The 256222-nt window shown below is 42.4% G+C and overlaps 22 protein-coding genes across 48 annotated transcripts; 11 read left to right on the forward strand and 11 right to left on the reverse strand.

The window, feature by feature from the left end:
* The first annotated feature begins 1049 nt into the window (after positions 1 to 1049).
* gja2 (gap junction protein, alpha 2) lies at positions 1050 to 2225 on the forward strand. Its single transcript, XM_086130548.1, has one exon. The coding sequence runs from the start codon at positions 1050 to 1052 to the stop codon at positions 2112 to 2114; it is 1065 nt and encodes a 354-aa protein (XP_085986674.1). The 3' UTR covers positions 2115 to 2225.
* A 229-nt stretch (positions 2226 to 2454) lies between these two features.
* On the reverse strand, positions 2455 to 15491 carry tbc1d8b (TBC1 domain family member 8B). 4 transcript variants are annotated; one of them, XM_086130544.1, is made up of 21 exons: positions 15252 to 15491; positions 13350 to 13460; positions 13114 to 13232; positions 12786 to 13011; positions 11786 to 12026; positions 11135 to 11342; positions 10859 to 11026; positions 10621 to 10782; positions 9779 to 9929; positions 9464 to 9678; positions 9027 to 9144; positions 8471 to 8756; positions 8254 to 8383; positions 8090 to 8188; positions 7439 to 7507; positions 7114 to 7354; positions 6957 to 7022; positions 5967 to 6059; positions 5777 to 5824; positions 5582 to 5679; positions 2455 to 4673 (listed from the first exon to the last, which is right to left on the reverse strand). In XM_086130544.1, exons 1-21 carry the CDS (start codon positions 15376 to 15378, stop codon positions 4212 to 4214), a joined length of 3438 nt encoding a protein of 1145 aa, XP_085986670.1. In that variant the 5' UTR covers positions 15379 to 15491; the 3' UTR covers positions 2455 to 4211. The 4 variants fall into 4 exon arrangements, with proteins under 4 accessions (XP_085986670.1, XP_085986672.1, XP_085986671.1 ...); XM_086130546.1 differs by having other exon boundaries at positions 15435 to 15480; XM_086130545.1 differs by lacking the exon at positions 5967 to 6059.
* Positions 15492 to 16790: 1299 nt separating this feature from the next.
* radx (RPA1 related single stranded DNA binding protein) lies at positions 16791 to 24599 on the forward strand. Its single transcript, XM_086131542.1, has 15 exons — positions 16791 to 17810; positions 18729 to 18871; positions 19343 to 19535; positions 19803 to 19911; positions 20060 to 20160; positions 20384 to 20503; positions 20594 to 20689; positions 20778 to 20945; positions 21778 to 21935; positions 22008 to 22123; positions 22559 to 22600; positions 22679 to 22770; positions 22850 to 23086; positions 23524 to 23709; positions 23783 to 24599. Exons 1-15 carry the CDS (start codon positions 17222 to 17224, stop codon positions 23917 to 23919), a joined length of 2487 nt encoding a protein of 828 aa, XP_085987668.1. The 5' UTR covers positions 16791 to 17221; the 3' UTR covers positions 23920 to 24599.
* On the reverse strand, positions 24338 to 63439 carry npas2 (neuronal PAS domain protein 2). Of its 8 annotated transcripts, none has more exons than XM_086131538.1 (23): positions 63136 to 63439; positions 39162 to 39330; positions 38524 to 38580; positions 37644 to 37798; positions 37449 to 37540; positions 37157 to 37246; positions 35342 to 35462; positions 34417 to 34530; positions 34223 to 34341; positions 33747 to 33829; positions 33560 to 33666; positions 32526 to 32673; positions 32303 to 32387; positions 32104 to 32230; positions 30388 to 30485; positions 30141 to 30227; positions 29613 to 29789; positions 28838 to 29059; positions 28677 to 28715; positions 28531 to 28604; positions 28187 to 28282; positions 27900 to 28110; positions 24338 to 27308 (listed from the first exon to the last, which is right to left on the reverse strand). In XM_086131538.1, the coding sequence occupies exons 2-23, from the start codon at positions 39233 to 39235 to the stop codon at positions 27108 to 27110; spliced, it is 2577 nt and encodes an 858-aa protein (XP_085987664.1). In that variant the 5' UTR covers positions 39236 to 39330; positions 63136 to 63439; the 3' UTR covers positions 24338 to 27107. The 8 variants fall into 8 exon arrangements, with proteins under 8 accessions (XP_085987664.1, XP_085987660.1, XP_085987661.1 ...); XM_086131534.1 differs by adding an exon at positions 42436 to 42515 and having other exon boundaries at positions 28531 to 28715; XM_086131535.1 differs by lacking the exon at positions 63136 to 63439 and adding exons at positions 42436 to 42515; positions 44807 to 45383 and having other exon boundaries at positions 28531 to 28715.
* Positions 63440 to 66323: 2884 nt separating this feature from the next.
* Positions 66324 to 80963, forward strand: brwd3 (bromodomain and WD repeat domain containing 3). The gene is made up of 40 exons (XM_086131532.1): positions 66324 to 66495; positions 66668 to 66726; positions 66838 to 66867; positions 67054 to 67113; positions 67935 to 68085; positions 68194 to 68292; positions 69060 to 69220; positions 69305 to 69526; positions 69615 to 69715; positions 69819 to 69889; positions 69998 to 70098; positions 70176 to 70216; positions 70377 to 70481; positions 70565 to 70715; positions 70818 to 70952; positions 71048 to 71176; positions 71361 to 71586; positions 71679 to 71819; positions 71917 to 72094; positions 72196 to 72289; positions 72397 to 72558; positions 72853 to 72926; positions 72996 to 73206; positions 73337 to 73447; positions 73868 to 73975; positions 74271 to 74395; positions 74477 to 74559; positions 74646 to 74757; positions 74890 to 74951; positions 75382 to 75537; positions 75611 to 75731; positions 75799 to 75924; positions 76094 to 76166; positions 76257 to 76310; positions 76424 to 76561; positions 76683 to 76835; positions 76915 to 77072; positions 77339 to 77427; positions 78197 to 78340; positions 78972 to 80963. Exons 1-40 carry the CDS (start codon positions 66462 to 66464, stop codon positions 79745 to 79747), a joined length of 5325 nt encoding a protein of 1774 aa, XP_085987658.1. The 5' UTR covers positions 66324 to 66461; the 3' UTR covers positions 79748 to 80963.
* Positions 80964 to 81780: 817 nt separating this feature from the next.
* Positions 81781 to 89844, reverse strand: LOC147193684 (terminal nucleotidyltransferase 5C-like). Its single transcript, XM_086131546.1, has 2 exons — positions 89456 to 89844; positions 81781 to 87340 (listed from the first exon to the last, which is right to left on the reverse strand). Exon 2 carries the CDS (start codon positions 87332 to 87334, stop codon positions 85223 to 85225), a length of 2112 nt encoding a protein of 703 aa, XP_085987672.1. The 5' UTR covers positions 87335 to 87340; positions 89456 to 89844; the 3' UTR covers positions 81781 to 85222.
* A 738-nt stretch (positions 89845 to 90582) lies between these two features.
* On the forward strand, positions 90583 to 93972 carry chmp1b (charged multivesicular body protein 1B). Its single transcript, XM_086131553.1, has 8 exons — positions 90583 to 90751; positions 91400 to 91497; positions 91569 to 91715; positions 92443 to 92511; positions 92814 to 92921; positions 93009 to 93052; positions 93162 to 93234; positions 93432 to 93972. Exons 1-8 carry the CDS (start codon positions 90736 to 90738, stop codon positions 93474 to 93476), a joined length of 600 nt encoding a protein of 199 aa, XP_085987679.1. The 5' UTR covers positions 90583 to 90735; the 3' UTR covers positions 93477 to 93972.
* A 428-nt stretch (positions 93973 to 94400) lies between these two features.
* rraga (Ras-related GTP binding A) lies at positions 94401 to 99005 on the forward strand. Of its 5 annotated transcripts, none has more exons than XM_086131552.1 (11): positions 94401 to 94858; positions 94974 to 95079; positions 95175 to 95334; positions 95847 to 95946; positions 96039 to 96105; positions 96184 to 96406; positions 96824 to 96919; positions 97006 to 97128; positions 97217 to 97308; positions 97676 to 97791; positions 98480 to 99005. In XM_086131552.1, exons 3-11 carry the CDS (start codon positions 95308 to 95310, stop codon positions 98581 to 98583), a joined length of 948 nt encoding a protein of 315 aa, XP_085987678.1. In that variant the 5' UTR covers positions 94401 to 94858; positions 94974 to 95079; positions 95175 to 95307; the 3' UTR covers positions 98584 to 99005. The 5 variants fall into 5 exon arrangements, with proteins under 5 accessions (XP_085987678.1, XP_085987677.1, XP_085987674.1 ...); XM_086131551.1 differs by having other exon boundaries at positions 95222 to 95334; XM_086131548.1 differs by lacking the exon at positions 94974 to 95079 and having other exon boundaries at positions 94401 to 94934; positions 95222 to 95334.
* Positions 99006 to 101965: 2960 nt separating this feature from the next.
* Positions 101966 to 105919, reverse strand: cnga2b (cyclic nucleotide gated channel subunit alpha 2b). Its single transcript, XM_086131554.1, is given in 7 exon segments — positions 101966 to 102442; positions 102444 to 103809; positions 103994 to 104100; positions 104190 to 104297; positions 104530 to 104706; positions 105188 to 105298; positions 105813 to 105919. Coding segments are annotated over 7 exon segments (2052 nt in total). The 3' UTR covers positions 101966 to 102366.
* A 2945-nt stretch (positions 105920 to 108864) lies between these two features.
* On the reverse strand, positions 108865 to 120134 carry pls3 (plastin 3 (T isoform)). Of its 3 annotated transcripts, none has more exons than XM_086131544.1 (16): positions 119909 to 120134; positions 115949 to 116054; positions 115693 to 115844; positions 113549 to 113678; positions 113264 to 113396; positions 112876 to 112957; positions 112411 to 112576; positions 112189 to 112331; positions 111607 to 111702; positions 111337 to 111532; positions 111123 to 111201; positions 110902 to 111019; positions 110690 to 110820; positions 110199 to 110322; positions 109998 to 110122; positions 108865 to 109840 (listed from the first exon to the last, which is right to left on the reverse strand). In XM_086131544.1, exons 1-16 carry the CDS (start codon positions 120110 to 120112, stop codon positions 109708 to 109710), a joined length of 2118 nt encoding a protein of 705 aa, XP_085987670.1. In that variant the 5' UTR covers positions 120113 to 120134; the 3' UTR covers positions 108865 to 109707. The 3 variants fall into 3 exon arrangements, with proteins under 3 accessions (XP_085987670.1, XP_085987669.1, XP_085987671.1); XM_086131543.1 differs by lacking the exon at positions 119909 to 120134 and adding an exon at positions 118724 to 118827; XM_086131545.1 differs by lacking the exon at positions 119909 to 120134 and adding an exon at positions 117075 to 117093.
* Positions 112466 to 140141, forward strand: LOC147193689 (chromatin remodeler ATRX-like). 3 transcript variants are annotated; one of them, XM_086131531.1, is made up of 36 exons: positions 112466 to 112585; positions 116396 to 116641; positions 122556 to 122653; positions 122735 to 122790; positions 123079 to 123107; positions 123203 to 123324; positions 123529 to 123645; positions 123769 to 123878; positions 124162 to 124229; positions 124321 to 126035; positions 126439 to 126499; positions 131758 to 131912; positions 132004 to 132177; positions 132259 to 132361; positions 132743 to 132830; positions 132910 to 133095; positions 133160 to 133289; positions 134012 to 134121; positions 134209 to 134352; positions 134437 to 134614; positions 134689 to 134826; positions 135306 to 135481; positions 135553 to 135670; positions 135885 to 136021; positions 136102 to 136148; positions 136207 to 136280; positions 136372 to 136489; positions 136576 to 136667; positions 136908 to 137013; positions 137129 to 137306; positions 137388 to 137579; positions 137660 to 137803; positions 137886 to 137957; positions 138033 to 138128; positions 139447 to 139575; positions 139642 to 140141. In XM_086131531.1, the coding sequence occupies exons 4-36, from the start codon at positions 122782 to 122784 to the stop codon at positions 139738 to 139740; spliced, it is 5415 nt and encodes a 1804-aa protein (XP_085987657.1). In that variant the 5' UTR covers positions 112466 to 112585; positions 116396 to 116641; positions 122556 to 122653; positions 122735 to 122781; the 3' UTR covers positions 139741 to 140141. The 3 variants fall into 3 exon arrangements, with proteins under 3 accessions (XP_085987657.1, XP_085987656.1, XP_085987655.1); XM_086131530.1 differs by lacking the exons at positions 112466 to 112585; positions 116396 to 116641 and adding an exon at positions 121897 to 122045; XM_086131529.1 differs by lacking the exons at positions 112466 to 112585; positions 116396 to 116641 and adding an exon at positions 121917 to 122089.
* Positions 140142 to 142632: 2491 nt separating this feature from the next.
* On the reverse strand, positions 142633 to 148864 carry ccdc61 (coiled-coil domain containing 61). 3 transcript variants are annotated; one of them, XM_086131937.1, is made up of 13 exons: positions 148662 to 148864; positions 147171 to 147326; positions 147006 to 147088; positions 146312 to 146472; positions 146078 to 146230; positions 145253 to 145463; positions 145087 to 145169; positions 144794 to 144969; positions 143810 to 143888; positions 143525 to 143725; positions 143414 to 143447; positions 143262 to 143328; positions 142633 to 143008 (listed from the first exon to the last, which is right to left on the reverse strand). In XM_086131937.1, the coding sequence occupies exons 2-13, from the start codon at positions 147316 to 147318 to the stop codon at positions 142914 to 142916; spliced, it is 1491 nt and encodes a 496-aa protein (XP_085988063.1). In that variant the 5' UTR covers positions 147319 to 147326; positions 148662 to 148864; the 3' UTR covers positions 142633 to 142913. The 3 variants fall into 3 exon arrangements, with proteins under 3 accessions (XP_085988063.1, XP_085988062.1, XP_085988061.1); XM_086131936.1 differs by having other exon boundaries at positions 144794 to 144972; XM_086131935.1 differs by having other exon boundaries at positions 144794 to 144972; positions 146078 to 146472.
* Positions 148865 to 151625: 2761 nt separating this feature from the next.
* Positions 151626 to 153563, forward strand: kcnk12l (potassium channel, subfamily K, member 12 like). 4 transcript variants are annotated; one of them, XM_086131137.1, is made up of 3 exons: positions 151626 to 151965; positions 152563 to 153223; positions 153305 to 153563. In XM_086131137.1, exons 1-3 carry the CDS (start codon positions 151626 to 151628, stop codon positions 153561 to 153563), a joined length of 1260 nt encoding a protein of 419 aa, XP_085987263.1. The 4 variants fall into 4 exon arrangements, with proteins under 4 accessions (XP_085987263.1, XP_085987264.1, XP_085987262.1 ...); XM_086131138.1 differs by having other exon boundaries at positions 152563 to 153190; positions 153317 to 153563; XM_086131136.1 differs by having other exon boundaries at positions 152563 to 153157; positions 153188 to 153563.
* Positions 153564 to 154754: 1191 nt separating this feature from the next.
* Positions 154755 to 160954, reverse strand: ppm1nb (protein phosphatase, Mg2+/Mn2+ dependent, 1Nb (putative)). Its single transcript, XM_086131883.1, has 6 exons — positions 160325 to 160954; positions 159219 to 159790; positions 157165 to 157282; positions 156233 to 156347; positions 155933 to 155996; positions 154755 to 155808 (listed from the first exon to the last, which is right to left on the reverse strand). Exons 1-6 carry the CDS (start codon positions 160728 to 160730, stop codon positions 155782 to 155784), a joined length of 1302 nt encoding a protein of 433 aa, XP_085988009.1. The 5' UTR covers positions 160731 to 160954; the 3' UTR covers positions 154755 to 155781.
* Positions 160955 to 163543: 2589 nt separating this feature from the next.
* On the forward strand, positions 163544 to 166611 carry rtn2b (reticulon 2b). Its single transcript, XM_086131462.1, has 7 exons — positions 163544 to 163556; positions 164420 to 164627; positions 165268 to 165406; positions 165500 to 165569; positions 165868 to 165914; positions 166350 to 166408; positions 166509 to 166611. Exons 1-7 carry the CDS (start codon positions 163544 to 163546, stop codon positions 166609 to 166611), a joined length of 639 nt encoding a protein of 212 aa, XP_085987588.1.
* A 2777-nt stretch (positions 166612 to 169388) lies between these two features.
* Positions 169389 to 189555, reverse strand: nectin3b (nectin cell adhesion molecule 3b). 2 transcript variants are annotated; one of them, XM_086131784.1, is made up of 8 exons: positions 189412 to 189555; positions 182938 to 183285; positions 182524 to 182823; positions 182294 to 182411; positions 181556 to 181707; positions 173044 to 173188; positions 171282 to 171384; positions 169389 to 171189 (listed from the first exon to the last, which is right to left on the reverse strand). In XM_086131784.1, the coding sequence occupies exons 1-8, from the start codon at positions 189488 to 189490 to the stop codon at positions 171010 to 171012; spliced, it is 1425 nt and encodes a 474-aa protein (XP_085987910.1). In that variant the 5' UTR covers positions 189491 to 189555; the 3' UTR covers positions 169389 to 171009. The 2 variants fall into 2 exon arrangements, with proteins under 2 accessions (XP_085987910.1, XP_085987909.1); XM_086131783.1 differs by lacking the exons at positions 169389 to 171189; positions 171282 to 171384; positions 173044 to 173188 and adding an exon at positions 175700 to 178777.
* A 2428-nt stretch (positions 189556 to 191983) lies between these two features.
* Positions 191984 to 197478, reverse strand: ppme1 (protein phosphatase methylesterase 1). Its single transcript, XM_086131829.1, has 13 exons — positions 197209 to 197478; positions 196527 to 196622; positions 196230 to 196320; positions 196076 to 196133; positions 195475 to 195526; positions 194400 to 194554; positions 194210 to 194300; positions 194029 to 194094; positions 193824 to 193944; positions 193560 to 193689; positions 193434 to 193478; positions 193189 to 193321; positions 191984 to 193016 (listed from the first exon to the last, which is right to left on the reverse strand). Exons 1-13 carry the CDS (start codon positions 197292 to 197294, stop codon positions 193013 to 193015), a joined length of 1128 nt encoding a protein of 375 aa, XP_085987955.1. The 5' UTR covers positions 197295 to 197478; the 3' UTR covers positions 191984 to 193012.
* A 2563-nt stretch (positions 197479 to 200041) lies between these two features.
* On the forward strand, positions 200042 to 203396 carry LOC147193696 (dicarboxylate carrier UCP2-like). Its single transcript, XM_086130532.1, has 7 exons — positions 200042 to 200127; positions 200915 to 201048; positions 201662 to 201869; positions 201944 to 202141; positions 202215 to 202316; positions 202804 to 202984; positions 203078 to 203396. Exons 2-7 carry the CDS (start codon positions 200932 to 200934, stop codon positions 203181 to 203183), a joined length of 912 nt encoding a protein of 303 aa, XP_085986658.1. The 5' UTR covers positions 200042 to 200127; positions 200915 to 200931; the 3' UTR covers positions 203184 to 203396.
* Positions 203397 to 203520: 124 nt separating this feature from the next.
* Positions 203521 to 207769, reverse strand: dnajb13 (DnaJ heat shock protein family (Hsp40) member B13). The gene is made up of 8 exons (XM_086130531.1): positions 206890 to 207769; positions 206708 to 206811; positions 206293 to 206454; positions 206061 to 206209; positions 205720 to 205833; positions 205491 to 205604; positions 205332 to 205408; positions 203521 to 204654 (listed from the first exon to the last, which is right to left on the reverse strand). The coding sequence occupies exons 1-8, from the start codon at positions 206955 to 206957 to the stop codon at positions 204495 to 204497; spliced, it is 948 nt and encodes a 315-aa protein (XP_085986657.1). The 5' UTR covers positions 206958 to 207769; the 3' UTR covers positions 203521 to 204494.
* Positions 207770 to 207844: 75 nt separating this feature from the next.
* Positions 207845 to 216947, reverse strand: rab6a (RAB6A, member RAS oncogene family). 2 transcript variants are annotated; one of them, XM_086130534.1, is made up of 8 exons: positions 216607 to 216947; positions 215043 to 215101; positions 214910 to 214963; positions 214354 to 214459; positions 214118 to 214229; positions 211957 to 212050; positions 210550 to 210616; positions 207845 to 209261 (listed from the first exon to the last, which is right to left on the reverse strand). In XM_086130534.1, the coding sequence occupies exons 1-8, from the start codon at positions 216674 to 216676 to the stop codon at positions 209197 to 209199; spliced, it is 627 nt and encodes a 208-aa protein (XP_085986660.1). In that variant the 5' UTR covers positions 216677 to 216947; the 3' UTR covers positions 207845 to 209196. The 2 variants fall into 2 exon arrangements, with proteins under 2 accessions (XP_085986660.1, XP_085986659.1); XM_086130533.1 differs by lacking the exon at positions 211957 to 212050 and adding an exon at positions 212438 to 212531.
* Positions 216948 to 221702: 4755 nt separating this feature from the next.
* Positions 221703 to 237998, forward strand: LOC147193699 (gap junction delta-2 protein-like). Of its 2 annotated transcripts, XM_086130280.1 has the most exons (3): positions 221703 to 222060; positions 223090 to 223146; positions 235741 to 237998. In XM_086130280.1, exons 1-3 carry the CDS (start codon positions 221990 to 221992, stop codon positions 236603 to 236605), a joined length of 993 nt encoding a protein of 330 aa, XP_085986406.1. In that variant the 5' UTR covers positions 221703 to 221989; the 3' UTR covers positions 236606 to 237998. The 2 variants fall into 2 exon arrangements, with proteins under 2 accessions (XP_085986406.1, XP_085986407.1); XM_086130281.1 differs by lacking the exon at positions 223090 to 223146 and having other exon boundaries at positions 221704 to 222060.
* Positions 237999 to 245873: 7875 nt separating this feature from the next.
* LOC147193700 (transgelin-like) lies at positions 245874 to 252780 on the forward strand. Its single transcript, XM_086130284.1, has 5 exons — positions 245874 to 246054; positions 251285 to 251475; positions 251547 to 251718; positions 251808 to 251910; positions 252024 to 252780. The coding sequence occupies exons 2-5, from the start codon at positions 251296 to 251298 to the stop codon at positions 252169 to 252171; spliced, it is 603 nt and encodes a 200-aa protein (XP_085986410.1). The 5' UTR covers positions 245874 to 246054; positions 251285 to 251295; the 3' UTR covers positions 252172 to 252780.
* Positions 252781 to 256222: the final 3442 nt, after the last annotated feature.

Genomic DNA, 256222 nt, shown 5'->3' on the forward strand with positions numbered 1-256222 from the left:
ATGTGTGCACATTTTCAGCATGACGTCTCTGATCCACTGGTGAAAGGACATTTTGATCCTCTCCTCTTTCATCTATAACTGCTTCAGACAACAAAGTGTATGCAGAAAAGTGGTGAAGATTGCACGACTGTCTGTGTCCTATGTGTTGTGTTGTGTTATTTTTGTTATTTTGACTTCAAAATGGCGCCGCGAGAGTGGCTGCCTTTCCAGCAGCTCCTATATTTTGTTGTTCTACTTCTTCCTTTCATAACTTTGCTGCTGTGAATTGGGAATTTCTCCATTGCGAGACTAATAAAGGTTTTCTTATCTTATAAAGAGACCAAAATCTCTTTACCGCCACTATCATGTCGCAACTATGGAAACCATGAAACCCATACAAAAATGCTGCAGAACAGCAGTTATTGTGCCACAGTCATCAATAAGCAATATTATACAACAAAATGACAAAAAAATAAGCATACAAATGTAAATAAAATGTATTAATAAACATTCACTGCCATTGAGCCAAATACGCATTGTCACTGTGAAGAAAAATCCCTCTTTGGCCCAATTGCGTATCTTTAATTTGATATTTATGAAACCACTACGTCCAAGGAAAAACAACCAATCAAGGTGTGACTTAACAAGCTGTCTATAATTTGCAGAAGACAGATTTGGAAAAAAAAAGAAGTAAAGGAACATTCCCATCGCTAATAGTTTAAGTCATGTGATCCAGAAGTAATTCTAAAGGCTTTTGGCATCTTAAATTGACAGGACATGGAGATTGAAAACTGACTGGAAAAATAATCTAATATCCATATACACCGAGTGGAAGAAGTGCACCCAAGATACACGCTCTGAAATTAAAAGAGTAGCGTCTGAGGAATAAATGAATACAAATTCATGGAACAAATTTTAGAATTTAGGTTTTAGGTCCATGTTTTTGATAGCCTAGCAAACCAGCATTGAGAGATAGAGAGACTCTTGCAGAGATTTTATACATTAACACTTGACATGTGGTTGTCTCTACCCAGGTGGTCTTGTCAGTAAGTCTCGAATTGTGAGCCGCCATGGGAGACTGGAACCTGTTGGGGAAACTGCTGGAGAGCGCCCAGGAGCACTCGACTGTTGTGGGCAAAGTGTGGCTGACGGTTCTCTTCATCTTCCGCATCCTGGTGCTGGGATCCGCCGCGGAGAAGGTGTGGGGGGACGAGCAGTCGGGTTTCACTTGCGACACCAAGCAGCCCGGTTGTCAGAACGTGTGCTATGACAAGACCTTCCCCATTTCCCACATCCGCTTCTGGGTGATGCAGATCATCTTTGTGTCCACGCCCACTCTCATTTACTTGGGACACATCCTCCATCTGGTGCGCATGGAGGAGAAATTGAAAGACAAGGAGAAGGAACTGGCTCTCCAGAGTGAAAAGCAGCAGCAAATACTTGGCAACAAGGCCAAGAAGACATTAAAGCCCATCAAAGACAACCAAGGGCATGTGCACTTGAGAGGAGCACTACTTCGGACTTACGTCTTCAGCATTATCTTCAAGACCCTTTTTGAAGTGGCTTTCATCATAGCACAGTACTTCCTGTATGGTTTTGAGCTCAAGCCAATGTACCGCTGTGACCGTTGGCCTTGCCCAAATGTGGTCAACTGCTACATCTCCAGGCCCACCGAGAAGACCGTTTTCATCCTCTTCATGCTGGCTGTGGCCTGCATCTCATTGCTGCTCAACTTAGTGGAAATGTACCATCTCGGCTTCACCAAATGCCATCAGGGCATTCGCTACAGGCGGACGCAGGCAGTGAGGGAATCCGCGGAAACCGTCATCCCTTTTGTCTCCAACTACAACTACTTCCCAAGTGGCCCAGCGGGGTCTGAACCCTTCCCAGTGGAGGCAAAATACGGCATCGCTGAGCCAAATCCACCCTACAGCCCCTACAGCAGCAAGGTGATGTATAAACAGAACAGAGACAACATGGCCACAGAGAAGAAAGGTAAAACAGACGGAGATGATGGAAGGGAGAGGAAAACCTCCACCTCGTTTCAAGAGATGCCCATGGAAAGCCAGCGCAGAAACAGTCAGTCCAGCAAACACAGCAATAACAAAAGCAGGATGGATGACCTAAAAATATAGACGTTTTTTTCCTGAGTAAGCAAAAAAACATTTTGGGTTCTATGACTGATATGAACAGTTGGAGAGCTCTTAAGGAGGCCAGGTTGCTACACAAAATAATGTTTATGTTGAAATGCCATTTTTTGTGATATATACAAAAAAGACACATCTAAAATGATCAAATCATTAAAAAACGTTCCCACACCAGTATTAATTGGTTAAATAAAGGTCAAAGTAACTAGAAAATATGTTTAGATTCCAATAGGGCTTGTTGCAGGATGCTGTCGCCCACGTGTTGGATCTCATATTAAGCAAGTGTTATGGCCAGTGAATCGAGGACCTAAGAAGGATTCAAACCATATATTTTAAAGATTGACCACTCTTTACTCTTTATTACTTTGGAACAACATTAATAACTGAAAAAAAAGAGCAAGAAAAGTCACAAGTCAAATGCAGCAGACAATAACTGCACATATAACTGAATGCATCAAATAGAATAGAACTCACCAGGATTTTCAAATTTACCCTTATGTTAAAAAAAAAAAAAAAAAACTCCCGACAAAGCAGTCATGTGAATCAATGCCTGGCTACCTTTCCCCTTCATTGGCCAAAATTAAAGCAGTTCTTTTGAAATGTGCGACAGACGAAATAAACCAAAGTGAAAATGTCAAATCGTCTCACAGGAAGTTAGTCTGAAAATATCCACAATGTATTTCAGTTCTCACATTTGGGCAAAACAAGATGAGCATATTTGTAAAAAATACATTCTTGTTACAGACAGTCGTATAACAAAAATACATTTAATATCTATTTTTTGAAATCACTTCAATATATTCAGAGTTTATCATTTAGGTTTAAGTCTTATCTGTTGTATAACTTAACTATTTAAATGCATCGAGAATATCATACTGAAATAATGAATATGGCTTTCGGCTTTATTTACCGATGTCATCAAAGTAGCCTATAGTATGCAATGTTTTCTTTGACATGAGTAAACAGTGAACATCAGTTTTCAAAGGTGATGCTGGTTTGTACTCACAATCGCACTATACACTACACTTGGCAAATGCTATCAGAAATGACAAAAAAAAAAATCACTGACACTCAAATCTCTTCTAGAAGTCTTTTCCTGTGCAACAAGAACAACTTTAAAAAAAATGTGTGTGTATGGCCCCAAGAGAAGAACATCTAGAACACAAGCATCCAGAACCTTTTGACCTGAACGCCTCCGACGTGTAGGCATAATCTCCAACAATGAGCAACAAGTCATTGGGACGAAAGCAGCAAAAGCACAGATTAAGAGAAAACAACACACACTTTTGCATGTTGTTGAAGGCGTGCATCAAAATGTTGCAAAAGTGCTACACATGCTTCACAATTATAGTATTTAACTCAGTCAAACTTCCAATTATTTCTCTCAGGATAATATACATTTTAATGAATACAAATTGCACCCTGAGATTTGAAGTAAAATATCTTTCAAAATCCATTCGAAGCAGCTCTCTACTGAGCTACTAGTCAGAACGAGTTGAGTCTCCTTTGAGCCACCGCACTGGCGATACAGGTGCAGGGGTACTAGCTACACTGTACTGACAGTGAGTGTTGCAAATTAAGAAACAAATGACAGGATGCTTCTTCTCCAAACAGGATTACAGGACAACACACTTCAGCCAAGCGTATATACAGTACATCGCATCGGTCATAAGCGTTACCAGCACAATGGGGCTGATTTGCACTAGGTTGATATGAAGGTCAGTAAGACATTGGAAAGTTATAGAACAATGTCTTCTACCATTTTTAAACACCACTTTATGTCTTGTATACATTAGCTATATTGCATGGGCCCCATGACATTCTGGTTGGGTGCAATCTGGAAATGGGAGACTGTCTGTGAAATCTGCAGAATGAGCAATAAGAAACTCAACATTATGAGTGTTAAACACTGTTGATTGACATACACGTACAAGAAAATAGTGGCACAGGAATATCCCCTGGTGAACAATACAGGAGTTGATGCCTCCTGTCTGCATGCACCTTGAAAACCATTTAAGGATTATGCATGTCAGCCCTTTTTGCCCATCATCTGCTAATCCTTGTTTGTTTTATTAATCTATCCAATCACTTGCTATTTCCTGTTAGCTTCAGCTGAGCCACTTGAGCTGTCTTTACTCTACTCTGAATGTCAACGTGTCTGTCAAAGAAGCTCACTATTTCGGGCTCGTTGAGCAGTGACGCAAGGACCTGCTCAAACGAAAAAGACCAGTCCGCCCCAGAGAGTTCAGGCCCCGCTTCCTGGGGACTGGGAGTGTCAGAGTTTTTGGGTGTGAGAGGAGCTTCCTCCTGCCCGTCTGCAGCGGTGGGCTTCAAGGACGCAGGCGGGCTGCTGGGCTTCAAGGACGCAGGCGGGCTGCTGGGCTTCAAGGACGCAGGCGGGCTGCTGGGCTCCTGCAGCCTCCGGCCCACCTCCTCCATCCTCAAAAGGAGGCTGGTTACATGGGCCACAGCGCGGTACAGGGACTCCTCCTTTGGATCGCCATGAAAAATGTTGTACAATGTCTTGGAGAACTGTATGAACTGAGCCTGAGATTTGAAAAGAAATAATAAAGCATACTTAGATAAATATGCACTCGATGGTGACTCCACAGTGTACTGAAACCTAATCTGTGATCTGGGGACCACATAATGGAATTGCCAAGACATTTTTTGAACATACTGTGAAAAAGGTGAAGATAATTTTTTGCCTGTACGGAGGAGTTTTGCGAATCAATCTTGAGGGGTAACTTTCTCACTTTGTGGAACAATTTTTTCCCCCAGGTTAATCCTAAGGAAATAGAGCAAGGATTGTATGAGACAATACACTCTGTGTCTGGGCGAGGGCTGTGGCCAACAGCAGCTTCTGCATGAGTGTGCTCATTGTGATTCCTGTTACTGTATTATTAACTCATTCAGTACCAGCCAATTCTAGACCAAGTCTGAAAAGACATGTAAAAACGTCTTTGGGAGTGAATGAGTTAACGGTTGAAAAGTACATCAGTGACTGTGACTTACTTTTCCGATAAAGGGCATTTTAGTGAGTAAGTACACTGTAAAACCCCAGAATTCATGTGAAAGACAGTGATATAGCAGTGGTGCGACTGCGAACGATGAACTGCAAAATAGTGGGACAAGGCTGTCTCAAGGAAAAAAGAAAATGAAGAGAATTATATTGTTGTTGGTCCCCCTTCGCAGCTGTAGCAGCTTCCACTCTTCTGCAGATTTTTGCCACTGCCCGTGGAAGTTCTTGTCGGTGCATTGGTAATATGAAGAATCAAAATAGAGTTTTTTGGGGTGAAAATATACTGTTACTCTTGACACAAATATTTGGATCTCTGAAGTGCGTGCCTATGCATGAAGTGTGAAATTAGCTGACCGCTTTTTTTTTTCCTGTGCTGCCTATTTTTGAAAATGAATTGATAAGCCATTGTAAACAAACAAGTGAAGCGAATTACCTGATTAATTCTAGGAAGGTCCTTGATAGTTTCCTCTTTTCGAAGTATTTCATTCTGCCATTGTTTTAGGTAGGCTTGGAGGTCTACTTTCCCTCGACCTTTAAATCACACAAACCCACAATTAGTGTCTCACACACACAGGGAAGATGTTGGTATTTGCACGAAGCCTTTGACTGTATATGACTGTTAAAGTACCTCTTTCAGGACTTTTTTTAATCACGCCATCTTCTGGAAGATCAAAATCTGTAATACAAGGGCTAAATGTGAGCAAAAACAAATTAAGAAAATTGCCCAGAGAAAAATCAATCAGAAGGAAGGGTGAAAATTCAGGGAAAGGGAAACGTCAGACTTGAAGGAGGGGAAAAAAAGCAGTCGAGACGCTAACCAGGAAGTCTACTCAAGTGAGGAGAGCCCTCTGTCGTCGCAAAAAACTTTGGGAGTCTTTGTTCCTGTACGTGCAAAGGACTACCTGTGAAAGCTAGAAGAGACTGACTGTAAGTGTACTGAGAGAAAAGATGAAAAAAACAGTTGAGCATTTGCAAGGCAGAAGTGCAGTCAATGACCAAGAAAACAGTCATACAATGCATGCTTACTTGTCTGCATCAAATACACCACACGTGGTGATTTCGAATTTCTCTTGCGGGACTAATAAAAGCAGCTGGGATAGGTTGCAGTACGCCTGTGAGGCTCATGAGGGTAAGCAGTTTGGATAATGGATGGAAGAATGGTTGTTTGTCAATATGTGCCTTTACTGGTAACCGGTCCAGGGTGTACCCCGCCACCTGGCTCTAATGTCAGGTGCGGCTCAGCTTTTTCTCCATATTGTGTCGTACATTATTTCACTTCCTTATTCAGGTGAGTATCTGGATCCATCTCCAACAGTCGCTTTGTAGCCACTTGCAAAAATCAATGCGGATCATCAGCAGCAGCGCCGCTGAGAATGCATCCTGATATTGCTCCAAGGTCTGAAACTGGTCATGAGAGGACTTAACTGTGCTTGGCGACTGTCTGTCTTTTTCTCACACACATACATCATGTGAGTATTTCTGCCCAGTTGTAAATCATAAATTCAAATAGTCTTCCTCATGACACGGAGAACAAAAATGCCCTCACAGTTCCAGACAGCGGTTGTTCCCATCGCAAAGACATTTGACCCCAAAAAATATTTCTGATGTTGCTTTCAATCACTCAGCGCCACGTCATGCAGATCATCCTTCTCTGTTGACTGAATGATTTGCTAAACTACACTTGCGATTCGGAGGTGTAAAATAGCAATTCAGAAGTAAGCTTGCTTACCTATCGAATGAATTAAAGGAGCGTGCCCTCAAGACATTTGTTCATATAAATACCCGTGGAATTTAGACATATCACTTACCTGGTGGTAGATGCAGCTTGAAGAGGAACTTTAGCTTATTTGTGAAAGATCCACAGTACAAATTATCTGCAGGAGATGAAGCATCGTGTTACTGAAGTGAGGGAATACAGTCTTAGGAGCTGTCTGCATTTGTGACAAAGGAGGTGTGAACACTCACCAAGAGCACAACAGAACTCTTTAAAGTTGACTAGGCCATCTTGGTTCTCATCGATTAAGCGGAAAACCCATAGAGAAAGAGTGCTCTTGTTGGTGCAAAAAGCCCAAGGCTCCAGCAGGGAGAAGAGCACACTGAACTGTTGGAAGCCCAGCTGGTACTGCTCCAAGTAGGCCAGACTCGGATCGTGGTGAAGCAGTGCCGGACTTTTCATTGTCCAGTAGCAGCTAAGAAAATGCTGCCTCTGAAACAACATAATTGGAATGCTGACTCCACTTAAGAGACAGGGTGTATTTGCTTTTCGAGGAAAGCAATGTGTGTCACTCACTTTGAACAAATTGTAAAGATCGTCAAGTTGGGCGGGAGTAAATTTGACTTCTTGGGACACTACACGAATCTGCGAAGAACCCCATCGTTACTGTTATATTCAAGAGGCTATCAGGCTATAAACACAGTAAAATACACTTTTTAAAGACTGCAGACACATTTTGAAAGTAAGCATAAAATGCATAACAATACTTTGTATACAGTATTATAGTGTTGGTCTGTGCCTAAGAGGGGCCTAGTGGTATCGTGTGTGTGTGTGTGTGTGTGTGTGTGTGAGCTGCGGTCGACCACAGCTCTTGAGCTAGTGTGCTATGGTGATTTAATGTTCATTCTGTGTTCAATTAATTGCTAAAAATAGCATTGGCTCTCCTTTACCAAAGGCAAGGCCATTAAAATGAGTATGTATGGTGTAAAAACAGATCAAAACAAACAGTCCCTATCAACATTTAATTTTTACGATATAGTAGTAGGTCTGTGATTGGCTGGCAACTGATTCAGGGTGTCCCCCGCCTACTGCCCGGAGATGGCTGGGATAGGCTCCAGCACCCCCCGCGACCCTAGTGAGGATCAAGCGGTTCGGAAAATGGATGGATGGATAGTAGTAGGTGAACGGCGAAATAGTGAGGGAACACACTAAATAGTGTCCACTTACGACATTCTGCTTGGTTGTGTCCTCCAGTGTCTGGATCACAAAAAGCTTGTTTCTCTTTCGTGAACTCTCAACCTCCTCTGCGCGAATGCTGCCATATTTCTAAAGAGAAAATGAATTCAAAAACTGAATAAAATTGATCTGTAAGAAAAAAAATGCTGCAGTACCTCATAGGCTTCTCGGATCAGTTCGCTGATGTCCACGTTTAAGTGCTTTGATTTGTCGTTGTTGGCTACAGGGGCCTGCTGCACTGTTGGTGGCAACGGGCTGTCTTTGTTTGTCACACTATCAAAAAATCTCAAGAGCAAATTGAAAATAAAAACATTTAAATGTGAACTCTGAGTAGCACTAGCGATAGAGTGGAACAGCCTGGCTGACGCTTACTTGTTGAGGATGGTAACCGCTTCAGCATCATCATGGCAGCTGATCAGAGCTTCCACGTTGTAATCAAGCACGGCCAGGCCGAGCTGCAGAATGGCTTTGATGCCATCATAGAAAAAGCAGTCCACCACATTCACAGCACTTTCGATGGGCAGCACACTGATGAAAAGGGTGAGAAACCAGGACAACGAAACGGACGAGAAGAAACTCAGGTCCGTCATATTCTCCACCAGCTGGGGGAGGTTCTCTCGAATCAGATCCTCAAAAACAGCCTGGTCGACCAAAGCCCCTGAAGAAACAAAGTCAACTGTGTTGAATGAAGATTGATTTCTTTCTTTTTACTTTTTTTTATCTACCTTATTTCCTGTCAAATTATTACTGTATATATGTTTTATGTTCAATAAACAAACAAACAAACCGTGCTGTCACCCGAGTTAATTAATCATTCGATTAATTGTTACGTTGATCTTCCAACTTCATCAATATAAAAAGCAAGTAGTAGAGTGTGTGTGTGTGCGTGCGTGTGTGTGTGTGTGTGTGTGTGCAGCCCCTCTCTCACCTATAATTCTTCGGTTGAAATAATCTGGTAACATCCTCTCACAGACAGCAACTAATAGCCAAAAGGCCTCCTCCTCTTTGGCATAGAGCAGCAACACGGAGGTCAGAATGTTCATAGCCTGAGTAAGAGAAATGAGTCACATTTTGACTGAACTGCTCTCAGAAAATTACTGGTATTAAACACCCTTGTGTCCCTTGAAAGGATACGATTGATGTGTGCTGTGTGTGCATTTTTCGGAGCACCTCAGCCTTTTAATCAATGTTCGAAATTTGTAATGGGAAAGTATAATTTAATACACCTTAGTTTTGTTTACAAATATAAACAATACATCCACTTACCGGCAAATGTGCACTCTAATGAATCCAAAACAAAAGCTGAATCAAGAAAGAATCTAATGATCCTCAATCAGCTATATATATAATGTGGAGAGACTTTACCTGGCAGTAGCCAATTTTCGGGTTTCGATAGGCGTATGCGGTGAGGACTCTACGTAGGGCGGAGATTCCTGTATCACTCTGAAAGGCAGGATGCTCTGGCAGAGAGCGATGAAGATCTCTCTCTATCTCATCTGTAGCCAGCGTGCTCGTACCCAGAGACTGTTCCACTAGCTCCGTGTAATAGCCAGGGTGAGTTGCCATGTCGTTTACGGCTCCTTATTCATCACATCAAAAACGATTAATCGTAAGAAAGATTATTATGACACAAGTGTGAGAAATACATTTGGTGTTAAACAAACAAAAAAAAAAACGAACCTGAAAAAAGCATCCACAGCTCTCCTCTCAAGGCTTCAGGAACTCCACGGACAATCAAGTCACGTGTCTTCCTGGTGAAGAACATACTTGTGCCACGGCCATATTCCGAAAAGTGGATGTTCCAAGACTGCTCCTTCATCTTCTCTTTAAGCTGTTGATCATGAGCATAAGCATTCTGGCATGAAAGTGTTTTACCCAACATTTTTGTTGAGCTCCTGATGGATGAATTCATCAAAATGTGTCTCAATACTTCAGTCGATAAATGGGGTGGTTGAAATTGCCCTATTCTAAAACACTTGGATGGATTCATTTCTATTTTATTCATCCCTTTTTTTGAGTTTACCTTTCAATGTATTCATTTTTTACCCTTTAATATTAGAGGAAAGGTGGGATAGAAATAAGGTTTCAATTAACAACAACAACAAACAAAAAAAACGTCAGAACTTCTGACTCACCACTTACACCACCACTGCCATTCATGAACAATAGCAAAATGTGGAAGTGCTCCATCATGAATGAAAATGACATTTTTCAACATTCTCCCAAGCACGGACAGCTGGCTAGAGTTCATCTCGCATTTTGGTATTCAAGGTATCACAAACAATGTACAGACCCACAAAATCCAAAATAATCCTACACCACACGGTTACTTAAATTGTCATACATTAAAAAACAGACGCACATTAAAAGAAAAAAAAAACATTAAATACTCAGACACAAACTTTAAAATAAGGAGTTACTTTTCAATCACCCCGTAGTTATATACATTACTTTTTTCCACATCCATCAGTCTTAAATCATTAGTAACTTTGTTCTAAATGTCCTGTGTGTTTGTTCCATACCATTTTGGGGTCAAGGTTTTCAACATCCTGGGGGTGGAAAACCGTCATAAGCGCCTCCGTGCTTACTGCCTTGCTGCTGTCTTTCTGGCCCACCATGAGTGTCACGTCCTCTGGGTTGTCGTCAAAGTGGTTGATGAGCGACTGACATTCGCCTCGGATGACCTTAGTGACAAGGACGGAATCATTTTTGACGTTAAAAAACAACGGCTGTACATTTATAACAATCAAGACTTGTTACCTCTGCTGAGGCTGAGTGCTGTGGGCTAGGACTAATCCCACATCTGCTGCGGATTGTCGTCGCCAGACGCTGGTAGTCCCGCACTTCGGTGAATCGGAGTGCCCGTTTCCCGCGCACGTACACCGTTAAAGCACGGCTGCTGGAATCTGGCTTCTCAACATTTACGACCTGGATGACGGTGGCGTTGGCCAGCCGGAAAGTAATTTCATCAAATTACATGCGGCGGAAGGAAGTGTCAGCATGGAAATAAATCAAGTGAAGCCGTGTATGTTCTACCTCGCGCATCGGAATGATGATGTGACACTGGCTCCCGTCCTGGCTGGCAAAACATAAGTAGTTCTCAGAAAGGCAGATCTTGCCAAGTGTATTAAAATGGCTGAAAGGCACCCACAGGAAACTCTCATGCACTTCTAACAGATTTTCCTCTTTGGGTAGCCTGAAAAATGTCCGGAACTGCTCACTTTTTGCGTGAGCCTCTAGGCCTCTGTGGGAGGGGGGAAAAAACGTCATAAAGAATATCATGAACACTTATGTTTAACAAAACAACAATTCAAATTAGTGTGACTATTCCCGATATGTCTTCTTAGAGACATTTTGAAAGCAGCCTGAAATATTTAGCTTAGTATAAGGCAGGCAATTCGTAAGGCTGTTTCAAATACATGTATGTGTAGTGTTGCCTATTGGGACTAAGTGGGCAGAACAAAGTGTTTTGCTGCCAGCGAGTGGGCGGTGTTTCTCGCACTGTGATTGAGGTTAGTTGTGACATGGTGGACTGCTCTTCTTTGGTTGTATGGTGAACAATTTTGAATCAGACAACAAATTGCCATGAAGGCCAAACGGCAAAAAGTGTAGAGTCATTTCTGTTACTATATAGGACTTTTTAAAAACGTTATCTGACTCAAGACATAATGGGCAGAAAGACAGCACCTCTTGGTAATTTGCAGCGGGTCTGAGAGTGCTCGCTCTCTTTCAAAGGCGTCTTTATCGAAAAGGCGCCTAATGGAGTAGTCGGCGAGCTGCTCCATGATGACGAACGTTTCATTAAGGCGCAGCAACATGGAGAAATAGTGATCTTCCCCGTGAGCCACCACATGGATGCTCTCAGTCAGGAGGACATTTGATGTTTTCTCCAACCTCCAGATCTCGTCCCAGGAGATGACCAGTTTCACTAACGATGCAATCAAAATAGAAATTAAATTATTAAACGATCATCATAATGGCAGATATTAAATACGAGCATGCCACCTTTAAATGTTTACATTATATAAAAAAGTAAAATGGCTTTCATTCTAGACTCATGGCTTGTTTTTCATATTTTCTACTAGATCATAATAGTTGAGAAGTGGAATGTCTAATGTTATGACTCACCAAGCATCATGACGGCCACGCAAGTGGATTTTTCCGGAAAAGGAAAATATGTCTGACCCGATGTCGTATTTTGTATAAGAGTGGCCGACGTGGCAAGAAATGTTTTCCAAAGCACGTTTTTTTTAGCAACATGGCCATTTTTACAATGCTTAACCCTATGAAGGACTTTTTTTTTTCCTTTTTTGTTTTTGTGAAGTCATGACAGAGGGTTTCATCTCACACCAAGGAGCGGCATATTTGAGCAAGGATACCAGCAAATTGGAGGAGAGATAATGCATTATTACAAAGACATATATGATTTTGTGGGGTCATACATCAAATGAGTGCATGATATTCTTGAGAAATTACAATAATGGATATTTATACGAAAGACAAAAAATTGACATTAGTTCAAAATGTTTTGTAGTAAGAGAAATGTAAAAAACCTTCAAAATACAGTATGTTTGTGGACAAAAATGCCCATGAAGCAAGCTGAAAGGGTAGTAAAACTGAACAAGGTCTTGGGGTTAAATGAAGGATGCCACTGCTTATGTAAGCAAACAACACAGCCTTTTCTCACCCTCAGCTCCCAGCAGGTAGGAATAAAAGCAGAGGAAGTTGGTGCTGAGGTAGAGCCAACCCTGGCAGGGCACTTTGCCTTTCCAGTAACTACAGGCATAGTAGGTGACCAGCTTCTCCTCCTGTGGCAGCGCAAACCAGTTCTCGAACCTCAAGTATGCCTCTCTGAACTTCTCAGGATCATCTTCCAGCACGTGGGACGTCTTCCCTTCTTCAGCAATCAGACCCTGAGAAATACAACATTTGTACAGTACCATGATAGATATCTTATAATGAGTCTGAACATGTCTGAAGAGCCAAGTGGGCATTTTGTCCTCAAGATTTCATACTCTGATCTTGCCCTGCACAAAGCTGGTGATGTCCTCGCTGGAGTCGAAAACAGAAAGGGTCTTCATGATATTCTGCTGCAGCCAATCCCAGTGCTGGAATATCTCGTCCTTTGTGACGCCTGACGCAACAGAAGGAAATATAGCTGACAAACAACACCAAAGATGGTTTACTCTTTTCTTTACTGAATTTAAAAGTTCAAATTCAGCAATAATGGAATGATATTGCAAGCTTATACCGCATGCTATCGACCAATACACTTGCGAATCCGGCGTGTGATGCAGTATGCGGAAAGGAGCAACTTTGGATGTGGAGTCCAGTACTGTGTCCAACGTTCCCACAAGGAGACCTGCATCATAAAGCACAATGATAGTTTTAAGTAACACTGCATGACCCCCATGCATGTCTCCACACTACATGCAATTTTGAGCTGCATGAGACAATTACTACTTAAATCACAGCTGTAATCTCATTATTGTGATATCGTCTTTTTCAACTATCGTTTGGGACTAATTACATCTCAAATGTTGACTATGTTTCTGTCAAGCATTGGTCTGTATAGCGCGTAGGACATCTTCCCTTCTTTGGCAGTCAGATTGTGGCTCTGACAAGGTGGAATGTGATTCTGGACTCTACGTCAGAGATACGCAACTACCACATCTGGCACTTTAAGGCTTTTCTCTCACTCGCCCTCCATTAATGATTAACAAGTAGATGGAGAGACTCCAGATTTTAACTGGCCTTGCTTAAATGACCCCTCGGCATGTTCCAGTTGCCGTTGAAGAATTTCAAGTGTTACAAAAACACAATACATCATCATGCTCTCATTGGGAGGCAACAGAGGTCATCTCACGGTACAGAATAGACATACCCGCCGGAAAGATCCTTGAAATATGAAAGGCTCTCAAGTTGCAGAGGGTGTCAGCTGCTGCATTCAACTGTCACTGTTATACTAGTTAGTGACTAACCTGTGTTCTCATGAAAGCAAGCAGCTGGGATGTATTATCCTTCATGGAAAACACTTTACATTCATTCATTTGTCACACAAGGGTTACAAAAAGTGAAATACTGGCAGTATTAAAGTCTAAAAATTGATTACCGGTACATTGGAAACATATTTCATATGGCTGGATGGAGTCCTACTGCTCTGAATAAGATTCTGCTTGTCCTTGTTTAAGATGCAGAATGTCATAGCAAGACAACATCAAAGCATGTAGACATTTGCTGACAGATTTATTGTCCAGGCTGCAAGTCTGTGATTACAGGGATTTTAAAACAGAATGTAATGATGGATGTTTTGGCAGAACTCAAATTGTTTTGCGTAAGAAAAGAGATATCAACTGAAAAAAAGGAAACTGGTGTAATCATTGCTTATAAATTTGGGTGAATTCACCTGTCAAAGTTTAATTCAATCGAATTGGTTTATGAAAATACAAGTATATGAAAATAAAATCAATCATCTTTGTCTGGTGAGCATATTGTGCTGTTCCATGCGTGCAAACATGTAACTGAAAACCATTTAATGTGGCTGAATTTGACTTCCTTTGTTATTGGGAGGACTACTTTTTATTTGAGTAATACAGTATTCATGTAAGTACACTTGCTTACCAACCACTGATTTGAAAACTTTTCACCCCCTAAGTGATGTCAACACAAAGTAGCCTGGGGCTCTAAACAACAAGCTTTTACACGTCATTTTTTGCTAAACCAATGCAAGATAAATTATTCATTCTCAGAGATGGTGTGCAATCATGCTCTTAGTCTATAATTATTCAAGCTAACCTGAAGCATTGCTGCAGGCCAGCCAGCTAGAAGTGAAATCCAGTGTAAACACCCCCTTCACTTTGTTCCATGCAAAACAGGCAACTATATGCTATAACAAACTACACTTTTTGACAGGCAGGGAACAACGTTTAGGGCACGCCACCGTTTCACTATTTAGCTTTAAACCTGTTGCAGTACATTTCTAGCATGCTACTGTATACAGTAGCACACTGTCGTTTCTTTCTCGGGCAGGCAAATACGACAAACATGAAAAGCTTTGGCCATTCATGACTCGTGAGCCTAATACCAATTTAGTATCTTAAAACACAACAGCTGCCAAACATGCGATCGATGAAAACATACCCGTGAACATTACCTGTCAAGCCTCCGCCACCCTCACCATACCCTCGTCTCCTTTGAATCACGAAATATTCATTATCCTTCTCGGTAACCCACAGTTTAAAGGCGTTTTTCAGCAGTATTTCTTCGGGTTTGAGCCACATGTTTAAAAAGCGTCAGCGGGATCGCTTCCAAAATGCTCCTGTCATGCCACGGTTACCTCCAGCGCAGGACACACATCAAGCCCGTTGAATATTTGTTTATGTCCGAGGTCAGGATGCTTCCCTTCCCACGTAGACAAGAAATGTTGCCAGGCGCAAAGTATTGTGGGATTGTAGTTTTTCAGAGGTGGGAGGCGCCAGTACAGTACGTCCTGTCTATTGTATGCATACATGCAGAGTACTTATTGTTGTTCTGCATGGTTACAAATGTCGAATAACTGTAATTTCAGCTTCTTTTTCTGTCTATCTCTACCATAATAATAGTGCCCTTAAGAGTATCGACATGTCTGAGTTGATATATTTCAGAATGTTTCCTTTTCATTCTTTATTATTATTATTTTTTGCTTACTGATTTCAGTTGGGAAGAAAAAAGTGTATTGTTTAGTTGTTTCGGTTTTCACACTATTGTCGAAACTCGCTTCCTGTTCTTCAGGAAGCAAATGTTGGCCAACAACATGCTGATTTGTGTATTGGGAAATTGTGTCACTCACGCTTACAAATTGTAAGTCTCCTCTGTAAGTGATGCAGGTGAAACATTTATTTTAAAAGAGCAGGATACATGGATACATTATAAAATAAATGCATACATTTAATGTTTTTGTTAAAGGTGTCATGTTGACAGCAACAAGAATGTAAATGCAAACCAAGATAATTTATTCACATTGAAAACTGTCACTCTTAGTTGTGTAATGTAAATTCACATCTTTGTAATTTATAAGAATTGGCGTAATAAAGCATTGCATCATATTTGAAAAAACGGTTCCCTTTTCTATATGGCTCATCCTCTTCAGGTTTTTGGTGTGCTGGGGCCTATCCAAGATGACTAAGGGTGAAAGGTGGACAGTGTCTGGGCAAATTTAGAGTCAGATGAACATTCACACTGTAACTGAATGGGAACTGTAGCAAGGGGCCTTCACCCAAGTCAGGTGAGTGTACCACGAAACTGTCAGTGCGATATTATACAGTTGCACTAAAACATAATATGTATGGTGCTCTGCAAAAATAGCTATTTTCAGTGTGTATTATGCAACAAAGAGCTGGGTGAATGGTCTACTATAATCCACTAGGTTACATGGCACTTTGAGAGATGGCGTTTTCATCTGAAAATGGAAGCTAATAAACAATACTGTAAATACCTTTTTAAAATGGCTAAACAATAAAACATAATAACATGGTTAAAAAAAGCAATTCAATCCAAAAAGAGACGTTTAGGCAGTGTGGTTACAGAGTTTAATAATGTTATTCGGCCATTTAAAAAAAGAACTACAAATACAATCATTGATATTCTGAAACTACAGAAGTTCATTTGTCGCGTGAATGACGTCAACTTCCTCCGACTCTCCCTGATATTCCAACTGCCAAGCAAGCGGGGAATTTGAATGAAGGCATTTTTGTTCGCGTCTCCCCCTCAGCAAGTACCACCAGACCAAAAGATCGATTAGTGGTAGGAATAACTTGAGGACGTAAATTATTCGTTGAACTTGTTGACTGTTCGATTTTAAGAATTACGTAATCATATAGCACCGGCATTGTTTGTAACGTTAGCCACTTTGCTAGGCTACCCGGGAAGGTGTAACTTGGTTCGCAAATTGACTGAATGAATTAAAATGTAGAATATGCGTTTATTTGGTTATAGTAAGATAAATTATAGAGTGGTTTATCATGAATATGCGCTTTCTCACGGCAACAGTATCTCACAGACTGAAAGACAACGATCAGGTTAGCTAACTTGAGCTAGTTTCCGAACCACACTGCACCGAACAATTTGCTGGATTGTTTTTTCGCAATGGATGATACCTCATCGACCTCGACTAGTATTCCTCGCCTGTCTTTCCTTCGGAGGACAATGGACCAGTTATCGACCAGCCAAACTCATAAACTGAATGTGGAGGAAGAGGAGGCGGCGAGTGTCGCTGTCATCGCACTTCAGCGCTACTTGTGTGACCCAAGTGAAGGACAGTCGTGTGAGCGTTACAGCTACGACGTGACTGTCACCGACGGAGTGTGGCGTGCCAAATGCTACCTTCATCCAAGTTTAAATCACTTGGTTCACACCAATAGCCTTAGAACAGGTTCAGACATCATCATCACGCAGTGCTCGTTCGTTTATAACGAGCGGAGACTGGGTCACGGCTACATTAGCATCGAAAAGTTAAAGTGCAGCTCGGGTGAATCCTCGCTGCTGTCTCACATTCGGGATGTGAGGACACTGCCCGTTCTGGTCAAAAGCGGCATGGAGAGGAGCACCTTGCTCCAAAGCGACGTACCCCTCCAGCTGAACCGCAAACACTACTTGTCTCTGTGGAACAATGAGTATCCAGAGGGGGACTTGTGGACCTCGGCGCCTCCCTGGCCGCGCGACCCAGTGCTGGACGGTGAGATGCTGCGTTCTCTGTCATCCTGCTTTCACACCCGCATGCAGGGGTGCAGCCATCATTTCAGAAGTGGGGCAGATGCAAATTGTTCAGGAGTATGACTTAATGGGTAAAAGGTCACCGTCCTGCACTGAAACGCTCCTTTCTGTTGTGGCCGAAAAGGAACGTAAATTGTAAAACCCTAAATAAGTCCAATGGCAACACTGAACATAACGATTCTGTAAACAACATAATTCTTGCATGCAGCCTTATTGGACAAAAATGGAAAGTAAAAAGGTTTTGTACAATTAAAAATATATATTTTAAAAAGTCCTCTGATTTCGGACTCTCAAATGTGAATACTTTCTGATTTGAAAGCAAACATATTTATTCATTTTCTTACGCTTGTCCTATATAGACCATTTAGGGCTTCACTACTGAATACATTTACAGGTATAATCAATTATTCTATATATTATTCCATCAAATAATCTGATGCAATTTTATTTTGCATCAAAGTGTAAAGAACATTTTCCCAATTTCTTTTTAATTAATCAATTGTTGATTGGGAATTGAAAACCCCCCATAAACTATTAAGCAATATCACAAGAGGGACTGATGTTGCACTCTCCAACCTTTCAAAACTCCTCTTCCATTGTAGTTTTTTTTAATCTCTTGCAGGATGCTTTGCTCATTTTTTCAGCATACTTCTGTTTCTCTCATCTGTTTTTTGTGTTATTGACATTCAACGGTGGCTCAGAAAAATGTTTAAAGGGAACTGAATTGCTTTCATGGGTGTAAAAGGGATTGGGTGTGTGGAGGGGCAGAAGGGGGAGATCCAGAAAATTATACTGGTATGTTCCTCTTGACCTCCCCACCTAAACAACACCGCTGCCTGCAGATTGTGTTAATGATCTCCAATGTCCTATTGCCCAAAAGTGAACAGGATCTCTCTTATAAATAACCTGGAGTCAGCATTTAGGAGCACATGCAAACCCCTCCCTCTTCTGGTGAAGATATTACAGAAATCCAGATTGAGATATTATGGCAGGATCGGATCCAATATCGATTTCCCCTACCAGGTGAGTTTAAACCCACAGCAGTGGTTCACAAACTGGGGTCCCCTGATCCCCAGCGGTCAATAAAAAAAACTTTATTGTGCTATCAAAACTAAAATCGCTGAGTTGACAACACTGACTGTGCTTTGGTAAACCAGCTCCTCCTGATAAGATGCCATGTTGTTAGTGGAAGCTGTCCAAGTGAAGTAGCAACAGTGGTTAAATATTGAATTGAATTCTATTTCCTTTTGTTAAGTTTATTTATATTGACCAGGTCATGAATATGTAGGCTGAAATGTTTAAAAAGGGAGAAATCATATGGTATTTAGTGTTGCACATGGTAGCTACTTAGGTTTAACTGGTGTTGGATGATGAAGGGGCCCTTGGATATATTTCTTTCCCGTAGGGGGTTCTGGGCCCAAAATGTTTGAGAACACATCACCTCTGCTGTACTCCACTTGAATACCACCTGACCTTTACTTAATTTTCTCCTAGGCATATTTTGAAGTTGCAGACCAGAGCGGCATCATGTCTCTTGTGCTTTGGAATGAGCTCTGTCCACAGTTTTACAACTCGCTCAAAGTTGGAACGGTGTTGTACATCCAGAATTATGCTCTTAAGCAGAGTTATTCAAGTCGTTCGCGCCCACAAATGGACCATTATGGAATCAAGATGTTCACCTCAATTGGTATGTACTCCATCATACTTAAACTTGGTAACAGTTGTGACTTTAATTTGACTTTTGGGCCAGTGGTGGTGTGCTAATAATCAATCATTAAGAATGTTGTTGATTAATTGAATGTTGATACACTCGAGGAAAAACGGAGTGCACTGCTTGCGTGCACCCAGCAGAAGTAATTCAATGAGCGCTATTGGTGGACCAGGCAATAATAATAGACAAGCCATTGTGCAGATGCTGGAATGTGTGATTTCACTTCGAACTTTTATCTCTCAGAAATCTGCCTGAACGCTCGCAACCCAACTTCTATTATCACAGTGGTGCCACCGAAGAATGTTCAGCCTCAGTGGTCATTGCCTGATGTGTCCTACCGCTTTGCCACAAGGTGATTTCACCTCAAATCAGTCGGCCGTCTTTACTTAAGACCTACACATGCTTTTTGGGGGTTTGTGCAAATGCAAAAATGCTTTTTTTTTCTCCACTCAGCATTTGTGTTGTTAGCCATGATTAATTTACGATTTCCATTGTTCCAGATCAGATGTCGAAACGTTTCCCAACAACTCTGTTTGTGACATCATCGGTTTGGTGACATTTGTTGGTCGTGTTGAAAGAGTAAAGCGTAAAGGCAACACAGGTGAGAGCTGTCAAACCTTCCAGAAACACTTGATCAACACTTGAATTCATACCTAAGTTGGAATCTCTTACTAACTGTGCTAGCACAGTAATAAAATCATAGTCACTGAGAAACCGTTGATCTCCTCAAAACCTTGTGTGTCAGGACCATTGCAAACCAAGGATCCCCTGGAGTTTGATAGCTGTGGTGTGTGATTGACCTTTTTATTTTGCTTTTATTGCAGGCCCTGAGAAGTACTGGTCTTTCCGCTGGGTCCACGCAGTGGATGGCACATCAGAGCATCCTTTTGTCCTAGAATTGTTTTCCTCCTCCCAGCCAGAAATCTTTGGCAATATATGGCCAAGTATGACTCCTCATATGTACCTCTGTTGACTTCTAGAGCAAATCTTCATCTCAGTTTGTGAAAAAAAAAATCATCTTCTCTCTCCCTAAGTGACTTACTTAGTTTGCACTCAGATGCGAGTGTGCCAAGTGGAAGGATCCTTGCCTTACCTCACCAGTAGCTGCGAGACAGAGATGTTCATTACAGGTTGGCACTATTCAAATCTTAAATGTCATCTGTCTGTAGTTGAAGGGACGACGAGTTGTTCAATGCGGTTTGCAATTTGCCGTAACAGGTTACCACAAGGGTCAACCATACAAGAATGACCCCACAGTGCAGAACCTCATCCAGCGGAACAAGACTCTGAAAGACAATGTGGTCCTTCAGAAGGCATATATTGGTGGCCATTATTGCTACCCTCATGCCCCGTGCACATTCACCCAGCCAGTGGGAGAGACCTCAGGTGAAGTTACCGTTTTATTTTTATCACTTTTTTTCCCAAAATAAATCATTTTCATTGTGTGAATGAAGAGCAGCGATGATGTAACATCATTAAAAAATATATTTCATTCCTTAATCTCCCAACATTCACTGGATTAACATTCTAATAACTACAGTCAAAAGTGAAAATACCAGAGGCTTCATTTTTGAGTCAATGTAATTACCCTAACTGTCGGGTGCGCTGGAGGAAAGAAGCAGTAGGATTGGTACACCCTGAATTGGCTGCCAGCCAATCGCAGGGCACACATAGATGGACAACCATTCGTGCTCACACTCACAACTAGGGAACATTTAGAGTGTTCCATTTACCTGCCATGAATATTTCTGTCATGTGGGAGGAAACTGAAATTCCCAGAGAAAACCCACGCAGGAACGGGGAGAAGTTGCAAACCTTATGAAGGCCGGCGCTGAAATCAAATCCTGCACCCTTGCACTGTGAGGTGGATGTGCTAACCAGTTGCTCACCGTGCCGCCCTCATTTTACAACACTAAAGTCATATTATTAATTAAAAACATCATTCCCAATTATAAGAGAAAAACGTTGCAAAAATGACAAGACTAGTCATAACTTTGTGAGCATAAACATTAGCTGCAATAATGAAGGAGAGCTAAATTGTGTAGTTTAATTGTGAAATGATTAACTGGTTCTTGTTCAGATAACATTGAGAACAGATAACATTTGCAATAAACCCAAGCTTGCAGCGTTTGCAAAATGATGAATATGCTTCACCAGTGTCTTCATACATTATTAATTTGCTGGTTGCTCATTGTGACTTTCAATGTTCACGCAACAGATCAAGTTCCGCTTGTTGCTGCTTCTGACTTGAAAAAGGAGTTGGAGACCGTGCAATATAGAGAACATAAAAAGCTTGCCATTCAAGGTCAGATCACGGCGGTCAGATATGTGGAAAAGTCCAGCGTGTCTGAGCCACAAGGCCTTGGGGCAAAGGAGGTATGATACATTACTTAATATCGCCCTATAGCATTGTGATTTTTATGGACTAGAGAAATATGTTTCGTGCAGGTGCCAGGTGTGTCCACAGTGGACCAGGATGTGTGCAATACATCTTTGTCAGTCAACTCTGTGTCAGCCTCATCTGAACAAACATCTGTGAGAAGGAAAAGGACGATAAAGACAAGGTTTGATATTTGTACGTAGAGTGGAACTTAATTTGTTGAGAGACGTGAAGCAATTCCCCCTATCAAAGTGAATGGAAATTATCAGCCCGCCTGCACCGCAGCCTTTTGACTATTTTCCCAGTCGCAGAACTTGCACCACCAGAGCTTACAGTACGCCAACCGGAAGCATGACACTTTCCAGGGCTTCCTAACAATGGAATCACAATACAATCACTCTTTTTATTAGGAATTTTGGGGGTTCACATTTTTTGTTTTGTGTTTTTTATCAATGTATTTCAATGGGCATAATTAAAAAACAAACAAACATAAAATTGAATTTGAATTGAACTACTTTATGAAAAAAAAATCCACAATTTTCTAGTTTGATCTGCACCTGTGGATGTGAACAATTTTGGACAAAGTATTCATTTAGTTGAGGTAACATTCTTTTTCCAGAAATACAGAGCAGAGTTCAGTGAGCAGCGTGCCGGCAAAACGGTAAGAGTGATGTTAATATTGTTGATAACGCAAGCTACGCACTTCAACCATGCTCAGTTTAGTTGTCTGCTTCTACAGAGGAGCCAGAAATACAGAAGTTGAAAGGGAGCCGCAGGAGAATGAGGGAGATCCGGGAACCCTTGAACAGAGTCCGCAACCCCAAAATGAAGGTTGAATTGGGAAATGTGTATCTACTTTATCATGATACACAGACTTTGAGCTGTTCCAACATGGGCTTGTTCCCACCAGGCCTCAATCTGCTCTCCTGGGAGAGCTGCGGGTGGTCAAGGCAACGTCAAGAACTGTCTGTGCATTTGCATCACGGGACTCTTCATCAGGACAGCATTTCTCGAAGGTTCACCTTAGAAGAGAAGAATGCCCTCCTTCGGTGGAGCAACCTTCATCCCATGCGCTGGACACCAGAGCAGTCAGCAGACACACTCCCAACCACTGTTTGCGCGGGATACTATCAGGTTACCATACTTGGTAAGACGATTAAGTTTCGAATTTTCAGATGTAGGATGCATTCTGATGTGATGTTAAATGTTCATAAACACGACACCATTTAAAATGCAGGCACTAATGATTATTATTCAATGCCTGAATGAAACAAGGCAGCAGGGTGGTGTGTTGGTTTGTATGTCTGCCTCAATGTCGGTAGTTAGAAAATGAATGAACAATTCTGAAGGAAACCTTTGTGAAATTCTCTCAAGGCGGAAATACTCAATAGCTGCCTCAATTGGGCAGGTGCAATTTCTTCCAAATTGTTTCAAACCAGAAGAACTGACCTTTAGTCGGGCACGGTCGGGTCATCAGTGAGTCACCAGGTAATGCTGGACTTAATGAAAAGCAACTTCCATTTTAATGTATGCTTCGCTTGAATTATATGCTTGACCTTTATTTTTAAAAATGTGTTTTGACAGGCATAAACAAGCAAATAGCTGTCGACGCAGTATTTTTACCCATTGAGCGCTCCGGTGAGCACAGAGCCGTCGGGCTTCCTCCGGGTCGTCATGATGACACCATGCTGTCTTGTCTCTCTTCTGGTTTCGTCTGCCCTCTGAGCGGTGTCCCCTCGAGCCACAGTGAAGTGGCACACTACAGACCAGGTAAAATTCACCCCGTTGCCTCCACTGCAGAGTTATTTAGCATCACAATGACACCTCATATTTGGTCTCCCAGAGGACATCATGGCCACTGCCAGCGAGCTGGAGGACACGCATTTGGTGTGTGTCTTGGACATTTGTCACCTTGGTGGAGAGGAGGTGGAGGTACTGATTAGCAAAGTGTACAAAGTGACTGAAGTATCTGTTCAGTAGCAATTTAAAAAGAGAGTCTATTCTGAAGGTACCTACCAATATTTTCCTTACACATTAATGACGTCTCACGTGCACACACACAAACACACAAAATAATGCAAATCCTCAACGTGATCTTAACTGAATCATAAGATAATGAAATCAATTAAAAGCATGTCCAATTTGTTTTTGTTCACAATCACAATGCATACTGTATGTTTGAAAATATTTATTTCACAATAACCAGGTTGATTTATAAATAATTCAATATAACATAATTAATATCAAGATATTTTAGTCTGTAAACTCAATTTGTTATATTTTCAACAATATTTTTAAAGCTTATTTCAATGGTAAATACATGGGCAGAAAAAGTACATAAAAGCGACTGTGCAACATCAACACAACAAAGCCTCATCTCCACTAATAAGACACTTCATTATCTGTTACAAAATTACTTTAATTTTAAAATCATGTAACATACATATGCATTCCATTAGACATAAACTATATCATCTAGTGTTTTTTTTGTACATTCTAATATACAATATATTCACTGTCTTTTCTGCATGGAAATGGCAGCAATGGCTGTGTAGCAGGTTTGTGTTCCTCAGCCGCTGGCCTTCATTTTCTCACATACAAATGGAAAGTGTCACTTGAAAAATCAAAACCTTCAAAAACATTGACACTTAATGGAAAAAGCCCATGAAGCTGAAAGTGAGGGGATGTTTTTTGAAACCGCGCCCATTTAGAGCCAAATATTCTCGCAAACTGCACCGATTGAGGGCTTTAACGTTTGCATCTAGATTTCAGGGGGACATGGGGGCGTTTTCATTTGATAAAACAAATTCTTGTGGAGGTTTAACTTCACTGCGTCGACTCTTTTATGAGTCAGTCACAAGAAGTTTTATTTAATATCGATGCAAGGCAAAGATGTGGACTGAAAGGTCCACACGTGAAAACCTCAACTCCCTATCTTCATGATAGATGAGCAACAGCTTGAGGGTAAATGTCATTATGTCTAAGGACATGTATTATCGTAAAAAATGTATCACTTGATGGCATGGCACTGCTTAACTTTAAAAACCAGAATGTCACGGGTCAAGCACAAGATGTTGTAACCTGCCCGGCCATCAAAATCAAAGGCTGTACCACATTCCCAAGTCTCAAAGCTGTAATCAATGTGAAGGGAATAATTGTGTTCTCTGCCTGGAGGAATGTCAGGGTAAGTTAGAAAAATATAATTTACACAGTACCATTAGTGGCGTAATGTACACATCTTTACACACCTGTAGTGAAACATTGTAAATATACAGCATAAATTAACATTCTCAAAGGGACATTGCACATAAGTCAAAGAGTAGCTACTGGGCTTGTTTTCTTCCTCCGTGGTTCTCAACCGCTGCAGAAAAACATGTACTCAAATGGAAACAATGAGAACTCGGGGTAAAAGCTGACAGGCAAGTGAGCGTGCTGCAAAGAGGCTTCCATCATAAATAATAATGACAGAAATACTCATGAGGAATAAAATAAACGGTTTGATTTTGGGGTAATGAGCAGCAGTTCATCTGTCCAGCTTTGCTGTGATATGCTATCATTATGCATGTACACTCACTAGCCTGTCGTATACTTTTGTAAACAGTTTTTCACTCGTGACTCACAAGTTACACTTGCACAATCCAATGAGATCCAATAAGTGGAGCTGTAGCAAACGGGGAGCCTTTACAAAGATAGTAACTCGTAAAGCACGATATCAACATACCGATAGGCTAAATGAGTACAGTACATTTGATGTCCATCCGTTCGCTTTCTTTAGCACTTGTCCTCATTAGAGTCGGGGGTGAGATGGAACCTCCAACAGAACTGGTGATAACTTAGTCTTCAATGAACTATTCATAAGTAGAATAGGGCATGATTATCTTTGTAAAGGCACACCTATTTGTATCATTTGTTATCCTAATTGATTGGAGTGAAAAATGCATTTTACACACATACACTTGTATATTTCCGATAATTATTGAATTTTAGCGTTTGGCTTCAGTCAACTCTCAGTGTATTGCAGCGTATAGTTCATAACGACTTGACTGTTTTTAGACAGCACACCAGTCTGTTCTCATCTTTGTGAGCGGATTTTCTCAATGAAATGCAATGAGGTGGGTGTAAGACTTTAAAACAAGTGGTGACCCATCAATTCCTGCATGAACATCAACATGAATCAGAATCTCAACATACAAAACTGCTTTCTTAATCCCATGTCTGTTTTACAACAAATGTATTCTGCAAATAAGTTATTTAATAAAATAATTAGAATATCATTGCTGCTAGTGCTTCAATTGTTTGGTGGGGGCAAGTTAAGGTTGAAAAAGGCATCCAATATACATAGATCTATCTATTTAATCTCCTATACAAATCTAACCATATATTCTTTTCAATCTAATGTGGGCAAAAAATATATATAAATTACCATCAATGAAAATAAACTTTGTATTCCAAATGGACCTGAGCAGGATTTTTAAAGCCGTAGTGAGACACAACATTGGAACTGCACCATGGTACTAGTAAGCATGGTTAAAAGGCACATTAGACAACCCACCCTCCTCCATTTAATTGTGAAACAAGTGGAGGGGTGCTGCTACAGGGCTCATCAGAGGAGTCGTGTCAAGAAACGGCTGTTAAAGAAGCCCTTCTTCATTCAAACAAAATCTGGGTGCGTGTTTGTAGTATTTAGACGGGGCGTGACATCCAACTCATCAAAATGGAAAATTAAAAGCAATGCTCTAGTTTTCACTGAAGTGGGTTGTCAGGAAAGTAAGATCACTGTGAAGCCACTGCTTAGAGGGAACATTTATAACATTAAACGTATAGGCAAAAATAAATACTGTATCCTCTTCTTGGGTGGGGCTTGGTACCAAAAGTGCAAACACACTTGCGAAATGAAAGTGGCGTCCTTGTGACAGCGGTGATAAATTCACTTGTTTCAATGACAGCTGAGTGTGTTGCAGGCTGGTGATGAAAGGCCCCGCCTCTCATCATCACATTCCTCAGGTCCTTTCCCCGTTGCCGTTTTACTGCGGCACTTCTTCGTGGATGCGAGCAGCTTCACATCAAATGTTCAGGCGCTCTCATCAGTTTGCCGCCTCGACGCCAATTTTGACTTCCAACGTCAGCAACAGGCCGCAGAGCTCGGAGCTCTTGCAAGTTCCACAGTGCTACCGCGTTAGCATATTCCTCAAGTCTGAAACATTAGCATTCTGGTTTTGGGAATGTTGGTATTGTCTTTGTTGTGGCTGTTGCTGTTGTGTTTGCGGCTGCTGCTGCTGCTGGATGTATCCCACAGTGCCCTGTTGTGGGATGTTGGCAGTGTGTAAGAATGCTGGAGTCGATCCGCTGTGCACAAGTCCTTGAGTCATCTGCAAAACAAAAAACAAGTCAGCAGGTGATATCACATCAGGCCTTTCGAATAATCAAGACTGGTACTCTAGAAACTTGGGGTGGGGGGGTATTTTATGCATTTTATATATATTTTAAATTAATCATCTGATTAATCTGCAATCTGTATTTTTTTTCTGTCAAAATTCTGCATCGGCCTAAAAACAAAACAAAAAAATCAATCAGGCCCTAATGACAGTTCATTATATTGCACTCATAGCAGCCGCTTCATTAGCTGCCAGTTTCATGAGAAGCAGTATTAAAAAAAATGCCTTTAGAAGCATAATAATGCTCATTTTTTTACTGACACCATCAAAAATGTATCATCTCACTCTTATTCTGGTTGTATTTATCATATTTCAGAGAGTTGTAAATAATACCATTATTTACAATTTAAGTGTCAGTTGACGCTTTGGTTCAAGTTGAATCTTGAAGAAAATGCAAATCTTCTGCTGAACAGCCTGCTGACGCGCTGTTGCTATGGTGACATGAGAGCTGCTTTAAGCAAATGCAAAGCCACAACAAGATTACGCAACAGATCGATAACAGCCTAAGATGGCTGAGCGTCACACCTGAAAGAACTGCTGGGGCTGCTGCAGATGCAGGGAGTGCTGGGAGGCCTGAGGCTGAGCCTGATAGCTTTGTTGCGACTGGTGGGAGATGAAGCTGTTGTGTGGGATCATTATAGGTGACGTGAACACCTGAGAGGGCACAAGCACGGCGTTGCAGTTGACCTGTTGCATGGGGAATGAGGGCGTGATGATCTGCTGCTCTAAGGTATATCTGTAGGGAGGCAACAGTTCACAGGTCAGACATGGGAGGTGGGGGGTGGAGGTGGTGAGTTGGGGAAAATGCTCACATGGTCTGGGGAATGCCCATGTTGCACTGCTGGGAGGACTGCGTGGACCCACTGCTCGTGGGGACCAGTGTCTGCATTGGCTGGTTCAGGAGCATCCTATAGGATATAATCAGAGTTTTCGATCGTCTATCTATGACGTAGGTAGATCGGTTGATACATGGATAGACCCCAAATATCCAATTTATAAACAAAATTTGGAGAAAGCAGTCCTTCAAAAACTACATTTCCTGCAGAAAACATATTGCACTTAACCAGATTTCTTACTCATGACTACAAAATGTAATCTGAAGCAATTGTTCATTGAAGTAATGCTCTCTCCGAATATATCCCAATGTGTGACTTACCGGAGTTGTCCATCTTGGCTGAAGTCATTGTTCGCGTGTCTTTGGTTTGCGTCATGTAGAGGCCTCGTGTTGGTCTGAGAAAACATCATGGGGTTGCTGTAGAAGGGCATGGTCAGACTCGTGTTGGTCTGCACGGGCAAACTCACTGACTGCACCTGACCGCTTCGAGATATCCTCTGTGGGACCTTTTGAATATTGTTGGAGTGATGGGGGGGAAAAAAAGATCAGCAGTTGGCAACCTTGAATACAGTATATTCAAACAGAAATTCTACCGCTTGTGTGTTAGACATTTTATTGTGGGGCGTACCTGTGTCGAGGGCGAGCTGTTTTCTCTCAGAAGCGAGTGAGGGGACGAACTGTGAGCACCGCAGGACGGTGGCTTCGGGTGGCCTGCGAGCTGCCTGATGACCCCTGATTGGCTCTGTGAGGCTGGCCTGCCCGGGCCCTGCTGCTGCTGCGGCGGTTGTTGCGGCTGCTGCTGCGACGGCTGTTGGCCAATTTCATTGTGGATAGGCTGTTGTAGCAACATCTACAAGGCACAGAGAGAAAATGTCAGTCGACGCTCATAGAAAACAACAGAAAAGTGGCTTCTGAACATGAGTGCCTTCTGAGTCATCAGGAAACTGAATCATTGTTCCTCTCATGTTACTGTATGCGGGTCATTAGGTTTGTATGCTGCCTCTTGGTGGGGCCATTTCCCCTATTAATGTGGGAGGTGAGCCAACAGAGGGCTTACCTACCCAATACGACTAATTAACCCAGATGACATGTGCACTCATCAGTCTCAGCATTAGGGGCACCTGCACAGTCGGATGAGATCCAAAACAAGAGATCCACCAGAACCTTTGCAAAGATTTTGCTTTGTTTTGTTTCAGTAATATTCAACGGTGTGAGGAATTTTTGGAACCCTCACCATTGGAATTGATGGAAATCAATTTGATAATTTGCGGTAATTGATGCAAACCGCATGATATATAAATGCCAACATAGCTTTGTTCTGTCACAAGCAGCGATGCATGTGATATACATGTTGCCGGCCGACGTGCTCTCAGGTGTCGAGCTTAACATGAGTTGTTGGTTACCTGAAGATTAGCGAGGTGAAGCTTCTCCTTGATGTCATGCAGCTCCTGCTGCTGTGTCTTTATGTCAGCCTGCAGGATGCGTGTCCTTTCCTCTAGTTGCTCCTTCAGCTGGTTCATGACACCCAGCTGAGGCTGCTGCAGCTGAAACATGGACGACTGCTGGTGCGTTTGCTGTTGCTGAAAACACAGGATTCATGTGTCTAAATTCTTGTGTTCTGGCTTTTCCCTAAAAAGCAGTAAATGAGAAATATGATGCAATAACGTAGTCATGTACGTAGACTTTACATGTCTAATGGTTTGAAACAAACTGCTGAAAGTTCCAAAGCGACATTTAAAGCAGATGCTAATCTGAAAAATGTCTGAGCTGTCGTCTGATTTGTGCACTTAATCCTATAACCTGGAGGCAATGTACACAGTTGGGAGGAAGCTCTCTCACGCACACACAGCAGCAGCAGGAGACCTAACCGCACCGCATACAAAACAAAAGACAGGAAGACAAATGGCAGGAAGGGAAGTCTAAACACTAACCATCGCTGTGTTCTTGCTGCATGGAGGAGAAATAGGAAGGCTCATTTGGGGCACCAGATCAAACGAATTTTGTCTTTGGATCGAATTCTACAAGGTGAAGATGATACAAGATTTGTGAATTTGACCATTCCAAATATTGCGTTGATTTTTTTATAATTGTTCCAACCAACCTTTTCCCTCCATTATCTCCAATCACGCACGCACGCACACACACACACACACACACACACCGTTCGTCTAAACTGACCTTTGAACGACTAACTTGGAGTCTGGCAGGCGTCCTCTCAGTCCCAATAGAAGTCGACTGCCATGATGGTGTGCAGGTGTCTGCGTACGAGTTTGCTGCTGCACAGAATAAAGATCGCACGCTTGCATCAACAAGTGGCACTGAGCAACATAACATTTCCTCAACACGTGGGCCTTGTTGGTTCTCTCACAATATGATGATCATTGTGGTATTTCTGTATCGTAATGTAATTATTCAAGGAAAAAGATGGGGAAAATGTCATAGTGTGATTGTGATATAACTGACTTTGATATTTATTTTTTTTGCAGTATATTACTTGCTAATATTGCTAACAAAATATATTGAGCACATTCTGTTCATGAGTGTTTGATACAGTTATTGAGGGTCAATCTCATGTATTGTTAAATCCATTTTAGAACAGTGCAGCTATTTTGTTGGCATACTCGCAGGGTTTTTAATATGAAGCCTAAATAGGAGCCTCTTTGTATTTTTTTTCATAACAATACAGTACTGCTGAGTCACCAGGTCTTGGCTGACATCTCATTTCACCTCGGATGCAAAACTCAACAATCCGTGACGCAAGTTAGACATTTTTCAATGGCGCAACACCCAACTGGGTGAATTATTTACCGTATAATTAACATAAGTTGCTTTTTATGAGCGGCAAGTGCTCCTGTGACTTGTTCACAAATGCATAGAAGGGGGAACTGTTTAGTGTTTGTGGCTCCGGTGGGTGGAGAAGCAGCTGGAGTCTGAGCAAACGGAGGCTAAAATAAACACGGTTGGTTAAAGTAAGAATAAGAGACTACTTAATCATAAAAGCAGCCTATACGTGGGGAATTTAATCAACTTTAATTAACTGCAAGTTCCACGAAAGCTTTGCTTTGCAGATTACACTCGGATGGCACTTTTTGTATGGGTGAAAAGCCGTATATTTGGGCTTGGTCTGTGACATGCTCGGCCATTTCCTGCCTCATGGAGGATGGCATATGATGGGTTGGCACCATCTTTCATTCTGGAGCAGGGAGAATGTTTCTGTTGCTATGGCAAAGAAAAAAAAATGGAACGGCATATACTTGTTTTTCTATCCACCCCATTGTGCGTTAGCAGAATGATGAAGCCAAGGCTCCCTTTTATTTATTTATTTTTTAATTACGAGTCACGGGGAATGCATTGAGCCTCAATTACCGTTATTATATAGAGCGCTACGTTTTGATCTGTCCCTTAGTACATACAGCATGTTACCAGGGCAAGACATAACAATTTTGGATTCTGGGGAGTGAGAAATAGTTCTATTGAAACAGAGATGCCAAAAATAGTAAATTATTTCACGTAAGAAAATGCAATTCCTTTTTGGAGTATTATATAAGACCGGGCCAGACCATACAAAACAGAAATTAAAACACTTCAATACCTCGTGGTGGAAGGAAATATATAGGCCTATTACATGTGTCCTATATGTGTCTGTATATGCCCTGTGATTGGTTGGCACCGGGTGTAGTCTGCTGGAATAAACTCCATCTCACCCTTAACCTCAAAGAGAGATGCATTATAGAACATGGATGGATGGATGAGTGGCTGGATTATCGTGCAGTATTCCAGTTTTCTAAATTGCTGATACTGGACATCAAATCCCGCAGCCACACAGGAGAATCATCTTGTATTATGTCAACCTCTTAAGTGAGTTAGCACTTTAGGGAGCAGAGGATGACTCACACGCGGAGTCTGACAGTGCTGTGTGGGAGGACGTCCGAGAGCTGTGGGAGGAGACCGAACGTGCACCGCTGTTTCTGTCCGGTGGCGCATCCAGTGTGGAGCACATGTCCAAGTATAACTCTTGGGCCTAAAACATACCAAACAAGGGGCTCAGATCGCATAATTTGTAGATGTCAGAAAGAAATTTCTGGACATTTACCTTCACAGAGGAGGGAGCTATCTCAGGAGGAGACAGCTCCTCAAGGCCAAAAGCTCGCCTCCTTTCAGCTCGTACTTCAGCATAACTGAAAAATAAATAAATTGGATATTAGTCACAGTGTTTCTCCAGGAAGATGTGTGCCTCATAGGCATTTTTAATCCCAGGACACCAAAAGAGGGTACACATCCTTCTTGCGGGCAAGCAACAACAAACAAATTCTCACCTGACAACAGTGTGAGTACACACGATGAACTCAGGTTTGGAGTTCCATTGATGATAAGTAATGTAGTAGTGCGTCCGCAACCAAATCCACTGCTGACCCTTCGTCAGAAAGCGATAATAGCAGGATTTACCCTTTCCAAACTGCATTACTGGGGAGAAAAAAAAAAACAGTCGACATTTGGTCTCTCAAATGATGATAGTTGAATAAATACTGTGACATCATCATCAAATTCGAGGAAGCGGAACAAGGAATTAAAAAAAAAAGACAACAACAGAGAACATGCAGCGTTTGCTCTTCATTTCCTTTTGGCGAGTGGCTATTTATTATAAATGAAGTTCGGGGTTCCTCCCATTCAATGTTATCGGATTCCAGTGACAATTCTCAGTTGACCCGTCCGTCGATGGACTGCAGTGGTCCTAGCACCATCCATTATATAGCCTACCACTGTGCTATTTCTGTACTGTTTGCAGCAGTTGACAATGAAAATAGAAAAAGTGACTCATCTGTATGCCGTGGTACAAATGAGGCTGTACAGAGCAAATGTAGATTTGTCGGGCTCTAGGTTCTTATTGGGGCGGCCCGGTAGTCCAGTGGTTAGCACGTCGACTTCACAGTGCAGAGGTACCGGGTTCGATTCCAGCTCCGGCCTCCCTGTGTGGAGTTTGCATGTTCTCCCCGGGCCTGCGTGGGTTTTCTCCGGGTTCTCCGGTTTCCTCCCACATTCCAAAAACATGCATGGCAGGCTGATTGAACGCTCTAAATTGCCCCTAGGTGTGAATGTGAGCGTGGATGGTTGTTCGTCTCTGTGTGCCCTGCGATTGGCTGGCAACCGATTCGGGGTGTCCCCCGCCTACTGCCCGAAGACAGCTGGGATAGGCTCCAGCACCCCCGCGACCCTAGTGAGGATCAAGCGGTTCGGAAAATGGATGGATGGATAGGTTCTTATTGTGTATACGTGAAATGAATGCCCTCAGTCAGTAAGACGTCCATTCCAGGTTACGAAGAAAAAAGCGGCAGTAGACTGGGTTACTCACGTTGCTTGTGACATTGAGCTATAAGCTCCAAGTCGTCCACATGATAGTAATCATAGCCTGATGTTCCAAGAACTTCAAAGGGTAAATATCCGATGATTGGAGAAGCTCTGTAACAAATAACAAGTGTATTAAAAACAACAACAACACAGAGCTGGTTGCTGAAGTTATTGGAATCGCTGACATTTACCTGTGATCTAAAAACAGAAACTTCCATTCGAGGCTGTGTCTGGACGTGAATTCATCGCAAGGATCATCCACATTGCACAAATCCTATCAATAATTAAAAAACAAAACAAAAGGAACACGAGGGGGGAAGTCACCTCAATGACTTCACAACAAGCAATGTTTACTCAAGCATCGCAGCAAGCCAAAGACTTTGTATGAAAGGTTATGAGCTTTTCTTAATTGATGAAGGAAACAAAAAAAAACTAAAACTTCGTGGATGTCAAAGTAATCTGTTACGGTAATATTTTTCGAACTCTCAATGAGCAACAATACAAAGCATCAATGTAAATTGCAAGGTGCAAGGTACTGCTGAGTCTCAAGGTTTTGTTCAGAAAAGCCTCAGCAAAGTTAACTGCCACAATTTGTGATGCTTCGGCCTCGCTCTCTAAATCATGCTAACACAGATAAACGCGCAACACACCAAGCAGGAAGTCTCACCTTGAGAAACTGCGGCGTGACTAATCGCACAGTGGCAATGAGGCAGACCTGCTCCTCCAGCGACGTCTGCAGGCTTCTTGGTAACGTCAATTCAACCTCATTACAAGAGGACGTAGGCACTACGAGAAATAACAGTCCGATTTCTGTCATGGAAAGTTCCTTGATTCGTTGTGTTAATAAAATGCGGCGCTCACCATTGTTATGAAACTTGAAATCTCCGACAAACTTGACATACTCGTACACAGGCGGCTCTTTTGGATCGATGTTACCTCGGGCAAGGTGACAGCAAAATTCCACATGTGCCTCACCTAAATACAGCATCTTAAATTTAATTCCGTGTTGACAGAATGGCTAGTCCAAAACAAATCAGCGTTAGGCGTGTTTGTATGTGCGACTGCCTAGAGAGGAAAGGGAGAAAGCTGGGCTACAAACATTGTACGATATTAAGTAATATTATTACTTAAAATATGAGTGTTTACGTTTCTTAAATCCTGTGAGAGAAGGCATTTTCTTATGATTATCTTTGGTCAGAGTCCAGTTTTGACTCATGTTGTGCAACAGGACTTTGACCACATTTCCATAAACATTTACTGCACAACAGTAAGGGCAGATAATTTTATGGTTAATAAAATAAATAAAATAACCCCAGTAAAATGCATCATCATCAAAGGTTTCCCGGCAATTTGGATCACCTTTTGATGTGCCTTGGGTCCATGACGCATGGTTCTGTAACTGTTTTTAGGCTTAGCTAGTCACATCTCTATTTCTGTGAAAAACCCAATAGTAATGCAGGATTAAGGTCAGAGCCTTGTCCTTGGGTAGTTCATTGCTGAGGGATTACTGTGTTAACATAACAGTGATTAAAAGTCTAAACTATGATACTAAGCATGTGACTATTATTAGCGAAAGGGCTAATTTTAGACACCAATCAGCAATCCAATAAACTACCGACCCCAATTCCACAACCTGCTTCTTCTCTCGTTTAAATAGATCCTCCAGACCGGACTGATTTGACTGTACTCATCTGCCATATATTTTTAACTTGTGCTGACCTGGTGAAGCACACACAAATTGCCCTGAACTGTGAGGGGGAAGACAAAGTGCAAAGAGAGGACTCACTGGTCAGGAAGTCAGCAGCAATGGGGTCAGTCATCAGCATGTGGGATGATAGCAGCTTATACACCTCTCCGTGTTCTAGCTCCGGGAGGAAATTTAAGATATTTTGGTCCACCATATCTGACTGATGCAATAGGATAGATAAAGAATGGTCAGGCTTCCACAAAAGAAGGACTCAAGGTAAACATGAGGAAACAGTATGGACAATAGTATCACACCTAGAGGAAGTCAAACAAGAAACGTTAACACTCTGCCATGCCTTCGCTGTGGCCACATTCACTCGCTGCTTGTGGTTCTTGCTGCCTTTTGCCTTCAGTGAGTGAAGACTAAGCTGTATTAGCTTCATGTCAGAATTGGCCATTGAGCAAGAGCCCTTTTTCCCTGCAAAAAGGTTGCTTTCAAAGTATGGCCAAGGCCATTAACCTGCACCGTGAAGCACCCTCCACTCAGTTTTGTAGCATTTGGCTGCATGCCAGCAGAGAATATAATCTTGACTCGAGCCTATTCCATTAGCGGTGATGTCCATCCATACAATAACTTGAACTCCACCATTTTTAACACAAGATGTTGTGTATGTTTTGGATTTGAGCTGTGAAATATTTCCATCATTCTGATAGACGTTGCTCTTGGTTTCATCTGTCCAAAGAATCTGATTCTGTAAACAGAGGACTTTTCTTGTGAATTTTAATCTGACATTCCTGTTCTTGAATGGTATTGTAAAGTGTCTGTATTTACAGTTTGACAATGGCATACCTATCTTCTTCAAAATACTATTGTCCTCTTACACGTCAAAGTTGTCAAACAATAAGCCATGTTTCGCTTACTGGGTATAACCGTGAAGGTAGTAAGACCCACAAAGCAGCTGCAGCTGAAGGTGGTAGCGAGTGAAGGCCTGGCAAACCATCTCTACGAGGTTGGCTAGGTATGTGGGCTCCAAAATATAAACAGTCATAGACTGCAAAGAGTACATTGTCATTAATGGTACAAATCAAATGCTTTTGTGAAGCCTTTTAGGCTGAAAGCCTCCACTTGAATCCCACCTTGTTTTATTTCAAATCCATTATGGTCACAAAATGTCCCCAAACAGTAAATAGATGCAATTCAGTGTTAAGAATTTAATGGGTTTGTTACAAAGGCTATGTTCACACTGCAGGGCACAATGCCCAATTCAGATTTTTTGCTTTTAATGTACTCGTTCACAACACAAAAACAAATGCGACTTGGGATGTGAATGCAACATGTCCATGATGTGACAGGCAAACAAAACAGTTTTTACAGAAGTAAATATGGGTCCGCTCATCATCTCATATCACCAGAGGCGTAAGACGGGAGGTAGAAATATTTTGGGGAAATGAGACGAGGCTTTTCGATCTTCTCATTTAAGTGAGACATCGATGTAAAGTTGACATCATGTCACTGCCGCGCATAATAAATGAACCATCTGCGTGGCTGAATGACGACTATCGCCACATATGTCAATTTAATGCTCCGTGTTTCAAGTGGGATTCAATTAAAGTCAAATATCAAGAAAACACTGTTACTCAAAGCAACTTTGCAGATTTTGGTGACATACACATCGGATACATTTATATTTCGGATAGATTTATATAAATACACGAAATAGCCCCAGGTCATATTTGAAAAAAAAAAATCTGAATTGTACTTTTCACACTGCATGAAAAAATTCGATGTGTGTTGCGCACGGGCAAAACAAATGAATTGAGATGCAGTGTGAACCTAGCTGAAGTGATACAGTAGTACGGCTTTACAGTCAAAGCAGCAAGAAGACGTGCATCTCCTCTATGCTTTTACACTCACCGGCAAGTGTCCAATAAGTGAAGACACACTATCTGACACGTATATGATGTTTCCATCTGTAGTTAACGCTATCAAGAAACCATCCAGTGCCTGTAAAAGAAAACAATAGAACAGTTAAACAGCAAATTTGGTGACTGATTTATTGTCAGCAGACGCAATGACAGGGTCTGGACCGTATTCATGCTACAGCAGATGAAGTGCTGGCTAGCCGATCCTTGCCCAGTTTTCCGTATTGAAAACATCTGGATGAGAGGATGTCAGTGTAGCGCATCTTCTTGCTTTTTTTTTATACCTCGAGCATTAGCTGGGTGAACTCCTCGTTGCTGAGGAATGAAGGCTTCCAGTCTTGTCTCACGTCACACGTTTCATTCTGAGCACTGATGTCTGCACAGCAAGCACAGTTTAAGACCTTAGTGAATGACGAGGTACGGTCGCTATCGACGGTAACTAAGGGAAAACAAACAAGAATTGCGTGGGTCGGCCCTACCTTTTTGTTTCTGTAAGAAGTCGATGGTTCTTTGTAATATGGTGGACTTGTCCATCTTGCGAGGATGGCCTTGGCCCTGCAGCATGGTGCAAAGCTCCTTGATGAGCACATTGAACTGGTCTCTTCTTTTCTTTTCTGATTTGTTTCGGGATGCCCTGAAGCGGTCAAGACAAGGTCAGTCAGTTTCCAAAAGAAGGCAAGAACAACGTTTTGAGACCACTAGCACAGCGAAAGGTTTTGGAGAAGGAAGAATCCGTTACATTTTGATACAATCCCAGATAAAACAAATTGAAACAAAATTAAAAAGAGCACTATTTTCGCTGTCTCGCAATGGAGATGTCCCCACCACTTCAGCATGTTTGTTCATAATGTCTTGTGCTGTTTTTTTCATAAGCTACAAAGCAGTCTGCAAAAATATGACACTTCACCTCATTTTTATTTTCAATTCTGCTTTGAACGAAATTATCCACTTTCTCAGTCTTGTCAGAGCGCCTGATATTGTCACAGTGGAGTATTTGTTTAATTACCGTATGTAGATGTTGGTTGCAGGCAATGTTTACGAGACAAAAGACTGCAAATCTTTTTTGAGCCAAAGTAGAGTCTTATCGATGTGACTAGTGAGTTTCCCCATTGAGTTGAGCTGTTTATTTGACATGCCGCTATGCTGTTTTTCAAGTGAGGTCAACACCCTGCAAAGATCCATTCTTATTAAAAGCACATTTTCAAAACACAATTTTTCTGCCAACACAGTTAGGGAGGCATTTTAGAGAAATTGCACCGAAAATTATTTCTCAAATTTCTATGACGGGTCAAGTCATCAACATTTCAAAAGTCCTAGAATCAGAAATGTGATTGCAAAGCGTAAATATGTCCGAAGTACCTTTTTGCCCTGTCTTTCTCATCTTCATCCATCAAATCATCCATGCAGCTGCTGGAACTAGAAAGAAACGTGTCCAAACACAAATGCACTTTTTTTAATGATCCTCCAACAATTCACAAAGCTTCACAGTCTTGTCAAAAAAAAAAAAAAAACATTATCTGTTACCTAGCAACAGCACAGTTTATTTCTATTATGATAAGCCAGCCCGTCACATCATTGAACTGCATGTTCATGTTTAAAATACAACATGGCAGTTAGTTAGGTCATAAAAATCCTGGGAGCTAAATATATTCATGTGCTGTCAAAACTTTTTAGTTCTTCTATAATATATATACAGTATGTTTACTGTAATTGTGCTGCGACCATGTGACTGTGGTAATAAAGCTTCATTTGGATTTTAATTACATACAGTCTCGGTACAAGCTCACGTACTCACTCCATATAGCTTTCATTCCATCAGAGACCCGAAAGTAGTACCAGTGCCCAGTTAAAATAGATGATGTAAGATGTTCCGCTAGCCTAATTATAAATCTTTAGATCAATGTTGCAGAGCTATTAGAACAATGTTAGATGTTTTGATTCAAACTAAGAGTGGACCAAAGATCACAGATTGAAAGGAAGCGTGTTTTCATACTTACTCCCAGTCTCTGCGGCTGGAAGGACAGGGGCCTCCAAAGTCCAAAAGGTTGTCCATACTCACGCTCTTTCCCATCCAGGCCCTTTCTCTAGTCTTATCCGTGCAAACCTCATCTGAGCGCACCTTCACACAAAACAAATGTGCTCCGGCAGCCGAACAAAGGCCGAATTCTGTGAACACAGATGGTAAAAGATCCCATCATTCTGGAAATGACATATGGTGTTAATTCTACCTTTCAATTTAGCCATTGGAAAAAAAACAGTCTTGGGGATCATCATCAGTACTATAACAGGAACCACACTATTTTCAGTTCAACAGTAAAATTGTTTGTGCACATAGAGGAGCTGCCCTGACCTAGAAAAAAGTGTAAAGCAGACACTTCATATGACAACCTTGCAAAGAAAAACCACCGAACAATCACTTTCCTCATATGCTCCGACAATGAATTTCGACAGTATGACGTAGACGCCTGTTATGTGGCCTTTCGCTTACCGATCGATAAACTGACTTCAGGTGATCGCCACTTATTTGCATTTACGGTCAGTGACGTCTAAGTGTGAGTTCGAGCAAAAATGCTTATTACAAGCTCATTATCGCAATGAGACCTGCAAAGAGGAACACAATAGCGGAATGTAAGACAAAGTCACAATTTTCAGTGTTTAAAAAGTCATGTAAAGGCAGAGAGATGGAGGAAATAGAAGAGCACGGACACAATTAAAGCACAGAGCAGATGTAATAATCAACTGTGCCAATCTTATCTCAAAAAGGATTTCGACTTGATTAATGAGCTCACACATTGAGACAAGTTCCAGAGCCTGTTCCCAAATATTCCGGGGAAAAAAAACACTCAAGGGGTACTCTGCATCAAGTTTCTTGAGACACTCATAAATGATAGAATTTGCGTCCATTTCCAGGCTTCCCAAGTCCCTCTGCTAACAAACACTTTTTTTCTCGCAACAGAACTTCAAAATCAACCGCAACTGACTTTGTGATGCTGGTTTGCTTCCAAATCCTTCTAGTTTCAAAACCAATTTTCTTAAATCAATGCATATAGAATGAATTTTTTTTTTCAGTTTCAAAATAGCTGCCATCATAAAACCTTTAATCAATTTAAGTGACAAGTAAATACTGGCAAAAGTGAATCGCGCTATGTTCTCTTAATTTTTATAAGATCGAAAGAGGGCTTGTAAACCTGACACTCTCTAGCTCACAGTGGATTAGTGGTTAGTATATCTGCCTCACAGTTCACAGGTCCTGGGTTTGAATATTGGCCCAGACCCTCCTGAGCTGCCGTGATGCAACTACACAATCAAGTGATCCAAATCCGAGTCCCCCTCTTTTGGCATATTTCTCATCAGCTTCCACATTTGTACAACCTTTAAGACACCCAGTAGATTACTAATTGACAGCATGTCTCTATGAATGGCTAGAGCACCTCAAGACCACAACAGACTGCCGCACGCAGCGTCAACTCCTCATGGTGTAAAGCGAAGCCACCCGTATCGGCCTACATTCTTTAACTGTATTGAGGTTAAAACCACACCTTGCTTGGTTAAGAGCTCAAGACATCGGTGTCTGGTTACATGTGTGCCCCGGAGTATTTAAAGCTTTCAACTAGCAACCTGAACTCGTGCTAGAAATCCGGCGTCGCAAAGTTCCAAGTTCAAGAGCAAACGTGACAGCTTTGAACTTCAGTTTAACAACTGCTACTTTGATTAAGAACAGTGTACCGTGGGATTTCGTTTTGACCTTTCAATGGAAGCAACAACACTTTCTGCTCAAGGGACGCCTCATACTTAATAGTGCGGCCCATTTTGCCTCAACCACAAGACACAAATCCAAAATCTCTCTCTCTCTCTCTCCATATATATATATATATATATATATATATATATAATATATATATATACAGTATATAATTTTTTTTAAACCATCATAGCTATAAATTATAACACACACCAAAACCCGTACTGCACAGGCTTCAAATATGTTTTTATAGGTTAATGCTTGACAACTTACAAGGACACGGTCATGTTATCTGCCACAGTGGTGGAAGATAACTCATGTAACTCTTCAGGTGACAGACGGGGACAGTAGAGAGTTCCCCATTTAACATCCCCAGCATTGCAGTAATGTTCCAGTGAGTGTAAATCAAAATTACATTTCACGACAGACCGCGCAGAATGGACATGAGCATACTGAGTTTTATATTGGGATCAGACAAACTTGATGACATGAAGATGTCCGCCTTCCAGTCAGTCAATAGGTTCACTCTATGCGGTAGATAAGAATAAACCCAGTGTGTTTACCTTATAAGGATTAGAATAGTTTAAACATGCTGTTTACAGATAAAATCATTCAACAACCTGTTTGAGGTGTAGTACTGCTCAACCTTTGGAGCGGAGCGTCTGAATAAACCAACATAGTAAATTAAAACCAAACAACAGAGAACACTTTTAAAAGGGGTTACAGGTGATAGAAGTTGAAAACAGGGCAGAGGTGGTATATATGAATGTATTTTCACAGTCCTGTCTGCTCAGCAAAAAAAAAAAAAAGAACAACAATTCATATGTACTGAAACCTATTTTCAAGCATTTCAAGCAAAGTCACAACAGTCAATGAAATCATCAAATGTGCCTCACTAGAGTGCCGACCTCCATCAGGGCTGAAAACCCCCCAAGTAGAACCAGCAAAATATCGCCAAAACTTGACATGACCAAACTATTCAGTAAAAATGAAGGAAATCAAACGGAAATTTAAAAACTGGATCTTGTCATTTTGTTCTTTAACCTCGCCAAAATTTAAGAGATTCTTCTGTGTGCCATGTCCCAGCACTCAGAAACATTTCATGGTGAGTCGGTACTGTTATGTGATTTTATGAATACATAACCTCCTTGGCAGAGATCCTAATTGGCGTACAAGTTAACGAAATGCCTCCTGTGTCATTCAAAACAGGAATATTATTGAGGTCAAGGCAGCGATTTTGACACAACTCTTGTATGGGTGCCCAGAAAGCCTTTGAATAAAGCGCATATACAGTTTTCGCTCGCTATTTCGCTACAGTCAATAATAATGTTTTCAATATCTATATATTTTTTTAAGGATTTTTATTTTTATTTTTTTACAAACAAGACCATGAACATTAGCGTCTTGTTCGGAAGTTCACTTTAACCCCAGCGCAGTACTCCGCAGCCAACAGCAAGAGACAGCAAGACAATAAAACGTTAGCTCATAACTGTTATAAGTTTTTGTTAGTTTGTCTTAAAAGATCTTACCTTAACTAGAATCTTGCATCTCATTGTTGCCAAAGGTATAATCCTGGTGCATTAATGCGCCCTTTGAATCCTTGCTGTTGCTGTGCAAAACAAAAGTTAAATTTATGATGTGTAAGACGTTTTTTGAAGGGTGCGAACCTAATGAAGTGTCTGGTGACTGACCACTAAATGCTGCCGCTCCCTTGATCCTTGCATATAGTTTGTGGCTATCACAGACTAAACTTGAGTCAGTCTATAATAAAACATGAGGTTGATTTTAGTTTAGATTATATATCCCAGCTGGGCTTTTTGTCATAGACAATTTCCCGAATACATCCACTAAATGGAACATAGAAATAGGTCGTGATTTCTAATGCCTCCCGAAGGGAACAGGAATCACTTGTATTAGGTTACGGGGGGGGGGGGGGGGGGGGGGCAAAGGTTGTACCCAGTGACCCCCGCGACTGCACAGCAGGCACAGTCAATAGGTCGGCCAATTGAAAGGTGGGATCCTCTCTTGTAGAGTCACCTGTGTTAAGTCCTGGCGAATGAAGAACACAACTCAAGCCATTGGAGAGAAAACACAATTACCAGGTTGGATAACATCAGCCCAACCCGAGCAGTCTGACAAAGCGTGTGGTTTTTTCCTTACTGTCATTCATCATCCTGTTTTTTTTTTTTTTTGTGGCATCATAGTAACTCATATCACCTCAGCGCTCTGCCGTGCATATCAGTTGGGGGGTCGGGGGTGTGGGCAACTAAACACTTAAAGCCTGTTTAATATGCACAAACCGGACCACAATATTAGGTACATCCTAGCCAAGGTACATACAGTATTTAACTTCAGAAAAATCTCATGGCACACCATCAAACAAACCAAAAAATGAACGCAAAAAGTAAATGCGCTGAAGTAATGAGCTTGTCTCAGTCTCACTAGGTGTGACATCTGGGCCTGTTTAATTGAACACCAAGCTATTATTCTGTTGTATGAATGGCAGAATGTGGATACAGTTACTTACATCCCTTCTGTACTCCAGCTGAAAAGCATCTAATTTTTCTGCCTGACGTTATACATCGCAGGCATAAAAAGATGAACAAAGATGCATTCTTAGTCATATAATTGATCATTTTTGGACAAATTAAATGAAATTGGATAAGATGCATTCTTAGTTGTATAATTGATCATTTCTGGACAAATTAAATGAAATTGGATAATTTCCCATGGCGCACATGATGATCTCACATTGTATAGAGGTTGGGGCTTTGGCAGGTATTTAATGATGCTAATTATTGCAGTTGTAGTTTATTGGGTACAACTGCACTTTGAAGAAACCATCCATCCATTTTCTATGGTTCTTGTGCTCATCAGGGTACAATCGTCGGTGAGCTGCAGCCTATACAGTACCAGCTTACTTTGGGCGAGAGGTGGTGGTGTACAGGCTCGACCAGTTCCCAGTTCATCACATTCAACCTATGGATAATTTAGAGTAGATAGTAGATTTAGAGTAATTTAGACTAACACGCATGTTTTTTAAGAATGCGGGAGACAGTCAGTGTGCCTAGAAAAAAACCCACACCCAAGCGCAGAGATAAACATACAAACCCCGCACATCAAGGTTGGGAAGTCTTGGTTTGAATCTTTAACTTCAGAACTGTGAATTTCACTTCACTGCTGAGAAAATTATTCATTCATAATACAGTACTACAAATACAAATCTTCCGTGATTCTCTCTATGCCAGTAATTTATAGTGACAGGCAGAACAATTTAATGCACTTCTACTATCACCATGATCATTATTCCAGCATTTATACTTTAGGATTTGGTGCTATGCATTAAGCTTTATCTGATGTAAACAGAAAAGAGAAAAAAAATTGGGGGGGGGGGGGTTTTGAAAATATTTCATTTTCAGAAAATACATACCCTGAGGGGCAATAACTGTATTTGTAATTTGTTGAATTAGTAGAATCAACAACAAAAAATGTTCATGTTACTCAAACATAGCCGATAGGTTTAAGTAGCTGGCAAACTGGTTACTTTGCGGTGAGCGACTTTTTTTTTCTTCAAATCGCGTACAACGGCTTAGTAAAGGTTGGGGAAGCACTGCTGATCTATATGAGAGGTGCAGAATATTAGAAACACATTGCTGTGCGCTGAAGTACATTCGTATTCACAATGATATGGCAATGTCAATCAAAACTGCCCGGCGTGTGTATAAAATCCAGCACACGCCGGGTGTCTCCTGCAATAAATGATTAAGTCCAAGTCTTGATAATAAACCACTTTTTCTTTTTTCTTTTTTTTTTTTTTTTGCGCATGACCGACTCCACTTCAATTTGACAGGTCGCCCTGAACCTTACCACTGAACCCCGAATGGAAAAGCCACAACATACCTTGCACAAAAAGGACGTCCGGTCGAAAACGCACACCCACGCCTATAAAACAGGACCACGGTGCTCATGGTGTTTTTATCCGCCGCAAACTAAAAGGTGGCAAGGATTGCGCAGCTCTCTGTGCGCGAGAACATGGCACCGAACGCGTTAAATTGCATAACGAGTTAATAAGGTGCATTTATTGCAAAAGGCCGGCCGTTGAGCGAGGTTTGACAGGTTCCGGCTCGGCTAGTTTCTCCTCCGCCACGCCGAGAAAGAAAGGGAATTTAAAAATGATAATAATCGCCCACTTTCGTGTGCGTTCGCTTTCGCGGGCTGCGAGGTCCACTATCCTCTCGGCGGGGCTTGTAAACAGCAGCGAGCGGCTGCGAGGGAGAAAGTAGGTCAGCTGGTAGCTCCAATAGTCGACAACAGCAAGAAGCTGGAGGCACCAGGAGGAGGGGACAGTTGTAATCTTTAACACGTGCTGTGATGCACAATGTCCTTTGTTTACAGTGAGCATTTTTGGCGTTGAAATATGGAGAACAAAAAAAGAAAAAGAAAAGGTGAGCACAGTAAGTCAGAGCAGTTGTCAGAGCTTATCCGAAAGAGACACGCTGACATTAGATTGCAAGACAGCCGATTAGCCCGTCTGACCCTGACTATAAACCTTTTATTTTCATCTAAGAAAGAGGGAGGGAAGGGAGATTTAACTGTGCGACCACGCAAGAAGACACTTCAATCCCCCGAGCATAACAAGAAGCTCAACTTGTGTTGGTTTCCAGGCTGACTTTTTACAACTTCCTGGTTGCCTTTCCACCAAATGTGGGTCAATAGTATGCATGACAAATTGCAGGAGCTGATGGTTGACCACCATCTGAATGTTTTTGTTGCCTCGGCTTAATAAGAATTTGCAAAACGTCAGATGTTAAATACCAGAGTTGGAAATAAATCACATACAATATGTGTCAGAAATGTTCCAGGACTGGTGTCACGGACGCTATAAATTTCAGATGGACAATTGTCCGTCAATCTGCAAAGTTGTTTTGAGTAACAGTATTGACTTTATATTTGATTAAATTGTACCTGAAGCATTAACTTTCCCAGCCTTTTTTGCTTTTTCATCATGCACTCCTGGAAGGATTCTTAAGAGATCTTACACAGCTTTGTAGTCATGTCCATCTTGAGTTACATGTCTCTGTGGGTTTTACAGTGACAGGTAAAGTTTGATCTCGTAGTTGTTCTGTCTCTGAGTTGCAAACATTGCATGTTGCTGCCCCCCGCCTTCCCTCCAATTTTATCAAAACAATAACTCTTGAATCTAAATTGAATACTCTACGGAACTCCCTCCATGATACTTCATTCACTTCACTGCCATATTGGTGTGTGGGCACGTTTGCACACGCAATAAATAAAAATCTTTCAAAACAAATGGCATACTATTTTGAAATGGAGATTTTTTCCATTGTGAAATATGCGCCTTGGCTTAATAAAAGTTGGGAAACTCTGCCCCGCAGACCATGTGTCAAACTCATTCCTCGTCATTTTTATGTGGCCAGCAAAAGCTTGCCACAATTTTTCCTTTCTTATTTTAGAAGCGAGCCTGATGAATGATGATAACCAAATGCAAGGGTAACTGTGTAATATGAAGGGCCGATTATTAGGATTCCCACACACAACATATGAGGTAAGCAGCAAAAAATAGAATACCTCGCACTCCTGCCACACATAGCGTGTAAACAAACAAACACTGCGCACCTCAGCTTCTGGCTAGCAGCACTTGCAGCGGCATTGACACACTCAGGGACCTCTTCAAATGCAGTCAAAGCATAAATCAAACACTATTATTAGGGTTTTATCCATCCATCCATTTTCCGAACCGCTTGATCCTCACTAGGGTCGCGGGGGGTGCTGGAGCCTATCCCAGCTGTCTTCGGGCAGTAGGCGGGGGACACCCTGAATCGGTTGCCAGCCAATCGCAGGGCACACAGAGACAAACAACCATCCACGCTCACAATCACACCTAGGGACAATTTTAGAGAGTTCAATCCGCCTGCCACGCATGTTTTTGGAATGTGGGAGGAAACCGGAGTACCCGGAGAAAACCCACGCAGGCCCGGGAAGAACATGCAAACTCCACACAGGGAGGCCGGAGCTGGAATTGAACCCGGTACCTCTGCACTGTGAAGTCGACATGCTAACCACTGGACTACCGGGCCACCCCCCATTAGGGTTTTATGATATATTAATTCAGACTCTTGAAACAGTTACTGCTGCACTTGTCTGCATCCTTTATTCCTTGCAAATAAGGCAAACTATTGATGTATTGATATCGACTAACAAGCATGAACATTTTGGATCCAAAGCAAATTCATATTGAAACAAACATGGAAGTCTGAGAGCCAGGATTCAAGGTAGACGTGCAAACCACTGGGCCACACAAGGTAACCACTGCTATTGTAAAACCTCATTTTAATTTCATGACGATGAAATACACATGTGACAAAACAAATCAATGAACCGCTGCAGAGTGGAACAAAATGCTGGACTTTAGAGTACTTATCAAAGCTTGTGTTCAAATCAGTTACCGGATTTATTCCACCTGTAAATGCCACCTCAGGTGCAATTATTGTTGAGAACTACCAATAAGTCCACCTTGATAAAGAATTTTCAAGTTCTGTCAGGAATCAAGTCAATTCCTCCTTCCTGTATCAGCGATTGCAGTCATAAAAGAGAAATAAATGTAGTCAGACTGACATGTTTTGCCTGTTGAATTTGGCTGCAATAGATTCACTCTGACCAACCAATCAGAAGCCGGTAAAATGCAGTTGTTATTGTGAATTTTCTAATGTGGTTTAAATCACGCCCATTTGTCAGCATGATTGATAATGAAGTCCGCAGGCAGATTAGATTGGCCTGGCAGTACATTGAGATTTAGATTTGATTGTTTTGTTTTTTTAATCCAACCTAATAATCCAATAATCACAGAAACACTTGTAAATGAAGACGATATAGTGTGTGGAATTGCTTTGAATTTATTTTACAAGCATTTGAGTGCCCCCACATAAGGGGAATCCCAGATCATGATTACTTTTCAGTCCATGTTAAAAAAAAAAAAAAACGGTCCAATATTTTACAACCAATACACCTTTTTACTGAGAACAACAGCAAACCCACTTGATGCACATTTGTTTTCGTTGAATAGAATAGTGAGAAATTACCATAGAAATTGAATTGGTTTTCCTTCTGAGTACCATCTCTGAAAAAGCTAAGCCGAGCCAGCCTTCACGCAATAATAAAGAGGAGGCAAAAAAACAATCACATCTCAAGCAGCTGAGGTGGCTAAATAAGCATTCCATTATCAGCGCATTAATCACATCGCGGTAAGTGTCACGCTCCAGTCTCCTTGGAGTTACTTCTCAGACCATGAGAACCGTAAAATCCTAAATCTCACAAGTGCAGCTGTGTTTTAATTATTTTCCAGCAGCTAGGTGTTAACTTGGTCATGAAAGGACAGCGTTATTAAAGGAAGCTGGGCGGTAAAGATAACATCAGCATGGCATTTTTTTCTTTTTCATTTAAAAAAAAAAAAAGGAAAATGCACAAGAAGCCAAACCCCAGAAAGTGTTATAATAATCCAACCACCTGTTGCTAGGATATCACAGTCTAACATCTAAGGGCAGGCTAACATCGCTGGATCAGCAGGGGGCATTCAAAAATAGTCTTGAGTCTTTATCCAAAAAAGAATGTTACCACCATGTCTAAGCGTGAGCACGTCTACGAGAGCTCTACGTAAGAGAGCTCCCTCCCCGCATCTGACATGCAGAACACACCCAGCCAATGACCATCATGCTACTGACAAAGATACATAAATGCAAAGAGTAGTTATGAATATAATAGCCGTCGCTTTTGTAGGTAATAAGTCCCTCGTGTCGGATTCCACAGTTGAAGTGAAAGATGCAAGCGCCGGATGGTCTTTTGAAGCTACAAAATACACTTTGGAGAACAAGTAGTTCCCAAAGTGCAGCAGACATGGTGCTGATTCGCAAGCCGCACACGCGCGCCCAATCCTGCATATATGGCCTCTTACCTTGTGCGCACGTTGAACAGAAGGGCCACTTTGGTCCGCCGTGTCCGCGTTTCCTTTGAAGAACGGAACGGTTCACTCTCTGCTGTTTTGGAGTTTGTTGCCATTATTTAGCACTCATAGCTCATATTTTTGAAACGGCCAAACGACAGTATCTTACATCTTAGAACAACTTGCAAGTCCGTTAAATGATGACTCGCGGAAACACTGTGTAAAATAGAGTTCATTGCGGGAAATGTCAAACCTTGTCTCTGGGCATGTCAAAGGTTATGATTGGGATATTTATTGTGATCGTTATCAGAACATGACTTCCACTTAGTGACTCACAACCCACATGACAAGTTTGTTTCTTTGGGAGAGGGTGTATCTTTGACTCCCGTTCATCACTTTCTCTTCAAATCAGGTTTACCTATAGCTGGTTCCAGTAAGGTAACCAACAAAATAGCTCCACATTGTCTGGCAGGAATCCCTTGTGCGTGTTCTGAGCCGAGCCCGGGCTCCCCTGCCAACTGGATTTATTACCTGGTTGCAAATGATCTCAGCTGATTTCTCAATACGGAGCAGCAGTGTGACCCTGAGCACTTTCCTGGTGTATGAATAACTAAGTGGCATAAATAACTACAATGGCACTCGCCCGAGGGAATTTTTTTTCAACCAGTGAATGTAGGGCAGCGACTAGCGATTATTTTGATCATCGATGAATCTGACGGGGGGGTTTTCGTTGATGAATCGGATTTAAAAATGCATCTTTTTATTTCTAACCATTCAAAAACATGACAGGATTTCAAATTGACAATGCAGGAAATGAACAAACGTAGGCCGCAGTTTGCTTGCATACAGCAGCTATCCATCACTAAACATTCATTATTAAAAAGATTGCAAAACAACAAGATGACAAATTATTCTCCCCATGAACTGAAAACTTAAATTCCAAATAATATCAATTATTTGGACAGCTTTTGGACTTAGTAAAAACAACTCTGCAACGATCAATCCAGCACTGCTTACGATTTGAATAATGTTTTCAGTTCCTCAGAGGTCTGCAAGAGCACCTCCGAAGCAGACATGGGTAATTTTTATTTTTTCAGCGTTTTAAAGGTCATAATTGAACAAGCTCTAAAACAGCAAGTAAGAGCCTATGAGTAATTCGGTTTACAGGAAACTAGCAATTGTAATACACAGTCTTCATCCGGAGTATTTGACACAAATGTTGCATTATCATATCATCTATAATTCAATGGAATGTACATTTTCTAAGCATATCCTGATATACCATTGCTGTGCTGCGCAAGCAAGAAAAACAAGAAAGATGAAAAGCCATCTGTCTTGCTTTATACTTTATGTACAGTATGTGCCGGCATATTGTCAATCGTGCATCTTTCTTTGTGAGATGTGCTCCATGCTTATATACTAATGCATCCCAGTGGATGAGAATAGTGGAGAAAACTTGGAAAGGTGAATGGTATACGGCATATTATACGGGGTCATTGAACACCTGCTTGTTGGAAGATACTTTTTAGAGGCCAATTTCTTCCTAATTTCAATAATGATGATCATTTTGATTGCTATGTCATACTGCATTCTAATTTCCTGAGATGGTGAGTTGACTTTAGGCGAGAAGTGGGACAAACACTGGCGTGGACACAAGCCAGTTGGACACTGACACCAACCTACAACAATTTAGTCTTCATTGCAGATATGCTAACAACCTGTCCACTGTGCTGCCTCAAGATATCCAAAGCTGTTTAATTCACATTGCCCTCCATTACCATTGTTATAACTTTCCTCTATCGTGAGAGAGCTTCATTATAAAATCTGGCACATGGACATCCATCATATTGCATCGCCTTCCTCTTTTAAATGTCAGCTGCTCACTCCAAAAACAATTTGTGTCATAATGATATATTTGCAATTACGGCTTGTTAGTCACCTACTTCCCATGCGTTTTACTACACCCAGGTAAACACTAGTCATGTGGAACTCATCGGCACGAGAAATGACCAACTCAAGATATAAGTATCGTATCAAACTGTCAAATCTGCTGTGAAGATAAAGTGAAGGCACCATAAAGAAAAAGATAGTAAGGAAATACATTTTTGTCGACAACCTAATTCTGGGATGTCCAAATTTTGGGCCGGGAGCCATTTTTCAGCAGCCAATAATATCAAATATGGGCCACAAAACACCGCTACTACTTTGACCACCGCTCCGACCAATCATTGGTTATATACAATATATATATATTCAATCTGTTTGTCTAGTGGCCTCTAATTACATCTGTCAATCATTTATTGATGTAATTATTGTGTCATGTGCAACCACAATGAGCAGGAATTTCCTCCACGGAGGTGGGCGGAAAAATCAAACCACGTATTGTGATATGCAGTAGACAGTGTTGTCTTTGAACAAATAATCAGCTGCTTCAACTAAAGAGAGAATGTTCAATGACATTCATTGAAAGTCACAATTTCAAACCATGAGAGCTTGTATGTCAAATTCAAGATCTGGCCTTCACCTTCATTTTGTGTGGCTGCTAAAGCTTGCACGTTTTCAATAGCATGTTTTCGGTGTGCTATTGTCCCAAGTTTTAAACACAGTGTTACGCAGGATGGGCACTTTACATCCATTTCATACACACTCAAGGCAACTTCAATCAGACAAAACCTGGTTTTTATGCGGTTGCTGGCTTCCCCCAAATTATACGTGTGCTAGATTTAATGTCTGTGCTTGTTTGTCTTCCACTAACACGTCAAAGTCAAAATCTTCATTTAAATACAGCAGTCGCCATCATTTTGACACCCGTTTTGTCAATACCACACGCAATTTGTGAGAGTGAGTGACTGCACAATTTAGCCTTCAGTTCATTTTATCTTCTTGGTTAGACTATCATTCAAAATCTTTGAACTCCTCAAGGCGGCTCTTTTATTTGTTTTTGCTTTGTTGTTGTTTTTAGATTTCCATATTAATATTTGCCTCGTCCCTATGGGGCTGGCCCACAAATAACAAAAATCTGCTATTATTGTAATTATTATAACATACTATAATATTAATGATTGACACCCCAAAAACATCTCTTATTCTTCACATTTTGGCTGGGGAAAAAAACTCTGACTGCCAAATACGGTTTTAATGACGGTTTTTAAAACGCACCTACAAAGTAAATAAAGCCAGAGTCATCCAGCTGTATAGATGCTCTTGAGGCAAAACAATATTGCGCCAACAGCCAACAAGTGTGAGACATCTCAGATTCATTCAGATCTCTCACATTTTCCTGCATTATTCACCATCCGCCTACACGGGGATTAGTTCTGCTCTTTTATGTAGGTCATGCTATTGCTGTGAGATAATAAGATGACATTTCCTGCTCTGAGGAAGAACTGACTACACAATATAAGCCGTTATGTTCTTTACATCCTGTGTCTTCCTTTCCGAGGGCCGGGGCTTTGTGTGAAGAGAGAGGAAAAAGTGAATGGTTTCGATCCTCGCCGAGACACGGGGCCACGCAGATACTCAGAGTCGCCGGTATCGATGATGTCATCGTGACCCTCTGCTGGAGCTCTGACTGTCGTTAATTAGAGTCAGGAACTGCTGTTCCCTCTGTGTTGCCCTGGCAACCGTGCGTGGTGTCGACTTCCTCCAACCGAAGCAACCACATCCAACAAGACAGTGGGCTCCACATGCGCCACCCAAATACATTTATACATTCCTTTCATTAATCTCTCAATTCTTGATCATCGTTTTCGAGGGACAAAGAAGATGTCAGCAACTGCTTTATTTTGAGTCAACACACAAATAAGTCTGCTGTCATGGAGGATGACAGAAATAGGAGAATGTGTACTGAAGAGAGGCTGAAATTCCAAGGATTTGGATTTTAGATTTAACATGAGGTTCAAACTATTAATCGAATTTCTAAATTATGGATTAATTTAATTTCTGTTTTTGTGGAAATTGTGAATTAACATATCGCCACTGGGTGGCCTGGTGGTCGACTGTTTAGCACGTCGGCTTCACAGAGCAGAGGTGCAGGGTTCGATTCTGGCTCGGGCCTTCCTGTGTGGAGTTTGCATGTTCTCGCCATGCCTGTGTGGGTTTTCTCTGGGTACTCCGATTTCCTCCCACATTCCAAAAAAAAAACATGCATGGCAGGTTAACAGAACACTCTAAACTAGGTGCGAGTGCCCTGCGATTGTTTGGCAACCGGTTCAAGGTGTACCCCACCTACTGCCCGAAGACACCTGGGATAGGCTCCAGCACACCCTTGTGAGGATAAGCGGATTAGGAAATGGATGGATGGATGGATATATTGCCACTAATGTCTAAAAATTAGTAGCAAGCGATGGCTCGTATCTCATAAATAGAAGCTCTCATAAATCAAGGTACCACTTTATAGAAAGACCAAGCATGAGATAAATACAACACCAATTTAATTTTCCCCAGTAAACAAATCTCATCAGCATCTTGCTGACTTCATTGCTCAAACTAAAGGCAATCATCATAAAACTTCGCACACAACACCAACAATCAATCAGCATCTTCCTTAGTCTGCAATCCCCCTAAAAGGACACATTGCAGTACCATTAGGACTCTCGCTTCATCACCAACAATATAATACAAAAATATCATGAGTTTCACTGGAAAAGGGCACCGGTCAGTGTGGGGCGTATTTATCATAACTTCCCCTATCTATCTGTGGTATCTGTCGCAACAAAAACAGCAGCTTCACACTCATCCTCCCGTAGGTAGCAGCTGAACCCTTGCGCTTTCAAGCTGATGTCTACTGGCTGGGACGGTCAGTGTGTTGCTTAAAACATCTTCACCTGCTGTGCTCCACACAGGCCCTACACCCTTGATTTTCATAACCTCTCCATGTGACCTGGCTGAAGATGCAAGGTAATTAATTAGCATAATGGATTTTGTGTGTATTGGGGGTCATCACTCGGATTGACTACTTTAAAGTGAAGCATCTGGCATGCATTTTGTGTTCAAGAAGGTATGCGGATTGTGCATGCTGCAAGATATCTAGCATCGTTTTTACACCATTTTCAGAGGGGGGGGGGGGGGGGAACTCTAGGATCACTCACTTTTGCGGATAACATTATGGAAGCACCCTGTACATTTCCATTCCTAAAACTAATACATGCATCAGATTAGATCTACTCATTAGTTTGCAGCTAAACAGGAGTGATGACACCTTGAAGAGCTGTTGCACCAAGTGGACTAACATGAATCATGAGTTTCACACGAGAGATGTCAATTAAAACAAAGGAGAGGATTATCAAACTTGTTCAAGAACCTAGGTCATTACGCAATCTTGCACAAGATATTGCTTGTTCACACTCCGCTATGTCAAAAATCTGGACCTAGCACAAACAAAATGGGAAGGTTGTTAATTAACCGCATGTCTCCCGTGTGGTTAATTTGCGGTGGTGACTATATCAGGGTTGCTCCCACATACAGTTGGGCTAATTACAGTGACCACTTTTTCCCTGTCTGTCTATGAGGTGGCCAACTGCTCTTTTCTACATGCGGAGGCCAAGTCATGGTTGTGGTTTAAAGACAAAAAAAAGCATTTTAACGCTTGGAGGCAGCCGCAGTTCATACACTATATACCACGGGTGTCAAAGTCAAGGCCCGGGGGCCTGATCCGGCCCCTCATGCCATTTTATGTGGCCCGCAGGAGCAAATCATGTATGTCAATTATCATGATTCTTGCTGAAATCCGTACCGAAATGTCAAATTGTCTTGGCTAATAAATAACGTTGAGATTTTGCACCGGCCCTCCGATGGAAGCCATAACGCCAAAGTGGCCCGCGACAAAAAATGAGTTTGACACCCCTGCTATGGACTATACTGTGTGAATGTGGTGAATGGAATGGAATGGAACCTTTGTTCTCATAAATAGAAGGGATTTATGTCAGTGACATATAGTGACTAGGCAGAGCAATTAGATGGTCTTCCACTAGATGGCAGACTGTACAATTAATCTGCGTGACCACCTGTTGCCATTCATAAAACAGAATAAAGAGCATTATTATTTCAGTACATTTGCATTTTGTATTTATGATTTTCTTGTATTTCTTTCTTTTGATGGTGTGCCATGAGATTCTTCCCCCCACCCCATTTCTTAGCTGACTAACAGTTGGGGAAACCCTGATGTAGAGTATTTTCCCAGTTGTCCAAGGGCACCACACCCTGGCCTGATCACCAGTCAACCACAGGGCTGATGAGTACACAGACAAGTATTCACAAGTCACACCTAAATTTGAACCCCAACGATATTTAGGGAGAAGAAATTAGCCTTAGTTTTGGACACTAAGCTGTCATAACGTATTATGTCGATAATAGATTTCAGTAGTTTAGCCGTTTTGGGGACAATGATTACTACAGTGGACAGCTTATCAGGTTAGAGGGTGCATGAAAGGGTTGATTTTTAAATATGAATTCCGCTTTCCGTTCATTTCGCTTCACTCGTGACTCAATGTTACACGTAATGGAGAACACAAAATAAATTCTAGGATATTTTATCCAAACCTAACACTTCCCAGACACAGCATGAATTCATAAGTAGCCGCCTCGTTCCGATGAGGAAACCAGACGTCTCAAGCAAATATTCTTTCATCAGATATATCTATCTGGAAATTTCCTCTAAAGTATATGCTTTCAACAATTCTCAATGAATCATCACATAATTCCAGGCCTGTTATTGTGTGCTGCTGGTCAGGAAAAGACACGCAGTGTGCGAGCAAATATGTGGGTCATGATTCTAGGGCACGGGTGGAAAGGGCAACGCTACTTCATTATTTGCGGCAACATCTCAAGCTCTGATTTTGGTTTCACTTACTGGCGACACAAAGATGATGACATGTTTCAAACAAGACATACAACCGCCGCGCTAATAATCATGACATGGCTTTTTTTTTTAAACACAAATTTACTGGCTAGTAATTGTGAAACCACAACGAGCCTCTCTCTCACTTCATACACCGACTGTCGAGTGAACTCAAACAGCCTTTTGTAAGCAGGCCATGGAAAAAATGACTTTATGTCTCTTGCTCTTGCATTTTCCTTGTTATGAAACACTGTCTTCCCTATTTCTAAGGAGCCCAAGTTCTTTTTATTCAACACATCTCTCTCCCATGACAGGGAAGGAAAGGAAAAAAGTATTCTCCTTAAGGTACCTGGCGGACAAAATAGGGCTCTGTCTGTAGTGAACAGCATTTGCACATGAATTCTGTTTCGTTTGCAAAATACAAAAGCTTGACAACTGCAACTCCCCCCACACCCCCTCAAAAAAATGTCTTGCATGTTTATGTAATTAACGTTCTCCAGCCGCAGACGTCATTTATTCTCAAGTGAGGGGCCTGCTCTCGAAGACAAATGAATGTGCATATAATCAGAATATGCCTGACCAAGGAAGTAGGTTAATAACATCTACATTTTTAATGGTGACAAAAAAAAAAAATGTGCAGATCGTTAGCACTCTGTGAAGAAGGGAAATAATCATCCTGGCTATTTTCCACAGTCTTAGTGTGGACAGATGCATTCAAGTATGGGGACGGTACAATTACTGTATGTATTATTTTGATTCTTGAAGGCCACAACGTGTGGCCAGAGTGGAGTGCACACAACAACCTTGCTTTGCCGTAGTCATAATTCAAGAGTGTACAATGTCCTTGAGCAAGCCTCTTAAATCACTTGTAGATTTGATACACAACTGGTCCTTTCATCCTGTCGGGTCACAGAGAGGAAAACCGGTTTCCCAAACACTTTCAGCGATGGCTATGGATTTAGAGAGCAATTTATAGAAATTCTGATTGAAACTCTGCGACCAGAGACTAGAGCAGTGATTCCCGAGTGAACTGTGAGATATCATCAGGAGCGCTGCGGGAAAATTGACCAATTTCTGTTCGTTTGTCTGAAAGTCATCTTTGATTAAATAAATATATTTCCTTCTTTCTGTATCTATGCCAGCGTCGTATGATAACAGGCAAATGAAATGCTCCTCCATTAGATGGCAGAAGGTACAATAAACCTTTGTATCCACAAGAGGTGTCACAAAAGACTTGAATCGGAAAATCAGTTTTTAATTCAAAATTGCGAGTGCGACGAATCTAACCACTTTAAAATGTATCGTCCTGGAATTGTATTGCACCCCGTGTATCGAGGTAGGTATCGAATCGTCTTTTCTTGAAGACATGCACACCCCTAGTATCCACCTGTTGCCATTCAGACATATTCCTGTGAGTATATCTGCTTTTCAACTACGGTAACGAGGCTCAGATTTCACGCAGAGAAAATCACTTCATGAGTAAACTGAGATAGATCATCATTATTTCAGGATTAGTGCTTGGTGTGAACCATAGGCAGCATATTCAGCAAAAGCAATGTCTACGGCTATCGAGGATGTCTATTGATCAATCCTGGAACGAAAAAGATTTGCATTACAGAGTCTGGTTTTATATTAAAAAAGAAAAAAAAACAGTCGGTTACGTACTAGGAAGAGTACAGCACACACTCTGATTGACAACTGCCTGACGTGAATCAGAAGAAATGGTACAAAAATCCTTGCATAGGCAGGTTATGAATCATACAGACGGCAAAGATCATTTGTGATTCACCAAATAACAACTCTTGTTGTCATAACTAATCCATAGGCCTGCCGCACCCACAAGGCTGTTCAATGTTTGACAACAATTTTTTTTTTAATCAAAGATGAAATGAAAATGTTTTTTGAAGTTAAGTTAAATACAAATGATCTGTAGTTAGGGCAATGATTCTTTCGCATACCTCTAGATGGAGCCCACATCCCACTTGCGGTACTCGAGCCACACTTGAGAATTTCTAGATCAGGCCACCTATTATTAACATGCTTCCATAGGTGCTGCTGTTTGGATTAACAACAGTAAAATTCGTTTTGTAACTGAATCACTCCTCTGTAAAAAAACATGTATATATTGGTAAGAATAAAAAGATGGAACAAAGTGACAGTCATTTCAGTATGAGACTTAAGTCTGCTTATTTGTGGTCTCCTGCAGTGTTTTTCGTTTAAGTCCACGACGTGCTGTCATGGCACATGCAGCCAACACCTTAAGCTAAAGATATGAGTCATAAATAGGTCACACACAGGCAAGTGGCTAATGCAGATTGTAAAACATTTGCAATACAAAGTTTAGTGCTCCACCCATTTCTCTATTGTGACCTGTAGTTGTGAATGAAAGGTAAGATTGGTGTGAATCACTGACAAATGGGAGAGACAAATGATAGGATTAATCACCGCTGCTCCTTAAAGAACACATAAGTAACAGACTTGTTGCCCTGATTCCACATCCAGATTATTATCTCAAAGTAAATCAACTGGGTTCATGCCACAAAAAAAAAAAGAAGAGTAATCGCCTTTTTCATGCATCAGTGAATGAGGGCCTGGAGCTACTGGGGACAATGACTGTGTGCTTTGGAGCAAGACATCGGCGACAGAAGCAAGGGCGATGACGTCTGTAGTGGATGTTATATAACCAGAGATGAACATTTGGTCTGTCATAGTTACAAGGTCAAAGAGGATGACACAAATACCAGTCATAGTCCGGAAAGTCATGTGCAGCATAGTTCCACTGCGTGAATAAAGCTGACTTGAACTATAAGAGACAACGGTCTGCTAAGATCTGGAGCAAAACGTACATACGTCTATGGATGATGGCAAAAGTGACTGTGACTCATTCGCTGGCATTTGTCTGATATCCACACATAGAACCCAGAATTATCAGCTGCTCACCAACCAGCCCGCACAGCGAGCGTTACCAAACAACCAATCGTGCACACAAGATAGTGTATACTTTGACAGTATCTTGTTTAAAAAGACACTAGTGTGCTGTTCAATCAGTTTCCAAGTTTGGACTCCTGAAAAAGAACTTCATTCATGAATTACAAATTATCCCCAAACCAGCACCAGGCAGGTTATATTTCACCACAAACTGATGAAAGCAGTGCAAACCAATCAGTCAGCATATATGAGACTGAATAGATTGGTTGCATTTTTCAGTTTTAGTTTTAATGTTGTTCCAAATCTCGCTGACACACTTATTATAAGTGTGATATTTTTGATCCATTTAAAAGCCATTTGCAATTGTAGCGTGTCAGAACGTTATTATGAAAGTAAAGGAATATGAGATACGATGCAATCTATTAAACTGAAGTTGGCTGGCAACGAGTCAATGGTGGACTCAACGTGGGATGGCCAGCTCATTCACAACTCTAATGACAAGTGTTACAGAAAATGGCTGGCTGGATATAATATGATAAAATATTAAGACATGTTTGTAACCTGCAATTTTCACATCCTCTCTTACTAAGCCAGTGATGGAGAATGTATCACATGTTACTTTAGGGGCTTTCAGCCAATGACATTTGCACTGTGTAAAAGAGAAGAAATATATTATCAAGAGAGTTGGCGTACTGCATTACAGTGACATCCATTGCGTCTATAGAATCTTTTTATCAGGGACAATATATGACTAAGTTGCAAATACATTGTTTGTAAAGATGGCTCTGTATTGAATTAAAGGGTAGCATCATCTGATAAAAGTCAATGATGTGGTTTTATTTGCCTCCGCGTGAATGGTTGTTTGTAGAAATGTGCCATGTAATTGACTCGCAACCAGTCCATGGTGTAGTCTGCCTTTAGCCCAAAGTCAGCCAGGATAGGCTCTCGCTCGCATTGACCCTGAACAAGATAAGCGGCGGCCTAACAATGGCTGGATGGATCATTTGATAAGCGATTCCCATTACTTGGTTCAACCTTTGATCTTCAATAGACATCACCGAGTCTTCTCATTCGCTGAGATACATTACTGAATCAGTTCCCCCGAGTTTGCATTGTAGGGCCCCCAAATACATTCATCAACTTGCCTACTGACAATTTCATCGTGATTCCAGCTCATCTCAAAGCACGGTCGTGCCCACATTAGTTTCCGTGTTGGGGATGGCGATGTCTTTCACGTCATGCCAGTTACTGTAGGCCTTTGTTACTGGGTTTTCGTTACGTGAAGGGTTCATATACTTTACTTCAATTCAAGCACTCCATTTTTTTTTCTGCCGCTTTCAACATTGGTCAGTATGTAGTCATCTTCTGTTCAATGCCCAGAATACGATGAATGTGAACTATGTTGATGAAATGATTTTATGTAAGCAAAGGTCACTAGTGAAAACATGTGGTATGTGTTTGCTGGTTTCCTCAGTAAAGCATTTTTTAAACTTCTATCAGCATGTTGAACAAAAACAAATACCAACAGATAAATCGGATAGATAAAAAAGTCACAGGATTTTATATAAACTGTACAAAGGTTACCGAAATTCCATCTGTCAATTTTCTATGTATATTAGAGGCTAATCCAGCTGACTTTGGGTGGGGTACACTCTGCATTGGTCACCACCAGCCTCTTGCAGGGAACATGGAGACAAAAAAAGCATTCACGTTGACACTTCTGGACAATTTTGACTCTTCAAATTTTAAGTCTTCAGGCAGCACACAACGAGGTGCTAGACACTTGTCCTCCCAGCTGCCCATGTTCTAAAATCTTAATAAATATGAATTCGTGCCTGGCACTCATGACAGATTCAAGGTCGTTTATTAGCCGGTGATATATTTTAAGACTTCATTATAGCACTAAAGAAATAAATATATGAAATGATACGCTTTTATATGGAATATTTTGTATCTATCCCCTCTTTACCTGAAACGATTTATGTCTGTTACCCTATTTCCGAAAATGTGTGTGTGGGGGGGGATACAAAATGCACACAGCCTGTACATTAACACAGTGCATGGGAATCAATAACATGCGCACATCCTAACGAGATCTCACCCTGAGAGTTCAGATACACTTCTACTGATGTATACATAACATTATGTACACTCGCACAAATCTAAACTCATATCAAAACGGTGTCATTTTTGTGCATGTGGTCATAATGTCGGTGGCCGGTCAATATACAGTAGGAGGAAGTCATTAGTGATGTTTAAGGTGAGCACATCCCCGGCGGGGGTTGCCTCCTGTGCCATTATGAGTCAGGCAGATTGGTGTCTGTTCCATGTGTGTTCGCGATGAATCAACATGGCTTCAACATTCAACATTCATCCTTCTGTGGAGCGCCCAGGCTCTGTTTCCTTAAAGAGACAGCGGGCCCGAATCAGACCTTTTGCTCCTACGCAGGCCTCAGCCATTTGTGCATGCCCAGTCACACTAAGCAGCTCGAGCAATATTCAGACTAGCCTTCAGTTTAAGCTTGCAGGACATGGCCCAGTAACCTACTTTCCACCCACAACATGCTCTGTAACATCAGATAGGAGGCTCTGTGCCATCAGTTTACTAACCCTCACCGCAGCACTCTTTTTTTTTTCTTTTCTACCAAGAGATTCTGAAATTCGGACATGGGGTGAATTTAATGAAGTCAACACAATTAACTAACATTTCTTGCTTTCCTGACGCGCACAAAAGTGGGACTATTAAAAAAAAATGTTATGCGGTTCTGGTTGGGGGAAAAAAACTGTCAAGTTCAACTTTCGGTACTTAGCTTTATTATGATATGTTAATGTGTATTTTACTAGGTTGGCTGCTTTCTCCATCCCATTAGTCACTTCACAATATAAATCTCATTTAAGACCGAGTAGTAGTGCATAATCATGCGAACTAGCAGTCCTGATTTATGCAATGGGAACCCATTGCATAAATCGGGACAAGCAAACAGGACAACCTATAGGGCAGTGTTTCCCAGCGTTTATTCACCCCAATCATATATTGGAAAAATCTCACTGCGCACCGCCAAACAAAAATGTTACACAAAGTGTATTCTGCATAAGGAAATACATACATTATTTATTCTTGTGATGCAAATAACTAATGGGATTGAACAATATTTTAAAAATACTGTAATCCAATTGTGATGTTTTTCCTCAATATTGCGATTTAATCTGTGATTTTTTCCCCCCCAAGGTCCTCTTCCAGGACCTGATTTGCAGTAAATAAATGATCACTTTCAGACAAATTTGGTGAAATTACATAATTTCCCGCAGCAGAGTGGTTAGTATTAACTACGCTTCATTGGCTGGTTAAGTCACTATTCAACATTTGCGTGAGGTAGAAGAACATGTCTTTTCTGAGCAAGTTTAGTTTTAATGCCGGCAAACATACTGCGGTTATCTAGTACAACTTCAATGTGGTGACAAGTGCAAATAAGCAGCAGAAGGAGATCGCAGCATCTGAGAATCATGAAGCTGGCCCCAACTGTTTAGCAGCATGATGTAAAAGGAGCATATGGCCCACTTGAGTCAGCCGTGGAGCGACCCAGTTCGGCCTGCTCAGCTGTCTGCACACATCCTCTTCATTGCTCTTCGCGGTTGCCAACTGACATATCGAGCTGGCAAAACCGCTCAAAAAGATGATCTATGTCAGCGATGTATCATGACGGGAAGAACAATTAAATGCTCTTCCACTAGGTGGCAGAAGTTAGAATTTACCTGTGTATCCACCCGTTGATAACAGAGTAATAGCTTTATATCCACCTTAACAGCCTCAGGTGTTTACACTCATTTAATTTTTACAAGCCAATCATTCCTTCAGTACACACACACTCACACACACAATTTATTTATTTATTACATTTTTGCTGACTGTCAGCAAAGAGACTCTGTTATGTATGTTGTGTCGCTCAAGACGTATCTACTTTTATTATAAGGGTGTTCAAGTGTCGACATTAGGGGCATATTAAAATGTATGAAAAAATACGGTGCAATAACCAACATGAAAATGATTTTTAATTTTTTTTGCAGTATTTGGGGGTTAATGTTATTCATCTTTATATCAGTTCTTTCCCATGAGAGTTTAATTTGTCCGTGTGGTTTAAATCACACACCCTTCCCTCTACATTCAAATTTCTACAAATTGGGATTTAGTCATTCCATTGTATTTTACTTATTTGTATTATTATTCCCTTTTAATTTGTCATTCTTTAGAACAAGACATTTTTTTACTTCCTGGTCAATCTATGAGTCCACAGCAGCTGATTCCGAGAAAATATGTCAAGTGCGTTACACTTTTAAACACTATCACAATACCATTAGAATGAGATGCAGCCATTCGGTGCGGAAACATTTTGCACAAAAAAAAATACGCAAAATCCGAGTTATGTAGGTAAAAATTAGACAAGCATGAACTAAATAAGTAGTATAACTAAGAAAAGTGAAGTGAACAGTCTCAAGCCTAAGTCTTACCTGACAGCGGGAAATGCAGGTCAGACGGAAACACACGCAGAAGCTGTTTAGGCGACGACACAAAACAGATGCTCTACATTCCAAAAAGAAAAAAAAAGAGGGTGGAAAAAGAAGAAGTTGTCCAGAGCCGGAGCTGCCACTGACGTCTCGTGAGCGCTCTTCTCCTGATTTCGATCTCTTAGGATCCGACCCGTTAAAACCGGTCCACGCAGCTGCCGGCATGGAACGTCTACATATGACTCAAAAGGCGTGCTCGCGAAGGCAACGCTCGTATGAAGAAGACAGGGATGAACATTTGCTTTACTGCAGCCAGTATGCGGACACAGACGGGGCCCGCCCACTGGACTAAATAAAGTTGATGTGCGCGCGCGTGCGTGAAAAAGAAAGAGAGAGAGAGAGAGCGCGATTCCATTTTCGATGATATAATGAATCAGACGTATCACTAGTATGTTTTCTAAACCGTCATGGTTGCACAAAACATTCCAAGTCACTTAAAAAAAAGAAAGATCAAGCGACACCATTATGCAATCAATAAATGAATTAAAATGTTTTTGAATAAAACTCGGGTTGCAGAAGGACTCTTACCAATCACCTTTAATTGTTCCTTTTTCCAAAAAAAAAGTTAATTTAGGTTTGGTTGCCATAGCTACCGAGGGAGTTATAACTCAGAGAGGAAATCAAACTGAAACATTGATGGGATAATGGCAATCCTTAAATAAATGATTGAACAACCACTTTTTATTTTCTTTTTTTTTTAAACTGAAAGTAAAAAATCCCAAAACAAATTGTAAATGTTTTCTTCACTTATAGTAAAAATGAATCAATTCAACAAATGATACACATGATGACCATGGGGGACTAATTTGTAATCCAAAAAGTAACTGACTTCCCCCTTTTAATTAGAAGTAAGACATTGAACACAAGTAACTTTATTATTTGTTTTATTATTTGATCCCCATACACTTGCATAGCAATGGCTAAAACACAAAGTCTGGGCTTGATTAAGTTTCTACTTCAATAATATTTCAAATAACAAAGTAGAATAATAATGGTGCTATTGTATCCAGTATCTTCCAGAACATGCTGTCATGCATACCCTTCAGTGTTTATTTATTTTTTTTAAATCAACAACAACAACACACACACACACACACACACAAATAAACCAATGAAATAGAAATACTCTTGGTGCTAGAGTGCACCAACAGAAGCACTCAGTCTTTTTAAGGGGAATGGCAAGTCCATCTGTTCATATAAGAGCTACCGGTACATTGGCACGAACAAGTTAATGGAAAAAAAATTATCGCGCATTGCATTCAAGTTCTGTTATCAGCACAATGGTTACGCACCAATAGTGTCTATGACTGAACATTTAATAGTGATGGCGGGATTAATTTAGCTATGTTTCACTGATAACCATTGGCATATGTGTTGTTTACCTTAGTGGTGTCACTTTTTCCACTACTATGCACTCAGGGACACATGAGGGGAATCAGTATGATGTACTATGAAACAGTGGGCCACTGAGTTGACACACACATCTTGCAGCACTTGTGTATGAACAAGTGGCACATTGTAAAAAATGACTCCGGAATGCTTTGAGGATCATAACAAGGTGTGGACTTTGCCTCTCACTGAAATCCAATCTGGAATCAGAGGAACATTCTCGGGAAAATATGTCTGATCCACAGAACCGCGTGCTCTCAACTGCAATGTCTTCCCTAGCGTCTCAGTTCCAGATACCAACAAACACTTCGAGAGGTCTTCGGGCCGACAGCGTCGTTCTGGCTGCGAACTAAAAGTGTGAAGTGGCGAGTGAGCGCTTAGGTCCGACCTTAGACTCCTGCAGCACAATAACCAGGGAGCCCACTGTACAATTTCCTTTTTATGTCCACTGAAGAGAGAGGGGAATATGTACACACGATCACAACCCTAAACAGTCAATTCACCTTACAGCTATAACAACATGCCATGATGGATGTGACATGAAAGCATTCGGCTGCTGAGGCAATTCATTTATATTCTGACAGTCACTCAGAAAGTCAGTGCTATCATTAGGGCTGAACAGTTTCAGGAAAAGATTACACTGTAATTTCGATGCATAGCACCCACCCCCCTCTGTAAAAATCAACTTCAGGGCAATAAGTACAACTAGCACATTAATGAGCTGGTTGCTCTCCACTTTAATGTGGTTCCAGCAAAACTTCTGTAAAAAGTGTACTGTACACCCGTGTTTGGCAACATGAGATTAGTTTAGCGATTAGCATTGGTTTATCGTGCTCTGTCGGTCGGTGTTGCTGCTCCTCATTTGCCTTTAGTGATAACAAAGCTTATTAGAAATGTATCTTATTTTACGCCATGGAAGCGAGGATTACAGTACTTCCTTACAGGAGAGGATTTGCACTGTAGGAAGATATTTAGCCACACCAGCTAGCAAGTGCAGTTCGTATCTTGTGCCTCGGTGTGACGCATGTTAGTGCCAAGTTTTCCAGTTCACAAGCAGAAGCTCGGAGCTGACTGGTGTGCATGACCTGTCACGAGAAGCATGCCGCTTTTGATTGGTGAGCTTGGTAGGAGACTGCGTTTATGTGTGAGATAGTTGATACAACGATTCTGGGTCAGTCAGGAGCAATGCCAAAAAACAAAACAAAAAAAAAACCTGAAGCTTTGAAGATCATGTGATCACATTGTCTGGAATGACAATTTCAACAAAAAAGATACATTGTTCAGCCCTAGCTATATCTTCCAGCCATCCATTTTCTACAACTTATTCGATATTATATTTGAAAACTCTTATCCTTATTATTGTAAGAGTTAAGGGAACAAGGTATTTTGCTAATTACATATTTATTCGTTAACACGTTCTTTTATTTGATTAAAAAAAAAATAATCGGCTAATTAATCGGTCATCAGATTTTTTTTTAATATCGGCATTGGCCTCAAAAAACCAATACTGTCGTACCCTAGTAAAAAGCCAGTTAAACCCCAAACATGCACGTGCAAGCCACACACTAGATCACGGTGCTGCCAGCGCCATAATATATTTTCTGACATAAAACAAAGGCTAAATTATATCATAATTTCATATCTTTGATTTATGCCCCGACTCGTCATGTTTGTCAAAGGAGCAACAGGCAATGTCGCTTAGCCGTCACTAGAGGGCGCCAGCACAAAGGGCCGGGTGCACTCCCAGGCAGCAACTTTAGAGAGGCCACTCACTAACGTTAGCCTCTTTAGCTACACACCCCAAGCTACTAGCTAGCCCGGCGGCTAACGGGCGAGCCAAAACATCAGGTTGTTTTAATGCCGCCCGTCCCCTTCGAGCCATGGCAGGAACACGGTCTTCACAGGTCGAATGCGGTGAGTGCCACTCACTTGCCCTATCCATTCGGAAACATTTGCCATTTCCCACCGTTTTGCATTTGCGTGTGAGTTAGCGAGCTAAGGAACAGAGCGCGAGCCAAATCTGCCTTAGCATTAGCGCGACCCAACGGTAACAACATATGCTAACACTTCGCTCTCTCCCTTCCAGAACTGTATTACCTCATTGCCAGGTTCCTGCAATCTGGACCTTGTCAAAAATCGGCAAAGGTAACTCGACAAGAAACACATTTACCGATAACGGCAGTGTAGTTTGCCCGAATCAAATTGGCTAGCCAGGCGCTAGCAGCTAACGTTGATTCCGTGTGTGTCCGTTGTTAGATTTTGGTCGAAGAGCTGGAGGAATATGAGGTAGGTTCAACACCAACAATTTGCCTTTCAATTTGTTCTGGATCGCCGATTCTTGCCTGCTATTTGGTCGCTTTGTAAGTCATAGTTAATCTTTTTTTCACCCCCGGAGTTCCACAAAGAAACGAGTAGTCGCGAACGGAGGCCATTGTCCTCACACTGTCTCCTAACAACTTGTTTTAACTTTAGTTGATCCCACAACGATGGACTTGGGACGGAAATAAATATAAACGGAACTTCCAAGATTGGGTGAGTGAATACATTTTATTTACGGTATTTTTAATCGTGTTGAAAGAATATTTTTAATCACCAAACTGTCTTGTTGTGAATATTTTTTTCAACGATGCAAACTTGTTGCAGCGGTGCAGTTTGGAACGTTATTTTAATTTTTACATTTATTTTAGTATCGGGCTGCTGATTAATAGCTTCGGCTTGCTCTTGTGTAGGGGGAAGTGGGAGGTGAACTCTCTTTTCAGAGCCCGGATTGGTTGAATGTAGCTGTCATTAATGACTCTTAGCCAATCAAGTTCAGGCTTTGAAATCTAGAGCCAACCAGAGGAGGAGGGCTGACAATTACTGCCAGCTATCGAAACACTGTTGTTTCTACGTTAAATTGAGCCTGGGAGAGGACTACACGTTCTATAAAAAACCCAACAACAAATACACACCAATAATACATTATGTCACATTTTTGTGATGATGAAATGTATTTGGAAAAAGTAAAGTAAGATTGAAAGTGCAGACAGTACGATGTTATAGTGGTTAGCACGTTTGCCTTTGATTTAAGAGATCCGGTCCTGTTTGTATTACGTCTCTCCCCCCAAGTCACATTGAAAGGCTTCTGTTAACACAATTAATTTTTTTTTTTTTTTTTTTTTTTTTTAACTGCAGAGATGAATGTCAGCACGATCAATTTAAGGCCACACTCATCTGTTTGGATCTGTGTATAACAGCATGTTAATTATACATGTCGAAATGTAAGCGTTTGTGTGTGTGTGTGTGCGCAAGTGTATGAGTGAGCACGCATATATTCAATAAAATTGCTGTTTGCTGTCTGTGTCTAATTTCAGGTGGTTTTGAATGAGCACATTCCTGCAGACTATCTACTGCGCCTTTGTAAGAGGATAGGCCCGCTCATAGAGAAGGAGATCCCGCCTAGTGTTCCTGGCGTCCAAACGCTTCTGGGCTTGGGAAGACAGTCCTTGCTTCGTACCACCAAAAGTAATCATTCAAATTTTTTTATATTACACGGGGATATGAGCTTCTTGCTTTTGCATAACATACTCATTAATATAGCATTTTTCTGTAACCCAAATATGTTTAATTTAGGTTGTAGTCACAAAGTATGCAGTGGCTCAGCTGTTGCTGCACTCCACAGAGGACGCCCACCAGAACCGCCAGTCAACAATGGATATTCTACCAATGTTGGTGTGTATGACCACCCAAACATTGGCGTGAGCTTCTCTCCATGCTTCCATATCATCACAAAACACTTGAGTATTCAGCATTATGTTTTGTTTTGCATTATGTCCCTTTTGGGATTTGAGTTGATTATCTCTTTCAAGAAGGCAAACCTTCTTGTTATTAAATAGCCAGAGTTTCTGACATGACATGGAATTATCTGAACGCGCAAATGTGTCTCAGTCTAGTTGAGCAAATGTCTCACATCCTTAAGTTGGAACATCAGGATTGTTTTTCACAAAAATCAGCAAGCAAATCTGGAAGAATTGGAGTGTGGAGGAGCATGTTGCATAATAAGAATGTGCTTTTGATGTTTTGGGGATCCATAATATGAGTACTTTTGAAACTGGTTGGAAATATTCACAAGTGAAAAAGAATTCCACACCTTAAAAACAACTACAAGAGCTTCTTTCACACTGAAAAATGGCACATGGGAGTCTGAAGAGTACAGTTGTCATCCTTTTGGCCTTGTCTTTTGAGACCCCAACAATTGTCACAATTTATGATCATTCTGACCTTAAAAAAAACACTTAAAACGTGAACATACAGCAAAATAGCACCCTTTTCCTTGTATGCATACTTGCTATTTTCAACAAAACGGTTACTTATTACTAAAATTATTTGCAATGTATTTATTGCTATAGATAGTTGCTAGTCTTCATGAAAATAAATATTCCCTTTTTTACTGTTTTTAAGTGTTGCTACAACTCACTTTCAAATGTCTTTGTTTTAAGTGTCCATCATTGGCGCTCGGCAGACTACTGGCACAGTTCGTTTTGGCCAGGCACTGCCGTCTTCTTCTTACCAACACATGAGGATACACAAACGTATCCTGGGCCACCTATCAGCAGTCTACTGTGTAGCCTTTGACCGCACCGGTCGACGAATATTTACAGTGAGTCATGATTTATGGGCCATTGAGGTCAGTTGTTTCTGGAAATTAGCTGTCTAATCTGATTTCTTATCTTTTGTGTTTTAGGGTTCAGATGACTGCCTTGTGAAAATCTGGGCTACGGATGATGGCCGGCTACTTGCAACACTCCGTGGCCATGCGGCTGAGATCTGTGATATGGCCATCAACTACGAGAACTCTCTCCTCGCCTCGGCAAGCTGTGACAAAATTATCAGAGTTTGGTGCCTGCGGACCTGTGCACCCATCACCATTCTGCAAGCGCACGCTGCCTCAATCACATCCATTCAGGTGAGTATAATGTACATGCTTGTTAAAACTCAAGAAAAAAAATTGTATCCTAACCAACTAAATAAAAACGTCTTCCCTTTTCTTTTAGTTCTGCCCTTCAGCCAAGGGTGTGACGCGCTACCTGGCCTCTACAGGTGCAGATGGCATGGTGTGTTTCTGGAAATGGCACTCTGTCAGCATGAAATTCAAGTAAGCATTACAGACAGCTGTATTGTGGATCGCATGTAGAATCGCAGTATTCTACATTTTAAGTTGTTCTTTTTGGAAATGCGTGTGCACTCACAATCCGCAGTGATCAGCCAGTCAAATTTGTTGAGCGGTCACGTCCTGGGGTGCAGGTCTCAAGTTCCTCCTTCAGTGGTGGTCAGTGTACTCGCCTAAGAAAATTTGACCATCCACACTTCTTCAACGCTGATGTTAGAATTGTGGGAAATGGGTGTGACTTTTTCATATTGAGACTTTTGTGAACAGGTGGAATGTTCATGGCTACGGGTGGAAGCGACCACATGGTCAGGGTTTACTACCTCGGTACTGAAACCCCTATGAAGCTCTCAGAGTTGGACGCTCATACGGTAAGAAACGCCAACGCTACATGATTGTATTGCTAGATCATTGGATGTGTTAACATGTCACCATTCTGGTTTTGTAGGATAAAGTTGTGGTCGTCCAGTTTTGCAATAATAGTGACAGGTAAGATTCTTGTCTGTTATTCACATCCACCGCAAGAAAGTTTTGGACACACTTTAGTGTTGAAGGAGAAACTCTTGAAACCTTTGATTTTGTGCTGAATTAATTTATTCATAAAGCTCCAGTGTTTGTTGTTGAGTTTTTAATATGTATATGTGTGCAGCCTCAAGTTTGTGAGTGGCAGTCGTGATGGCACTGCTAGGATTTGGCATTACCAGCAACAAGAGTGGAAGAGCATCACTTTAGACATGGCCGCCAGACTTCCAGGGTAAAAAGATGTCTGCACCCGTGGTGGCATGATGCAACAATTCCACTCAGTGTTCCATGATGCAAGCAAACGTTTTCCTGCAGAAGTTCAGTTGTCAATGGCGATGATAAAACCAAGCTGGTGGTGACTATGGTGGTTTGGGACCGCACCGATCACACCGTCATCACAGCCGTATCAAACTACCATCTTAAAGTGTGGAATACAACGACTGGAGAGCTGCTGCATGTTTTATCTGTAAGTAGTTTTAAGTAGGCCTCTCCACTCTGCCGCCCCATGAGACACAAGTGATGTGAGAAAATAAGAATCATGTGATCAAGATCTTACTCTCTGCTTCAGGGTCATGACGATGAGGTGTTTGTGCTGGAGGCACACCCATTTGACTCACGCATCATGTTGTCAGCTGGCCATGATGGCAATGTTTACATCTGGGACCTGAGCAAGGGAGTGAAGATTCGCAATTTTTTCAACATGGTAATACAGTAACAATGGTTTGATTATTTATGGGCGATCTCTTTATTGATTATGTTTTCCAGCTCATATTTACCCATATTTATCATTTTTCCCAGATTGAAGGTCAAGGCCATGGGGCTATTTATGACTGCAAGTTCTCAGCTGATGGTCAGCATTTTGCCTGCACTGACTCACATGGCCATTTGCTCATCTTTGGCTTTGGTTGCAGCACACCATATGAGAAGGTATCTGAATGCATTGTTGCGGCCTTATATATGCAATAAGTTGCGCCATTCATCCCATCAGATAGTTAACCAGTTGTTGCACACAAGGTTCTTAAGTCACCAGAGTTGAATTAGGTTTTAGGTTTCATCAAAGATTCCGCTGCTGTTCGGTAAACAACGCAAACACTGTTTCCATCCCCTCCAGATTCCTGACCAGATGTTTTTTCACACGGACTACCGGCCTCTTATCCGAGACTCAAACAACTATGTCCTGGATGAGCAGACACAGCAGGCCCCACACCTCATGCCTCCACCTTTCCTAGTGGATGTTGACGGAAATCCGCACCCTACTCACTATCAGCGCTTGGTACCGGGAAGAGAGAATTGCAAGGACGATCAGCTAATACCTCAACTTGGATACATGGCTAACAGTAATCCATGCCCTCTTTTAACAATTCATTAGCCATCCACCATTTAACCTCTGAAAATAAAACTGATAGGATTTGGATTTTGTTCTTCCAAGATGAAGGCGAGTTGGTTGAGCAGGTTCTTGGCCAGCAAACTGCAGAAAATGGAGAAAGTATTCTGGACAATCTCATCAGACAGTTGCAGAACCAGCAGGATGAGCATCAGAATGCAGAACTCCAGGCTGATGAAGCAGAGGGTATGTCTTGTTGCTCTCGTTACCAGTATGTGGTTTCTGTTCTAAAATTTAACACCACATGAAATTTGTAAAATACTATCTCAATTTCATTTGGCAGGTGATGCAGTGGAGGTGGTAGCTTCTTCTCCAGATGTGGGTCCTCGTAGGAGTGGGCAGGTGGACGGCATGTGGCAAATGCAACATAATGCTCTGCGCAGTCAAGTGGCCACAGAGAGAGACTTGTTGGCCTGGAGCCGCAGAGTGATGGTCAATGAATTGTCGCAAGGAGTATTCAAGTAAGACAGCAGAAAGGAATTTCATCCGATTTTTTTTATTTTTATTCAAAAGCGTGAGAACTGGAACTATGATGAATGAATGTTTTTTTTCTTTTCTTCAGCGTTATGGAGGAAAGCAGACAAGCCAAAAGTGATAGAGAATGTTTTCTGTACAACGCAGAGAGGAGAAAGAAACCTGTTATTTGTGCACCCAAGGTTTGTGTACCTACTTCTCCACTATTGTATTTTTACTATAAACACAAAATATCGGTCTCTGTAATATATATATTTTTTGTATCATCCTTTCTTTCTATCATTTGTAGGCTGAGCCGTTGGCCACACGCCTGCGCTCCTTGCGGCCCACAAAGAAAAAGCAGCAGCGGCATACCTATGACACCCGCTCGGCTCAAGTCCGCCGTCCACGGAACCGGAGCAGTCACGAACGTACTTCGAACAGCCATGCAGACTCTGAGAGTGAAAGAGAAGTTAGTCCTCTTTCTTGCACCCCCCCCCCCCCCCCCAAAAAAGGATGTCAATTTATAATATTTATAAAGTAATATACCTCAAAACAATGCCAAGAGTAAATTTCATTGTGCATTGGTTTCACCTAACAAAGGGAAAGGAAATCTGCGAAATCAAAATAACTTGTTCCAATCTTTCGCCATGATTAGATGAAAATTATTTTCTGGAGGACCATTCCTAACTCCCAAAGTCAATCTTTAGTCTGTCATTTGCTGATGCTTAACCGTGTTTTTTATGTTTGTGTTTTTTTTTACCAGGGAGCTGAGCAGGGGGAGGCCAGCAGTGTGTCCTCTGACAGTGAAGCTCAGTGGCAGAGTGAGAGCAGCTCCAGGTGAGCACCTTTTGATGGTAGCAGCTTCATTTCACGACCACAGACTTAACACCCATCCTTCACTTGCAGTGATTCCTCCAGTGAGTACTCTGATTGGACCGCCGATGCTGGGATAAACCTCCAACCCCCAAAGCGATCCACCAGGAGGCCTGTCCAGCCCTCTGGTTACAGCAGCTCTGAGGAGGAGGGCGAGGAGGAGGAAGAAGGTCATGAGAATGCAAAGGAGGAAAAGACAAAGGAAAGTAAAGAGAAGAAGAAAAAGCCCAAAGAGACCAAACAAGTGAGTTGTGCCTGCCTGCAGCATTTGTTGCCACATTGCAAACTTATTTGTGAAGAACTTTGCTTGATCTCTGTCCAGTATCAATGTTCTTTTCCTAGCATGTATCTCTCTTCACTCTGTTTGTTCTCAGAAACCCACAACCTCACTGGGAGGACTTGATGCATTGGCGTGGCTGCCACCCTCATGGATAATGGAGACCATTCCACATCGCTCCCCTTTCGTCCCACAAATGGGAGATGAGGTAGACGCTTGCTCTTTTCACTAATTGACATTGTACACCAATGGCTCAAGCTCAAAACTCATGCATAATGAAATATTTGATTGACACTGTTTTACTCAGACCACGGCCCTCGTGAGGATAAGCAGATTAGAAAATGGATGGATGGATGTTTTACTAAGTCTAAAAAAAAAAGTTAAACATTGACAGTCATATACCAGCAATGCAATGTATATCTGGTGTTTATATGTAATGTTTTTGTACGATTGTTTGTTAACCCACCCCCTGGACAAATTTCTCCTTAGGGAGACAAAAAGAAACCTATAATGGAGCTTCTCGTACAAAACCATGCTAAACACACATGAGATCTGCATTCTGCAGTTTGTATATGTTTTCATTTGGTTGACTATATCACTAATGGATCAGGCTTTTGTCTGTCTTCAGCTCATCTACTTCAAACAGGGCCACCAGGCTTATGTCCGGGCGGTCCGTAGGTCCAAAGCCTACAGCATCAACCCTCAGAAACAACCATGGAACAAAATCCAACTCAGGGTAAGGCTCCCCATTGAACTAATATTGTCTTATGAAATAGGGCCTACATTTTTTTTCACTGACAAAAACATTGGAATAATTGTCACATCACTTTGAATTGAAATAGCTCGGCAGGTGGGTTCCAGTCATGCATCTGTAGGACCAATCTTGAATATGTATTTATTGTGTTCAACGTGTCCGCAACAATTAATTGACTTGGTCTCGGTTGTGCTCTAGAGAGACACTGGTTTTTATAATCAGTACTCGCAATTTATTGATCTTGTGTCCTGGTCTTTCTGCTTGTGACCCAATACAGGACCAGGAGTCTGTGAAGGTCGTCGGAATTAAATACGAAGTGGGACCGCCCACTCTCTGCTGCCTAAAACTGTCTTTTTTAGACCCGATCTCAGGAAAGATGACCAATGACTCATTCTCCCTGAAGTGTGTCTTCGTGTAAAGTCAATTATGAATTTGATTTCCTCGAATCTCTCATTTAATCTCACACTTCGTTTTCCTTCAAAGGTACCATGACATGCCCGATGTCATAGATTTCCTTGTACTGCAGCAGTTCTACAATGAGGCTAAAGACCACAACTGGCAGCCAGGTTAAGGCAGTGTGCAGCTCTCCCTCTTTAGGCCAGTTAATAGACGTGGAGTTGTTGCTGACTTTTTTTCTCATTGCTTACTTCAGGTATGAGATTCCGCAGCATCATCGATGACGCTTGGTGGTTTGGCCTGGTGGAGGACCAGGAGCCATTGCAGTTGGATTATCCAGACAGCCTGTTTCAATGTTTTGCAGTCAAGTAAGTGCCTTTACATGTTGTTTTTTTTCCCATCAAAATGTAGTTAATATAGCCCAATTATATTTTCTTTACATTTCAGTCAGATAAATTGTGTTGTCACTATGGCCTGGATCAATTCCTTTGTCTCATCAGGTGGGACAATGGTGAGCAGGAGAAATTGAGTCCTTGGGACATGGAACCTATTCCAGAGGAAGGTTAGTAGTCTTCAAGCAATTGGATTTGTCTAATTTGGCCTGTTTTCCAACCTTATTGAGCCGAGGCACATATTTTGTGTCCGATGAATTTCTCAGCACATCACAAAACAAAAATGTCACTAAGAAATAATGATCTCAGCTCAACAAATTTATGTCAGTGTGAAATATGGCCGGAAAATGTTTTGTCTGGAAAAGGGTGTTGAAGTTTGTTTGGAACAATAGCACTGTTTCAGCCCTTTCACATTGCATTTGGCACAGGCGCAGCCCGCCACCGACAAACCCAAGGGAGCCCAAATCCGGTCCTTAAGGGCCACTATCCTGCATGTTTTAGATGTTTCCCTCCTCTAACACACCTGAATCAAATGATAAGTTCACCAGCAAGCTCTTCAGAAGCCCCATAACGATCCTGAGCCTTTTTTCCTGCTCTTAGCTTTATTACCCGACCAGGTGGGTGCCGGCGTGGAGGTGGCAGAGGAGGAGCTCGAAGCTCTGCTCTACAAGCCTCAGGAAGGAGAGTGGGGGGCACACACACGGGATGAGGAGTGCGAGAGAATCATCCATGGCATCGATCAGCTGCTTACACTCGGTAACTAGCAGACGGTGGTGCATTAATTGTCATGCATGTCAACTATGTTCATATTTGATCTGTCTTTCCACAGATGTTGCCAAGCCGTTTGCTTCGCCTGTAAATCTTGAAGCGTATCCTCTGTATTGCACGGTGGTGGCCTACCCCACGGACATCAGCACAATCCACAAACGCCTGGAGAGCCACTTCTACAGGTCGGGCGTAGCACACACAACCACACTGATTCAAACGTGGTTGTAATGTTGCATTTTTCTATTCCAGGCGGATCTCCGCTCTGATGTGGGAAGTGCGTTACATTGAACACAATGCCCGCACGTTCAACGAACCCCAGAGCCCAATTGTTTCTGCGGCCAAAGTGGTGACAGACGTTCTCCTCCACTACATCGGGTAACACATTAACATTAGTTTGCCCCTGCTTGTTTCTCTTTTTTTAAATCTTTTTTTCAGAACATTTAAGTGAATTTGGAACGTTCCCTATACCGCAGCACACTTGATAGTTTACCGTGGCACATTACTTTGACAATGGGCTAACTATGCACCTCTTCCTTGGATCCAGAGACCAAAGCTGCACAGACATCTTGAATCTTTATTATAGACTGAAATCTGAGCTCAGCAGTGGAGAAGACGAGGTAAGATGGAGTATTTTACTTATTTTAATGTCTGTTTTTTTGCTGTTGTTGTTTTTGTTTTAAATTTGGGTTTTATGTGCTCCCCTGTAGGCAAGAGAGGTGGATGTGGACTCTGACACTCCGGGGACATCTTCAGGACATCGGGTGAGGGACACCTGGTCACGGCAATTCATCTTAATCCTTACAGAGCCAGGAGGTTTCAAAACGCCATCTATATTCCTAGAATTTGCCACAGTGCGCTCTTTTCTGTCTTCCAGGAAAGTAACTCAAAGAAGCGCGGGGTAGTTTTGGATGTGAGAGCGTGGCGAGGCCAATGTCGAGAACTGCTGCGTAAAATGATCTCCTCCCATGATTCTCAGCCATTCAGACAGCCGGTTGATCTCTTTGAGTATCCGGTAAAACAATCAGCAAGAAGATCTGGTGTATACAGACAAGCACTACCTCACATAATGCTCAGAAAGATAACGTCTTATAATATAACACAGTTGGAAAATTGAAGTGCCCTCCTTTGTTCAGGACTACCGAGACATTATTGACACTCCCATGGATCTGGGCACTGTGTCAGAGACGCTGATTGCTGGCAATTACGAGAGCCCAATGGAGTTTGCCAAAGATGTCCGCCTCATTTTCAGCAACTCCAAAGCGTATACACCGAACAAGAAATCCCAGGTATAGCCCTAAAGTTGCTTCCACCATACATGCTACGTGAAGTCTGAAGTTCTGAAGATTCTTGGTTTTCTGTTTTAAGATCTACACAATGACACTCAGCTTGTCGGCCTTTTTTGAAAAAAGCATCATCTCCATCATCTCTGACCACAAGTCGGCCATTCAGAACGAACGGCGGGCTCGTCAAAGAGAAAGTTACAGGAATCGGTTGCACAATGGAGGCAGCTCGCCAACTGTGAGGTACAATGAGTCTCGCCACCACCACGCACATACTCTCAGTTCAGTATTGGCAGATTTGTGCTGTGCATTGTACTAAATGTTAACTGCTCTGAGCCGCTGTGGGGGGAAAAAAACAATGTTGTTTTTTTACTTGCATATTGCAGTTTGGGTCATCTAAAACATTGCAACCTTTCTGATAAACATAAAGATTTTCCAGAATGTACCTGTCACAGTTGGGCTCCGATTGAGTTCTCTAAATCCCTTGTTTTTTGTTTGCACATGTTCAGTGCTAAAAAGAAGCACAGGACAGATACGGTGTCACAGTCCAAAAAATCCAAGACCTCAGTGAAGAATCACTCTCAGAGACCACATAAAGGTATGAAATTATTCATTCATCTTCCGAACCGCTTCATCTTCACTAGGGTCGCGGGGGTGCTGGAGCCTATCCCAGCTGTCATCGGGCAGTAGGCGGGGGACACCCCGAATTGGTAGCCAGCCAATCGCAGGGCACACAGAGACGAACAACCTTGCACGCCCCTACTCACACCGAGGGACAATTTAGAGTAATCAATCAGCCTGCCATGCATGTTTTTGGAATGTGGGAGGAAACCGGAGTACCCGGAGAAAACCCACGCAAGGCCCGGGGAGAACATGCAAACGCCACACAGGGAGGGCCGGAGCTGGAATTGAACCCGGTACCTCTGCACTGTGAAGTCGACGCGCTAACCACTGGATCACCGGGCCGCCCCGGTATGAAATTAGTTTGATTCTATTTATAAACATGGCAGCATGGTGGGTGAGTGCCGATTATGCCCGCCTCAGGTTCTGGGTTTGAATATCAGCTCCTGCCTTAAGTGTGGAATGCATGTGCTTGCGTGTTTCCTCTCGGTCCCCAGGCTTCTTCCTATGTTCCTAAAACATGCATATTAGGTTCAAAAAAAGACCCTGGATTACAGTACATGTGAGCATGAATCGTGATTGGGTCATAGGGTGTACTTCGTCTTTCCCCGAAAGGTAGTTCACCTGCAACCGTAATGAGGACAGGTATTATTGAAAATGGTTGAATAGGTTTACAAACACAATTGGATGACTTGAGGTCAAATGCAATGCATTTCATTGTGCTCATTCACATTGTGTTTCTTTAGCTCAGCAAAGCAGAAGTGTAGCACAGGCGGAGGAGGCCTACGACCTCCAGCCTTCTTCTCCAAGTTCAGGGACAAGCAGTGACAACAGAAACCGTCAGCGGCACCGAGCGAAGCGCACCGCAGCAACTCCGACCAAGAAATCAGGTATCAGACACTTCATTCTTTTGTCCGGGAAACTTAATGAGTGGGTGTTGGACCCAGTATCACTCTGAGGCAGAAGAACCAACTCATTTCGTCCCTGGCAGTTTTCTTTTGGCATTCCGTGTCATTTATACAGTAAACTTGAACTGAGCATGTCAGGTCAAGTCAAGTACAACTTTATAGTCAAATTTCATCTGTGCAGTACGTGCAACATACTGCACAGATGAAATTTCATGCCTCTCAAACAGACAATAAGAAAACAAGAGGAGCCGCTGCGGGTGCCCGCGCCGCCATAAAAATAAAAAAACAGTTAAAGTGAAATGACAAAATAGTTTGAAGCAGTTAGATTAACGAACAACTTGAAGTGTCTGCATAACAGTGTAAGCAAGAGAGTGGGAGTAGGCACTCTGAGTAATAATTGCGGAGGGAAGATTTAAAAGTGTGTTTTAATTAGTCTAAATATATTTAAAGTTTTTTTTTTTTTTTTTTTAATGGTGCCCATATTTTTCGGGCAGGTTTGCATTATATCACTCGTGTTTAACGGGGGTTCGTCATATGGCGGCTGAACACTAGTTGTCTACTGTCGAAGTAGCGTTGTCGTCAACTGTTGACAACGTAGCACTGTGTGTATCAGGACTCCAGCTGCAGCAGAAGAGCGTCCCCGAGCAGCGGCGCGGTGCGGCTGCACCTCAGTCGGACGATGACGAGTCCGGGTCTAACAGCTCCTCGTCAGAGTCGTCCTCCGCGTCGTCGTCGCCGTCGTCATCTTCCTCCTCCTCCTCCTCGTCATCCAACAGTGACAGCAGCTCGGACTCCGAGGCGGAGAAATACGTGGAGGGTGGAGATCACGATTACAGCAAAGCACCCAGCCTGTCGCTGCGGATCTCTTTGAAGGACAAGACAGTCACCTCAGGGAAGCGGAAACACAAAGGCGGGGAGGACACGATGAAGGGTGCTAAGAAAGCACGGGTGCAGCAACCCATAAAGGTTAAGGAGGATGAGGAGGAGGAGGAGGAAGAGGAGGAGGAGGAGGAGGAGGAACAGCAAATACAACCAGGAAATATAAGACCTGAGTTACAGGAGGAGGACGAAGAAGAAGAAGAGGAGGAGGAGTTGGAAGAAGAGGAGGAACCAGATGAAGAGGAGGGAGAGGAGGATAGCATGTCAACAGCGGCGTCAGTCGTAGCTGCCGCCAAAGGCTCAGGAAGCAGCAGCATGTGCAACAAGCCTCATCAGGTGAACACTCGCCAGCAAGGCCGCAGGACAGTCACGTACCAGGACGAGTCTGAGGACGACGCTCACAGCTCCAAGGACGACGACCCGGTCAACCTGGGCAGGTCCCGTTCGGGACGGGTTCGGCGCATGACTGAGAAAGCTCGTGTCAGCCACCTCATGGGCTGGGGCCACTGAACCTCAAGAAAACTAGCAACTACACTGCAGGGATTTTTTTTTTTTGTACAGGTGTGTAAATAATAAATATATATGTATAGATTACGGTGGGCGCGAGGTGTTTTCTGAAACGCAATGGTGCTAACAAATGTTTTGCCAAGGGGATTTTGTCACTCTGGCCAAAAGCTGCTGGTCATCTTGGCCTTTCTCCCTCCCCGGGACTCATCACCTCGGCCTTACTGCTCCTCTTCCTCTTCATCATGCGCTTCACATTCGACACTAGTCAACTCTGTGCTGCTTGTCTCGTCACTGGCCACCAAAGAAAGGAAGCAAGGAAGCAGGGATGTGAAAACATGGTGCTTGTTTCTTCCCATTCTCTCCCACTATCTGGAGGACCTTTTAACTAGCGGGGGGGGTTTTTTGTTGTTTTTTTACAATCGACCTTTCATGAAATCAGAGGGGATGATTCAGTAATCCAGCTGCCTCACAATTAATTTCCAGAAACTGTAAATACAATGTCTTCCCTTGCTTCCCTTTAATGACATTGATTGTTGTTGTTTTTTGTTTTCGAGTTTATTTTTTAGTTCCAATTTGTTTTTGTCCGCATCCTATTCGTATTTGTACTTTTCCTAGATGGAGGCCATCATGAAGGCTCCCCATCAAAGGGACTGTGTATCCCACCGGTCTTTCACAGTGGTAGATTTGTATTCTATTTTACTTGGATTATTGCTGTGTCCTATATTGACCGTAAGGAGGAACGTGACATATTTTGCACATTTTATCTTCTCCATGTGGCAGCTTAGCAGTGATGAAAATAGAGAAAGATATGGTAGGTTGAAATTTGTAATACGAATGCTTCAGCACCCCATTTTTCATCTCTTGGGATGTAGCTAATAATTAGTTGTCATCGAACTGGATTCACAGTGCGTCCACTGTTTTACATTGTGCCATCATGAGTTGGGAAGTCAAATCAGCCAACTCGGAACAAGTTGGGGTCGCCCCCCCCCCCTTTTTTTAGAGACAACACAGATATGAAGTGCTGTAAGCAGAAGCATGAACTGGTGTCAACAAAAAAAAATGTTTCTTTTAATTTATCAAGTAGAATTTTTTTTTGTCTCGAGCATCGAAGTTGTTGATGTACATGAAACATTCCACCATGGGTGGAAGAACTAAACTTTTTTTTTTTATACAGTGTGTTTGAATAATTTTTTTAAATAAAAGATTTTTAAAAATACAACGGCTTTTGTATTTTATCGTTGCCGTTAAGTTAGTTCTCTGTGTGCAACCCCTGTTTTAATATAGCATTATGGGTGCTTTTATGAAAGTGGACGAGATGGACATTTATTGGACTGTATCAATTGGGAAAATGAATTATTTCTTTAATATTACTTGAGGTTGATAGATGTTTGTGTTTTCCAAAAAAAAAAATTTTAGGAGTAATCTAGCATAGCTGAACATGTTTCTTTTTTTAGGCCACAAACTAGGTAGCAAAATATTGCAGTCTGTAAATACTGTAATATGTCAGGGCAGTCGGTTTTCATATTATTTGATTCTTATTTTCCAGCATCCCTTCAGCAACTATAGGCAGTGTCCATAATTAAGCGAGCGTCAAAGGCAAGGCCTTCAAATGTTTCAGCTGAACAAGGACAGTTACATCTGTCTGACTGTTCCGCTTCGGCAGACCGCATTAATGCGTTGAAAGGCGGGCTGAGTCAGAGCAGGAGCAAACAAGGCTGAGCTGTGACGCACGGCGCCGTGCCACACCTGCAAACTGCAGACTCGATCAATGCATTGAAGGAAATTGTGACTTCAAAAAAAAGGTCAAGTGAAAGGTGACCTTGTCATCCCTCATTGAAGTCTTTTTGCACACAACTGCATCCTTCTCGTGTCGTGTTTTAGGAAGGCCAATTATACGATTGCATTTGTCACTGGTTCAAAGGAATCTTGGGTGTACTGGCAGAGCAAGCATCAGGAATTTGCCGTTTTTATTTGATGATGACGTATGATCATTTCACATTTTATCTGAACAGGGGAAAACAGGAGAGAACTCCAGAGCGGTTTGATGTTACTTTTATTCATTACCATTCATCGCACAACAATCTCAACACTGATGTATCATGACTAGATTACGTCCATAGTTTTTGGGGAGTGCTACACATGTGGCAAAAAGCCCAATTACCACAACAGATAAAGTCAGTTGGAACACCACATATTTGCCCACATTATGAATTCAACATTGCATCTGAGAATCACAAGCAGGAAAACACAACAGCTATCTACAGTGGATATTACAAACATACACATCCCTGTTCAAATGTCAGATTTGTGTGATACAAATCAATGAAACCAAGATGAATCATTTTTTGATGTAGGCTTGGCACAAACGATCGCACCACGGAAAACCGCACCTAAAGTGAAGCAAGGTGGTGGCAGCATCATGCTGGGGCTGATTTTCTTCTGCTTGAACCGGGGTCTTAGTAAAGGTGGAGGGAATTATGAATGGTTCCAAATACCAGTTAGTGTTAGCACTAAACCTTAAGTCTTCTGCTTTAAAAAAAAATGACAGGAAAAGACGAACTTTATTTGGGGTAAATCTGTTGCACTTTAAATGAAACCAGAATGTAGTTCACATCACCAACTGGAGGATGGACACACTTGCGCAACCACATTATCTCGGTTATTTATTTTTACATGTACATAGTGTCAGTTGAGTTGTACAGGTTATAAAATGGTGAGGGGAAAAAAAAGTTTTGAAATGATATATCGTGGGTTCATAAATACCACAAAAGCCTGGCATTTTGACAGGGGTGTGTAGACTTTTCATATCTACTGTATGTGCACTTAAATTGTGCTTCAGTCTCGGATAAAGAGGGATAATGTATTTTTTTTATGTTTACTGTATATTCATAAACACACCAGCCATAACATTCGGTACTATGATACACAGGTCAATTATATACTGCAAATAATATAAAAAATATATATTTGAACACCTTTGTTACGCTTGATTAGTTGACATCCAACTCGCTATGAATTGACTCAATAATTTGTGGGAGTGGACTGGAATCTATCCAGCAGCAACCTGTCCCAATTTTTATATTCTGTCACTGTAATGCATTTTGCTGAATGAATACCTCTCTTACGGTGTCAATCAAAATGAAACATTATCGTCAACGTAAAGGCGGGACGTCTTCAATTGAATCTTATTGTCTTCTGCGGGTGTACCCAATGTTGTGGCCAGTGCGTGTACACATAACTGCACGTCTAAAAACACGACATCATAGCCCACTTGAACAATGCAGAAAACATGTTTGCACAATCCCAACAAGTGATTTTCCGCTAAATCCACAACAAACACTGCTCAGCTTGTCACACTCCTTGGAACCTAATCGCGTTATTTAAACGTGACCCGATACAAATAAAACCGTTGTCATATAGCATTCGTGTCATGCTATGAATACAGAAGAGTTCAACATGGCATACAATTTTCCGACTCTTTTGTCATCGGGTCAGATCTAAAATTCTCTTCAGATATTTAATTGTAATCAATCCAAGGTAGAGAACAGATTTCACGTTTATTGTAAATGTCACTGAAATATAAATAGGGTCACAAATAGTGGGTAACAAGTCGTCTGTACATTTTTGTACCGAAGGTTTAGCTGGCAAACTTTCTTTTGACGTTTAATGAACGGTTAGTGACGTTTGTATACAGGTGTATTTATGTGTCTATGTATATATATATACTGTATATATATGTGAAGTTATTACACCAAAGAACAAAATGTAAATACGATATGAGAAACAACGTGTTACCTAGGATGCGTTTAACTGACTAGCCATGTTTGCCAAGGGTCAATGACTGAATGAAATATAACATTTAATATGGACATTTCATTATTATAAATAATAAGTCCAAATGAAGCCTTGTTATGTACTATTATGGGATTCAAATGTTGCATTTCCAAGTATTTCAATCAAGATGATTCAGAAGGATAAAACCAGTTCTCCTTCGACATTCAAAAGACGCAGTTTTGCAAACGTTCAATGTTTCCATGAGTTCCCACTGAAACTGAAAATTCACACGAAAACCATTTACGCACCATAATTGTTACAATTCTACACATTGATTCACGTCACATGCTTGGAGTAAAACCACATGACAGCATTTCACTGAACGGTTACAGGCTGTGTTCGAAATCGCTCACTATCCAATATGGCCAACGCAGTGAAATCGTTATTTTTGTTGTGCTGTTGTATAGCACATTGAAGTACACTTGGGGTGTGTTATTATTAGGTACCGTACTTTTGCATTGAATCATTTAGAAATGTTTGTTTTCACACACTACATTACTGGATTTTAACATTAGTGATTATGGTAATAGAGCCAATTTTTATTTGAGGTGGTAATGATCTTAGCAATACTTTTCAACCTATATTCAATCGAATGCGCTACAAAGACAAGATAATAATTTTTTCAAAGTGCAAACTGATGAATGTTATGCTTTGGAGTTATTTTTGGGGACACATGTTCTCTTTTGAATTTAATGCCTGCAACACATTCCAAAAAAGCTGGTGGAGGAGCAATGCTCAAAAACACCTGTCTGGGATATTCCACAAGTTATTTGGAAACATTTGATTGGGTAAAACGAATTTAGGAATATGGTCAATAATATCAAAAGAGTCTGAGAATCTGGAAAAATCTCTGCATTTAAATGGCCAACCATCAGTGAATGTCTGCGACTTTCGATCCGTCGGGCGACACTGCATTAAAAACGGGCATCACTGTTTAGTCCTAGACTTGCCTGCCAGCAGTCCAGACCTGTCTCCCATTGAAATTGTGCTGCACATTATGAAGCACAAAATGCAACAGACTCTCAAGTAACTGATGTTGTTTGATCAAGCAAGAATGGTAGAGAATTCCACCTGCAAAGTTTCAAAAATTGGTGTATGCAATTCCCAAACACTGATTGGGTGTAGTTACAAGAAAATAACACAGTGGTCAACGCGTTGGGTGTCCGAGCTTTTTTGGAACATGTTGGGGGCATTCAATTCAAAATGAGTCAATATTTCATAAAGTTTATCAGTTTGAACATTAAATATCTTGCTTTGGTCGTGTATTCACTTGAATAGAGTTTGAAAAGGATTTGCAAATCATGTATTCTGCGGTTTCGGTTTTACTCAATGTCCCAACTTCATCTGAATTGGCGTTTGGGAATCATCATAATCATTTTCCATACTCGGCTCTCCTCTGTGCTCTCTGTGTTCATAATCCACTTTGCAAATTCTCTCCTTTCCAAAATTCTACCAAGCGAAAGGCTCACATGCTTTGCCTTTGGACTCCACTGAGTCCTGACCAAGGTGGGACGTCAAAGCATTAAAGGACACTGTGCCCGGGGTGGGTGCGGGGGGCCTCATGTTTTCAAAACTTGCATCAGTGCCTGTGCTGGCACTTGCTGAAATCTGCCTTCCCGCCTCCCAGTCGGCACAACGCCGTGGCTACACCAGGCCGCTTTGCATGTGCACGTGGACCGGGTAGGGGTGGTAGACGAGCGAGGGCGGGGCCTGCGCGATGAAGTAGCTGCCGTAAATGGGCTCGCTCATGTAAGGGGCCGGTTGGTAGAAGCATGTGACGTTGGCGGCGTTGGGGATGGCGTTCTGCTCCCCCAGCACCCTCAGAGCCAGGACGGTGATCATGTTGAGCGTCTGCCTCCTCTCGTGGCCCATCAAGCACACGGTGCTCTCGTCGATGACGCGTCGCAGAGTCATCAGGTAGTCGTACTTGCTGCTCTCCTCGCTTCCCGTAAAGTGGCAATACAGGTGGGCTTCGATCTTGCGCTGCTGCTCCTTCACATCGGGAAAGTCGATGAAGAAACGGGAGCACATGTACCTCTCCAGAGACTTGATCTCCGTCTCGCTGGCCGGATGGAAGTTCCTCACCAAGAGGTCGCTGTATTTCAGCAGGCCCCCTCCTCGGATCTCCTCGGGGTGGTGGGTGGCAATGAGGCGCTGCCGAAGGTGCTCCACGGCCTGGGTGAAGTCACCATACATGCACTCCGCCTCCACGACCACAGAGGACTCCCATGAGCTCGATTCACAGCTGAGTGGGGGAGTTTCTGCACGGACATCCTGAGTCAATCCAACATTCGCTTCTTGCGCGTGGCCGCCATTGTCACAATCCGGAGGCTTCTTGGAATGTTTGGGCTTCACTGTTGGTTCAGCAACCTGATTGGTTTCAGGTCCAGCCTGGTGTGTGCTAGCTGTACCGAGAACACTTGTTGAACTTCTCTGTGAGGAAGTTGTTCCATGAGCCCCGTCTTGCAAAGGAGGCGTCAACGGAGTGGGTATCTCAATGGGTGCAAACAACTGAGTGGTCATATCCGACACGTCTGTGAGCAAGGACCATTTTTCGGGACTACAGATCATCTTGCGGGACATTTTTCTTTGTAGTTTTGGCGAGGGGCAGTAGTCTGGTACAACATCTGGAGACATACTGCAGGTTTTCTTCGCCGGGGGAGGAGAGGAGAACTCATGATGGGGCTCTTGCGGGCCGGGGACGGCAGAGTCCACTTGGACACAATCCTGCACGGAGGATTTCCCGACCAGTGCCGTAATCGAGATACGCGAACGAGAGGCCTCATCTTGAACCTGCAGCTTTAAACATGCACACGCTGGAGGAGATGAAGCCACAGCAGATCCCTTTGAAAGCGCTCCCTTGTCATCCCTTAGCTCAAAACCGATGTCCTCTTCTGACTGTGCGCCTATTTTTGGCTCTTCCTGTTGAGGGTGAAGCTTGAAATCGACATCCTCGGGCGCTAACTCCTCCTGTCCCTCATACCTTTCTGTCTCTGAATGAAGAAGCTGTGTCTCCTCAACAGCTTCACGACCATGCGCTGTCTCGCCACCAGAAGCCATCTTTGAGTCGACCTGAGGGACGCTCGACTGCGCTGGCTTTTCGTTTCCCCCCTCGCTGTCTTTTGAGGCCAACGTCTGAGCATCTGAGGACAACTTCCTCCCTTGTCTCCTGTCGTTCTCCCAGTAGGACTCCAGCATGCGGTCCAGGATGATCTGGAAGGAGTCAACGCTAAATTCAAACTGCCTGCGAAGGGCACTGACGAATCTCAGTCCCACCGTCTTGGCTCTGTTGTTGGACAGCGAGATGAGGCTCCACCTGTCATGCTCGTTGAACACTTTGACCATCTTTTGCACGTAAGCTTCTTTCATGGTGAGGCAGGTGAGCTTGCGTCTGTTCACGCCACATGGGAGGAGGTCCCTCAAGCTGCTCAACACCACCTCCTTGATCACCTGGAAGTCCTCCTGCCTGGGCAAATCTACTCCGAAAATAATGTCTAAGTCCCTGACGTCCAGACCATTGTCCCTCACCAGGACGTGGCTGGCTGTGGCTCCGTTGAGGCGTATGTCCTTCACCTGGATGTTTCTTTCTACAAGTCGATCCTTCACCACACGAATGATGTCTTTGGCACTCACCTGCAGTGTCGGAAAATTCCCTCGCCCGTGGATGGGAATGACCTCGGTCAGGACTTTATCCAAAGCCTGGAGTTGCTCCAAGGTCAAGTGATGGAATCGTTTCTCGGTCGGACGCTCCGTCATGCTTGCCTGTAAACAGAGGTGGCCTATTACAAGTTTTGAATGCCAGAACCTAGTGTTTTTTTTTTTTTTTTTTGCTGGCACAAGACAAAACACATTGACCAGGAATGCAGCTGACGACACTCACCAAGGTCAACGGCTGAGCTGGGGCCTCTCCCATCTGACTGTGAGCGTGAGATGGGTCACCGTGGACTGGTCGCCAGTCAATCACAGGGCACAAATATGCATTCTAAATTGAAGCTAACGCATCTTTCTAGGATGTTGTCGAAAGCTGTAATCCTCTACTAGGTGTGATTGTGAGCGCAAATGCTCATTCGTCTTTGGCTGGCAACCAATTCAGGGTGTACCCCGCCTTCTGCCCGAAGACAGTTGGGATGAGCTCCAGCACGTCCAAGACCCTTGTGAGGATAAACGGATTCGAAAATGGGTGGATGGATGTTGTAGGTGGCGGAAAACTTTTGAAAATGACTTATCTTTGTTCCATTTTTATATATCACAAAAACCTAGCATTTAAACAGGGGTGTGTAGACTTTTTATCTCATATCTGTCAATCTACCTATCAAATTTAAAGGGACAGGACATTCATTCAGTGAAAAATCTTCCAATAATGTAGTATGCACTTACTAAATACTATTTACCGCCTTGCTCAAGGGCAGTTCGATACTAGCCAGGAGGCAGTGTATAGCTAACCACTTGTTACCGTTTTGCCCCCCCCCCAAATTGTTACCCTGCTGTTCCAAAGTTGCTTTACCTGCCATTACAAGGTATACTTTACAGTATATACAGGTACATATGTAAACAAGACAATTTCATCCGTCATACATTCGCTCCTTGAAATGATTAAGACGTTTTCCCGGCAAGATGTAGCGTTGAGGTAAAATGGTGAATGTCGTCTGCGCTGGCCCTCTACAAGCTCTTCTCCTGTGAAGTGGCGGTGATGAATCTAACCATGTGATGCGTTTTATACACTCGAGGGCATCTGCGCATAATGAGGTGCTTTTATTCGGGCTGTTTTGAGGCGACAGCATTGCACTGTATTGAGGTTTCATTATTTGTGGGATGACTCATTCACTCGTTCACGCTTCAAGGCCAATGTCAATTTCAGCAATCAACGTCAAAACCATATCAAAAGCTACTAAGACACATTTGTGAGAGTACATATGAGGTGATTGAGGAGGGGAATGCTGTGAAATTTGGTGAATAATGTGAAATCCTACATTATTGTGTTGCGGTTGTATTATGATGATCTATTTTACTTGAATACTAAAGAGAAATTTCAATTTTTACTGTCCCTTTATACACTTGCGTTGCCACGTTTGAGTTAAGTGGCACAAATGGAATGGGTGGTGGGGGATGGGTTGTGTTTACATTACACTAACTGATGCATTTTAATGACAAGGTCAAAGATGATCCCTGTCAGTACTATTGTAAACTAAAAATAGAATCTTGATGAAGTAGCAGAAAACATTGCATCATTTAGCATGTCATTATTGGCCAATGTATACGTAAAAAAAAACTCCATTCAATTATTTTTTCTGCTGATGTAAACACAATTGCCTTCTATTTTATGAGCACTGTTAGCTGCATGTTATTTACTTATTTACTTCACACATCTAAATAAAATTAAAACTAATAAAGTGAAATTATGACTAGATTCTAGAAGATTGTTATGTATTGATGTGTTTTGCACTGGCCCAAGTCATGTGACGCACTTGGATAGTCTCGATGATTTTGTGGCCAAACAGCACATTTAAATGGTCAGCATCAGTGTCTTATATGAATATTCTTTAAGGGGTGTCGTTTTAAGGGTTTAAATCATCTGTCCTCCACTTCCACTTGGCTTTTTTTTTTTTTAAGTACATGAACACTATGAGTCATACAGCTGTTCAATGAAAACGCTGCATTCACTGGTACAATTACACAAAATAGTCCATCATAGATTAAAGGAAAGTGCAACTATACAGTATGAATACAGAAAATGATGCGCAACTTTATTTTGAAGTATGACTTTTTTATATTTATTTCACTAATGTCAAATTAGAAATGACTCGAAAGTCCTCTATTTTTGAGTAAATAGGTTGACAAGATATTATGGAGAAACATGAGTGAGTAAAAGAAACTTACCTTTTTTCTTGTTTGTTTGTTTTTGTTTGTTTTGTGTTGTTGTTGTTTTCTCCTGACGAATTAAAATTGAACGCACAGGCACAAAAACGCAAAACAACAACAAAAGTCTCGAGGATATATCCAAAAAGGTTGATCAGACCTCTTTCAAAAGAGGTTAAAACGCTGGCACCATGCACAGTTATCCCCTCCTCAGTACAGCAGCACCGTTTCCATGGCAATCTGGCGTCACGAACGTTTACGGCAAATCACGACGCTCGTTCTTGCAACTTGGAGCCCACTCAAAGTGTCCGAGCAGAAGTGTTGTATGTTAGGGGGTCAGTTGAGAGTATGTTAAAGATGTTGGGGGGCGAGTTGGACTGCTTGGAGCACAGCGACCATTAGTGACGCTACTCCGCCGGCGTGCCACTGCACTGCTGCCCGAGCTGTTGCGGGGTGAAACATCGCATCGGAGGGGACTGAGTGAGTCATCCACTCTCCCCCACCGCCATCCACGCAACGTAAATCTTTTATCATCATTCAAGGGCTAGCCCCGCCCACCTCACAGTCCGGTCCAATTACAACGATAGTTTTGCGTAACCAACGTCATGAGCGGAACATCTCGACTCACGGGAAACTGTTGCGTTGTTATTTTTGCGGTTATCTTTTTTTGTGTGTGTGTAAATATTTCATTCACAGTTTTGATTGGGAGGGTTGGCCTCCGGAGTTGGTCCGTTGCTACGATACGTGAGCGCGCCCAAGTTGAATGTGTCATGTCTGACCCAAAACCACTGGTGTCAAACTCAAGGCTCTAGGGTAACGAAAAATATAATAATAAATACTGTACACTATGTCCACTTCATGTTCATTCGTGAATAGAATTGTTCTTCTTTAGGCAGAAAATCTTTCCTGAAATTCACATCTTACATTATTATCAGCATTTTACCTCGTGTAAAACAGTTGTTACATCTCCAAGAAGCAAAAACTAATAATACAAATAAAAAGTAGAACGAGGCACCTCCAACTAGTGTTCCACTTTTCCACATCCAATATGGCAGCGACTTTGACGCACAAAGCTCAGCAAGGCGGAGTCCAGCCTCTTTGTTACGCCAAACTAGGCAACACCACATGACGGTGACGTCAGTCATATTTTGATAAAACACCAGGAAGTGCGGAAGGTGACGACGAAAGGAGACCGAAACCAGAAAAGACCGACGGATTTACTGACAAATCGGCTTTATTTTGCTTTTTTTTGAAGGCGCTTCTTTGGGAAACAACTTTGTGACCGTCAAAGCAACCGCAGAATGCCAAGCATGGATAGTATCCTTCTAAAAGACAGTTTGAGTAAGAGAACTGTTGGAATGCCATTGCGAAGGTCCAGGCGCCGAACATAAGATATTTTTGGACGATACGGGTTTTGTTTACATGTTAGAAATATTGCTAAACCGTCATACACTTGCTGGATTAAAAAGTAAAGCTTCAATTATGCAGTCTACCGTAAACGCCGGTTTGAACTGTTCTTCGGCTTTAGAAAAGATATGTTGCTATTGGTCGGATTATTATTGAAACCCCCACCAAATAGAATCGTGTTTTTATTATTATGATTATATTTATATATTTTACAGTAATCGAAATGTGGTCGAATGATCGTGTAGATATGACAGCCTCATTCAACAACTCTATTGAACCAACTTAATATATAGTAGACATAAAAGATAAAATATTACAGTATCTGAATTACCTATATCTGTCACTAGCCACTGAGGCCTGAAATAGTTCGTGAGTTGTTGTATTGTTTAGTTTGAATGGTTTCTGAAAGATCAGTTTCCAGTTTTGCTCTGTCTGTTACGTAAGGACTTGAATGTTTCTACTGTACTGTTTTGTTGACAGCTCTGAGTCACGCTCGGCAGTTGTCATTCAAAAGTATCTGCCGCGGTTTCTTGTATTTCCATTAACCTCATATCCTAGAGCATCTTTTCAATTTAAAGTTTGCCGCCAAAGAACTTCAAAGAAACTCCAAGAAATGCGACAAAGAAGAGAAATTGGAGAAGGCAAAAGTCAAGAAAGTATGTGACCTAAATACTGGTTACGAGACTCTGCTGTAGACAGTTGATACCGTTTATGCGTGCGTCTTAAGGCCATCCAGAAGGGAAACATGGATGTGGCGAGGATCCATGCAGAGAACGCCATCAGACAGAAGAACCAGTCTGTGACCTACTTGAGGATGAGTGCTCGGGTGGATGCAGTGGCTGCAAGGGTCCAAACCGCTGTCACAATGAACCAGGTACTTTGAATGTACACTATACAGTGAGCCCTGCCAAATAGTGAAAACCTGAGAATAATTTCCTCTCCCTAAAAGGAGTTTGTAATTATGAATAGGTGCCACAAGATGGCGACAATGCACTTAAGACGGAAAGGATCATAAAGCATCAACACCATACACCTAGGATGAATTTGAGTTTATTAAAGCAAATGGTATAATCCGTATTGTGGAAGCTTTTATAGGTCAAATTTAGGAAAAGTATGTTTCAGGGGACACAAACCACCTTCATGTGAGGCTCATCATTTGGTAGCACAACCTGATGTGGGCATACAGGTGTGCACTAGCACTTCACACCAACTGTATTTATTAAGTTTTATGCCGTTAATTGAGTTAGTCATTAAACTCAGAGTTTGGGATCAAATTAATTATATTGTAATACTAGCAGATAGTTTTGGGCACTCGTCATAATCTTCATTTCAGCTCCCCTTATTACAGTAAAGTGTTATTTCATTTCATTTACAAATGACATTTTCAAACCTGTTCTTATGATAACAACGCATAAAAATTGCACATTAGGTGTCAAAACTGAACCCATTTGTTGTGTGGAGTCAGCATTAGCTTGTAGATGCAATGAGTGATTTTTGCTTTGTGTGTGTGTGATTGAGATGTACTCTCTGTATTGTACTTTTATGAATAGAAAATGTGGTCTGTATGTGTTGCAATTTAGTAACCATGTACTTCTTCTCAGGTCACAAAATCTATGGCTGGAGTGGTGAAAGGCATGGATGTTACTCTGAAGTCGATGAATCTGGAGAAGGTAGCCTTTTGCATAAATATGCAGAAGAATAAAATGGCCGTATAAACAAGATTTTGGGTGCCGTTTGATTTTCGATTATTGTGGTTTTAGTTTGCAGTGGAGGTGAACTAAACTGTGGCATCCTAAAGGCTGTTTCTAGTATCATAGTTATATCACTTCATGAGACGGACATATATAGCTTTGTGAGAAAAATGTAGCTTTTGTGGGTGCACATTACTTAATCTAAAATTGATTATGAAAGGCTCTTGGGCTGTGCTCGATTATGTTGTGGACAGATCATTCCATCGCTTTTTGCCTTGCAGATCTCAGGTCTCATGGATAAATTTGAGCGCCAGTTTGAGACGCTGGATGTTCAGACGGCGCAGATGGAAGATACAATGAGTAGCTCCACAACACTGACCACTCCACAGGTACTCGACACAATTACAGATTTCATTCTACAGGGTGCACTTTATTTGCGGCGTATGCACTCACGCAGTCCATGATGTGTGTTTCAGTCCCAAGTGGATTCATTGTTACACGAGATGGCAGATGAAGCAGGGTAATGCATTTTAGGAAAGAATTGAACTTGCGTAAAATTAGTGCGCAAGTTAGTTTTCATTTGAGGAGGATTGAAGGCTGCTTATTTGAGTTTGATGCACTTTGATTAGGTTGGACTTGAACCTGGAGCTCCCTCAGGGACAGACGGGATCGGTGGGCGCCAGCGTGGCCTCAGCAGAACAGGTGAAGTGGCTTTTTGAATAATTTCCCATCAAGCACTTGCACTTAAGCACTCAGTAGCAGGAAGAAATATTCGGGAAATTCTGAAAATGACTAATACTACAAGAAATATGTCCTTGGGAAGAGGCGAGGGGGTGTTATCCTATTGTTGTGCTAACCTGTCCAAATCAATTATTGTCTTTGCTTGTTGTCATTTAAAGGATGAGCTGTCCCAAAGGCTGGCCAGACTCCGAGATCAAATGTAAAGGCTAAGTGCAGCGGAGCGAACACAGAGACCTGTCCATATACATTACCGGTATATGAATATTACTTTCACATCATATCCGTTTCTCCTCTTTACATTAGTGAATTTCTCTGTGGAGCATAACCCTTGTGGATTTTGTGTTTATAACAATTGACAGGCACTTGAAATGTTGGATTCCAACAGGAATGCTGGTTGTCGGAGATGTTCATATGTAATGTTGTTGTAAAACACAAACACGGAAGAATTTGCAAACAAGTAAATGGCGTGATATTTCTTTTTACCATATATAAAAGCCAATACCATAGAATTGCAGTTAAGAAGCATTGGTCCGGGAAAGTCTTTTATTCTTCAAACTGTATGACCGGTTATTCTTGTCCTACTGTGTGAGAGACATTACGTATCCTTTCCTGATGACAAGGCCTTGTGTGGTAATCTACTGATCGTTTGGTTCCAGGTTACAGTTTGAAGATTACACAAAATAAACTTTTATAATAATACTTGTATCTAGTTGGTCTTCACAATAACTTATTCAACTCCATGCCGATGTGAAACTATTTCCTATACCGTTTTTTTAATAGCACTTATTCTCATTAGGGTTGAAGGTTAGCTGAAGCATTTCCAAGCTAATTTTTGGTGAGAATTGATAGACAACTGTGGCACTTGGTCACCGTGCATCACAGGTTTTTGTTGTGTCAGTTCTCAGTCCCATAGCCTCGTGGTTCTGAAATATGTTAAAAACCAATTCAATATGCTCAAATTATGCTAATCAGTTAAACATTTCAGGAAAAAAATCTGTATTAACATTTTTTAATTAAAAAACGTGACACGTTAAAGATACACGATTTTTTTCAAATGTAATTTAAAAAAAGTAACATTCATCATACGTTAGGTTTTTTCCCCCCCAATAAAATAGTGGTCTGTTTTCAACTTTTGTACGATCACATTTTTATGCGGGTTGCTTAATGTTTTTGTTTTGACTTTTTTTTATTTATTGTGGCTGACAAAAAACATTAATTTGGCCGCATACTTTGCAAACAACTGCTTTAAAGGTTCGAGTTTACCAGTGATCCGAATGACGACAGGCAGTGTGAAGAATTGATGTATGACCCCTTTTTAAAAAAAATTGTATTCTTATTACTACTATTATGTGCGTTATAGAATAAACAACCCAAAAATAGTACAGATACAGGATAAAGTTCATAGTTAATTATCTACAAAATTCCCCTTTAAGGAAACTCAAACAATTGTGACGCACCCGGAAACTACGTATGTTTTTTTTTTTTAATTATTCGTCAGCTACAACTGGGAGATACGTCACGTCATGTGACTGCGGCGTAAACAGGAAGCAGCTGATCTCAACTTGTCTGTACCTGATATCATCAAGTAATGTACATTCTTTTACGCCAATAACTTATGTCTACTCTCGGTTGAACACGAGTAAACTTTCTGTGCAGTTTGGGTAAGATACTCTAATAGTGGTTGATTTTTTTTTTATTAGCTAGCGCTGAAGCTGCATGGCATGAATCTACCGTACGTCTCGCTAGCTGAGTTAGCTTTAGCTTAGATATTGCTACTCGTCGGAAAGTGGACTTGCATGAAGTTAGGTAATTATCTAGAACTTCTAATTTCGCCTTGTTAGTGTGTGTAGTCTTGCTGTATTTTTTTAAAATTTTCTCACCACGTGACACGTTTGCTTAAGTGGCTCCAGTGGAAGTGAACACCTAAGTGCAAATTTGTGTGCCTCAGCTGAGTGGGAGGAAGAGGAGAGCTGCGCACAAGAAGTCACCTGATCTGCAGCTCGTTGCAAACTTCCACCGTGTCTTCTGAAGGGGATGTCCAGTTCAGCCATGAAGAAAAAGGTCGGTGACGTCCAAACACAACCGCATTTGAGTTTTGAGTGACACTGTCAAATGCGGGTTAGTTCGACGGTTGGTTCATATAATTGATGTGATTGGAGCGGACAGATGGGTCAAGTGAATTGTCTTGATATTCAGAACAGAAGGTACTTTGCGTTTGCTGTCTTCACCTCTGTAATAGGTGAAAAACAGAGGGCACATTTCTTTTGAAAATGCTTGCGTCATGACAATGAAGGTGTCGGTCATATATTGATCAGGTCAAGAACCACACACATGGATTCCATATATCTATGTGAGAAAACCAACCGAACTATGCGCAAGGAAGCACTTGGTGGAGGCAAGAAAAAAATGGTACTGAAAGCTGTGTCAAAAAATGTTGGTTCCTTAATTAGTGTCATGAAAGTCACTAGTGGACACAATGCTGTCTGGACAGTTATCTGCTCACGTTATCTGCTCACGTTACATTATAATTCGCTGGTTGCATGTCAGTGATCTGTCAAACCCGTCTTTTTTAGGTGTTATTGATGGGGAAAAGCGGGTCAGGAAAGACCAGTATGAGATCAATCATCTTTGCCAACTACATAGCTCGAGACACGCGTCGCCTTGGAGCAACAAGTAAGAACGTCCAAGAGAGTCCATGCGTCTTCTGTTTTTGTTTTTCCTATTTCTTTAATCAAATCCTTTTTGACTTCTTTTGTGAACTACAGTTGATGTGGAACACTCGCACGTGCGATTTCTTGGCAACCTCGTTCTAAACCTTTGGGATTGTGGAGGGTAAAGTAGATTTGTTGTTGATTTGCCAGCTTTTGATTGATGGGCTGCGCAACACACGCACCTCCTTTCTTCCCCCAGACAAGACACTTTCATGGAGAACTACTTCACCAGCCAGAGGGACAACATCTTTCGGAATGTGGAAGTGCTTATTTATGTTTTCGACGTAGAGAGCCGTGAGTTGGAGAAAGACATGCATTACTACCAGTCGTGTCTGGAAGCCATCCTACAGAACTCTCCTGACGCTAAAGTCTTCTGCCTCGTGCACAAAATGGATCTGGTGCAGGAGGACCAGAGAGACTTGGTAAGGTGGATCAATCGTGGCAGATTTGTGGAAGCACTCAGATAAATGTGATCATTGACAAGAGGAGCAGTCAGAAATGCATAACAATCTGTATGTTTCCGGGTTATAATAGCTTGGGATTTTTCACTAAATTTCGTTTTTTAAATTTCCTTTTGATGTTTACTTCTCAAATTGAAGTAGTGGCAATGCATTTGTAGAGTGGTTTTTGTTTGTTTTGATTCGATTTAAATTTTTTCAAAAATGATTAATTTTAATCTAGTTTGTATTTGTTTTAATTTTTGTCTATATGTTCAGTAGATTGAGAAAGACTAAGATTTTCACGCAAATTGAAGATAGCGTATTAAGCCTTCAACTTTTAATAGTAGATATTTTGTTTTTTCATGAACAAAAATAACTTTGTTTGTGTGGCCTTGACAGATCTTTAAGGAGCGCGAGGAGGACTTGAAGAGACTTTCCCGACCTTTAGCTTGCACATGCTTCAGGACGTCCATCTGGGATGAAACTCTGTACAAGGTTTGCCCGTGTGACCAGTCACGACATTTTTTTTCTGGTATTCTGCCCAATGCGAGACAAAATGGTTTAAATATGTATTCCTGCAGGCGTGGTCCAGCATTGTGTACCAGCTTATCCCAAACGTCCAGCAACTTGAGACCAATTTAAGGAACTTTGCACAGATTATAGAGGCAGATGAAGTCCTTCTCTTTGAGAGAGCCACTTTTCTGGTCAGAGCATCTCATGTAACACAAAGTCTCATCGGTGCACAATGTTTGCATCCATAACCAAACATATCTTCTAACGTTTTTAATGCAGGTGATCTCCCACTACCAGTGCAAAGAGCAGCGGGATGCTCACCGTTTTGAGAAGATCAGTAATATCATCAAACAGTTCAAACTCAGCTGTAGGTAAGTTCACAGAATAGCGTCCTTCTCAAATTGTGTGCCCAAGTGACCCTCTGGAACCTGTGCCCCCCCCATGCCCTACTAGAAAAAACGTGTAATTGCACATCCCCTGTGGTAGGTGGAAGTGGTGCGCTCATTTATTCATATTATATTTATTCATATGAAGAAGAAACAAAAGAGGATCAAAATGCATTTCGATGAACCAGTTTGAGAAAAACTAATCGAAATCATGCTTCCAATAATGCGGGATCATCTGATGTCATGTCATGTCATGTCATGTCCCCCCCCCCCAACCCCAGCCCCCAATCAGAAAAAGCCAAAGAAACATAAAGGTTTAGGTCACCACTGACATTCTTTTGTTCGATTTCAGTAAACTGGCAGCCTCTTTCCAGAGCATGGAAGTGAGGAACTCCAACTTTGCGGCCTTCATTGACGTCTTCACTTCCAACACATACGTCATGGTCATCATGTCAGACCCATCAATTCGTGAGTACTGATTGAATCATACAGCGGAGCCTCCACAGTACTGTGTCGATTACCTTTCCAAAGGGCAATATAAGTCGGGCTGGGTGATTATAGAATTGAGACTCATTATATCACCAGCCGTGAGCGTATTTTCTCCATTAAAAGCAGTGCAAATGTGTGCAGCTGCAGCTTTTCCTGCTCACTTTACTTTGCACGTTGATGTAAACAGAATCCGCCAATAAATGAAAGAAGAAACGGTAAACAGAAAGCAATAGTAACAGTGATCGAATGTGTAGCCATAATTTGGCGTCATCTTCCGAAGATGAAGCTTTGTGGACAAAAGAAGTTCCTTCCCATCGCTTTTCGTGGCGATATCTCCCGTGCAACATGCGGGAGGAAGGAATGTCGTCCAAAACCAATCGCAAGCTAAGATGAAGTGTGGAGCGATGGCATCAAACACGACACGTGTCCGACGACGCCTCCGTTCCGACGCCGTTGCTACAACAACCTATCACAGTTAGCAAATTGCAAAAACACCGCTTGTTGAGTAAGTCAAAAGTTTCAACCAACAAAAACAAGGGGCTTGTTTTTGTTGGTTGAATTTTTTATGAGAACACGTATCGTGTTTGATCTTGGAGGTTCCACTGCATCTCCCTTCTTGTGTTAGGTCAAATCCATTGACTTTTATATTGCATCTGTTTCCGAACAGCCTCTGCAGCCACCCTCATCAATATCCGCAATGCTAGGAAACACTTTGAGAAGTTGGAACGAGTGGACGGACCCAAGCACAGCCTGCACATGCGAATGCGCTAGTTGCCATGTGTGTTTGTCCCGCCGGACCCTCTCACTCAGCCAATCAGCTCCCAGATATCTGCGCCGCTCCTTTTTCAAAATGCAAGGAGACCCGCATCCTTGCCTCACTAGATCCTCGCGTTCAATCATACTTAATAGGAGGATTTTGTCTCCCAGGTCATCTTAAGTATATCGAGCAGCGCCGTTGTTTTTTTTTTTTGCTCTTGTCAATTATTTGTCCTCCTGCGTCCGATTAAAGAATGAAACAATGTGTTTACTCTGAAGGGGGATATTATGAACCTCACTGTTGTATACTGAAGACCCCCAGTTCTCACTCAGGGGGATCTTCTCACCCCATTTCCCAGAATGAAATGCAACAGCTACTGCTCCAGTGTATGTGTGCTGTTCTTTGAAAATACAAGCAATATAGTTTTATTCAGAAATACCAAGTGTGTGTGTTTGATTGTAGCTGGAGACTACTTGAGCGCAAAACGTCATCCGCCACTGAAAATCCAGATGTGTGACGTCACATGTAGTTAAATGGGGGGAAAAAAAAGTGCACTGTTTAAATACGAACTTGACTGCCAAGAAATGTCAGTAGGGCCACAACACACTCCACAAGTACAGCAAACAAGCTGAACACACACACACACACACATTTTTGGTTGCCACAAAACCCCCCAATTCATCCTAATGAAGTTGGGTGGAACCTTCACAAGTAACCCCAGAATACATTTCCAGTTCCTTCTCATACACAAAATGGTCAAATCAGATGAGACATTAATGTGTTTGGCATCCTGGATGCATGAAACATGCTAAATATAAAAGACACGACACATGAGGCCTGCATCAGTTGTCCTGTATGTGCCATATGCCGACTAACGGTTGAACGTGTGTGTCAGAAGAGGGGCATGATACTAGTGTAGAAGAGCAGCTGTTAAAAAGTGTTCACAGATGCCCCCGCAGCATGTACGGTAACAAGCACCTTTTTAGCGAATGGGACGCAACAACAGCTGCATGGTGTCCCTTCCCCGATTCTACGTCGTAGCAACTTTAAAATCGTGACAGACGGAAGGGTGCAGTACATTTTTGCAGATTAAAATGGGCGCAATCTACCACCTGACAAATTTTCAACTCCCGTTTTGGCAACAGAAGCGACCTCATTAGATGAATTACAGTAATCAGTTATGACGTAATGTGGGATACTCCCAAGCCAAGCTTGTTAGCTTGCTCTTGAACTCACCAACCCTTAGTAAAACGCTTAGCTACTTTTATTGGAAAGATTTCATCTGATTTTGACAACACACGACTTAATTTTTTTCATGTCCCACCCTCTAACCCCATCATTTCATCTTCACACCACTGGCATCTGAAATAAGGTTTAGTACTTGAAACGGTACTTTCCACTCACTTAATAGATTCCACCTCGACAGGTCCGATACAAAAAAAAAACAATCAAAAAATGCTTTCACAAAGATAATAATGTTCAGGGTTTTTTTAATGCTGTCAGACAGGTCTTAGTTTAATAATACATCTGTTATTGTGGTTGTAGTTTGTAATAATGTATAACTACTGGATGTCAAACTCCGAGGTGTTTCTAATATTCTGGCCTCCTATTTAACAATACAAGGGGGTCAAATATTCCAAACATCTCCCTGAATGATGTTACCACATTGAGTACTTGTTACGCCAAGCAATAAGGAAACGATGACAATCAAAAATGAGCAATGGGTATTTATTTTTGTAAAGTGCCCGCTTTCTGTGCAGCTCAATGCAAGTCAATCACAGTTATTATATTTTCTATTTATTATTAAGCTTAAGATATCCTTTATTTGTCCCGCAATGGGGAAATTACAATCAGAATTCAGACAGGAAAATTAAAAGGAATTATTCTAGTTTTGCAAAAAAAAAAAAAAAAACCCTCCAAACGTTTACTAGCAGTGTATATTTAATTCCACTGAGGCCCAAGAATCAAAATGAATTGTGTTTCGCTGACTGTATCTCCACCTGTCATCTATTGCCAAAGTGTTTATGCTCTTTGACGGGTCACTTGAGTTCCAGGAGATATGAAAAGTCTACACACCCCTGTTCAAAAAACAGGTTTTGGGGATATAAAGTAATGAGACCAGGAAAAATCATCCAAAACTTTATCCATGTGACCTTTGACCCGTACGATTCTATTGAAATAAGGTATAATGAATTATGAACAGTTCCAAATTGGCAAATAGCAGTCAGTTGTCTTTTGACAGGGGGAGGGGGAGGCCTTCTAGAACATCTGAAATGTAATTAGAAGCACTTTAATTGATGGCAGATGCGTGCTCACTCCCATTTCAAATGAGTCGGAATGTGACTGGTTGATTCTGAACACAGTTACATCCCACTTAAAAGAATAACTTTAGGTTTTACTTCCTCATCTTTGCATGTCACAAAAACCTTGCATTTGAACAGCGATGTGGAGACATTTTGTATCCACCTGATCTGCGGTCCCACCAAACCCCTCCAGAGTGCGGCGACCATGCACGCTTTTACTTCTTGACTGCTGCCGACTTTTGCATTGTTCCTGCCGTGCTTATCGCCACCACTTGTGAGGCTGACTGGCATCCTGGAATGCCAAGGCTGAGCCCAATGGAAATTCCCCAAGCCGTTTTGTTCAGGGAGGGAAATTCGAATAGACTACAACAACAAAACTCCACGCGCAACGCAAACATCATGCCCTTTGTTTTATTAACCCTCCTTTTTCTAGCAGACGCCTGAAGGTTTTATGCAAACATTGACTGGTATTTTCAACTGTTCATAATTGCCTGCACCTTTTTCTTTAAGGCCACAGGTCCAACTGCTGAACCCCCCCCCCAGAACAATAGTATGACGCTGCCACCATCAAGGTAGTTGTATGCTGTTGTTTAAGTGATGAACAGTGTTCTGTTTATACCAAAGCATACCTTCCACTGTTTCTTTTTTGGGGTTATTTATTAAATAGGTCAATTTGACCCGTAACATGCCACGGTGGGTTAATTAACCTTTCCCATCATCACGAGTTGTAAAGTAAGAAATGTCAGAGAAAAATGATCACTCGATTGAGCCAGAGCTTTATGGCGTTTGTGTTGTAGGTCTGACCTGGAAAGATAATTATGTTTGTGAACTCAACAAGTGGCCTTCCAGCATCTCTCCTTGGACTTTGTTCCCTGGAGGGCCGGCAAGAGGTGAGGCGTTCGGGGCGGGAGTACCGCTTGTCTTGATCAAAATCCCTCAGCTGACAACAAGAGGTGTTTACACACAAAGATTGTACACAACTTATTGTGCACATGACGAAGGATATTAATTTGGGGTTTTGACTGACGATCCATTACACCATCTCAATAAAACACCACAATTGCGTTTTTAATCAAGAAGACTAGCACTGCTGTGGATAAAAACACAGTCAAACAACAATTTATTTAAAAACAAAAAGCTATCTTGGTAAAGTATAATTTCTGTACATATTATAGTGATGTATTCGTATGTGCCTTGAGGGGCGTGGCCTAATGACAAACATCAGAAGATTGAGTCGGTCTGCTTGTGAGTTGCAATTAGAGCAGCTCCTTGCGAGTGCTCTCAATTTGTAGTTGTGCACATTGAAAAATGCTGGTTTGTTTCCGCAAACTCACTCGAGTGCGTGTTTGGCTGTCCTGTCAAAAAAATAGTTGAAAGTGCAACGAACGTTGTCTCCCCTTGCCCACTTGCGAGGGCATTACAGTACCTCGATTGCCTCGTTGACCAAGTAACGGGTCATAACTCTGAAAACCCGTCGTTTAGGGCACTCGTAAGTCAAGGCGCCACCGTATTCCGAAGAGAAGCGTCATCTGCGTGGAGGGAGGGCCGAGGTTTTGCATCACTGACTGTCATGGCTCGCCTCTGCACCGCAGTCCGTCTGATTCATCCGGCGCTCCAGCAGCGTGATGCGTTGCTTCAGCCTCTGCTGAGTGTGCACGTACTCGTTGAGCAGTCGCGAAAAGCGAGTCTGGAGGCTGTCCAGGGAAGACTCCAGCCTCTCCACCTTCTCTTCCGTATCTTCCCTCTGCAGGCCGCCGCTCTCAGCGTCGTGCTCCAGCATACCCTCTTTGATCAAGATCTCGCGGCCCCTCTCCTCCAGAACCGTCCTAGCGTCCGGATACTCCGTCACGGCTTCCATCAAGTCGTCCTTTGAGAGGCAGAACAGATCCGAGTATCCCAGGCTGCGAATGTTGGCGGTCCGACGGTTGCCCATTTTGCTCCCTTTTATATTCAAAATGCTGATTTCTCCAAAGCAGCTGCCGGCAATGAGGAGAGCGTATTGCGTCACCCCGTCGTCTCCCACCACAGCCAGCTTGCCCTCTTTGATGATGTACATCTCCTTCCCGATGTCACCTTTCCTGCAGATGTAGTCTCCCGGGCTGAAGACCTGGGGGCGTAATTTGAGCACGAGCTCCACCAGCAGTCCCGCCTCGCAGTCTTGAAAGATACGTACTTTCTTCAAGGTCTCCAGATGGACGTTGATAGCGATCTCGGCTCGCAGTTTGTTGGGGAGATTCTTGAGCACCTCTTGCTCGTCCACAGCTTTCTTGTTGGTCCAGAGGTAGTCGAACCACTTGATGACGCGAGTCTCCAGTTCCCTGCTGACTTTGCGGAAGTGCATGTAATGCTTGATGGCGTCAATCCGAGCCTGGAACTCGGCACGGGTGGCGTTCATGTTGGCTATCATCGAACCGACGTTTCCTACAATCGTGGCGAAGATCAGGACTCCGACGAGGAAATCAAACACCACAAAAAGGTACTCTTCATCTCGCACCGGTGCCGGCATCTCTCCGATCGTGGTGAGGGTGAGCGTGGACCAGTACAGACAGTAAACGTAACTCTGAGTTAGAGAGGAATACTCAGTTTTGGAGATGTTTGGGAACACCCAAGTGTCTGAGCCCAACCCTAAAGACTTGGATATGGCATAATAGATGCAGGCATTCCAGTGAATGATGACCAGAATGTAGAGCACCAAGTTGCAAATGCGGAAGATGTTGGGGTAGTCGGTGCGTGTCTCGGTGCGGTCGAAGAACTCGAACATCCGCGGAAAGCGCAGCAGGCGGTTGAACCTCAGCTGAGGCGTGTGGATGCCGGTGGAGAAGTAGGCCAGGTCGGTGGGCAGGATGGACACCACGTCCAGCTTGAATTGTAACGTGCGCACGTAGCCGTCCCTGAGCTTGGCGTGGTCCTTCACCAATAGGCCTTGCTCCAGGAAGCCTGCCAAGCAAACAGCAAAAATGTGTACCGATGTATTGCGCAATGTTGTCCCGGTTGACTTTGGGCGAGAGGTGGGTTACGTCTCGGATCCGGGCACATTTGGACAAACAAACAAGCGCTCACGTTTGGAGCTGAGGCAGTACTTGAGCTTCAGCACTGATATGACATTTAAAAAACGTGTCACCTGTGCGAAGCCGTACACAGGTGTCCATGATGTACACCATGTCGGAGAGGTAGTCCAGCACCAGCCAGCAGATGTAATTGGCCACCTGCAATCTATCAAAACATGCCCTGTGGATTCAAATATAAAAAATAAAAAAAATCATTGCAATATAACCATTCTGTATTTTCATCCCTCAATCTGTTTTGTCTGTTATTACCTGGCCACGACAAGGAACCAGTTGTAGAGCACTGCTGCAGCGATGACGAATAACCAGCGGTAGTAGGCGTCGTCGGATGGAGACACCACAAAAACGTCCCATTTTTTCCTTCAGGCAAATTCCATGTGATTGGAAACAGTCGAAAGCAACGCAGACAAAAGAATCATAGTCAATTCCTGCTTCTTATGTCTTTGGTTTCACATTCAAATTATCCACGTATCCTTCCAACCGAACTTGCGCAAGAGGCCGGGTACACCCTTGCCAGGAAATCAAAGGGCACATGTAAACAAAAGCAACCGCGGTGTTCCCACCAAGTGCATTGCTACGTTTTGTGACATACCTCAGGACCCCTTTGGCATGATTGCCATTGGCATCCGTTTGCATGTTGCTTGTGCGGCTGGGGGCGTTTCGCAGCTCCGGCCCTCTGAAGCGTTCCAGGAAGGAGTCCGGTCTCTCCTGCTCCTGGATCAAGCTCCTGTGAGCCCATTCTCGCAGTCTCACCACCAGGCTGACCAATCTGACATGCGGCAGGAGTGGACATTCGTAGCATTTGTCGCGGGACTCGGAGCATTACACAAGTAAGGCAGTTCTTTTGGTGAAGTTCTTTTCTAATCAGCAGGTCTTGGATATTGATATTCAAAAATGTATCATTTTAGGGGTGCCTGTGGTAACGATGTGATCCCGGTGCCCTCATATTGGTTTTGGAAACCTCAACCTTGCTCCTCTCGCTCATCTAGGAACAGCTTCACACAACATGCGCAACCGGAGGGAATGAAACTTGGCACCTCCTGAACGCTAGAGGCCAGGGTAAAGGTAGGTCTTGATTTCGTTATTTATGATTGTATTATTATTATTTTACTTGTTGTCTTTCATATTTTGTGTATATTGGTTATAGTCGTGGTTGCTGTCAAAGTGCCGAGTTGAGTTCAATTTAGTCCACCTTCAAGAACGGAAATGCCGGATTTGGCTGACCTATGTTGTCTGTTGTGTGTTTTTACCTCGAGACTGCTCCGTGCCTTTGAAAAGAGTTTCTGGAGTTGCCGCCGTGAGGGTCGAGAGCAGCGACCCTTTGGAGCTCCGAGGACGTGTCGTCGCAGATGGATGGAACCCTGGAACGTAGGTCAGAAAACTTACAAATACGAAACATTACACTCTGCCAAACAAATCATGCGCTCCTCCCTGTGGCGACACTTGACAAGGTAAAGCCAAAAGTCACACTACAGTTCAAGATGCTGAAGAGAAGAAATCCCAGTCCCGTTGATTAGTTTATTGACACAAAGAGTTTCACAACAACTGGGAGTGATTCATTACACTGCAGTAGGCTAATAGTTTTTTTTTCAGAGGATAAAGAAAATAGGCCTGTTTGTCTACATATGTTGCTGCAACATTTGTATACAAATGTCCGTTGCTTAAAGTGTTAACGCCGCCACATAGAGCTACTTGTTGTTGATGACGTTCAGCAACATGTGTTCACCTTAAGTTCGTGCACTTATTGGCACTGTTCAGAGTGTACTCCCTGTGGCACTGATGAGGATAAGCAGTATTATTTCTAAGAAAACATTTCTTCTTCAATTGTATGGTGGCTCATGATAAGACCTTAATACACTTTTTAAATCTTCTCACCTGCTTAGAATACTCTCGGCCCTCTCAATCTCCTCCTCCAAACTGGGCTTGACTGACAGGGTGTGGGGCGACCGATCTCTCTCAGGCGTGTGGCCCGTCATCTTCATCCCTGCTTGAGGTAGGTACAAATACGCACTTTGGCATCACACTGAGATCTATAGTAGAGGGACGCTGGATTCTTTGCAGAAGCCGATGCCACACAGCGAAATGACAGCCACCTTGAACCTTTGTTACCTCAAAACTCAGTAGCAACTTTGACAGTAAGCCCTTGTGTACCTCTCATGATGTTACAACACACACACACTCAATAGAAGACTGCTCACGTGATGACATGCATGGACCCGTATTGCTAGTTTATGGTGCTCCAGTCAGGGGACAGTGTGTTCCCCGCCGCGGTCGCGCACAGGGTGACTGAGGCAACTGGAAGGGGTCCCGACTTAAAATGGAAAGCAGCCGCTCACAGACCTTGTGAGGATGAGCGACCGGACAAGACGGTGGCCCTGTGCAGGCTCAGAAGCTCCGAGAGCTATTTAGTTGACTGTTACCACCGTGTGACTAATTGGAGGATCATTAATGAAAACACACGGAGGCGTCTTGAAGCTCTGAGAGCAAATCAGCTGCTCTCCCATGGGGCCCGTGTCACTTTGGTAACCAGCGGACTGTGCGTGTCTGTCACCTACGCCGCATCACAGCTCTGTTTAATGACTTGTACAGATGAAATAACAGCATGACCTTCTAAATGTAGGAAAAACTACATTTTGCTCCAAGCTAAGAGGGGAAAAAAGTCTTTCACTCATCAATTAGACCAGGTGATTAACTAGCAAACAAAAAATTCCCAAATGGACAATTAAATGCGGCATGATGAAAGCTTCCCCAACTACGGTGCATTCATTCAGGATGAATTACATTTTGGTTTCTAATCGATGGATGCCAAAGAATAGTTGAATACAAGTCACAGTTCAGTGCAAATCAACAGAAAAATATATATATTTTTCTGCATTTCATCTCTATTCGATCCACATCAAAAAAAATATTTCCTTCAAAATCTGCACAATAAAATGCCAAAATATCATTATAAAACGTATACATGCAAATTTCAAAGAAAAATGAGAAAATAGAGAATCGTACCGGGTTCTACCTACCTTTGATGACTTTATATTAGTCCACTAACATCCCCACGGTGTCCTCACACAGACACAATGAGTCACTCCATGTCTGATTGTAGTAAGGGATGCAGCAGCGAAATTAAATCCGATGAATGCAATCACGTAACATAACCTGACCTCCTCCTCCTGTTTAGGAGTGCGTCCACTTGACACAGAGGCAGGAAGGTTGGCGGAAGAGGTGCGGCAGCCGATGAAGGGCGGGGAAAAATTGCACAAGGTGGAGAGAGACAGAGCAGGTTGAAACTCAGAACGTTTCACAGAACGTCGAGTTTGTGGACAGGAACGTGCATTTCACGTTGATCAAATAGCAACGATTCACTCCAAAGACAACATCTTTGAGAAATAAATATACTGGAAGGGAGAAACAGTGAGGCTGACCATCTTTCTTGATGTGCTGGAGAAAGTGAGAAATGCCTGCAGACATTTCAAGGCCAACTGAAAAAAGCACAAACTTATCAGAAAGGAGACTGATTAAAAAAATGCAAGGCAATGCATAAAGGGAAGGCAGTTTTTCTTTTCAATGAAGCTTGAAACACAAAAGATGGAAACCACAGGAGACGACGTCTAGTTTTCTTATCATTCAGCTGAAACAAAATTGAATGCGTGAAATGATTTCCCCCCCCCCAAGAAAAAAAATTGTACAGGCCTGCAGGGAGTAAAGCACAGAGGACTTCATGTCTGCCGTATACACGTCAATCTGTCACCACTCTTCCTTTGTGTATTGAAAACAAAAAACTTTTTGACTAATAAAGCATAGTGTCACCTACAATTAAACATTACACTAAAAACACCTTTAAATCATTTATTTTGTCCTGTGGCAATGGAAATAGTGTGGTAAAAAAAATGCGGAAAAATATGTATCAACCCACAAAGGGCTACAACAATAAACAGGACGATCAAAAAGGAAGTAGGCAGCAATAAAAAGAAACGGAAGCTGTAATGAGGCAATGATCATAAATGTCACTGCCACTCCGGGGAACGGTGCAATAAACAGGAACAAAAAGGAACTTGTTGCTTCTGCTAACAACGGGACACTCGGGTGTTTCTGTAGAATTGACATGGGAACTTCAATGTAATTTTTTTCCCATCAGTGCTACTGGGGGGCCTTCATAGGCCCATGCCCTTCCTAACCGGCTATATAACAAAATGCATGTTTTGTTTTTTCACTGATCCAATGTACGGTATGGAACATATTATTTCGGGCCTTCAACATCAACACGTTTGAACAATCGAAAATAACCAGTGACCCCCCCCCCCCCCCCCCGTGTGCATATTTTTAAAAAACCTCATGAACAGTGATCTGAAATCAAATGCGAGAAGAACTCATTTTGTGCACCCCCCCCCCAATTTTTTATTTTTTTTAAAATCAGTGTTATTCAGGTACTCTTTGTGAGCAATGTCTGCTATCCCTCTATGGCAGGGGTGTCAAACTCATTTTTGTCGTGGGCCACTTTGGAGTTAAGTCTTCCCTCGGAGGGCCGTTAAGACAGTGAAACCGAATAAATGTTTAATCATCACATCACTTATACACAAAAAATGATGGCTCACTAGTTTTAAAATCAGTCAAGTATTTGTTCAATTATTGCTCAAGTGAGTGTAAACAGGGCAACAGAATTATTGCAAAATGTCACGGTTATTTATTACGTATGGCAATTTGAGATTTCGGTACATATTTCAGCAAGGATCATGGTAGTTGACAAAGATGATTTGCTTTTGCGGGCCAAATAAAATGATGTGGCGGGCCGGATCTGGCCCCCGGGCCTTGACTTTGACACCTGTGCTCTATGGTATGGTGTTGCATCACAAAAGTAACCAAACATTCCCGTGTTGATCAAGATCTACAATTGGGATTAATTATCAAAATAAAATTACAAAAACATCAATCCTTCAGTTTTCAAATTCATATTTATTGTTACAAGTGAAGAAGCACTTTGGAGTAGACATGACCACCACGGCCAAATACAATTCGGCCATCGTGGGGAGTAGAGGTTTCATTTAATATTTGGTAACAATTGAATTCAAGAAAAGGCAAAAGCTCAACACTTCCAGTAAAAGGTTTGTCTTGGAGACAAGACGGCACAGCGGAGAACCCTGATGACCTGCTTGTCATTGGACACAACAAAATACAATATAACATAACAGAAGCCCAGCTCTGACAAGCATATTACCTCACTTTATGGTCCCACAAAAATACACAACGTACAAAAATACGGACAGCATATACAAGAGTGGTCGTCACTATAGTTTTGACCGTATGTCGTCTGTGTACTGATATGTAAAGAAGTGTACGAGGCATGCATGAATGTTGCGGTGTCTTTCTGAAGCATGCGTCCCGAACTTCCTCTCGTCCTTCTTACACTAACTGAGGAATGTGTGGACATCGGTGGCAGTAAACAACGCTTAAACCTTTGAGCTGGAATAATGCATAGATGTGCTTTAGGGAAAAACGAGATTCTCACACATTTATCAAAAGTACTGCGAGATAACACAAGGTCCCACTTGAAATTTACGAGTATGGCATTTTTAAATAAGAGCACGTCGTTCTTCATGAAACCTCCAGTCTTTCGAAAAGGCAGCGAGCGATACCTGCAATTTGATGCGTTTTCAATCTTCTTCACGATAATCCTTCAGGCGGCGATGCGGGGCTGGCTGGGAAAAGGGGATGTTCCAAAAAGATGGATGTCGTGCGGGTGGCAGCAAGTGTCACAAATGATCTTAGCCAGTCTTCTTTAGACTCGCTTCATCCCTCGACCCATCAGGCACGCAAAGACAGTCATCACCATTTTGGGCTTGACCTCCACAAGGTCCTCGGGGAGGGCGTAGACACGTGCTCCAATCTTTCTCGCCATGGAAATGGCATATCTGGAGAAACAGAGCGCATTGGGAAAACTGCTTTGCGACCGCAAAGACTTGCTCTTTTGCTGTTGTGAACGTGTTAAAAATTTCACCCGGTTGCATGTGGGTTCAGAACAGTGACAGGTCCACGGTACATTTAACAGACAAAACAAAAAAAGCATACTTGGCATTCTCCAGCTTGTCATCTTCCGATAGGTGTCCCGTTTTCACCAGGTCAAAGTTGATGCTGCCGGGCTGGATCGCGTCGATCAGCTCCAGTACTGCCAAACTGTTGCTGATCTCCTTGTCCTTGTCACCGTACACAGAAAAGCACAATTTGGCGATTTAACCTATTATGTCACCAAAAAAAAAAAAAAAGGTTTACCTTAAAGCTTGAAATCTTGGTCCTCTTTCCAGCTTCTGCCAATGTTTTGTTGACCCATCTGACAATGATGTCATCATTGACCTTCTCCCCATCACCCAGTTCCTCCAGTACATTAAGAGTGTACCTGCAACACAACACAGGCTGCATGTTACCTGGGCCTATTCATTATTTTCATTGAATCAATTTCACCCATTCTTTATACAGACATCGCGGTTCCTAATTCAGCCTTCACTGTTATCACAGATTTAAAGCCATCCTTTTTTGGTCGGTTTTTACATTACACAGGCAAATCGGAGGTTTCATTGTATACTACAATTTACATGTTATCAGCAAGGAAAAAAAACTATGTGGTGTTAAGTTCACAGTAGCAATAACAATGTCAACAGTCGGGTCTTTGTGACACACGAGGTGACGTGAGCTCATGCGCCCGGTTTGCGCTCACATTGTCAATGTGCATGGTGAGCAAAAATGCAATGATTTTTATTTTTTACCTTCTCATGAGCTGCCACACCAGCGCCAGGGTGAGCGTCGCATTGCCGTCGTTCAAGTCCGTTCCGCCGATGCCCACCAGGGAGAACTTGGACATTTTGCCGAGTTCCACAGCGTAGTTGCAGTTCTCCAACTGGATGGATGAAGACATTCAAGACCAACACGTGAGCATGAGTTGTGGATGAGCACTTTTTAGAAAGTAATCGCCATTGACCTTCTTCATGTTGACTCCCAGCTTAGGGTATGGAGGCCTGTTGACTTTGTTGTTCCAGTCAACATCTACTTTAATCTTCTCGTAGAGCTGCAGGATGATAATGGCATCTTGCAGGTCTCTGTAAGACAACATTGTAGGTTAATTTTGAGCAGTGAAACTACTCAGAGAAACATATTCCAGGCCTACCATTACAACTGTAAAAACGTTGGTGTGGTACTTACACATAGAGATGATTGACAGTTGGGTTCACGCCCAGGGAGTTCATCCAGTTTCTAAATGTCCGCTCCTCTCGTGTCTCACCTAGACAGCAAAAAAAAGGATCGTGGCATTGATGAGGCTTTCTGGAAATCCGATTTTGTGCATCAGGTAAGTCACAGATCGTCACATGGGTTTTTAAGTGTTATAGCATCCATTGACCGTCCCCTCCAAACTCACCTTCCAGAAGGTGCCAGTCGATGTCTTGGTTCTCAGGTTTGATCAGAGCAGGGTATTTGTTGAACAGATTGGCCACAAAGGCCAGATTAAGTTTGGGGTTGCCGCTGACTACATCAGCCGGAGTGACGAACTGTCGACAGCCGAGCCGGTCGGCCTGCGTCAGCATAGCTTCCGCCCTCCTCATGTCGTCTCTCTCCTGCATGGCGCGCAGGCATTTTCATCAGAGACTCGTTCATGCGAGGTACCGACGCTCAGCGGCGCTGCACTTACACTGAAGCCCGACATGTTGATGTCGATGGCCGGCTTGTCTTCCTCTGTACCTTTTGGAGCGATCTGGTTGAGGAGGTGGAAGTAAGCCCTTGAGTCCTGGGGGGAAAAAAATAAAATCGCATAAAAACAACACGGCCATTTACAAATCACTTAACAAACAGAATAGCATCAGTGCGATGGTAAAACAGATTAAAAAAAATACATGCTTTTAATTGGATAGAAATATATGTATTAATGTGAGTTAACTCATTCACTCCCAAAGACGTTTTTAAACGTCTTTTCAGACTTAGTACTGAATGAGTTAATGCAATGGTATTGTACACATACTGAATAAAATACTATTCCACAAATTCTGATAATGCCTTCTCCGGAGCCGTCAATTATCCTTGCTTACACAGGTTTGCTTACGGATTCATTTTGGCCGTGAGCCAAACACCACCAGAGGGGTTTCACAACCAATTGAATCCTTTTTTAGCAGACGTGCAGGCGAATATTACGGGTCTACGTACGCAAACATCGTTTTGGCCCAGTGTGCCGATAAGACCGACATCTGTGTTAGCGACCTTTTGCGTTCGTGCCAACCTTGATGTCAGAGCTGAAGTTGTTGATCTTCTGCCAGCCGGCGTTCTCCAGATGGAAGTTAGCCCACCGGAGCAGCAGTTCTTCAGGGGACAACTTCATCAAGTCCTCCAGGGTTTCGCCCTCCCTCAGCAGCGCTGCCAAGGCTGTCATACGGGCGACAATGATCAGGTAAGCAACAGAGAGAAAAAAAATACTTGCCATGTACGTGATGATAACAATTACCTTCATTTCTGCTGAGCTCGATGTCGGCAAACAACCCGATCTTGATGATCTGCCACAGCAGGCCCAACACGAGGTGGGGTTTGCCAGCCTTCAAGTCTAAAGCGCCGATGTTGACAACGTGGCAGCCGATGGCTGAGGCGGAGTTCAACGCCAAGTTAAGATTCTCCTGTTAAAGGTCAGTGATAGTGACACAGGTGTCAAACTCAGATTCCCGATTATGGCTGCAATCTGTACCCAAATTGTCAAATTAATCACCTTGAGATCGCCAGTCAGTGACACGGCAGATTTCAAAATGATTTAGCCATCCATTTGTTGTGTCAGTGTCATAATCAGATGAGGCAAAGATACATTTTCCGTGCTTTCACAGCCATAATGGCCCTCTGATGGGAACCACTAACTACCGTAGAACCCGGCCTGTGGCAATAATGAGTTTGAGACTTCAGAAGGGAAGAAGGATTAACTGACCTGTACTGTAAAGGGTGTGAGCTTCTTCTTGTTTATGGTCCTCTCATCAATGGTGTCTGGCACTGATTGGTTGATCATTTTGCTGCATATCATAAAAAATAAATCATAAACAAATCTACTTTTTTTCCAAGCATTAAATCACAGACACCCTGACGAGGTGACTTCAGCCAGTATGGATAGGAAAGGGAATTGCGGTTTGTATTGAGTAATGTCTATTTGCTGTTCTGGTCATGTATTTTGCAGCTGCCAAGCTTTATGTAACAGTACTCTCATACGCCCCCCCCCCCCCCAAAAAAAGATTTTACAGGCAATGATAAACACTGATTTGACATTTACCATGTGGCCACACTTTAATTGCCGCCATGCAGTGAAAAGGAGGAAGTCTCACCAGAGTAAGATACCGTCAGCTACGGATGTGAACAGAGAGTCTGTGTTGAGATCCATGGGCAGGACATGTTGACAGTCAGGGTCATTTTCCAAAGCGCTGTTGATCCACTTGGCAAAGGCGAATCGTTCCTCCTCTGTCCGGGTTGCAGATGGAATCAAGAGGCATCGCATGAAAGCAAAAACCGACAGTATTGGTCAACTATACAATTTGGTTTGACAGTGATGGCAAATATAGGCATCAACAACAGAGGAGATGAAACCTAATGCTAATAAGAAATGCCCTTACCGGAGTACGAGTGTTGTGTTCCTTCACTTGACAGCTCCGACATGCCTCCAATGGCGAGGATGCCATCTTTTTTGTTGATGACTTTGCGGAAAGTTTTTGCTACTTCGCTGCCCTTCAGCTCGTTCACAATCTGTTACATGACCAAAGGGAAAATTTGTACTCAGCAAATTGAAATGCATTTCATTTTACAGGCGTACATTTTTTTTAAGCCAGGACAAAAAAAACAACCAAAAAAAGGGATTGGCCATGGTCAGAACAATTAACTCATTCACTCCCAAAGACGTTTTTAAACGTCTTTTCAGACTTGGTTCAGAATTGGCTGGTATTGAATGAGTTAAGAGCCAAGCTTACTGCTCTTAAAACTCATTCACTCCCAAAGACGTTTTAGTACGTCTTTTCAGACTTGGTCTAGACTCGGCTGGTACTGAATGAGTTAAGAGCAGGTTGTTGAGTCCGCTTTTCAGTTTGGTCAAACAGGAAAAAACAAAATGTTTGGACTCAACTTACTTACTTTGGAAGTAAATTGGTCCACTGACTGAATCAAACAGCTGCTAGACCACAAGAATTGTTTTTGAATCACTTTCCATGGAATTTGTGCCAGCCACACTTGTTGCAACTATATTATACTCCAGCATTGTAGATCATTTTTTTGTAATCTTTGTTGTCAGCCAGCCAGCACTACTCAAGGTCAGTCGGCCGATGCAGCAGCATAGTTGGAATGTCTCATCATTGCCATGACGACAGCATGAGGCACCAAATTAACTACATGTTTCTGAACGCCACATCTGTTCCGGGGGAGGGGCAACCTAACCTAACAAAGACGCCTAATGTTGCAGCTTCTGCATTGTTTTTTTTAGGTGGAAGGTGATATATTTTTTTGTCAAACTGTGACTCAAAATAGACTCATCATAACATTTTGTTAGTAGCTACATCAAGCGGAAGCAGACGCTAGACACACAAGCCCAACTCTGACTAACTTTCCAAATACTCATGTCGAAAAAAAACAACAAAAACGCTTCTGTGACTGTAAAGATTGATTTGATATGAATCACTAAAAGAGCGCATGTGAGCAGCATCCGAGAAGGCTGATTCGACAAGATGGAGCCTAATTCCGGGATGTCATGTGACACTAAACAAAAGTTATGGCTACATCACTGATGACCAGGCACACTAATCTGCTGTTGGGAGCCCAATGCACAATAGTCTTGTGTTTCCCAAATTCTGTTCAGCCAAAGCACATATTTTTGAGTTTCACATTTCATAACATTGCACAAAAAAAAAAAAGCATGACCAAAAGTACATGGTTAGCCTAATAGCAATCGTTGCCCAAGTCATATTTGAATATTTTCGGAAAAGAAATGTCAACAAAGGGTTTGAAGCAAACAACAAAATAACCATAAACTGCATTTTTTTTCTCCCCAGTGCAAATGGCTCCTTTGCATAAAAATTTGCATTCAAGGCTGACACAAAACTGCTGAACAAGAAACCAACATTAGATATGTTTATATCATTCAATTCAGATTCATTATTCAGGAAGTGAATTTCTATAGGTTGCAAGAGTACAAAATGGGTCGCTACTCCCAGAGTACAAAAATGGGTCGCTATCAGAGCCTGCTGCCGGTGTGCACTCCTCTCAAACACAATGGCACCGTCGTGTTCAGCAGTGACCTCAGAGGTGGCCGGATGCTGCCCCTCCCAAATAAAGTCCTCATTAAATACTCGCTTTGAAATCGTTGGCAAAATCCTTGAATCATGCACCGATTTGAAACGTTTCCTGTATTTTCACAATCTTCAATTCAACATAGTTATCATAAATTGCACAGTTCCAATAATTTATAACCAACGTTCCCCTTTGAACTGTCAATCATTGATACAGAAAGTCATATTTCAGCTGTGATTCCTGTTGCCGTTCTGCTACTTAATACTTGAGGAAAAAAATTAGGACACCACCAGTAAGCATAAGACAATAATTGTCCCACAAACTATCACGATAAAGGATAGTAAGTTTTTTCAAGAGGTGGAGTGGGGGGTTATTTGTGACTGAAGTGGGACAAAATCATAGTTATAGAGGATTTTCACAGTGCCACTCATGAGGGTCTTTCCATTGAGGGGTAACAAGCCGCTCCAGACATAACTCGGCTTACCGCAAGGAACTCTTTGAAGCTGATCTTGCTGTCGTCATCCCGATCCAGTTTCTTGATCATATCTCTGATCTTGTAACCTGGCTGCGGAAGGCCAGTCTCTTTCAGGACTTCGGTGAGTTCATAATCATTGATGAAACCATCGTGGTCCAAATCTGCAGCAACAGAAGAGATTTTTAACACTAAATATTGTGCAATTTTTTTTTAAAAAAAAAGGACAACAATTATTATAATTCATGCGCTACACTTCTCTACTCACCAATCTTCCTAAATATCTCCTGCATGTCCTCCAGTTCCTCATTTGATATTTTGCCAGACATTTTTCTGTGATTGACCTGAGGATGGTCAGTCAGCGAAAGGTGGGCCTGCAAACGAGAACAAAAATTCAACAAAAAGACAAAACATCACAAAGTAGATGTTTGCAGCTACAACTTAAAGGCCGCTCTGATCACAAACCAACCTTAACTTTTGATCGACAACTTTTAGAGGAAAAAAAAATCAATAAAACGCTTTTTAAAAAATGGTTTCAGTTTGCCAAAGAAACACAAGCAAACTGAAAAATGACTTATGAATATTTTGACTCCCTTTTGTTGGGGCAGTCAGCTAGCAAAAGTCCTGCGGCCACAAACAGTGTGAAAAGATCCAGTAACATGACGCAAGTCAGCCAAACTCCCCTGAAACATTGTATTTTCCTTTCCCCCAACAGTGTTCCCAAACTACTCGGGAGACTGCAAAAGCCGAGGAATGCACGGGGGCCTTGTGCAGTTTGGGCTTTCCTGCGAGAAGGGCGTGATGCTTCTCCAAGTCCAAACCGGTGCGGTGGCATTCCTCGCGAACACAAATGTTCACAAAGCAAAGATGAAGCTAAAACGGCAGCGACAAGCGGCAGATTTTCCAGACAGAAAAAAAAAAAAAAAAGGAGTTCTTGTTTCCTGATTTGAAATCCAGACTGGTGAGTTTCAGGACATCTTAGTCAGAAATACCAGGCAACGATATAACCGCAGAAATGTTGGTTTTGCAGAGTCTTACGTTTCTCTTTGGCAAACGATGAACTCAATAACTAAACTTCCCTCTTCCACGAGTGAAAACCATTAACAGTCTTGATGAAAGTTGATGAACAGCAGCCATGTGGCCTCAAGAGATTAGCCCGACAATCATCTAGATAAGTCTGCTGACATTTAAGAATAAAGTCAACTAGAACAGTCAGATTTAAAATGTGACTCTGGAAAAAACAAAGAGAATGTTTTTCTTCTGCAAAATGTTACTATATCTGGGCAAGAACCAACCGAGCTCCATTAGGGGAAAATAACCGCGCTACTATATTTAACCTCTCCAGAAGGATGTGAAATGCGTCTGCGGCCGCAACAAGGGCCGACACACATTACCTCATTTGCCGGCCCCTTGTCACACACCCTCGACAGAGGCTGAGTGGAAACAGAAGAGGGGTTAAGTACACAGAGCGGGGCCCGCAGATGGCGACGGACAAATGTGAGACGCGACGCTGGTGGCAGAAAAGAAAAGAGCGTTTGTAATCGCCGTATGAAACCATGGCCTTAAATGTGAGTCAGGCAGTCAGAAAAGGCAGTTGTCATTTCGGACAGCTGGAGCATTGGCAGTTGCTTTCATGGAGGATTTTCAAATCATGTTTTGATTTACGTCTTTGCGTTTTTCAGAGTTGGGGAGATACTTTTTTTTTTTATTTGTTTGTTTACTTGACTTGGATCACTCCCGAACGTACTTTAGCGTTTACCAATAGAAATGATTCAGCAGGACAATGACTTCTTGAACTGTCTTTTGCAAGGCACTATTCAGTGCTGTTCCTCAACACAGGGATCCTTCTTTCTCCCCATTATGGGTAAAACTGTGACATAATAGTGAGGAACAACCTCCTTCCATTATTTTCTTTTAGTTGGGAAACCAGTTATCAAGCAAGTCTGAGACAGACGAGCAAACAACATATACAAAAGGTACAAAAAGGCTCGCTGGATGATACAACAATAGGCCGTATGTGGCACTAAAACGGAAAACAATGTTATGGCGGTGTTCGGGTTTTTATTCATCCAAGCCGTGTGATTACAACGGCTGGAGGTGGATCTAGGAGGCCATTTAAAGACTCGCTCCCAGATGATTTGATTAAGTGGAGTAGTGCGTGGACACGCCCGGCACAATAGATTTTAACTGTCGGGCCCAACCGCCCGTGCACGTGAGGCAGAGTGATTCACGATCTTTTTGAGCATGCGGTATATGCAGAGCAACTTCCTCTTCGCGGGGCACCGATAAAGATAGGCCCGGCCACATTCATTGACAGGTGAATTGTCACCGTCACACAACCGCTGCATGCGGAAGCAAAACAGAACTGGCGTCAAAGATGGCTTCAAGCAGGGCGCGGTTTTGCATCTTGATTAAAGAGGCCTAAGACAAATCTCAATATTCAAATCACCTTTTGTGACTGGAACAACTTGCTTCGTTAAGGTCACTACTTAAGAGTCAATGAAAAGATGTAGGTGTGGTGAAGCAAAAGAGCACAGCTTCTCAACAGCCATCACTTAGGAATGTTGCTGGACGGGTTGCAAAGTCTGGAATCAGGCGGCCTTTTCAACCACCGACAAACCAACGCACCTCAGATAGGATCTGTACAAATACTATTTCTTAAGCCAGTGCAATCCTTGGTATTGGTTCATTCTGTGCCTTTTGGGAGATGTTCTTGGACTGTAGCCCATACATGATCTCCCGGCAGAGGAAACAAACGTTGTTTGTCCATTTTCTATACCGCTTACCCCGTTTAGGACCACGAGAGGGGCTGCGGCCTATCCCAGATGAATTCAAATGAAAGGCAAAAGGCAAGAGTATAACCTATATTACCACCGATCAATCGCAGGACGATGAACAAATTGGGCAATGAATGGGAAGAGCCCCCATTGAAAGGGGACACACGAGCCCATCAGATAACATGTAATTGAAATATTCACTTGAAACTCTACAGACTTTTGAGGAAGAACAAGGTCCCCTCGCACAATGCGGGTAAAAGACTTACCAGAAAATGTGCGCGAAGTACAGAAAAGTGAAAACAAGCAGCAAGCCAAGAGTGAAGGCACCCGTTTTTTAGTGCTGATGGCACAAAAAGTGGGCTAACCTGTTTCACGAACACACAGCTACTAGTGTGCGAGGGGCGGCCCACACACGTCACACCCTCTTGCTGCTGCTTGACTGTCTGGTTTGTCTTTACAAAGACAACATCCCATCTGCATTTAAAGCAATCAGGTGCCCACGAGGTTTTGTGCAGGGGAAACTTTTCTTTTTTTTCTGTAGTCATGCCACACATTCAATGGCAAATACCAATCAAGGCAAAAACCAGCAATTTCCCCCAAATAGAAGTGCAAGCAACACTTTTTCCACTTCCAGCACTCTGACTAATCCTTTAGAGTCCTCACTCCAGTAAAATGTGAAGGCAAACTGCGGCTGTCTTCTAACGCTAGACTGTGAGTGAGCCGCCTCACCAGATGATAGTTACACCTGGTAAAAGACTTAACACAACTTTATATGCCATGTGGCCGCTGGTTTACAAGCTCAATTTCAGTTTCTGTATGGTAAATTCACTGACATTTACAAACAACTCCGTGTACATTGGAGTATCTGATAGAACAGAAATGTGTACATGAGGGAGCGGCACATAACCAGTGAATCATTTACTGGTATAGCGCCAGCATTATGGAACATTTGCGCGCCCCAATAAAATACATAACAAGGCAGGTAAGGTCTGTCATCAGAGGCGGTAACACACGCGTCCGCACGCGAACGTGTGTTTAATGATTTAAATGGGGCGCAACTGTTGTGGATGGGCTTTTTTTTTAAACTGGCGCCCAGTCCAGTGTATTCCCTAAGTGACTACTGACGAAAAACTGTCATTTTAAAACCAAATTTACCAAGTCTCCGAAATGCGATCTTGTAAAACTTTTATTACAACTTTATGGCTAACATTTGCGCATAGATGAGTAGGGAGTAAATTGTAGACGTGGGATGAATAGAAAAACAGAAAAAAGAACCCCCAGCAAAAGCACGACTCCCAGCAGACAAGATTCACGTTAACAGACGGCGAACTATCCTAATCCAGCGATCCTCGGCGGGACGCGACTACGAAGATGAACACATGAAAGGCATACATTCAGTTGAATGCACCTCGGGCTAGTCAAGAAGTTTAAGACAGGAAATCGGTACTCACTCTCGGTTCGCCTGAAATTCCAGACGGCGTCCAGCTCGCAGTGCGGTCTTCTCCACGTCGAGTGCGAAGTAGTCCGGAGTTGGAATTCTTGTCCCGCCCTGCAGTGGCGTCACCGCCCGCCGGACTGCTGGTGAATGGAGGATGCTGTGGCGGCGAGAGGCTTTTTACCAACTCGCTCTTTTTCTCTGCAGTAAAGGCCGACATACTCGTAACCCTCAGCAGGCTCTCTATAATAGAACGCAGTGGACGTGCTTTTTATCAGCGGTTCGTGCTAAATTAACGAGGCTAACCGATCCGTATCAAACCTTACCTTACCTTTGTCGCGTAGGGAAGTGAAGTGTTACTCTGAAAACACCAACGTAGCCTTATCCCAAACTATGTCTTTGATGGGTACTTTGTAGCTTTTGTCTACGTAAAATGTCTTTATATTGACCTCTTTAAAGTCTATGACGTCACAACGCAGTATACGTCCTTTCATGTTCGTGACGTCACCCCCCCACACACACACATACACACACGCACACTCTGAAGTGGACTTAATTGTTTAAACCACAAATCGCTCAAAACATTGAAACTATGCTTCCGTGTCAATGTCATTTTTTAATTTTATTTATTTATTTCAGTGTCCCATGTTTCTTGTTTTGCTTTTGGTTATTTATTGATTTGCTTGTTATTGTGTCTTGCGTGTTGTTTATGTAACTTTAAAAGTGCATCGCAGTAACTGTAAAAAGTGACAGATTGTTACATTAAAAAAAATCATATAACATATTGAATGATTAGATTAAAGCAACACCATAAAATGAAGGGAACTATTTTAAAAAACGTGAATCTTTCAAGTGTTGTCCCCTGAGTTTCCCTTGTGCAAAAATTGTCTATGAAGACCTTTTATTTTATCTGCACCCACTGTTGTTTCTGATCATCACCCTGCATCATTTCAACAAGCAGTGCTTCCCAACCTGCGTGCCATGGGTGGCACACTATGGTTGGATGAGATTATCACAGATGCCATGGGAAAAGAATCCAGTTTTGTCCAAATTGTATTTAATAACTACATCTAACTTGGCCATCGATGTAGAATAACAGAGCAATTAAATGCTCTTTCAATAGCAGAAGGTATAACAAACATGAAGTCACTTTGTAAATAAAGACAGACAAGCTCATCATTATTTCAATATTCATATTTTTGTGACATTTTGTCATTGACTTTCAAAGACTATAAATCTTTCCAGAGGGCAACTCCACAAGAGAGTTCCCTATACAAATGGCAATAATTCCACAATAGAAAACAGCAAATTGTTTCTCTTTGAGGCAGGTTGTCAACACCCCAGCCATGCGAGTCTGCATAGCCACACATATGCCAGAAATCATGGACATCAAGGTTATTGAATAAATGTTCAAAGCCACATGATTTTGACAAGAGAATAAAACCTTGGGTTTCTTATCTTTTCACCCCAGTTAAAATTTCAAATTGTTTCATCTTGAAATATGTTTTATTTAACTATGAAAACAAGAGGAAATGTTTCCAGCTGGTCGTCAATTACTTTATTTGGGAAACCAGGCTTTTTTGTCTTTTTCTCCGTTGAATTTATCTCATTCTATTAAGATATATTTCTATATTATATGATGAAATTGTGGGTGTCTCACACATACACGTATGAATGTATGTATAATTTCAATACTATCATTCACTTTATGTGACAGTTGTGAACTCCCAGTGTTGCTCATGTTTGAGTTTATTTCCACTTGAAATATTACATAACATTCCGTCCCTCATTCCTCCTAAGATTTGTCCTTGCTTGTTCCTCTGTTGTTTTCCTTGCCGTCTCGCTGAGACCTCTGAATTAAGGTTTACTTCCAATTTAGGAACAGTCCACGCCGCCCGCACACAAGTCAGGCGAATGTACCTCTAACCTATCAGCGACTAACTATAGTTCCTCCATCTACAATTTTAATTTCAACAGCCTTATGACTTCTATTCCGAGCCAACAGGGGGCGATAAAGTAGTAAAACCTTCAACAAGCAAAGTCGTCATTCGGAAACGAAAGAGAAAAAAAAGGGGCTCTTTTCTTTTCTTTTTGTATGATGCTGCCCTCCAAATAAGCGCACCTCTTCATTGTTGGTATGCTTAAAAGATGAGGTGAGGACAAAACACAATGCTCCAAATGTTGCAGCGATGTTGAGGTAAATCGGGGAAACCACTGCGTCGTACGATCGTAGCAAGAATGGCGAATATCGGAATGCTAGCTTTGCTACAATGTAGCAGCCAGAACGAAGCTATAAACCTTTTAAGTTTTCGAATAATTCTGGCGCGGTTGGTGCCTCGTTTGAAATATGCGTAAAAAACATTTCTTCTTGTTTTATATTATTTCGACTTTGTTATTAGGAGTGGTGTTGGTGGTATTGTCGCATTTCTCTTATTTCTCTAAACGTGTATACAATGGTCAAAATCAGAAACTTCTTGACTCAACCAAACTCTTACTTTCTCACGTTGCTGATTATAAATCTATCTCCTAGGTTGTAGTTTAATTACTGTACAACCCTCTTTCTTTTTGGATTTTCCATTAATATTGTTATTGACGACTAGTTAGATATTTGAGTATTTAGTATTCAAACAGATGGCTGTATAAGACATTTCTTTTGGCTGCAGTACTACAACAAGCAAACTGAATGTATTGGTCAACAAGCTACATGAATACCTGGCCCATTCTACGCATGAGGATAGCAACGGATCCGCTGACTCTGATGGTGAAATCACAACCCATTCATCCTTTGATATTGTGTAACATTGGTCGGAATGCTTGTTGACATTTTATGTTACATTTGCAGATGTAACTATCAGGAATGGTTCAGTGGAAAACTCAGCAGCCTCCTCTATGATGGAGGTAATGGAACATGCAGTGGTAACAGTTCAGGGAAATCACATCCATTGTATTCGAGGAGATATAATACTCTTTTTTAAAGTCAAATTTCCATAATATGTCCCCCTTAAACAAATAAAGCGCTAAGTGGTGCTCAACATATTCATGGACAAACTGAGGGCATAGAATAGGTTAGATTGATGGAGTGAAATAAATGATTTGGCTAATTACTGGCCACTATTATTGCAATCAGCATGCTAGTATCGAAACTGTTGCACAGCAGTTTAAAAGTGTCACTTTGCTTTTTTGTAGGCGCTTGTGGACACAAAACTCTCTAGAAGGTGGGTGGAGAAGAACTACATGCGAAATGCTCAGCACATGGCCAAAATGGAAGAGAAACTGGCTTTCGGTGTTAACTACTTCCTCAATATTTCAGAAAACCTTCTGTTGTTACAAAACATTCTGGCTTGGACGAATCTGCAGACTCAAACGACAGCGACAATGTAGATTTCCCCTTCGGCGCAAATGGCCACCCAGATGTCACCTGCCTTCCTAAAGGTGCATCTATTTCCACATTACTTTGAAACACTATTCTGTGCAAGTTTTCAATTCAATACAGTTTGTTATAAGTTCTTCCTGTAAAATCCAACAACACTGTCTATCTCATCGGTGCTGAGGAAATTCAGTTAGACAAATGTAAAAGTTTTATCCTTTCTTTTGTAATGTTACAGTGTAATGACTTGATTGCCATGATTTGTCCAGGCACTGTTCTTGTCCGACCTGAACCTGTCGATAATGGCAGAGATGACTTCAGGGGTCCGGAGTTTTGCAGCCGGAAAAGTAACATGCTACGGAAAGAATTTTCAAGGAGACGAGGAGGTCAGTCAAGTTCCGGTGGACACAAAGTTGCAACAAATGTCGTAACAACAACACAAGCTCTTTCTTCTGCCAACCACATATGAAACCATATCTTCTAGTTAATATTATTGTCGGGTTCTACAGGGGGCCAACATTTGGAAATTGTCAGTTGCACTGCCTGTGGCCGACAGGTTAACCACTTCCAGAGAGACTCCCTTATTCGCCATCCAGTTCTCAAAGTACTCATTTGCAAGGTGAGTCAGAAATATATTCCATTTTTTTTTTTTTGGGGGGGGGGGGCATTTCTGCATATTTCACCTTGTGCATCAGTATTCCTGATGTTACTAAGCAATTTGAGTTAGCCGCTTGGCCGCTTGGATTCTCTTGTGTATTTTGGATGCGTTTTCATCATCAAATATTTACATAAACAGATTTGACAGATTTATGGAATTCAAGTGCATGTTCTTTTTACAACCCCGGTGCTCGGTTATTCTCGTCCAATATTTTGTCATTTTTCACTCTGTTTTGGTTTGACAGTCATGCTACAAATATTACTCAAGTGATGACATCAGCAAAGATGGCGATGGGATGGATGAGCAGTGTCGGTAAGATTCAAACGGGAAAATAAACAGTCTTTATTTTTAGGTGTTAAGTTTCAAATTTACCCTCTGTCCCTTTTTTTCCCCTCTTATGCAGTTGGTGCGCAGAAGGGGGCAACCTCATCTGCTGTGATTTCTGCAGCAATGCTTTTTGCAAGAAGTGCATTCTGAGAAATTTGGGACGAAAGGAACTCTCTGGTATCTTGGAGAGCAAATGGTACTGCTATGTGTGTAACCCAGAGCCCCTTTTTGGCCTGGTGATGGCCTGTGACAGCGTGCTGGAGAACATGGAGCATCTGTGGCAACAGCACCGCAAGAGAAACCGAGCCGAGACGGCGAAATCGGAACTTTATGGCATGCTGCCTCGACCTCAAATCCTTCCCTTTGCTAACTGGGATCACAACGGCATGGATAGTAGTGTTGTGTTCAACTACAACACTTTAAATGTCTCCAAGGATATGACTGCCAAGGTGAAACATTTAGTAGACTCTACAAACAATGTGAACACGAACTTTATTTATTTCATTCATACTGCGACAAAGACCAAACAAGGTGTTCGAAGCCTCTACTTGAAGTCATATTTGACAGTGGTGAAATCCATCCGATTGTCACTTGCGGCACTCGAGGAAAGCCTTAAAGAAGAGTTCAGCGACTTGGACGTCTCCAGCTGTTGGGAGGAGTTACTTAGAAATGACTTTGTGCCCCAACCTAACACTGAAGCGGACCCGAAGATCTCCAGCGATTTAAACGTACATACGTTGCCGAAGCCGTCAGATGAATATGTGGAAAAGGGAGTCCTCGCTGATGTTGTAAGCACAAGTAAAAGCGTGAACTTGCCTTTCCCCAGTGCTGGACAGACTCTTCAGACAGTGGACCCACAATTTCCTCAAAGTAGTCTCAACATGACCAAAAAGCTAGTGGTCAAACTTACACCAGTGCCTGTGACACAGGAGCCCTGCTCAGATGCACAGCTTCTTGCAAAAGACACCGTGGAAGAGATGTTTCATGGAAAAGATGCGCACGGAAATGAAGAGATGGTTGTTGCTGAGAGTAAAATGAGCGTCGACCACCCGAGCACGTCACTCCACCTCGAAGAGGAGCAAGGCAGTCGGAGGTCTCCCCGTGTGAAGACAACACCATTGCGTCGTCCCAGCGATGTCAAGGGTAAACAGTCTCTCTCCACAGCAGACAGCGAGAGCGAGTCGGACCCCGAGGCACAGCAGAGTTCAACGGCCGCCCAATTCTCTGAAGAACAAAGTCCAAGCCAGACCCGAGATGACTCTGACTCGGATGAAATACCCGCGGTGCTTCTTGAGCGAGTCGCTATGATTCAAAGCTCCGATGAGCACCAGAGCGACGATGATAATGATGGCAGTCTAGCGTCTGGCAAAGTGGCCAAGAAGCGTCTCTTCTGGCTCACCAAGAACACCCCGATTTCGCCAGAGAGGATTCGGCGGAAACGTATGCTGCTGGACCGTTCGCCCGAGTCTGAGCCTGTTGCCGTTAAGACTCGATGGGAAAGGGGGACGGCTTCCTCCAGTGACCATCAGGAACCAACGACTCAAATGCAGCACCTGAAGACCTTGAGGTCTATCGGCAAGAGCGAAACGGAAGGGTTTCCTCGACAGCAGGCTATAGCGGAGGCCAGAAAGCACAAGACTCATGCTCCCCAGGAAGTAATAGAGACCACATCGTCATCAAGCGAGGACGATCATGACGATGACTCTGCGAGTGACGCCGACCATCATAAGATGGAAGAAATCACAGAAGATGCGGCGTTACTGGGACCAGCAGCTTTCCATCAATCGTCTGGTAAGTCTGACAACGGTGGTCCCCCTTTTCCACGACATGGTTCCACTCATCATTGGCAAAACTTGATAGGATTTGTAGGTATTTAGTACATAATTGGTAAGGGTTATAATTGTGCTGAAACGATATGATAGGGGTAAGAAATACCACTGCTGGGCCTGTACGTTTATAGGATAGACAACTAGTATTGATGCTAACATTAGCATACCCTTTATGCAGTGCTTTAGCTCAGGTTGATGACTTATTCTCACTCGGCTCGTCGGTGTGCTGGAGCGTATCCTCGCTGACTTTGGGCGAGAGGCAGGGCACACCCTGGACCAGTAACTAGCCAATCGCGGGACACATGGACACACAAGCAGTCACTCTCACATTCGTTATTGTGTCTTATTAATTTTTTATTTTGCAGGCGGTGAGGATCAAGCCGGGCCCACTTGGGCAGCAGGGGATGACGACGACCCTGAAAATAGGTATGGTTCTAAAAGCCTGGAAGTAGAGTGTGTAAAACAGCCAACGTTTGGCAGAAAGACTGCAAGTCCGAGAAGCAAACCCTCTGCTAAATCCACCAACTCCAATGCCATCAAGAGTCACTTGCGGTCTTTTCACGCGCGACCAAAACGTAGCTGCAGTAGAGCCCCGGAAATCAAATACACATTCTAAAAGAACAAATTTAGGGCTGTATTATTTCCATAAAGATTCATTCAAATGTATATCTTTATCATATACCGTATTGGCCCGAATATAAGATGGCCCTGATTATAAGACGACCCCCTCTTTTTCAAGACTCAAGTTTGAAAAAATACTTTTTGAACACCAAATAAATTTTTATACAGAAAATAATTACAGTACATCTGAAACAAATGATTATAACAATATATTTGAGAGAAAAAGCATCTTGAAATTTACACCACAACTTCTCCTCAGCTGCCGCTTAACCTGGCCGATCTTTGACCCACTTTTCTCCCGATTGTCGCTACGTTTCTCCATTTTCTTCTTATCTCTTCTATTATTTTCTTCTCTTTCTTACCGCTATTTTTAAATTTTTCTTCTTCGTGCTACCACTATTTTTATTTTTATTCTTCGTGACGGGTTCGCTTTGCCCTGGGGATTCACGTTCAGCATTCGCTTCAATGATATCTGGCGCCTTCTGGCGTCGTGAATGGGTATAATTTCTCGACCCCGAATATAAGACGACCAGCACTTTTTCAGTCTTATTTCAATGCAAAAAACACCGTCTTATATTCGGGCCAATGCGGTACATTGATTGCTCCAGGCAGATAAGCAAGAAGCTTGTAGTTCAATGTCCTAAAAGAGGAACTGTTTGTTGCCTTATATTCCAACGTGTTCATGTATGACAGACAGGTTCATATGCCATGAAAAGTATTTTAACCAGGTCACAAAGTCAAGCCTGCGACAAAGTTGTGTGCCGCACTTTGAACTGATGCAAATGTGACATACTTTCAAAGGTGAAGTATTCCGTTTAAATCTTGCCTTTCTGATTTTTGTTGTTGTTGGATCAGTCTTTAAAAAAATAAATAAATAAAAACGAGAGCCTATTTTTCTTCATTTATTGAAAAAAATCTCTTGAAATGTTAACAACATGCTTGTTATGTGCAATTATTGGCAAGAATCAAACGAAAATGCTTCACCTTCATGATTCAGACTTTCGATCGCGCACTGAATCATAAATCACCGTTGTTAGTGTTTAATTTTAGGTTAATACATATCAAATTTCAAAATATATTACTGAATAAAGATGCCTGTGAATATTCTCATTCGTCCAGGTAATTTCATTCTCCGAGCATTGACTCTCCCGTAACTGGACTGTTCAGGTTGTCTTAGAAGACGTTTCATTCTTTTTTTCTTCATCCACCTTGCGCTTGTTCCTTGTGGAACTCGATGCACTTTTTAGAAATGACTTTCTGGTCATAGCCACACGTTTTGAGGGCCTGTCTCAGGTGCCTGAGTTCTTTGTCTTTGGCCACTGGGCCGGCAGGAACATGATCAGTCTGAGTTTTAAGGTTCCAGTAATACCCACTTTGTGTTCTAGTGGGTGATGTGAGTCAAAAATATTGCTCAGTGTGTGTGGGTTTTCGGTAAACCCAAACATGGAGGCCCCTGACGTCTCCAATGTTGACACTGCAGTCCAAAAAAAAGCAACCGTTTGTCTTTGATATCACCATATCTGAACTCGACTTGTAGGTTTTTTTTGCCTGGACCCCATATTTACGTTTTTATATGTGCTATTTATATGTAAAAAATGTTACATTTGAGAGCAGTGCCACCGTGATGCCAAAAGGCGCATCCAATAGGAGAGGAGCTGGCGGAGTGATATCAGAGTGCTCAAAGCAATGGTCCAACTAGCAGGAAACACCTTCCTGTTACTTTCTGGTTGGCAAGCGCTTCAAAATATGGACAAACTTGCTCCACGTTGATATCGTTCTTGTGCACTGCTCCGCAGAAGAGGAAACAAGTGCAGTACGAAAAGGCAAATACAGTGAGGAATGCACGGACGACTTTGTATGTTGGGGAGATCAAATAACCACCGATCAGGCGCATATCGAATATCGCATCGCTGTGTGTCTCTTGCGTGCGCTTATTGTGGGGGAACTACACAAGGAGAAGGTGAGAGGTTCCTTCATCTAAGACAGAAAAAAAAAAAAACATCGCTAATTAATCTAGGGGCGGCTGGTTGTGTTACTTTGGCTGTTGAATGCTGTGCATACGTCAGAAAATCCACTTTAGGTTGCTGTCTCCCCCCAAACTGATTTTCCTTTAAAACAATAAATTTGACCGCCCCCCTTAAATGTGGCCAGAAACATACCGGTAACCTATTTTACCTAAGCTGCCTCTCCATTGATTGGTGTCGAACACCCATGTTGAAACATTTATTATTGAAACTTTATTTTGGGATAGAAAAACCTACTATCTCTTAAGCTTTTGTGGTAAACCTAATCTTGTCATATAAATAACTGGGGGACCCCCCACCCCTCCGCCCGCATTGAAAACAACGATAATTCATGCAACTCTTTGTAGGCACAAATTACATCTGTTTGTCAAAGATGTGGTTTGTGGTGCATGCAGATTGACGCTTTGGATTGTTAATTCGTGCAAAGTTTAACATCAAGTCAACATAAAGCCTCTGGTATTTGCCAACATAATGAACAATAAATATGATTGTGACATAATGCTTTAAAAACTGGTATTTAGTCTCTTTATTTTAATGGCTTGCCTTTTGTCACTCCACCAAAAAGGTCACAACCAGTGCAATAGAGCACTGTCAACAAAAAGCGTATCATAATGACCTCTGACTTCCGCCTCTTGGTCAGGGTGGATTTGGTGGCATTCAAAATTGCTCGATGTGGAATGACCCCCGGACACTTTGAAAAAGCACAAATTTAAACATGACAAGATTTTGAGGAGCAACGCTCTTCCTTTACTGTACCGATGCTTTCTTGGATTTCACTTTTTGTACCCAGTCACGCTTACCGTCATTTTGAAATATTGATCAGCATTATTAATACATGTTAATAGAGTTGAGAGCTCTGGATAAGCAAATCCAATGTGGTCTCATTCACGCACATGCAGTCCTTGTTCTGCTGAGGTGTTGAGATATTTGTCACCACGTCGCTTTATGTAGAGACGAACTGAGTTGTATAACTGAGTTCAAGGCCAAGCCCTGCGGTGTGATACGGGCTCACGCAGTTGAAACCGAAGCCGGCGTTTGACTCAGAAGGGCTTTTCCCTGTGGGCCCCCCCCCCCCCCCCCATGTAGGAAAAAAAGGAAACAAAGCAGCTGGAAAGAGTCAGTTGTGCTCGTGAGCCAAGTGAGCTGCTGTAATTGCAATCCGTGGTTACCGTACGGTTTTGGAACACTTGTATCCGGATCTCGCGATATGCCACCAGTCATGTTTCAACCCCCCCCCCCCCCCCCCCCAAGTCATATTAGCATTTTTGTATGTTTTACCCCACTTTCTATGCACAGATAAACATTACTGCTGACCATTTTCTAAAGCTTAACGCACAGCTTCTTGAAATGGAGGACTTTTTGACTGCCTTTCAATTGCGACACGCTGCAGAGAACGCAGTCGCAGTTCTCTGAAGTTGGAGACAATTTGTGTTACGAATAAATGTCACCGGTCAGTACTTCCAAGTAGAAATAACAATGTTGTACATCTGAGAATTGAGAGTGGGCTGTGAAACAACAATTATAAGCACCCAAATTCCGATTCTGTCCTTTTTTTAATGACACCCATGTTTGTTTCTCGTGTTTTTCTCTCCAGGTCGGATTTTCTTACAGCACAGCAGTGAATGTAGTGCTGTTAGGAAGGATGACGTGACGTGACTTATTGTTTGGCTCGCTTGTAAAATGGTCAGCAAGAATGTGAAGATCACATTGTTTGTGCTTACTGAGGCCAAAACATGTAAAAATACTTCAACTGGTGCTCTTTTTGGAATCAGCCCACTAAACACTCCCAATCTTGATGGCTGATACATTGTGACGCTTTGCGGTTTTTAACATGTTGGATTCAGTCTCAGTGAAGATGGCTGCTTCCTTCCCTCTAGTGACTCATGTCGACCTAATTTTAGAATAGGGCCTTGCGCGAGAGCATCAGGATTTCTGAGCGATTTGACATGGGATGGACAATTGAGACCAAGTCTGGAAGAAGTCCCACACATCATGCTTCATTCTGGATTGACTTGTCTTGAATACAGCGCTGGACTGATCGCAAAAACAATGCATTACATTTCAAGCTCATCGTTTTTTTTGTTTTTGTTTTTTTTAAAACCATTTTCACATGTGAAATATAAACGGTGATTTTGTGAATCCCGCTTCATTGTATAGTGTAGAAATCCCATGTTACATGGCTTACCCTTGTACAGTCCTTATTTATATGTGGTAGTTGTAAACGTGATGGCAGAGGACATTTGGTGATCAACAAAATACAGTAGTGGTATCCTTCTAATGAACCCATAGGGGCTTGGCTCTCGACCCTTCTCCCCCCCTGAATCTTAATTCTTTATCTTAAGATATTCTAGGACAATTCCTAGTTCATCAAATGTGCACAAAGCAGAAGCTTGGAGGTCAGTGCCTCACAAATATCCTTCTGGATGAATTTTTGAAAATATCATGTTTAATATACACGCCACGATCTTGTAAAAAGTCTTCCCGGAGTAGTTGAAGCTGTATGGCTAAAAAGGGCCGACCTAGTCTAGTCCCCCCCCCCCTCTTGTAGGCGTAATTGCCTTGTGTCTCAATACATTTGTCAATATAGTGTATTATGAGGGTTAAAAAAAATGCAAGAGGTAATGATGTGATAAATAAAAAAAATCCTGCTCCTATATGGGCGTACTCCTAAGAACATGTCTTTGTGTTTTGGTGGCATCTGTGCATACAACTTGCTTGCTCTAATAAATGTATCCGGCTCTTGAAAATGTCTGATCCGTCTTTTTCTGCTGTTTCACTTGTCGAACTATCTCTGTGTCAGCAAGTTCTCCTTTCCAGCTTTGAATTCTTGTTTTGATTGATGTTTGACTTTCACACACTTACTTCAGCTTTGTCCGGGGGCCCCTTACGAATAACCGGTCTTACTGACTCGAATTGAGATACTTTTTGCCTTGCAGTATTTATATAGCCATGTCATATTGAATTTTCCAGCTGAAGCTGATGTTACTGATCATGAAATGAATGTGAGGTACCTTGTCCTTCTCTTCTACTTTTTAAAAGAATCGCTAAGAAAATACTTTTGGCCCAAATCAATGCCAACATCTCATCGTTCGATGAGTTATCGTCAGATGAGGAAACACGGGATGCCGAGTCGTCTTCTGGGCCTGAAAGGGAATTTAAACAATCCAGTGAAGAATGCGGACAAGAGGACAACGGTGAGTCACGTAGGTTTTGTTGAAAGTGATGTCTACTTGGGAGTCCGAGAACTCAGCGTTGGTTACGTAGTCATTCGAATGTCTGCCACAGGGGAAAACTTGTCGTCTTCTGACGCTGGCACCGGGGGGCCCAACTTGAGGCAGCACCACTTGCTGCGCCACAAACTCACCTTGGATGAGAGCACAGGAAGTAACAAGGCAGCATCTGGGAATGAAGCAGGAAAGGCAGACAAGAAGAGGAGAGTCGCCCCCAAGGAGCTGAGCAGTAAGGACACCTCACACGTGGAGCGCTGACTTTGCGTATCGTCTCGGAAGTTTTCTTAACGTGACGCTGCTTTATGTCCAGCTGATGATGAGAGCGGAGTTACTGATAATAGCTCATCGGAGCTGGAAGAATTTGGAGTGAGCGAGGAGCTGAGTGAGTCAGAGGAGGAAGAGAAGCTAGAAAGGTATAAAAAGAAATGGGGGGGGTACTGTTTTTTTTTGAACAGGACACAAGAATATTTGATCAACAGCCGAACATTCTGTACTCTGCAGAAGTTTAGTGCTATTTAGTTGTTTTTTTCCACTTTTTGCTGTCACAGCCTAATCCAATAATGAATAAAGTTCAAGTTTCCTCTCAAAATTCTACACACAACCCTCTTATAATAACGAGAATTATTAAAAAAAAATCTAAATTAATGAAAAGAAAAATAGGCATCACATGTACGTTATTCACAACTTTTGCTTTGCACCTTTGGCAAAGGACTCACAACCGCTCAATATCCTTTGCGGTAAGAAGAAGTGGTAGGAACCGCACAAGTGTATCCTGTGTCATTTTCTTGTTCCAGTTCACCCCCAAAAGTCAAGAAGGAGTCCCTCCCATTTGTTAGCAAGACCGCGATCACCTGCATTTTGTTGTCTGACACCAGTGAGGAGGTAACCGTAGCGATGACCGGTCACCATCACTGGCAAGGAGAAGTTTGATGTCCTACATGACTTCTTTACATTGGAGTAGAGCGAGCAAGAGATTGCCGAAGGTGATCTTAGCAACGCTTCAGGCACGCCCAAAGGACGGAAAAAAATCCGCAGAATCATCCAAGATGACAATCTCCGGTCTGAGACTCAGGAAGCGCTGCGAGAGGAGGAGGAGCGATGCAGACGACTGGCGATTAGGGAACAGCTGATGGAGGACCGACGAGAGGTACTAAACACAAACAATCGATTTTCATTGCAGTCACGAATGACTCTCCTACGTTGCGTTCCAGACAATCGTCGATATGTCTCAAGAGTCTGTCACCACCAAGCTGATTCTGGATCAGGATGAGCAGACCAAGACACCTCTAGTTCAGGTGCACAGGAACCTCGTGATGAATCTCAAGCCTCACCAAGTGGACGGTGAGTGCACGCACTCACTTGTGCGCACATTTAAATCGTTGGTCTTCGTATACAGTATTGTTAGACTTACACGGTTGCCAATTGGTTAGCACGTCCGCCTCACAGTGCAGAGGTGCAGGGTGTGGAGTTTGCATGTTCTCCCCGTGTCTGTGTGGGTTTTCTCCGGGTACTCCGGTTTCCTCCCGCATTCCAAAAAAAATGCATGGCAGGTTAATGGAACATTCTAAATTGTCCCAAGGTGTGAACGTAAGCTCAAATCTCTGTGTGCCCTGCGATTGGCTGGCAACCAGTTCAGGGTTTCCTCCGCCTACTGCCCGAAGACAGCTGGGATGGGCTCCAGCACACCCGCCACCCTTGTGAGGATAAGGAATTACCATTACAAAAAAAAATGGATGGATCGAGGCAACCTGAAAGACATGAGATAATCAACGCCCTCTTGTGGCCCATTTTTATATCTTCCAGGAAGATTTATTGAAGCCGATGCTCCGTGTATTGAGGTCGGTCAATGCCAATTTCATTTAAAAACAACGATAATACAAGCTAAAATGAAATGTGAACGTGTGCGAACCCCGTGATACATTTGCTTACCAAACATGGTAACACGCCCACATGGTCGGCGAAATAACAGCTGATTAGATGTCTCTTGAAGCATGACTCATGTCAGGTGTTCCAACTGCATCGACTCAGAAAATCCTTTTGTTTCTCCCGGTTCTCATCAACAGGAGTCCAGTTCATTTGGGACAACTGCTGTGAGTCAGTGACGAAGGCCAACTCCTGTCCAGGATCTGGTTGCATCCTGGCTCATTGTATGGGCCTGGGAAAGACTCTGCAGGTATCGAGCCATTGATTGTGAAGTTTAAAAAAAAAAAAAAAACGGTTCACAAAATCCACAGGTTGGTTCATATCAGTTTTTTTTTAGGTGGTTGCTTTCCTGCACACGGTATTGCGGTCGAAAAACTTGCACTTTAAAACGGCCTTGGTCGTGTGTCCTCTCAACACTGTGCTCAACTGGGTGAGCGAATTCAACAAATGGCAGAAGCAGTTAGGCAAAGATATCGTGAAGGTATGAGATGACACACGTGTAAACTGGCAAAGGAGCACACGCATCCTCGTATGGTTAATATTTCCAAATATAAATACATGACAGGTCACAGAGCTGGCCACCATGAAGAATTTTGCTGACCGACTCTGCGCGCTGCAGAGTTGGCACACCACTGGAGGCGTGATGATTATGGGCTACGACATGTACAGAAACCTCTCACTGTCCCCCAAACTGCACGATCACACGTTAAAGCAGCAGTTGAAAAACCTACTGGTGGATCCAGGTGGAGTACTTTGCATCTTTCAGGATCCTTCAACGTGTTTTCTGAGGGTGCTTTGTCCACTCGGACATCTTCAGGTCCAGACTTTGTGATATGCGACGAGGGGCACATTCTGCGCAACGACAACTCCAACATTTCCAAAGCCATGGGCGCTGTCAAGACGCGGCGGAGAGTGGTGCTAACTGGCACGCCGTTGCAAAACAATCTGGTGGAGTGTAAGTTTGCAGCACCGTTATGCGAATGCGACAATGAATCCATTTCAAGATTTAAGTTTATTGCTTAGAACGCTTCTTCTTTAATGCCGGCTAATGATTTTGTTTTTGGAGAAAATACTTTTTGAAAAGACGGAGCTGAGAGGGAGTGCAGGTTTACTCTTACTCACTCAATCTACAGTATGTGTTTTGTGTTGTTGTTATTAAGGGTTGCGTTGGCATTCATATTTTGACACATTTGAATGCTGTGAGAAAACATCCTGCACCAAAGGTTTCTAATCTTTTTTGGGGTTCAGGTGAAACAAAGCAAATCTCTGAAGGGGGGAAAAAAAAGCCAAACTTGTTTTGTATAATCTCATTGTCATTTGCTTTTTCTATATGTGGGAATCCATTCAAATCTGATTTTCTTTGCAAATCTGAGACTTAAATTCAAGACCGCATTGCTCAGTCCCACAAACATCCCTTTGATATCGTCTCCACAGACCACTGCATGGTCAACTTCATCAAAAAGAACCTCCTGGGCTCACTGAGAGAGTTCCGAAACCGCTTTGTCAATCCCATCCAGAATGGCCAGTGCGCCGACTCCACGCCCAGAGATGTTCGAATCATGAAGAGGCGCGCACACGTCCTCCATGCAATGCTGAGCGGATGCGTGCAAGTAAGAACTAGTTTTGATTCATCCTTTCCTGTTGCCTCAGCAATCACGTTGTTTTGTTTTTTCTCCTGTAGAGGAAAGATTACTCCGAGCTGACTGAGTTTCTGCCTCCCAAGTACGAGTATGTGGTCGCAGTCAGGGTGTCTCCACTTCAGTATAAGTTGTACAACCATTATCTGCAGCACGTCAGTGGTGAGTGGACACGGGCATTGGAGTGGGCAAAAAAAAGATCCGAAACTGATTATGGATCATTATTGATGGTTTATTGTCATTCATAAAATGCTAATTATTTTCTATGACAATAAAATATCCCAAGAAATGAACTTATGGCAATAAAACAGTTTTAGTTGATTCTATTTTGCAGTTGAAATGATGATCGAGGTTAAGTTTCGGCCTGTTTTCTCAGGTTTGGGAAACGTTATCGGCACGGCAAAAATGAAGATTGGCGCAAACCTGTTTAAGGATTTTCAGGTCCTCAGCCGGGTTTGGACTCATCCTTGGTGCCTTCAACTCAGCTATAAGGCCAAAGAAAAAAAGCTCAGAGTAAGAACACAAAACTTCACAAATTTTTATGCAACGTTGTATCTAATGAACTGTTGTTTTGTTTTTTGTTTAAATGATAGACACATTTGGTAAAGAACAACAATACCGGCGCTCCACTCATGGAAAGGTAAATAAATAAATGAATGAGGCGTTGTACAACCCTAAAGTCCTTTTGTTTGCCGTAGCGGATCAAGCAACACCACCACCAACGATCCAACCCAAACGGCTTCAACAAATGTTGCTGATTCCTCGTCAACAGGTACCGAGAGTGATTTAGTGTCAGACTTGAGACAACAGCAGCTCGCAAATACTCTCCTCATGTCCCCATGTGTGTACTTGTACCCTCTCAGGCCCGTGCTGGTTCAAAAATATGCTGTCTCAACACGACGCCAAAGTTCTAGAGCACTCGGGCAAGCTGGTGCTCTTATTTGAGATCCTGAGGATGGCTGAAGCCTTGAACGATAAAGTGTACGTGTCTGGGGGGGTGGGGGGGGGGGGTTCCTCCCACATGTCCGCAGTGCAAAGACAGACCTTTTTTTCTTTTCTTTACTCAGACTTGTTTTCAGTCAGTCCCTGGTCTCTTTGAACTTGATTGAGAGTTTCCTGACAGTTTCTCACCGGAGAAGAAAGGACTCATCGGAAGGTGGTATGTATTTTTGGGAACGTTTTCAGTGGTACATTAACTTTGGAGTCTCCTAAACGTAACTCAAGTCAAGAACTTTTTGGGCCCATTACTTTTTGGCTTCGTGTTTGTCAGCCCAAATTTGAGTCCCAAAAACGAGCCTCACATCCAGCACCCCCCCTGTGAAGTGAAAAATATTTGGTCATTGTAAATTTGCAACTGGCACCTACATTCACACTAAATATGGCGCCTGTTTTCACACAGAGAGAAGCTGGATTAAAAACCTGGACTACTATCGTCTGGATGGCTCTACCACTATTGCATTACGGACAAAATGGGCTAAATGTTTCAACAACATCACTAATGCACGGTACAGTTGGACCCCCCCCCCCCCCCCCCCCCCCCATTTAATACATCGCTAAACTACACGGTGACATTTGACACACACCGAGACGAATGTGACGCAAATCTTCTCTCCCCGATAGCGGCCGGTTGTTTCTCATCTCGACAAAGGCCGGCTCGCTGGGCATCAACCTGGTGTCTGCGAACAGGGTGATCATCTTTGATGCCTCGTGGAATCCTTCCTGCGACATTCAAAGCATCTACAGAGTGTACCGCTTCGGCCAGATCAAGCAGGTGTTCGTGTATCGCTTCTTGGCGCAGGTGAGCTCACTGTGGTCACGTGCCAATCGCTGTTCAAGGTCACCGTAATGTGTCTTTGGTCGTGTGTATGTTGACGCGTAGGGCACAATGGAGGAGAAAATCTATGATCGGCAGGTGACGAAGCAGTCTTTGTCCTACCGAGTGGTGGATCAGCAGCAGATCGAGAGACACTTCACGCTCTCCGAGCTCACGGAACTTTACACATTTGAGCCGGACTTGCTGGACGAGCCTCATTCCAGGACGACGAAGCGGAAGACCTCTGACTTGCCAAAGGTGAACAATTTTCAAACTGAAATGTTGTCGTTTTGCTTTGTCGACTCCGTAATCATTTTGAAACGTTTATGTCTTGTTAGGATCAGGTTCTGGCGATGCTTCTGGAGAAGTGTAAAGACCACATAGTCAGCTACCACGAGCATGCGTCTCTGCTGGACCATAAACAAGAGGAGGAGCTCACTGAAGCAGAACGCATAGATGCCTGGGCTGAGTATCAGGCTGAGGTAATGAGCCATACACTGAGCCAGCAGCAGCTTACCACAGTTACACATTTCCCATTTTAATACCAATGTGTCTTTGTGTTAGTCTCACACAGCCAGCGCCCCAGTGAAAATCAGTCTGGACACCTTGAACATGAAGTCCAATGAAGAGCTGATGGTAAATATTGCTTCATCTTCCGGCCAGTGACTTTTTGCTTTTGCATTTGACTGGACACGACACGTGTGCTCGCAGCACTTGCTGAACAAAAGCAGAGCAAAATTAGCCGCCGCCTTCCAGGCCGTGCAGACCATGACGTCTCACCCCCTTCAGGAATACCTGCAATATGTGGTGAGTCATTGCAATTTTCGTCAATGAAAGGAACATGAACGTGATCTGGTACAATCCAAATTACACTGAACAAATGTTTGGGGGAAAATGTTGACAAATGTCTTTCTGACGTTGATCAAATTCTATGGCGGGTCTTCCTGTGCCTTCAGTTCAGTGCTTTCACCCAATTTATTCCACCCTTTAAAACCCTTTAACTACCCCCTCAACCAACCGGTAGAGCATATGAAGAAGGTAAATAATCCGTTTTAAGGACAATAAATGCAAGCCGAAACGTTTAGTAGACCATGTTTTGATTTGATTACCGGTAGATGAAGATAGATAGTGCTATTTTTTGCAATGTTTCCATGCAATGAGATCTCCCCATTGTTTTTTTTTTTTTTTACAGTCAAGAGTCTTGTTCCTTTCAAACGAGTGATTTTAGTTAGCACTCGCTCAAGAAAATATAAAATGTAATTTTTTCCATTTAGCAGCAATGGATGCCATCAATACTCGACACAAAAGTGCATTATAACAGCACGAAAGAGTGGCACGTTGTCTGTAGCACTTTAGGCTATCGAATGACATGACAAAAACAACATTTAAATACAATATATAATCACACACAAAAGATATGGATTTTTGTGTGCAGATTTCGCACACGAGGTCATAGATCAGGGGTGGGCAAACTTTTTGGCTCGGGGGCCGCATTGACTTTTAAAATTTGACAGAAGGGCCGGGTCAGCACGAGCTATGGTACATTAAAAAAAAAACTGCATTTGTTAACAGTCCATATCAAACATCAACAGAACAAAAGCATGAAAGTACGGTATTAATATACTTTTTTTAAATGACAAAAGTGTTGTTGATGACCTATTTTAGCCTGTGCATCGCTGCGGATGGGTTGTGATCAGACCAGTAGAAGTAGAGCGATACAGAGGTACTAGGTGGTCGAAAAGATTGCCCCCCCCCCCGTGTTCTGTAACTTCAAGTCAATGCGCCACCTGGCGGTGAAATGCCTGTCATTACAAGTCCAATTGAAATGAATGCAATCGTTCACATCAAACCTTAATTGTGGACCAACCTTCGGCGGGCCGGATTCGGCCCGCGGGCCGTAGTTTTCCCACCACTGTCATAGATTTTACTGTGGTTAACCAATCGGGATGGAAAAATGCTGACATCGTGGAGGACAAATTGGAAAGTGATTGGTTAAAAGAAACAGTCCCATTGGAAATAAATGTATGCAGTTTTATGGAACACACCTGAATTTCTCATGTAAAGAATGCTCCGTGCTTCTTTCATGACCAATATTCCAAAACAGCTGTACTCACTTCTGTTCCAGTCACGCCAGAATCCACAAACGCCCTTGGAACTGATCAAGATGAAGGCCGTGCAGTGGAAACAAACTGACACAAAGGAGCTGGACCGGAGAAAGGCCTTTTATGCAGAAGTTCTTGAAGAGCAGCGATCAGTAAGTTCAAATGGTAATCATGAGTGAGTGTAGAAGCAATGAATGCCTCCCATGCTTTTACTCCAGCTCACGTTGCACATCCAGACCATTTTGTGCGAGCGACGGAATCAAGAGCTGCAGGGGGCGACCACTTCTGCTGCAAACCAGCAAACAACAAATAACTGAAGACGTGTCGTGCTGGTGCGCCAGCTTTTTATCGAGTATTTAAATCATTTCAACTTTTTTGATTCACCTCTCCAACAAGGACTTTAATGTGACCAACTTGGTCATTTACTTCCATTTCATCCATGTGATGATTTCCATCATACGTGCCTTAATGTTTTGGGGAAAACTCAAGTGCTCCGATTTTGTGCGTTGCTCTCATGCTTTAATAAGCGCGATAGGGATATATTTTATAATACTTCATTTTCTATAGTTATTTAAATAATGTTTATTTGCCTGCTGTGCATTTTAGCTTTTTGTTCATGTTTTTTGTACGGTCTTGCACTTGCACTGTTGTTGTCACTGGAGCAAACTGGGGAAGTGTACTTCCTTCAAGGATCAATAAAGTAAGCAAAAAAACCCCATATCCATCCATCTTTTGTTCCTCACAAGGGTCGTATCAAGTCTCTGCTTATCCAATTTATCACGAAGGCTAATGCGCCCACAACGTCTAAAGTGAATGGAATGGAACCTCTGCTGTTACTTTTGGATGGCAGTGATTCTGATGTGTAAAACGGCTCAGCTAATGGAGACATGATTTCACTTCAATATCAGAATGTCGTAGATGATTTTTAACCATTTTTTCCTGGATTATTTTTCAGATTAATTTTTAATCTGGTGATAACCTCCTTCTTTCCTGTCCCTGAGTATTACTATGTTTACATATACAACATGACTCCACTAAATAAAGTCTGACAGGAAGGTTCTGTGTCAGGATACGAGCAAATGTAGGATAAACAGGGGAAATGTTAGGTTGATTGTTTTTAGTTATCATACATTTGCATATGATCAATAATAAATTGATTATGCTGCAATGAAGAATGCCTATGCTTTTAAGACAGATATAATTATGTTAAAAAAAAATATATATATATATGTATATATGTATATATATATATATATATATATGTGTGTTTTTTTTAGCCCCCCAAAAAAACAACCATGTATAGTAAGGCATTTTTAGCTGAAAAAAACGACCATGTATAGTCAGGCGTTTTTAGCTGAGAAAAACGACCATGTATAGTAAGGCGTTTTTAGCCAAAATCTTTAGCCGAAAAAAACGACCATGCGTAGGAAGGCGTTTTTAGCCGAAAAAACCCCGACCATGTATAGTAAGGCATTTGTAGCCCGAAAAATCGACCATGTTTAGTAAGACGTTTTTTGCCGAAAAAAATGACCATGTACAGTATAGGAAGGCGTTTTTAGCTTGTCGCTTTTTTCGGTTAAAAATGCCTTACTATACGTGGTCATTTTTTTTTTTGGGCTAAAAACGCCTTACTAGACAAGGTCATTTTTTGTTGTTGTTGCTAAAAGCACCTTACTATATACATGGTCGTTTTTCTCGGCTTAAAAGGCCTTACTAGACATGGTCGTTTTTTTCGGCTAAAAACGGCATACTATACTATGTCATTTTTTCGGGCTAAAAACGCCATACGATACTACGTTGTTTTTTCGGGCTAAAAACGCCTTACAATATATGGTCGTTTTTTTCGGCTAAAAACGCCATACTATACTATGTCGTTTTTTTCGGGCTAATAACGGCCTACTATACATGGTCGTTTTTTTTCGGGCTAAAAACGCCATACGATACTACGTTGTTTTTTCGGGCTAAAAACGCCTTACTATACTATGTCGTTTTTTTTCGGCTAAAAACGCCATACTATACTATTTCGTTTTTTTCGGGCTAAAAACGCCTTACTATACTATGTCGTTTTTTTCGGGCGAAAAACGCCGGGCTGAACTAAACATACTATACTATGTCGTTTTTTTTCGGCTAAAAACGCCATACTATATGATGTTTTTTCGGGCTAAAAATGCCTTACTATACTATGTCGTATTTTCTGGGCTAAAAACGCCTTACTATGTCGTTTTTTTCGGGCGAAAAACGCCTTACTATACATGGTCGTTTTTTTTCCGGCTAAAAACGGCATACTATATATACTATGTCGTTTTTTTCAGGCGAAAAACGCCTTACTATACATGATAATTTTTTTCGGCTAAAAACGCCATACAATACATGGTCTTTTTTTTTCGGCTAAAAACACCATACTATACTATGACGTTTTTTCGGCTAAAAACGCCTTGCTATACATGGTTGTTTTTTTCAGCTAAAATTTACTGCTAAAAATGCCTTACTATACATGGTCGTTTTTTTCGGCTAAGAACGCCTTACTATACATGGTCATTTTTTCCGGCTAAAAACGCTTGACTATACATGGTCGTTTTTTTTGGGCAAAAAAAACCCCCACCTTTCTAAAGATGGTCATTTTTCTCGGCTAAAAACGCCTTGGTATACATGTTTTTTTTCCAGCTGAAATTTACTACTAAAAATGCCTTACTATACATGGTAGTTTTTTCAGCAAAAAATGGCTTTCTATACATGGTCGTTGTTTTCGGCTAAAATCGCCTTACTATACATGTCGGAGTAAGGCGTTTTTAATCGAAAAAAATGACCATGTATAGTCATGCGCTTTTAGCTGAAAAAAATGACCATGTAGAGTAAGGCATTTTTAGCCGAAAAAAACCCCCAACCACATACAGTAAGGCATTTTTAGCCCCCCAAAAACGACCATGTATCGTAAGTAAAGCACTACTTTTGGCTAAGCGAAAGTTCAATTATTTCCGTGGCATCCCAAACAGCTGTAAAACACTCGTTATTGTCCTTAACCAACGTCAAACATTGTTCCCTGGCTCCCAAAATAGCGGCAAAGTTGTGTTCTGTTGCCAAGCACCAAAACTAAATAGGCACATTTGCCAATGCTGAACTGTAAATATGCAGGGGCCACTATCTTGTCTTCTGTACTACTGCAGTGTGTGAGTACTTTTGCTTCACTTAACAATCAGCACTGCCAATCGTTGAGTTAAATCCACTTGTTGGGATTATAGCTACATTTATTCACAGTCATATTTTAAGTTAATAAAAAATATTGAAAACACATGTAAAAATAGTTGAGACACATGGTGACTGCTTTTGTTTCCAGATGTTTGAGGTCATGAACATAAACAGTCTCGGAGAGCTTCTGGTCCATGGTGAAGAAATAAAAAAACAAAAACAAAATGGCATCCAGAGCTGGAAACGCTGTTCGGTTTTTGAGTCCAGCACATGAGCTTTGTTGGGCTGCAAGCTACACCATCTGTTAATGTCCTGTGTCCAAGTCCCTCATGTACTCCTGCAAGGCCTGCAGCCTGGCGTCTATCTCTGACAGTTCTGCGCCTGTGTCGATAGAGCTCTCTGAGGGGTGGAGTGTGACAGCAGAAAAAAAAAATGCACACACATGAATACAGTCGCCCTCATTATAAATACTGCATGCATTAAACTGGAGAATGCACCTCTCGGAGAAATGGCATGTGAATTGCTGAAGAGTTCACTATATATTATCAGGTCTGAATTTTGGGACTATTTTGTAGTTGGATTGGTTTGAATCAGTTGAGAAATGTGGAAGGAGCGGCATATTCTTCAGCTTTCACGCTAACAGACAAATTACCTTTGCCCTTCATCCTGTACGTTGGAGTGCTGCTTAAGGGGTTCCGGGATATCAGGCTTCCTCTGGACTGTAAAGAGTTACAGGCATGTTACTTATTTAAGAAATTTAATGTCGCTACGACCATGAAGAGAAATGAATGACACCTCACTCACCGCACTGGGGCCATTGAACGTCTGTTTCCTTCCTCTGTGAAGTGTAAGCACGTGAGATGAGAACGTGTGGGGGTGGACGGTGCACACTTGACTCACATTGAGAAAGTTCACCTGAGCAGCGCTTTGGTCATTTCCTCCATATCCACCAAGGAGCTCTCGGAGGAGTTCCTACTCCCTTGCCGCTCTCTGGACAAACTCCTTCCTCGGCTGCCGGCGCGGCTCAACTGAGGACAAGCCTCTCTGGAGCGGGAACGTCCTCGTTCGGGGACCAATGATGGCGATATCATTATGTCTCGCCGCACCTTTAACTGTCTGACACGCACGACATGGTAATGACAAATAATGCTCATTTTTAAACCACTTGCTGTCACTTGCAGAGTTTGGAGGGAGACTTACTTTTTCAGTTCAGATTCTCTTAGCCGGCGCTGTTTGTCCTGGATGTAAGCGGTTGGGTCAAAGCGAGGTGCTCGGGACCCTGGAAGGAAGTCCATTTTATTTTACAGAAATATGACAAGTTGAATTGATAAAGCCATGGATTTTGTTGTTACGCTATTGCTGTAATCTGATTTATGACTAACTTAGGTTTACACCACAATTTGTGAAGTTGTTTTAGTGCACGCTTAGAGGACAGCAATTCAAAGTGATTAGTATGTTAACAACTGTAATTGTAGTCGATGAATCCATCCATCCATCCATTTTCTGATTCGCTTCATCCTCACAATGGTCGCGGGGGGTGCTGGAGCCAAATCCCAGCTGTCTTCAGGCAGAAGGCGGGGGACACTTTGAACTGGTTGCCAGCCAATCGCGGGGCACACAGAGACGAACAACCGCCCACGCTGACACTAACACTCACACCTAGGGACAATTGAGAGTGTTCCATTAACCTGCCATGCATGTTTTTGGAATGTGGGAGGAAACCGGAGCACCCAGAGAAAACCCACGCAGGCCCGGGAAGATCATGCAAACTCCACACAGGGAGGCCAGAGCTGGAATTGAACCCGGTACCTCTGCACAGTGAGGTCGACGCGCTAACCACTCGGCCACCGCCTTATTAGATGAATATACCGTCATGTTAATTCACGGTTAATTTGCCTTTATTTTAGCATACACCTAACCTATAGGGCCAAAAACATTTCTGTATAATAAAATTGATATTTATTTTTAGACAGATTTGTGTATTTCCTGTTAGTAAAACAATACAAAGCGAAGAGGACCTTGAAATAAAGCAAACAAAATATTGAGGGGGGGGGGGGGGAATTGCAATTATCTTATTTTTCAATATTGTTCATCTGTAACCTGCTTTATCTTATATAAAATCCACGTTTTCAGTGATGATCTATCACACTTAGACTACTTTGTTACAGAGAGTAAAGTACACACCGGTGGGAGAAGGTGACTGCCTTCGTACGATGGCGCGCGGCCCTGTTGAGTCTGATCTTCTCCCTCTTTCCGTTGACCTTTGTGCTCTGTCGCCTCTGCGCTCTCTGGATCCTGAGCGACCCCTGGCTGGGTTGTGCGAACGATAGATCCCCCCGCAGGCAGACAGGGGCGTCCCTCTACTTCGGATACAAGGTGAGTGGGGAAGATTGACCTGACTTAATATCGATCAGAAATACTCTACAACATCAATACTGTGTAAAAGAATCCAACAGCAATTTCTAGAAGTGTCTAACCTTTTGCGTAAGAGTGCCACTTCATTGGTCAGACTCTTGACATGCAGGCGGAGGGCGCACTCCGAGGCCCTCAGCTCATCCAGCTTGAAGGATGGGAGGGAAAGCGTTAAAAGCGTGACAGAAAACTAACGACTCCAACTCTGAGGGCGTCCACAAGCGCTCCAACCTGCTCCATCAGGAGTCGTTGTTCCTGGCATCGTTTGCTAGCTGAGCGCTGACTCTTGGCCCTCTCCTTGAGCAGCTGTTCCTGCAAGGTCCTCACCGCGTCCCGATCCCGCCAGTCTTGAGGTCCGCCGGGCGTCGAAACGCTTCCGCCGAGCTGCAGTTGCTCCAGGACCTTGGCAATGGTCTCTTTCTCCTCCTTCATCAGAGCCAGCCTTGAGAGATCAGAATATTCGCAGTGTCAAATGGCCTCGCGCACGTCATTTCTGCCCAACAGCTGGAGACTTTCTGTGGGGAATTTCGCTGAGGAGTTTTGGAAATTTCCATCAGGGAGACAATGGGAAACAATCTTTTCCAAAAAAATGTTTTAAACATCAGTTTACTAGTTAATAATCCCCTTTTATACTGTTGGGCCAGTAACCATGACCCTGGGAAAAAAAAGTATATCAATGGTTAAAAAAACCACATCTATGCTAGCAAAACAGTTTAATATCATTTCAAATTCATCTGACAATATTAACCTTAAAAATAAATTACTTGATGTTTTGATTTAAAAATAAAATGCAGCTCCTCTCAACATACTTGACAATAAAGTTGTATTCAATTCAATTCAATTCCTTGGACCAATGAGTGTACTGTTTTCCTACATGAACAGGCTCAAAGGTTGCATACAAAAATAAACAATAGGTGTGAATGAATTGGATATAGCATCTCAGTATGATGCAGTGCAATTCTACATAACTGTTAGCAAACTGCAATAATCGCCCCCCCCCCCCCTCCCATTTTTCCAATTTCATAACCCACAACGACAAAGAGCACTTTGGCTTACTCTGCTCGTAAGCGGTGGATTTCAAGCTCGGCAGACTTGCCGACGCCCTGAGAGGTGAGCGCGCTTAGCTCCGCCCGAAGGCTCCTGATTTCCTTCTGCAAGGCGGCTGGGTCGGGCTTGCCCACATACGGCAGCGGCAACGGGTAGTGTATCCTACAGAAGGAGAGGACGCAAGTCAGCAGCGCGCACGCAACGTCAAAGAAAAAGGAAACAAATAAGCAAAGGCACGGCAACCTGTCAAACTCCACAGTGTAGATGAGAATAAGGTAGCGTTTGGCGGTGAGGGCGGACGACTGCGGATGGCCTCGAGGGCGACCGACTACACCCGCTTTCCTGTTCCGCAGAAGCTCGAGGTCTGAGTAGGTCAGCAAGTCGAGTGTGACAGAATCACTCGTCTGCAGGAAATGCGTCCAAAAACAAACGAGACACACATGTTAAGAAACAAAGCCCTCCTCAGATAAGCCGGTGTGACTAAGTTGCGGACATGTACCTATCCATCCATTTACTATAGTCCTTGCTCATGTAGACAAAACAATATCATTACAAATGCAACAACATTCACTTTGGCATCTTAGACGTTCTGTTTGCACGGTTACTACAGTCAATGGATGCATGACAGGACATCCAAGTGTGTGCTGCTTGTGTTTTGATATACGTCACTCCACTTGAGGTGGATAACTTCGATGCACCCAAAATTCCTTCATTTACATCACCCAACCCAGTCCCCCCTGATCTTCCCGCCTGGAGAGAGGGAATAAGATAGCATGGACATTTTCTAATTTTTCGCTCTAGTGGAAAGCAAAACGAATGCTTGTCCGCTTCGGCTCATGCAGCCCGAAGCGTCTTCCTGTCCGTTCGCATCCTTCTATTGACTCGCGTGCTTGCGAGCAACCTACAATTTTTTTTTGTGCCTTCATTGCCGACGTACCTTTCTGACGGCAGACTCCAACATGCTACAAAATATTGGAAACTGTTTGAAGTTGCCTGTTTTCCGTGTGAGATCTTCAATGTCTGGAAAAATGGGGAGAATGCAACGTGAGCAACGTGACTTAAACATGCACACGTCATCGTTGAATGACAACTGACAACTCACACGCCGGATCAAATTCTCCCTTCCACTGATCTGCCGTTTTTGAATCAGATATTTCCACCAGCAGTACGCCCTTATCCACCTCTACCTTAACTGCAAATTCTGCTCCTCGGAAGACAATATTCTCCATCACCTCTGAGCCCTCCTCCATTTCTCAGTCTGTCAAAGGAAAAAACAATTCAGTGTCTCCAGTATATACAGTAACTGCAATCAAATACTGATAAAGAAAATCTGATACAAAGAGTCCACAGCAGGTAATTGAATGTATCGCTTTCAAATCAAATACAGATGAAAGCTACTGCCAATTCAGGAAATTATTTAAAAACATGTATATTATTAGTGGGTAAAGGGTAAGTGGATAAGGAAAACAGACACAAGACATAAGACAACAGAGTAGCACTAGCATATACTTCAATTTTGTCATTAAATTTCATATGTAATACACTGAGATGTCGTGGAATTTGCCTAAAAATTATCTCAAATGACAATATTCCTGAGACCAAACTAAAAACATTTAGGAAATAGTTTGTGGAAATGGGTGGATTTGTGTTCCTATTCCCGTGCAAATAAAACGCAATGAACGCACAGATGGATATATGCTCTAACTGCAGTAAAAATGAAAGGACGCAGTCCATTTATACCCATTTCTAATCATCGGAATCACTCCCCATCATATTTTTCGGATTATTCCAGCATACAAATCACACAAATGGGGGCGTGACCATAATAAAAAAATCACCACATTTTGTTCGCTTGTGTTTTTAAAACGGTCTTTTCTTTTCGCTTACTTGTTCACCCCACCTGGTTGAAATTTTTGTTACAATATCAACAAATAAATAGCAATGGCCGAACATATGTAAAATTTGTGACTTGCCTCAATAAACAAGAACCTGGGCATCACTTTACTGTATTGCACTGCTTGAGCAGCTGGAGGGCAAGCGATTCTGCTTTTACCAAAACACGCGACTAGGGGCGCTTGTGTGTCACATCTTTCGGTGTTTTTTTTTCCATGAGAAAAGTTGCTGCAAAATCAAATCGTATCAGGAGTAGTTTTTAAATTATGCAAAAACAACAGCGGGTACAACATATTTTCGGCTGTGAAGTGTGAAATGTATTCCAATGTGGTCAGTACAAAACACGTAGCTCCCATTGGCACTTGACATCACTTTCTCCCACAGTGAAAGGGAAATAAAACAGTGACACTGCTCGTTTCTACCGTAGTTACCATCCATGCAAATCGCATACAAGACAATTTGCTTGCTTAACTCGTGCTACGCCGTTGTTCCATTTTGGGACCGGTCGCTTGAGCGAATCACAGCGGGTCCCTTCAGATCGCTTGACATCTCACCATCGCTAGCTTTAGCAAGCTAGCATTCGTGTTCCGACAACAACAACAAAGCAAGGATCCCGTGCAGCTTTGCAAAGTGACATTAGAAGTTAAACATGTCATCTTATAATTGCAGAAAACACTACCGCAAGACACAACGAACAAACCTTTGGTTCCAGCGATGATCCTTAAAGTCACAGGTCGCCAGTAAACAGCTAATTTGGGGGAATCAACATGATGTGTTGACTGGATAAAGTCGTTAAGTGGCATTTAAACCCGTTTTCTTGGTACTTTGCACGGGGGGTCGAAAAGCAATTGTTAGTCACCTAAAGGAGGACCTAAGGCGCTTCAACTACCGGGAAACGTTCAATTCTTCTTCTTCTGCTGTTTCATTCGCTGGGGGTGGGGCATTTCTTTGGCTTCATTTTAGGATCCCCGGTTTGTTGCTGTCCTCTACAGGTGAGTTATCGTCATCACCCGAGAAGACGCTCACTTTAGATTCGCACAAATTTTATTACAGTAAGTACACTCTGAACTGGCTGCCAGTCACTCGCAGGGCACATATAGACGAACGACCCTCCGTGCTCACAACCACACCCAGGTACAATTTAGAGTGTGCCATCAACCTGTCACGCATTGTTTTTGTAATGGGGGAGGAAACTGGAGTACCTGGAGAAAACCCATGCAGGCATGGGGAGAACATGCAAACTCCACACAGGAAGGCCGGAGCTGGAATCGAACCCTGCACCTCTAAACTGTGAGACCGATCTGTTAACCAGTTGTCCACCGGGCCGCGCTAATTGATAAATATGAACATCTGAAAAATTAAGGATTGTAGAATTTTGAAGCCAAAATGTCCTTCAATTCTGGAATGATAATTAACGACAACAACAATAAAGTAAAACTAATAATTGCGAGAAGCACACTAGAAAATAGATAAATATTTGCTGAAGGCTTGCAGCTGCTGGTCAAGGTCAGGAGTTGGCTTGCACGTTGCCATGTAGTCGATGTGAAGGGCCGGTTTCCATAGAGATGTTGTTAAACGCTGAGGAGAAGTCTCAAGTGACTGCGGTGTGAGAGCTGAAGATGCAGTGAAATACAAGTGTGTGTGCAAAAGAATCGCAAGCACTGCATCATGTCACCCCTTTTTCCTTTAACCTGCGGAAGAAGAAAAAAATCTGTTGCGACTACTAGTGCTTGGACATGCAGGTTTAAAAATGAAAAAAAAACTGCATGAAGGTTAATTAAATTGTCTCATCACTTGAAATTGAAATCAATTAATAAAGCAACAAATATTTAAACACATAATACATTCATGTATTTGGATTTAACACTGCATTTCAGCAACAAATCAAACATGAATTTAACAGCCACAACATTAGGTAGACATGCATAATTAATGAGGTCCAACACTAGAGTTGTATCAAAATACGAATAATAATCATAATGATAACCGTCCTTTACAAAGATAAAATTGTCCAGTTTTGATGTCAAAGAGCTTTTCATGAACAATGTTTTTATTATTGTAGTTTGCAGTTGAATAGAAAAGGGCTGCAAAATGCAGAATACAGCATTTCTACTTCACACAAGATTTTTGCCACTCGGATATAGTAAACATAATTTTGGAAAAACCTCCGTTTCAAATTCTACATGATATTGGTAAGTACTCTCACACAAAATCCTGCGCTTTTTTGTAGCTTTAAAAAAAAAGTGTATATTTATTTATGGATTTTTTTTTCTCAAAGGAATGTGACTGGATCATCATTGGAGACGGCAATATTGTGCGTGACCGGCATGAGGTCCGCACCTGCTTCCAGCGGCCACTCAGCCATCAGAGGGTCGCCCGAAGAAAGCCTCACCCTTAGCTGCACTTCCATGCAAGATTAAAGGGGGGTGGGGGGGGGGGCTGACTACAAACACCACCGCACAATGTGCAGCAACAACAAAAAGCCATCAGAGGTTCCATAAACGGAAGTGCAATGAGGATGCATCTTATACAGACATAAGTCTTGGGACACATTTCTTGTCCGATTCATTTAAAAATCAAGGTTTGTGCTACTGCGACGCTGCTTTGTGGGGACAATCTGGCAAGGGCCCCCTTATGTAGGTCCATAAATAAATCTTGGTGTAGATAGACTTAAAAAAAAAAAAAAAAAACCTGACCGAAACCCCATCAAATACGTTCCGGATGATCTAAAACAACGATGGTGAGAGTAAGCTTCACATCTTCCAGATGAGTGCAAGCTGCTCACGTATCAACAAAATCAAAACATCAGCGGCATTGTGGAGTAGACATATTTTTTTAGGATTTATTTTTATATTTGATGGACACGACCAACCAGGGCTTGAACACAGATGGTGTGGGCGAGAGGGGGCGGGGGGGGGGGGGGGATGATATCATTGCGTCTGTGCACAAAAAAAAAAAATACTCAAGAGGCTTCCTCTGGCTGGTCATGATTCAACAGATGCACAGCAGCCGTGCTCAGGGAGAGGCACTCTGCTGTCAGTCTGACCAGGTATGACTGATTTTATTAGTAGTGTAAAGGATTTTTTTTTTCTTAACTGGAATATCCATGTCCGAATATAGTATACCTGTATTTACAATTTGGATTGGTGAATGGTTTACGCTAATATGAACTGGCTGACAAGCATAACCAACACACGGTATGATTTTATCATGTATTTTTTTTTTAATCTAAATTAATATATGCATAGCAAGTTATTGTCTGGATAAATGTTTGTTATGCTAATTTGATACATAAAGAGGAAACATCAAATGCATTCACTTTTGCGGCTCAACTCTGTATAAATATCCAATCTGGTCTTGGGATTGTTTTTGTTGATGAGTGGTTTGCATCTTGAGGTATGGCATGTACCGGGGTATATTTCTTCTCTCAAAGTATTTATTGATGAAGTAGCCCACGACGGTCGCAGCAGGATGATTTCGGAAGTCCGCAAAACCATTTCGTCTGGCAATGTATCGAAAAATGCATCCATTCTGATCAGGAGAAGCTTCATCATGCATCGAGATCATGACCCCAAACACACTATTCAGCGCTTGTGTCGTTGCAGTGCGCAATACGTACGTATGTGTGTGTGTGTGCGCGTTGTTTGCAGTCACCGTGGCCGTCATGGCTCAGAGGAAGTCTGCCGGCTGCCGCCCCAAAGCGCCCATCAACCAAGACAACGCCCGTTTCTTCCTTCTCGCTGGCCTCATTCTTCTCTACCTGTTGTGCGGGGCCGCCATCTTCTCTGCCCTGGAGCACCCCTTTGAGCTCCGTGCCCGCCGCCTGTGGAGACAGCAGCTCGATAACTTCACCCGGAGGTACGGCGTCCACCCCAGGGCCCTGCACGCCCTGTTGCGGCAGTACGAGGAGGCCAATGGAGCCGGGATACGGGTGGACACGTTGAGGCCCCGCTGGGACTTTTCTGGAGCCTTTTACTTTGTTGGTACAGTGGTCTCCACTATTGGTAAGCTTTCCAAACGTTTGTGCGCTGGGAATTTTGGATGTACTTTTTTAATCAATCAGTCCGTTTCCTGTTTCTGTCGGGTGAGTCCACTCTGGACTTAGAGTGAAATCTGTTAAGTTGAACACAAAGCTGACTTCACTTCTGTGGGCAACTTATTTCATTTGCGTGCAGCCTAACAGTTAAATGCTACTTCACCACGTTTGCTTTGAAAGCTGAGCCTCCAAGTTTTTTGGCGTAGGGGGGGTGGAATGGATTAATTGCATTTCAATGGGGAAAAATGACTTGAGTCAAGAACACATATCTAGAGGCACCACTGTAATCTTTTACTCCCATGAATATGCGTCTGGATCTCATTTGCAATGAAAACACCCTTAGTTGAAAATGGTTGCAAAAAAAAAAAAGCCAGCAAATTCCAAAGAGAAAGCAAAACAAGGTTTATGGTTCTAGCTATGCTGGACTGACATCTTCTGAGATATGCCGATATCTTGAAAGCTGTCAGTCATAGCAAACATATCGATGGGATTCCGAATTGTTCAATCTCAAATTCCCCTCATGCTTTACTTGTAACCTCACCTCATTTTTTTCTCTTTTCTCCAGGATTTGGAATGACCACCCCAGCAACCATAGCCGGAAAGATCTTCTTAATCTTTTACGGTCTGATCGGCTGCGCTGCGACCATCCTCTTCTTCAACCTCTTTTTGGAGAGGATCATCACAATGCTGGCCTACATCATGCGCTGGTGTCACGAACGTCGCCTTCGGTGCGGCGGGGTCGGCGATGCGTCCAACCGGCAGGAGCCGTCCGGGGAGGAGGACAGCCTCGAAGGCTGGAAGCCTTCCGTCTATTACGTGATGCTGATTCTGGGACTGGCCTCAATCGTGATCGCGTGCGGCGCTTCTACTCTGTACTGCTCCATGGAGAACTGGAGCTATGTGGACTCTCTGTATTTCTGCTTTGTGGCCTTCAGCACCATCGGCTTTGGGGACCTGGTAAGCAGCCAGAGGCAGCACTACGAATCTCAGGAGGCCTACCGGCTCGGGAACTGCCTGTTCATCCTGATGGGAGTATGCTGTATTTACTCCCTCTTTAATGTCATTTCCATTATCATCAAACAAACTCTCAACTGGATCTTGGAGAAGTTGGCGTGTCCCCGGGACCGTCGCCTCTGTTCTTGTTCGGCAACCGGATGCCGGTGCCTCTGCTGCCCGTGCCTGCACAACAGAAAGCACAAGCAGAGGCATCCGCCGACTCAAAAGCGATGGAAGCGCAACATGGTTCGGCCGCTGTCGTCGCACTGTCCCGCAGGACGGCAACGTTACGCGGACGGCTCGGTGGAGACCGTGTACGACAGCGAGACGGATGGCGGGGCAGTAACGGACGGGGTGTACGTGGGCCGTCGGCTGTCGGGAGAAATGATCTCCGTCAATGAGTTCATGGTGTCCAATAAGGTGTCTTTGGCACTGTTGCAGAAGCAATTAAGCGAAACTGCCCACCAGGGGCCACGGCAGAGTTATGGTCACCAGAATGGATTTTCGGAGGGGGTGGGGGCATTGGCCATTATGAATAACCGGCTACAGGAAACCAGTGTGGATAGGTAGTAGGACTCAAATCATTGAATTACTATATTTTTTTCCCCCTCAGTATTGTGATTAAGAGTTAATGTGTGATTCTTTTTTGAGGTCCTCTTCTTAATTTTTTTTTTTAAACATAAGCAATAAAAGATTCTGTGTTATCATATTTAATATTCATAAATGTTTTGGTTTTATAGGTTAGCTAAAATGCTAAAATAAAAGCAAATGAAAAATAAATTCATATTTATGTTTATTTATGTTTGTCAGACCGAGTTTTACTTGGCATTCGTTCACTACGTCAATCTCACAAAATTCTACCCAAGAAGTAGCCCAAAATGTCACTGTTGCTAGAGAAAAAAAAATACATTTTGGTGCTAAGCACACTTTAAATTTAAGTATGAAAAAAAGTTGATCATCTCAAAATGAAAACCAGTTGGTTGCTCATTTTTAAGTGAAGCGTTATTTTCTCTTTTTTCATATACAGAATTATTTTTTATTTTTTTACTCATTATAAAAATTGCAGCCTTTGCGATTTAAAAAATGCACTGCGATATGGATTTGAGTTCGATTCATTGTTCTTTTCCCCAATAAGAAGCATCACATACCTCCACCTGCATGTACAAGCCAGTAGCCCAATTCTGGGACTGGCTCTGACTTTGAACAGTAATTGTGGGCCGATGTATTCATTCCAGCTCGTCATCACAGAATGTAGACGTAGTCACATTTGGCTTTGAGGACTCAAAACATGAAAGCAATTTCAAGCAGTCAGTGTCACAGTCAGGGTAGGTTTTATGTCTGAAGTGATTGGCTCATACAAAAGCAATCAGATGAAAACAGCCGTGAAGGACTACTTGATGCTGGACCGCTGATGATTTAAGAGGGCTGTGCTCGTCCTCCTAGCTCCTTGACTAACATATTTGCATGGAAGAAGGCACCAAGAGCGCATAAAGCAGAAACACAAGAATGAGCTGCATGCATTCATCATTTGGGGCCTTTCACACTATACCAGAGATGATACACTATTTTAATTTGCCGATCAATTCCGATATTTTCTCATCAATACATGTCCCTGACATGCTCAGTAATCACGCAAGAGCCTTAAAATGCTGCAAAAGTGCACCCCCCCCCCCCCCCCGAGATGAATTATTATCGTTTGCAAAAACAAATTGGTTTTTTTTGTTTTTTTGCATAGTAATAAAAGTTAGTCGTCATACTACGGTAGTTCAAATATTCTTTATTTAGGCTGAAAACCATTTCATTTTTCACATATAATACCCAGAAAGACAAAGTTGCGCACAGAGATCATACAACAAACAGTAAGAATAGAATGAGCCGACCTGATTATTGATCATCCCGATCGAGATAACGATAAGGCAGTACATATTTTTCCAACGTGCAAGGGGAAAATTTGCATTTCACATGCAATATACTAAGGATGTTTTCAGGTAGTTTTCATTGAGAATATGGCATAAATAACCAAATCAATCAATCAATGTAAACATACCCCCTCCATTTTGCGTAATAATGCCGTTTCTTTTTCTCAAACATTTTAAGAATGATTGATTATGATGACTTCTTGTAAAAAAACAAAAGCTCTATTACTCTTTCCTTAAAAGTACAATATATTGAGTTAAACCATCGAATGAAAGTACAAACCTCAACGTATACAACGTGAAATCGATTTTGTTCTTCACATTATTTGATTTGATTATCCCCTTTCCCCCCAAAAATGCAGCACAAGGGAACTTTTGTTGTGCATTTCCAACAGCTAGCAAGGTAGCATGATAGCATTTCCTGATGGAACAGCTGGACCTCATGGCTTTCCCTCCAGGTCCATGTGTCAATAATCAACGAGTGCATTTTCCACTCGAACACGAGCTACAGAAGTGCATACTCACGTTCACAAACGCTTTTATTTCACGGTAGCTGATGTTCAGTTCTACTGGCTTGAGCTCTTCTGCTCACTGAATATGAGGCAAAAGTTTGTTGCTGGGTCAGCGTCGCAGAGAAAGTCTTACAAAATCTCCTCTATTTATAGATAACAATTGTACAAATATAGACTGCATCAGGCTGAACTAGACCTACTTTTGCATTGTATTTGTTACGACAAAGGTGCTGCTCGCTAAAATGATGTAAACAGACACTGACAACTAACTCCCTTTTTTGTCCATTTAGAAACATGAATCGAACAGTAAATGTAGACGTTAATTACAATCCCTTCATAGACACAATCCAGTCGGCCTCTTCAGGAGCCTTCCATTCCCTGATTGGACTGGAAAAAAATATTGTCAAAATGAAACAACAAATGTGGTCATGAAATTGAAAATTGCGCATATTAATTGGTAAACGTTTCTATTGCTTCGTTAGGACTTATCGATAGTTGTTGTTTTACTTACATTTGGTACTGTAGGGTTGTGCGACTCTCTCTGTTGGTAGTATGCAGAAATGATGCAGTTCCTTCTGTAACACACACAAACACACTTGGCCTTCACCACCATTCATGACTATAACATAGTCGCTTTTTCAAGTATCAGTACTTTACTCAACTGTAGTACATATACTTGTGTTGTGAGTACTTCTGTCATGGCCTACACGGGCCACACTTTCAAATTATTGTTATGTCGCAGCTGCAAAAACAGACATTTCCACACATGCACGATTGCACGCGCGCACGCACGCACACCGGGGGCTCTCACTTGCTCTGTATGCCTCCCCCTGGTGGTAATCCGGGGATTACGGTAGATGCGAGGACTGTGAGCACCGCCAGCAAATCAGGATCCTCCCCTCTGGCACACAGCTCATCATAAATCTCTGTTAAGTAGAAGACACAAGACACAAAATACACTTCAGTTTTTACTTTCTCTCTCTCTCTCTCTCTCTCTCCACACTAAAATTTTGAAGAAAAAGAGACAATCCATCATTTTAAAGAGATTTATGTTGACTCTTTCCATTTCTTTGTTATTTTATGTATTTTTTTAACAATAATATCTTTATCACCCATCTATCCTCATAATGCGCAAAAAAAAAATTAAAAATTAAAAAAAAAGGGAAATAAATATATAGATTTAATTCTCTATACGACACTCCGAACTTGCATGACTGTCTTACAATGTTTATTTTAGGGTCAGGGACGAGCTGCAGCCGATCCCATCTGACTTTGAGCGAGAGGTGGGAGGCACCCCAGGCTCGTCGCCAGCCAATTGTATAATGTACAAATTAGCGCCTTCAATTAACTGAACATGTACAGTATGTCTTCAAATTGTAGAAGGAAGCTGGGCGGGGGCGGGGGGGGGGGAGCAAAAACACCCCCCTCTTCCAAAAAAACAACAAGCACTTGGAAAGCATGCAAACTCAACACAGGCAGAGATTCGAACCCCCACCCTCAGAACCATGAGGCAGATGAGCGAACCTTACGAACACCGGGCCACCATATCGCGCATACGTCAGTATAAGAATAACCTGTCATGCTGCACTCACTTAAATGTTCTTTTCAGTAAAACACAATAAAAAGCAGAATTTCAACACTTGACCATGGCACATAACGGGTGTTCAATTGTCCTATTTGACAATGTAATACTCGGTACAGTACTATATGGTCTGATGTGTGTCATCATGGCTGATATTAGACCTGCTACTTTGGACTCCAGCAGATCCTCCAGCTCGGCCTCTTGGTGTAACGCCTCGGTGGACAGCTGGGGAGCGCCGGGGAAGCACAGCAGAATGATGCTGATGTTGTCAAGGCTGCCCTGTGATGGAGAATCGCGTCCATATCGTTAGACTCCGACCTCGGCCACATCACTATTTAAAGCAACGCTGCCGATTGATCTTTTTTTTTTTTTTTTTCCCGCGCGCAGCTGCGGCAGTGGAGCAGAGAAATGTGCACGCACCGGAGGAGAAAATGTGACATTTTGAGGTGATCGTGCATTTCCGCACTGGAGTGTTTTTATTATGTAATAATGACATGATGGACGTGACAGTCAAGCAAAGGGTCGATCCACTATTTAGTGTACATGTGGCATGTGTTGATATCATAGTTGTTTACGTGCCGTGGAGGAGGAGGATATAAAATACAAGTTGCAATGAAAAGCATTCTGTTGAAGTGGCTGATTTCATGATGGAATGTTCTAGACTGCTCCTGTAGTTTCTTGCAAGTTTGCGAATGCTTCAGATGACATTTTGATGTACATATTTTTTTTATCCCCAAAGAGCAATATCTTACATGTACAAAAGTAGGACACCATAAACAGTACAGCTATGAACGTCAAGCTGCGTCTTTTCATTGGATTTGATAGATACAGAGGTATCCCAGAAGAATTCTTCCAGGAGCGCGTGAAGGCACGGCAGAGAAGGCTGGGAAAGTGCATTAGACTTTGGGGGTTTACTTCAAAGGGAAACGTGTCCCGTTGTAGTGTCCCAGAACGTTTTTGACACATCTTGTATTTATAGCCTCAGATGTATCTAAGGATGAAATACAGATTCGGGGAATCCGAATTAAGTAAGGCAAATGTTCTCGAGTTGCATGTAGAGTATTTCTCAAAAAGTTAGATTCAGTTGGCAGTCTAATGATGGCAAGTATTTCAACTCTAGGCAACCATTGGAATTAATGTGAAGACATTCAATAGTTTCGCAGGTGGGCTGGAGCCTACCGAAGCCGACTACGCAGGGGCTACATAATAGACTGGTCCTAACATGTTGAACTGTAAACCCAGAATTTACTGCTGATCTATTTACTTTCAGTAATTTCTAATAAAACATGATCATTCCATTTATGATGGATCAGCTGGTGTCTGAACTCCATTTTGATTTGATTTACAGGACACAATAAATGTGACAGTCTCTAAAATGTCAAGACTTTGATGATCGTGGACGTCTGTATTCAACTGTCACATTTAACAATACAGGATAATGCGTTTCTATCTTGAGTTATGCTTGTTGTGTTTAAATACCGCATTGGCCCTGATTATAAGACGACCCCCTATTTTTCAAGACTTAAGTTTGAAAAAATACTTTTTGAACACCAAATAAATTTTTATACAGAAAATAATTACAGTACATCTGAAACAAATGATGATAACAATATATTTGAGAGAAAAAGCATGTTATTTTGCCTCATTAAAATCTTAATATCTGAATATTTAAATATATAAACTAAAGTGCAATCACATTCATAAATATGCAATGGCTTCTAGTTTTTGAAATGTAAATTACATCATAACTTCTCCTCAGCTGGCGGTCAACCTGGCCGATCTTCGACCCACTTTTCTCCAGATTGTCTCTACGTTTCTCCATTTTCTGTTATCTCTTCGATTATTTTCATCTCTTTTCTTTCTTACTGCTATCTTTTTATTTTTCTTCTTCGTGCTACCGCTATTTTTATTTTTATTCTTTGTGACAGGGGTTCACTTTGGCCTGGGGAGTCAAGTTCAGCATACGCTTCAATGATATCTGGCGCCATCTAGCGTCGTAAACGGGTATAATGTCGAGACCCCGAATATAAGACGATCCCCACTTTTTCAGTCTTATTTCAATGCAAAAAACACCGTCTTATATGCGGACCAATACGGTAGTCAGGATAAATGGTGGTCCCTCACCATATGATCCTTTAAAAAGAATTCAAGTTGCAATCTGGCCAAAATGCCTCTTAGAGGTTGCTAAATTTGGTTTCCAGTGGCAGGTTCTGACCTTGTAGAGGCAGAGGTCAATGACCTGCGAGCAGACGTCCCTCAGGTCGGTGCACACGAGCAGGCGGTTGCGGATGAAGGCGCAAAGCTCCTCATTGCTGATCGTGTCCCACACTCCATCGCAGGCAAGCACCAGGAACTCGTCGGCCGGAGAACGCTCCACGACGCACACCTCCGGCTCGGGCGACACCATCTGCTCGTTGGCCGATCTGTTCTCCGCCCCCTTGTAGCTAAAGTCGCCCAGCGCTCGGGAAACCGCCAGCGAGCCGTTGATACGTTGGAGGGACACGGATCCTCCGGCGCTCTCAATGCGCTCCTTCTCCAGAGGGCAGTAAGGTTTGTGGTCTTCGGTGGAGAAGCAAACCTCACCCGAGCGACACAACACGGCCCTCGAGTCCCCGCAGTTGGCGAAGTAGATGTTATAGGGCGAAATGAGGGCGGCCACGACGGTGGTGCCGCCTCTCTCCCATCCTTCTCGGCGGGCCACGCCGTGGAGATGCTTGTCCGTTTGCAGGAAGCCTTCTGTTAGGGCCCCTTTCACTTTGTCGGCGTCGTCTTCTGGCCTTAGGCCACCTGTCAACACAAACACAACTCAGAAGAGTACACAAATGCGCAATTTACTACATGTTCTTTTGACCAATCTTAAAGTGCTGAAAACGGCCTTCTTTTTTTCACGTTGCAACGTCCACGGTTGAAATGTGACATTTTAGGCGTTTCCTGAGAAGTGACGATTTTGTAGGCAAAAGGATTCTTTACCTCCTACTAACTGACAAAAATGGAAAAAAAAGTTTGGTTTGTTTCTTTTCTTCCTTCCAAACTGCAGCCTTTGTGATTTGAAAATTGCGGCTCCAAGATTTTTTCTCTCCGGGGCTAAATAGAGAATATAAAAGAAATGGCTGGAGGGAAATAACTTGTGCCACACAGATTTCTGACAGGACTACAGCCTCCAATGTAGCACCGACCCTGATTGCGATGTCGATTTGAATTTGATCAATCCTACATTGTAATATTATCCAAAGTCTTACATCATTGATTCAGCTCTTGTTTTGGATTTGCTGGAGTCTGACAAGTGCACGTTGTTGTCATTCCCGAACATGTGTGTGTCACCTGTAGCCAGGATGTGACCCAGAAGGTGCTGCGAGCAGTGCTGTGCCACCATGTTTCCCGCATGGCCATCGAACACGGCGAAGAAACTCCAGTCGGCCAGCTCTCCCCCCAGCTGAGGCACGCAGTTGTGGTAGTCCTCCATGTTGGCCCGCCAGCCTTGCATGCTCCCCAGGGCATAGGTGAGCCCCCAGCGGGCGCAGCCTTCCTCTGCCAGCTTGTCCAACACCGGCCGGTCCAAGTAGGGGCTGGGAATGACCTCCTCCTTCTCCCCCTCCCCGGGCTGCTCCCCCTCGGCCGCTCCTCCCCGGCCCCCCTTGAAGAAGGAGCTGACCCTCTTCTCCGTCTCTTTGACCAGCTGCCGCACGAACGCGGGCATCTCCACGCTTCCCTTCCTCGACGTCCTCATGCTTCAGATGTTGTGCGTTTACAGCTGGTAGCGAGGCCCTCCTCAGCTCATGGCTGCCTCATCTGATGGATGTTCTTACCTCCCTCTCCTCGCTCATCTCCTTCCTCTCCTCTCCTCATGGGAGACGTCACTAAGCGCCGCTCTCTCCTCCACCCATCCTCACTCTCCTCTGCTGCGCTTTCACCTTTTCCCCAGCATTTTTTCTTTCCGGGCCTGCCTCTTTGCTTTGTTATCTTTGCTCTGCCTGCTCCGGGATTGGTCAGCTATTTCTGTGCACCAATCCTCGGCCCGCCTCTGACTGTCACGATCATATTGGAGCGCAGCCTTTCTTGCCGTCTTCCTGTGGGTACTGCGGACCCTCCCACTTTGCGATCAACCCAACCTTTGATCGAGTTGGATTATAGGCTCACAGCATGGGGGATTATAGGGCAGCCGGTCATTCAGATCTCAGTGACGGAGGAAAGGACAAACGCAAAGACTGTGCCTAGTGGCGGCAAATAAAAAAAAAAAAGACCAATCTTCATTGTGTACTTGATCCTACTGAATAGGGATAATGTTCGATGCCACGTTTTTTTTTCCTCAGACTGACACCAGTGCTCACTGATAGCGATACCATGTAACCGATACCAGTAGTAATTTTGATACATACAATTTCTATTAAACCCGTGACCGATCATTTTAAAGGAAGACAGAACATATTAATGAACTGGATTATAATATTGTATTTTTGTATTTTTTTCAGTCAATGAAAGCAGAGAAATGTGTACAATAAGTAAATGCATGTAGAAAGGTATCATGCTATGTAAACTAAATCAGCAAATAAACGCTAATAATGCACTGCAATATAAACCTTATAAACATACAGTACATAAACTTACCGAAATTGCATCTTAATGAACATATAACATGACGGACGATAAAACAATAAAATGGACAAACAAGGGTTAGGTTCTATTGTTTTGGTCTAAAATTGAAACCAACAGCTGCTAATAACTCTATTGTTCCAAAAGTACATTTTCAGAAACCTTTTAGGGAATTTTGTAAATGCTTAAAGTTGGACACAACACCATCAGCCATTCCATTCCCTTTTTATACCACTTATTCCGTTTCACAGGGACATAAGAGACAGACAAGCGTTCACACTCACATTCACACGATCACTCACCAGCAAACTGAGGCATGCTCTCTGCGTGGAAATCAAGCCAGTGATGGATAACAGAAAACTATATTTTTATCTGGGGATTAAAAAATATATATATACAGTATTTCTTGATTTACACCATGTTTTTTTAATAGTAGTGCCACAATTCTCAGTGAATCTGAATATATAAATACATATTTTATGCTCCCTTGATTTAATACACTTTGATTAATACACGCCGCACTTAGTGTGCTGTCACCCAGTGGCTGACAATGGAATTGCGACACAGGTATAAAATTTGTGCGAACATAAAGTTAAGCATATTTCAATTGACCAACCCCCACCCTATCAATTTTTATACATTCCCAAAATAACCTGGACATTTCCTGCCATTTTTTCTACTAATTCGCCTGTAAATGTAATAACAATGCATCATGCATCATTCAAAAGATCCGTTTTTAAATAGTCAATAGGAAAAGTGTGAACTTGTTATGACTTTTCTCGGCGATAAAACCCAACGAAGGTTGACCGTGAACAAAAACGCGTTGCCTTCACGGCTTATTCAGCGTCGATCAAATTGCTCTGACATCATCCCTGTAGTACATCTCTCAGCCAGCAGAAAGTCAGGACAGGTTGTATTCTAAACAAATTTGAGTTGTTTCAGAAAGCTGTCACAGTGGCGTTCAAACATTGAATCTCAGCAGAGCAACGAGTGGAACATAAACACCCGGAGAATGCTGGAACATTTCAGCTCGTCTATAAAAGTCTTGCTCCGTGACAACAATGCTTTGGATCAAAACGATGAAAATCTGGGAGACGTGGCCACTTTGAAGTGAAATCGTGAGCCTGTTCCCTGTGCCCTCAAGTTTAATACGTGAATGTAGAAGTACAGATACTTTGACTTTTGAGTTTTTCGAGACAGGAGCCATCATTCGACCAATTTTTTTGTTTTGTTTTTTTGCTTTAATTAATTGTGAAATCACCAAGTGATTTTGTGAATGTTAAATGTGTTCATCTCCATAGAAAAAGAAGTCAGAAAACTACAGTCATTCTTCACTAAAATGGATGTGGACCTCAAGTATTAGATTAGTACATTCATTGTATTTGTGTTATTACTCTGTTGCTATAAAATACAAAAGTGCAAAGTGCTACTTTCCTTATTAAAAATGTGTTTTGGGGAGGCCGGCGCCGATTCATGGCATTTCCATTCATTTCAATGGGGGAAAGAAAAACATCTTCACTGCGAGGTGTGTGTGTGTGTTTTCAGATTTGTCGAGCTGGCTCTCATTTTACAATTCTGGTTCAAGTTCTGTTCCAGATTCGAGGTTAAGTAGCTATCCAGCTGCAGGAAAGATGACTTTACAAATGTCTTTCATAGTGACGACAGATGAATGTTGTCCGTGCTGGGCCTCCAGTAGGCCACCAACCAGCTCGGGGGCACAGGAGTGTCTGAAAGCTGAGGGATGAGTACATGGTGATGTCTCAAGTTGCCAATTTGTGTGAGCGCTCGCGCGCATGTGCGTGTGTGTATCCAAAGTGGGGCCATCCAATACGGGATAAAATTAGGCCACGGCGTCCTTATATTGCTGACAGAGCGGTGGTGGCCAAAAAAAGCCTGCGGCGGTGCAAAGCCAACAAGAGGGAAAGAGAGGAGAGCAGGACCGCCGCCGACATGGCCAGCAAATGTAAGGAAACGAATGGTGGCACTCTTAAGTTAGTTAAGAGTCACGCTGTCAGTCAATCGGCCTGTCAGGTGCATGTGGAAATGGGAACTGATTTATTTGGTCTGTGCAGGAAGCTGCGAGAGCCCACGCTGGTACGACGAGAAAAGTCAGGGAACGGGAGAAAGCTTGATAGATTTTTCTTGTTGAAGAAGTGTTGTGTGTGTGTGTGTGAGTGTGAATCCACTGAACAAATTTGTTTTCAATGTTGTATCATAGTATGGTGGATGTTAGGGTCTCTCCTGTCCTGAAAGATGTGAATATAAATGAGGTGTCATTTTGGAACTCTCCCCTTCAGTTATGATGTTGTCAGTGAAACTTGTTACATTTTTTTCTTGAACTATTGCCTCTGTGTCATACCGTTTATTTCACGTTTAGCATTGCTAAAATGAACGGCTACGTCTATAAACCACTTTATTGAGCACATAACCCAATTTTGGTGTAGCTGTACATCATTGCGGAAAGGCACTTAAGAGAATGAATGTATTTTTTCCCCCTCTCTTAAAGCGGTTTATATCCATTTTATGAAACAAAATATCAAAGATCTCGATGTATCCAATAATTTCCCTTTTCACCGAGTGCGGCAGAAAGTCTTAATGTGATGACAAATTATGCGCTTGTGTTGTTATGACAGACTTTAGACAGTCTGAAATGAAATGTGTGTAGTGTTTAGGTCACCTTTGATATTTATGTACTTCATATTTTAAAGCGGGGATTACAGCCAATTTAATTCTTTGAATTATGGATCACTTGAAATAATCCCGAAATGACTAGAGATCAGTTCACATGAAGTTAATCATTACAGAATGCATATGTTGTGTTTGTAGTGATGGACCTGGTTTACTGGAAGAGCACGAGCAGGACCGGAGTGGTGTTCACGGGCTTGGTGGTGTGTCTGGCCAGTCTGTTCCAGCTGAGCGCCATCACTGTCCTCTCTCACATTTGTTTGGGCGTCATGTGCGTCACCTTCCCGCTGCGCCTCCTCTACAAGCTGCTGGAGCTGCTGCGCTGGAACCCTGGGCTGCATCCTTTCCAGTGAGTCCATTCACGTTGCTTTGATTCGGCCGGCAGATAGAGGGAGGTACATTAATGAAAAGTTCACTTTGGATTGATAGTTTCTCACACACTTACGCTTTAAACACTGAATGTGAAGGCAGGTTAGAAACGGTGTTGGTATTTCACAGATGAGCGTGGGCTGGCGGAACTGAGAGAGGGAGGTTTGCATCGTTGTGGGGGTGATCACAGCCAACCTTGATTATCCAAGTTATCCATCCATTTTTACGTAGAATGATCAGAGTTATGAGTCCTCATCGACTGACATTGCATTTTGGCCTCTTTTTGCAATTTCTTTGTTCGTGGGTTAGATTGGACAAACGGCGCGTAGCATTTTGTGATGTCAGCTTTCTGATGTTGGCTCACAAAGCTCTGTTCAAATTCATACCGGAGTTGCGCAGCATGCCGCATTACCGAGCCTCTTGCCCAAAGTCTGGAGGATTGGGTCAGTATGGCTGGAAATGTGTTGAAGGGGTTATAGTTCAGCGCTCTCAGATTTTTCCACACCACAGGGTGCAGACTTTATTTTATTGGGTTGACTGTTAATTTATTAGGTATTTGTCCATGTCCATACTTTTATCCAATTTTATTCAAATTGTGATGTATATAAATGTGTATGCAGGTCATATCTGGACTATGACAGTTCACTGACAGACAAGGGGACGGTGATGCTAGTGGAAGAGGTGGTGCTTCTAATAGCGTTCGCCGTCACAGAGCTCAAGCGTCTTCTTTTCATTGACAACGTTTTTGATTCACTCAAGGTTAGACGATGGGATGTTTGAAAGCAAAATATTGCTCAGCACTTACTGATTTGGTTCTAATTGCATTTTGAAGGCTTTTTTTTCTTCTCCCAGTTTGTTTTGCTGCTGTACCTGCTGACCTATGTCGGCGTTCTCACTGCTGGACTGACTCTGGTCATAACTGGTGAGTTCAGAAAATTCCCCGTGGCTCTGTAATCAACACTCACAAATAACATGAAAATTGACCATGACAGAAGTATGGTAGATTCGTGATTTGATACGTCAGCCTCACAGTTCATGGTTCAGATCTTGGACCTTGAATTAGCATATTTTCCCCTTACTGTATTGAAAAGCATCTTCCAGGCGTGGTTCTCGGTTCCTATTTGACCAGATAACACAACTGTTATCTGCGAGTCTTTCTTTCAACTTGTCCGATTGTTGACTTTAACGTAAATATTTTTGTGTGTATGTGTGTGTTACAGCTGTCATTGCTCTTTTCTCCTTTCCTCTGCTCTACAAAAAACAGCAGGTAAGATTTCGAGCATACCGGTATGTATCTTATTGGAAAAATACTCATCATCGGCCACAACATTAGGTACACCGGCACAACTGAACAACCTCCACTGCAAGAGCTGTATCACTGCAATCACATTAAGAAACAACCATGCATCCATTTTTTATGCTGGTTGTCCCCTTTAAAGTGAGCTGAAGAGGTACCCGGATATGCATATATGCAAACTCCTCTAAGGGGGGCAGACATTCTAACCACTAGCCTGTCATCCTGCCCAATATAAACTTATGACAATATCTTTTTTGTTTTGTTTTGTTTTTTTTATTAAGGGAAGAGTTTTTTTGATGCAGCTCTTGTCTTGAAAAGTAGGTCGTGCAGGTCGACTGTATCTAATATTGTGACCAAGCAGTGTAGAAATATGCTCTAAATGTGCACTACGTGTGATGATGCCAGGTGAGGATAAGGAGGATTGTCAGAACTTGCAAAGCTTTTGAGAAGAAAATTAAAACTTGGTAAGTAATGTTGTTACAAAATTGCCACATCCCTACAGATTAATTGTCACGTACACAGTAACTGATATACGCCACCGTGTGGTGCTGTATCTTGTGTCAGGTGCCACGCGGTGCATGATGCAGTCAAGTCGCCCCGTGTACCTGGCGCCACCTCGAAACCCGCCCCCACGCCACCCTCGAAACAGAAAGTGAATGCAAAGTAAAGAGCGCACGCGGGATGTTTCGATTTGACAAAATGACCGTGGCGCTGGTGGTGACGCATCCTACGTAAGTCCACCATGACGTCGGTTTTAAAGCACCGTCTAATCGATGTTGACAGCTGAAACAAAGCTGCTATTCATTAGGAGGGAATGTGTGATGAGAGAAGAATTTTATTCAGCAAGATACTTTGTGTGGGAAAACTGATTCACACATCCACTTCAGTCAGGGACAGCATGCATTTTTAGTGGTAACAGGTCTATTTTTACATCACCACAAGCACTGTGTTCCTGTCGAGATGCAAAATGAAGCTTTTTTTTTTTTTAACTGCGGATATAATTTTAGTAAAACTGACATGAACCTCACCTGCCACTCATGTTTCATATGACTATTTAGTTTTGTGCTAAAATTGTAGTCCTTTAAAAGTAGTGTGGGACTTGCCACCCCAAAATATATTTTCAAAAGGAAACACAAGCAAAAGCAAACAATTTACAAACAATCCCATCAATAAATTTAGCTTCATTTTTATAGAATAATGGCACTATAAATGACTATATACAAAACATCTGCAGAACCACCACGGCCATTCACATGAGAATTTTGTGCTCTGTTAATGAACTATTTGTAAATACAGTAGTGCCTTGAGAAACAAGTTGAAGGCTTTCTGTGACCACACTCAAAACTCCAGTCACTCGTAATCGCAAATCACCTTTCCTTATTCTATTAAATAGAAATACCATTGATTCGTTCCTGTCCCCTCCCAAAAAATGTAATTCTGTAATATTGTGGTTTGAACAAAATAATTAAATAGAATTACAGGAAAAAGTTATTGTAACACCTTGAATCAATTGAATGGCCATTGTCCTGATGCCAGCCTTGCCCACCTGGGGGCAGTATAGGGCAAACAAATGGATATAATGTACATGGACGTCTGTACATCGCAAACATTTTCGCTAATCTCAACTCCTAGCAGAGGATAAAGAATATATGACAAAGTACTGTTCTTCTGAATGTCTACATTTGTTGCTGCACCATTTCCATTCAATGATCATGCTCAAAGGGTTATAAACGTGTTTTCCATTATGCATTACGATTAAGCTAGCCGACTAAAGGCTAAACTATGTGATTGTTTTGAACTATTGTGTAATTTGCTTTTTTTTCTCCTTGTAATGTGTGCTTTGCTACATAACTGGTGATGAAGACAGAAAACAAATAAGATCAATTCTGCTAAAGTTGTGCAGGTAGAAGTTAATTGTCAGAATAATGCACATTTAAAATAGCATCAACTTGTAAATTGTCGCGCAAGTGGAGGGCCAAACTACAAAAGTGATTTTCTCTTCAGCTGTGCCTTGCTTTATTGATGAATATGTTGCTTTCCTGAAAAAGAACTCTCCTATAACATTGATGAGCTCATGCTGTACTCAAACTAAAATGTCTTAATGAGCTACAATGAAAAAAAAAAAGGCAGGGTGCCGTTACTTTTATAGAAAATGAAAATGAAAGAAAATATGGAGTCTCTTTCCTTTTTTCACTCTTCTGGGTATACTTTCTACAAGATGTTATTGTGTGTGCGGGAATCTTTGTCCATCCACTCAGAAAAACATCTGTGAGGTCACTGACGTTGGGTAGGTAATTTAAATTATGTTCTAATTCATAGGTGTCAAACTCAGGTCCTGGAGGGCCGTTGTCCTGCATGTTTTCCAAGTCTCCCTGTTGCAACACACCTGATTCAAATGAACAGGTTCAATGTCAGGCTTCTGCAGAGCTTGCTGATGATCTGATCATTTGAATCGGGTGCGTTGCAACAGAGAGAGATGGAAAACATGCAGGACAGCGGTCCTCCAGGACCCGAGTTTGACACCTATGTTCTAATTCATTCACAAGGTCTCAACGATGTTTTTTGACACTCGCGTATCTGCATTATTTCATTGTGGCTGGGAAATATAATTTGTTGGAATTGTGAACTTCACACCCTACATTTCACAGATAAAAGCCAAACAATCTCCGCTGTCTCAGCCGCAATGTCAGAAGTCTTTGTTTTGGGCACAACACAGACCCTTTGTATACAAGGCATTTATAAAAAATATAACTGACAGCAGTATCAGTATAAATGCTTTGTTCTTTTTGCCTTTTATTCATGTCCGTTGCCCTTCTTTCTCTAATAAAAAGCTACAAAATAGTGTAACACTGTCTTCGATTCTGTCTGACTTAATTTTGCTTACAATGGTTAAAAAAAGGCAAAACACGAGAGCCCCTTATAGTAGAGATTTCGGGATGGATTTTTAGATTCTCCTTTGATTAGGTTTCCTTTACAAACGTATACATACGCAAGAATCATTTTCGATTATGATTTGAAGTAACCATTTTTAACTGATGATTTTTGAATGATTTTTTTCCATTGGAAAAATCTTGAATGATGTGGATGTCAACAGAATAAATGGCAAAGAATAAATTGCAAAAAAAAAACCTTGCGCGATGAAATGTACCTGCTGTTGCAGTTCCTCCTAAAGCCACTGGATGCCGCTGTTGAAAAGTGTCAGTATGGGGGAGGGGGCGGGGTTAGGAGGAGCTGTGACGAGTCAGCTGCAAAGTGCACACACAAAAGGATGCCAAGAGTGACGGTCACGATCAGTACGAATGCAGCGCCATTATTAAAAAGTGCTTTTGGACTCTTCCACGTTTATACACGATGTTTCCATGCATAGGAATTCAATAATGTCACTCACAGAGCGTACAATGTGACTGTCATCGTGATAGTTGCTATACTACAGTGAGACATGTCGGTTGTTTAGGTAACTCTTTATTTAGACCCAACTATTTATACACATACAAAGTACATTTTCCACATGTCGCCTCCCAAAATTCCCACAGGCACACACCAACATCTTAAAAAGTCTTCCCAACAAAAGTGGAAACCGCTATAGCTGCAAAACTCCTTTTCATTTTCTTTTCCAGTAGCTGTAAAATGCTGTGGTTCTAATACTTTTGACCGTAAAGTGTTCCATTCTGACAAAAATAATTCTTGACATGATACAAGATATACATACATTGACTGCTCACCTCTGAACAGCTATTTCGGTAAAACATCTCTAGCACATTGCTAGCAAAGAGGCCTAGTTAAAAGAAATCTTCCAAAGATTTCTAATCAGTCAAAACATAGCTTGAGCATTTTTCCCCGGATGTATTCAAATGATATTTATCTGTGCTTCTTGGTCATACTAGATACCTATCTCATATCATTTCGTTATGCTATTGTCTAAAATGTAAAGAATGACCTCTAGAAAGCAAATTGTCTCATCGCAAACAGCACAAATATTAGCTTATCGTGGCTGTATTTCTATGAGGTCAAAGTGGCATATTTCCTATTTTTCAGCAGTATTGAAAGCAGCATAAGACAAGCTTAACCAGTGTTTCTGAACCACTGTTTCGAGACACGTGAGTGTGCCATGAGAGATAATCAGGTATGCCACAGGAAATAATTTTTAAAATTCATTTTGAATAAATGAAAATGAATATTTATTCACCCTGCCAGCGATGTACAATGACTTGCATAAAAATTAAATGCCCTTCCATTAGAAAGCCAAATGCACAATTAACTTGTGTATCCACCTGCTGCCATTCATAAAAAATGGCTAAACAGGCCAACAATTTACAGAGTCATTAAATTTGTGGGAAAATTGAGACGGGTGACGCCACTTAGTAACAAATTGTCTGATGATTTTTTTTAATCTTTGACTTGTGAGACTAAACTTGCGATACGAGCGCTCTATGGTCGCAGTCCCCTTAATGAGCAATAGCAACACTTTGGCAAATACTTCATAATTCTCCAGAATGTGGCTTCAAGCCGTCTAATGCCACTCCTAGTTTAGGTTTTTGTCAAGTCTAGTGTAAAACAAAGACAAATGCACTTTTCTTGATTAAAAAAAAAAACTATTTTGCAGCGCTATGACCCATGAAGCAGCAGACCGAAAACCAACGGTGCAATATAATCGTACACCTTCATATCCTTTATCTTTTGCATGGAATTACAGTTATTCGCTAGTGCTGTACTGAGTGAGCTGAGAGGGGCGTTAAGGCGTTATGAATCCCACTGGAATTCTGGGTAGAACGCACCCTGCTACAATACAATGTAGCAGCCATTCATAGAATTCAAATGTGATTCATAACAAAGCCTCGATGGAATACTGTAAACAGGTGGATTAGTCTTCTTAATCAGAATACTAGTGTTTACACTCGTGGGGCACATATAAGATTCGCAAAGATGCTTGATTTAACTGCTTTAAATGCCCTACAAGATGGCGAGTTTGGCCTATGACGCTCCCCGATCTGGACTGATGGCTGGGTGGACAAATGCAAGCTTGCTCAGAGGTTGACGGGGGGTCAAAGCGAGCGGCTGCGTCACATCACACGTAGTGTTCACGGTGGTTGATGTACACACGCTCCGTCCCGCTTTGATGACAAACCCACTCCAGGCGGGATGACTGCGTGGGGCTTAGTCTCCCCGGTAGTCCCCCCGCCGCCGCAGCCGCCACGAGGGGTCGCCGCCTCTCGGTAGCCTCGTACCTATGCTCGGCCCTGCGGTTCTGCATGTGGACGTCCACCAGAGATGTAGTTTCGCGTGGGCAAAGCGGCATCATTAACGTCACGGTGAGGGTGAGGAGGGGGGGAGCTTTACCTGACACAGCCAGGCCACCTGCGATGCATGGACACCCAAAGGAACAGCAGGCACTTGCTCCGAGTATGGAGGAGGAGGTTTGTGTGTCGGCGGAAGGTCAATCCTTCAGAGGATTAAATAAAGACATAATAGAAATATCCCTACAAGATTATTTCCTTCATCAGAGAATGCAGCATTTTGAAACACACAAAGGACAATAATCTGGTCTGAAACATGTCAACAGAGTTATCATTCTACCGATACGTGCGCAATTATTCCACGTTTCATTATTCTGCAATCATGATGACGGTGATTGTGATGAGGACGCCAAAGGCACTTAATATGAATACTGACCCCTTTATCGACATCGACTTTGCAACATGGAATGATTTTCGCTTTTAAGATTCCAGTTGATGCTGTACTATACACTTATGTGCGTGCGTGCGTGCGTGAGATGAAGGAGAGTGGCGAGGCCTGCCTGTGTTGTCCCACTGGGACATCCAGCCACAGTCACGCTTAAGATGCTAACTTCGTTACAGCACTGCAGGGTGCGCGGTTCCGCAGTGTCACTGGGCCGCACACTTTCCACCTGAATTGCTTTTTTAAATTTTTTTTTTTTTTTTTTTGGACAAAAATGTCTGCACTGCATGAATATGGATTACCGTTGAAAGGGGAAGTCAGGTCAAAAAAAATCTTTACACTAATATGTTCTATCCACCCCTACTAGTGTAAACACAGCATTCTGATTGATATTGCGTTTGCGGTATATGAATGAATCAATAAAATCCACCCGGTTTATCCATCTCAGGGGCGGCCATTTTCCCGTGTGCTGCCACTTCTTGTCGACTGAACATGACATTACAGTTCCTATAAAGGGCTCGGGGTAACGACCAATCACCAATCAGAGAGAGATGGATAAAACAAGGTGGATTTTGCGGCTTAATTCATTTTGATGTGTCATAGGTTGACTTGAATTGTATTTGGAAAGTAACATTATTTTGACTTGAGTTTATATGTTGTGGCCGTGCGGTGCGCAATTGTGACAGCCAATTTGACTTCATTTTTGTCCATGAAATTGTCAAGTTCATCCTGAATAAGATGCTTTGAAAGGCACTTTGAACACATACTATAAGCATTTGTATCGTTAAAAAGTTGTTTAAAAATATGACATACATATGCTCTTCAAAGGCTAATTTTGAACAACTCATATGCTTTGCTCTTCACTTTTGTAAAAGTGCGTTGTGACTTGGCAAAAATAGGGAAATGTGAGGTGGACGGATGAATTTGAATGAATTTTAAAATACGACTTTGCACCGCCATTTCTTTTCACAAAAACAACAAAAAAAAACTCACCATGATTACACCAGAGCGACAAAACTAAACGTTATTAGCTGTCACTTTCTCCTCCTTTTGTACAGAAGTACGCAAGGACACATGAACAAGGATAAATGAGGGGAATTAACCCGTGACCTTGCACAGGCGTTACAGTCCGCAGGTTACAAGTGAGAGCGGCGTCGTGGACTTCCAATACTAAACGGAAGCTTATTGTAATTCATCAAAACAAGTCCTCGGGCACTTAAAGCAGCCTCAGGGTTGAGTGTTTTAACATGTTTTCACAAAATAAGACAAAGGGCTATCTGTTCACAGTTCTTTGGCGCCCCGGCGGTGAAAGAGAACCCGCTGACAGGCCTCAGCCAAGACTCAAGGGGAATCATTTTTCGTCAGTCATTTTTGTGTGTGTGTGTGCGTTTGTTTCGAGTTGAGTCAGATTTCTTTGACTTACACTTTGTCCGAAAAGGCCGCCGGCGGGGCCTTGCGGGTCGTGACTAGGACGATGATGAAGACGGTGATGAGGAAGAGGGCGAGGACCGCGCCGATCACCGCCCCGGCGACGGCGATGGAGTTTGACCTTTCGGCCCGAGACTGTTCTAGGAGAAGAAAGACACTTTTGAGTGGTCACAAGCGCGACCTGCAGATGTGGACAAGATGATGCCATAACCACAGCAGTAAAAGCTATTCACTATGCCGACCACCATTGTGATACATCACGACAGGACAGGCGCTCTGTTTCACACTAAAAAGTTGTTTGGAATATTTCAACTATCAACACGGGAGGGGTACAACATTCGTAACAACTGTCAGTATGACGCGGAGCACAAAGTACAGCCACCAATGAGTATCTTTCCGACAGTCAATCAAAACTGAGGACCATTAACTTGTAAATATAATTTATGAGAATGATCCCTTGCTGGTGAACGCATACCTACAATCAATTATGGCAATTCAGTTCGTGGTTTTAGCCCCCCTCCAACCCATTAATACCTTCTTACGGCACATTGAACAAATCGCATGGACTACCGGAGTGAAAATAAGTTCATTAAACGACAATTTCTTGCATTAGTGACCCTTCCGGTGTTTCTTTGACCATGTTTTGCTCAGCGCCATCACACCCTCCCTCCATTGTGTGTGTAGATCTTAAATACTCTTGTAATGTCTGCTGAATTAGCTTTGTCGGACCATATGCTGGCATACGCACCACGTCGTCCCTACCCCCCCGAAGGGATTAAGGTTTAACGCCGATTAAGATGCATTCATGTCACAGGCCAAACCGGCTGGGCCCAGCAGGTCTGTGTACAAATGGGAGTATGACACACACAGCCCACAAGGCTGACGGAGGACGAAAGGTGACAGAAGCAAAAGTACACCGGCAAGGGTCAATTACAGTTGATGTAGCTGCTGAGGTCGGGGGTGGGATCAATAATGCACTGCAATGAATCTTAAATACCACTTCCATCATGACGCATACAGACAAGTGTGGACTTTGGAGCTTCCTCATCCCCACGCGCCCTTCATCTCGTCCTCTACCCCTCCGCCATAGATGCCTCGCCCTGACGGCGGCTGAACTACGACATGGGCCGCGCCGCTTGATCGGCGAACGCCTTTAAAAAAAAAAAAAGGCAGGTAGTCACTCTTCCCGCCGTAATGAATGGTGACTGACCTTCACTGCGTGGCAGAGAAAGAAGAGCAGCAGCAGCTGCCGTTGGGGTCAAAAGGTCATTCTTGATTTATCTGAAACAAATGTGGTTTGGGCTTTCCTTTCATTTTGAAGATTTAAATAAGAAAAGTATTGTACTAGCTTGGGATGTACTTTTCTTTCTCTAGGAAGCTCCATTTTTTTAGTTTTGTTTTAAACTCACAGTCACCCAATGTCAAGTGAAAAAAAAAAAAGTTTGGGTACGATATAATGAATTCTTATGATGAATTTCTACGAATTGTCTTCATTCAATCTCAACGGGATGTGCAGAGTGCCCGTGAAGAAGACATCAAAGCTGGCCGATGTCATGGAGTCAGATGATGAATTAAAGAAGAGAAGCAAGGGTGATGACAGGGCAGTCCCAAGCATCCTCAATAGCAGGGTCAAGGGTCACACTACTGCCCTGAGGGAGCCCATGCCGCCGCCGCCGCCGCCGTTAGTGGGAAAGCGTCACCGTTTCAAGGTAAAAATCGCCATTTCATTTTTCCAGCTCAAAGACGTGGACCATTTAATCCCACCTCACTCCGAGAGGCTTTCGGCATCCTTCTTTGTCCGTCGTGAAAAGTAACCTTGGAAACAGGCACGTTTCAATCAAATGCTAATTCCAAGCTCTTGTTGGCAAGTACGCCAAAAAGTCGAACATCGCGATTGTGGAGTTGCTTCAACGGGACGCTGTGTTTTAAGGCCACGAATGACAACAACAGTCGTGACCTTTGCATTGCAAAGTCATGAGAGCTGTCATCGTTTCACGGACAAGCACAAGAAAGTCAAGGTCAGACCCACGTGGCGGCGGCCATCGTGCAGGAAAGGGTAATGGGACATTCCCGGTCTCGGCGTGTCACAGCTTCGTGCACCCCCGGCATTCCCCCAATCCTCCTCCCTCGATTTTGTGGCCAGGTAATGGGAAGAGAAGCAGCCCCAGATGAGCTTGTTGCCATGGGGACAGTCAATGGGCTGGAGCGTGGGACTCGGGGCCAGACAAACACTCAGCGTTTAATTTTACCAACTGCTAGACAGTAGGGGAGAGACACGTGTGTGTGGGTTGAAGTTACAAAAAGGAGAAATAGAAGGTACATGAGGCCTTTTTGTGCTGAATCCAAAAGGAAATTGTGACAATAGAAATCCAAATTGCAGCGGAGAACAAATGGCCATATTGCAGCTAACGACAATAAGCGTAATCCCACATAATACCGAGACTACACGGTAATGAAGATGAAGCGAGGAAGCATGACATCATCGGCAGCGTCCCAGATGTGCATACTGGATCTGAAGGAGCGAGAGGGAAGCAGGGGAGGGCTGATGGAGCGGAGCGGGGGGGTGGGTGGTCTTATGCAGCATTCGGGAGCCAGAGATGATGTCATTTATTGAAGCACAAAGAGCCCAAGACGAGAAAAAAGAACTCACGTGTGCTAAGGTGCTTTATTGAGATAAAGTATCTGAGGGAGGGGGGGGGGGGGGGGAAGGAACAACAAATCAATGTTTCACTGACATAAAATATATTTTTCTTTCCATTAACTTACATTCCTGTTGAATACTGTCCACATATTTATGTACAAAAAGAAAAAGGAAACTACTCACAGTGTTTGTTTACTGTGGTACTACCTGTGAACCAGAGACAACTCATTTACAACCAAAGTTTGTGTTTTAGTGACGATAGCGGGTTTGGAATACTCTGGTGTTTACGGTGGATATATGGCACTGACGACAGTAAATGGCACCGGGCATCGACGGGGAAACTACAGATATGGAAACAAACATCTTCTAAGGCACTAGTTCATTTATCAAGGTGTCTCGTAGCTTAGCTCAAGCAAACTGGATGAAGTCAGGTATGAGGGCTGCAAAAAAAAAAAAAAAAATCGATTGGTCAAGTTTCCGCCTTAGTGCATAGAAGCAAAGCAAAAAAAAAAAAAAAAGGAGAGGATTAAGCAGCCATGCTTCCTGTTACCTGCAAGGATGTTTGCCTGGACACTGAGGTGGCCACAATGCTTATTTTGTCACCCGAACCATGAAAATGTCACGTCAGGCCTGTTCTATCTTTGCCAGCGCTCAATGCGGCTGCAGTTTGGAGATACACATGAAATTGTATTCTCAAGCCATCTTGCCCACCCAGAGAGACAAATGTTGCCTGCGGAGCAATTTCATATCTTCCTGACACCAACTTGTGTCCAAAGCAAATTCAAAATCTTTCCTACCAAAAAGACATAAAAAACCCCAGAGTACACGCTTGGCGGCGGTAGCCACAAAAGATGGCACTCTTTAGACTGTACAAACACTGGAGATAAACGTGACAATATGGCCGTGAAAGATATACAGTATATCTCTATATATTTTTTTTTTAAACACAAGGAGCATGTGTCTCTAGTATTTCACATTCGAAACGACATGGTTTGCACTGGCCAACATGCCACTACCACGATGGCTGCCTAATCACGGCACGACAGTCACACCCGGACTAATAAGAACATCAATTGAACTAAACGTCCACCGGACGACTACCGTTAAAGTGGCTAAGGTGTCTTTCCATTTCAAGCTACGGGACCCTGTGAGAAGCTAATATATGCTACGACTTCATTGTCATCTAGTGTTTTCTACACGCCGTTGTCTTATTTCTACACACGAGCAAATATTTGGCCTCTGAGCACATAAAAGATGACAAAAGCTACCGTTTATAAACACTACTGTGTGCAAGGAGGAGATTGTCCGATCTCCTCCATCCCGTCTGGTAAGTGCACGTGCCACAATACTTTACATCACAGAGAGATCCTGAAATGATATCCTGACATTTGAGAAGACTAAAACAAATCTGGTCCCCAAAACCAAAATCCAGGATAATCCAGCATGGCGCACGCGTCAAAACAAAGATGAAGAACGAGTGAACCAAATGTCATCGCCCGCTTTTGCATACAAACCACGTGGTGGGCCCCGGTTAAAACTCAAGATTTGTCCGGATATCATAATCATCAAAACTATACCTGCGATGATGACAACAATCTGAGGAGAAGTGATGAACACAGCTACTGGAGCACAAGTGCCACAGACAAGCATTTAATTGACACCGCTACAGATTAGTGGACCCATTAGTAGCGATAGTGGCACTGCTGTGTAACTTAATACCGTACTCCGGTCTGTGTTGGCGGCCTTGTTACTGACAACCCCCCGGTGGATACATTGGCCCTGTGCCAGAGTGCAAACTGTCCAATCGTCATGGTCAACTAAAAAGAGGGCCCAACTCAAGGAGGCGAAATAGCGGATCATGGCGGGTCCTTTCATCACTTTTACAAATGGAGACTTCATGTCTGATGGTGGAAGGGACCTGGCTTCCTTTCTCAACTTTCCTAAGCACAACAGTAGGAGAGGTCCATCCCAGAACATTAACTCAAGTTAGCAAGGCCTCAAGTTAATTGGGAAGAGGGGTGGGGGGATTATGGCAAAAGGCAGTGCAATTAATTTGACCGATAAATGGGAGGTTAGGACCAGTAACCATCTGAAGAGCCGAGACTCATCGCAGGATGGACGTCAGTTAGCTTCTGGTCGGCCATTTCATCTCAGTGTAGCGTATTCAGAGGTCACAAGTCTAAAGCGGATCGGTGTGTGCAATGTGAGAAAGCAAGGCCACCGGGGCTTCCTCACCTGACAACATTAGCCACTGGACAAAAACTGGCGGTCCAGGGAGCGCACATACATTATCACACAACCACGAGGCTCATTCACATCGTGAGCCTCTCTCAAGTGTCTTCCAGGGTGCAAAGGTATTCGAAGAAGAGAAGTCAAGTGTTTTCGGATTTAGTAAAGTGGTGATCGGGACGCCAGGACCAGGGAGCTGGTCAAACGTACCACTCCCTGCGAGAGATGACCGAGCCGTCTTTGTGAGAGACGTAATCGCCCCCCGGGCCGCTATCGTAGCTGTTGTTTGGCACGTAGGGGGAGCCGTTCCTTGCAGGTTTGGGAGAGTGCGCGTATCGGGGCCTCCTGGGCTGCTGCTGTGGACTACAATACTCCGTTTGTCCCTGCTGGGGATTCTGCTGGTTGCTGTGGTGACCGCCCTCCCTCATGGCCCGCGTGTAGCCGTTAGACGGGTATTCATCTCCGTTGTAGCTGCAATGGCGCTTAAGCTCGCGGCCGCCCCACTCCTCTCTGTCGTTGTCCTGATGGCGGTGGGAGCCGCCACCGGCTTTGGGGGCGTGGAGCTCGTGCTGATTGCCGGGGGCTTTCTGGAGATCGCCGGGGCCCGGGTACTGTTTGGCGCAGTAGTCCCCGTGCAAGGTCTGCTGTTTCCGCAGGTAGCACACGCCGGCCAGACACAGCAGCAGCAGCAGGAACAAGGCCCCGCCCACTGCCCCACCCACTACGGTGCCCAGGTTACTCTCAGGTAGCGCTTCAAGAGTAGTGGAGTTGAGATGAACGTGGTGCTTATCGTCCACTAGGGTGGAGGAGGAACCAGAGAGGACAGGAGCAGTAATGGTGGAAGGCATGGTGGGAGGATCTAATAGGGAGTAGAGGGGGCGGGGGGGATGAACACACAGACAAGTACAATGTCAGTGCAACTACATTAGACTACAGCAGTGATTCCCAACCACTCTGCCATGGCACAGTGTGACGTGAGAGATCATCAGGTACAGTGGTGCGGGAAATTAGCCAATTTCACTTAATTGCTGCAAAAGGTATTTTTGATTTAATGCAAATGATAGTTTGCAATAATAATCTGTCAGCGACACCAGCGATTGATTGATTGATTGATTGATTTCTTCAACCAGATGGTATGACATATGGCGTCCTTCAAGTAAATCATCTTTGCGATTGTGCTCAAATGAACAGCTGCAGATTACACACAATAAGTTCATTTCGATGTAAATTGAGATGAGGTCTTTTTTTTTTTTTCTAGTCGATACACGTTACCATATTTTTGTTTGCTGTTGGGTGTGGAGAGATTTTCCCAAACGGAAAATATGTGCCTTGGCTCAATTGACGTTGGGAAACACTGTACTACAGGAGGGTTTGGTTGACAGAACTATTGAACACACTCGACTACAGTCAGCATTCTCAAGGAGTCAATGCCAATGGACAAGGTGTGGGTGAACTTGGTTTAGATTGTTAAAAACCCTGTCAAGTGGGCCAGGGAGTCTTCAGTTTATCTCGACGTAAGCACACAAAGCGTAGGCGTAGCTAGCTAGCTAAATGCATGTCACGGTTGCACCAGATAACTGCTGATGCAAACCAAGCGGTCAAGTTCTTATATAACGGGAGAGGGGAGACCCATGTCGTGGCCCAGGTGAGTCCCTGGCCACTGGCAACAATCAGGACAACTGGTGAAAAATGGTTTAACACTGCACTACAGTCTTGACATACATTTTCCACAACTATTCAAACACGTATCATGTATTTAGACATAAATCTCTGAATTCACTTTACGGGGTCTTAAAAGCTTGAGATGAGATGTGATGGTTGGACATGGACGTTATATCGTGATGACAGCTAAAAGAAAGATCTATGAAGCGCGCCAAGGTTATAAAACGCAGCGCCACAAGGCAAAAGTTTTCTTGTGTCGCTATGTTAAGACCAGAGTTTAAGAAATCTGGAAAAAAAAAAACTTTGGGTCACAAAGGACAACGATTCGAGCCATTACAAATTAGTGGGTGGTTTGCAGCGCTTGATAAATTGTATTTTGTCTATTAGTCATCCCAGGGATGTTTGCCTCTATCTATTTGAGGACTCTTGCACAGACTCTCATCATTATTCATAACAAAGGAAGCCACAATTATCTACTTCTCCTATCTTCTGGGGCTGCGTATTCGAGTTGACCGTTTGATGCTAGTGTCAGCCAAAGACGAGCTAGCTAGCGCGTGCGGCGTCACCTGCCAGTCAGGTTTGATGTTTTGAATTACATTTGTGGTTCACCATCTCTCGTGTAAAAAAAATACATCAGATGCATGGTAAGATTTGATTGGGTCATGTACACGGTCAAAAAGACTTAATTGTACACTTATACGGCCATTAGGAATGTTATTCAAAATAATATTTGGACAAAAACAAAATAGTACGAATTAGGTATATGATATCTGAACTATTTCCAGCCTTGTGTTTAGATATCAGGTACACAAAACGAATAAATGCGATCAAGCACAACACTAAAGTTAATGAACATTCCATTTTTAGTTCACTTGCAATTTTAATCCATGTTTATATTATGCCCTCACGGCTACTTGGTGACAGCAGCAACAAATTACATCAGTTTCAGTGCGGGAGGGCTAAAATATTTGCGGAGTGTTCTGTATTCTGGAACTGCTCTGCATTTCTAGCATATTTACAGCGTTGCTGTAACTGTTTAGACACTGAGCTCACATCCAATCCATTATCCAATTTCCTGCTAAATTCACATACGCTGAGCTAATGATTGTTGGGCTGGCAACATCAAGCCACTGCCCTAACGTCTTGCGATGTTAATTGAATAAGTGTAAAAGGATCGGGATGGAGGACCACAAAAACGAAAGAGTGAACTAAAGAGAGAATGAGAGATGGAGAAACTCAAGTAATGAGAACTGTCGAGAAGCCAAAGTGGTGCCAGACAGGATCAGAGACGGACGGACATACACACACTTCTGATTGGATAAAGCCACAAACCCGGAGGTCTCGTCATCTTTATGTGGAGGAATGGAATACATTCAAGGAAGGCGGTCAATTCATGCGAGCCCACTGACAGACAGACAATAAGGAGTAAAGCAAGCTCGCAACACATGTCATCGAGCGAACGCCTGCGCAGCCCCTCTCATAAGAAAATGGAATATGTATGATCAATAATATATAAGAGTTGAAAAGAACGAGTTCATGTTTTATGAAAGGGAGAGATCATCCCACTCAGGCTGAAGACTTTTGCCTCTTCCCATGTGGCACAAAATACACACAAGACACATTTCAAGGCCATGCTAAGAAGAGAAAACGTAAAAACGGCAGGCGGAGGACGACTTGACTAGGTACTCAGGGGCCAAGAACGTGCTATATGAACATCTGGGGTGTTAATGTTTATCATCAGCAAGCAATTATGGGTCAAGTATGAGAAGTGCCCATACATGCCGGTGAATGTGAATGCCCTGGGAGGCTGCCAGCAGCTGGTGCGCATCGGACAGGAGTGAGGCAGAGTCACATTTCAGCTAAAAGCACAGCGTCCCCACAAAAGCGATGCATTCGATGATGCGTGCGGCATGCATTGCGCATCCTCAGGCAAATGGGAGCCAGACGCGTTCCGGTGTGCGAACGCCGCGCTCACCTTGTATGAGAATGCGAACGTCCCGACTGCGGAGGTTGATGTCATTGGCAAACTCACACCTGTACACGCCCGAATCGTTCCTCTGGAGAGGACGGAGGAAAAGCAGTGTGCTGTTGAGGATTTCGACGCCTTCTGGCATCTCACCGTCCAGCCTGGAACAAAGAAACAACGGGAACATTCCGATCAACATGTCGGTCGTCTCAAAGTACCGATGCGGAACAGACTTTTCCACTAGACAAGTGAAGCAAACATCATCACTGCTCATCTACAACCTGACGCTCATCCCTCAGAACTTTGTAGAGTAATGGACACTTTTTGTGAGTTCATTTGTAAAGCTGGCGGCACGAAAGCGCCAAGTCAACAATGACGAGAAGATCCTGACTATTGCATGAGCGCATGCGAGGACAGAGTGATCCACGTGACTCCGCAAGAACTCAGAAATGTTATTCCACTGGACAAAAGCATTCCATTACATCTCCATTTCACAACAACAAAATATCCAAAGAGCGGCCACAACACAAGGACCACTTGCACATTCTGGATTCATCAATCATGATTCAGATGGACTGCAACCACAATAAATAGTTTTAATTTAATACCTCTCTTACAGCATTCATCAAATTTGAGCGCCATTTTGGAAAGGCAGATTTGTTTATTTTTTTTTAAATAGTTCTGGTAATTGCATCGCTTTAGACTGCACAAATGGTGAGGCCAGTCAGCGTACGAAAATACACCCACCTGATCCATCTGAAATGATGAGCTGGCGGGTTTGCATTGGCTTTGCACATCATTTGAACACGGTCCCGGCCCACATACCAGTCTCCATCGTATCCCACCACAGAGATTTCAGGAGCAACTGTCGCAAAGAAACAAAGCTGATGAACCGATGGCAACATCACGACACGCAAGAACGAATGTTGTGGGTAAACCTATGCCGAAGAAATAGGAGTCCAAATAGATGCACCTACACTGTACATTCAACTGGTAGGGGACCCTGAAGTCATTCAGCAGAGCCGGGTGGCGGACAACGCAGGCGAGCGTGTGGCCCTGGATGTGACGGGTGGGCTGCCAGAGGTAGCGCACTTGTGTTGTCGTGGTTCCGTTGACGTCGTCGAAAAGCTGCACTTCCGACTGGCCGAAAAGGTTGGACTCCCAGGACACCTCGGCGGGGGGGCGGGCCCGCTCGGCAATGCAAGTGGCCACCACGGTCTCGTTGCTCCCGTCGATTAGCGCGGTCGAGCCGGCAGACACGTAAACCTTTGGCTCCACTTACGACAACAGAGAAGAAGAGGCATTCAAGTGGACGGAATCAAAACACTGTCGACGACAGGTCACAATGAAACATGACGTTTTATATATGTACATATGCTTTAAATGCTTACCGAGCACGCTGACAGTCGTGGAGGCTTGAGTGTTTCCGAGTGGGAATGTCGCCACTTTACAAGTGTACATGCCCATGTCCGCAAAACCCACATTCTCCAGTACGATGGTGGCATCGTGGGAGGAGGGTGAGCGGAAATACAAGCGATGGATGAACTCCGGGGAAATGGAGATGCCGTAGTGCGGGTTGTAGACGGCCACCGTGACAGAGCCGGTAGGCAAACGCCGCTCCCAAGAGCTCTGGGTGAGAGTTAGGTTGGTCGCCACGTCCACCCGGCACTCTAACGTCAGGTTCTTCCCCAGCACGGCGCTCACACTGGGGGGCACGACCACCTGACTGGCCAACAACCCTGCCACAGACATACGTATGCAAAAATGAATGTCCCGAATACAGAAGCCGTTGCTAACTCACTCATCTCTACCAATGAAGTTGTCTTCAAAAATCGGCCTAAAAAAAAAAAAATAGAAACATGAAAAGTTGACAGTTGCACAGCCAATAAGTATTTTCCGCACTATGAGGCGCCTCGGAGTATAAGGCGCACCTTCAGTGAATGGCCTATTTTAAAACTGTTTTCATATATAGGGCGCACCGCATAGAATAGAAGCTACAATCGTGGCGGCGGTTGCATTATGCAGCCACCAGATGGAGCTACGCTCAAGGCAATACAATACAGATTTATTCATGTAGCGCCTTCGAAACCGCAACAAAGCGCTTTACAGAACATTGAAATTATTATGTGCAAGAAATCAGAATATTGATCCATAGCTAGGGCGCATCGGATTTATAAGGCGCACGGTCGGCTTTTAAGAAAATTGAATGCTTTTAGGTGCGCCCTACAGTGTGGAAAATACGGTATGTACATTTCCAACAAAAATGTTTCTTCCACTTGAAAAAGAAAGTGCTCAAATTGTGTTCTTTACATCCTTTCTCATTTTTTCCCTCGCAACACTGAAAGAGCCGAGCACTGACTGCGTTTAAAAAATAAAAATAAAAAATCCAGTGGCCTGGGATGCAAATGTATTTTGTTTGACGCCCCCAGCCAAACAAAAGAGAAACAATATAGGTCATACTAGTACTTTTGCTCAAACTACATTGAGGAATATTTATGGAGTTGCTTCTAATGTGTCATAGCTCCTCAAGCGCAGCGCGATGAGACATTTGTGGCGATAAGACGGGATTCAAAGCATGATAGCATCACAGCGGGCGTCAAGCATTTAAACAAATAAAACACAGATGACAGTGGGAGCGCTCATTTGATGAATCTGTTTAATCTGCAGCTTCCCTCCACCCAGACGGAGCGCATGAAAGCAGTCCCTTCTCGGCACGTCCTCTTTTCGAACAAACCCGTGGTCTTTTCTGTCACAATCGTGACACCGCTCAAAAGCCGAAAGCTCATCTTTTTAAGGAAAGGCAAAAAAAAAAAAAGGGATACGACAAGATCCCAGTGAAGGCGGCGGAGGCGAGGGTACATGTCGATATGGCCATGACATCACCGCTCAGAGAGAGAGAAAGAGGAAAAAAAAGTGCAAGGAAAGACGACTGAGAGGGATGCTGTCGTCAAGATTCCAGTTAAGAGAAAACAGATGAATGACGTCACAGCTTCATGAAAGAAAATTTGAAAATGTGTCCCTAAAACCTTGGACCACATCACTAATTGCAACAAACTGCCAACGCGGATAACATCACGACTAATCAGAACCTGCTGTGCTGCTCGGCAACTGAGCCCAAAACACTATTCCATTGTTGTTTTGCCAAAATCAGCTCCATCTCCGGCCAAACTCCCTCTCGAAAGAACGCGTCCTCAAATATTGGTGGACCGACTACGTGAAACGGCTATTGAGCAATTATTTTGTGGCTACTAATTGATTTTTCTTTTGCACAATAGCCGCGAGGCGCACGAAATAATGACAGGCACAGGCACTTTTATTTTTTTTTTTTTGCCCTCTGTAAAATTTAGCACTACAAGGAGAGTGAAGCCGTTCTGAATGAAGAGTGACAGGGTCGCGGCAATGTCGGTTCACTTAGTGGGGCTAATTACTTTGTAGTCGCCTCAAACAAGGCGTCCACAATTTCACACACTGGCACACAAAAGTGAAATTCAATACCAAGTACATCACGACACATGCCCATAGGCAGTAATTCAACTGGAAACCCCTGGCACTCATCAAATTGTACATGTGCAAACATATTTTCACTTGAGGGCATAGATATCACCAATTGGCAACCATCCTGGAAAAGAATAATTATGTCAGGCTGAGACCTCAGAAGAAATATGATGCTCCTCTCGCAGCACAGTCAGTCACCACTGGATGCATCCAGAAATGCTTAAAACGTCTTGTGAATTTGTCCCAAGAGACGCATGACAGCATTTTAAGGGCCCAAGCCAAAGCGATGTGATGCGATGTCTGCTGCTTGAATTAAACTTGTCAATGTTTTAAAAGCCGGGGCAGCAGTTTTTCCATTTTATGGAGTGGCTTTTATTAAGCATAACTTTTGTTGTATTTGTTACAACTGGCTGTTGACATTTACTGGATCAATAATTCTAAATGTACTCGAAATAACAGCATTTTTGGAAGATGCCGTTTCACAAGCGTGTGAAGGCATTGCAGCCTTAAATTATCCGCGCCATCAACAATTGACTCACAGGGTCCACTAGTTGGATTGGAAACTACAGATATTCATATTTTTAGTCCCCAGTTTAAATATGGGACCATTTGGTGAAAGACAAAGCTAATGTTACACATCCTGCCGTGAATTGGGTTCATTAAAATGTCGATCCTTGGGTGGTCCGTCCCTTTAATAGCATTTGTAGCTAAATGTTCAAATCGCCAAACTCGACTCCCGACGGCCACTGCCCCGCTACTGAAAGCGTTAAAGTGATTTCTCCACTTGCCGTTTCAATACAGGCAAAATAATAATGTCAGACAACAAGGTACAAGGAAAGGAAGCAGCATTTCTCCGCTTCTGAATTCGTAATGACTGAGGTATAGCGACGGTGTTCAATTTTTTATTGGTGACATGACAACCTTACATAAGCGTGTCCTCGTTTTTCCTCCGACTGAGAATAAAAAGTGACGAGAATAGGGGGCAGAGTGTATTTGATCATATATGCAGCCTAGCTTGACGTAACAGGAAGCACGTACTTTGCGTGCTTTCAGGGGCGTCTTAAAGAAGCTTCTTGGTGTGCAAATGTGACACAATCTGTCCCCTTCACACTCAGTAAAATAAAAATAAAAAAACAACAGATTATCGATATCCTAGCATCAAGGACACAGCGCCCCCCGGGGACTGTGAGGCTGGTTCTCACTTTCGACAATAATGCCTTTACATGCACCACTTTCAGATGGGTGACAACTAACACAAAGCATGCGAGTAGAAGAGCTTGAGAGAGCTTTTCCAAGGATTCCCTGGATCCATACTAGAATCTTGAACCGACCCCCCCCCCCCCCCCAAAATGGGTTTTCCCCTTTTATGTGGTTTGATGTCAGAGACACTTTGGGTGGGATCATGCGATTCATCTCCTTTTGAACACGAATGTTCTCTATAGAGAAGGCATTGGCAGTTACTTCAAGTTAGTCCATCAAGCATGTGTAAGTGGTAGCAGGAGTATAAATATGTATGTCTTGGCAGAGGCCGGCGAGTCTCGCTTAAAGTGGGAATCAGAGCAGAAAATAGATGGTGTTAGGGTGGAGGTTGCAGCGGTGCTTGGGCAGAGCAGGACAGAGTACAGCTGAATCATCATTTGCAGTCTAGACTTATTCAACTCACAAATCAAGTTTTTGTACAAGCGGTCCGGCTTTCACAGTGGTACAAATGCGTCCGGTGCTAAGAAATCAATCAAAGCGAAGCACTCTCACAAGCGTTTCTTGAAAGACGTTAAGCAGTCTTGAGGCACTATTTCAAAAGGTCGTAGATTGAAGGGGAGGGGGGGCAGTTAAAGGCACAATTGTAAATGTTGCATATTTGCTTGATACAATTTTGCAACTTAGGCACTGAAAGGGTTAAGCCATCTGTCCATTCCTGAAAATGCGTTTGTAAGCGAGCCATTTAGCACTTCGGCCTCACTGTTGTCTAACATTCAGGCTGAACAATCTAATCAGCCCGAAACAGAAGTTTCTCAGCCAATTAGGGCGGAACAATTTTGGAAAATATTCTAATTGTGCCCCCCACCCCTTTCAATATTGAGATTATGATTTAATACGCGATACTTTTTTTTTTAACATAAATTATTATTTGGTAAATCTAAACAGTTTCTCATGCAGTAATCTATCCATAAGTATTGTTTTCTGTTGCCGTCTTATATTTATTTATTTTTTGCTCATGAAATTTTCACAACAGTTTTTCTTTGGTTCTGAAGATCTGAAAAAACGTGTGAATCAAAACTGAGAAGTGACAAAATTGGCATGTGTCACCGTTTAGCATACCATAGTATGTTAAACAGTGACTGGCCATGGTCGGTGTTTGGCTAAGTGGTCAACGTGGGGGCAGGGCAGTGTTTGTGTTGGGCGATGACACATACCACACCACTACTTAAATTGACACAAGCACAATTAACGCTTGGTGATGAAATCCTGCGTCCACCAGATAATGCACAGGACTGTGGCGGCCTGCGTCGGCAAGACCCTGCCCACTGGTTGTCAATCTTACGAAAGCTGGGCTCACTCTTGGGCCAGCAGTTTGTGAGGCATGATGAGGGCTGGCACATTGCGCAAGACAGATTTACCCCGAAAACAAGCCCATTTCACCATAACAAGAAATTGTAATAAAAATTCCTCATCGTTAGCCGAAGAAAAGAACACTATAAACTGTTTTAAAATGCATAACAAAAATAAATAGATAACACAAGTTATTACTTATCAGTCAGTGAAAGTTAAAAGTTAGATGCACACAATGAACCACCTTGATGCCAGAAGTACAATTTAAAAAAAAAATCACCTGGAGTTCGTACTTTGCAACCTACACCCAACTAGCACCCCCAGCCCCCTTCCTTCACGCTGCACGTTACAGAGCAAACCAGTAGCTGAATTAGAATATCTGTCATTTTCTGCACTGTCAGTTTGAAATAATGTCTTGTTTTTGTATAATAAAGGGATGGAAATTTGGTTTTTTTAAAATTCTGGTTTGTCAATTATTCGAAAACAAATTTGATAGGTTAATCACTTTTAAAATAATCATTAGTGGGTGGCCTGAAAATGCAAAAATATGCAGCTCAAATCATCTTTTCATATTCAAATGAATGGAAATTCCATGAATCTATTCTTGTTGTGAAGGGAGATGAGTTGATTGAGTTGAGTTTGTGGCCAACATGAGTTGAGCTTTTATCTACTAGTATACTCAATGATGGATATAGGTTAATTGTACTTTCCGGCATCTAGTGTCAGACGATTGAACTGTTCTTCCTGTCACTCTACATTAGAGGTGTCAAACTCATTTTTGTCGCAGGCCACATTGAAGTGACCGGTTTCTTCAGAGGGCCGTTATGACTCTGAAGGCATTTAAAGAAGCCAAAAATAATGGTTGAGTCAATGATTGTTTAAGTTAATGTAATGAGGGGTTTGGTAACAGGAAAAATGCTTACAATACCTCTCTTATTGATTACATATGAGAAGTTGAAATGTTGGTCCAGATTTTAGCAACCATGGTAGAAGTTGACATGTTTTATTTGCTTTCGCGGGCCACATAAAATGATGTGGCGGGCTGGATCTGGCCCCCGGGCCTCGAGTTTGATAGTATGCTCGACATCACTGGCATGGAGTGATGAACAAATGGATTGCATTATTTGTGGTAACTAGATAACTTTCTGACCAATCAAGTCAAATTGGATAATTTCCCAGACACACCTGATGATCTCTCACACACCGTCGTATCCACAGTGGTTGGGGATCACTGTTCAATACCTGTGCAAACACCTGGAAATTGCTGAAAATGTTTCTCCCTGGTTACAGATTGATCTTCCGATGGACAAATCAAGTTGTTTTCAGTCTGTTGCGGGAATTGGCGTTAACGTCCCGGTACTTTAGAAAGAGGGTTGACTATACATACCCTAGAAACACGCTGCGTTGACAGAGAATGTCCAGGCGTTAATATGGCTGCCATTGAATCAGCAGGGTGGCTATATGTACAATTTCTTTGCATCTTTTCCTCGGCGGTTCCTATGGAGTGTTACTATGGAAGCTTCGGGTCGGAGCACGATCAGATGTGGTGGTACTGGCTTGAAACACGCCGAAACGGCGATGCAAGTCAACTTGCAGCCAAGTTTTCTCTGAGCTATTTCTTTGCGAGGCAGTTGCTAAAAACGCAAGAGTCCAATAAATAATATTTTTTTAATTAAAAAGAAATGAAAGAAATCCTCACTTTCAGCCCACGAGGGACGCGAGCTTTATTAACTTGGTTGCTGAACGTGCGCGATAGTTGATTCCTCAACAACTTATCTTTTCAAGTGTTGGTAAAACACAACGAAAAAAATCCCACTCACCTGTCATATGGAACAAAAGGTGAAACAATGCGATCTTGCCATAGCGTCCGAGATAAGTTCGGTCAGAAAAGGATGCCATTGTTGCTTCTTTTTTTTTTTTTTTACATCAAGGGGACAATTGCAACAGGACACGACAGCTGCGCACCAATTTGATGGTATGCACTGAGTGCACAGTGGAACCTCCTCAGCAACAACTCAGAGTGCATGCGGACCGTACCATCCTCGCCACATATAGCAGGGGGAACATCAACTCACCTGCCGATGAATTGAATGGCATTTAATTGTGGGTCCAAAACTAATTTTACCCTTGGAGGAGTGAACCATTATTATTCACATTACGTCATCTCTTTTAAAAAACCAATATCAATTGATTAATCAAGTCACTTTAATCGTTTCTGTCTCTGCACACGACGAGCTTAACCAAAATTGTCGTCAGCATTGCTGAAGGCTAAAAAATATATACGTAACTTGTCTAATTCGCGCAATGGCCGACTGTTTTCACACAATGTAAATGTGTCAATGTTTTAATTGTTTTAAACTATTTTCAGTTTAACCTGTGTACTTTTTAAGGTATGTGCAATGTCTTATCTATATGTGAGCTATATGACCTATGTAAAGAGCAAATGAATTTTACCATGGAGAGAAAAACACGTCTCTCAACCTCTCTGTCCGTCCATCCATCCATCCTTTCATCCACATGCTCAGGCTTGAAAATGGATGGATTTTAAAATTGTGAATGTCAGAGTTCTAGTTTAAATTGGATTGTGTAACATTAGATAGATAGATAGATAGACAGATAGATAGATGGGTCCACTCTTCTGCACTCTCCTCTTTTGTTCACTCCACAGGTTTTCAATGGGGCTGAGGTCTGGCGACTGATGGCCATGAGAGGAGCTTGATTCCGAGGCTGGTGAACGGTTTCTACAATTGCCAGAATGGCTTTTCATACATCTTAACTGCATCTATGCTTATCTTGCAACACGCCTCTAATGGGGGAAAGGGGGCCCTCCCACATGTAAATGTGACGTCACCAACACCTAATTATATAAAGAGTCGATAAGTCCATGTGTATTTACTGATAGTATATCTAGATATTCAGCGTATGTGTATACAGTGCCCACCATAATTATTGGCACCCTTGGTTAACACTGGCAGAACCGGAGGGTTGGTTGGGTGTTAATATCATTGATAACACGTTCCATTTACTTATTTCTTTCAGGTTGGCCTAACCCTAATATTTTACTCGTTTGGCTTCATCCATCACTAAAAAGTCCCATTGCATAATTCCGCTTTCCCTACAAATTCAAGTAAAAACCAGCAAAAGTTGGTCGGCACATAGAGTATTTCAGTCTCATTAATGTCTGCATGTGGGTGGGATGGAGTGGGGGTTGGGGTACAGCGCTCCCTCCTGCTGACAGAAAGCTAACCAGGTCAGCGCTTTAATTTGAGTCTCAGTGCCAGCCTATGGGGGAACCTTTGGGGATACCAGTTAAAATGGTGGCAGAATTATTAGTCGAATTGCTGCATTAGTGCATTCCATTTTGTTGCCTTCACTGTCACAGGCCAATGCCATTGTTTGGAGCTTTTATTCTATCACCAGCTTGTTATGTAATTGGACTTCCAACACTGTTGAATAGCCTGGAGACATTTCTGGCAAGTTGCAAACGAGAGCCGAAGCTTATAGATGTTGAACATGGAGGTTTTGTGCACTGTACTTGTCCACATGCTGCATATTCAACCCGTCTTTATGGGTCAAGAAACAGCGACTCATTTTACGAAATAGAAATATCGGGCACACAAACAGCGAGGGAGTAAATTCAGAGAAAATAAAATGCCATTCTACATTTTCTTGGTCAAAAATGTGAAGGAGTTTGTGATCATGACAACAACCTTTGTCTCGGTGCCCCTGTCACCAGGTACTTCCCCCGCTCTGGAATGTTTTTCAGGCCTCCGAGTGCTCTTTCGCAGAGGCCAAGTAGGTTTGAGAAGACTCCGCGCTCATGGCAGAGTAAAGATTGGTTCAATTAGTCCACCTCCCGCTCAGTCTCCTTTTTCTTCCATGGGTTACCACTTCCCTCCCTGTTTACGCTCATAAATTGGCCTCGCAGCCTTTGTGTCCACCTAGACTAGGGGAACCAAAACAATATTCATAAAACTCGTTGGATACTCCGTTACAGTATAAAATTGGTGTAATTGGTAGTTAGTGGCCGTTGAGGGACCATCACATTCAAATGTATACTAACGAGGACACCTGCTGGACGTAGTGAGAACTTGTTTCTTTTTGTCTTGTTGCTCGAGATGCAACTAAACTCGACTCTTGGCTTTCCACGCAAAATATTCAACTAATGACTGCATTGACTTGACCAACATCAGTGCAATATTTGTGGGCAGCAACACAGTCTAAACCCCTGCTGACTTAAAAAAAATGTAAGACAAGTATGATCAGATCACGGCACACATCACATGAGGGAACTCCTGACAATTGTCATGGGTTTGAATAAAGCTTCTTGAATCCACTTCCATTTGCTCCACATGCTCTTTTTGACCTCACACAATATATTTCCCTCGTGTAAACAGGCACAAACAATCGTTTATTTCTTTTTAATTTTATTCCACGAAATACATTAAGGAAAGTAAGTCGTTTGTGTACATCGGATGCTATTGTGCTATTAAATTAATGCAGACAAAATTGTTCTGTTTACAACTATAACTCAAAACACACAAATCGAATGTTGATTTTCTCTAAACCGCTGCACTCAAAATTGCAAAGCAACCGAATTTGAATATTTTGTGCGCATCTGATGTTGTGCTATGTGATGTTAAATTAATGCACGCAAAATTGCCCCCGTTTACAACTGACTCGGGGATAGTTCAAAACACACAAATCAAATGTCAATTTCCTCTCAAGAGTTGCACTCCAGATTGCAAGGCAACAAGTAACTGAAGAAGCTTTAAATACTTTTATCAGGACAATGAATGGGTAATATTAATTATGTGGGGCTATTTAATTTGTTCTTGTCTCGTTGGTTCATTATAAATTGAAAGTATCATTTGGAATGGGGTTTGAATCAGTTTGAGCGCAACTGCCTGGACATGTTTTGGTTGGGCAGCGGAATCAATGTACAGGTACATGGGGCAACAGATGATAAGGCGATCAAATAATCGATTTTTGAACAGTGTGAAAGTTTTGAGTTCTTTACAAGGCAGACTGTAAATGACCTTGAAGTAAAGCAGGAAGTAATTCAGCTATGGTGATCTTGCTACGAGACGTATTGCTAAAATTGACACGTTCCAAAAAGCATAAAACATCTTTGCCATCCCTCTGAATCACTGTTTGCCATGACAAACACATTTTGTAACTATAACACATCATTCTGGGAAGGGGGGCGAGGGACATGAGCAGAACTTTATATGAAAAAAAAAAGAAAAAGAAGAATACAAACAAATTCATGTGTTTTACAATCAAATAAGGCCAAGCTGAAAGGCAAAGTATCTACAAAAAAAAAAAAAAAAAAAACAACAACAATGATTTTTGTTTTTATATCCTTTGTATCTGCTTTTGACGATTCTTCAAATATTTCTTCTATGGCAAAATATTCAATTAACTGTAGAAAGATCAGACAAATTAGACATTCGTTAATATAGTTTGAGAAGATGCAACAATTTCACGTGTTCTGTTCCAAAATGGGGATTCTGAAGAATTTGTCAAGTCGGCAGCGAGGTGTTCATTTCAAATTTGGAAGCTGATCGTTCATATTAAGAAAGACAATCGCTTACCACATATATCCTTCTTTAAAGTCGGTGAATTTGTGCCGGACCATAAACGTCGCAAGGGCGTCTGCTACTTTTTCAGGAGCGTCCTCATGGACAGCATGGCCACACTGAGGGAGGACCTGCATCTGAAACTTCCCTGTGAACAAAGGTGAGATGTTCAAGAAAAACAAAACAAACCCCCCCCCCCCCCCCAAAAACGGGTTTGTATTTTCTTTTGAGTCATACTTGAGTCTATTCAATCTCTTTACCTTGCATCTGTCCTATGGTCAGATCTTTGTCAAGCCTGTCCACCCCTGTATCAAGAACAAGTTTGAAATGCTCACAACAAAACATCGACTAGCGATATGGTTGGTGAGGTGTGTGTGTGATCGAACCCGCGAGCAGGAGCAGTTTGGGCACAGAGCAGGTGAGAAAAAGTGAAGATAAGCCTTTAAACCAGCCCTCCCAGTACTTCTCGGTCTTTGCCAAATCGACCCGCCACGTGAACATGCTTTCCTTTTTCATCTGAAACAAATCACAGCTCTTCAAATACACACAGAGATGTGTGGCTTTTGTGATTTGTTCTCTGCCGAAGATCTGATCAGATTGTGCAGGTCAAATTTGTGACGTCTGTACAGATTGCAGATGTAACACGCAACCTCTTGGTCATCTTCCTTCATTCTTTTCTTGTTGGACTCTTCTCCTTCTTCTTCCTCTTCCTCAATGATACCCTCACCAATGCTATTGGAGACCATTGGGCTCCTGGTGCACTCCTCACATCTGTCAAAGTCAGAGCAGCACAAATCTGTAGGACCGAATGAAGACTTCTCATGAGCACGTGCCCAACTTGAGGACAGGACATACTTTTTCACTTGGCCTCCCATCGACACCCGTGCTGACTCGATGTTTCGGATCTGGCCACTCTTCACACTAATACGGAAATGTAGCCACGTTTTAAGCGAGCGAACACAACAAACGGACGATTCTGAATCGGAAGATACTGACAACAGCTAACGTTGAAGCTGTGAGGTCCCTTGAGGCTTACCTCCACTCTATGGCATTTTCCAGTGATTTAAACACTTTGGGCCGACTTCTGAGGAAATTCTGCATGCTGTTCAGAGCGTCCATTGCAGTGCCTGGGAGAGAAGACACACTCAGTGTTAAACAAGTGACTGTATGTTAGAGATTCCAAAACAGAATCCCTCCGGAATAAATAAATAAATAAACCCCCCTACCCTCGACAACGTCGATGACGCAGAGGCCAAGCAGCGATGGTATATGATTGGCAGCGGCGGTGTGAACCGCAATGGCCCCACCCATGCTGTGCCCAATAATCATGATTGGCGGTGGGTTTTCTCCATAAAGAGCCTCGACCACCTTGCCGATATCCCTTTGGAAAGAAGAGGAAAGAACCGTCAACATTGTTTTGGATATGCGGTGAGAAAAGCACAACCAACGACATGGCATGTTCAAAGTCAATAAATACAGCTTTCGATAACTAAGTACAGTAGAAATAAGAAGTCTGTCCAAAGGACATATTTTGAAATAAAAAAAATGAATCCCGAGATAATAATTTAAAAACGTTTTTCCCCCATCATTAAGGTGTACAACGAAATAGGAGAAAAAAGACTTGGGGGAGGAATGAAAATAAACCAACGGTGACGCGGTTGCACAAGTGTACACACCTCAGAATTGACCAATCACATTCAAACTCATGTTAAATGTGAGTCAGCACACGGCATCATCAACTGGTTAATTCTGAACTTTGTCACATATTCGAATATAAGAGGGGGTGCACACTTGTGTAACCATTAGATTATCCCTAATGTTTTGTTTTACTTCCTCTCTTTAAAAAGCACGATCTCATTAATTATTGCACCTGTGTCAAACACAAGGCCCGGGGGCCAGATCTGGCCTGTCACATCATTTTATGTGGCCCGCAAAAGCCGTTAAAACGGCAACTTTCATGATTCTTTCTAAAATGTCTATCAAAATGTTAAATTCTCTTATGTAAGAAATAGATATATTCTAAGCATTTTCTTGTTGCAACCCCCACTATGTTGGTAACTTAAACAATCGTTAAATCAACAGTTATTCTTGACTTCTTCATATGGTTTCAGTCATAACGGCCCTCCAAGTGAAACGGTAACTAAAATGTGGCCTGCGCCAAAAATGAGTTTGACACCCCTGAATTATGGTAACCGTTTTTCAATGATTTAGCTTGGTATCATTACATTTTTTTTTAATGTTAAAAAACAACAACAACAAAAACATGTAACATGGGTGTGTAGACCTTTTACAACAACTTACTTGGCCATAGTGTCTGCAGAGAGATCTTCGGAATTCTTCACTTTGGAGTCACCTGAAGCAGATGACAGCGATGAACATGAATACAGTCTTCCTCTGATATAGCACAGCTCAGCATTAGCAAGGCTCCTCATTAGTGGATTTTGTAGCGATCAATTTTTGACAGCAGGGCCTGTATGGCTAGCGTAATTAAGTGCAAGAAGAGGAGGCGCCCACACTAAATCCTATTAAGTGCTGTTTCCGCAGAGCAGAGAGACAATATACATGTGAGTTTTGTTGTATTGCTCTGCTTCTATGCATTGCTGCTCTGCGTGTGTTTAAGTGGCAGTTTTTTAAAGGTTTATAATTACCGTAACCTTAATTCTAATTTCCCTTTGCCTATCTGTGGCATCTTGCCTTAAATGCAAGATTGCAAACTTTTGCGAGACAAAATGAAACAGTTTGGTTGGACCACTGAGCATTGCAATAAATGATTCTTTTTTTGACGAGCATTTAAGAAGTCTTATGTGGCAAACGGCACCATGTCATGAAATGAGTTGAGTCACCTGCCACCATGGTGGCTGCCGTTTCTCATGTAATGACTATTACAGGACCTGCCACTCACCGTGAGCTCGGAGGTCCATAGCCACCACCCTGCAGTTAATCCTGCTGTAGATGACAGCCTGTAAAACACGAACGAATGGCTTTAAGTACACTTAAAATGGTTAAAAGTCACGCACTATGTATGACACAACGATCGTAAACGTTATGACACTCACAGTGAAGACGGCCCAGGAGAGAGCAGAATGTCCTCCTCCATGGAGCAATAGGAGTACAGGGCCATGAGCACCACTGCAGTAAACTCTGAAAATGTTCCATGTAGTCAAAGAAACCCTCAACCCAAACAGCTCAATGCAATTACAGCAAGTGACAAAGTAATGAGCTTCATGTTGATTGAACTGAAATGTTCAATGACAAAGTGAAAAGTGGGGGCTAGTTAGAATATAAAACTTGGAAGGATCATCACAATCGTCATTTTCAGACATTTTTGTAGGGACACAGAAGAAGTAAAAGATATGTCTTTGCCATTTTCATTTTCCACTTCAACATCTTCCATGGTTTCAAAATATTGACTCCAGGACAGCGGAGTGAAATCTCTCCTTCGTCCCGGCCTGGATTGAAAAAACAAATAAAGCACAATCTGAACATCGAGCCATTTTCCATACTCTCTTTATTCTAATTTGAATGTTAAAACACTCTGATACAAATGAATAGGAATCATTTATTTGGAGAGGATTTTCTTTTGGACTGTTTAGCTGTCGCTTAACTTTTCTTACTGTAGAAATCAAACCAAAAGGGAATCACACAGTGTTAATAATAATCATCATCAATATTACTAACAACAGATGGTTTTTAAAAAAAGAACACAGCAAGTCCTGATTTTCACATCCTGGCTGTTTTCACACATACTACATGAATGAATAGAGTGTAAACACAAGACAATAAAGAACTCTTTAAATACTAAATAAAGTCGAAAGATGAGCTGTTAGCTTGTCGTATCATATTAAACTAATATTCCATTTCAAAGTCTCGACAGCCTCGCTGCTATCCAGCTCATAGGCTAATTTAGCCATTTGACAATTATCACTGGATGTACGACTGTAATGCAGAAAGAACGAATCGTGAGGTGCATTTTATATGTTACGTTTGAAGACCAATAGAGTTGACGGCATGCTAATATGATGCTAATTGACTCACCCCATCTTCATTTTGGAGCTGGACTGAAAGCCACCCGGCATAGGAGGTCTGGAAGCTAACAGGTTTAAATGCAACTGTTTCTCCATGTTGGGGAAAGCGGATCTCGCTCGCGGTCAGGAAAGCTTGAATATGACATCAATCCAGTCTCGCCGCAGAGGAGTTTTATTCCATACCTACACCGATGCTATGCACACATGACACAACCGATACCAGCTAACTGCTGCTACATTTGGACCACAGGCTAACGTTATGAGACTATTTCTCTTCTTCTACGTCATCTCTACCTTCTCTGTCTTCTGCGTAAAATCCGATGTTGTGTTGCCCCCTCGTGTTCAATAACGTCAACAGCAAGTCAAAAGCTTCATGTTTCCCAAAATAAAGTAATAGTTCTTTTTATTTCAATAATGAAATAATAACACTGGTCAAATGAAGTCCCTAAAACGTATTTTATAAGCTGATTTGAAAAATGTCTTACCTTTTACCCCCCTAACATAGATTTTGGCGGTACAGTATTTAGATTTTTAAGTTTGACCTATAAAAGCTTGCGTAGTACAGATTTTAACCTCATTTATGTTATTAAATATTCCTAAATACATTACATACTATATCATCGTTATTGTTATGAAAACCTGATGTGGTAGAGAAAAAAAACTAATTCAAGCTACCGGTAATTTAAAAAATTTAAGATTTATAGTCATTTAATTAAAGTTCTGAATTATTTATTAGAATAAAAAAACTGTACAATTATATATATTTTTAAATAATATGTACACATTGTCACGTGAAGAGCGTAATTTGGACCCAGAAGCAGACATGACACGGAAGTTGAAAATTAAAAGACTCCATTTGTGAAAATTCAAACTGCAGAGATCACGGGTGGATGCAGAAGACGTGGAAGAAAACTCAACGGACTCACCATGTGTCACTGAGTAACTTGGGTTTTATATACTGTGAGACATCAAGCTGACATGATAGATTGAAGGACCAAAACATAAAAGAGCACATTAGAGATGTGTTTCTTTCCCCATTTCATGACTATAAAAGAATTTGACTTGAGACAATGGGTGACAGGTGAACAAGTCAGTGAATAATGAAGCATACTTGTGTGCTCCACAAACATTTACATTAAGCAGCGTCTGACTTTATTAATAGCCGCGGGCCTTATTTATAGTGCAGCCGTGTTAAGCTGTGTTCACTGCGCTGTTGCACACTTCGCGGTATTCAAAGTACAGCGGCGGGGAAAGCGAGTGAGGCTTCTCGATTTCATTTTGTAAGAAGCATAGATGACGAGGTCCCCTCGATCAGGCTGAAGCTGGAACAGCCAGGAGGTGTTTACTGCTCTGTCTATGGTCTCTGAGGGTCCTTTTAGATTGCCGGGGAAGTGAAACGGTTCAAGTTAGATAACTTTACTAGGGCAAAGTTCTTATCCTGTATTCCTTTGCACTTTGTGATATATTAATCAAAGCAGTAGCTGAAATGTTTAATATGTTGTGGGAATGTCTTCTATGGACCTTCCTTGTGACTGGTGATGTAAGCGTGCTGGGACCATGGAAAGTCACATGAACTGTATGCAGGCATGCACCCACCAACAGTGCCTCTAAAGTGTCATCTATTCACTGTTTTGCTTCTTCGGCCAAAGCCATGTCTAATATAAAAACAATTCTAGGGCGCCATCTTGTGGCAGTGTAAGGCTAAGGAGCCTTGTCTGATGGGGAAAACAAGTCATTTACGGTCACCTTGGGCATGCATCCATACTTTTACTCCCTACATTTCAAAAGAGGTCACAGTACCTCCAACCTCTTTGTCAAAGCAAGCACGGTTACCTTTTTCAACCTTTGAGGAAGACAACAGAAAATAAAAAATGTTAAAGCTGATTGTTTAAAAATTATTATTATTATTATTACTTAGTTCACAGCGTTAGCAATGCTGCGGCGATATGCTTCGAGCCAACACTAAATTGCTCTTAAAGAACAAAAATGCAGCTATAATATGAAGATTCTCTTATCTTCTCAGCGAGAGAGCAATTTACAAGTTCGGTAAACTATTTATTGTGTGCAGAGAAGTTCCATTGTGTCAAGTTATCACAGAAGGTATTGTAGAGTATTTTATTCAAAATATTTTTTACGGTTGTACCCAAGAACATGCACTGCGATTGTCTGGCAACCGGTTCAGGGTGTCCCCCGCCTACTGCCCGAAGACAGCTGGGACCGATCCCAGCTGTCTTCAGCACCCCCCGCGACCATTGTGAGGATGAAGCGCTTCAGAAAATGTACAGAAAAGTACATTGCCGAATTGAATTTTTACTTTTTACTGAGGTACAGGAATTAAGTCAATACTTTCACTCAAATGTCTTTTCCACAAATATTTGGAATTCTACTCAAGTAGCGTGAGTACTTTTGCAATCCAGCACAGCCCTCCTGTGGGACCCTCCAAAGCACCCAAGTAATTCCATTAGGGAGTCTTTCTCATTGGCTGCAAATGGGAGCCAATAGACGAACAAAGGACTGCATGATAAATGAACTCTTTGATGAACATACACTGAACATAAAGCACATGCAAGGATTGCATAATAGATCAAGCGGCAAAGTCATTTGAAATGGCTTTGAAAGTACTCTCAGTCACTTCAATGTTTGCAGAGTCAACGGACCAGTGACGCTGCAAAGTGATGATCAACAAGAGCTCAAGTATCCCGCCTGTGTCTCGCTCCCACCGCGGTAAACATGAGACTCGCATAACAGGTGGGTTCAACTTGTCACGCAGCCTGGGGGGGGGGGGGGGGGGGATCATGTGCAAAAAGGTATCTATAAATTCAGCAGATTGGCGGTGGGACAAACAGCGAGCACGCAAGCAAGGGATGAAGACAGCATAGCGATCACCTCAAGGATTATTTATTCACTTTGCTGCTTCCGGAATACAAAGGTAATATTACAATGCATTTTGGATGGATGACAAACCAAAATCTCAGCTGACTCAAATGTTTAAAAAAATACTTGCGTGACTGTTGTGCTCTCACCCAGAGGTCGGATATGTATAGCATCAATATAGGCCAGCCAATGGTAAACCATTGGACCTTTTCACTTCTATAGCCGTCAAGGGCAATGAATGTGTTTCACTGTCACGGATCTTTAATGCTTCAAGTAACACACACACACATAAAAAGATTAGTTTAATTCAACAAGTTTTTATGTACATCCTTGGAACCTGAAACAGTATAATGATCATCACTGATGGAGTTTATGCCCATGATAGAGATTCTTCTCTTTCTTCTTTTCATTGAGTTGTTTCATAAACCTGCAAAAACCAGAAAGGTACTTTTTTCTGAAAAGCTAAAAAACTCAATCAAAAATGTTGATTCGGTACGTTGCAAAACCAAATGTATTTATCATTATCATCACATTCACAAAACAGATCTACCAGTAGCACACTTTTTTTTATCCACCCGTATGTTATTTAACTTAATTATCCTTCACATACTTTTATATTCACTGATTGGCTGGGAGAAATCACATGATCCCACAAATGACACGCGCTGTGACGCACATCGCTTTGGCTACCAAATATGGTTCCCTCTCATCATCACAACGGGTGTTGTGTAACTTGATTAATGACGTGTTATATCTGCAGGTCAAGTTGAGCCGCGCTCATGCTCAGGAATGTGCAGTTCAAATAAGAGCATTGGTTGATGCCATGTGTGTCACCGCCTCAGGTGGAAAAGTGGTCATCATGAAAGGCAGTGAGGTGGCGCCCTCGGCGACGGTCAAGTTCTTTGGTGCTGGCACTGCAGCCTGCATTGCTGACCTGGTCACCTTTCCATTAGACACGGCCAAAGTGAGACTGCAGGTACGATGATGTCGATGGATGATTCCCAACCAGTGTGCCGTTAAGAGATTGTCAGCTTATTCAATTGTACTTTATTGATCTGAAAATTATTTATTGATCACAAATAATGTATCTTTGGTCGAGGGCGTGACCATTTTTAACAATAATCTAATTTCAGCCTTTTTTTCCCCTTGATGTTGCGATTGCAATTTAATTGATTATATTTTTGAGGGTTCTCCTGCCATGTACTTTTAAAAAAAAAATCAACACAACCAATAAATTAATCTGCATTACAATAAACAATACCAGATTATATATATATAAAATAAATGTTTTGGTCTTCCAGGTTAGGCTAATGCTAAAATAAAGGCAAATGAACCATGAACTAATATATGAAGGAAAGTTTGGTGATGTACTGAAATTGGAGTTGCTAGCGCAAACACTTTGACATGCAAAAGCGGAACAATTATTTTGCATTAGATGGCAACTGACCTCTTTTCGTGACATACAAACTCCACGCATAAAAGCTGCAATCAAGATTTGAAACTCGAACCTGTACCATGTACTGCCCGGATGAAAATGAATGATGGTCAGTGTGTCTCTAAATCTATATGTGGCCGTGTTTTTTTTTTAGGTTCAGGGCGAGATTCGCAAAGCTGACGGTGCCAATGCAAGAAAGTATCATGGGGTTTTTGGCACCATTAGCACAATGGTGCGCACCGAGGGACCCATGAGTCTTTACAACGGACTGGTCGCAGGGCTGCAGAGGCAGATGAGCTTCGCCTCCGTACGAATCGGTCTTTATGACTCCATGAAACAATTCTACACTCGAGGCACCGAAAGTGAGTCTCCCGACCGTAGAAGGATTTTGTCATTTAATGAAGGCGCCCTGATAGTAACAAGCGCACGTGCAAAGGTTCGGGGATCGTCACGAGGCTCATGGCGGGCTGCACCACTGGCGCCATGGCTGTGGCTTTGGCACAACCAACCGACGTAGTGAAGGTTCGCTTTCAAGCTCAGGCGCGCCTGGCTGACGGTGGGAGGAGATACAACGGTACTCTGGATGCTTACAAGACCATCGCCCGGGATGAGGGAGTACGAGGGCTTTGGAAAGGTAATATACGTCTTGTATCACATCTCGGTTAAAAGATCCTGCTTCTGAACAACCATCCTTTGTATACCTGCAGGGTGCACGCCCAACATCACCCGTAACGCCATTGTCAACTGCGCAGAGCTGGTGACCTATGACATTATAAAGGAGGTCATCCTGAAGTATAACTTAATGGAAGGTGAGACGCATTGCAATTACAACCTTGGTTGAATGAGGAAAGGCCTCAAACACATTTAGTACTGTACAACATAGAGCAAGGATGGGGAAATTAAAATGCAGCAGACAACACAATTTCTCATCAGTGCTTGTCAGCAGCCAGATTGGACCATGCAGTTCCTAAAACCAGATGTAACTGTGTCCAAACCTGTGATGGGAAGCGTAGTGCAGATGACATGAGTTTGCTTTAACTACTGGATCTAGCAAAAAATAAAAATAAAAATAAAAAAAGAAAATATGTGACTGTTTTCCATTATCATCTTTAACTGGACCAATATGTTCTATTTTAATTTGTTGTTTTAACAGATGTTTCTGGAAATGACATTTTGAGGTTTGGAAACAAAACAAGTTGACTTTGTGTTCAGTGCTTTGAAAGTACGAGTTGAGCCCCCCCCCCCCCCCCCCCAATCCATATTTGATGATGGCTAATTGCTTTTGGTCCCTTACAGACAACCTGCCGTGCCATTTCACCGCTGCCTTCGGCGCAGGCTTCTGTACCACGGTTGTGGCGTCGCCTGTGGACGTCGTTAAAACACGCTTCATGAATTCCAGTGCCAACCACTACAGCAGCGCCGTCAACTGTGCTCTCACCATGATGAAGAATGAAGGACCCGCCGCCTTCTATAAAGGGTAAATAGACGCCTGTATGATATTGATATTGTTGCATAGCAGCCATCGGTAACAAGCTCTTGTGTCTTAATAGTGGATTTTGTTTTCCGTCAGGTTTATGCCTTCTTTTCTGCGCCTGGTTTCTTGGAATATCGTCATGTTTGTCACCTATGAACAAATCAAACGTGGCGTGACGCAGTATTGGGAGTCACCTTTTTGAAGCCTCATCCAGCAAGAATCAACACACAGACCAAAGCTTCATGCAAGTGGACAGTGATGACGAGTGGTTAGTTGCCACCGAGTACAAAGAGAAATCATTTTTTGGGGGTAGGGGGCGGGGCCCTGTGGTCACAGCTCAGGTAGATCAGAAGTCCACAAATTCCTGCTGGGGGAATTGTTGCAAGCCCCCTTTTGCAATTTAGTTAAGGGCCCAAATATGCAGATCCAAATTTGGTGTCTGCTTGAAAACAGGATGCTTATGTTTACAAAAACAAACGAGCAGATCATATGGAAGTGATGCTTACGTTTGTACGGTATTTCTTTCTTCAGACCACACACAACAAGTAGACTGAGCCATATGATAAAAATACGATTGGTTTGTTTTTGGAGTGTCACAGTTCCTGCTTGTGAGCCATGTGGTCGGGTTTAATGATAGGATATGCACTGAAATACATTGATTTGTTGCTGGTCAATAAATTCTAAACATGTGACAAAAGTGTTAAGAAGATACAATAAAGCATCATTTTTGCAAACAATTGTTATTAAAGTGTATGATTTACATTGCCACTGTCTATCAAGTCACCGAACATATTTCTTACTTGAAGGGAAAATGGGGAGTCAGTCAACTTTATTGGATTTACACTCAATGGCCAGGAAATTAGGTAAACAGGCACTTGTGAGAGGTGATTCTAATAGTTTGGCTTCTGTATTCTCATAGATTGTAGAGGTGGACCTGCTGTTGTGACTGGGGCGTGTAATCGACAGCGTACTGGTTTATGAAAAAAGATAAACTACCGTAGTTTGCGAGTATCAAAAAAAAAATCATGCTGGTTTGATTTTTTGGCTAAACTGGTTTGCAATTGGCAACAGTTGTCATATGGTGAACTGCTAACTATCCTGACGACGGACGATAAATTTGTAACACCCTCCTTTAAGTGCTGGGAGGTGTGTGAAGACAGACCAGGCTCCAGCCACAACATTAGGTACACCAGCACAGTCCAATGAAACACAATGAAAGAGCTATACAAACATCTACGCTCAAATATACTACGACAATAGGTGCATTATTGTGGGTTTGAGGTGCTCCAAATATTCTGACATGATTTGTATAGTGTACATACAGCATATGGCCGGTTAGTGTAAATGGGCTGTGAAAAATTGCCCGAGGGAATGTGCCATAAGCAAACTTAAACCACATGTTTGGTTAAAAGCAGTGTGTTTAGCATGACTCAGCAGTTTGTCATTATGACCTACCTAGCATAATGGAATTCCATTTCCCTTCTTGATGACGAATAAAGAAGACAGATTGTGATTAATTTTTAAAAAGTAGAGCTTGTTTGATAAGATCTTTCCTGTCTGGGGAGAGCCTCTCTGGAAACTGGATGCCAAAAATGAGGATGAGGTTTCCTCTCTGGGAAGGATTCTGGGAGAGCGGCATCCCCTCCCCAGTCACCACTTTTTGGTATGTGAAGCTGCAGTGTAGTGATACACAAATTAAGAGAGAAGAAATGAGATACGGATACATAAAACCGTCGGCTTGTTTCTGGTGGTACGCAAATTCTGGAAGGTCAGCGCTTTTGTGTATTTCATTCCAGCAAACAACTGTACATTGTAGAACACATTTGAAGTGAAGCATTGTGATAGTTGACAAGTCGCATTCCTGTGACATCACATGTCACTCAGACCACATGAAGAATACCAGTGGATCAAAGAGAGATTAGCGTTTTCAAGATGGAAATACAGTCACCATTTTGAGTTTGTCTCTGCCAAAGAACATGTTAAGAGACGTTGCTGTGCTGAATGCAACTAATAAAGTAACGTGTCATGAAAGGGGCTAAATTACTTTTTCAAGGTAACTGCAGCAACATTGGCAGTGATGTACAGCGACAGACGGAACGATTAAATATTCTTCCACTAGGTGGCAGATGTTTAACATGTATGTCCACCTCTTGCCATTCATAGCCCAAAACGATTGCTTTGGGCTATATTTCGGACTTCACACCAAGTACATCTATGAGTAAATTGAGATAAGACCATCATTCGATTGTAGTATACACTTTTAGCGATGTATAAATGTACATATCTAAATTATGTGCCTCGGCTCAATAAAAGTGGGAAAAAGTTCCATATCAAATAGGAAAACACTTACTGCACAATGTCATTGATGGGAATGTTGAGTAGTCTGCCATCGAGTGTTTCCACATTGACCGAGCAACCCGTCAAAGCCTGTGAGGAAAGATTTGAGGATGCCGCTTTAGTCGCTCCTCCACATGTTATAAGTGTTTCTGTGGCTCTGAGCATGACTCACCATTGCCAGTGAGATTTGGGCCTTGTAGATCAAGTCATTGTTTTGTCTTTTGAACTGAGGGTGAGTTTTCTGTCGCACTATGAACACAATATCTGCAGGGATCTTGTTTGGGCCCTGTAGGTCACAAAATCATTATCTAATAAAGGATAACCAGAGTTTACTCTCGTCGCACAACATAAAAGTCACGTGCGGCATCATTTGTGATTATTGAATTCAAGCGATTTCTTACCTGATCCCCCTCTTTGGAAAAAATGACCTTTGTGCCTTCTTTCCATCCAGGCTTCACATCAATCGACAGAATCTTATCCTTAATACCCGACGTGTAGCCATCATCATTCATAACCTGTGAGTTGAATTACAAGAAATGGGTTTGTAGAGTTTCTTCCGAACAAAAAGTGGTGGTCGGCCCTTAGTTGATGTTAACTGTCAAACTAAACATAAAGGAAAGAGAATTACACATGGTGTATTTACAATAACCATAGCTTTAGTTTTTGATGTGCAATGCAAGAAAAAGTTTTTGTGTTTTATTTTTTTGTTTTTCATTGCATTAGGTAAGAGGAAAAAACTGACCCTTCGTGATATCTTGATTTTTTTAGTACAACCGTGGAAGAGGTCATCCAGGGATAAATGAAGATCCCTCTCGATGGGGGGATCTTGCGTCTTGACCTCTTCTGGTAGCAGGCCACCCAACAGCAGAGGGATGTCATTTGTGTAAAAGTCTGACAAGAGACAAATGGACACCATTGCGCCAACGATGTTACACATGCAATTTATGATCAAACATTTGTGGAAATTATGGTACCTGCGAATGGGTTGTCACTGCCAAAAAATTGACGGAAGGTTTTGTCTGGATTGCCGTGGTATACGTATTTGGTTGACCAGGCACCACCGCTGCCAAACTCATATGGGATTCCACCTTTCAGGCCTTCTACCCCAAACTTGTCATATGTTGCCTTTTTTCGAGCTGCCACAACATCATATCCAAGTTATGAACAGATACTGATCATCCAAACCAAAATCATAATAGACAAAAGTCATATTTTAATGCTAAACTTGGTCCACAATTACCAAATTGTCAAAAAGGGGGACAAAAACAACCAATCATACAAACTGGTAACTATAATAATGTATTATTACTATGTTTATATTACAACGTTGTGAAAGCGCCATATAAGGATGTATTGTAAAATATAATAACCAAAAAGCAATATGCTTACGGTCACTCAAAACATCGTAGGCTTCACCCAGTTGGTAAAATTTCTCTGCACTTTCTGATTCTTTGTTGCTGCTTGGATGAAACTTGAGTGACAGACGTCGATACCTGCAGAGAGAAAATAATGATGACGGCGTGTTGTACCGTCACTAGTTAATTACGATATCTGTTGCCAGGTAGACTTACGCTTTTTTTATGTCTGCGTCTGTCGCATTTCTGTTTATTTCAAGCTTGTCGTAGTATTCGCTGCACATTGCAACGTTGAATGCTGGGGTCTTGATTTGTTTTTCCTCGGAAATAGGAATGAAAAAAAAAACTACAAAACGAATCAAATGAAATTAGTGCGACGTAAACGTTTTTAATCCCACGACGCCCTCTTCACACACCAAAAAGTGATCATCCCAAAAATGTGCTTGGGGTCAGGGTCGTCAAAACAATCATCAAAAGAATTTCGATCTCGATTGCATCAATGACGCAGTACTATACGCGTGAATGCCACGTAAATGATTTTAAAGCGAGTTACGCGCATTATGGTAACGTCGGGCAACTGACGTCTTTCACCGCTGAAAGGTTAACGGGAAATTCAATTCCAGGGTCAATACGCGACACCAAAAAGCACATTTAAAAGCATAATAACGAATAAAAAAATAACTTACAACCACGGTTTCAACTAAACAACAGTACAGCAGTCCATTGAGTAGGAAATGTTTACATGGGTTGCTATAGGAAGCCGGCCAGTCCAGGGACCGTCAATAAAGGGGAGAACCCAAACAAGAAAGCTTTGGAGGGAAAATGCATTTTTTTAAAATAGCTAAAATACGAGATGATTAGATACAACTGCAATTATGGCTCAACAATATACTTCACCATGCAGGCTGGTGTGAGCATTTATATCTCAGGCATATAGTTATACAGGTCCATTGTAGAAAATGTTAAAACGTGGAACTCATATTTTACAGACCATGCGGTAAACCAATTATTTTCAGAAGGCCAAGTCGTGCCTAAAGTACTAGATGAAAAAAATGAACATAAAAAACTATATGTAACACTATCAACACACACATGGGGTAACACTCTCTTCCTTGAAATGCATTTTTTTCTCCAAGCATCCTAAGCTAAGTGGACTGAATAAGGAAGTGAGTTGCAGCAGCAGTAACAAGTTCATTTTATTTTTGTTCCTTTTAAATCAATTTCAGACAAATTACTGAATATAACTTCCTGTAGATGTTGACACAAGCTAAAATTGCACAACGAAAATTGCATGATTTACCAACAATTTAGCAGTGGTAGACTGATCGCCCTTGAGAGGCACGTGTTCATCTGCGAACAGTGCTCAAGATATATGGATATTTTATTAGCAATTGAGGACTCATATCAAGACTGAAGAAATTAAGAAACATAAAAAAGAACAATGAATCCAGTAGAAATAAATACAAGTCCATCCATCCAGATAAATCACTAATGGAAATATCAATACCCAAACAAAACAAAAAAAACTTTTTAATCAACCAAACTAGAAAGGAAGCCCTCGTTCTACATTAAAACGCACGCTGGATCTCCATTCGTAATTTTTAGTGTTTTCTTTAAAACGACTGTATACGAGAAAATCTTCATCACACACTATCATCAAACAAATTGCTAAATGATACTCTTACAATTGAAAAAAAAAATCCAAATAAAGAGGGTAGAAAACGAAGGCAAGAAAACAACAGGAGTATGCATGTGGACGGTCAAAGGGAAGGTGTGGTGTCGGCCCCTGCGGGCGTCATGCTTTTTCACGACATGCTGGGAGATGGGTGACCTTGCTGGTAAAGGTCGTTCTGACATGTCGCGCCTGTTTGTGAGTTTCAGTCTGTGTCGACACAGAGCTCTCGCCATGATAATGCCTGTTTGCTTTTAGTGCAACCATTTCCACGTTACACAAGGGTAGTTTCCGGATAACACAAAATGATGTACGAATCCGTGCAAGGTGAGGTTAACAGATCCACATTGCACTTGACGCCGTTAATGCAATGCTTTTTATTTATATATATATAGACTTGTTGTTTTGCTTTACTGTTGTATGTTAGTTGCTCCATGTCCTGCACTTTGCGTGCAGCGATGGCTGTTTGAAAGTGCTCTATATACATTTGAGTTGAGTTGAGTTGAGATATAACATGCTAAGTCCATTTGGTGCCTTTATACATGTTTGCCGTTTGGTTCCAAAAGTAACGTTTACACAAACGACTGCCACTGTGTCTCATTCTGCTTCTACCACCATTTGCATCCGAACATGACCGGAGCTCGGTGAAGCCATTCAAGCTCAAGCTGCGAATACTGTTTCCATGTTTGTGTGGAGCAGTGCAAATATCGATCCAAGACTTTAATGGCTGCCGGACGAGAGCGAAGGTCTCCCTTTTCCTTGGGGTTGGGGAAGAGGCCGATGTAGTGAAGGGTACAGATAGAGACAAACAAGCCCAGTCAGAGAACCGTTTTCCCAGTGACGTGGGGAAACTAGCAGGCACAACCGCCTTCGCTGGCAGGCGGCTCTGCCGGCTTCTCCAGCTTGATGTCGATCACTGAAGGATGCATGAATTAGGGAATGTCACATTACTTTGGTGATATATTCTGATTCTTAAAGGCTGAAGTCTGGGTCAGGCGTCGATTCGCCGAGATTTAAACCGAAACATCAGAACAGCGAGGCAGATATGTTTTAACCACGAGCCTACCATGCAGCCCACGTACATGAATACAACTATGACAATTCACTGAAATCAAAAGCTGAAAAGAGCATTATTATGTTTGTAATAGTGAAAGGTGTGATACGGCTGTTCTATTGGAGCTTATAAATTTGTGGCGATTAATCAAATTCAAATCAGCATTGCAATGGAGTCGAATGCAATACACAAATCGCAAAAGCCGCAATTTGGGGGCAGGGTTGTTTCATTTTGGTCAGTCGGTAGGTATTATTGATTTGTTTATATAGTGCTTAAGAAACGCAGTCCTCATGAAACATGAAACGTTGAAGCAATAAAGCCAGATTTACTTGCATTGCTGTTGTAATCTGACTGTTTATGCCAGTACAATTCAGTAAAATTGTTATGAACACCGAAAAAGACTGCAAGTCAACAACTACAAAATACATAAACTGTCTTTCACATTAAGGCAAGATTCATTTGGTATTTTAGCGCTAAATCTAACCTAGAAAACCAAAACATTATGTATAACTAATCTGCTGTTTATTGTAATAGATTAATATATTGCTTGTGTTTATTTAAAAAAAAAAACAACAACAAAAAAACCCCCCGAAGACCTTGGAAAAATATCCATCCATCCATTTTCCGAACCGCTTGATCCTCACTAGGGTCGCGGGGGGTGCTGGAGCCTATCCCAGCCATCTTCGGGCAGTAGGCGGGGGACACCCTGAATCAGTTGCCAGCCAATCGCAGGGCACACAGAGACGAACAACCATTCACGCCCACACTCACACCTAGGGACAATTTAGAGCATCCAATCAGCCTGCCATGCATGTTTTTGGAATGTGGGAGGAAACCGGAGCACCCGGAGAAAACCCACGCAGGCCCGGGGAGAACATGCAAACTCCACACAGGGAGGGCGGAGCTGGAATCGAACCCGGTACCTCTGCACTGTGAAGCCGACGTGCTAACCACTGGACTACCGGGCCGCCCTCTTGGAAAAATAATCACATTAAAATGCAATCATAACACCGAGGATAGATATCATGTGCTTTGACAAATCCGCCAACCTGCAATGAATGACAAGGCTGTAGAGCGCTGTCACAGGGGCTTAGGGATTTTCAGGGTTTATGACAAGACAGACAGCAAACACGCACACACAAAAGGATACTATCCTCTCTATTTTTGTCCTGTGTGGTGTCCATTCCAGGGAGGGCGGCTGCCACGCGACGGAAGAGCTGCAGCAGGGAAAAACAAAAGGGATCGTATTTTATTTATTAATTTTTTAATCGCCCCAGGCAACGAAATTGAGGAAATTGCAAACACTGTGAAACTCAATGAAATGGCTTGTATATGTATTGCCATGATCAAGCATCTGGTCAGCCTGAAACTCTCTCAGAGGAAAATGCTGCTTTCCACTGAGGGAGCTGCAGTGCCATGAAAAAGTATTGGCCCCCTTCCTGGTTTGTCTGTTCTTTCCATATTTCTCACACACAAAGATTTCAGTTAATCAAACTCATTTTTAATATCACACAGAGACAACCCAAGCAAATTCAAAGTGTAGTTTCTAAGTGCAAATGTAATTTATTTGGACACGCACAGGAAAAATAAAACCCCAAACTTGCCTGTCCCTCTTAAAAAGTAATTGCCCCCTGAACCTAATCGTGGGTTGTGCCACCCTTGGCAGAAATAACTGAAATCAAGCATCTGCGATAATTGGTGATGAGTCTTTCACATTGGTTGTGGAGGAATTTTGGGCCACTCTTCTTCGCAGAATTGCATCGTATGCGATAAATATCCCAAAAACCACAGAAATCAGGAAGGGGGGGGGCAAATACTATCTCACAGCACTGCAAGTTGGAAGTGAATGATGAATTTAAAGAAAACGGTCATGTATTATGATCCTCAACATGCAGCAAATAGTCTCTGCACAGCAGTCCCGTGCAGCGCAATGTTAAGAGGGAGTATTAGGGGAACGCTCAAAACAAAGTCTAGTTGCGAGAAGAAAAAGTGAGAACAATTGATGAAGATATAATATCACAAGAAGAAACACTGGTATTCAAAATTCAGAAAGTAAAACTGCATTCCAATGTTATTCAAGTTCTTAAAATTTCTGAATGTTTCCATTTCACTCTTGTAATTCCATGACTCAAACTCCTAGTAATACGTTTGAACTTTTCAGCATTCTCCTAATACTCCTTGATTGTAAATTCAGACACGTCTTTTGATATTTATCAAGGAGTGTGCACATTTCAAATCGTGTCTTTTTCTTTTTTTGCCCATTGCCAACACAAGCTTTTAAACGTTGCACTTTGTAGACCACACACTTACATATACATCCAAGCGTGGATGTAATTCACTTGAGACTGGTTTGTTCCAATCTGTCATGCCTATTTTTATCATCAAAAGACAGTCAGAATGAATGGCCACACCCTTCCATGTCCACCCAGGGCCAGATGTCAAAGACGCCTTTTTCCGTTTAGAAGCACGCATGCGTATGTAAAGCCGAAGAAAGCCAGTCAATGGACAGCATGAACACACGTACACGCACAAAAGTCGGAGGTAGCGCACGCTCTACCTGTTTGACATTGTAGCCTGTCTTTGCACTGGTTTCAATATACAGAACATTCATCTCTTTTGCTCTTTGCTCTCCCTCCTCTGTGGTAATCTGTCTGTGATGAGTCACAGCGTACGGGACGCACACAGCCAAGCACACAAACACCCCCGCAGACAGACAGACACAGACAAGGGGGGGGGGGGGGGGGGGTACAGGTTCAATATTTTTAAATGAATGAAGAAGTCGTGCTCATCCCTGCTCCTGCTGCCACCTTTTGTCAAGACCAAAAGTTCACCATCTGCACAGTGAAGAGGGAATGCAAGTCTGAAGGTAGACCTGGACACCAATAATATTTATTGGTGGTTTCTTATCAACTACACCCTCTGATGAGTGACTTGGATGCGGGAAGGAGGGGGATGGGGGGTGTCACTTTTGGAGGCGTCGCCAAGGTGACAGCATCGGTGGCGAGGTGACTGAGCACGACGCTCGCTCTCGATCTTACCTGTTTGACATTGTAGCCAGCTTTCGCACTAGTCTCAATAAACATTACATTTAGTTCTTTGGCTTTCCGCTCTCCCTCCTCAATAGATACTTGCCTGTGGTAGATAAAGGGGTTAAAGTTGAACATCACACAACAATGACATTAACTTAAAAAAATAAATAAAAGGAAACCCACTTTACAAGGCGCTCCATTGTATGTGTGTTACCTTTCTAGTTAGGTACCAATTTGTTTTGGGTTTTTTTTTCTGTGATAACTATCCCAAAGTAACATAACTTCCATATTTGCAGCTCTCTGTATATTTTTTGGCTGTTTCTGTAACACCCAATGATGCCAAAATAATAACACCCTGGCTTAAAGGAAAGTGGTACTGGAGTGTCAAGGAGTAAAATATATTTTGACCGAGAGACTAAAAATTTCTGCCATGGTCAGACAATGTTTAGTCTGGGCTGTTTGCAGAACTTGCAGTGAGTCTGCTCCGTGTGAAAGTTCTTGCTCTGGTGAGTAGCTGTTAAAAAGCTTAAACTGGCAAGAACAGATTTTTATTCTTTATAATTTTGATTGTTTGACAATTGGCATTTTTACAAGTTGTGAAGCAGCAACATACACGTCTGCGTCCTCACATTTTTTAGACCTTATTTCAACCGGTTACAAAAGATTAACTCTGCACCCAAGGTTAGGCCTGACCTTTTGTTTGGTAGGCCAAGTGGCTGGCATGTTCCAGATCTTCCAGGCCAAATTTGATAAAGCTGACCCAGCGTTAAAAAACAACTTGCTGCTATTACGGCCGGTGCTATTCAAGGAAAAAAGAAGCAAAAAAATAAAACACTCCTCTCCATTACCTTTTATCAATATGTGACAAGTAGCCCTGAAAGGAGCCAAAGAGCAAAAACAGTACCCATGGTCGGCACTACTGAGCATCGTGGAAGATTTTATGTAAATGTAAGTGTGGCTAAATTATAGAATTGTTGTATTCAACTTTTGCTATTTGTGAAATATGAATGAAATATGTCCAATAAAACTGTGCACTATTCGTAAAGTGGTTGCGAATAACGCTGAGTTGTTTGTATTTCTACCTTGATTCCACCCCTCCCTCTGCATTGCAGTGCTTTTACTGTGCTTGCACACACCAAAATACAAACTCACACACGTACTCAAGAAGTGAGACATGAAGCCGATCTGATTCACAAATACACAATGAGATTAACTTTAACCCAGATTCACTTTCAATAAAACATGAAAAAGAAATCCATACGCGTGCGTGTGTGTGGGTAAGTTTTACATTAGAGGTGGATTTCATTTACTACTTGTCCGGCTGTACATGTGAAAAATGAGATTTGGGGGTAAATTAAAATTTTACTTGATGAATTGCATGTAGATTTAATAAATGTGTCAGGATGATGCGAGCTTTGACTATGGAAGAAATAATCTCAAATATAATCGCTCTTAATGGGAATGGTTGTTGGAAGATATATGGAGATAAATAGATACAATATTATCATTTGCTCACTACTTTTGAAAGTGAACGAAATGCCAATCGTAGCAGCGCCAGCCACACAGAGAAGACAGAAGTTGCTGCATCAGGAAACTCTGAACCACTCTGTATTGACATTCCAGCAGCAACAATCAATGTCTTCATTAGCATGCCGGCAGCCAGTGAGCGAGAGAGGGAGGAGAGATTACCTTTTGTCTGCAAGATCGGTCTTGTTGCCCACCAACATGATGATGACATCACTTCCTCGCTCCGTTCTCACGTCATCAATCCATTTTGTGGTTTGCTGGAAGGAGTTCACATCTACCGACAAGATGAGAAGCAGACCAGAACATGGAGTCGAATCTGACTTTGCCGACAGGGCATATATTCGTAAAAGTGATTACAGAAAAGAAACAAAATGTGTCTGAAAGGAATCACCACCTACTTGTGATGTCGTACACTACGACAGCGGCTGCAGAGTCTCTGATGTAACTTGGGATGAGGCTACGAAATCGCTCCTGGCCTGCTGTGTCCCACAACTGCAATCTGATCTAGAAGGCAGGATGGGGAAAGTTTAAGAGGAGGAGGAAAACAAAAGAGACGAATGTGTGTGTGTGTGTGTGTGTGGGGGGGGGGGGTCGCGTGTATGTGTGTGTGTGTGGGGGGGGGATCAGACATAGTCAGTTATGCTGCTAAATTGAAAAATATATGATAAATGGATATGAATAGAGAATATGAATTAGAAATAGGTAAGGAGGGCCTCGGGACATGCAAAGGAATCAGCTTTCCACTTGTCATCCACTCCTTTCGAGATGAAGCAATGGCTTTGATTTGCGGGGGGAAAAAAATAGAGTCAGCAACTTATTGTGGCATTCAACTCACACTTAAAAGGCAGAAAAACATTTTTAATGATGGAAGATACGCAACAAAATCACATCAGAATGACTACAAAGCGAGACCAAAAAAAAAAAAAAAAAAAAAAAAGAAATCCCCAAACTTACTGTTCTGTCCTCGAGGTACATGGTTTTCGACAGGAAGTCGATTCCTATTGTGGCCTGAAACATGACACATGGTGTTAATTAGGCATACTACCTAATACATTTGTCAACACTGGATTATGAGCGTTGGCCTCACTTGGTATGTGTTGTCGAAGCTGTCATACATAAACCTGGTGATCAGCGAGGTCTTCCCCACTGAAAACAAAACACATATGAAACAATGACTCCTTCAGGAAACGTCACGTCATTGAGCACTTGCCAGCGTGGACTGTGACACGAAGCTGGACTGATTATCAAGATGCATTGGCTTGAAGATGACAGGGTCAAAGTCAAAAGGACATCCTATCATGTCTGTTAGATATGTGACCAATAAGGCGAGGCTTGGTGGGACAGAAACATTGAGACATTTAAATCAATGCCTGTCAAGTGAATGAGCGACTGGGCCTCGCCTTTCCCACATGCAAGGGCATTACAGTAAGTAATTATGAGTGAAAAGGCATGCAAGTTTTTAAAAAAAAATACGGGTCGCCGCATGGCATGGCTATTTTTTTTTTCTTGAGCTGGTAGCAAAAATTTGACAAAGTTACACTTAGATGGTGCCAGTGAACTTCAGAACAAGCAGCAGTTGGGCAAAGGGTGAACCCTATCCTCAAGAAAGAGGCCAAGCTGTCTGTTGCCACTCCCACTTGAAGTTTACGATCAACTAAAGATAAAACAAATTGCAGGTCGCACCGCATAAATGCCTGAATCATTTTTCAATATTTTGGGAAAACAAGAAAGAACAATTTTGAGAACACTTCTTCCACACCAAACTGATTCAGGCATGCCTTTATGGTACTCAATGACACAGTCATGTTCTCAAACCGTTGCCATAAAGTTGGATGTTCAAAATGTCTTGGTAGGATGTAGAGTTACGCACAGTTAATGAATTCAGAGCCATTTGATTTGGAGGTGTGTCTTTCGTGTTTAGCTGAATTAATATTGACAATAAAATCTAAAGTTTCAAACAAGCAGTGCAATTCAATAAGTGATAGTGAGAGTGATGCAAGCAATCTCTTAGCTCATGTTACCAAGCAGAGCGATGAGTCATGCAGACTTCTAGCTCAGTATTCATACTTAATACTGTATTGGCTTGAGGTATCAGACCACTCTTGGGAGAATGCTTTTAAAACGTTTTGTATTGACAGCCCTTTTATCTTAACGTTGATAAATAAGGATTAAGGATTGTTAGTCATGTACCTTTTTCCAATTGACATGGGAATTCGATGTTCTGCTTGACCAGAAAGTGGGAAGAGGAATACAGTAATGCTACTGGCCAGGTTTTTAACACAACATTCCGCTTGGATAGCTAACTAGAATAAATGGGACAACAAACGTCTGAAACTGACGATTTCAATCGATTTAAAAGTCAATTGTTGTGTAAAGTTGATAATCCACCACCATTATCACTTGACGAAGTCAATGTGTAATGTCATCGGTTACTGTTGGAGTAGAAGAGCATTACGTTTTAAAGGAGGAAGCAAGAACCGGAATAAATTTGAGGAGTATGCATCATTATGTTACGTGGCTAATAAGAGCTAGCAATGACAACCGATTAAATCAACAGCCACAGCCCACCCAAAGTCTTTAGCCTCATATCCCAATTGACACATTAACGCCGATTTAGGAAAAATGACTGCCCATTTGGCAATAATACTTACCACTCTGTTCCCCAAGGAAGACTAATTTAAATTTCCTTAGTGGGTTTCCAAAGTCTCCGGCCGTGGACATGGCTGTGAAACAAGCTCTGACGTGACTTCTCTGGAGCTTCCCAGCTAGCCAGCTAAGCACTTGTTTTCGAAAAGAAAAAAAAAACTGGAACGTCGAACCGATTCGTCCAAATCGTGACAGAAGCTACTTATGCGTGGTTTCAGTTGTGAAAATGTCCCTTTCCGATTTTCAGACACTTTTTTGACCACTCACCGCCGAACTGCATTGAAGTTAGCATTACAGTACATTACTTCTGTGACATGTCTACTGGCAACTTGCCACTTTGGGCCCTTCTTCTTCACCGTACGTAAAATGCAATCCATAAATGATTGTGCTGCCCCCCACTGGTGATAAAACAAATCATGGTGGAATTTACACTGTAGATATACTGTATAGTACAAATACTTGCGTAAAAAGACCGGTCGTTGGCATGGATTGAGAAATAAAGACAAACCATTTGCAGGAAATAAATACATTTTCTGTCCAACTAAAACTGAATAGTTTCCCGTGCCACACAGATGATTTTTCTCAACACACTGATGTGCTGTGACACAGCGGACGGAAATCACTGTCATACAATTCTTTTTGTTAATAAAGAATTTATTGCGGAAAAGGAACACAATATCCCCTGTTTATTACGAATGTTTTTCACTTTTATTGTATTTATTTTTAAATTACAGTATTGAATTAAATGGACGGATTATGCAGTGTATATTATACCGTCATTTGTCCACAGGAGGGCGAATTGTGACCACTCGTCACTCATGAGGCGAATTACCGTAATGCAGTTTTTCTTGAGATCATGTAATATACACCAAGATTCTCATCATATTTTGTTTTTCTACATTACACAATTCAAAATGCTAATATGTTAATATTCACTGAAATAATATGATACATTCAAAAGCAACCTTAAACACGCCACAGCACAAATCTTTATTAATTTATGTTTATATATTATGATGAATTATACGGTACTAACATTTACAGCCTAATGTATCACAATGTAAAACATTTTAAAACGCTGTTTAGTGGCGGTTCCAACTTGAATGCCTGCCTGTGTGAGACCCCCCCCCTCGCCTCCCACAACACAAGCAAACACCAATGATAAACATACTGGACTGGACCTTTTTTTTTCTTTTCTTTTTTAATATATTGAATGATAATCAAACATGAACACATTAATAGCAAAGACAATTTAGACTTACAGAAATAAATAGATCATTTGATAAATAAATTTAGCAACGGTGGCCCAGTGGTTAGCGAGTCGACCTTACAGTGCAGAGGTACCAGGTTCAATTTCAGCTCTGGCCTCCGTGTGTGGAGTTTGCATGTTCTCTCCAGGCCTGCGTGAGTTTTCTCTGGGTATTACGGTTTCCTCCCACATTCCAAAAACATGCACGGCAGGCTGATTGAACACTCCAGATTGTCCCTCGGTGTGCGCGGATGGTTATTTGTCTCTATGTACCCTGCGATTGGCTGGCAACCGGTGCAAGGTGTCCCCCGCCTACTGCCCGAAGACGACTGGGGTAGGATCCAGCACCCCCGTGACCCTTGTGAGGATAAGTGAATCAGAAAATGGATGAATGGATGGATGGAAATTAAGCACCACATTGCCTGTGCGGCCAAACATATTTCTCATACCCAAAACCGCCACTCTGTTTGCAACGAATATACAGTAATTCCACTTGGAATCCATGAAAGCATATTTGAAAGTAGAAGTTTAAAACCTTTTAAAATATGCCGGAAAATGTAGTGAATCCATTGCTGTGCTTGAACTCTCTTTCATGAAGCAACTGACAAATGCAAGCCAAGCCTGCAGCAACTGGTTCAATGGCTTTTTACAGAGAAGACAATGAAATTCATCTACAAAAGGTTTCATGAGTTGACTATAAAATCCAGGAATATGGTCAATAAATCCTGTGTTTATGTTTTACTGTTGTTTAATTTCGGTTGATTGATGACATCATCACAAACTCACCTATGAATCGAGTTCATGCAAACGTTTTTACTCCTTTGAATAACATGTGTATCGCTCCTAAAAAAGAAAAGAATACATTTATATAAAGAGATGAGATGTAAAACGACGGAATTAAAGTTTTGTAATTGTATTTCACTCACCGAGATCAAATGAATGTGGTTTTACACAATAGCTTTGCGATAAAATCTCCTGTGAAGTCCAGTTTAATATCCAATTTTGATAGAATCTATTCAAGAGCAATCTTGAGCATTAGTCATTTTGAAGGCTGTAATTTGTGCTGCTGTGAAACTTCGCTCAGATACACTGACTGAGAGGAATTTTTCATAGTCATTTATGGACCTTTTTGCTTTACCACGATGTCTTATCAAATCAAAACTGAAAGAATACATTATGCAGAGTCATATTGCAGAGAAGTGAGATGTGGGAAGCTAACCATCGTTATAATGACAGTCACATTTATGTTATTGGAAGGGTAATTTAATCATTTCCAACAAAATATGAGCGAATAAATCGAAAGCAGCGGCATACAGGAACACATGGGTGTTTGTTTACACGCGTGAAATGAAATGTGACCTCCTGCTGAATAGTAGGTTCAGTAGATGATTGAATTCCTATAGCATGAATGCATAAAAGCATGGCCCAGTTTCAGAGTGGATCCCCTGCACATATCACAAAACAGACAAATGAGAACATGACCAATATACACTTGATAATTTACTTTGCTGCTGCTTTGTGTAAGCACAGTGAATGTGTTTTTGTGCATTCTTGAGCTGTAGGTCATTGAAGACACACCTGCGACTCTGTGGTTCACATCCTACGCAGCAATATTTTCCATCTGGCTGATGCCAGCGCTACATTCTGCATGGGGCCCGAACCTTGCCAAACTCGAGCCATCCCCCTTCATTGCCCGCCTCCACCTTGCTGCTCTCCTCCGCTATGCCATATGTCCTTGGTAAGAGAATGACCCCAAGATGCTGAACTGACAAATTGGTCTTTCACACTGTCCCCTGTTAGACATTTCTATTTGTTCACTTACGTGTATGCAACGGATTCTAAAATGCATGATGGAGTTTGCTCTTAACTTCACTGTAGAGCTGATTTGCTCTCCCGGTTACATGTTTACACAGTAGGAAGGCAGATAAATCAGAAGCTGCTAAATCTTGCCATCACAAAATCCAAAAAAAGCAGGAGTAAAAGGTAAGATGGCACAAATTAAAATGCCAGCTCAAGCAGTGACTTCATTCTGACGTGCAAGTTGGTCATCATACAACTGCATTATTGACCTGTGCTAAACGCCTGCACCCAGTCCTCTGAGGATGGGGAAGCCCTTCTATGACTCACAAATGTGGCTTTTATTCCCCTACATTTAGACCGCACATGCAGAAATATGGATACCTTGAACGGGCATCCTATATGTGACCGTACCAATGACGCACCTCCACCTAAATGTGCACATGATGGAGGGAGACCTTCCCATTTCCACACCACCTAATATAAATCTAATGAATGCAGCTTTCAATGTCACAGCAAAGTGCAATACAGCACTCACGTCTCCTGAGAGGGATGGGGAGCACGTGGGATGTAATGAAGGAGGAGGAGGGGGAGTAGGAGTGAACAGAATGAAGAACATTAGGGGCTGATTAGGCAAGGGAATATGGGAATGGCATCGGGGTTGGGTCAGGGTAAAGTCAGTGTGTTGCCACCCCTGACAGTAAGAAGCGAAGGAGGGAATCACTGGGGGATGTTAGGGGGGCAGGGACCCAATTCTTCTAAAATCATTTTCGGCGGAAGAGTGTGGGAAACACCATGGAACAAAGGATTGCAGCGATGATGAGACATAATGCAGCGTGAGATGTAGAATCCCTCATTTGTGGCCAGAAGGAGGCATTCTTGCAAGCATAAGTAAAGCTGCGATGAGAGTAAGCCCAGAAAGGGCGGAAGAGAGGGAGGAGAGAGCACAAGAGAGAGAGAGAGAGAGAGACAGAGAGAGAGAGAGAGAGAGAAAGAGAGAGAGAGATAGAGGAGAGGTGTGGAGGGGGGGTGTTGCATGCTCACAATGTGACAAAGATAGAGCGATTCCATGCACGAGAGCGAGACAGAGGTGGAGAGGGAACGCAGAGATGGGGAATGAGCGCTGAGAGCAGAGCTAATTGGAGAAAGATCTGCACATAAACGTGAGTAAAAGAAAAAAGGTGGAGGGAGAAGGAGAGCGGAGGTTAGCGGGAGGAGGTTGAGGAGGTGAAGGTGGAGAGGAGCAGGTTGCAGGGAGTCAGGATGATGGAGCCCAGAAATAGGGTTTACAGGACAGCTTTTCACGAGCCCTCGCTCTCTGCAGCAGACGCGACTCTGAGCACTGGAGTGTGCTTAAATTAGCAAAGGGGGACAAGCCAGGACGGGAGGTCTGCAGAGCCTTGGTTCAGCCTCGCTGGATGCAGCAAGGAAGCTGATTTATTACGAAGGGGCTGGGTGGCAGCATGCTTATGCGTGTGTGTCTATGAATGTGTGTGTGTGTGTGTGCGTGTGTGTGTGTGTGTGTGTGTGTGTGTGTGTGTGTGTGTGTGTGTGTGTGTGTGTGAGTGTGAGTGTGCGCACAGTTTTTTTATGGGTCCTTGTAAGCGCTTGGAGCTTTGGGAGAGACCATTCCTCCAGTCATAAAATGACATTCAGCAGACAGGAGCTGTGTGTGCTGTTGCGGCTCTGCAGTCCTCAGTAGGAAGTAGGAGAGCGGGATTCAGGGCTTTTATCCAGGGCTAGAGGCTTTGTTTACGCTGCTGTGTGCTGAGGTAAGCCGGCTGGGATCAGCCAAACGCCTCGTGTCCTGAGGTGAGAGTCGCAGAAGATCTTCGGACGATGCAAGGACGAGCAGAGAGCGGCACTGATGGCAGGGAGGCCAAGTGAGGTACCAAGTGGAGCTCCCCGGAGATAGAGTGGAGACTGACGACAGGGAAGGAGTGGGGGGGGGGGGGAGAGGGTGATCATGCCTGTCAAACAGTGAGCTACAGCATATGCTGTAGTGCAGAACAGAGTGGTGCGGCAGGGGAGGACAAGCATCGCTGCACAAGGGAGGGAGGGGGGAGAGGAGAGAGGAGGGGGGTGCAATCAGATCAGCACCTCTCCACCACCGGGAAGAGAATCATACCACAAGTGGCCTGGAGGAAGCATAAAAACATCACCCGAGGCCAGGTGTAGAGGTCAAAAGGGAGTTGGTGAGGCTCACAGAGAGTGCAAGGTGAGGTCGGTGCAGTGGGGTCATAGTGGCTTGGCTGCGCCCCCCTTTGACGACCACCGGGTCCAAGAGGAAGAAAGGTCACCTCCGAGCACATTGTTTGGTCTGATCGCCTTGACGCTTCACCATGGGAGAGTGGACCATTTTGGAGAGGCTGCTGGAGGCGGCTGTCCAGCAGCACTCTACCATGATTGGCAGGTAAGAAAACGGGTTTGTTTGTCACCGTTTATGTGAACTTAATGAGGACATATGCTCTCCTGATTTTGGATAACTCTCCATGCCTCCTCACTTTCCCCTGCCCACTTAACCATTAGTTATGAGATAAATAATTCAAACAGAATCAATAGGCAGCTTTACTAGGTCTCACGGTTACCAGTAATTCAGAGAGGTCCCTGTGTTGATACTATCTAATAGCCTATACGTATGTATATAAGCTTATACGTACGTACGTAAGATTTAGAATAATAGGCCAGAAAGGAGTAGAGAAGAGTAAGAATGCCAATGAAGAGAATCAAAAAGAAACACCTGAGCGGCTTTTCTTATCTGCAAACACTTGACACTGAAAGTCTCATCCGAGTGGTTGAACAGATAAGATTTTATTTTGATTGGCATCGAGCAGGCATGTTGGAATATATCTTGCAAAGAACAAAACATGCACTCGACATCATCTCTGTTTGACAAATGTAAAAAGATGAATTTTACACGTCATCCTTGCGTACCACGACGGTGAGCTGAAGTGAAGTGTGGGGAAAACTCTTGTGTGCACATAGGCGATACCCTTCAGCATGTGGGTCACTGTCACTGCATCACAATGACAGAAAGGATATGACTTGCATGATATTACACCAAATCTCTTGTTGGCCCGGAATCATGATTGGTTTTCTGGAGATTTTCCTCCCAACGAAGTCATTTTATAGAGGTTTGCTTGTGGTTGAAAGCACGTTATTAAGCAATAAAATCTGCTGCCGTCCAGAGAGATGGAAAACCTGCAAGGGTGCTTACTGGATCTAAAGATGTAGTGACAAAGATTTTAGGGCTGTCATTACAGGACCGCAGTTTATGGAGTCACCACTAGGAATTAAGCTCCAACTTGCAAGTTCTGTCGAGCCATTTGTCAGCTCGTTTTTCTTGTCCGAGTAACTCCTGAAGAATGTTGAATATTTAGCTAGCGCTAAAAGACCACACAAGGGCTGAAACGCCAGTGAATATTGGAATTGCGTTCAACAGGTGGCCGGAAAAAGGAGACCAAAGGGATGTCCGTGTTGCTCTGTTTCTACTGGATTTGTAAGTAGGCAACTGTTTGCTAACATGTCAGCCATGGCTACTTGCTAAGCTAATTGCTAATTGTTGTGACTGTTTTTTAAAAATGAGTCTTTCCGCCCCCTAGTGGTCAAAAAATAATTCAATGCAGGTTTTTTTTTTAATTAAGTCAACCGTATACAAAATACAGAAAGCCACCTGTAGTTTTTCAGAGGCATGGAGGCAACTCTCAATTTGTCTGCTCCCGCTTTCAAAAGTCATAATGAATACTCTAACAATGTAATGGCTCCCTCTCCTGTGCTTAATTAAGCTATTTGTTGATCACACACTTCAGTGGAAGAACATTAAAATGGTTCCCTGAGTCACCATTATAATCAGCCTAGAAGCTTTTCTGGCTCAATTTAAAATGGTCCTTTAAGTACTTGTTTTGGTTGTTGGTTTTTTTTCTTTGGTCTTTTTTTTATGATAGGCCATTAGCTCGATAACCCAAAAAATACACAAACAGGGTTAAGTGTTAATGTGAAATAGATAAAACAATCTAGAAGGTGGTTGACACCCTCAGGATATGAACATCCAGACAATCCTAAATAAAGTGACACACTCTGTAAATGTTTTGGTCTCACTCAGATCGTGTTTGTCCTGCAAGGCTCTTAAGTTGGACCTGGGGCATTAGTTGTAACATTAGAGTTTCCCGATGAGGTCCCCGCATCGATCCTACTTGTCCATGTAGTTCGAGCTGCGAACATTGTCTTTGGCACCACTTTGGACTCAGGCTAGTCAGCTGTAGTTCCCTAAACATATGTCCCTTCTCTATTTGTCTCTGTAATCAAAGTGTTTATGTCAAACCTGGATACTTATACAGTATAATGGGCTAGGGGGCCCTAGTTTTAGCAATTCAGCGGAACTTTCAAGGCCAAAGACGATCCATGACAAGAAACTGGTTTCAAAATAAAATTTCCCGCAGTTGTTTTACCGACACCATCTGAAGCTAGATGACAAACCCCTTTTGTTATGATTTGAAACCCCAACACAAAGCATGTGTTTGCATGGTCAGGAAATCCATCCAGATTCTATTTTTGGGATTTCCTAGCAAGTCGGAGAATGGCGCGCACCCTCTGGCAGAGTTTTCTGTGCTGTACAGCTGCCTCCTTAATTGGACCCACTCCACGTCATAAACAGTGTACGGAGTCCAAATTGACGCACTGACCTCTGTGGGTTGAAAGGTTCAAGTCTGTTGCACCACTGACCACAGCCAACCCCCTCCCCCCCAGTTGGGTGTGGTCAGTAGTGATCCGTTGTTGCACGTGCCAACACGATCCACCGTGACGCAGCCATTCATAGTTGCGCATCATCAAAGCGTATCTTCACACAGTGCGGCCGGAGCATGCAGCAACCGCTTGCTGGCAGCACAAAGAGAATGTTGAGTCTGTGTAGTCATTTAAACTCGAAATATTTTGCATGTCTGCACTCATGCTGCTCCAAAGTACATGACATTGTCGTTTTCCATTGGCTGCTGATAATTGTCCTTTGCATGTCAGTCATCCGTTTGGCTGCTCTCTTGCAATATATCACGAATGACATCCCACCATCAGACACTGCGCTCCAGGTGCCATTCTGTTTCTTCTTAATTGCAGACTTTAAGATAGCTTATGCTACGGCATTAGGTGGGTAATTAAACTTGAAATAGAAACTAGCATTGGTTGGCTTAATCATCGTCTTGGAAAAGGACGACGTGAGATTTGCTTCTATGCCTCAGATTTACTGCAGGTGGCTTCCGTACGACACTCATTGTTTTGTGTACTGCCCTTTCGAAGGCCGGTCTCCTCTTATACAATATGTAACAATGACTATAATCGCATTTGGATTGCAAAAAAGAAAGCATTGAAGAGTGTCTCCTCATTCACTGGCTAAAACGATTGTGCTGTCATAGTAATCGTCATTAGAGATTTTTTTTAAAATATAGTATAGTATACTGTGGCCTGTAAAAGTGCATTGCCATACACACCGTGCAATATGGGAAAAAAGGCAAATATGGGTAAAAATATTTTGTTTCTCATAAGAAAAAAAAATCGGTATATTATTTTTTTTTTAATCTGAGTTTAATTTAAACAACAACCACATAGAAATAGATACTTTATAGGGTCCTAAAATGATATTACCTTTTAATACCAATTTCTTTATCAAGCAGCAGTGAATGAAATTATGACTATGAGCAAAAAAAAAAAAATGGGAGTGAAACGGAACATTTCGTTTTATGACGGAATCAATGTACTACAGCTGTTTATAAAATTTGTGCTTTGGCATCATGCTGGCAGCAGCAATTTATTCTCGGAATAGTTTATTTTGCAAATACATCTGTGAGGAAATAGAAACTGCTGGAAAACATAAGACGTGCGTGTGTGTGTGTGTGTGTGTGTGTGTGTGTGTGAGAGTGAGTGTGTCTTTCAAAAAAAAACATTCTTAATGGGAGTCATACGCTCAACAGCACAAAAGGTCAAACAAATGTTCTCTCCAAAAGGGATACATGCAAACAAAATAATTACATGTGAAGGACATGCAGCTTGGAGGGCCACTGCAAGCCAAGCTGACCACACGCAGTTCACATTCAGGCAGATGGTCCTTGAATCACAAACAGTATGTACACCGCATTTAATTTTCTTTTTCAAGAAAAGATCAAGACATCGACGTCACCATATTTTTTCATTGACACCATGTGCTCAGGTGGTCTTGAGCCCGCGGGTGTGTGTGTGCGTGCGTGTGTGAGTGTGTGCACGCGCGTGTGTCGCTGTCTAAGCGTTGAAAGCACAAAGCCTTGGGGCTGCACCAACAAATCAGAAGTGTACACCTTGCAGGTAGAGCGGAAGGAAGAAATTTGATGCATTTTGTTCTCCACCGCAATGCTGCGGGGGCACAGCCAAAGACAAGTAGAGCGAGAAAAAGAGACAAAGAGAATGGAAGGAAAGAGTGATCCCGGGAAGATGAAATCCTATGTATTGCTGGATGCAAGCAGAGGAAAGGATGTGAGGGCGGAAAACCCCCCAAAACAGTTTCAAAACATCCAACAAAGTCAACATGTGCTCTTCGCATTCCAACATGAAGTATTTTAATTTTCACATTCCTCTGCACGCAATTTAGCACTGCGGTGCTATTTAGAGAGAAATGGCATGCAATATTCACCATCTACACAGACACAGCAATGCAGCATTGGCTGAATAAACAGCACCTTTAATAAGCGGGAGAGGGCGCATCTTCAAATGAGTGATGCCGCTTTTTAAAACACATCTTCATACATTTCCCAAGCTACAGCTGTTCCAAATTTTTATACTGTCATGAAAAATGTACATCACCGCGGGCACCTTTCTAGATTTTTTAGCCTCACATTGACCACAATTTCTTCAATGTACACACCCTCTCCAATTGAGCATTGTAGAAACAATGTGGCATTAGTTACCAGCTGCAACAGATGCCACGTCCTTTATTTGAAAAAATAAATAAATAAATAAATATATATATATATATTTTTCCCTCTCTCTCTCTCTATATATATCTATATCTATATCTATATATATATATATATATATATATGTATATATAGACTTGACCGGTTTTGTGCTGAAAGGAAGGAATTGCATTTCAAATACCTTGTTTCGCCGCTGCTTACATGGACATACACAATTAGCATGACTTCATATTCAAGGACAGATATAGTAAATACAGTATGTGGGTATAGGTGTTGTTATTCTAACAGAATAGTTGCCCAGGTTATGGTTGATGATTTTCAAAAAGGTACCAAAAAAAAAAGGACACAAATTCTCGATGTAGGCTATCAAATTCATGCATGAAAGGATTAAAAACAAAAAATGAAAATCGCTCGCAAACCTGATGTTGTACAATTTTTAAAAATTATTATTAGCATTGAAAAATACTTTTAGGGACACATACATCCAAACCTGACTAAAATTTTCTTTTGACCGGAGGTATTATAAACAGTGGTTGGCTTATTTTTACACTTGCATGCTCATTAACAATGTCAAGGTTTTTCTTAGAATGCCTGCACAGTTAATCGTGAAATTATACAACCCTGGAACATATCATTTTCCATCATCATTTTTCAAATGTATTTACAAATCCAAATACATTTCTTTTATGTCCAACACAATCTGACCAAAACATTTCTTCAAAATGTTGTCTTGTTTCTCAAAAGGAAAGCAAAGATTGTAAATGGCCTTTTTAAATTGGTGCCTGCTGCAATAGTTATTTGTATTCTAGCTGCCACTTCGCCTAAATAGGTCAATATCTCCAGCAGGGGGAGGTACCCTACTTTGATAAGAGCTCCCAAATTCTCCCCCCAAATAAACAGGTACAGGACCAGCGTACACCACTTGTGGGCAGCTTCTTCCACTTCTTCAAGTATCATTTCTCATCAGCTTCCTTGATAGAAATCCCTACGTCAACATTTGATTCGTGATCCATCATTCTATGATGACTTGAAGGAGCTCATTGGTCTTTTAGATTAAAGTATTTGCACATTGGAAGAGGTTGTCATGAGTTTATTTGTGCAAAATCAATTCTCGGTGTTGATGGCGATTGATTTCGCTGTTTAATGGCGGATTTTCCCCGGTAAAGCTGAGTTCAGCGTAAACCCACTGCAGAATATTCTTCATCCCGGCAACGTATTGATGGGCCGCGTAAGTTCCCAAAGTGTGTACAATGTTTCACTGCTCTGCATTGCTGTGTGCTATGCATCGGTTTCAGTCCCTATTTTTTGTTTAGGATACAGGTGTCAGACTCAAGGCCTGACAGACTGATAAGACCAAACACGTCATTTTGTTTGGCCCGTGAAATCAAATCATATCTGTTTCTTGCTAAAAATCTGCATCAAAATTACAAATTGTATTCACTTGTAATAACATTGAAATACCGTTGAACTATTTTCCCAGACTTGGGATTTCAAAAGCAGTTATCCATCACCATTTTTTTTTTTTTTGGTGTTGTCTGTAATAATATGGTGAGGTGATTATACATTTATGTCTTCATAGTCATCACGGCCCTCTGAGAGAAACCATAACAGTGTGGCCCGGGCCAAAAGTGAGTTTGACACTTGCTGAAGATATGTTTCATGAACTATTTAAAAGCTCCTGCGGCCCGTTTTTACATTTAAATTCTCAATCGAGATCAATTTATTGGATGGTTGAACTTGAACCTGCACGTTGAAGTGCTTCGTCTTTGCACAATTTGCCTTGAGTAACAATTATTCCTCCAGTCAGCCCTCATGCACATCACATAAATGGAGAGCAGCACTTTGTATGTTTATTCGGATCTTAATTAATATATAATATATATATATATACTGTATATACAGTATATTTTTTTTTGACACAGCTCTTGGACTGGATTGTGTTATATTGTGCAGGTATACCTAATGAAGTGTCCGGTGTGTGTCAAAGCAGATTAAACAAAGTAAATTAATTCATTCTAAAGTATATTTTAATCGGTGTCAAATGAGATGCATCACGTATGTCAATTAAAGTGATGTACATCCTTTTATTTTCCGCACGTTCTCCGGGACTAGAAAAACAGTATCCTGTATTTCACATGTCAGATGCTTTGGATCCAGGCTAACGCAATTGCTGAGCAAAGCATTGAAGCCACAGATTCCTTTCTTTCCTGGTAAAACGCCGAGCGATAAGCTTCTGTTTCAAATGGCGGCATGACCGCACTGCGTCCCATTGTGAGAAGCACGAAACACTTGGCGGGAAGCGAGGGAGTTGAGTTTCAGCTCGAGAGCGGAGAGAGGACAGACAGCCTCAATAGGCCACGCTGCCACTTATTGTGTCATACACGCTGTTTCATCATCATACATCAGCAAAGACAACACAGAAGGCCGTAGGCCAAGGAAAACAATCAATCAAGTCTCCGCCAAGACAGGAGGGGTGCCACTAATTTAATTGAATTCTTAACCCTTACACTCTATGCATTTTACACCTTTCGCGTTGAACGGTGTTGGTTTTACAGTGTGTTCAGGAATAAAAGGAGTAATATACAAACAAATACAATGGTAATTGGGTTTTTTTTATTCGATAAAAATATTTATTCAAATAGTTCCGAATAAAAGTCAGTGGTAGCACAAACCCTTCAGGATTATCTACTTGCATGAAGAAAACAAGCAAAAACAAACACGCCAGTAAAAGCCTACTAGAACATCTGAACTTCCCTTTAAGATATTGAGAGACACTTAAAATTGGCGGCAGGTGTGTGCTGATTCCCATTTAATAGGAGATTCATTTTGATTAGTTATTTGTCAAAATAGCCACATTGCCGGTTATAAGAGGGTGTGCACACTTGTGCAACTACATCATCTCTGTTTTCTTTTAATTCCCACTCAAAAAGATTAAACTGGGTTGTACAGCTTATAGGTGACATTATTGGTGTGAATTTATTATTATCATTTTTTATATCATAAAAAGATGGCATTTGAACATCGGTGTGTGCAGACGACTGTGTACTGCACGATTAAGGAAAATGACATTTTGTAATTACTCCTACAAAAATGAATAAAATAGCATTCTAAATGCCCTATAAGAAAAGTAATCAAAGTCATTTTGTTTGATACCACACTGTCAGTTTTAGTCATCATCAGTAAACATTGTATGTGTGTGGGTGTGGGTGTGTGCCTGTGAGCGGGTGTGATAGCAGACATAATTGTATAATAATAATAACTTGCTATAGTAGTTTTCTAATGTGCAAAAATGTGTTATCAATTACACTGAGTTATAGCGCTAATTCAAACTATGATATCCTATTACATGCATGAAGTGTTCATATTGCATTGCCCATTAGGTGACGCTCGATAATGCATTTAAAGCACAATATATCAATGCTGGGATGTGAATGGAAGTTTCGTAGTTACGCTGAACTTTGCACACCGCGCTGGAGACCATGCAAAACCTCGCGGTGGTGATCATATTTTTGGATGACAGAGAAGCTGTCGTTACTCCTAACAGTGGAAAAGCAATAAGATTCATGCTGGTTTCGGGAGCTGCGTTTTTGATGCAGTCAGCAAAAATTCACTGGTTCGTTCATTTGAAACCTTCAGAGAGAATTTATTTTCCTTCTGCCGGTAAAGGAAGAGGGCTGGAAAGAGCATTATAGATGAAAGGGTGAATAAAAAATGAACGGAAAAGAGGAAGGCATCATCCTCAGAATAATCTTGTCTTGTTTTTCCTCAAACGAATGGGGGGGTCACTTTCTTAATTACAGAAATAAGTTGTTTCCTCCACAGTCAATCGTACTTAGAGTAGAAACCATTTACGTCTTAATCGCTCTGTAAAAATATACTGATTGAACTTGGTTAACCTGCTTTCGTGAGAGCACGCATAGAAACATCATTCACAGCGCTGTTTAGTGGACCCTGAGGCGGCCTCTCTGCCATATATTCCAAACTCTCAAAGCACTTCCAGAGTTGTGTGGGGGGTTGGGGGGGAATGAGTGGCAGTAGGATGGAAATGTACGCACACTCATCATTAAGCGGCCTAATTTCTCGGCCTGCACAAGTCTTTATTCATTACAGCAATCGGTGGAGCTTATTATTGAAAGCGTATGGGTAGGATAAATCTTTTGACTCGAGGCACACTGCAGAGATTATTGCTGACCCTTCAGATAAGGCTGGATGCACTCCTGCATCAGATCGTTCTCCACACCAAACAGTTTAGTGGGACCTCGAGGGCTAAACACAATCTATCCCGAGATGCTGATCAACCTCCGAATTGTTTAGAACCAAATTGTCGCACCATTGTACCAAAAAAAAATAAAAAATCCATTCCATAGTCAAACTACAGTATCATGATTATAGAAACCCTAATTGACTGCAGAGGCAAAATTGTTTTTAAAGTAATATTCTTAACGGTCATACAAGTGCAAAAACATGTTTACCACAGTGAAAGGGAAAATCTACACAAAAATGTTCTTGATAATACGATGTTCTCTAAACACGGTATTCTGATGAATACTGCTTTTGCAGAATACGGATTAAGCATCGAAATCCACCCATTTTGATCAAACTCAGCCCTTTTGCCACTCAATGTCGGCCAACTCCAGCTCTTCAGACTGCCCAAATCCAAACTTCAAACCAATCGAGTGGGTCAAAATAAATAACCCAACCTTGGGTAAAAAAAAAAAAAAAACAATTTGCCCAAAATCAGAACTTGCCAGGAAAACAACCCAGCATATTTTTTCTCAGAGTACAACATATAAAGTGACTGAATTAAATGAAGTATTCATAATTCTTGAACCTCTTTTTACATTTATTTCACAGATCAGTAGTGATTTACTTTGATATGGGATTGACACAGATTCACATTTCAATCATCTGCTCTGTGACCAGTTCAGGGAGTAGCCGGCCAAGGACAGCATCCAGGGGAATTCGACTGTATATTCAGTGTGTGTGCTTTTGTGTGTGTGTGAGAGAGAGAGACAATACTGTATATGTACAATTTTTTTTTTTTAATCTGCTGTCATGCTGCAGGCTCTTGTTGTTCCCGAGGGTGTTGGTGGCAGCAGCTGCCTTCTGAATGAATGTGCGTGAGTGTGTTTTGAAGCCCGTGGCAAGACACCAAGCCAGGAAGTCCAGCCAACATAGCCGTGGCAGAGCATCCAATTTCACTCAGGACAGTCTATCGCTCATTAATCAGTACATTTCAATTTTGTACACTACAGTGTGCCATCGTGTTATCGTAATCTTCACGTCAAATGATACCATTTGTTGCCCATGCTGACATTGACATCAGTTGGCGGTGATCGATGGCTACAAACAATGTCACCTGGAAAAGGTAACTTAGTTACCTGACTGGATACTTGCTTCAAAAGTAACTTAGGCCAATTCTTTCTCATGCTACAACCTGGAGGCGGTTAACTGCAGATGCTCGGGTAGTGAAAGGTGAATATCTTTGAAGATTTCCTTCAGGTAGAAGTAAATATATTCTAAGTAGTAATGTTTTGTGATATTTAAAGAGTAACGGTATCTCCGATTTTTTTGGACTGGAAAAAAGAAACGTGTGAGATTAGTCATTCCTAAAAACGTGGACATTTGGGCGTCACTTGCTACAAAGGGTAAAGAAAAAAAACTAGCATATGTGCAGATCACTGAAACGCAAATCCCATTTCAAATGTCAATGAAGCTGTGGACCCCCACCCCCACCCCCACCCCCATTCCCCATCGCCCAAAAAGTAATGATTACTCCTAACTGAAAAGACACCCTCAGGGAGGTGGGCAGCTGCTGTTACTGATGCAATGAGCATTGACTGAAGGCAGAAAAATGCACTCATGCTCATACCACAAGGTATAACAATGCAGCAGAACCTACAGCTTCCAATTTCCTTTACATCCCCCAAAGCAAGGTGATTTTATACTGTGTGCTGAACTACAAATGCATTTTTAGGGCCAGGAGTGGTGTTTTTTTTTTTTTTGGTTTATTATTATTATTTTTAATCTTCTGCAGATTCAGAGCTTGCGGTCGATCTGGCCCAAAGTGGTCAAGCACACTAATGGTGCGGTGCAACACTAAAACACTGATGTTTGCAACATAACCTTCCTTCATTCCTTTCTGCTAATGCAGCAATCTGCCATGTGCTGATTATCCTGTTAGCCAGCAGAGGAGCGCACATACTGACACACACACACATACACACGCAAAAAATCGCTCACAAGACAAGCAAACACAACACAACATCCAATATGTTCATTGGCACAGAACGTATCCATGATACGGCAATGAATAGCGCAAAACAGTGCAAATACAAAAATGTTTCGAAAATATAATATCCTAATGAGGAAAGCTTGTGTGGAATTTCTTCATAATAGTGATGTACGGTGTGACATGACATTAAGAGTTCCATTGCATTTCATTTTTCTTTTCATCGTCCATGCATCCATTTTCTATAGTGCTGATCTCACATGAGGCTGGGAAATAAGCCGAAGTCCATGTCAGCTGACTTTGGGTGAGCAGCGGGATGCACCTTGGATGGGGTGACACCCCATCACAAGGCACATTTACAGTGCACGATGAACCATTGACACTCACATTCACACCTATGGACAATTTAGAGTCTTTCAATTAACATAACATGCATGTTTTTGCTTCTACATCTCACAGTACGATTCCCGCAAAACATGTTGATATGTTTCATTATGTAGAGATGTTCAGTTTTAGTTTTTTTTTTTAATGTAATTGCTGCTCCATGAAATACACATATAGGCTATATCCAACTTATTTCTCTTTTTATATGCAACAAAAGAGAAACTTTTTTTTGTTTTAGTAGAAAATAACATGGAACTAAAAAAAAATAAGTTGGAGTGAATTGCTTTTCTTTTGACAATCATTCATCAGTCAAATATGGAGAAACTGTCATTTGTAATTTGTCATATATCCAATGAGCTATATGTTCATGAAGAAAAAGGTTAAAATAAAATGAGGGAAAAATATTTCTACTAGGCAACTCCCATTTTATACATTGCAGCTTCAAGAGTCTTAAACTAGCCATTGAAACGTGCTACTTTCCTACTATGGCATTATAAAATGTGTCACATATATACAGTATATACATACATATATATATATATATATATATATATATACTGTACATAAACAGTATATATGAGAATGCAGTGTGATTTCCCTCCTTATAACGATGAAACATATCAACCTCTGGATTGGAATTGAAGTGTGCATTACGACAACTTTAAATTTCATTTATGGAGGTCCTAAGGTGCAGCTGAGCTTTATTGTGTTCGAGGCGCTCTTGGAGTGAAAGTCAGTGTAGCGTGCACACACTCACAGCTGTTCCATCACAGACGGACGGGCACATTTGCCATTTTGCACAAGTCACACACATGGCTGACTCTCCCTCATTGTCTCCGTCCCCGGGACGGCGTCTCACACAGAAAGAAACATACTTGGCATGCACTCGCAGGTGCAGCAGTATTCTATTCTAAACCTCTTTCACGCCAACAACACGTGTTCTTTGTCTGCCTTTCGCTTCCACTTGTCTACGGAAGACGTGTTTCTTTTTCACTCAAAGACACTTACAGGAGTTTTAGGCGTTTCATTTAGTACGAGGCCCTTCGGTGGGGACTTATATGACTTAAATACCATCACTATCACGTGGCTATTATAGAAAATGGAATGGGTTGTGACTCGACGCGAGATGCAAATTGGGCTGTTAAATACGAACGCTGAATCAGAATTTGGGGATTCGAGTGAGAACCCGCGTTCTCGTGTCACAGGAATGTTCAAATGGCAACGTGTGTCACATGTATTAATAGAAACCATCCATACTAAACAACAACCGTGCTACATTCATCATCGAGAGCTATTCAGAATCAGTTTGGATACAGTAAAAAGGTCAATATAATTCATCATACTCACCAGAGATGCTGACTGTTCTAACTTCTAACAGTCTTTTTCAAATAATATTGTATTACATTTCATCCAAAATTCCATCCACTTCTCCAACAACAATATTTACATTTGCAGAATACAGCATGCATCACTTATGTAAACCGTTGTTCTCACCCTGGCCAAACATCTCATATTTTCGCAGTTGCTTTGGCAACGGGCCTTTTAATGCAAGTGAAGCCTCCTAAAAAAAAACTCATTTGAAAAATTATTAGGTATGCCGGCACAATCTGACAAAAAGAAAAGAGATGATCTTCCACGCGCCTTTGTTCAGCAGTAGCTGCACTTTCTCTTACCCTCACACAAGCACACGTACACCATTGTGTTTATCATAGTCGGCCCATCCCACCTGCAGCCGGCTACAATTGATCTCCCTTTTCGCTGCCTAGAGACAAGTGCGTTCTAAGTAATTGGCTCCTCCACGCAGGAAGTATGCGCATCCACTGCATTTTGGCACCGGGCACCCTGTGATGTGCGGGCGCTCGCTACTCATTACAAAGCGCTGACAGTGCAATTGTAAAGGCCCATTCCTCCTCTGCAGTGGCCAAGTTGGATCAGCACCAGTTGGTAATATTTTGTGTGCAGTATGACAAATAGCAAACTGTTTAAGCATGTGTGTCGGCATACGCACACTGATATGGAGTGTGAGTCACTCGACAGACTGGTAGCCTCTCGTGATGAGTGAACTTGTGAGCATTTATGCGATAATCAATGAAATGCTATCAATTTCATCCAAGCCGCCGAGCAATCGTGGGTACAAAGTACACACGTATGCAGAAAGTTGCTCACCTGCGCAGACGCGGCGGTGTGTCAATTTTTCCAGACTCTCAAGGAAAAGTAGAATGTCATCAAATCAACAAAATCTCTGACAGAATGACACGACACACACTGAGAGAAACCAGGGAACTAAATACAAACGTATTGACGAGACAATGAGGTACACCCGGACAAAACGCAAGTGGCTGAAAGGAGCTGATTGGTCGACACAAGGAACAGGGCTGTGGAAACAAAAACCTAATGATGAGACAAGGAATGAAAAAGGCATAAAGAAAAAAATAAAACTAAACCTAAACGAAAACAGTCAACAAAAACATTTCACACAGTAACCTGTTCAATTTCTGCATTCATGGACCTTCCCTGTTCTGCTTCCTCCCTGCGTCTGTAGGATCCTGCTAACCGTGGTGGTGATTTTCCGCATCCTGATCGTTGGCATCGTGGGCGAGAAAGTGTACGAGGATGAGCAGATCATGTTCATCTGCAACACGATGCAGCCCGGCTGCAACCAGGCTTGTTACGACAAAGCCTTCCCCATCTCGCACATCCGCTACTGGGTCTTCCAGATCATCTTGGTGTGCACGCCGAGCCTGTGCTTCATCACCTACTCCGTCCACCAGTCGGCCAAAGCCCGGGACCGCAGCTATTCCCTGCTGCACCCTTACATGGACCACCACGGTCACGGTCACCACGGTCGCCATCACGACCATCACGCTCGCAAGCTTCACTCCCGCAACATCAACGGCATCCTGGTGCACCCCGACAGCAGTAAGGAGGATCACGACTGCCTGGAGGTCAAGGAGATCCCCAACGGACCTCGAGGACTCCCTCCGACGCACAAGAGCGCCAAAGTGCGGCGACAGGAAGGAATCTCCCGTTTCTACGTCATCCAGGTGGTTTTCCGCAACGCGCTGGAGATCGGCTTCTTGGCCGGCCAGTACTTCCTGTACGGCTTCAACGTGCCGGGAATGTTTGAGTGCGACCGCTACCCGTGCGTGAAGGAGGTGGAGTGTTACGTCTCTCGCCCCACGGAAAAGACCGTGTTCCTGGTCTTCATGTTTGCGGTCAGCGGCATTTGCGTGTTGCTCAACCTGGCTGAGCTCAACCACCTCGGCTGGCGCAAGATAAAGACGGCCATCCGCGGCGTGCAGGCCCGAAGGAAGTCCATCTGCGAAGTGCGCAAGAAGGACGTTTCCCACCTGTCTCAGGCCCCCAACCTGGGCAGGACCCAGTCCAGCGAGTCGGCCTACGTCTGACAGAGGCTTCTCCGCCTGGGGCCTTTGACATTTCGGAGAAGAGGTTTTCTCCTTGGCCCTGGACCCCCGATGACCTTTGGGGCACAAAAGGTCACCACTGTACTATGACTTTGAAGGAGCACAGAGAAGAAGAATCAGCTTCCTACCACGGACTTTGGTGCTGCTTAAAGCTCCTTTCTAAAAATGATGGAGCTTTGCACTCTGCCTAGGTGACACTAGGTGCCTTTAAAGAACCCAACAGACAGAAATGAGCAATTTCATAAAAATAAAATCATGGAAAGGTAGGTTGCAATTGCACTGAGGAATGCCCCCCTCATTACTTGCCTTTGTTGTAGCTCATCAATACTGTAATCCTCTTGATTTCCTAAAATGTGCACATATGCAAAAGATGCACGAGTGTCGAGGAAAAAAGCCAATCGCTCACCGGAGTCGGAAAATTGAATTTGAAGATGATTTGTAATGCTGAGAGTGATTCATACATCTCATTGCCACTCGGCGGACAAACGCTCCACATTTTTTCCTCAATGAAACACAATTTCACACTAAATAGCACCGAGTATCCATGTGCAAACCTTTTCTGATAAACACTGACGTCACATGGCTGCTTCTGCCAGTAATTTGGCAACATTTTGGTGCTGTGCAAGACATGGAGTCAGTAAAACACACATGAGCACTGATGATGAGTCCCACACTTACCTCCCAGCACTGTGTAACACACCTCAGTGTTCAGGATGCTCGCTCGCTAGGCCGGGCGTTTACTTTCAAGAGCAACCGGGAAAAAAAAAAGATGTTGAGAAACGGGTTGGCGTTTCCACTGTGTACGACCACCGTCTGAGGACACAACGCAGCCTTTTCAATTCAACCATAAAATATGTATATACGTATATGGTTGTCATATATTTTAAGCTTATCCACAAGCAGATTTGGTGCCGTATTTTGAAGGTACTGTACATATTTGACATCCAGGAATTCATTATTATCGATGCGCTTCACTTGGATTTGGAAACGCCATTTAAGGTGGGAATGAAGATGAATCCGGGATGACCGGCTTTAATAATATGTATTATCAATGTGCTCTCTGTTCAGCCTTCATCCTTCTAAAAGAAAGTACATGTTCCGGAAAGTGTTTCCCCCATCCCATGGACTGAAAAAGGCATGTTCAAGAAGCATAAATAGAATGGATAGGTTATGACATTTAACTTAAGAAGACTTTTATTTATTTGCATCCTGCTCCTGTGAATTGTACTCCGCATGCGTTATGATATTAAGCGATACATAGCCTCCCGTCATGGGAACATTGAAAGTGAATATTTGAAAGGCTCCCGAACTGCAGCAATAATATTAATATATATTATATGAAAAGAAAATAAGTCAATAAATTATTATGCAAACAGTTTTGGCTTCCTTGTCCATCCAGCCATCAATCTGATGACTTATCCTTCACAGGGTCACGGAGAGCCGGTGTTGGACTAAATATGACTGATTATTATAGCAGAAAAATGCAAGCTGGACAAAATGATGAATATGTGCAAAATAATCTAACGTGAGGAGGCTAATAAGATTGATCCACAAGACGTGAGGATGAAGCAACTGTCGGCTTACTCATCTGTCCGTCAGTGTCACTTCAAGAAGATGTTACGGCATGGTTCGCCGTGGCTTTTCCATAATCATCTGTGATGTTAGAATTCAGCTTAGTGAGTGATGCTTTTTCCACATGTGTTTGGGAGATACTGTATGGTCCAATCACACCAAGGTGGAATTTATTCAGCCATGACTCCAAAAGGTAAGCTTGACACAAACAAACACTGCTCATCACCAAAAGAACATCGTACCTAAAGTGAAGCGTGAAGGTGGTGGCATCGCACTTTGTGGCTGTTTTTCTCCATTTGGAACTGGGGCTTTGGATAAGGTGGGCAGAATTATGAACAGTTCAAAAAAGCAGTCAGTGTAAGCACAGACAAATCCAGCCTTCAGAAAACAAAAGCCAGCCTACTAGAATGTTAATGTAATATTGTAAATACACAAACACATGTCATAACATGCCTGGCCAAAATTATAGCCAGCGGTAGTTAAGTAAAAAAACAATGATTGCACGCTGTTCTTACTTGGTGCCTTTTCATATCTTTCATGCTACACATGTACACTTCGTTTGGGGTCATATGGAGGGCATACTACAAATTCGGTACACTGCAATGCTTTCAGCTGTGCAGAGACAGAAACATGATTTAATATGTACCATTCAAAGCCTGACAAATGATACAGAGGGTGGATACATGTTCTAAATCCATCCTGACTTTTGGTTGATGAATTATGGATGTTCAAACTTTTTCCCCTTCATTCGTGGTAAAAAACCTCAAAAGCTCCAAACCGAAGTGAATGTGTTGCAAAACAACATCCGACATTGATTTTTTTTTTTTTGGTAACCATTTTAAAACCATTTTTCGTTGTTGTAGGCTGATGGCAGGATAAAAAGCCAAGCAAGTTATCAGAGCAATACTGATCACTCGAGGAATGAGCAAGGTCATGGGAGAAAATGACAGAGCGAGGCGTGGGTGGACAGTGAACCTTTTAGCGTTATTAAAACTTCAGTCAGCGCAGGCGGTGTCTAAGCGGCCTGGGGAGTTCAGGCGGGATTTGTGGGAGAAAGGCAAGAGGAACCAGGGGGATGAAGTGGCGTGTTAATAAAGTTGATTGTCTGATGGGATGTAGGCTAATGAATTTTGGACATATTCATTCACTTAGGGGCCATGCTGGGTTCTTATCGACATGCGATTGACACTGCTGCGTGTGGCGTATGCTCGCATCAACAAGCATCCGGCAACCACACACAGACACACAAGCAAAGAGTCGATAAGTGGCCAGACAAAAGCATTAGTGAGGATGTGGCCAGTCTGGTTGCTGTGGTGACAGGAGAGTGGTAATCATAAGCAGTACACACAAGACAGTAATGAGAAGCAGCACAAACGTCACTGCGTCATCTCCCCTGCCGTCGCTCCACTGATGCCTTGTGGTCCAATATAGGCCAGGTACTATCATCATCTGGAAATCACACCAGGTGAGCCAAACACCCAGCTAGTCATGGCTGACAGGGCAATCACCCAATACTAAAACCACAAGCACCAACCTATGCACTGCCCGGATTGACGACAAGAAATGACTCAATGTCACACACAAGGATACTGGAATGCCTGGAACTGTGGAACGTCAAGAGGATCCGAAGAACCTTCCTCAAGACCTCAATGAGGCTGTGAAATACAAGTCTGGGGACCAACTCAAAGACAGTTGCCCAGGTGAATATCAAAGACTCCAAGGAGATGCTCTGTCCCTGTTGCGGTTCTGCATAGGCCTGAACCAACTAAATCAGATTACCAAGAGTGGCTTTGGCTCCCGGTTCAGAAGTGAATCAAGCTCCGCTACATGGATGACATCAAGCTGTTTGCCAAGACCGAGTGTGACATTGACTCCCTTTGACTCCCTGATCCATCTCACAAGGGCAAACAGCAATGACATGGGTGAGGTACCTGATTCAGAAGAACCATCTCCTGACCTGCTATCCAAAGATATGTACTGCCGTATCAATTTGAATATTGTACCATTATACTCCTGTATTAGGTTATTTGCTTGCCATAATGAGAAGATGGTACATTCATGTAAACTGTACCTTGAGGGACACAACTGCGCTGATATAGCATATTACTAGTCCTCAAACTGTCAATTTAAAAAAATTTTATACGTGCATGATGAGCGCTGTCCATCGTAGCATGTCATGCGGCTTCTATTTTTGCGCCTTTGCAATCCATCTTCGTAGGCAGGGTAAATGCTCAGTCTGTGTGGCATGTTTGCTCGTCATAACATCACTTGGCGACCTCAAACTGACGCTGAACGCAGCCATCGGACCTTTCACCTTACAACCGACCTCCTTTTTGATTTTTCTTCTTATGTCAGTCAGGATGAATCAGAGTTTACACATTGATTTCCATTAACCGGCTATTCACAGGGTTGCCTCGTTCATCAAATGTTCATCCCCTGTGTGACCTACATATCAGCACAGCTTGTTCATTATTATTCAGTATGAAGAAAGATCATTTCATTAGTTGCTATTGTTCCATGGATATTTGCCTCCGTGCCTCTCGGCTCATTCATAAAGATGAAAGTGGAGTTGGCGTGTCCCTCTGGATTGTGCTCTTCCTCAAGCAGCCTCTTAATGTCTTGCGCCATCATTTTGTGTCAGTCTCCATTTTGCTGTCAGCCCGTGCTATCCCCCCGCTTGGCACCCGCTCGCTGCCCTTCCACTCGCTCTGCCCTCTCTCTTTCTCTCTCTTTCCCCGTCTCCATCTGCCCCTCTCCTCCTTCCACCTGACTCACTGTGCTACTTCTGACCTTGCCTGTCCTCTCTCAAACGGACCTGTTTTATTCTTTACCACCTGGGTAGCATTAAACCACAATGACTCCCCCGCTATCCATCCATCTAGCAAACCATGACACATGCCTTTTGTCTCTAAACAGTCTCCCTGTTTCTTGTACATACTCTTCAAATCAGTTATAATTAGGTTGCAATATATCACGTGTCATCCTCAAAGTGCACCAGGTTTGCCAGGTTTTTGTGATGCAAAGAAATGAGACCGAGATAAGTCATTTTAACAAGTTTTTCACCATTAATGTGACCTATAAAGTGTACAACTTAACCGAAATTCTTTTTTTTCCCAGCAGAAGGCTCAATGTTTCATGCTGACTATATAAGTAAAGATGCATTGCACTGAAGTACTGGGAACTGTTCATAATTCCCCTCACCTTGAGAGGCCCCAGTTGCAGCGGAAGAAAACGCCCCAATGCATGATGCTGGCCCCACCATGTTTCATGGTGTTCTTTTAGTGATGAGCAGTGATGAATTTGCGAGAAAGATACCTTTTGGAACTATGGTCAGAATGATGTTGTGGGTAAGTCACTTCAACGCAGTTCTTTGGCATCAAGATGCCACAAGATGGTGGCAAAGCACTAATTTGGTGTAAATAAAGCTCATCAACATCACCGTAGTTGTGCCATGATGCCACAAAATGACGCCAAAGCAAATGCTGTTGTGGCTATCCAGCGAAAAGGTTTTTCAGTGAAAACCAGCGTATGGGTTTGTTAAAATGGAAATGCCAAAATGTAACATCGGGAAAGTTATGTATTTGTAATTGTGATTGAGGAACATTGGGGGTTTTTTCCACCACTGAGCTCATCATTTGGAATGGTAAACCCTGATCTGGTGACGCGTGTAGGCGGGATGGCGATATGTGCGTCAGAGACATAAATAACGTGACATCATGCCGGCAAGACATGGTTCAACCTGCCAATGGAGCCATCAGTGAAGAATGCCAACACAGTACACTGCTATGTGCTGACATAATCTTGAAAAAGCCTTCTTACAATCCACAATTAATTCGTCATTGTTTCCAGCTTGGCTAAAAGGCATCACATAAAACTCTAACAAATCCTCATCATAATAATTTATCCCCTTGAAGCCTTTGAACAACCTGAAGACAGTATAGGTAAAGCTAACCAAACAAAGTATCCGCTGAATTGAGCTTTTGTCAGATAGCTGCTCTCAGAGTTTGGTGTTTTCCTGACTGAGTAGTGGTATCGTAGCAGGAACTTCCGCTGTGTGGTTTGTCAAGCACACATCCTGTTTCGAGAAACCTGCTATGATTAGTGTCAATTGTACTTTAGGTTGGAGCACTTTGATGGCCATAAAGCTTCAAAGACAAGTGCTGAAATGCAGTCTGGGACAGAACATTTTTTTCAGTTCCCAGTGTACAGTGTATAGTGACATTTGGGGCACCCTGTACTTTGGGAGTGTTTACAAAATGAAGGTTGAACTGTTACACCTGCAACTTCATCAAGATTCACCTAAAATGTCCTCCTACGCCAGTCCTATTTACAGCTTTACAATATCGACAAACTTAATGACCTTTGCACAGTACGGTTTGAAAAAAAAAACACAGTACATACTGGAAATACTCTACAGCTGTTAACATGAATTTCATTCACATAGCCAAGGAATAAAAATATCTTTCAGGACGTCAACGGGGTGTGAACACGGACACATGATCACACCACTGCACCCACATATCTCTACGGATTGGCTTTAAGAACACGGAATCCTCCAGTGGACGCCGAAATTTGTCTCCGCAGCAATAAATCCAGTCGGCGCATGGATGCCACAGTATGCATTTGTCATCCCGACACACCTCTCGCAATTGGTGAATGTTGAAACAAAGTGTGAAACCTACGGCCAAATTATGTTACATCAAATGCAAAAAGCAGTGGCCTCCCATGAGCCGCTAATGATGTATATACTCTTCACAAAGATGCCGGCGGAGGTTGTTAATGGATCTCTCAGTCGTTCAATCCACCCCCTAGATTGGATCAATAAGGACGGGCTAGAAGCGCAAACCTAATCTTATTTCTTAAATTACTGTCTCATAGACGGCATTTGGCCCGTCCAGGATGGCTTGCGTACACATTTTAGACTGCTGTGTAAGTCACACAAATTTGGCATTTATAAGGTTTCGTGCTGTTAGTGTCTACACCAAACCACACATCCACCTTGAACATGTCCATTGTGCAGCTGGTGTGCATCCTATAGCGTTATGAGAGAGAGGAGATGGCAAGCATAAGATTTATATGGACGTTTCGGGGTCACCGTTTAGAAGCTCGGTGGCTACAGCGTATCGAATGAGACACAGCGACCCCAAGAGGATTTAACGCCACACTACAGCTCTCCCATACTGAATTGCTCATCCTCAAATGAAGAAAAGAAGAGACAACTGATCCCCAAGGGAAATTAGGTTTAAAACAGCAGTGTACTGGCCACCCATGAGCGGTAGGCACACATACTGGAGCACAAGAAAAAGGAAACCATGTTTGTACAACCATCGTTTGTACAACCATGCTCCATCACAGTATGAAAGAGGGCTTGGAATAGATAAGGAATATAAATGTGCTCCCTGCTGTGTCCAACTATTATTTGGTCCTGTGTTATCATCCACTGCCGGTGGTCTATCTCAACTTTTTTATTCATGCATGTCCTGCACCTCATTATGAGCACACCTCTCAGGGTGCGCATAGCCACTAATGGTGCAAGGTTGTGCACATGAATTGTTAAGATAAAAAGGTCCAGCGCACACTGCAATTCTTTACCTCCCACAACTCAAGCCAGTACTGCAGACAATGTCAATGAATCCATAAAAACAGGCCTACAGTCCATTACATTACATGTTTAGAAGGCACTGTACCGTGGAAATATGGAATCAAGGACCTCGTAGGTAGGCTGATGAAGTACAATATTTCATTTGACCTGAAACAGTACATTTGTGTTCTCTATATGAGATCTTAGGAGTCAGAAAATAAAAACATTGCCACATTTTTGGGGGGCAATTATTTCCTTCAAGATCCTCTAAGAACAAGAATGACTTCATGGTATGACACCCACAAATCCAGACCATTATAGTATCTACCGTCATCGTTTTGGAATTATTCACCTGTATTGTTCAAGTTCTAATTCTGTCTAACGTGTCATTTTTTTTCTTCACACCCTGATGACATTACAGTTTTGTACGTCCTCCAGGCGACACTTTTTCAATTAGTAGCTCCCAGCAGGATCATTAACACGTGGCAGAGTTTCACAGCACCCCAAAACCAAATTAAACCTGTTAGGTCTGTTCATAGGAAAAGCTTCAGTCTGAGACACCAGATGTTTAGTGGAGCGCAGAAGAAGTCCGAGAAGAGTCGAGAGTGACTCATCACAAGACGTATCTATAGGATAGCAAACAAAAGATGAGGTACATCTGCACAATCTAATGATACCCAAGACAAAAGCAGCAATGAAGGAAACTAATGTGTGTCAAACACTCACCATCGAAATAAAATCTGGTTGGAAGTACCCGTTGGAGAATCAAAGCGATCAAAAAAAAGAGCGTTCCTGTTCAAGCATTTTGTCTCGAAAAAAACGAATCTGATCATTTTCACTGAAGGCTGAAAAAAACCCTTCACGATTAAACAAGAAATGCAAAACAATGAGAAACACAAATAATTCATAAGCCACTTATTTTTAAGGGTAATATTTTAAGAGGAATTTGAAATGATATTAAAGTGTTTGGAGATCATAGTTTGTGGTGTAGTTCGTGCACCTGTATAGTCGGCGACTTGTGAATTATTCGTGTCAAGGCTCCGTACCAAGCCCCCGAAAATATTGACAAACGCGAATCTGAATCTGAGTGCTATTCGTTGTTTGAAAAATCAATGTACTGAGACAGACAACAAAACACACATGTGAGACACATGTTCTAAAACTGGGTGTGCTCAGACAAACGAGCTTCTAAATTATTAATCAGAGCCGCGTGTAAATTAAATCTTTAATGTATTGAATATATGAATAGCAGACTGAAGATTCGAAGTGGTAATGTTTTCTCTGAGTTGCATGTAAGGGGGAGGGAACAATTCCACAACGCAACTTTAGGATCAGGTGTGGCAATGATTAATGCTGTTGCCTTCCCCCACAGTTAAGTTTCATATCACACTGGTTACAGGAAGTAGCTGTTAAAACACTCATAGTGAGCCGATGCGTCAGAAACGCGACTCCCAGTATTACTGAACAAATGTCTGCCCACGAACTGCAATGACTCCACACATCTGATGTCATCGTTTGTCGAGAAAAAGTCTCACCATGTGCAGACTTGCTTTTGTCTCTGGCATGTTTGGTGCGGGGAGTGTCCCCTTTTGTTGGCATGGAAACAAACTTTGAGCAAGGACAAACACCAAGTTTCGGTTCCAACGCTCCCAGCTTCGTGTGGCTTCGTGTCGTGGCCTGTTCCTTTCACATGAGAATGAAATGAATGTGAGCACAGAGGAGCATGTGTTGATTTTAAGACAAGACAAACACACAGGCGAGAGATGAGCTCGTCCGTCTGGTTCCCTGCTCTCCCATAATTCAGCCTCTTTCCTGTCCTCCCACAAACTGTTCTTGATGCCTCTATCATTCCTCCCTCTTACCCAAACTAATCCATTGCTGTTCAGTGGTGGGGCAGGGGGTGGGGGGGGAGATATTTGGAAAATGCGTCTCAGTGACCACACCAAACTCCCCTGTCACATGGCCTCTTTTTCCTTCCCTTCCTTCTCCTAAATAAGGAATTACAATTTGCGCAAAGAAGGGGAGAAAGAGCAAAGGGGCGGATCACAGAGTGAAATAAGAGGACGCGAAGGCGTATCTCTTTTCTCTGACTCCCTCTTTTCTCTTGAATGTGGTGAAGTCATATATTTCAGACGAGGGTGTTTGCAGTATTTACCTTGGCAACCTGCGCAGTGCACAGTGTACCGTCCTGAAGGGGATTAGATAAGAGGGGAAGGAGAGCAGCACAAGACAAGACAAGACAAGTGTACCATTACTTACCTGAACGCGACGACACAAAGTAAGTAAAGGCTCCTTCTTCACCCCACTTGTCACTTTTCAATTTCAGCGCAGGCTAAAGGCTAACTTTCTGCAAGAAGTCTTGAAAGTTGCCTTCTATCTGGCACCTTCAGACCAGGAATCAGTTGATCAAAGTCCCTTCTTGCAGTGTTATGAAAGCATGTTTTTTGATTTTTTTTTCCTGTTCCTCCCTTTTTGCACTTGCGAAGAATTGCAAAACCGTATGAGTTAAAGGATTTCGGGGAGTAAGACAGAGTGCTCAGCTGACAGCACAAAAGCAGCCATTTATTTTAAATAATAGCCGTTCCAAAAACAAGGGCCTACACATAGGTGCGGCGGCATTGAATTCACAGTCTGGGTCAACGCGAGCGAGGTTTCATTCAATTCTTTTCGGATCAAATAACTCATCGGAATGTAACGTGTTATGAGTCTTGCGCAGGAAAACTCAACCTGATGCAACAACAGGGAAATTGCCAAATTGAAAGAAATCAGCAACATCCTGGGTCGTACTAGGAACCCAGCTTCAGGGACTGAGGGCCCGGTTTTACGACCGGTAGTGATAAAATGAACATGCTATCATAAGCAATCCCCAGATACCGTGCAGATAACTGTGAGCCCCTAAAACGACCTGATTTTAGAACTGTAAGTAGTAAGTTGTATGAGTGTCAAAGAGTCAGCCATCCTGAATAAGCGACACATTCCTCCACAATCTCTTCTGAAATGCTGGTCGCCGTAATCCGCTCCCGGTCAAACGTGAATCTTTTATGAACTCCACACACCATTTGAAGTACCAGTGAAACGGTCGATAGTGTTATACACTTGCAGTAAAGAAGCGCATCAAGTTGTTTTTAAGACTCTAACAATAAAACACTCAGCGTTGACTCTCAAGGCAAATAACGAAGGTGTGGTTTGTGTTGCAGACCCACGTTGTATTTGTCACACAAGTGTAAAAAGAGGAACAAAGCGGTGAAATGAAGCACCACAAGGTTCAAATACGTGTACTCTTCAACACGCTTAACAGTAACGAGAAGCGAACAACCTCTGCCCCGCACTGAAGTTTGATGTCGCATTCACTCTCCTTTGGAATATGATTAACGTTCTGTTTTCCTTTCCTTTTCCTGCTGCTAGTCTGGGAACTACAGAACCAGTCCCATAGTTCAGGAAGTGTCTGTGAATTATCGTCTGGAGCGTACAAAGGGACACATTTATGTAATATACATAATATATAATGAGTCAATGAAGTTGGGTGCATCTAATCTTTTTTTTAATTTTTTTTTAATGTTTTTAATTTGTTTTTTGGGAGGGAGCAACTAATGACTACTGGTACTCATTTAACTTGAATGGAGGGCGGGTGTGGCACCATTTTCTAAGGTGTGCCCCGTCTTTTCCCCAGTCACCTGGGATAGCTTTGAGCCGAATGAGGATAGGCGCTAAAGAATGCAAATTCCTAACCATAGAAAATGATACGACCTGAATAGTAACAATGAATCCATTTTTCCCCCTCGTGTTGAATCATCCATTCCAAGAAAATGTGCCACTGGATGAGCTAATCAAAAGCATATGATTTAAGTCATGTTGTCAATGGGCAGTATGTGTTTACAAAGACAGAAAAATAACCCGTAATTGTTCACACCAGGAAGACTTTTGGGACCTCCAATCAGCTCTTTACGCGCATGGTTGAGGGCTCAAAGTGAACGTTAAGGTCAAAGTATACAGACTTCTCCGCCTTCATTTTGTTCAGAGATAAGTACGTCTGGAGTAGTTGGGATCTGCCCGGACAGCACAGATCCTGAGACCGGCGGGAGAGATAAGTGTCCTAGCAGATGTTTTTGATAAAGTGAGCTGGTTTGGAATCATGACGCGAACAGGCCTACGCTCTTCCCGCCCGTATAACCGCTGCAACCTCAAGACAATAAACAGACGCAGATCTCATCCAAAGCAGCGTGGAGCCATTAGACAAAACGATCATTTGTCACACGGCAAGCTCGCCTTGTGCAAGTCAGGCCCCTGTTTTGCAAGGGATGTAATAGGTCTGACCTTCTGCCCTGAGGGAACAAAAGGTGCTTCACAACACATAAGCACTTTGACTGCAGTGATAAAATACGAAGCTCATTCCTAATACTTGCAGTGGGCATATTTACCACAGAGGTGAAGGCGAGAAATAGGAAGTGTGGGGGGGGGGGGGGGCGGGGGGGAAATGTTCCTACTAGCGCTAAACACTTCCATATGGCATTGAACGCTATTACAATACACTTTCCTGACTGGGCTTTGTGAAGGGTATTAGGGCAGTTATTGCTTGCAGTGAGCAGCAGTGTTGTTTGGCATTTTGTTTAGACTCTTGTATACACATAACTGTTCTTTGTTAGCGAGAGAGGAAGGAAGTGACAGCTGAATGAGCAAACAGGATGCAGGAAGGAGGACAATTCGGTGGAAGCCAACAGGAAGCCTACACGGGCATTAGTAGGAGGTAGAAGTCGGCCATGATTGAGAGAAAACAAGGCTGCTGGAACTTATCAAAATGTTCACCTTTCTGTCGATCGCTAAGACGTGCGGCGCCTCTGAAAGGCTTTTCAAATGAGACACTTTTGCATGGAAAGATTCAAAAAATGAAAAAGGAAAAAAAAAACAGGCAGTCAAAGTTTATTTATCTAGCCCTTAATCACAAAAGTGTCTGAAAAGGCTCCACTATAGGCCACAGTTCACAAATATTGACAAAATCCCCTGGTCTAAACCTCCCATCTGGGCAAGGAAAAACTAACAGAAAACCCATTTGGAAAAAAAAAAACGCAAGAAACCTTGAGGAGGGGATCATTGTCTCACAGATGAAGAGTTATGTTGAAAACTACAGGAAAGCTCACAACTCTTCCCCACACTTTAATTTCCAGTTGCCAAAAGGCCCCTATGAATCACACACTATGGTAAATGAATGCTGTACAATGTTAGTTGAAACTGCTGTCAGACAAGCATATCTCCTTAATCAATCATAGTGCAGTTTGCAAAGTTGAAACCCCGTATAGCTTTGCAGAATAATAGTTTTTGTATTTCACAGTGGTTCATTTTGACAACTGTCTAATTAACTGTTAATTCAGCTATCAGAAGGGTAGCGAGCGCATCCGCTGCTTTGGAATATAAATAACAACAATGAGCTGTTCTGTAAATCACAGCATAAAGGATAAAAGCATAGCCACCTCACACACAGTATCCCATTAGTATCAAAAATACTACATAGTTCTCTATCTTGATCTTTAAACCTGCGATCGGCTGGCAACCAGTTCGGTGAGTCCTTCGCCGTCACGCGACCTTCGTGAGGATAAACGGATTGGAAAATGGAGGGATGGATGGATCTCTAAATTCACTGTACAGGGTTGGTAAAAAGGACAGTTGTTAACTCATTCAGTACCAGCCAATTCTGGACCAAGTCTGAAAAGACGTTTAAAAACGTCTTTGGGAGTGAATGAGTTAAAGTTTTTTATTAGTTTGACCGAGGAACAGCTGAATTCTATTTCAGTGGTTCGTAACCTCGTTAGAGGTACCGAACCCAAATAGTTCATATGCACATTCACCATACATTAGTGCAAAATTAAAATTTAAAACATGAAATTCAAGACATAAAATAACACATTTATTTAAAAACAGAAAAAAAGTAAATTCAATTTCAAGGCAAAAGTGTACGTTTTTCAATTGTACGACGTACTATCACGACAGTCACCGGAACTAAATTTCCCGCCGCACTGATTGGGCAAACAACGTAATGTGATCATCTGCAACCAATGATGGCCAAGCAGGCGTGTCATAACTCATCGACACGTTGATCGAGTCAAGTGAGTCTGAACCTCCACGGCTAAGGTTCCGCCGATCCCCTGAGAGCGATCCACCAAACCCAGGTTAAGAACCACTGTTCTATTTTTTGAGAAAAGAGCAGTTTCTGCAGCCACCCTATTAGATGGATCTGGCATTTTTGTATGTGTGTTGCATGTTCGTTCTCGTGCTCATATCTGTGTTCTATGTGTTGTGTTGTGTTATTTTTGTTATTTTGACTTCAAAATGGCGCCGCGAGAGTGGCTGCCTTTCCAGCAGCTCCTATATTTTGTTGTTCTACTTCTTCCTTTCATAACTTTGCTGCTGTGAATTGGGAATTTCTCCATTGCGAGACTAATAAAGGCTTTCTTATCTTATAATGTCTGTTTATGGGGCTATACCATGACAGAAAAAGAATACTTGACATTTCCAACTCCTCCTCTGACAATGTCATGACATGAGTTCTTCCGTCCTTTTCTCTCGTGACATGTCAGCACACATATACAAATTGGGAGACGGCAATGATGTGTTTGTAAATATAAGTGGTGGGGGAGTGGGTGTGACTGAAATGAGAGCGATTGCGTAACTGCCGCTGTCATGATTGTTTCACATACTGAAAGACAATTGCAGCAACAATATTTTACCGCCTCGTCTTCTTTGAAGTCGATGTAAGTAAGAAGTAGAGCACACAGCTGCTATAGTCTCTGGAAACAATCCAGTGCAACCGCAAGTAAACACAATCTCTTCTGGAACAGCCTCAAATGTGGTCATAGAGAGAGAGCGTCGGTTTGTGCAATCGGAAGTCAAAATAAAATGAAATTGAAAAGCAAAAGAATGTCATGCTTGACAGCATTAGGATTTCTGGATTTCTTTTTTTTCTGTTCCTTTTCCACGTATGAATTCTGAATAGTACAATTTCACTACTTTAAATGTTCGGCTGTAATTTCTTGAAACAGTTTGGACAATTAGAAGATTTTAACAGTTAAAACAATATGGGGTTGTGGGGAGCAAAGAAAATCAAATTACCATGAGGGATTGTTTTAAATCAAAGACATGAAAGGGCACATAAACAAGAGTCTTTTCTGTCTGTCACACATCAAATAAAAACGGACTATAAATACTCAGCCAGGATGGGATGACACAAATATCAACAGAACATTTTAGAGTCTCTATCAGGTCTAGCTGTACAACAAAGGTATGTCACTTTATCTCTACCTCACACTGTACTGTTTTCTCATACGTACACAATGATTTGAACATCAGAACTGAGGGAATTGTCTTACTGCTTTTTTCCCTCCTGATTTCCCAGTGCTAGTGCATGAGCCCATCATTAAATGTTCCATTCAATGTGCATTCCGGAACGTGCACAATAACTTGCCGAGTGCTCTGAATTCCTCTTGCCGTTTCTAAAACCCAACTCTCTCTTCGAACAGGATCGATCAACATGTCAAACAAGGGCCCATGTTATGGTCTCAGCCGCGAGGTGCAGTGTAAGATTGATAAAAAATACGACGCGGAGCTTGAGGAAACGCTGGTGGAGTGGATCGTGGCCCAGTGTGGACCTACTGTGGGCCGGCCAGAGGCTGGCAAACCCGGCTTCCAGGAATGGCTAAAGAATGGATGTGTAAGTTGGATGCAGAATTATCATCCCTACTGTTTACTGCGACATATTTATGCTATTTTTGGTGTCTCTAGGTGTTGTGCGAGCTCATCAACAGCTTGAATCCATCCAACAAGCCCGTAAAGAGCATCAAGAAGTCCAAAATGGCCTTTGGGCAAATGGAGCAAATCTCTTTGTTCCTTAATGCGGCAGAAAAATACGGAGTCACAAAAATGGACATATTCCAAACTGTTGACCTTTTTGAAAGTAAGACTAATGTGTGTGTGTGCGTGTGCGTGTGTCGCGCAACACTCGTGTTTGTGGCGTGTTTTATTTATTTGATTATTTATCTCCAGGCAAGGATTTGGCGGCTGTCCAGAGGACCTTGGCGGCTCTGGGTAGCTTGGCTGTCACAAAGAATGATGGGAATTACAAAGGACACCCCAGCTGGTTTCATAAGTATGCCCCCCCCCCTCCTTTTATTCTCTACAAAAATATGTAAGCAACAGTGCATGAAAGAAATTAGTCTTGTAGATATACCTTTTAAAGAAAGAAATATCGTTTGTCCACAGGAAGGCTCAAGAGAACAGGAGGGATTTTTCTGACGAGCAGTTGAGCGAAGGCAAAACTGTCATCGGCCTGCAAATGGGCACAAACAAGTTGGCGTCTCAAGCCGGCATGACAAGCTACGGGAGACCCAGGCAGATAATCAACAACTGAGGTCAAAAAGTGTTGTGATGTTCCCTCTGTTGGTGACAGACCAGCCAGCATAAAATGGAGAAACTCTTCCACTTCCAGTAAATCTTCAGGCCAGGAGGACCAATGTGACCCGTCAGTTTTTCACACCAAACTGGACCAAAAAACAGGGACCAAAGCAACCATGTGCACATAACGTCTACATATGGCAATAGAGTTTCACTGCCAGCGAAACAGCTAAAGTACATCTTCTGCAAGTTTCATTACAAAAGCAAACAAACACAAAAAAATTATACTACAGCCGAATGACATTTAGGTTGATTCAATTTGGAGGTTTGAGCGGATCAAATGTATCTGATTCCACTACTTGTGGGCTTTACTTACGGTGCGCACCATTCAAGGCAACTAAGCTGCAATCATTCCTTGCGGAAGCGCAACACAGATGTGGCGGGATAAAGCAAAGGTCAAAAGGAAATTGGACAAAATACAACAAGATACCTGGACGCATTAAGCAATCCTTTTGCGATGTTTCTGTTGACAATATTTTACTTTTCCAATCAAGATGATGGCCTTTTTTTGGTGTAATACATTCTGTTTGAAAACCATTTGAAAATAAAGTTCCTTTTAACTTGTTGGGAAGCCTGCTGTGTGATAAAACATAATGGCGCGTGTTGCACAAGAAGGTGACCACGACATTATGCCTTGCATACACGTCAGTACAGTACAGTGGAACCTCCCAAGTCGATGACACTGAAATTTGGAGTACAACTAAAATGATATGGGAAAATATGCTACAAAATAAAAATAGCAGACATTAACAAAAATGCCGTGAGACTTAAGCTCAGTCAGCATTTAAAGTAGCGATTTTCAAAGTGGTTCACATGGTTTGTGGGCTCCCTCTAGTGGTCTACAAAAGAATAACTGAATTACATGTTCAAACAGTGGAAAGACTTGGAATTCAAGCAAACTGAGTGTTCCCTTCGAAGCAACGAAGCAAAATATTTCTCATGACCCAATTCATGAGAGTTCAAATTATTTATATAAAATATATAAACATTTTCTATAAGGGGTTCATCCATCAAAGGCACACTTGCTAAACTTAGCAAGCAAACTTCATATTTTTATATGCATTTTATCTGAAGGTAAGTCACAAAGACAGAAGCTAAAGGTGACGAAAGTTTGCGCTGCACTCTAACAGGACTTGTGTTATATAACATCATATCTTGAAACATAACGTTATCTGATGATTTTAGCATGCAGCAAAGCACTGCTACATCTGCAGCTAAACAAACAAACAAAAAAAACAACCTGTCCAAAAAATGGGAGAAGCCTGTATAGTCAGGGGGTGAATGCAGTGGTGAAAGATACATGTCACGGGGATTCGGAGAAGACGACTATTCCTAGGAGCAGCCATTGTATTGATGTGTCAGTGCATATATACCCAGCATGTCGTGACTCGGACAAATGTCAAAGTCAGGAAAGTACGTCAACAGATAAGTGAGTTACAGAAGGAGATGGAGACAGAGATAAAGCATCTAGAACATTACGCTGTGTTGAAATGACAGCATCTAGCACAGGAGATTATGACATCTTAGTTCAGAAAGGTCAAGTCAAGGCAGAGCAGCCATGAAATGTTGCAAGCATTTTCTAAGGAGGAGTAGTTACAGAGGGCAGCCAAACCAAAAGACTTCCTTTTCCCCTTCCGCCTCATTCTTATCTCCGTCTGCTCCAAATGTAGCACGAAGAGGATATTGGGGATTAATGAGAAACTAGCTGCACATAGGGGAGACACAGAGGATGACAATAGTGGGGGACACACACACACACACAAACGTTTCAACACTTCTACACTTGCCGGGCAGACTGTTTCACTACAACAAATAAGATTATGATTTTTTTAAAAAATATATTTTTATTTATCTTTACACAAGGGATACTTTCTTTTTATTTCATCAGTTGTACAAAAAGTGCCAAAGCGCAACACACCGCTTGCCTCACTCAAGTGGAATGTACTTTGATGGCATACAGGGGCATAGCTGGGTAAGAATAGCTTTGAGGTTGGAGATATGACATTTTGACTGGAAATATGCTTGTCTGAGCCCATAAGATTTTTTTTTTACTTTCTTGTTATTTATAGATGAGGACTTGAGATTTGGAACTAGTTTGAGCCCTGCTGCAGACAAAAAAAAGAGTCCCCCTTGATCCACCAAGCTTCCTTTCTTCTTCAATTCTTTCTGGCTTCTCATGTGTCAAAAGTCAGGCCTTCTAAATAAATAAAAGCACACCATCCTAATCGCAGATTCATTCCACTTTCTCCACTTGACACAAGATGTCACCCCGCAGTCATCGGGTCATACTACAAAAGGCAGCAATCAAAAAGTCATTGCTTGAGGTGAAAGGCCATGGAAATAAACTGAACAGCTTGACCTGACCTAAGACCTGCTGAATTAGCTCAAGCACCGAGACAATTACTGAGACTTGCAGCTCACAAATCGATGGGCGTTAATGAATTCCGATGGCCTGCTGCTGGAGTAGACTTTGTGCCGTTTGAAAATGCTGTGACACATCTTAATGTGCGTATGAACAGCCCACTTGGTTTTTCTAGTGCAGGGGCGGGTACACCTTGTGCTCAAGGGCTACATTTGATTTTTTTTTTATGGTCTGTACACCTTGTGCTCAAGGGCTACATTTGATTTTTTTTTTTTATGGTCTGTAAAATTACCTAATTTAGGAATAAAATAACTAATTTTTAGTCATTCGTTTAATTGTAATGAATGATTTAATAGAACATAAACACTGACGTGTATATTTTTGTAATATTTTATTTTATTTAAAAAAAAGAATTGAACATGATTTGAAAAAAAATCAGCAATTTTAGACAGAAATGGGTAAATGAACAAAGCAAATATTACAGGACACTTGGTCATTTAAATGCTTGGTGAGCTGGACTGTTTGTTTTCTTATGAAATTGCTGCGTCACAGGGTTAGAGGTCAATATTACTGATTTAGTCAATAGGGAGTAGGACTCGGACAGTGTTTTTTTAGATTTGGTGTCACTCAACAGCATCTGTGTGCATAACGTGCACCAGTGTTGCGTGATCTAAGTCAGGAAGCAGGTGCTTCCCCTATAAAACGCTACTTTCTGCTGCCAAAAACTGAGGTCCAATATGTGATCAAAGTGACACATTGAGTTATTTTTTCACAAATGACTTCAGACACCCATCAAGACAGCCTGCACTCAAGATGAAAACTTACGCAAATATATACTGTGTCGCCATAAAATTGGCCATATAAACCAACCAGCCACAACATTACGACCACTTGCACAACAACATAATGATATCCAACACAGGAGCTGCATCAAATATTCTGCTTGTACAAATACAAATATATTATGTTGATGTAACATATTCATTTTCCAATATGTTTCCTAGTGGTGGTCATTTAAGAGTATTGTAATACTGTACTGCTTAATACTGAGCTCTAAACTGGTGTTATCTTAAAAATACATGAGAGTCAAAAATATGACGAACAGCTTGGTATGATGCAGTACACTTCACGACAACCACAAATTACACAATAATCAACATTTATTTGACCCATCAAACACTATTAGGATGACCAATAACAGAGGCTGTAGGACACAATATTATTGAAAGACCAAATCCACTGCATTTTGACTTTGCTGCAGTTCACTCCCACTGGGGTGTTGCACTATCAATTTCATAATAAAGCTATGTGAAGCAGACAACATAAGGATTCAATAACCGCCGACCTATTGCTTACATTTGGCAGCAGATGTGATTAAAAAAAAAGCCCACTTCCAATCCTGAGTGATAAAAAGAACTGAACTGAAGCCAAGCGTAACCGGTTAACAGCGCCCGAAGAGCAAACATTGCTCCCATGAAGATTTTTATCGTGAAATTTCAAATGCCTGCTGGGAACAGAAAGTTTGAACTTTACGAGCAGAGACGAATCAAGACAAATGGAAATGTGCGCGGCCAGGCATGCGTACTATTTACGTGAACACGTAAACACACCAGAAAAGTGGACGTGCTAAGATTGTGACGTTCCA

This window comes from Hippocampus guttulatus, chromosome 15 (genome assembly GCF_054856545.1).
Source record: "Hippocampus guttulatus isolate MCC_2025c chromosome 15, RoL_Hgut_1.0, whole genome shotgun sequence".
Taxonomy (NCBI): domain Eukaryota; kingdom Metazoa; phylum Chordata; class Actinopteri; order Syngnathiformes; family Syngnathidae; genus Hippocampus; species Hippocampus guttulatus.

Excerpts from the sequence above, each read along its gene's own strand:
- gja2 (XM_086130548.1), top strand. The coding sequence starts at position 1,050 with ATGGGAGACTGGAACCTGTTGGGGAAACTGCTGGAGAGCGCCCAGGAG.
- ccdc61 (XM_086131935.1), bottom strand. The coding sequence starts at position 147,318 with ATGGAGGAGGGCTCAGAGGTGATGGAGAATATTGTCTTCCGAGGAGCA. Across the intron at positions 144,973-145,086 it reads GTGGCACTCTTACGCAAAAG|TAGAGGGACGCCCCTGTCTG; the intron begins GTTAGACACTTC and ends TTGTATCCGAAG. Across the intron at positions 143,009-143,261 it reads GTACAGGATGAAGGGCAAAG|AGAGCTCTATCGACACAGGC; the intron begins GTAATTTGTCTG and ends TCCACCCCTCAG.
- rab6a (XM_086130534.1), bottom strand. The coding sequence starts at position 216,676 with ATGTCCACGGCCGGAGACTTTGGAAACCCACTAAGGAAATTTAAATTA. Across the intron at positions 214,230-214,353 it reads CGTAGTGTACGACATCACAA|ATGTGAACTCCTTCCAGCAA; the intron begins GTAGGTGGTGAT and ends TCTTGTCGGTAG. Across the intron at positions 209,262-210,549 it reads GGACAAAAATAGAGAGGATA|TGATCGACATCAAGCTGGAG; the intron begins GTATCCTTTTGT and ends TGCATCCTTCAG.
- nectin3b (XM_086131783.1), bottom strand. The coding sequence starts at position 189,490 with ATGGCATCCTTTTCTGACCGAACTTATCTCGGACGCTATGGCAAGATC. Across the intron at positions 182,824-182,937 it reads CACGACTGTCAGCGTGCTCG|TGGAGCCAAAGGTTTACGTG; the intron begins GTAAGCATTTAA and ends TGTTGTCGTAAG. Across the intron at positions 181,708-182,293 it reads CATCATTTCAGATGGATCAG|GCTGGACGGTGAGATGCCAG; the intron begins GTGGGTGTATTT and ends TCTTTGTTCCAG.
- dnajb13 (XM_086130531.1), bottom strand. The coding sequence starts at position 206,957 with ATGTGCAGCGAATACTACGACAAGCTTGAAATAAACAGAAATGCGACA. Across the intron at positions 205,605-205,719 it reads TTTCCAAAGAGGGGGATCAG|GGCCCAAACAAGATCCCTGC; the intron begins GTAAGAAATCGC and ends TGTGACCTACAG. Across the intron at positions 204,655-205,331 it reads CCCATCAATGACATTGTGCA|CTTCACATACCAAAAAGTGG; the intron begins GTAAGTGTTTTC and ends ACTACACTGCAG.
- tbc1d8b (XM_086130543.1), bottom strand. The coding sequence starts at position 15,378 with ATGTGGCTCAAACCCGAAGAAATACTGCTGAAAAACGCCTTTAAACTG. Across the intron at positions 12,027-12,785 it reads CTACCTGCTGGGAGCTGAGG|TGAAACTGGTCATCTCCTGG; the intron begins GTGAGAAAAGGC and ends TTGCATCGTTAG. Across the intron at positions 7,508-8,089 it reads ACACAACCAAGCAGAATGTC|ATTCGTGTAGTGTCCCAAGA; the intron begins GTAAGTGGACAC and ends GGTTCTTCGCAG.
- rraga (XM_086131548.1), top strand. The coding sequence starts at position 95,308 with ATGTCCAGTTCAGCCATGAAGAAAAAG. Across the intron at positions 95,335-95,846 it reads GTTCAGCCATGAAGAAAAAG|GTGTTATTGATGGGGAAAAG; the intron begins GTCGGTGACGTC and ends CGTCTTTTTTAG. Across the intron at positions 96,407-96,823 it reads AGGAGGACCAGAGAGACTTG|ATCTTTAAGGAGCGCGAGGA; the intron begins GTAAGGTGGATC and ends TGGCCTTGACAG.
- LOC147193684 (XM_086131546.1), bottom strand. The coding sequence starts at position 87,334 with ATGACGGAGCGTCCGACCGAGAAACGATTCCATCACTTGACCTTGGAG.
- ppm1nb (XM_086131883.1), bottom strand. The coding sequence starts at position 160,730 with ATGAGGACGTCGAGGAAGGGAAGCGTGGAGATGCCCGCGTTCGTGCGG. Across the intron at positions 159,791-160,324 it reads GGGTCACATCCTGGCTACAG|GTGGCCTAAGGCCAGAAGAC; the intron begins GTGACACACACA and ends TTGTGTTGACAG. Across the intron at positions 155,997-156,232 it reads GGGGGAGGCATACAGAGCAA|AAGGAACTGCATCATTTCTG; the intron begins GTGAGAGCCCCC and ends TGTGTGTTACAG.
- LOC147193689 (XM_086131529.1), top strand. Across the intron at positions 137,580-137,659 it reads AGACCTCTGACTTGCCAAAG|GATCAGGTTCTGGCGATGCT; the intron begins GTGAACAATTTT and ends ATGTCTTGTTAG. Across the intron at positions 139,576-139,641 it reads TTCTTGAAGAGCAGCGATCA|CTCACGTTGCACATCCAGAC; the intron begins GTAAGTTCAAAT and ends CTTTTACTCCAG.
- npas2 (XM_086131533.1), bottom strand. The coding sequence starts at position 39,235 with ATGGGAAAGAGCGTGAGTATGGACAACCTTTTGGACTTTGGAGGCCCC. Across the intron at positions 37,247-37,448 it reads TCACCCAGCTAATGCTCGAG|GCACTGGATGGTTTCTTGAT; the intron begins GTATAAAAAAAA and ends TTTCTTTTACAG. Across the intron at positions 28,283-28,530 it reads AGCCAAGATGGACAACTCCG|GATGCTCCTGAACCAGCCAA; the intron begins GTAAGTCACACA and ends TATATCCTATAG.
- brwd3 (XM_086131532.1), top strand. The coding sequence starts at position 66,462 with ATGGCAGGAACACGGTCTTCACAGGTCGAATGCG. Across the intron at positions 73,448-73,867 it reads TCCCACAAATGGGAGATGAG|CTCATCTACTTCAAACAGGG; the intron begins GTAGACGCTTGC and ends GTCTGTCTTCAG. Across the intron at positions 76,836-76,914 it reads CACCGAACAAGAAATCCCAG|ATCTACACAATGACACTCAG; the intron begins GTATAGCCCTAA and ends TTCTGTTTTAAG.
- rtn2b (XM_086131462.1), top strand. Across the intron at positions 165,407-165,499 it reads ACGTTTTTGATTCACTCAAG|TTTGTTTTGCTGCTGTACCT; the intron begins GTTAGACGATGG and ends TTCTTCTCCCAG. Across the intron at positions 165,915-166,349 it reads TGCTCTACAAAAAACAGCAG|GTGAGGATAAGGAGGATTGT; the intron begins GTAAGATTTCGA and ends TGATGATGCCAG.
- chmp1b (XM_086131553.1), top strand. Across the intron at positions 91,498-91,568 it reads AGAAGGCAAAAGTCAAGAAA|GCCATCCAGAAGGGAAACAT; the intron begins GTATGTGACCTA and ends GTGCGTCTTAAG. Across the intron at positions 91,716-92,442 it reads CCGCTGTCACAATGAACCAG|GTCACAAAATCTATGGCTGG; the intron begins GTACTTTGAATG and ends ACTTCTTCTCAG.
- LOC147193696 (XM_086130532.1), top strand. The coding sequence starts at position 200,932 with ATGAAAGGCAGTGAGGTGGCGCCCTCGGCGACGGTCAAGTTCTTTGGT. Across the intron at positions 201,049-201,661 it reads CGGCCAAAGTGAGACTGCAG|GTTCAGGGCGAGATTCGCAA; the intron begins GTACGATGATGT and ends TTTTTTTTTTAG. Across the intron at positions 202,317-202,803 it reads GAAGTATAACTTAATGGAAG|ACAACCTGCCGTGCCATTTC; the intron begins GTGAGACGCATT and ends GGTCCCTTACAG.
- kcnk12l (XM_086131135.1), top strand. The coding sequence starts at position 151,626 with ATGGCTCAGAGGAAGTCTGCCGGCTGCCGCCCCAAAGCGCCCATCAAC. Across the intron at positions 151,966-152,562 it reads TACAGTGGTCTCCACTATTG|GATTTGGAATGACCACCCCA; the intron begins GTAAGCTTTCCA and ends TCTTTTCTCCAG.
- ppme1 (XM_086131829.1), bottom strand. The coding sequence starts at position 197,294 with ATGGAGAAACAGTTGCATTTAAACCTGTTAGCTTCCAGACCTCCTATG. Across the intron at positions 193,690-193,823 it reads TGAAGGAAGATGACCAAGAG|ATGAAAAAGGAAAGCATGTT; the intron begins GTTGCGTGTTAC and ends GATTTGTTTCAG. Across the intron at positions 193,479-193,559 it reads CAAACTGCTCCTGCTCGCGG|GGGTGGACAGGCTTGACAAA; the intron begins GTTCGATCACAC and ends TTCTTGATACAG.
- pls3 (XM_086131544.1), bottom strand. The coding sequence starts at position 120,112 with ATGTCGGCCTTTACTGCAGAGAAAAAGAGCGAGTTGGTAAAAAGCCTC. Across the intron at positions 111,703-112,188 it reads ACTTCAGCTCTGACATCAAG|GACTCAAGGGCTTACTTCCA; the intron begins GTTGGCACGAAC and ends TTTTCCCCCCAG. Across the intron at positions 110,821-110,901 it reads TGGGAGTCAACATGAAGAAG|TTGGAGAACTGCAACTACGC; the intron begins GTCAATGGCGAT and ends TCATCCATCCAG.
- LOC147193700 (XM_086130284.1), top strand. The coding sequence starts at position 251,296 with ATGTCAAACAAGGGCCCATGTTATGGTCTCAGCCGCGAGGTGCAGTGT. Across the intron at positions 251,719-251,807 it reads AACTGTTGACCTTTTTGAAA|GCAAGGATTTGGCGGCTGTC; the intron begins GTAAGACTAATG and ends ATTTATCTCCAG. Across the intron at positions 251,911-252,023 it reads CACCCCAGCTGGTTTCATAA|GAAGGCTCAAGAGAACAGGA; the intron begins GTATGCCCCCCC and ends GTTTGTCCACAG.
- LOC147193699 (XM_086130280.1), top strand. The coding sequence starts at position 221,990 with ATGGGAGAGTGGACCATTTTGGAGAGGCTGCTGGAGGCGGCTGTCCAG. Across the intron at positions 222,061-223,089 it reads CACTCTACCATGATTGGCAG|GTGGCCGGAAAAAGGAGACC; the intron begins GTAAGAAAACGG and ends TGCGTTCAACAG. Across the intron at positions 223,147-235,740 it reads GCTCTGTTTCTACTGGATTT|GATCCTGCTAACCGTGGTGG; the intron begins GTAAGTAGGCAA and ends CTGCGTCTGTAG.
- radx (XM_086131542.1), top strand. The coding sequence starts at position 17,222 with ATGGATGATACCTCATCGACCTCGACTAGTATTCCTCGCCTGTCTTTC. Across the intron at positions 22,771-22,849 it reads TCCGCAACCCCAAAATGAAG|GCCTCAATCTGCTCTCCTGG; the intron begins GTTGAATTGGGA and ends TGTTCCCACCAG. Across the intron at positions 23,087-23,523 it reads CTATCAGGTTACCATACTTG|GCATAAACAAGCAAATAGCT; the intron begins GTAAGACGATTA and ends GTGTTTTGACAG.